Source organism: Anser cygnoides, chromosome 13, assembly GCF_040182565.1.
Source record: "Anser cygnoides isolate HZ-2024a breed goose chromosome 13, Taihu_goose_T2T_genome, whole genome shotgun sequence".
Taxonomy (NCBI): Eukaryota; Metazoa; Chordata; class Aves; order Anseriformes; family Anatidae; genus Anser; species Anser cygnoides.
The window spans coordinates 11486678-11753681 of record NC_089885.1 but is presented as its reverse complement, the minus strand read 5'-3'; the positions used below and the strand labels follow the sequence as shown (position 1 = coordinate 11753681).

General features: G+C 56.8%; 22 protein-coding genes, 2 long non-coding RNA genes and 5 other non-coding genes across 61 annotated transcripts in view; 11 read left to right on the top strand and 18 right to left on the bottom strand.

Annotated features, from left to right (window-relative positions):
- The window catches only part of F8 (coagulation factor VIII), a 22250-nt gene extending 9219 nt beyond the window's left edge, over positions 1 to 13031 (top strand). The window contains exons 10-26 of the mRNA XM_013183804.3: positions 394 to 487; positions 1127 to 1338; positions 1678 to 1828; positions 1966 to 2175; positions 3410 to 6065; positions 6462 to 6627; positions 6806 to 7012; positions 7540 to 7768; positions 7881 to 8063; positions 8263 to 8379; positions 9588 to 9659; positions 9931 to 10016; positions 10132 to 10287; positions 11069 to 11213; positions 11704 to 11852; positions 12148 to 12324; positions 12565 to 13031. Of these exons, the coding sequence (XP_013039258.3) occupies positions 394 to 487; positions 1127 to 1338; positions 1678 to 1828; positions 1966 to 2175; positions 3410 to 6065; positions 6462 to 6627; positions 6806 to 7012; positions 7540 to 7768; positions 7881 to 8063; positions 8263 to 8379; positions 9588 to 9659; positions 9931 to 10016; positions 10132 to 10287; positions 11069 to 11213; positions 11704 to 11852; positions 12148 to 12324; positions 12565 to 12720 (5166 nt within the window). The 3' untranslated portion in view covers positions 12721 to 13031. The remainder of the gene's footprint in view (positions 1 to 393; positions 488 to 1126; positions 1339 to 1677; positions 1829 to 1965; positions 2176 to 3409; positions 6066 to 6461; positions 6628 to 6805; positions 7013 to 7539; positions 7769 to 7880; positions 8064 to 8262; positions 8380 to 9587; positions 9660 to 9930; positions 10017 to 10131; positions 10288 to 11068; positions 11214 to 11703; positions 11853 to 12147; positions 12325 to 12564) is intronic.
- Positions 13032 to 16910: 3879 nt separating this feature from the next.
- Positions 16911 to 33367, top strand: MPP1 (MAGUK p55 scaffold protein 1). The gene is made up of 12 exons (XM_048078591.2): positions 16911 to 17149; positions 21819 to 21962; positions 22204 to 22282; positions 23306 to 23391; positions 24032 to 24100; positions 27348 to 27544; positions 27829 to 27935; positions 28579 to 28659; positions 29193 to 29273; positions 29530 to 29732; positions 30060 to 30134; positions 31992 to 33367. The coding sequence occupies exons 1-12, from the start codon at positions 17039 to 17041 to the stop codon at positions 32166 to 32168; spliced, it is 1410 nt and encodes a 469-aa protein (XP_047934548.2). The 5' UTR covers positions 16911 to 17038; the 3' UTR covers positions 32169 to 33367.
- A 398-nt stretch (positions 33368 to 33765) lies between these two features.
- On the bottom strand, positions 33766 to 44480 carry DKC1 (dyskerin pseudouridine synthase 1). The gene is made up of 15 exons (XM_067004783.1): positions 44356 to 44480; positions 44112 to 44173; positions 43806 to 43892; positions 43155 to 43246; positions 42413 to 42597; positions 41839 to 41903; positions 41130 to 41256; positions 40631 to 40761; positions 39515 to 39658; positions 38940 to 39060; positions 37400 to 37518; positions 36735 to 36838; positions 36232 to 36298; positions 35678 to 35836; positions 33766 to 35135 (listed from the first exon to the last, which is right to left on the bottom strand). The coding sequence occupies exons 1-15, from the start codon at positions 44369 to 44371 to the stop codon at positions 35067 to 35069; spliced, it is 1548 nt and encodes a 515-aa protein (XP_066860884.1). The 5' UTR covers positions 44372 to 44480; the 3' UTR covers positions 33766 to 35066.
- On the bottom strand, positions 37231 to 37306 carry LOC125184969 (small nucleolar RNA SNORD83). The gene has a single exon (XR_007169687.1). It is a non-coding gene; the product is annotated as a small nucleolar RNA SNORD83 (small nucleolar RNA).
- LOC125184964 (small nucleolar RNA SNORD17) lies at positions 38325 to 38572 on the bottom strand. Its single transcript, XR_007169680.2, has one exon. It is a non-coding gene; the product is annotated as a small nucleolar RNA SNORD17 (small nucleolar RNA).
- On the bottom strand, positions 40324 to 40458 carry LOC125184963 (small nucleolar RNA SNORA36 family). The gene has a single exon (XR_007169678.1). It is a non-coding gene; the product is annotated as a small nucleolar RNA SNORA36 family (small nucleolar RNA).
- LOC125184970 (small nucleolar RNA SNORD83) lies at positions 40849 to 40924 on the bottom strand. Its single transcript, XR_007169700.1, has one exon. It is a non-coding gene; the product is annotated as a small nucleolar RNA SNORD83 (small nucleolar RNA).
- LOC125184965 (small nucleolar RNA SNORD17) lies at positions 41489 to 41736 on the bottom strand. The gene has a single exon (XR_007169681.2). It is a non-coding gene; the product is annotated as a small nucleolar RNA SNORD17 (small nucleolar RNA).
- A 141-nt stretch (positions 44481 to 44621) lies between the features above and the next one.
- On the bottom strand, positions 44622 to 45821 carry LOC125184386 (40-kDa huntingtin-associated protein-like). The gene has a single exon (XM_048076627.2). It carries the CDS (start codon positions 45793 to 45795, stop codon positions 44734 to 44736), a length of 1062 nt encoding a protein of 353 aa, XP_047932584.2. The 5' UTR covers positions 45796 to 45821; the 3' UTR covers positions 44622 to 44733.
- A 3959-nt stretch (positions 45822 to 49780) lies between these two features.
- LOC106037716 (probable G-protein coupled receptor 34) lies at positions 49781 to 50794 on the top strand. The gene has a single exon (XM_067005193.1). The coding sequence runs from the start codon at positions 49781 to 49783 to the stop codon at positions 50792 to 50794; it is 1014 nt and encodes a 337-aa protein (XP_066861294.1).
- A 2399-nt stretch (positions 50795 to 53193) lies between these two features.
- On the top strand, positions 53194 to 61564 carry TRMT2B (tRNA methyltransferase 2 homolog B). 2 transcript variants are annotated; one of them, XM_048079597.2, is made up of 13 exons: positions 53194 to 53326; positions 53706 to 54126; positions 54936 to 54990; positions 55517 to 55636; positions 56053 to 56152; positions 57211 to 57281; positions 57736 to 57882; positions 58329 to 58423; positions 58958 to 59172; positions 59302 to 59403; positions 59575 to 59694; positions 60362 to 60461; positions 61297 to 61564. In XM_048079597.2, the coding sequence occupies exons 2-13, from the start codon at positions 53939 to 53941 to the stop codon at positions 61421 to 61423; spliced, it is 1440 nt and encodes a 479-aa protein (XP_047935554.2). In that variant the 5' UTR covers positions 53194 to 53326; positions 53706 to 53938; the 3' UTR covers positions 61424 to 61564. The 2 variants fall into 2 exon arrangements, with proteins under 2 accessions (XP_047935554.2, XP_066860885.1); XM_067004784.1 differs by lacking the exon at positions 57736 to 57882.
- A 1105-nt stretch (positions 61565 to 62669) lies between these two features.
- Positions 62670 to 65626, top strand: TMEM35A (transmembrane protein 35A). The gene is made up of 2 exons (XM_013183835.3): positions 62670 to 62947; positions 65090 to 65626. The coding sequence occupies exons 1-2, from the start codon at positions 62828 to 62830 to the stop codon at positions 65474 to 65476; spliced, it is 507 nt and encodes a 168-aa protein (XP_013039289.3). The 5' UTR covers positions 62670 to 62827; the 3' UTR covers positions 65477 to 65626.
- A 2474-nt stretch (positions 65627 to 68100) lies between these two features.
- Positions 68101 to 85190, top strand: CENPI (centromere protein I). 4 transcript variants are annotated; one of them, XM_067004769.1, is made up of 21 exons: positions 68101 to 68229; positions 69673 to 69982; positions 70267 to 70404; positions 71355 to 71473; positions 72090 to 72197; positions 73416 to 73464; positions 73777 to 73823; positions 74569 to 74658; positions 75026 to 75154; positions 75654 to 75818; positions 76096 to 76216; positions 76421 to 76512; positions 76836 to 76953; positions 77052 to 77116; positions 77660 to 77757; positions 78165 to 78300; positions 80100 to 80224; positions 81331 to 81379; positions 81525 to 81758; positions 83210 to 83251; positions 84048 to 85190. In XM_067004769.1, exons 2-21 carry the CDS (start codon positions 69802 to 69804, stop codon positions 84177 to 84179), a joined length of 2238 nt encoding a protein of 745 aa, XP_066860870.1. In that variant the 5' UTR covers positions 68101 to 68229; positions 69673 to 69801; the 3' UTR covers positions 84180 to 85190. The 4 variants fall into 4 exon arrangements, with proteins under 4 accessions (XP_066860870.1, XP_047935658.2, XP_013039280.3 ...); XM_048079701.2 differs by lacking the exon at positions 68101 to 68229 and adding an exon at positions 68249 to 68325; XM_013183826.3 differs by lacking the exon at positions 68101 to 68229 and adding an exon at positions 68342 to 68614.
- An 8998-nt stretch (positions 85191 to 94188) lies between these two features.
- On the top strand, positions 94189 to 116794 carry DRP2 (dystrophin related protein 2). 6 transcript variants are annotated; one of them, XM_067004942.1, is made up of 24 exons: positions 94189 to 94293; positions 102174 to 102327; positions 105535 to 105668; positions 106320 to 106476; positions 107117 to 107237; positions 107452 to 107720; positions 107897 to 108043; positions 108552 to 108630; positions 109125 to 109185; positions 109303 to 109364; positions 109616 to 109690; positions 110149 to 110350; positions 110483 to 110568; positions 111170 to 111327; positions 111448 to 111614; positions 111770 to 111881; positions 112242 to 112378; positions 112649 to 112714; positions 112910 to 112975; positions 113252 to 113395; positions 113961 to 114198; positions 114307 to 114427; positions 114546 to 114632; positions 114744 to 116794. In XM_067004942.1, exons 2-24 carry the CDS (start codon positions 102220 to 102222, stop codon positions 114923 to 114925), a joined length of 2979 nt encoding a protein of 992 aa, XP_066861043.1. In that variant the 5' UTR covers positions 94189 to 94293; positions 102174 to 102219; the 3' UTR covers positions 114926 to 116794. The 6 variants fall into 6 exon arrangements, with proteins under 6 accessions (XP_066861043.1, XP_047935740.2, XP_047935758.2 ...); XM_048079783.2 differs by lacking the exon at positions 94189 to 94293 and adding an exon at positions 94389 to 94724; XM_013183844.3 differs by lacking the exon at positions 94189 to 94293 and adding an exon at positions 94390 to 94724 and having other exon boundaries at positions 115235 to 116793.
- Positions 116795 to 117767: 973 nt separating this feature from the next.
- LOC106037667 (uncharacterized) lies at positions 117768 to 121929 on the bottom strand. The gene is made up of 6 exons (XM_048076624.2): positions 121321 to 121929; positions 120383 to 120562; positions 119968 to 120156; positions 119711 to 119887; positions 119445 to 119586; positions 117768 to 119074 (listed from the first exon to the last, which is right to left on the bottom strand). The coding sequence occupies exons 1-6, from the start codon at positions 121414 to 121416 to the stop codon at positions 117768 to 117770; spliced, it is 2091 nt and encodes a 696-aa protein (XP_047932581.2). The 5' UTR covers positions 121417 to 121929.
- A 109-nt stretch (positions 121930 to 122038) lies between these two features.
- TAF7L (TATA-box binding protein associated factor 7 like) lies at positions 122039 to 127299 on the bottom strand. The gene is made up of 11 exons (XM_048078504.2): positions 127166 to 127299; positions 126758 to 126836; positions 126442 to 126575; positions 125914 to 126040; positions 125631 to 125689; positions 124542 to 124614; positions 124002 to 124118; positions 123459 to 123647; positions 123261 to 123373; positions 122931 to 122990; positions 122039 to 122390 (listed from the first exon to the last, which is right to left on the bottom strand). Exons 1-11 carry the CDS (start codon positions 127229 to 127231, stop codon positions 122346 to 122348), a joined length of 1062 nt encoding a protein of 353 aa, XP_047934461.1. The 5' UTR covers positions 127232 to 127299; the 3' UTR covers positions 122039 to 122345.
- A 102-nt stretch (positions 127300 to 127401) lies between these two features.
- LOC106037665 (magnesium transporter NIPA2-like) lies at positions 127402 to 130995 on the top strand. 5 transcript variants are annotated; one of them, XM_067004946.1, is made up of 6 exons: positions 127402 to 127540; positions 127997 to 128053; positions 128752 to 128842; positions 128972 to 129127; positions 129650 to 129678; positions 129794 to 130995. In XM_067004946.1, the coding sequence occupies exons 1-6, from the start codon at positions 127402 to 127404 to the stop codon at positions 130279 to 130281; spliced, it is 960 nt and encodes a 319-aa protein (XP_066861047.1). In that variant the 3' UTR covers positions 130282 to 130995. The 5 variants fall into 5 exon arrangements, with proteins under 5 accessions (XP_066861047.1, XP_047934429.1, XP_047934420.2 ...); XM_048078472.2 differs by having other exon boundaries at positions 128967 to 129127; positions 129650 to 130995; XM_048078463.2 differs by lacking the exon at positions 127402 to 127540 and adding an exon at positions 128578 to 128656 and having other exon boundaries at positions 128034 to 128053; positions 128967 to 129127; positions 129650 to 130995.
- Positions 130996 to 131872: 877 nt separating this feature from the next.
- TIMM8A (translocase of inner mitochondrial membrane 8A) lies at positions 131873 to 133076 on the bottom strand. The gene is made up of 2 exons (XM_013183797.3): positions 132900 to 133076; positions 131873 to 132695 (listed from the first exon to the last, which is right to left on the bottom strand). Exons 1-2 carry the CDS (start codon positions 133020 to 133022, stop codon positions 132534 to 132536), a joined length of 285 nt encoding a protein of 94 aa, XP_013039251.1. The 5' UTR covers positions 133023 to 133076; the 3' UTR covers positions 131873 to 132533.
- Positions 133077 to 133162: 86 nt separating this feature from the next.
- On the bottom strand, positions 133163 to 145148 carry BTK (Bruton tyrosine kinase). 5 transcript variants are annotated; one of them, XM_048078418.2, is made up of 20 exons: positions 144505 to 145148; positions 143035 to 143102; positions 141719 to 141901; positions 141490 to 141588; positions 141310 to 141378; positions 140695 to 140776; positions 139033 to 139161; positions 138864 to 138931; positions 138196 to 138377; positions 137757 to 137819; positions 137564 to 137618; positions 137067 to 137149; positions 136840 to 136967; positions 136073 to 136147; positions 135496 to 135667; positions 135002 to 135218; positions 134358 to 134422; positions 133765 to 133883; positions 133479 to 133636; positions 133163 to 133384 (listed from the first exon to the last, which is right to left on the bottom strand). In XM_048078418.2, exons 1-20 carry the CDS (start codon positions 144713 to 144715, stop codon positions 133313 to 133315), a joined length of 2298 nt encoding a protein of 765 aa, XP_047934375.2. In that variant the 5' UTR covers positions 144716 to 145148; the 3' UTR covers positions 133163 to 133312. The 5 variants fall into 5 exon arrangements, with proteins under 5 accessions (XP_047934375.2, XP_047934382.2, XP_047934398.1 ...); XM_048078425.2 differs by having other exon boundaries at positions 141310 to 141375; XM_048078441.2 differs by lacking the exon at positions 144505 to 145148 and adding an exon at positions 144295 to 144360.
- Positions 145149 to 145222: 74 nt separating this feature from the next.
- RPL36A (ribosomal protein L36a) lies at positions 145223 to 148009 on the top strand. The gene is made up of 5 exons (XM_067004955.1): positions 145223 to 145359; positions 145593 to 145698; positions 145857 to 145924; positions 147595 to 147717; positions 147943 to 148009. The coding sequence occupies exons 1-5, from the start codon at positions 145357 to 145359 to the stop codon at positions 147961 to 147963; spliced, it is 321 nt and encodes a 106-aa protein (XP_066861056.1). The 5' UTR covers positions 145223 to 145356; the 3' UTR covers positions 147964 to 148009.
- Positions 148010 to 149506: 1497 nt separating this feature from the next.
- Positions 149507 to 154645, bottom strand: GLA (galactosidase alpha). The gene is made up of 7 exons (XM_048077068.2): positions 154459 to 154645; positions 153823 to 153997; positions 153544 to 153721; positions 152031 to 152122; positions 150933 to 151094; positions 150426 to 150623; positions 149507 to 150205 (listed from the first exon to the last, which is right to left on the bottom strand). The coding sequence occupies exons 1-7, from the start codon at positions 154611 to 154613 to the stop codon at positions 149942 to 149944; spliced, it is 1224 nt and encodes a 407-aa protein (XP_047933025.2). The 5' UTR covers positions 154614 to 154645; the 3' UTR covers positions 149507 to 149941.
- A 3039-nt stretch (positions 154646 to 157684) lies between these two features.
- Positions 157685 to 165755, bottom strand: LOC106037661 (glycine receptor subunit alpha-4). Of its 2 annotated transcripts, XM_048077023.2 has the most exons (10): positions 165562 to 165755; positions 163648 to 163781; positions 163376 to 163443; positions 162972 to 163195; positions 162770 to 162852; positions 162368 to 162508; positions 162071 to 162285; positions 161359 to 161508; positions 160709 to 160813; positions 157685 to 159166 (listed from the first exon to the last, which is right to left on the bottom strand). In XM_048077023.2, exons 1-10 carry the CDS (start codon positions 165636 to 165638, stop codon positions 158879 to 158881), a joined length of 1485 nt encoding a protein of 494 aa, XP_047932980.2. In that variant the 5' UTR covers positions 165639 to 165755; the 3' UTR covers positions 157685 to 158878. The 2 variants fall into 2 exon arrangements, with proteins under 2 accessions (XP_047932980.2, XP_047932986.2); XM_048077029.2 differs by lacking the exon at positions 160709 to 160813 and having other exon boundaries at positions 165562 to 165754.
- A 6246-nt stretch (positions 165756 to 172001) lies between these two features.
- On the bottom strand, positions 172002 to 173539 carry LOC125184438 (uncharacterized). The gene is made up of 3 exons (XR_010834732.1): positions 172745 to 173539; positions 172471 to 172590; positions 172002 to 172284 (listed from the first exon to the last, which is right to left on the bottom strand). It is a non-coding gene; the product is annotated as an uncharacterized lncRNA (long non-coding RNA).
- A 145-nt stretch (positions 173540 to 173684) lies between these two features.
- On the top strand, positions 173685 to 180568 carry PLP1 (proteolipid protein 1). 2 transcript variants are annotated; one of them, XM_048077157.2, is made up of 7 exons: positions 173685 to 173847; positions 175729 to 175915; positions 176425 to 176581; positions 177486 to 177654; positions 177821 to 177894; positions 178025 to 178090; positions 178552 to 180568. In XM_048077157.2, exons 1-7 carry the CDS (start codon positions 173844 to 173846, stop codon positions 178621 to 178623), a joined length of 729 nt encoding a protein of 242 aa, XP_047933114.1. In that variant the 5' UTR covers positions 173685 to 173843; the 3' UTR covers positions 178624 to 180568. The 2 variants fall into 2 exon arrangements, with proteins under 2 accessions (XP_047933114.1, XP_047933112.1); XM_048077155.2 differs by having other exon boundaries at positions 173686 to 173847; positions 176425 to 176686.
- Positions 180569 to 183447: 2879 nt separating this feature from the next.
- RAB9B (RAB9B, member RAS oncogene family) lies at positions 183448 to 189251 on the bottom strand. Of its 8 annotated transcripts, none has more exons than XM_067004952.1 (4): positions 189146 to 189251; positions 187732 to 188104; positions 187310 to 187398; positions 183448 to 187038 (listed from the first exon to the last, which is right to left on the bottom strand). In XM_067004952.1, the coding sequence occupies exon 4, from the start codon at positions 186778 to 186780 to the stop codon at positions 186175 to 186177; it is 606 nt and encodes a 201-aa protein (XP_066861053.1). In that variant the 5' UTR covers positions 186781 to 187038; positions 187310 to 187398; positions 187732 to 188104; positions 189146 to 189251; the 3' UTR covers positions 183448 to 186174. The 8 variants fall into 8 exon arrangements, with proteins under 8 accessions (XP_066861053.1, XP_047933145.1, XP_047933155.1 ...); XM_048077188.2 differs by having other exon boundaries at positions 183448 to 187398; positions 187732 to 187879; positions 188035 to 188104; XM_048077198.2 differs by lacking the exon at positions 189146 to 189251 and adding an exon at positions 189052 to 189068 and having other exon boundaries at positions 183448 to 187398; positions 187732 to 187879; positions 188035 to 188104.
- Positions 189252 to 189301: 50 nt separating this feature from the next.
- Positions 189302 to 192335, top strand: LOC106037782 (uncharacterized). Its single transcript, XR_007168465.2, has 2 exons — positions 189302 to 189546; positions 190049 to 192335. It is a non-coding gene; the product is annotated as an uncharacterized lncRNA (long non-coding RNA).
- LOC136791849 (thymosin beta-15A homolog) lies at positions 191859 to 193572 on the bottom strand. The gene is made up of 3 exons (XM_067004956.1): positions 193418 to 193572; positions 192896 to 193000; positions 191859 to 192355 (listed from the first exon to the last, which is right to left on the bottom strand). Exons 1-3 carry the CDS (start codon positions 193536 to 193538, stop codon positions 192318 to 192320), a joined length of 264 nt encoding a protein of 87 aa, XP_066861057.1. The 5' UTR covers positions 193539 to 193572; the 3' UTR covers positions 191859 to 192317.
- A 4189-nt stretch (positions 193573 to 197761) lies between these two features.
- PRPS1 (phosphoribosyl pyrophosphate synthetase 1) lies at positions 197762 to 210098 on the bottom strand. The gene is made up of 7 exons (XM_048077109.2): positions 209789 to 210098; positions 207381 to 207564; positions 206940 to 207038; positions 205024 to 205148; positions 203106 to 203279; positions 202203 to 202362; positions 197762 to 199843 (listed from the first exon to the last, which is right to left on the bottom strand). The coding sequence occupies exons 1-7, from the start codon at positions 209908 to 209910 to the stop codon at positions 199751 to 199753; spliced, it is 957 nt and encodes a 318-aa protein (XP_047933066.1). The 5' UTR covers positions 209911 to 210098; the 3' UTR covers positions 197762 to 199750.
- Positions 210099 to 216954: 6856 nt separating this feature from the next.
- Positions 216955 to 263061, bottom strand: FRMPD3 (FERM and PDZ domain containing 3). 7 transcript variants are annotated; one of them, XR_010834729.1, is made up of 17 exons: positions 250242 to 253057; positions 245559 to 245661; positions 244784 to 244933; positions 239927 to 240029; positions 239760 to 239805; positions 239126 to 239230; positions 238330 to 238437; positions 237887 to 238018; positions 237666 to 237785; positions 237432 to 237568; positions 236727 to 236850; positions 236539 to 236628; positions 234780 to 234959; positions 227177 to 227321; positions 222691 to 223506; positions 217963 to 221915; positions 216955 to 217796 (listed from the first exon to the last, which is right to left on the bottom strand). XR_010834729.1 is itself a non-coding variant. In XM_067004940.1 (16 exons), the coding sequence occupies exons 7-16, from the start codon at positions 238432 to 238434 to the stop codon at positions 219061 to 219063; spliced, it is 4704 nt and encodes a 1567-aa protein (XP_066861041.1). In that variant the 5' UTR covers positions 238435 to 238437; positions 239126 to 239230; positions 239760 to 239805; positions 239927 to 240029; positions 244784 to 244933; positions 245559 to 245661; positions 262733 to 263061; the 3' UTR covers positions 216956 to 219060. The 7 variants fall into 7 exon arrangements, 6 of the variants coding, with proteins under 6 accessions (XP_066861039.1, XP_066861040.1, XP_066861041.1 ...); XM_067004940.1 differs by lacking the exon at positions 250242 to 253057 and adding an exon at positions 262733 to 263061 and having other exon boundaries at positions 216956 to 221915; XM_067004937.1 differs by having other exon boundaries at positions 216956 to 221915; positions 239150 to 239230; positions 250242 to 253058.
- Positions 263062 to 267004: the final 3943 nt, after the last annotated feature.

The window sequence follows — 267004 nt, the reverse complement described above, 5'->3', positions numbered from 1 at the left end:
GAAGCTGTTGACTGCTGTGCACACTCAGTGTCTTGGCCCTCCAGGGCCTCCTGGATTGAAAGAGCTCTTCTGTCCCATATGGAAAGGTAGACTAAAGATAGCAACCTGCTCTTTCACAAATATGACATTTTTTTGCCCTCCCAAAATGTACCCGAAGTGGGCACCTCCCGGAAAGACGGTCAACATAGTCTGGTGGAGAAACAAGCAGTCATTTCTTCTGTGCTGCCTCTCTCTTTGTGGTCCTGGATGTGTCCGGGTTCCTCCCTTTCGGACGTGGGCAGTGTCAATACCACAGCCCAGCATTTTCCCCCTGCATGGACACCCTGAGGGCAGCCTTGAGGGCTCACAACAGTCTGGCAGTGCTAAATGTCCTGTTGGCTCTCCTTGTTTCAGATTGTGTTCAGGAATCTGGCAAGCCGACCGTACAACATCTACCCTCACGGCCTCACCAGCGTAAGGCCGTACCACGCCATGAAGTCCTCTCAAGGTAAGGCCGTGGGCAGACCATGGGTGTTTAGGATGTCAGGTGGCCAGTGCCATTTTCCTGGGCCAGGAGAGCTTCCCCCAGCCTGTGGTAAGACTAGCTGCCCAACTCATCCATCTGAGCACCTGAGACCCATGGCTCCTGGAGACGATTCTTGGTTCATGTCCCCGCTGGTGCCATGTAACTGTGTCTAAGGAAGGCTTGGGTGATGGCTGGAAGAAGGGACTTTGTCACCCGAGGAGCTGGGATGGGTTTGGTTCACTTTCTGACATGGCTGCAGTGAGCAGTACCTATCGCACCCATCCCTGGTGAACGCTGCCAGGAGCACCTCGTGCCGAGCTCAGGTCCAATTGCAGGGTCTGGAGCAAAGTGGCAGAAGTGGGATGGCAGCTGCTGAAAAGCTCAGAGCTGGTCTGGGTCTGTGGCACGTTATTATCGCAATTCAGGTTTTCTTTCAGGAGAGTCAAAAGAGCAAAGTGGCCCACCAGCCCTTTTTGGTACCAAAACTACCAGTTTGGGTAGTTTTCTATGTGACTCCTGCTATCAGGAAACCTCCTTTCTGAACTCTTTTATAAAACGGGATGACCCCCTGCAGGAGCAGTCCTGACCTAACAGATGTGCCCTTGGGCTGTGTGTTGGCAGTTAAGGACGTGAAGGACATACCTATTGCCCCTGGCCAGTCCTTCACCTACAGCTGGAGGGTCACGACAGAGGATGGGCCAACGCAAGCGGATCCTCGCTGCCTCACCCGCTTCTACTACAGCTCCGTCGACCCGGCACGGGACACAGCCTCAGGCCTGATTGGGCCCCTCCTGATCTGCTTCAAGAAGTCCATGGACCAGAGAGGAAATCAGGTGGGTCCTCCAGGTGTGGCAGAGAAAGCGTCACGTTCCCTTGGCAAGGAAGATGCTTTGCCACCTTAACTGCCAGGCTGAAAGGCTGGAATAACTGTGGTGGGCGAAATATTTGGGTAAAACCAAATTTGGTTGTCTAGTTGTCTTCAACCCTACCATCAGTCCCACCCCCCTGTCTTCTTCCTTGCATGCTCCCTTCCCTCCAAGACTGGACCCTACCTTATGTGCAAAGCAGTAAACTGCTCCCCATGCACCCAGGCTAAGGGCTGGCAGCCACCCTGCACCCTGGGTGCTGCTCTGGCCAGGCCAGCAACATGCCCTTCCCTCTCTGCCTCCCAGATAATGTCGGATGAGACAAGGCCGGTGCTGTTTTCGGTCTTCGATGAGAACCGCAGCTGGTACCTGGAGGAGAACATCAGGCGGTTCTGCACCGATGCAGCCCACGTGGATACCCAGGACCCCCAGTTTTATGCCTCCAACGTGATGCACAGTAAGTGCCCAGCGGGGGGCTCCCCGCAAAGCCCACACAGACACTGGCTGGTCCCTGCCCCAGGGAATGGGCAGAAGCTCGGCAGCCCCTGGGGAGCCAGGTCCTGATGAAATGTCTCATACCCTGCTCTTTTCCAGCTATTAACGGCTTTGTCTTTGACAACCTGCAACTGAAACTCTGCCTGCATGAAGTTGTGTACTGGTATGTCCTGAGCGTTGGGGCCCAGACAGATTTCCTCTCCGTCTTCTTCTCTGGAAACACATTCAAGCGCAACATGGTCTTTGAGGACGTGCTTACCCTTTTCCCATTTTCTGGAGAAACTGTCTTCATGAGCGTGGAAAAGCCAGGTTAGTAGCATGGGCTATTCCATAGACCATGGGCTGGGCATCACAGCAGGGCGAAGTGAGCATCTCCAAGCAGGGGCAATGCTGCAGTCTGGTACCAGATCACATTTTGGCAACCCCAAAAGCAAAGGGATGCTCAGCCTCTTGGAGCAGCAAAATGAAAGGTGGTGATTACATCTCCCCAAAGCTTAACTCAAAGAAATGGTTTAAATTACTACATCTTACTTCACGATTAGGGTGCATTAATGTCATGCTGCCAAGCCAGTAAGCTGGCTGCAGTGATGTGGTGGCAGTGGCAATGCTGTCCCTGCTGCGGTTCCAGTGCTGCTCATGGCATCACATTTACCCACACACCTCTGCAAGGACAGGTGCACCGGATGCACAGAAGTCTTAGGAAGGGTTTGGTTTTTATTTCCTCCTACTCAGCTTTTTCTTTTCTTTTTTTTTTTTTTTTTTTTTTCCCTTAGTATTTGCAGAAGCAGAGCCATTACCCATTTCCTCACTAACGGAGGAAACACAGAATTTAGCCGACACTGATACGCTGGTCATGGGTATCCATAAGTATTTCTGGGTATCCAGATACCCAGGAAGCTTTCTAAATTCCAGCCAAACATTGCATCCCTCTGAGCTCTGCTTTCCGCCTGCTGATCTGAGGAAGGCAAGCAGTCGGCCGGCAGCAGATGACAGCTCTCTCCAGCGTCAGAGCTGGGTTATTACACACTTATTTGGCAGAGAGCAAGTGCGTTGGCTGGGGATGTGAGCAAGAGGCAGCCTTTTCATTTCTTTCTCCTCGAGTGGGAGAGACGTGACGGCTGCGTCTGGGCTGGGGGAGAGGTGTATCTGCCAGCACCAGCACGTCTTTGGGGGTGGATAATGGTGATTGCTCTGCTGCTGGTGATAATCCTGGAGGTGTTGTGGTTTCTCAGTACATTAACTCCTCTCGCCAAGCGGCTGGTGGGGCCTCATGGGTGCATGCAGCTCGCTGAGCTCTGGCAGGAAGCACCAGCCCTGCTGGTGGTGCGTGTCAGGATCACCTCTGATGTTACCAGCAACCCCGATGTCTTGTGAGCCTGGCTGTAAGATGCTCTAGGGATTCTGGAAATGTTGAAATTACTAGCGTGATCTAGAGGCTGTCTGAAAATACAGGTTACGCTAGCAAGGGAGTGGCATGGGGATGGCAGTTCTGATTTCCCACTGCAGTGTGCTGATGGTGTCCTCTTGTCTTCTCCCGAGACAGGCACTTGGACACTGGGGTGCCTGAATCCTGATTTCAGAGACCGAGGGATGCACGCCAAGTTCACAGTCTCTCAGTGCCAGCATGAGGAATACCCTGATGAGGAAGATTATGAAGAAGATACCTTTGACCCACAACCGAGGGGCTTCTCTAAGAGGAGGAGATGGCGCAGACCGTGTGTGAGTGAGCAGCTGAACAATGTCACCTCTTCCAAAAATGAGACGGGGAAGCCAAGATTGTGCTTGACAGAACCCAGCCACGGGGCCCTCCCGAGCAATGGCAGTATTTCTGGTCCCTCTTCCAATGGCACATCAACATTTTCGGGTAACCCACATCCAGCTGATATTTCCCCACCTCTGCCGGAGACAAACTATGATCTAGTGTCCTATGAATCCTTCTTAGAAGATGAAGAAGAATTGTCAAAAAACATCAGCCAGGACCAAGGGGCTCTCCCCCCTGGGGAACGCTTGGCAAGCAGCAGTGGAGAGGTCCATGGTGCTGCTAGCTCCGAAGCAGGTCAGAAACAGCTGCACCAAGCTACATCGGCTCCAGATGATATGGTGGGAAATAAGGTGATAAATATCTTAGAAGTACAGGAGCCAGTAAAAGAGATGATGGTCCAGTCTGGCGGTACGTTGGAGATCCTGGAAGCAGAGCCTCAGAAGACAACAGCTCACACAGCGGGCCTGCGGGACTCAGCTGCCTTTGCTGCTGGTGAAGGTTCTCCTCAAGGGACCTGGAGCTCATTTCACCAGAACGACCTGGAGCACAGTCTGGGACTTCAAGACACATCTTCACAGAGCGCTGATGAAATGCCCTTAAATCTCCATGAGTCAAGGGAGACAATCAATACGGAGCTGGCTTTAAGCGCTGACCCAAACTCCTCCCTCGCACTGGCCAGTTCTTCAGCACCCTCAGACAAGCCAGGGGACAGCAGGACTTCTCGCACTGGGTCTCAGAGCCACACTGGAGAAGGCAGTCATTCCTCAAAGGAGTTAGATGCTAGGCTGGAAAAAAGACCTCACAAAATGGTTTCACAAGGCTTTAATGAATCTTTTGAAGGGGAAAATGTTTCTTTCCCAGACCTGGGACCCCGAAGGCCTGTAGAAGAGCAAATCCTTACAGATGTGAGTAACTCCTTGCCTGCAAAAAATGGCACGGAAGAAGCCAGTGAACTTGCCAAAGGCACAAGCCTTCTCGAAGCCACCTTTGCACACAGCAATGACCTTGAGCCTTCCAGCTACCTGACGACAGAAGAGAGGGATGAGTTAATCCTGGAGGCAGTGTTTCAGGGTGCTACGGCCACTAAGGAACTGCCAGAGACAGACAGACTTGTCATTTCTGAACCTAACCTTGGGGCCAATGACACAAGGCAGCACCCAAATGATTTCTTAAACAGCCTTGAGCAGTTTCAGGGACCCGGAGCTCCAGCCCCGAGCATGGGCAGCCCCGGCTGGAGGCCCCGACAAGCCAGGTCACTGCAGGGCAGAGGCTTGGTGCGGGGTCTGGGCCTTCCAGGCACCACTTCTCGTGGCAGCAGGGTGTCCCCCTCTGCAGATAACAGAGCAGAGCAGGATGTGGCCAGCCAGACCCCTGAGCCAGCAGTGGGAAAGAGAGGGTGCGGGCCTCATTCCCCTTCTTGCAGCACTCGCTTCAAGAAGAGGTCCCTGGAATCACACGGTTCTGGGGCTGAGGGGATGGTGACCCAGCCAAGCCTGGAAGAAACGGGGAACTTGACTGAAGGGAGGCAGCGCCCGGGGAGGGGTGATCCACAGGCTGTGCCTGCAGACGGAGCTGAGGAGAGGCATGCTGAGGGGGGGCCAGCCCCGAGCAGCAGCGGGGGGGCTCAGCGCAGTGGCAGCTCCCTCCCCACACAGGCAGTGCCAGCAGCTGGCAGCTCAGGACCGCAGCATCGTGCCGTGGCCGCAGACCTGGCCTCAAACTGGGACCCAGTCTCAGCAGTGGCAGCGGGGCACGCTGGGGGCTTGCAGAGCCCAGCTCTGGCCGAGCTGCAGCCGGGCAGAGGGGCTGCCTGGGGGGCTCCGTGGGGCGAGCAGGCTCAGGGGAGAAGCCAGATGGAGGAGGAGACAAATGCCGTGGAGCAGCCGGGTCTGGAGAGGGCCTGGTTCAGTCCCCGGCCTCAGCAGCTGGAGGCCAATGCCACAAAGGGCTCTGTGCCTGAGATCACCTCTGGGCAAAACCCGGAGGAAATCTCTGTGAAACTGGCCTCTGAGGAGAACTATTCCCTGCCTCTGAGCGGCCCTGAGCTCAGGCACAGCGCTACCGAGAAACCAGCCCAACATGTGCAAGCCAGTCCGGATGAACGGCAGGTGCTCGGGGGGGAGGATGTCCTTGGAGAAACCGGGAAACGGGGAGAGCCTGAGGAGGACGGGGAAAGCAGCAGCATGGCGGGGGAGAGGACCCATGCCCCAGGACATGGGGAGAACCAGGCTCTGAACGACTTGAGGCCAGAGGCTGACAAACTGGACTATGATGACTACAGCGAAACAGAGCAGGCCATGGAGGATTTTGACATTTATGAAGAAGCGGAGCACGATCCGCGCTCCTTCCAGGGGCGGATACGACAGTACTTCATTGCAGCAGTGGAGGTGATGTGGGAATATGGGAACCAGAGACCCCAGCACTTCCTAAAAGCCATGTAAGTGTTGCTTCCCCTCACGTGTTGCCCTGGCACGGTGTGGCATGGCTCCATGCATGGCTGGCACTTTGGGACAGGCAGGATTGCAGGTCTGTGACTGTGTGGCCTAGCCAGGCACTCTGTGCCAAGCAGCCCGGGGGAAGGATGATCCCAGCACTGCACCTCCACCCAGGGGGCTCGGTACCTCCAGGGTCTTTGAGCATCCTTGCAAGTGCATAAGGGATGCTCTAGGCTCTGCATCACCCAGCTGGTGGTGCAGATCTGCCCCCTCGCCACCCAGATAGCTCAGTGTAGGTGCCTGTGGCTGCGCCCTTTGGCCCCGCAGCAGCCCTGCCCCTGCTGCTGTCTGTAAGGGGCAGTCTCACCCATGCTGCTTCACTGCCCTCACCCCCGCAGGGACCCCCGGAGCGGCAGGAGGAAGCCTTTCCGACAGTACCGCAAGGTGGTTTTCCGAGAGTACTTGGACAGTTCCTTCACTCAGCCACTGATACGGGGAGAACTGGACGAACACTTGGGCATCCTCGGGCCGTACATCAGGGCAGAAGTTGAAGACGTGATCATGGTGAGTTGAAAGTCCCTGTTTCCTATAACCCCTGACATCCTGCCCCTCCTTGCTGGCTCTGCTCAGCCCGAGGGAGCACTGAGCTGTGCCTGCAGGCTCTGCAGTGCCCGTGGGGGCACTCAGCACTGCTTCCACCCCCTTCCTACCCTCCCTTTGCTTCTCCTCCACTCCAACACAGGTCAAGTTCAAGAACATGGCCTCGCGGCCCTTCTCCTTCCACTCCACGCTGCAAGGCTACGAGGAGCTGCGGGGCACGGTGTCAGGCGAGGAGGCCGTGCAGCCCGGCGAGCTGCGGGACTACTCCTGGAAAGTCCTGCCCCAGATGGCACCCACCACACAGGAGTTCGACTGCAAGGCCTGGGCTTACTTCTCCAACGTGGACCTGGTGGGTGGCAGGCCGGGAAGGTGGTGAACCGTGGGTGACACGGCCCTGGCTGTGTGGTCAAGGCTTTTCCTGTGGTGCTGTGCTTAGAGCAGCCGATGGCAGTGTAGTTCTCAGGTGTCTAATACAGCGACGAATGCGTGCTGCTGATTTGTCTTCTCTTGGCTTCCCCCCTTTTCCCAGTTCTACATTTTTGTGAGACTTGTAGGGAATTTGCATTCTGGAGCCCTGTAAGCCTCTGCCAAATCTGGTTGAATTTGGCCCCTAGGTTGCGATGCTAGCGGAGCACAGCTGGACAGAGGGACACCACTTCCCTTGAAAGCATGTACAAGCACTTGCTGTGCAGCCTTCCGTAGCTGGGGACAGAGGGATTCCCAGTGTGTCCCTCCCACCCCACTCATGCCATGCCCTGTATATGGGTGGCAGCCAGGCCAGGGATGCAGGCAGGGCCACCACTTCCCTTGCTGCTGTGATGCTTGCAAGCATCAACATTATGTCCTTCTCCAACTTCTTTCCTGGCTCCCCCGCAGGAGAAGGACCTGCACTCGGGCCTCATCGGGCCACTCATCATCTGCCGCCAAAACGTGGTGCACTCCGTTTCCAGACGGCAGCTGGCTGTGCAGGAGTTCTCCCTGCTCTTCACCATCTTTGACGAGACCAAGAGCTGGTACTTCCTGGAGAACATGAAGAGAAACTGCCGCCCGCCTTGCCACATCCAGCCGGACAACCCTGACTTTAGGAGAAACCATTCCTTCCATGGTGAGGACTTTGCCCTTGCCTTTTCCATCCCACAATCTATACTGGGATGGGAAAACCTGGGGGCCTTGAGGCGCCCTGTGATCCAGCCGCTTCTGACCACTGCCTTCCCCAGCCATCAATGGCTACGTGAGGGACACGCTGCCCGGGCTGGTGATGGCTCAGCAGCAACGGGTCCGATGGCACCTCCTGAACATGGGCAGCACCGAGGACATCCACTCCGTCCACTTTCATGGGCAGATGTTCAGCGTCAGGACTAGCCAGGAGTACCACATGGGAGTCTACAACCTTTACCCTGGTGAGATACAGCACGAGCACTGTGCACAGCCCAGCTGCGTGGCTTCATGTCCATGCCTGTTAGGGTGTGCCAAGCCTGTGGGGGATAGCAAGAATGGGGAACAGGTCTGGAAGAGTCAGGCTGTGTGTCTGCACAGTGCCTGGCACCACAGCAGCCTGTTATGGCTGGTAACTCCCCTCTGATCTCCATTCCTGGCCAGGTGTCTTCGGGACAGTGGAGATGTGGCCCTCGCATGCTGGGATCTGGCAGGTGGAGTGCAAAGTGGGGGAGCACCAGCAAGCCGGGATGAGTGCCCTCTTCCTCGTGTACAACCTGGGTGAGTGACCAGAGCAGCAGGGCTGGGTGCTGCTGTACAGCGTGCTTTGAGCTTCCTGTCCCCCAGGGCTCTCAGCTTTCTCCATGGGTCGTCTAAGTGAGGGCCCCTGGGTCTCACTGAAGTCCTGACTTCAGCCCTTGCCACCTTACCCATCTCTAGCAGAGCCCGGGATGCAGTGAAGGTTGGGGACCAGCTTCATTGGGCGGCAAATCTTGGCCCCTAGGGCATGTTTTCCAAAACTGAGGGTCCCTAGACCCCCTGTAAAACGCACTGACCCCAGTGACTGAAGCCCATGCTGTCAGGAGGGTGATGTGCCCAGGGCCCGACCCCATGTCAAGAGGTAAACTGAGGCACAGAGCGCAACGCTGCCTGATGGCAGGTCGTGCTGATGAAAACATCCCTGAGAGCAACTGCCAAATACGCACAGGAAATCTGTCTCTGTTTCCCCCAGAACAACACATTTCTCCCTCACCGTAAATAGCGCTGGGGGAAGTGGTTTGTGAGGCTGGGTGTTTTATCGCACCGTGACAGCCCCTCTCCTCTTCCTAAAGGAGCAGTAAATGTCAGCCAGAAAGTGTTTCCATAAGTTAAAAAATCTGCTTAAGATTTCATATTTGCATTTTCCCCCAGAAGCATTTGCCATGCAGCAGTGATGCCAAGAAGTGACAAGTAGCTAATAACAAGAGTTATTGTACAAGGCAAACAGCCCTGTGCTCAGCAGACCAGAAGAGAGACGTGGACAGACAGGGGTGCCAGGCAGGTTTCCCTTTAGCGACGTGATATTTGTTTTTAAATGGTGCTGCCTGGCAACAAAAAGGCCCGGGAGCAAGACACGGGTGTAAGGAAGAGCCACTTGTCAGCATTGCTGGGAGATAGGGACGTGGGGATGGGAGGTCAGGGGCCTGGGGACTGGGGAGCACAGCACCAGCTTGGCCGGAGGTTGGTGATGGGAACTTTGCTTTGGACATTGAGGGCAGGAGCAAGAACTTACTGGACCTTGAAAATTCAGGAGTGGATGCGGAGACGCATGAGATTTCCCACTTGGTGTGAGATAAATGAGTCTGGGGGCTCCTGGAGGCTTGAGAACACTTTCCTGAGCCTGGAGGCAGCTCGCCAGGTTGGGAGAGACTCAAAAACCTCCCTGTCTAACCAACTCTGCCTGTTTTTCTCTGTTTTTCTCCTTCCCCTCTCTTCCTGTTGGGCTGCAGATTGCCAAAATGCCCTGGGGCTGGCCTCAGGCCACATTGCGGACTCCCAGATCACGGCGTCGGGGCAGTACGGTGAGTAGGGGGCACTGCTGGCAAGGGGCAGGTTCAGCCAGCACAGCCCAGTCGTGTGCCCTGGACAAGACTTGGCTAGAGCAGGTCCCCTCCATCCGTGCCTACGCTGGGGTCCCACCTGGGACCTGGGGGTGCCCTCCCATCGTGTCAGGGCTCTGCCACCCTGCACGTGGCCACCGACCCCCTGGGAGATCGGTGTTGCTCAGGCCCTACCCTGGGGGTGGACATGGCACTGCCTTGTGCTCCTCATACCTGTGCACTCTCCTCACAGGGCAGTGGGCCCCTTACCTGGCCAGGCTGGACAACACCGGCTCCATCAACGCTTGGAGCACTGCCCACGGCAATGCCTGGATCCAGGTGAGAGGGGCCCCGAGGCTGGGGACACTGCAAGGGCACGCCAGTGGCTGGTGCACCAGGCAGAAGGACACACAGGCACGACCGTCGGAAATTAACCCCATTGTTTCGTTTCCAGGTGGACCTTTTGCGTCTCATGATCATTCACGGCATAAAAACCCAAGGGGCTCGACAAAAGCTCTCCAGTCTCTACGTCTCCCAGTTTGTTGTCTTCTACAGCCTCGATGGGCAAAGGTGGAGGCAATACAAGGGGAACGCCACCAGCACCCAGATGGTGAGGAGGAGAGTGGCTTCCCAGGATGGAGCCTCTTGGGGTGATGAGGGCTGGGGAGCTCGGTACCCAAGATAGATATCTCCTGGGCCCCCAGATATTTAGTTAGGACAGGAAGAGTGATCCTTCACCACCAGGATGACTGAACTGCAGCTCATAGATCTGCAAGCACTGTGTTCATCTCTTTCACTTTGTTGTTTATTTCCACAGTCCTGTGTGGCTGTGAGATCAACACTAAGATTATGTTGCATTTTATATAGAAGTAGGCAAAAGATTTTCCCTGAATACCTCTTTTGACCCCAAAGGCAAATTTGGCTTTCTAAAAACAGTGTGCAGATGCAGATGATTTGGTGGAGCTCTATTTATTAGAAAACCCACAACCTAAATACACATAGGCTGGTCATTCCAGTGAGTGAAGTACCCAGAAAAGCCTCCATCAAGTGTACCAGCTGTGGCCAAAACTCTTCCCAAGTTCAAAAGTCCCAGGACTGATTTTTTTATTATTATTATTTTTGTTTGGTAAAAATATAAAAAGTTTATTTGTATGGACCCCAAGTTTCTCCCAGTCCTCTTTCTCAATGGTTAGCCCTGACTTGCCCTGTTCACATTCCCTTGGTCTGAGTCACATCTCAAAATACTTCCCTGAGCTGTTGTCCTCTTGTAAGGATGGTGATAAGATACAGAAGTGCCAGACTGAAATGATCTTGTCCATGCTAATCCTTGTCCTGCCTAGCTCTCTTTCCACCAGTACGACAGCCCCTTTTTTTTTACCCTTTCCCTTCAGCTGTTCTTTGCAAACGTGGATGGAACCGCAGTGAAAGAAAATCGCTTCAACCCCCCGATCATAGCCCGGTACATCCGCATCAACCCCACGCACTACAGCATCCGGACCACGCTGCGCATGGAGCTCCTCGGCTGCGACCTGAACAGTACGTCCCGCCTCGGGGCACCGGGCGCTGAGGCTGGGGCCGGATCCAGTGGGGTGCTGAGTGCTCCAGCTCCGCGTGTTTCATGATTCCTCGTGTTTCGGGGCTCCCCTAACAGTTGCGGAGGGGGAAGGAGATGGCATTAAGGTGTTGGGGGAACAAAGGTGGAAAACCTCATTACGGTTTAAGAGGCAGCAGCACCAGAAGGAGAGCGCAGGGCTCTCACCGGTGCTCTGTCCTGAACCACTGGAGACCTCAGGCAGCAGTGAGAAAAGAAGGTGGAGGAGTGCAGGTGTAGTTCACCTCCCCCCAGCCAGAGCCACGCTGCAGACAAGGGCACCGAGCAGTGCAGGGCCCACGATGCTGCAGCGAAGCACGGGAGATGCCGTGCCCAGGGAAGTACACAGAGGGCAGCTGGAGGAGGGAGCAGCCAGGAGGCATCTCCACGACGGGCCCACTCCCCTCTCTGACAAGCATTGCTTCTCTCTTCCAGGCTGCTCCATGCCCCTAGGAATGGAGAGCAGAGGGATCCCCGACCAGCGCATCTCCGCGTCCTCCTACAGCACCAACGTCTTCTCCAGCTGGTCACCCTCCCAGGCCCGCCTCAACCTCCAGGGGAGGACCAACGCGTGGAGACCAAAGGTAGCCCACGCAGGGAGACCCCAGGCAGGCAGCCGGGGCGATGCCAGCAGGCAGGCTGGCTGCTCGCTGCGTCTGCTGGCCAAGGCATGATGAACAGCGGTTCAACCGCATGCGCCCTGCAGGCTGCCAGCATGCAGGCAGGGGATTTGCCCCCAGCAACTCCAGCCAGACACCTGATGGGGAGGGTGAAGCCTGGGATGATGCGCAGCTTGACTTCAGCTACAACGAGCATGCCTTCTCATTGCTGCCGGCGGCGCTGCTGAGGGGTAACGGGAGTCTGTCTGTCTTCCCCCAGAGCAACAGCCCCAACGAGTGGTTGCAGGTGGACTTTAAAGCAACCAAGAAGGTGACTGCAATCATAACCCAAGGTGCCAAGGCTGTGTTCACCCACATGTTCGTGAAGGAGTTTGCTGTCTCCAGCAGCCAGAATGGCGTGCACTGGAGCCCGGTCCTGCAGGACGGCAAGGAGAAGGTAGGCAGAGCTGCCCCGCAGCCATCCTGCAGCAGCCCTGGGGCAGCAAGCTCAGCCCTTTGCAGCAAACATACTCACAGCATTTTTGCAACAGCAGTGAGCTGAGCTGTGCTTGTCTTCATCCTAGAGAGTTCCCAAGAGCTGCTTGTCCATGTTGATCGTGTCCCCAAGTCACGGGCTCACTGCAGCAGAGCCCAGCAGAGCAGACAGCAGCACCCCAGATTTCTCTCTCCTTTCCAGATTTTCAAGGCAAACAAAGACCACACCGGCACAGTGATGAACGCGCTGGAGCCACCCCTCTTTGCCCGCTACGTGAGGATACACCCCCGCCAGTGGCACAACCACATCGCCCTGCGGATAGAGTTCCTTGGCTGTGACACTCAGCAGGAGTACTGATGGCTGCAGGGCCAGGCACGGGCAGTGCCAGCCCATGGACCCACGTCCAGCTGGACACTGAACTCTCATGGAGCTGGCCCCGCAGGGCTGTGCTCGCTCCGTGTGTCCAGGAGGTGCTGGTGGCATCAGCAGAGGTTCTTCTGCTCCAGGAGCCCTGGCCATGCTGGTGGCTCCTGCTGATGGGGCAGATGGTTCGTCATCAGTCTACCTGCCCCTCATCTACCACATGCCATGTAGTCAGGCATAATGCTGAAGAATTAAACAGTAATTTTCCAGTATCTCTGCACTTTCTCTTCTTCTCCAACCTTAGAGTCCCCAGGGGCTCAGTCAGCATTACCAGCAGCTAGTAATTAATTAGCCCCAGAGATCCTTCCTCAGCTTTGTTTTCCACAAGCACAGCCCTGCAGGAGGCGGTGGCAGAGATAAGGGCTGGGGGCGGAGGCCCTGCTCCCCTCCCCAGGGCACATTTCACAACCAGTGGGGATTTCGGATCTCGCCTGGAGGCAGCGCTTGCACAACCTGACTCAGCACTGGGCTTTGGTCCTCCGGTTCCCTCAATCTCCTTCCCATAATGTGCTTGCTGTCACGGCCCGATGCCACCGTGGGGCTTTTCGGGGCTGCCTCCAGCAACACCCTCCTTGTTGCTCCCTGCAGCAGCTCTGTTGGTGCAGTGACTCTGTGGGGTCTTGGACTGCTTCTGCCTCACGCCCAGCGGTGGGGACCTTCCGGAACGATGGCCACCTCAGAAAGGCCTGGGGTGCTGCGGGCAGGTGGGGGCCATGGCTGCCGGGGGGCACGCCTCTCTTCCGCGGCGGCAGCGGCATCGTTACCACCGGCACGGCAGAGCCTGCGCCCGCCTGCACCCTGTGCTGTGAGTCCCCAGGGTAGGGAGGGGGCCAGGGCTGTCCCACAACACTTCCCTGGCTGCTGGTGTGGGGCACGGTCTCTCCTGCAGGCCAGAAAGGTTGTCACTGGGGAAGTGTTTTGGTACCTGAGCCTGTTTAGGTGCCGCTGATTCGGTCTGAAACCACAACGAGGCTCCTGATGCTTTTGGAGAGCCAGGACGTCCTCGTGGCAAAACAAAACGGAGCTTGAGGTCGGCCTTCCCCACAGGCAACCCTTCCTCCAGGCCGCCCCGCTCCTGGCAGCTGCGAGCAGGGTGCAGGAGAGGCAACGGTTTCCCAACCGCTCAGCCAGGCTCGGTGGGAGCAGGAAAGCCAAGTGCAGGGCGTCCCAGCCGTGGGCACCCTCCTGCCTACCCTCGGACGCACCAGGCAGGGGACAGTGGTGCACACAGACGCTCCCCTCCACGGCCTGTGCCGGGAGGAAGCAGGGACACGTGCTGCAGCTCAGCCCAGCGGCGTGACCCATCCAGGAACCCACACCCAGCAGAGATCAGAAGCTGATGTCTTGATTGAAGCAGGGCTGAAAACCTCATGCGACCGCCTGGCTCCGCATTGCTGTACAAGGAGCCTTTGCTGTGGCCCTGGCAGTGATTACATTACAGCCCCAGGCAGGAGATGCAATTACCCTTTGGCTTAATTGCATTCTGACAATAATCAGGCACAGATGTGAGCAGACGCTGCCTGGCGTGAGCTGGCCTTGAGACAGGAGCTGGGACCGTAAGTTTCTCAACAGGGAGCACCCCAGCCTGGGGCAGGGCTGTGCCACGGCCACCCTGCCAGCGCAGTGGCTGCGAGCTCACAGACCTGGTGCAAGGTCTCACCTTCAGCCCGGGAGCCCAGAACCTGCCACCTCGGGCACTTCTCAGGGCAGCCTTCTTCCCAGGAAAACTACATCTCTCCTGAGAGACCCCCAGCTCAGCCCAAACGTGGCAGGGTCACGGTTCCTGCCTGTACCAGTGCATGCCCAGGCTCATCCTGCCTCCAAAAACAAGCTGCCCTGTCGTGGCACCGTTGTCCGGTGACACGGGATTAGATCAGAGGGAAAGCTGCCTGCACCAGGGCCCTCTCTGGACCATTTTCAAAGAGGCAACTGCTGAAATCGCAGTGGGCAACCAAACAGCCTTTGCCAGCAGCCCTGAGCGGTTCCAGGCTGCTCTCCAGGCACCCAGCAAGCAGCGAAGGGGCCGTGCTGAGCAGGAGCCCTGTGTCAGGGGCTGCCAAGCTCCGGCATCCATTACTGGAAGCGTCTCTTGACATTTATCTTGTGGGGAATGGAGACCAGACGCCGTTTCCTCCTGGCATGACGCAGCTCTGAGATGCACCGCAGCCTCCCCCGAGACACAGACGTTTCTGTGCAGGGGAACGGCTGAAGCAGCACAAATCCCTTCCTAGTGTGGCCCAAGCAGAAATTATTTCTCCTCTGCCTCAGTTTCCCTGTGTGTAAGCAGGAGGGAGTGAACAGTACCTGCCTTTTCTGTCTGTCAGCTGCCTCCTGTCACACTTCTGCCTCCCACTACGTTTTCCAAGACTGGCTGCAAGGCTTCGGTTCGCTCTCCGTATTTCTTGCCTCCCACCCTGTGTTGTTACCAACCGGCTTCACAGGCTGCGGGTGCAAGAGCCCGGAGCCTTTGTGCTGCCTGGCGGGCAGTGGCCTCACTCTGCTCACACCAGCGCACGCTGCAGCCCTGCCCCACCATCCCATGACGTTCATTCTCCCCCCAGCCCAGACGAGGGTTGCTCTGGCTGAGATCTCCTCCTAAGTGCTCTGCAGATCCCTCCTGGGTAGGGGGAGGATGGTCCCAGCAGCGTCCTCTGGCCTCCTGGGCACATCTGTCAGTGCTGCATGCCATCAGGCACCCGGGGACTTCGCTAGGCCCCCAACCTAGTTCATTATTTTCTCACCGTACTCTGATTTTACAGGCTTCGCAGGGAGCCCTGCAGACGAAGACTGAGCCCCAGGGCCCGCCTGGAAATCATCGCGCAGCTGCAAGAGGCCATGGCCCTGCGCGCTGTCCTCCTCCTGCTCCTTGTGCTGACTGCCCTGATCTCCCAACATCTCTCCGAGGCCAAGGCCACCTCCTCCCGGCTGGGCAGGGTGAGGCTGAGGAGGAGGCTGGCGGCAGACCGGGGGAGATACTTGGATCATGTGGGGAAAGCCTCTCGTCACATACGGGAGAGGGAAGGCTCCAACCAGTTGATCCAACGTAAGTACGTGGCGGGTATTCAAAACACGCTCAAATCCCAAACCACTCCAACCCAGGAAGAAAAGGCGCTGGTATTTCTAGTGTTTCTCTGCTCTCCTCCTCACGTTCACCGGGACATGCCTCTTCTGCAGGTGCCCGCCGGTCCTGGCTGGCAGCCTACCTGGGAGACGTGTGGTCTCACCTCTACCAGAACATCCCACGGGCAGTCCTGTACGTCTTCCCCGTCACCCTGCTGATCCTGCTCCTCCTCTGCTGCCTCACGTACGTGCGCCCGTCGCCCACCCTCTGGTGTCCCCTTGTCTGGGGCTGGCTCTCAAGGGCCTGTGCTCGCTGGGCCGCAGCTCTGAAATGCCCGCTGTCACCAGCACGAGGTGGCAGTGGGCAGATGCACCCCTGGCCACCTGTATAAGCTGGCCGGCCACCTTCTCCCTGTGTTTCTTAGGGTAGCTTTGGACTGAGGTGAGCCGGGGAGCTCAGAGAAGCAGCGCGGAAAGGTGTGGAGCCTTCATGGAGTGCAGCTCAAAGAAACCCCCAATCTGCAGGAACCCAGAGGTGGTGTGGCAAGGCCAGGCGCAGAACCACTTTCTTCTTGTTTCAGCTTATATTAAAGAAGGAAAGATTCTCCCAGAATGATCTTCCCATCCCGAAATAAAGTTCAGACTTCACCCGAGGCTCCACTCTCTGTGTCCTCGTAACCAGGACGCAAGTCTGACAACAGCCCCCATCCCACGGGACCACCGGGGACGGGGCCTGGAGGAGGAGAGCAGCACCCGGGCGGCTCCGGGCACCCAGCAGCCGCCACCAGCCCTGCTGCGGTGCGTGGATCAGCGGCACCCCCGGCCCCACGCGCGGCACCCTGCCTCCCACCCGCGAAACCTAACCCCCCCCTCCCCAGGGCTCCTCTGCGGGTGGCTCCCGGGCAGCCCCAGCCCCACGGGGTCCCGCCGGGCCCGGCCTTGAGGCAGAACCGGGGAGGGCCGGGCGCTGCTGGGGGCTCCCCCCCGCTCCCGGCCTGCCCGCGGGGCTCCGCCCGGCGCGGCCCCGCCACAGCGCGGCCTCCCCTCCCCGCCCCTCCCCGGCACGGGCGGAGCGTGCGGGCGGCCCGCGGCGGCGCTGGAGGCCGGCTGGTGCGGCGGGGCCGGGGCCGGGCCGCTCTGCTGGAGCCAGCGGAACCGGCAGCGGCTGCTGGCGGCGCGGCGGGGCGGCGGCATGACGCTCAAGTCGGGCCGCGGTGGAGGCGGCGGCGGCGGCGGCAGCATGAGGACGGCGCTCTCCGACCTCTACCTGGAGCACCTGCTGCAGAACCGGGCCAAGCCCGAGGTGAGCCCCTGCTGAACCCCGGCACGGCACGGCACGGCACGGCACGGCTCGACCCCTGCCCTGGCACGGTCCCGGCAGCGGTAGCGGGTGGCGGCCCCTCGGCTGCCCGGCGGGGTGTGGGGCACAGCCGGCCCCGCCGTGCTGCGGGGGCTCCCTGCCCGGCCGTGCCCGTTGGGGTGGCCCGGGTGCAGGCGGGGGGAAGGTCAGCGGTCCGTGCCCAGCAGCTGCTGCTTTTCTCCCGGCAGAGGCTTGGAGCAGCAGTCCCCCCCCCCCCCAGCCCCGGCACGAGTGCGTCTGGGGCTGGGGCTTCCTTGCAGGGAGGAAATTTCCCCCCCGGGTGCTGCCCTTGGCCCAGCCCGGCGGACACCGGAGCATCATCCAACAGAGGCTTGTGGGGTCTGGCCCCCGCCGGTGGTTTGTACGGTTTTTTTTATGGCTCAACCCTGGCAGAGCGCTTCAAAAACAAAAAAAAAAAGCGTTTGGATCGGGCAGCTGCTGCGAGGAGCTCTCCCATCCCTCCGCTTGCCTGGCCGCGTGCGGAGCGGGGATAAATCACCGAAGGCAGCGCGGCATGGAAGATGTAGGAGCTGGCCTGCAGCTCCCTGGTGGCACGGTGGCTTGGTGTCGGCAGGGATAAAGAGAGAGATGACAAACTGGGGTTTGCATGGGGCCTTTTGAGAGGTGCTCTGTAGGGCTAGCACCCAACTGGTTTGTGTGTCCTGAGCTTGCCCGTCGGTTGTGTGCTCGTCCCTGCAGCATGAGCAGGCACGGACAGCGCTGGCCATGCCCACGGTGGCTCTCTGTGGAGTGGCAGGGGCATCGCAGCAGCTCTCCGGAGAGGTTCTGGGTCCTGCTTCCCAGCCCAAATCAGGCAGAGCAGCAGAGGTTCCTCTTCCCCGCTGCCCCCGGCAGAACCTCGCTCCGGGAAGCGCCGCGCCGCACTCCTCCCGTGGTGGCAGGGCGCGCAAAGCCTCACAAGTGGAAGCAGAGTCATTGCTAGAAAACAAGCAGAAGTGAGGCAGACCGCTGCCCGCTCCCCTTCGGCCCCACCACGTGCCTTCCCGGCTTTCCCTTATCTCCTCACTGGCAAATACAGGTTTGCCAAGGAGGTGTGGGCATTACTGCCAGCGGTGCTCCTGGCTTGCAGGGTGACCTTGGACATGCCACCTTATCAGCTGTGATTCAGTTCCCCGGCTGTAAAATGGGCAAATCTGAGCCCTGGGAGGCCGGTGGTGAAGAGAAGGGCACTTTTTCAAGCTGGGGTGTGGAGGGGGCGGCGTGCTGTCCCTGGGAGCGTCTCGTGGCACCAAACCAGTGCCAGCTCCAGCGCAGGCCAAGGCTGCGGTCCCCACTTCTGAAATGGCCACGGGCGAAACTGGTAGTTGAGAGCAGAGCAAAACAACTGGGTTTGGCCAAAGTGACGTGGATAGGGTTGTTTTCAGCTCTTTAATCTTAAACCTATTTTGTGCTGTTCCAGTCCATAGCGGCCGCAGGGAGAAAGCCATTTTGAAGGTGGGGAATGGAGCGGCTGGGCCACCTCACAGGATCCGCTCCATCGGTGTCATGGCGTTACTGGCTGTCCTTGGAGGTGACAGGCTTCGCAAACACATCTGGAAGGCTGCATCAGCCTTTCCTTGAGGGAAAATGATGCCTCAGCAAAACCGACTGGGCTCCCTAGGAAATCTAAACCTATTCAATCTCAGTTCCCAGTGAGCTGGAGTCAGCGCGAGGACACACAGAGCTGGCGGCATGCACTGGTCCCACAGCCACTTGTGTCCCTTGTCCCTCCGACTTCTCTGTTCCCCTTCCTCCTGTGACCTGGTGGCATAGCTGTGCCTATTTCTGGTTTCAGCGGTGTAATCCTGTTTGGTTTAAATCCTTCTTTTTTTTTTTTTTTTAAACTTGGATCATATTGCTGGAAGAGGTCTTGAGTGAGGTTGCTCATGTGATTGTAGACCTGAGCAGGGAGTAGCCTCGGGCAGGAGGCAGGATGAATTACTTCTAAATGGCCACTGCTACCCAGCCTGCGTGGCCTCAAAGCAACAGCCACGCTTTTTTTTTTCTAGTTTGCTTTTGTTTTTATATATTGATTTTTTTATTTTTAAGCTGTACTGAGACCCCAGTCCACACATCTGCTGCACGGCGGTGATGCTCAAGGGTGGGAGGAGAGGCTGGATATCTCTGCACCAAGCAGGAGAGCAGATGTCCCTGCAGAAAGGTTCAGGCAGCACCTGGACGTGCAGGAGATGGGCTGGGGAGGGCTGCGGGCAGGGCGATGCCCAGGCTTGCTGTGGGGACAATGGGGCAGGACGCATGGATGGCCCTGAAGCCATGCTGGGTGTGCCAGCTGGCACGGCCCCGTCCTTGCTCGTTCCCTGGCACTGACAGATGCTGGCAGGGAAGGAGCTGGCCGTGCCTCCAGTCGGGATGCTCTTCCCCACCCCATGGTGAGAGCGTGTTTCAGGGCTCCCTCTGCTCTGTGCTCACAGGATGGGGTTGAGCCACCCCAGGGCAAGGACACACCTCTGCCAGCCTCCCCATGCACACCCACAGGGATTACGACCAGATGAGGGGTGATGGTTACTGGAGGGAGCTGGGGTTTTGCTGCTCGCCATGGCTGGTGGAGCATGTGTCTCCCCGCTGTGTCCGGGAGGGCAATCCCAGGGGATCCTGGTGCTGGGCTTCCTCTGCCCTCCTGCATCTCTCTCAGCTGCTGTGCTTTAGGGGCCCGCTCGGCAAAGCCAGCAGCACCCGACCTGTCTCCATGTGCTCGCCACGTGCTCTTCCAAGGCCACCTGATATCGAAGTCCCTTGGTGAGGACAGCAAGGAGAGCCCAGGAACCAAACCACCAAGCGTGCCCTTTGCACCAGGGTGCCGCTTCCCCAAGTGCTGCTTCAGCCGCCTGTAAACGAGCTGCCCAGTTAATGTTTGATTTCCCCGGTGGCGTGCAGCCCAGCGCAGCAGCAGGAGCCACCCTGGTGGGCGATGCTGACCGTGGGGCAGGGTGCCAGGCCCCGGGGTCCTCCAGCGCTGTGCGGTTCAGCCCTGAACCTCCTCGCCCTGGCTGCAGAAGCAGCCGAGCCCCGGGGCTGTGTGGAGCTGTTGGTGGCCGCGGGGCCGGCTGCTGGCAGCATGCAGGCACAGATGTTTCCTGCGGAGCCGTGCGTACGTAGCGGGAGCTGGTCCCCTGCCAGCACCGCTCCAGAGCCTCCAGAGGTCACGGGCCAAGCTGGCCAGGAGCGTGACGGCTGCTGGGAGGGTTCAGGGGAGGCGACGTGGCCAGACGGCTCGCGTGCACCGAGCGGGAGCTGTGCGTCTCCTGCATCCATTTCCCTGCTGCTCAGCACTGGAGCTGGCATGTGCCGTCCCCAGCTCCCCATCATGAGCTGAGCATTTCCCATCCCCAAGCACCAACTGCTTGGTGCAGTCACCTGGGGGCTGCCAGGGTCCCCAGAGGACCCTGCTGGGTTCAGAGTTGCCGTCGAGTGACCGGAGCCCTCCTGAGGCACTGCAGCGAGTCTGTGGTGACCAGGCTCGCTCTCCAGGAGTCACCAGGGTGACACTGGTGCTGTGTCAGCGTCGAGGCCTGGGTGTTTTCTCCAGCTCTCAGCAAAAACCAAAGGTCAGGGCCAGGAGGCTCAGCTGGCTGGGATGGTGGGGACGGGAACTCCCAGCCCTGGAGCAGACTGTGCTGTGTCCTGGGTCACCGGGCTTTGCTGAGCCTGGGGGTTTGAAGCCGGGGATTGCGTGGTGTAATGCTTTCCCGAGGCATGAATGAGATAAACGTGATCTGTGCTGACTCAGATCACCTCACAGGCACTTTGGCCTCAGGCAGGGCTGGAGAAGTTCACTCTCTTCTTCCTCCTCTTCCTCCCACCCGCTCGCTCAGCAGAGCCGGGACGGCCGGTGGGGAGCCAAGGGCACCACCGGCACTGCGGGGCCAGTCCTGGCGGGCGGCAGCTCACTTTGCAGTGTCCCCGCCGTGTGGCAGGGCGGGTCTGGGGGGTCCCTGTCTGGGACCCCTGCCCCAGCGCCCGCTGCAGACAAAGAACAGATTTCCCCGGGGCTGAAATCCTCTTCCCAGTGCCGACGGCCCCAGCTGGCCTGTAGCTGGGTGCTGGAGGGGAACAGGTTGCTTCTGGCTGGCTTGGGAGCGCTTTGCCTTCGGTGCCCGGAGGGGGACGTGGCTCTGCAGCGTGTTGGTTGCCCGTTGACCTAGATGAGGAAAGGCTGAGCTTGCAAACTGAGCGAGAGCAGAGCCTGGCCCCAGTTCTGCCCCTGTTCCTCAGGGGTGAGTCCCAAACCGCTCTGTGAAGCTGCCCTGGGCTTTATGCTCTGCTACAAGCCAGCTTTGGGCCAAGCGCTGCTGCGACACATCGGCAGTATGCGGGACCTGCTGCTGCAGAAGACAATCAGCTGTGGACTCTTGGCTTCTGTACCTGTAACTTTTCCAAAGTTTTCTTACCTCTGTGTCTCCCAAGCTGGAAAACTGCTGATCTTCATCTTCAAGGGTGAAGCTGTTTCGCTCTTTCTTTCCTTGCTCTTACTGACCTCTCCTCCGGCTCACGGGTCTCGCCTCCCTGCTGCGCCCAGGAACTTTACCACGGGAGTAGCTCAGCCCCACGCAGGGGGAGCCCCTAAACCCCGGTCTCTGTTTTGCCCCGACAGGCCGTCACCCAGGCCCCGAACGCCATGACTGAGGACATTTACACCAACGGCTCGGCGACTCTGGGCAGTCCCTCCCACAGCAACGGCCGCGAGGTGCGGAAGATACGCCTGGTGCAGTTCGAGAAGGTGACAGAGGAGCCCATGGTGAGCGCTGCCAAGATCCCAAAGCCCGGTGGCACCGAGCGGGGTGGAGGGGCAGGCAGAGCCGTGCCGGTGGGCTGGCCGTGGGGGAAGCAGGAGATCGCTCAGCCACAAGGAGAGGGTGCTGGATGCCGCCTCCTGCCCGGGACCTGCAGGCGATGCCTGTGCCAAGAGGAGCTGATGTTGCTGGGAGCGCAGGAGCTCTCCCCTCCGGCGAGCAGTCACAGATTTTCCTGTCTTCCAGGGAATCACGCTGAAGCTGAACGACAAGCAGAGCTGCATGGTGGCCAGGATCTTCCACGGGGGCATGATTCACAGACAAGGTAACAGCAAGGGACAGCCGAGGCCCTCCTAGAGGCCACGCACCACGGGCACAACTGCAGCTGGCTTCTTTCCGTGCAGAGATAAGGCTGCCCTGCCCCAGCACTGCTGGCTTTACCCCGTGGCATGGATATCCGTGTCCTTTCCTCCACCAGGAGTATGTCAGGAACTCAGGACTCGCCCATCTCTATGCAGGGATGTCGTTAATGCACTGGAGGCTTTAGGGAGAAATGAAGGGCTGGGGGAAGGGCTCTCCCAAAATGGAACCTGAGAGCCGTCTGTCTCCTTCTCGTGATGGGGTGGCTGTAACTAGAGATGGATCGGACCCCAGAGGCTGTGGGGGAAGCTCTTCCCGTTCCTAAAGTGCGCGGGCAGGGCAGGCTTGCTGTGGATTGGCTCTGCAAACCAAAATTAAGTGCCAAAAGAAATTAATAGGTGCCATTTTGTGGTTTTGGGTCTTGCCAAGGGGGTGTGGAAATGAGATGTTCCGTGCTTAGAAGAGGCCCCTTTTCCAGCCTGGGGTTGAAGTGGGAAGTCTGAGCTTGCCCCTGCCAAGATAATACAGAAGCCATTCCAATAATGGCCAATGCTGCCGGAGCCTGATTTATAGCAGTATATCTGAGGCTATAATCTGGCTGGATATATAAATTAAAAACACATAAAGTCAAGAAAGCTGGTGTTCAAGGGCTTTGTAAAGAGGCTGTCGTTTGGCTTCAAGTGAGGTACTTGGGGTTGGGTTTAAATAACTCTGGAACGGGTGCTTTGACCAGTCTAAAGCAGTGAAAGACACAAAGTGGGAAGTAACCTGATAACCTTCAGCGTGGACGAAGTGTATGCGTTGGGCAGAGGGGGTGGAATTCATTCCCCTTGTGCCTCGGGGTTAGGTGACCTGTGGCTCCACAAGCACTGCCTAGGCAAACACCACGGTGCTCGGGGCTCAGGAGGCTGCTGGAGCTGCATAGCCTGGGTCTGATGGGTGCCTTTTGTCTGCTCCTGCATTTTCATGTTTCTCCCGTTGCTGGCAGGCTCCCTTCACGTGGGTGATGAGATCATAGAAATCAATGGGCAGAGCGTGAGCAACCACTCGGTTGACCAGCTGCAGAAGATGCTGGTAGGTATCTGTGTGTGGCGGGGCTGTTCCCCAGGAGTGACCCCTTTGGCCTACGGATGTGCATGCTGGCTGAGAGTTAAACCCCTCCTAGACACCAGAGCCAACCACACCGCTGCCCGTGGCAGCGACGTGGCAGGAGCCAGGGCTGCTGTGCCAGAGTGCCTTCATACGGCCAAATATCCAGCCTCTGTCCATGGCCTCGGTGGTCTCTGCTGCCTGGGGAGCTTGTCTTTGTCTCTTGAGAAGGGGTGAGCATGGAGGGAAGCATTTCCAATATGCTGGCCAAATGGGGCGCTCCTCCCGAGCTCCTCCCGGGGATAGCTGGGCTGGAGATGGTGCAGATCTCCGTGCTCATTCTGGTGATGCTGGGCAGTGCCCACAGCCAGCTCCTTGTGGGGGTGTCGGTGGCCCCCCTTGGGTGTGGAATAAACGTGGCAAAGCTATGCTGCTACAGCTCTTAGCCCATCCCCAGCAGAGCCATTTCTGCCTGGGCTCTGGCCTCCCCACATCGCAGCACAGCTGGGAGCGCACAGGAGCCTTTCCTCTGTGGGCCCTCGCTCCCTGCACAGGTTGCTGCTGTCTGGCTGCCTCCAGGTCCACCTACTCCAACTTTTTTTTCTCCCCTTCCTTTGTTCACTAGAAAGAAACCCAGGGCATGGTCTCAATAAAAGTCATTCCCAACCAGCAGAGCCGCCTCCCTGCTCTCCAGGTAAGTGCGGGCTGTGTTGTGACACGGCTCTGGGGTTGGGTGGGACCAGAGCAAACCACCAGGGACCAACGCTGGGGAGAGACCTGGGGAAGGATAGGGGTCTGGCTGCCCCCGTTACCGTAACTGAGCTGCTGGAGGGTGAAGGGAGCTGCCCTGTGCTTACATCACTGCAGATGAGTTAACCCGATGCGTATGCAGAAACAATGTGTGGCTGGGGAAACCCAGGCCCTACTTGTGCGCAATCTTTGGCGATGCGAAAGCAGCAGTGTGTGTGCACCAGGAAGCCCAAGAGTTTCCTGCCCGCCTTCAGGCCTTGCCGTTACAGAGCCTCGCAGCCATGTCCCCGTTACAGCTCACGGCAGCGCCTCCAGGTGCAGCACGGGGCTCTCAGCCGTGCCGGGCCGTTACTGGTGGCTGGTGCATCAGCTGCACGGAGGGCGACGCAGCTCCGGGTGCCGCCAGCTCTGCTGAGCAGCTCTGCCCGTGAGCGAGTGGGACGAAGGAAGCAGTGGGGGAGAGGAAGGCAGCTCCTGCTGCCGCTGCCAGGCAGGGGGTGACACGCTGTGGCAGGGGGTGACATGCTCCAGTGGGTGCATGCCTGCGCTCAGCATGGGCACTTGGCTGGCTTTGCCTTTGGGGTCCTGCTTTGGCCGAAATGCTCGGGGTAACGGGGAGGGCTGGCTGCTCTGGGAGGATGTCTGTGCACGGTGGCTGGTACACTGACCTGCTCTCGGTGCTGGAGCTGACCCCAGCACAGCCCCTTCGTAGTGGGCAGGCAGGAGTGGGAGAGGGGCTTGGGAGAGGTGGGGGCAGGACCCCCAGCTCACGGACGGCTCTGGGACGGACTCGGGGAACCTGTGCCCCTCTCCTTCCTTTCACCAGTAGTCCCTTATGCAGAGGAGGTGAAGCTTCTGAATATGGTGATGAGCGAAAATCACCCCATCTCTCTCTCAGCCCTTGCGGCCCTCATTCCAGCTCAACCAGCCTTGCGCATGTTTGTTTATTAAGTGCTGGCCCTGTCTCCCCTTTCCTGCTGTCCACCCTCCCTGGCCTGACCGAGCCAGCTCCAATCGGCCAGGCCAGCTCAGCACCAAGAAAGAAGTTACCTCTGAAAAAAAGGACAAACCACCGGAGGCTGGCTCTGGGCTCAGGGTAGGGCACAAGGACAAACTCCTTCCCAGCAGCAGCAGTCCTCCTCCTCTCGATGCGACCAGGCTCCCGGGACCAACAGCTCCCGAGGTCTCTGCTTGTCGCAGTCCCCTGCTGAGAGCAGAGTGACTCCTGGTTTTGTTTCACCTCCTCTGTCCCCGCGATCCCCTTCGGTTCACAGCGTGACAGGCGGGGCGGTGCAGATCCCAGCACCACGATGCCCTGGGCAAAAGCAGCGCCCAGCCCGGGCTGGCCCCGCAGCCTGGCAGCTGGCCACCACGAGGCCAGCCGAGGGCCTCTCGTGGCAGTTCTGCTTGGGAGGATCCTAATGAGAAACACCGAGTGCTCGGGTCTCTCAGGGTCACCTCCAACCCCAACGTAAACTGCAGGCTTTTGACCTTAAATACCGAGGCTCCTTCTGCTGGAGCCTGCTCGGTGCCTGAGCTTCCAGTCCCAGAAAGGGGGCTGGCAAATAATCTGCACCGAGAGCTGGCCCTCTGCAGCCCTCGGGTAATGTCTGGAGCTGTCTGGGGGTGACAGTTGGTGGGGTCTTTCCAAAAGTGGAGGGACCTGGCTATGCCTGGCTCGGGGCACCAGGACTGTGGGAGAAGAGGGCTCCAGAAAGGTGCCTGGGCAGTGCCTGCTGTGTGTCCCTTGTGTGTTTGTGTCGATGCCCACCTTCCTGGCACTGCAGGGTGCTTTCAAAGCAAGTGTTGGTCCTGAGCAGGCGGCTGGACCCTGGAAGGATATTCCATGTTTGTTGTCTTCCTTCGTGAGAGGTCTCATGGTGCAGCTTGATCCGTGTGCTCTGCTTTCCTGGCAGCAAGGGAACCGTGTTTGTGTCCTGCTGGCCCCGTGCTTCTGGCAGGTCACAGCAGCGCTGCTGGAGGACATGTGGGGAAATTGTTTTGATGGGGAATAAGGACAGCACGGTCTGCCCTGCCCAGGGAGGACGATGTTCCAGACCTATCACATCTGAGGATGGGGCAGAGGCATCACCCAGTGTGGATCCTGTTGCCCAGTTGCTATGTGCTGCGTTTCTGGGACACACAAATGCCATCATGCTCAGGGAAAGCCTGCATTAGCACAGACGTGAGGCTGGGCCCAGTAGTGCTGCTGTCCCTGCAGGAGGACCTCCTGCTGGGGGCACACCATGGGTGAGGGCCTCTGCTCTCCTGGGGTTGGTGCATGGCACCCAGCACATCCCGAGGTGACATTTGTGCTTAGCCAAAGCCTTACTTCGTTCCCTAAGCACTGCCCTTCCCTCTCCGTACCCTGCCTCGGCCTTTCCCCCACCCTACTCCTGGTCTCACTGGCCAGAGGCAAACAGCAGCAGCATTTCAGACAAGAAAGCGTTCATCCAGGCATCAAGAACAAGTGTCGGTGCTGGGTGCATGTGTGCGCTGTGCCTTCCTCCCAGGGAGAGGTGGCTGCCATCCGTCCTGCTGCTCTCTGACGGTCTGTTCTTCCTGAACGGCCTTCCTGCAAAACAAGGCCCGTGTGAGACCCTCGTGCTGTTCCTCTGCTGGCCTTGCAAAGGTGCCAGGGGGCAGTGAGAGCTTGGGGGCAGTGAGAGCCCGGGGGTGCCTGGCTTGCCCACTGCCTTCAGGGGGGTGTGAGGGGGCAGTCAGTGGGGCTGGGCTGGGAGGGACAGATAAAGGACAGATAAAGGCCATGTTCTCATGCCCTCCTGGCTCCTAGGGCTTCCCCAGCCCCCAGGCAGGGCGGCACAGAGGCCTGGGAAGAAGCAGAAATGCATTTCCAGTCACAGCTGCGATGAAGGCAATGCTGCAGGAGTAGCTGATGCTGAAGAGGCCGGGATAGTCCAGGCAGGGACAGACAGGACACTGTGCTCATGGCCAGCTGAAGGCCCCGTGCCTGCCCTGCTTGCTCCTGGCTGGCTTCTCACCAGCACTGCCCAGGCGCTGGGCAGCCCCCACAGGTGCTGCAGCCCCCACGCGGTGCTGCGCAGGGGCAGCAGTCCTGCAGCAGCTGCGCAGTTGCTGCCAGGAGATGCAGCGTGGGGCTGTGGGCTGCATATGGCCAAGCTCAGCCGCCCGGCACAGCCATGCCAACTGCGGCCCTTTCTCTCTTTCAGATGTTCATGAGGGCGCAGTTTGACTACGATCCCAAAAAAGACAGCCTGATCCCCTGCAAGGAAGCGGGGCTGAAGTTCCAGACCGGCGACGTGATTCAGATCATCAACAAGGATGACAGCAACTGGTGGCAGGGCCGCGTGGAGGGCTCCGGCACCGAGTCGGCGGGGCTCATCCCTTCCCCAGAGCTCCAGGAGTGGTAGGTCCCTGGTGGGGGAACCCCAGTCTGGGCACGTGGCGGGGGATGGACATGGTCATGGGGCTGGGAGCCACATCCCCATCTCACGGCGGTGTCCGGGGCACAGAGCTCTGCTGTGCATGGCGAGTGTTGGGTACGTGCTGGCAGGAGAAGTAGGGTGAGACCCCAGGGTGGGTCTTTACCTGCCTCAGCAGCCACCCCACTGCCCTCGCGTGTCTGAGGGACGATCCCAGTGCTCCTCGGGGTGGCAGCTGGGCCTCAGTGGTGTCCTCCTCTCTCGGCAGGCGTGTGGCAAGCACCACCCAGTCCAGTCAGAGTGAAGCCCCGAGCTGCAGCCCCTTTGGGAAGAAAAAGAAGTGCAAAGATAAATACCTGGCCAAGCACAGCTCAAGTAAGTGTGAGCACTGGGCTCCTGGGCCCCCAAGCTCTGCAGGCTGTCGAACGCAGGGCAAACGCTGGCCTTGCTGCTGCTCAGCCCTCGGGAAGCAGTCACAGGAGTTGACTCAGACACCCTCGGGAAGCAGTCACAGCAAAAAGGGACCACAAAACCCCCAGGTCAGTGTCCTGTTGGGACACGGAGTGTGCCTGTCAGCTGCTTGTGTAAACCCCGAGCTAACCCGTGCTCGGCCTGCCCTGGGCCAGCAGCGGCAGTGGGCTGAGGACGTGCTGGCTCCTAGCCCGACCTGTAGCTCCGAGCAACAACAAACAGGGCCATAAATCAGCAAGATAAATAAAGCTCCCCGAGCAGCAAGCTCTCTGCAGCTTCCCGCTGCCTCCTCACCCGGCTCCTGGGTCCTACTGTTCTGGGCAGAAATACTTTAGCTTCTGCAGAGACTGCTGCTCCACACCCCACGTACCCGTTGCGGTGAGGCCGGTGCTCTTTTCCCAGACCAGCCACGCCGGGGGAAGCTCACAGCCCCATCTTGATCACTCCCCTCACTTTGCCAGAGGATCTGGCTTTACTCCGACACACACAGCCCTGCTGCTGTAGCCAAGCCAGCTCTAATTACTGTCTTGTTTCTCTTCCGCTCCAGTTTTTGACCAGCTGGACGTGGTTTCCTACGAGGAGGTGGTGAGGCTGCCCGCCTTCAAGAGGAAGACACTGGTGCTCATCGGTAGGCCCTGCCCCAGCCGTCCTCCTCAGCGCGGGGGCTGCACGTGCTGGGGGCCATGGGGAGCTGGGGCTGAACGTGGGCTGGGGCAGCGCTGCCCTTCAAAGCTTGTAAGCTCTGGGGAGCGTTTCCTCTGCCTGCAGCAGTCCCCAAGCAGGCTGACGTCTGCATGTGGGCTGCCACCTGCACTGCAGCGCTGGGGTGGAGTGGATTCAGGAGAGTTTCTGGCTCTTAAATATCGTTCTGGTCTGTGCAGCTGCACCAAAGTGAGTGCCCCCATGCCGAGGGTGCAGCTGGTAGAGCTCACAGACTTGGCAGCTCACAGCCCAGCCTGCAGGCACCCATCCTGTCCCCAGCTGGGGCTGGAGGCAAGAGCACCTAATGCAGGGAGAGCCTCCTCCAGGCTGGAGAACACCACAGACCTGCTCAGAAAGCGGGTCCTGGGAGTGTTGGCACCGTCCCGTAGACGTGGAGCTGCAGAGGGGCCCTGGCTCCTCCCAAGCCCGGCTCCAGCGTCCATCCCTCCTTCCCCGCAGGAGCCAGCGGAGTGGGTCGTAGCCACATCAAGAACGCTCTGCTCAGCAACAACCCCGAGAAGTTCATGTACCCAGCTCCACGTAAGTAACCCACCGGGGTGAGGGGCATGCAGCCCTGCCCTGGCACCTGTTGTGGAACGTTTCCTCACCTCCTCCTCAAGGCAGTGGGGTCAGGACCTTCTGGCAGCAGATGAGATGGGAGGTACACAGGTCTTCTGTGCTCTTCCTTGCCCTAGCCCCATGCTCAGAAAGGGACCACAAACCCCCCAGGTCAGTTCCCCAGACCTTCTGGGGTCAGCACCCATCTGAAGCGTCGGGCATTTCCCTCTCCCCGCAGACACTACGCGGCCCCAGAAGAAGAACGAGGTGGACGGGAAGGACTACTACTTCGTCTCCACTGAGGAGATGACCCGGGACATCTCAGCCAACGAGTTCCTGGAGTTTGGAAGCTACCAGGGAAATATGTTCGGCACCAAGTTTGAAACAGTGCACAAGATCCACCAGCAGGACAAAGTCGCTATTTTGGACATTGAGCCCCAGGTAGGGAGCAGGGGGGCAGGATGGGGATTGCCATGCATTGAACTACCCTTGTGCTGGGTGCGACCAGCCCAGCCTTCCCCAAGCAACGGCAAAAAGCCGGGGAGCATCGGGGTGGCATTTCCATTCCTGAGATGTGGGTGCAGCACGTGCCTGGCTGGGACAGGGACCCTCTCCCCTGTCAGACACCAGGCGTGTGGGCGCTGCTTCACGAAGCGACGTCCAACAGCCAGCCCAGAGCAGGGTGCTCTGCAGGGACGGGGATGGCTGCCCACCGCTGCATCACAGGCACCATTGCGTCCCGGTAACCGCATGCTGCTCTCTCCACAGACCCTGAAGATCGTCCGCACGGCAGAGCTCTCCCCGTTCATAGTCTTCATCGCCCCGACAGACAAGGCAGAGGAGGTGGGTGGCTCGGTGGCAGTTTCCCCTCCTTGGGCAGGGGGTGGGGAGGAGCCCACGGCCCCTGGGGGCAGAAACCTTGTGGCAGCCGGGGGCTCTCCTCCCTGCTCCGTAGCGAGGATCATCATCTTCCTTGTGGTCCAGGGAAGCAGGGAGACTTCATCAGCCCAGACCCAAGGAACAGGAATGAGGGATTCCTGCAGCCTTAGGCTGACTCCCACATACAGACCCCAGCCAGCACTGGCCCTGCAGCACAACGAGCCGCTAACACGTAGCTGGGTGCACAGCCCAGCACCAGCACCGGCTCCAGCTGCAGCAGTGCTGCAGAGCAGGAACACTTCTCCTGCCATCAGCTATGCAAATTGCACAGGCAAACAGTGGCGTTTCATTCTTCAGCTCATTGTGCTCATCCCTCCAAAATTAGGACCAAGCGGCACCGATGCTGCAGTTAACTCACCCGGTGCTGAGCACCCCAAGGCTGGCGGCTGCGTGCCTGGTTCCCAGAGACAGAGAGCAGCTCTGCCTCCCTGCCGTGCCAACCGCCTGCAGCTCCCCCGGGGCTAACCTAACCCCAGGGAGATGGGGAGCGGCGGGAGAAAAAGGAAATCCCACAGAGCCGTGCTCCTCCTGACTCGCAGCCAGCCCGGAGCACCTCTCCGAGGCTGGACCAGCCCAGACCGTTAGCTGGGGGCTGTAAAGCTTACAGCAGGCTGCAGGGGGATATTTCTGTAGCATCGCACAGGCACTGGGAGGCACAGGCGTTAACGTGCGGAGTGTTACACAGCCAGACCTGCACGCTGCGGGTGGCAGGGCAGGAAGGCAGCGCGGCAGCCCGCTCCCCCATCCCATGCCCCATCAGCTGCGCTGCCTCCAGGCACAGCGGCACTAATCCCTGCCGCAGTGGGCAGGGCCAGCCCTGCTGATGCACGCACTATATTTAGCCAGCTGCCGCAGCTCAGGTAACTGCTTACTCCAGGAGTAAGAGCCAAAATGTCACCTAGCAGAGCTCGTGTGACCCAGGCAAACTGCTCGGTGTTCTTCCTCCCCCAGCTTTGATAACTGCTGAGCAGCACCCCTCTGTGCAGAAGCAGAGGGCTGCAAGCGTTTCAGGCTCCAGCTCAATTTCCCAGCTCCAGCTCAATTTCAGCGCTCCTGGGGTGACCCTAATGGCTGCGGGTGTGGAGGAGATGAGGGGCTGCCAACGGTGCTGGGCCAGGCTGAGCACCCTCTGCTTTTGGGGCTGCCTGCAGGCAGGGGTCAGCGAGCACCGGTGGGATGGTCCAGCCACAACGCTGCAAGCGCAGCCCCCTGGGACTCACGCTTACCTGCACACGGGTCCTTTTTCACAGCACAGGCTGCGCTGGAGAAAGGTGCTCGTTGCCCAGTTAAGAGTCTGGAGGAAGAGACAGCAGTGGGACAAGGGAGGCTGGTGGGGTTATCAGCCCGTGCTGTTCTGGTTACAGGCCAGCGGGTAGGGATCGTCTTGCAGAGATCCTGCTTTTAAATCAGCCCCAGGCCTCAAGCTGGGTAGCTGTAGCAATGAGCAGCCCGCCGCTAGGCAAACCTCCTCATCCTGGGGAGCTGCCACAAGGCACTTTAAAGATGAATACAGGGCTAAGCAGAGCTGACCTCACTCTGGCAGGTAACCTGATGCTGCCAGCACTGCATAAATGTCTAACAAAAATCCACTGATGCTCCCGTGAGACTGCACAACAGCGCTCCTGGCCTGTTAACTGCTCTGTGCTCAAGTTGGCAACAGCTTGAGTTGTTCTGGGGATGGGACAGAGCTTGCCTGTTGGGCTGGGCTGTGAAATCCCCCTCCTCCTCAGCCTTCTGAGTGTGCTCTCCTGTTTCTTGCAGTCAGAGGCGTTGCAGCAACTCCGTAAGGATTCAGAGAGCATCCGGAGCCGATACGCACACTATTTCGACCTCTCAATAGTCAACAATGGAGTGGAGGAAAGCCTCAAGCTGCTGGAGGAAGCCTTTGAGCAGGCCTGCAGCTCTCCACAGTGGGTGCCTGTCTCCTGGGTTTACTGAGAGGGCTTCCAGCCCCCACCGCTTCCCATCAACCCATCCCGCAGCAGAGAAACCTCCTCCTCAGCTTCCCCTGATCCACACCCAGCACAAGTCCCTTCCTCTGCTGCTCCACGGACCCCGTCTCAATTGGTCGACACACACAGGGTCTCCAGAGTGCCACTGCCAGGGAATGCAGGTCAGAGGCTGCCCGAAGGACAGCCACCTCCCGCTGCACTGAAATGGGTGCCAAGTCAGGGGCTGCAGCAGAGCCCACGGCATCCCGACAGCTCAGAGCACAGCCCCCTGCCTCACCCGGCGAGGGAAAGCACAATCCTGCAGCACCCAGCCTGTCTTGTTCTCTGCGTCAGCCCCGAGGGAAGTGGTATAGCTGGGGCCTTCCAGGCAGGTGTCCCCTGCAACTGCAGGAGCACACACTGCACCAAAGACCTTGAAAGCCTGGATGGTGTCCTTGAGGCCCTTAACAAGCCCACAGCTTGGGAGGCTTCTCAGACCACACCAGGGCTCTTAAGTCCAAGGGTTTCCCCTCACAAGCCAGTAAAGCCAGAAAAAAGCAAGTATGGCTTTGGCAAAGGAGGCACAGAACGTGCCATCCTGAGGCAGGTCTCCCGCCTGCATTCTGAGGTTTGGGTTTTCTGTTTCACCCTGTGCAACCGTAGTTGTAAAAATTCCCTGCATTAATTCCTCACTGTGCGGCTTGGAGTGTTACTGGCTGGCCAGAAAAACTCAGCAACAGTTGAGCAAGTCCTACGGACCAAAGCCCAGAGGGACAGTTCAATGGGTAAATTAGATCCAGCCACAAGTATCCGTTGCATGCAGTAGAAACGCAGCGTCTCTGAAGAGATCATCCAGGCATGTTTTCCAGTCCCGGGTGTCTTGCACACTGTATGCTAACCTAAAAGCCACCTTCACAAAGGGGTTTGTTCCTTCTGCAGCTGGAGTGTACTGACACGCCAGCCCCACCATGCCCATGCCCAGGAAGCACGGTTGTGGCTCCTGGGCAAACCACAGCCATCACCTCCATGCAAGAATATCGCGTGTGTTCAGCAGTCAGCTAGGGGAAGGGGGCTAACAAGTCTTGTGCAATCTTTTTTTTTGTTTTAAGGATGCCAAAAATAAGATCTGTTGATGTGCAATAGGGACCTTTGTTCTGATCCACTGCAGGGAAACAATGAGCAGCAATAAACGTGTGCTGAAACATCGCCACGGCTGGTGTTTTAACTCGGGCTGTGTATTGGCTCCCAGCTGGAAGTCTTCCACCCCCCCTGACCCAGAGGCACTTGAGGTAAAGCAGGCCAGGACCGAGCAGGTCTCTGTCCACTGCCAGACCTCTCCAGTAGCTCACTACAGCACAGGCAAAGGAGGAAAGAAAGCAGCTAGCTTCCAGGCACATCCCACTGGGATTTATAAGCAGAGGGTGGCCCCTACACACCTATTCAGTCCCGATGATCAAAGGCCCCTCCAGTTGGTGTCCATGTAGACTCAAGCACCTCTCTGTACCTGCAGCATGCACATGTCAACCATCTCCCCTCCCCCCAGAGGGACCTAGGGATCTGAGAACACCGACCTCCTAACAGGAGCCAGATAAGCAAGAAAGTCACCCATTTAAAAATAGGGCTTTTATTTTATGTAAAAAAAGAATAAAAATGTGACGTTTCATCTGCTCAGGTTCTGACAGTCACCAGCTGCTGGCACCATTGCCTGCGCCTCTAGCATTAGAGGGGAGAAAAGTGTCAGACAATTAAGAGAAAAGCAACGCATGAGGCTAAGACAAATGTTACAGGATCTCTGCAGGGACAGAAGCTCAGAACAAAGCAGCCTGGATCCTTCCCCCATTAAAAGAGGCTAAAATCCTGGCTCAGCACTATCCCTGTGATAGAAGAGACCTCCCGCTGCCAGTGAGCCACCCCAGACAAGGATATTAGGCCAGTTCATTATGAAACCGTTCAAGCTCCACACCCAGTGCCCCCTGAAGAGCTGCCCTTGGCCAAGCCTCAGCTCACAAGCTCTCCAGTCCGGACAGCCCTTTAGAAATCCTGGGCAGCCACTTTCTTGTTACTGTTTCTGCCCCACAGCAGCATCCCCACTGGAAGCTTCCAGAGCATATTAGGTACCAAAACAAGGCAAGGCAGCTGAGAGTGCTGCAGTCCCATTCCAACCACCAAGTTGGAGCCAGCAGGAGGTAGACACTGGCAACATTACTGGGACACTGGGTCTGGGATCAGCTGACAACTAACAGGCAGGTTCCCCGTACTAAGAAGCATAAAGCAGGAAATCCATGTTCTAATCCTTTTATGATAAAGTTTAAAAAAATGTATTGAATACCTTTGGAACATTTGTTCTCAATTATCTGAGGGTCAAGCCAAACATAAGGCCAAGTTAAAAAGAAACCAGAGCCCTTCAAATAACTGATTCAATTGTCCCCATGCCAAACCCTTTAGATGGACCATGGCTAGGCCAGTCCTCCAGCCACCAATACATTCTGCGACTGTCAGGTAACAGCTCCAACCTTGGAAGAGAAGGAAGGAAGAGGCAGGACAAGAGCAGGGGGAAAATGTTATTCATCCCTCTCATGGTGAAAACAAATACACCTAAGAGCAAGGAGCTGCAGTTTCCCTGAAGATGCCACTTCTGTTGGCATCGAGGTGTCCAGATTCACAAAGCAATCCAGTGCAGGGGCAGTCAGGTACCCCCTCCTCTGGCTACCCTTAAAACAGGATGAGGAGGGGTACATGAGCAGGGCATATCCTGGGCAAACACACCTCCTCACTCGTATACACAGCAGAAAAGCAACTTGGAACTTGCTGGCCCCTCTGCCATGCAGCCAGTCCTGGTTTTTCAAGGCCTCAGAATCCTCCCCCTCTAACGATGAGGTCGCCTGCTTTGGACAGATCCAGTCGCTTACTCTGAGCTCTCTTCTACCTCCTTCTGTTTCTTCTTTTTCTTCTTCTTGGTGCTGGTTTCACTGGTCTGTGAAGAGGTTAGAGAGGTCAGGAAGGAATCAGAGGCATCACCCGCTGCTCACTTCAGGAGGAGCACCTAGCTCTGCGTGAAGGCTAACAAGCCACTTACAGAAACATCTTCACCTCCCCTTACCACACACACAGCCACAGGCGTCCAAACACTCCGTCGCAGCTGCGGGCACAGCGCAGGCTCCCTCACCACCACACAAGCACAGGAGCACTCTTACTGAACGCCACGCACCACCCTCCCACAGGGCAGTTACAGACCCCACAGGACTGAGGAAGGAACATGCACCCACCAGATGCCCTGGGCACAGATGTCTGCTCATCCCATGCTCTGCTCCATCCATCCCCACCTCCCACCTCCCTCACAACCAGTCCAGTTTATGAATGTGCCTGTACTGAGGCACCTTTCTCCCGCCGTGGGGAGCCTGGTACTTTGAGGACGTGCACAGCAGGATGCCGACACATTCACCCTGGAGGTATGAGGGACAGACAGCAGCTCTTCCCCACGCTTGGACCGTACCAAGGCAGTACCCAGTTACATACCATTTCTACTTGTTCTCCCCCGCTTTCAGCCGCTTCTTTGGCTTTCTTTTCTTTCTTCTTCTTTTTCTTTTCCTTTTTGCTCAGCTCCTCTGGCGGTGGAGTGGCTGGGGATGGTGGGGTCACGGCCTCCTCACTTTCACTCTCTGACTCCCGCTTCCTCTGTTAGGAGAGCACAATGTCAGACGGGCCATCTCCCAGAAGGGCTCAAGTGATGGAAAAGCTGTTTGCAAGCCCATCACGACTGTTTTGCCTGATTCAAATTTCTCGGTTAGCAATGCTTTGAAAAGGAGGGTGAGCAACAGACTGCCAGAGATAAACATATATGGGCTGAGGCCATAAACAGGTCACTCTAATGCTAATCCACAGACCACAAAGCCACAATAAAGCGGGCATTAAGCTCCCAGAACATGAAACACTTGCCCCTGTATTACAACCAACCAAAGCAGCACACAATTCAGCACTCGATACCAACTGCCTAAAGGAACAGGCACACATCAGAAGTCTTCGACAGAGCACAACCAACCTTACAACCAGACAGCACCAGCGATACTCACTTTTGGAGCCCTCTCCACCTCTGATACAGCTTGGGGGACTGCAGCTGCCTCTTTCTTGGACGCCTCCCTGAGAGAGAAGAGACACCAGGCTGAGGACTGTCACTGTGTGGCACTGCTCTGCACAACTACGAAGCCCCTTCCCCCTTGCAAGGCGTCAGGTGGAGGAGCACAGTGTGGGGAAGACCTGCAGCCTGCACCAGTGCCAGCTGGACAGGACAATGGCAAAGCCTCCCCTCTTTCATTTAGCAGACTGACTCCCTCTAAAGCCACAGGCACAGGCTACAGAGGGATAACCGTCTGCTCAGGGCCTTCCACTCCAGCCCTGCCCACCACCAGCACGTTCCCTGTAACTGAGGAACACTGCTGCACACCAAGGGCCCAGACAGCAAATACAGCTTGGCCAGGCCTGACACACCTGACAGCACAAACAGCACCCAGACTAGTGCTCGCTGCACACAGCCTGGTCTCTGTGTCCGTCATTCTGAAATTGAAGTCGTACCCACCTGTAATCCACATACTCCTTCTTCCAGGAATCTGGTGTGCTCTCGTTGGGCTTTCCGTGCTTGTCCAGCAGACCCTTCTGGATCATCATCTTCTTTTGACTGGCCTGAGAGCAAAGCGCAAAAAGTCAGACTGCAGCTCCACAGAGGAGAAACCTTCCCTTGGGCTTCAGCCACCCATCCTAAGAGGAGATAATCCATGAGCAAGCCAAGCCAAGAACTGCATCGTCACTGACTTAATGCTTCTCTCCAAGGACTTTCTGACAACTCAGAGAAAACATCCGCTGCACAGCAGCCTACAAGTCACAGACAGGGAGTAGTCAGAAGCCATTTCATCAAGAAATAAGGGCTAATTTGTGGGGGAACTAACAGCAAAAGCACATGACTGCATGTAATTGGGCATGTATCCTTGACATGCTTTTTTCCCCCACAGCTTAATGACCCACAACATTTCAGGTGAACCACTCCAACTGCAGAGCTCCTTGCCCAGCCCCTCCAGAGCCATCAGCATGGGGTGATAGATGAAGGTCATCTTTGCACAGAGTGCTAATGCCATCCACTTCACATCATGTGGCTCTTTAACACAGGAGGGTTCAAGCATAGACCTGAGGTGCCTGCAGCCCCACAACCCAGCAGCTGGGCTCCCACCAACACCCCCCGCTGCTCACCTTGGGACCAAGGCCCCATTTGCGGGGATACGTGTCTCTCTCCATGATCACTCTCTTGATCTTTGCCACCACGCCATGGTCGCAGGTAGAAATGACTGCAGTGGTCATCAAGGCGATAGCTGCAGAAGCAAGCAGGGAGCTCGTGAACACTTCAAAACAACAAAACCGTGACAGCATGGATGCAGCAACCTGTTGGGTTCAGCCTGCTCTTCCTCTGGCAGCACAAAGAGGAGGCAAATACCTCAACAATGCCATGTCACCCCAAAACCTTACTGGACACAAGTTCTGGACTAAAGCTTCAGAAAGTTGCCCTGCAAGATGCAAGAGCATCTGTGTCATGGATTTACTACACCAGGAGCACGAGACCTTCCAGTTTACTCCAGAGGATCAGTTATGAATCAGTGAACAGAGTAAGGCAACCATTTCCTGCAGCACCAGCGGCACCACTGGATGAAGAACTCTCTGTAAACAGCTGCTTGGGCACTTCCACGCAACTCAAGGAACTGTGTTGTTTTTAAGGTGCAACTGAACTGCACCATTATGGGAAGGAGCACTGACTGAGCCTTACTCAGTTCTCAAAATCTTGCAGAGGCACACTAGGGGAGACTAATCCTACCAAAAGATATTAAGTTACTATTGCCAGTCCACTGAAACGACTGTGGTGCAGACAGTACAAATGAGGTGGAATGGCTTGGCTGTGTTACACTTCCAAAGCCCCTCAGTCCCATGGGACTGGACAGAGTGTGAGGCCACACAGCACCAGACAGACCGTCCCTACGGTGCGTCACCACCTGCCATCTACAGAGCTTTGACAAAGACGCCAGTTAGAACAAAGCACTGTTTCAAGTCACTTCACAGAAGCTGACAGTTGCTCAAGACCTTCTATACTGATCCTCGGTAAGCGTGATGGGCCAGGTGGCAGTGTGCAATCAGACATCATCCCTCGTCTTAGTGGGGACAGAGCCCCCCCAAAGAGGGGCTCTGACCCTGCCAGCACTGCTTCACTCCTGCAGGCAGCCAGCCACACACCGCAGCAGCCCCCAGTAGGACACTGGGAGACTGGAGGGTCTCTGGAGGCTGCACAGCACCCAAACCCTAGAACAGGAGTCGGGGTGTTGCAGGAGGGCAGCGCCACTGCACTCAGAGAATGGATAAACTTCATCATCACCTCACACACAGCACACCTGAGCATCACACAGCTGAAACACGGCTAACTGAGGAACTCTTGACACCTCACCAAGGACTGGCTCTGAGGAAAGTATGCAGCTTGCATCCGAGGCAGCAAGAGCTAACAGGAATAACAGAAGACTTCTGATAGCAACACAAGCAACAGACTACCCTGCAGACAGCTTGGCTCTGATGCAGCTGGTGCTTCCTAACATCCTGCTGCATGGCAGCCACCTTGCAGCCCAGCTCATTAGGACGTATTAACCCACAATTTCCGTCAGGAAGTGCTATTTAAACCTTCTGTGCTTGGGGATTCATCTGTTACACGTTCAACTGAAATAGATGGGCACAAGAAGAACAAGGAGCTTCATACCTAGGCAGATTGCTTCTCCTTTTGTGGTGATGACAACAATCTCCTGATTAAGCTCAATACCATCTTCATACCTCAGGACACCAGGTAGCATGATCTTGGCTCCATAGCAAATAGCATTAACCTAAAGAGGTGGGGAACGAGAGGGCTTATAAGCTACTGGAGAATAAAAACAATGCAAGAAGTGCCTCTAATGCTTTGGCCTCCTGTTGTCATTACTGCTAACAATAACATCCCCACGTATCTGTTTCTCATTGTCTACTATATAAAACCTGGGCGCTTTTGAAAAAGCAATCAAAAGAAAGCACCCATCACAGCCAACAACACATGAGGCAGATCTCTTAAAACCATCAGCACCCTCCTAAAGTGAGGAGTGCAGCATGTCTGACACTCGGTTCTGGGCTCTTGCATCTTACTGCTGTGACCTTGCAGCGGCCCATACAAGGCCCTACACAGCTCTCAAGCAGGACACTGCTGTACTCCATGAGGATCCTGCTCCCCATTTATTATATTAGCTATACGAGATGGGACGACACTTCACAGTCGCTACGTCAACTGGCTCTAACCCAGGAACTCACCGCACTGTCTTTCATGACTAGCCGCTTGTGGGAAGTCAGCAGTTTCTCCAGGGGCAGGATAACCCTTCGCAGGTAGCTGTCATCCTTGTTGTTGTCATACTGCCACTGCGCGTCCAGGACATCATGCATCGTCACCATGTTGTCCTGAAAAGACACAACCCCTCTGAAGTCTCCTACCAGCCACCAACTCAGAACACACAAAAGAAAATGAAGCCTAATAGCAAAGAGTGCGCTGAAAGGGAGCAAAACCAGACTCCCGATTCACAATCATCAACAAACGTTACCTGGAAGAGGCAAGAACAAATACTTTCCATTGACAGCTTGAGATCACCCTAATCTCTGCTACTGCAAACTTCAACCTTCCTAATGTCACGCTGCACTTGGATCTAATGGATACGCTCTGCCTACCTGGCCACGCTTCAGAAGTGCTTCAAACTTAAATACCTCAAAACTTTGAGACAAAGAACATCAGTGAGTAGAAACCTAAAGTAAGCAGCTCACCAATCCGTGACATGCAATAAATTATTGAAGCACCTGTAAGCATCCATCACCTGGAATTCAGAAATGAATGCTAGTGGTCACTCTCATAATCCTGCTTTGCAAGGAGAGAAGTTAGTCCTGGAGTTTGAGCCGGCAATGGGAACCAGCAATGACCAGGCAGAAAACACCGGGGAATTGTTCAAGACCACACAAGACTGCACTTCCCAAGCTCCCTTCCATCAGGCACGCTCCCTGCGTCCTGCCCTGACACCAAGCGGTTGTGAGCTGCTAAGCAGGTAGCTCGGGCCTGAACTCCTGGCACGTGCGTGCTTTGTAGGCCGAGAAACACAGGTGGCATAAAACAAACTTTCAGTCACCGTGGTGCATTTCCCAGTCACTCGCTGTTCCAAAGCTTAATTACCAGAACAGGGACAAGGCCCTGAACTGAACTCAACACTTTGGTTACAGGCTGCCTACGGCCAAGAGCTTCCACGTTTTCAGGGCTATTCACAAAACTTCTCCCAGTCAACACGCATCTGCACCTACTTCCAGTATTATAGAATTAAGACCGTTCCACAGAACTCCTGCCATTCTGACAATTCCTAATTTGCTGGTTATAATTAAAGTCACAATTACCTTCTCTCCCATGATCCCAGACCGCACTCTCCGGAGCTCTTGCATCTGGCCCCCAACACCGAGCAGCAAACCAAGGTGGACGCAAAGCGTCCGGATGTACGTGCCTGCTTCACAGCTCACCCAGAAGATACCTGAAACACAAGCCAGGACAGAATGTTATTTAAATAGGTATCTAGAAACGAGTCACATCTAGAAGCTCCGTGTTCAACCCCTCACAGAGCCATCAGCATGGGGTGATAGATGAAGGTCATCTTTGCACCGAGTGCTAATGCCATCTAGTTGACATCATTTGGCTCGTCAGTGAAGGATGCAAAACTACAACAAACAGGTGGGATTTGCTTCTCTGCACACACAAGCAATGCGGGAAGCAGTTACTACTTGATAGTGGGAAGGATTTATAACTTAAGTTCATCTAGAACAAACAGGAAGCAGCCCATTTCAACAGAAGTTTTATCAGCTGTGAGTTGAATCAGAAGAAGGCAGAAAACCCCCATTTTACCTAATCTTCTCTCAGGATCATACTCCACCAGCTTGCTCTCATAGATGGTTCTGACTCTCAGTTGTCGCTTGACAGCAGCGATGAGGGGAGGTCGCTGGAACAGCGCGCCCGTCAGAGTTTCTATTGCCTGGAAGCAGAAGCAGGAGCAACAGCTTAGCCGGGGCCACGAGCAGAACTAACGTATGAGCACCGCAGGGTCTCCAGCAACTAAGGCCACTTCCATGAGCAAGAATGCAGAAGATTCGTCACCATTTGGTTATGTTGTATTTAAGAAAGCTGTTATAAACCACTGATGTGGTCAAAATGCTACCCCAACCGCCAGTGAGGTACAGTTGGCTTTTTCCATCAGGTGGCAGTGTGCAATCAGACGTCATCCCTCGTCTTAGTGGGGACAGAGCCCCCCCAAAGAGGGGCTCTGACCCTGCCAGCACTGCTTCACTCCTGCAGGCAGCCAGCCACACACCGCAGCAGCCCCCAGTAGGACACTGGGAGACTGGAGGGTCTCTGGAGGCTGCACAGCACCCAAACCCTAGAACAGGAGTCGGGGTGCTGCAGGAGGGCAGTGCCACTGCACTCAGAGAATGGATAAACTTCATCATCACCTCACACACAGCACACCTGACGTCCATTCCTACCCTCTCAAATCCCACAGAAGCTGAACCCTTTGAGTGTCAAGTGCCAGCATGGCTAACAGTGTGCTGAGACTTACCCTGGCAAGCTGAGCCTCACTTTCAATTGCATTGTGCAGCCGAACAATTCCCACATACTCTTTGCCTGAAAGAACGACAAGAGCAGTCAGGAGCGGCCACTTGCATTTAATGTTGATCTCAAGGCGCACACTGCTACACAGCCACACATCTGGAGAGTCCAGGTATTTTCGCAAACGTCTCCTAAGAAGTGCACGCAACCCATTATCCAGCTGGTTGTCCTTGCAGTGAAAATAATCTGAGCTACATGTTTGTTGTTCCATCAAGCATTATTTCACTGGAGTTGTAGGTTTGTGCCTTAAATTCAGTTAATACACGAAACCGGTCTTTCAGAAGGGTTTTCATAGACAGCACAAGTCCCAGACAGAGAAACAATCAAAAAAACCACCTGAGACAACACGGGTGCACCCTCACTGGCTTGGAGCAAGATGGATAAGCAATCCTTGAGTTCAAGGCGCTGAAAGCCTAGGGCAGCCCTGTCAAAGGCAGGGCAGGAAGTCTCCATCTTGTCTCCAGAAGAGCTCTGCACCTTCCAAGTCACTTCAAGTGAAAATGGTCCCATGTCAATAAACATACCTGCACTCTGCTGAGATTTGACCAGCCGCGTTGCCCTCTCAATGCACACAATCAGGCACCCAGTCACCTTAGGGTCCAGTGTGCCGCTGTGCCCGGTCTTCTCTACTCGAAGGATGCGCCGGATCCACGCGACCACCTCGTGCGAAGATGGGTTGGAAGGCTTGTCAAGGTTAATAAAGCCTGACCTACGGCACAAGTTGACAGAGCTAAGTATTGGGACAAACGTAGCAGTAGTGTGAAAACCTTGATGAGACTTGCCATTGTAGGAAAAAAGAAAAGCATTTCTAAATAAACAGCCAAGTAAGAGCTGAGCTCACAGCTGCTCCCACTGAGCACGCATCAAGCTGCTCTGCACACCGGTCCTCTGAAAGGCAGGTCATACTCTGCACAAGCAAGAAATTCTCTTCTTTCCATAACGTTATCAGTACTCAGCCCTTAATACAAACCAACCACTGCAAACAAGCTCCAAGCAGTCTCAAAGCCTGGCAGGCTGAAGGGTTTTTTTCCACAGGACCACTCAAAACTCCTCAGGTGTTTGCACATCCACCTGCAGAGCAGCCACAACCCCAGAACAAAGAAAACTTCACAGAAGATGACCAGCAGGCCCTAGGTAGACATTCATTGGTTAGGAGCAACACACAGCATCAAGCAGAAAGGTAAAAGACAAACGTAGAACAGACCACGCTTTCAAGACGTTAACTGCAAAAGAAAATTAAATCGCTCTAGAGCTTATTGCACTCACCTTACATACTCAGAGATCTCCCTCTTAAGGGGGTTAGCACCAGAAGGAAGGGGTGTGTAGTGTGCTGTCATCACATTTAACTTGTCAAAGTTCTACAAAATCCAAATGAAAATTTATTGTAAGTAAAATGAAATTCAAGTGAGCTTGAGAAGAGTTATTTGTTTCTATTTGCTCTAACGCATCTCCCCAATTACTCTGTATCTGGTTCACATTTAAAATAAAAAACCTCATCCAAACTGAAAACGACCTGCAGCTGAAACTGCAGAAATGCCTTCCTGAGAGAGAGAATTGGAAGTTCTACGTAGAAGAGATGGGAAAGGAGCAGAACGCCAACTTTTGCACTGCGGAATAAGCGCAGCGCGCCCCACGAGCTCTGTACAGGTAGCCGGGGGGCACACCTGGAGCACAGGCCCATCGGGCCGAAACACAGCTAACGAGGCTTTGCAGGCGCTTGCAGGAGGCGAGGAACTGACGGAGCGGGCGCCCAGGTAACGCCGCCAGCCGAACTCCGCAGCGTGACTCCTGCCCGCACGTGGGCACCGCACGCGCTCCTCCGCAGCACGGCGACCGCGAGCGGGGAGCCGCGCGCGTGAGGAGCCCCGGGGGGGGAACGAGGCCGGGGCCGCCCCGGGTCCGTCCCTCAGCGCCTACCTTCAGCAGCAGCGGCCACTGCGACGTGTCCAGCTGGGCCACGCGGGACTCGGGCTTGATGAGGAACTCCTCGGTGTGCTGGATGTCCTGCGGGCACAGCGCGTCCCGCCGCTCAGCGGGGAGGCCCCGCACGCACGTGGCCGCCCCGGGGGGGGGGGGGGCGGCCGCGGCCCCGTCCCCGAGCCCGGCCGGTGCCTGGGGGGGGGGATCCCGGGGGAGGGGGGGACCGGGGGGGGGGAACCGAACCGCTCCCGGCGCCGCCGCCCCCAGCCCAGCCCCATCCCCCCGGGGCGGCCCCGCACTCACCGCCACGTCCTCGTCGAGCAGCGCCCGCTTCTCCTTCTTGCGCCGCTTCTTCGCGCTGCCGCCTGCGGGACGGACGCGCTCAGGCGCCGCCAGCAGGCCCCGGAGGGCGCCGCGCGGCCCGGGCCCGACCCCGAACCCCCCCCCCCGCGTCCCCGCGGCCTCACCCTGGGCCCCGCTAACCCTCCGCGCCCCCATCCCCCCGCGGCTCCCCCTCCCCGGCCCCGCGGCCCCCCCCGGCCCGCACCGTCCCCGTCCGCCATGGCCGCGCCGCGTGCTGCCGCCGCCGCGCGGGGAGCCGAAAGGCCGCGCCTGCCCGACAGCCCCCGCGGCTGCGCGCCACGGTGGCCACGCCCCCTTTTGGCCACGCCCCGTCCCGTAGCCCCGCCCCATCACCACGCCCCGCTCCCTTAGCCCCGCCCCCTCCATAACCACGCCCCCTCCCACAAACCACGCCCCCTCCCGCAGCTCCCCTTCCGCACCCCTCCAAGAACCGGGCACCGCACACGCGGGTGGTGCAGCCACCGCCAGCTTTAATGCGGCCCCGCGGGGCCCCGCGCCGCGTCCCGAGGCAGGAGGAGAGCAGCAGCAGCAGCAGCAGCAGGATGCGGCGTCCCGGCGGCGCTCACAGCCCCTGCCCCGCGGGGCTGAGCATGTCGTGCAGCACCAGGTGCAGCAGGTGGTTCTGCTCGGCGCTCAGCAGCGGCCACAGCTCGGCCTGCAGCGCCTGCAGCGCCGCCGCGTCCTTCTCCTGGCAGGCCAGCACGGCGGACTGCAGCAGCAGGAAGAGCTCCGCCGGCAGGTAGCTCGCCGCCGCCGGCGGCCCGCCGCCCGCCGCGCCGCCCTCCGGCGCCTCCCAGCAGTACTGCTCCAGCGTGCGGGCGTGCTCGGGCGGCAGCTTGCCGGGCGGCGGCTGCAGGAGCAGCAGCAGCAGCACCCGCGACACCTCGCAGCGCACCAGCGCGTCCAGGAAGGCGCCGCCGGGCGCGGCCCCCCCGGGCCCGACCCCGGCCCCGGCCAGCGCCTGCGCCCGCGTCAGCGCCGCCAGGGCCCCGGCGTAGTCGCGGCCCAGCAGCAGGCAGGAGGCGCGCTCGGCCAGGCAGCGCAGCGCCTCGAGCGGCAGCCGCGCCGCCGCCAGCAGCTCGGCCGCCCGCTGGAAGTGCGCGGCGGCGCGGGCGGGCCGCCCGGTGTCGCGCAGCGCCGCCGCCAGCTCCAGGCACAGCCCGGCCGCCAGCGCCGGCTGCCCGCGCTCCAGGTGCAGGCGGGCGGCGAAGGCCCCGCAGCTCTGCGCCGCCGCCAGGTGCTCGCCGAAGCCGCCGCGCAGCGCCAGGCGCTGCCGCAGGTCCCGCTCCTGGCGCAGGAAGAGCCGCGCCGCCTCGCCCAGCGCCGCCGCCTCGGCGGGGCCGTGGAAGAGGCTCTGCGCGCAGCGCGCCACCGCCAGCTGGCACCAGGCCGCGTAGGGCAGGCTCTCCTGGGCGCGCAGCTCCCGCGCCAGCGCCGCGAACTGCTCCGCCGCCTCCGCCACGTTCGGCTTCCGCAGGAACCGCCGCCGCAGCTTGGCCGACACCAGACGGTACCGCGACAGGAAGTCCCCGTCCCCGCTGCTGCCGCCGCCGCCGGGGCCCGGCCCGGGCCCGGAGCCGCCCGCCCCGCCGGGCCCGGAGCCGCCCGCCGCCGCCGCCAGCATCGCGCGCCGCCCGGAAGTGACGCCCCCCCGCCGCGCCCCCCGCCGCCGCCGCGCCGTCGGCCAATCGGCGCCCGCCTCGGGGGTCAGGGGGGCGTGGTCTCGCCCCGAAGGGGCGTGGTCTCACGCTAGAGGGGGGCGTGGTCTCTGTAGAATGCCGCACGGGTGGGCGTGGCTACCCACACCCCCGCGTTGGCCCCTCCCATTTGTGGGCGTGTCCTCGGGAGGCCCCGCCCCCTGCCGGCGCCCAGCCCCGACGGGGCGCGCGGCACGGCCCCGCTGCCCGGGGGCACCCGGCGGGGCCCGAGGGCGGGGGGACCCCGGGGGCTCCTCGCTGCGGCTCGCCCCGGGCAGCCCCGGCCCCCAGGGCAGCCCCGCCGCCCCTTCTGCCCTCGGGGTGGAGCCCCGCGGGACCCTCCGCACCCTCCTGCTGCCTCGCTGCCCCTGGACGTGGCGTGGCAGAGGCGTGATGGCGGCAGGCGCCCGGCTTTCTGCTCGTCCGGAACGAGCTGGGAGCAGCTGCACGGGTGCCGTGACACGGGCGCTCCCTTGCACGAGTCCCGTGGGCACGCCAGTGACGGTTCCGTCCCGAGGGCAGCACGGGTGTCACTGCCTGAAAGTGAGGTTAGAGCTCGGCGTTTCGTACCGCGGGCCGGAGTTCAGCGTGTGTGATAAACACCCCCAGGATTCTGAGAAAACCCCGCTCTGACCTATTCTCTCAGCTCGCCGAACGTACCGCAAAGCTAGCAAGTGAAACCGAAATGCGATGGATAATGTAACTCATCCCTCCGCGACACTGCAGAACGAGTAATAAATTCCCCGAGGTGGTGATGCTGCGGCATACCAATGATCAGCCTCCCCTGCAGGCACCCGGCCCTGGCAGCCACCAAGCCACACGGCTGTCAGCAGCTCGCTGTGCTGGGGGCCAGGCTGTGCTCTGAGGGTGCCCTCTGTGCTTCCTGCACCCGTAACCACGCAGGGGCCGTCGCAACCCCTCCCGCAGCACTGCAGACCCCATTTCTGCTACCCGTCCTGGCAGCCCCCTCCGCCCTGCCAGCCTCCTTCCCCTCCCTAGCTGCAGCTCCAACTCCTTTTCCCAGCCCCACGAGACGACCGGGGTCGTTCCGAATGCCCGGTCACTCCAAAGGGCTGGGCAGGAATGGAGGATGTGTTTCGTGCCTACGTGAGCGCTGTGACCTGCAGGCATACCTTGCAGAGTGGCTGACACCAGCGAGCTGATATTGTAAAAATGCCCTTTCAAATCCCCGGGCTCTCTCAGTTTACAGTCATTTCTCCACTCGCTGGCTGGCAGGTTGGGTTGGCTTTGTCTTCTGTAATTACTCAGCAAGGGCTGGAGGTGAGGCTGATGCAGCACAAGGCACCAAGGTGGAGAAACCTGGGGTTCAACAGCCTCTGATTTCCACTCTTCGGGCTCTGAGATTCCCACGGCTGGAAGGAGCTGCCCTCCTGACACATTTCCTCGTCCTGCCCGGGGTAACCACGTTTGTTTCACCCCATCGGGAAGGGACGATGTTGCAGCCAGGTGTCCGAGGAGCACGGCCGAGGGGTTTGGAGCCAAGCCCCACGCACACGCTGGTAAATCACACTGCTGCTCTGGATTTAATCCTGTTTCCCAGAGCTCCCAACGTGGGGTGCGAAGAACCAATTTGATGCTGGGCTGGGAAATGGCATCGCTGCAGGAGGGTGGCTCGCCCTGGCATCGGCCTGGCAGCGACTGCACGCAAGCTTCCCGCACGCGTCCCTTCCCAAGACGTTCATGGGTGTCTCCTGTATGGCGGCTTCGGCTGCTGCTGAGGGGTCTGAGTGTCCGAGGTTCCCTCGCGGTGGGTCTGTGGGAGCCCCTCCCGGCTGACATTTGGCTGCCTGCAGCCTCAGGACTGAGTCATCCCTCGGGACCCGCTACGTGCATTGCCCTTTGAGGCTCGCACCGAAACACGAGTTGTAGACGAAGAGATCTCGAGAGCAGGTCCCACTGGGCAGGCGCAGGGCTGAGGGGGCTCGCGGAGCGGTGGGGCGACGAGGGACAGATGTATTTGCAGGAAGACGTGCTGCTGGGGCCTGCCGTGGGGCTGGGAGCTCTGCACCGCTGCGCATTTGCTCTCTCGGCCCCGGCCGGACCCCGCTGCAGCAGCTGCTGAAAGCTCACGGGAGGATTTCTCCTTTCCACTGCCATCCCCGGCCCCCTCCTCCCCTGCCCACCATGGCGATTTGCATCTGCGTGGGCGAACCTCGCGCTGCTCGCCGAGCTAAATCCAGTGAGGTGGAAACTTTTGCGGAACGACCTGCCCTGGGCACGTGGCTGGTGTCGTAGCGGTGTCAGGATGAGGGCTGGGGGACGAGCCGCCCGGACCCTCGCCTCTCAGCCCCCATGGGCTCTCCCCACCACCCCAGCTGGGACACTTCGTGCAGACAGCGCCAGGGCTGAAAGCCAGCATCTGGAGGCATTTATTTCAGCATCTGCCCCCAGCTCTCCACCCTGCAGGGGCAGGAGGGGAGCTTGGGGCATCTCCCCTGCTCCCGCATGTGTGGGTGGTGGTGCGGCGCCGTGCCCACCTCCCCTGGCACCCAGCGTCCCCGCTGGTCCCGAGGGCAGCGGGTGCAGGTGCGCGGGGCCCTTTTGCAGGATGTTTTCACCCCTCCTGCACCAGAAGCCCATTTCTGTCTGTCTCCGGTGCACCTGAGTGTGTTGCAGAGCCCGCACCAGCAGGAGCCCCCCAAAACACCCCCCTCACCTCATCCAGAGGGGGGAAAACCCCGCGTGGGAGGGGCAGGGAGAGCGGGGTGACGCTTGTCACGGGTGGGAGGTGTGTCACCAGCCAAGGGCTTATAGGAGCCCCGGTGAGAGCAGGAACCTCCGTCAGAGCAGCCGTAGGAGCAGAGGAGCGCCAGGCGAGGTGAGTGGCTCTGGGTGGCTTCCCTTCTCTCCGTGAGGCACGGGGGGCAGCGGGGCACCGAGGCAGCCAGCCATCGGGGTGGGAGAGCCGGGGCTGAGCGGGGCGGCTGCCGCGCGGCGAGCCAGGAACGACAAACGCGAGACGCTCGAGCCGTGGTGGTTTTAAAGCGCTGCGAGTCGCAGGCAGCAAACCCAGTGAGCTCCGCTGCCTCCATCCAAACCTGTCAGCTGCTGCCCCTGCTTGCTGGGGACGCGTGGAGGGAGCAGAGAAGTGCGTTAGAAAAGTAGTGTCTGTCACTCAGCATCACGGCAGGTGGGAAGGCGAGGATGACACCGGGACATGCACGAGCTCGCAGGCACATGAGGTGCTTCTGCGGTCAGTCCCAGCAAGGCAGGTGCTGGCAAAGGACGTCCAAGCACCCAGCACTGGGTCCCCGGGCAGCAAAAGCTCAGCAGGGCTCTGCTGTCCTGTGGCTGGCGTGAGAGCAGCAGTTTGGGGCTGATTTCCCAGCCTAGGAGGGGTGGGGGGGGCTCTGATCGATCCCCTTAACAATGCCAAGATACCTGTAAGCATCTTGCTGGCATGTGGCCTGAATTCACGTTTGCTGTACCCATTTTGTTGCTCGTGGGCAATCAGAGAGGTGCTTTACCCCACAGAGGACTGCTGGGCGTTGCTGTTGAGCCCAGCACGCCGCAGGCAAGCCCGGCCAGCAGCCTGGGAGGAGCCGGGACGGGAGCCGCTTAGTGCAGCTGGGGCAGGAGCTGGCTCTGCTTTTCCACCAGGGTTTAAGATCCCCGGTGGATGTTTCCCTACAGGCTGGGGAGAAAGCAGTGCCCGCTCCTGGCCCAGAGCCAGTGATTGACCTGTGCAGGAGCCTGCTTCTAGCTCCCCAGCCCATTTTCCTTTGCATAACAGCCTGGGAGACCATGAGGTCGTGTTTGCAGTGACCTGGGGCACCCAGGTACCGCAGGGGGCTGTAATACCCATACGTCCCGATGCCTGCAAGCCTCCAGCTCATGCCAATGCCCGTTCCCACTCCCATGCGTGTTTCATTCCAGGCCCGTGCGCTCGTGATGGACTCTCTGAGCACTGTCCTGCCCACCAGCGAGGTCACCGAGCACAGGCTGGGCAACTCCTGCTCCCAGATCCGAGATGAGTTCCTCTCCGTGACGCTCCCCGTGATGTACTCGCTGATCTTCGTTGTCGGGCTGCTCAGCAACACCCTCGCACTCTGGGTGTTCTCGTGCAGCGCGCAGCGCAGGACCTCCATCACCGTGTACATGAGGAACCTGGCGCTCTCCGACCTCTTGCTCTCCCTCTGCCTGCCCTTCCGCATCGCCTTTCAGAACAAGAGCGAGCCCCGGATCTTCTGCAACGTGGTCGGGGCCTTCTTCTACCTCAACATGTACGTCAGCATCACGTTCCTCAGCCTGATCAGCCTGGACCGCTACCTGAAGATCATCCGGCCCCTCCAGAAATTCAAGATCCACACCGTGTCCTGTAGCACCGTGGCCTCTGGGTTGGTTTGGTTGGTGCACTTAGCCTTCATGATGCCTTTCTTTTTTGAGACAAGAGAAGAAGGGCCCTGTGACTATAAATGCTTCCACTTCAGGAACAAAAGCACCACGGCAGCAGCCTTTAACATGACCGCAGTAGCGATTTTCTTTATCCTGCTGCTGCTCTTCCTCTACTTTTATGGCAAGATATTTGCCAAGCTCCACAGAGTCTCCTCGGTGAAGGCTCAGCAGCTGAACAAGAAGACCAGCATGAGAGCCATCACCAAGACCTTTGTAGTCCTGATCATCTTCATTGTATGCTTCACCCCCTACCACATCGTCCGCGTCCCTTACATCCTCGCGCAAGTCGAGGCCATTTCTAGCCTGCCCTGGAAGCAGGGCCTCCACCTCGCTAACGAGCTTGTGCTCTGCATCTCAGCCCTCAACAGCTGCCTTGACCCAGTCGTCTTCTTCTTCTTGTCCAGCAGTTTCCGGAGGGCTGTGCTCTGCACCTTCCAGGGCAGGCTGAAGAGAGCTCTCATGAGGAACCAGGGCAGGCTGAACCACAGCAGGTCCGTGACAGAAATATAGGCCTTACAGCGGGGCCGAGGTCCTGGGCATGGGATTTTCTCATCACGGATTTGCTCTGGCTGCTGGTGTTTATGGGACAAGGCTTGCTGGGAAGATGGAGAAAGAAACTGGAACCGCCTCATGTTTCTTCCCCTCACGCCAGCAAGGTTAGAGCTTGGGGGGGAAGCAAAGAGGAAAGGATAACTGGGACGTTACTTTTTCCTACCCCAGCTCTGCTGGCATAGCTGAAGGACATGTTTCCTAGGAAGAACGAAGCTGGAGATGCCAAAGGAGAAGCAGCGTTGGCCTCGGATCTCCAGCCAGCCCAGGGAAGGGCAGGGGCAGAGCCCTGGGCAGAGACAGGCCCCTTCAGTGGGAGGGAGAGGAAGGAGGGGAATAGGAACCTGCTGTGAGTCTCTATTAATACACATCACCTCCATACCAGAGAAAGCAGAAAAGGGAAGGGGAGGGGAGATAATGCAGTGCAAAAGCATTAGGAAGAGGTGAGGGAGACACTCATCAGAGCAGTACTTGTGCAGCGGGTGAATGTTTTGCTCCACGACGGAGCCCAGCGGTATGCAGCGCTGGGCTTGTATGACAGGCATGCCAGGAAATGTGCAGACCCTGTAACCCCAAACCACGGCAACGATAACCGTTACTCTCATGTTACCACAGTCTTTGAAACTCCAGCTCAGCCTCACCTCTCTGGAGATTCAAACAGGTAGCTCCAGGCTTCCTTAGCTCTGTTCCTTTGCCCATTTCACCAGCACGTTCACACAGGGCTGGCAGCCTCACCTGGCCATTGCACAGCACTTGCTTGGCACTTGGGCCATGCCAGGGTCATCGCTATAGGAAAGGGTCCAACGGGCAAAGGGGATGCAGCACAGAAGTGCCTGCGGCTCGTCTGAGACCCGTGAGCCCCAAAAGTGAGCTGCTGGCTCTGAGGTCCTCAGCTCCAGCACTGCTAATTTGCAGTGGCTCTGAAAAAGGAACCTGCAAGGGATATGCAAGGTTTCCTGCTTTGATTAGTCTTCAGCATCTGCTCTCTTCCTGCAGAAGAGATACTTCTCTGTATTTTTTCCCTTTTATGTGCTCTCACCTCATTTGTTCACTTATTCTTAGGAGACTGCAGACTTGGAGCAGCAGCCTGCTTCACTCACACTCCAGGTAGCAAAGCCTGGGCCATAAAGAGCCAGGAGGATTTTCATTCAGACTGTGAACTGCTTTAGTAACTGTGGAATTCAAATACTTGAATAATACTTGGGAGAATAAAATGTTATCTTAAAGACTGAATACTCTGGTCTTTCTGGCCAAGGTGTGAGCAACCCCAAACCTCACTTTAGCTTTGTTGAAGGAGCACCTTAAGAACCAGAGGATGACACTCGCTGTCCTCTTTCGTCTCTGCTACTGAGCACGCTGCGAGCAGGAGGAAGGGATATTTTTTTCTTTAGCAGGGGTGGGGGGAAATACAGAAAGCCAAGCTCTTCCTGTGGAAAGCTGCACATAAATGTCACAAAACTGTTTTCCTTTTCCGATCAGTGCTAACAAGAGTCAAAGCAGAAACGCTGCGTGGTTCGGAAGCCTCAGCATCGCAACGCCAGCGTACGTGTGTGCCACACGGCCTGCAGGAAGGCCCCCCCCCCAGTTTCCTGCAGGCAGCTTCCCCCGATGAAGCCCCATCCCTCGACGCCTCCCTGCAGGAGCAGCAGCACAGGGAGCGGAAACCCTCGCCGAGCACAACGCCAGCATCCCGCGCTGGGGGCAGAGGGCCGGGCAGGCTCAGCGCAGGTTTCCCCCGGGGGGGAACGAGCCGGGTGAGGGTGCAGGAGGGAGATGGGGGCCCCGGGGTCCAGGAGGCAGGAGGAAGCGTGCGGGCTGACAGCGGAGCAGGCGGAAGCCTCCGGTCTGCACTAGAGAAAGCCGCAGGGCTGGCGGTGGCTGCGCTCGCTTCTGAGAGCAGGGGCCCGCCGCCGTATCCTGTTCCCCCCTCGCTGGAGGCAGGCGGGTGGGCCCGAGGTGGGCGGCTGCTGCTCACCCCCTGCCCTTACGGGGGGCGGCAGGCCGGGCCTGGTGCTCTCCCCCAGGACAAAGATGGGCAGCTGCGGGGATGCGGCCGGAGGGCACCCGTGCAGCCCTGACGCGGCGTGCACGGCCCTCACGGGGCTGCTCTTTGAATACGGGGCCTGAAGCAGAGCTCGGGGCCGTTATGTGGGTGCACAGCGCCTGGGGCAAGGCGCGGCCCTCCTGCGGCACGAACAGCGCCGAGCGGGGAGCGGGGATCGAACCCGCGGCCCTCAGGCACCGGGAGCGGGGATCGAACCCACGGCCCTGAGGCACCGGGAGCGGGGATCGAACCCGCGGCCCTCCGGGACGGCCACGCCCACGCGGTGACCACACCCACCTTCGCCACGCCCCCTCTGCGCGATCCCCAGAGGGCGGGGGGCGCTGCCGCGGGGCAGGCCGGGAGCGGGGGGGGGATGGCCGCCATGTCGCGTTAGGTGCGCGGTGGGGGCGAGCAGCGGCGGTGACTGACCCGGGGCGGGTGGAGCCTCGGTAAGGGTTTAGGGAATAAACGCTTGCTGAGGAGCTCGTCGTTGTGCTGTGGTTAATTAGCTGTGGGCAGGCAGTAATTAAGTTGCTCATGGGGATTGCGGTGGGTTAAGGCAGCCGGTGGCGCTCGGCGGCTGCCTGCACCCCGCTGCGGGCTGTGCGCGGCTTCCCCGCCGGGGCCGGAGCCTCACAGGCGCCCGGGTTGGCCGCAGTCAGCACGGGGACGCTTAAATGTTGAGCGCAGAGAGCTCCTGGTCACCGCCCGGCAGCTCTGGCCCAAGCCGCTGCCCTCGGTGCCAGCAGGGCGGAATTCTGCTGGGGGCTCATACCTGAGGCTGGGAAGGAGCGGAGCCTCATTTCACCTCTTGCTGCTCTGTTCCAGGTGCCCAGCTGGGGTTAGCTGCCGTGACAGCTGCTGACACCGCAGGGTGTGCGAGCAGGAGCCCTGCTCTGCTTCCCCAGGGAGCCCTCGCCCAGCTGCTGAGCCCCCAGTGCCGCCGCCGCCGGCTTCTTCCCAAAGGGCAGCCCCCCAGCTGCGGCCCAGCCCCGCCGAGCTTTTCACCCCAACGGGCCTGTGGTGGCTGCAGGGCCTGGGCAGCGCCCCTGCTTCGCGCCATGGCCCTGTGCTGCACGCTGAGCCTGATGTGTCGGCGCCTTCGCCAGCTGCTGAGCACGCAGTGCGTGCTCCTGAGCAGCCTGCCCGGGCGGGACTGCGGCCTGCTGGCGGAGAAGAGAGCAGAAAAGTGGAAAAAGAGAAAGGCTGGAGAGGGCTGCAGCCTGCCAGGCTCCTCCTGGGAAGAGAGGTACGGGTAGTCCGTTTGATGCACAGTTTTGAAAAGTAGCTGGCGCTGGGGAAATCACAGTCCAAAAGCAGCTCCAAAAAATCCCAGTAAGGAATAACAACAGCTTACCCAGCTGTGGGGTGAGTTTTCATGAGCTCAGTGAGCGAGAAGTTGTTGGATACTTAAAATAGTTTGGGTTATATCTATTTCACCCCATATTCTCTGATTTTCTTGAAAAGGCAGCTTTGACGTGTTTTGGTATCGCTTGACTTGCTTTAGATACAAGTAATGATGAGTTCCAAGGCTTATCCCTCAACTGCCACTGGAGGGGCTGTAATTCCCTTTCTGCTGCGTGTAAACTGCATTTCACCATGGTGTATTTAATCTAGCACAGCACTAGATATAACAGTAGCTGGAAACGTGAGCAGGCAGATGATGCGGGATGGATGCATCAAATGATGAGAAAAGTGTCTTGCCCTTCTAGGGGAAACCTCCAGGGAGACAGAGCTGTTCCTGGCCCCGTCCTCTGAAGGGGACTCAGGAAGACACCAGGGTTACTCAGGACACGCAGGCATTGCTGGCCAGCCTTCTGCCCCAGGCTCAGCGTGTCCTGTGGCTGTGGCTCCTGGTTCCTTCCAGCAACGAGTGTTCTGCTCAGGGAGTTTGGTTGGTCACAGCCAGCTCTGGCGCAGAGCCCGTACCAGAACGCTTGTGCCCGTGTCCAGCAGGCACACTATGCCGTAAGGAACGTCTCGTAGCACACAGACATGAGCCTGGTTGTATCAGGAGGCGAGTAGCTCTGGGCACTAGCGCTGGGTTGTGCTTTCCAGGTTAGCAGACGCAGCAACTCCACTGTGGAGACTTCCCTACCAGGAGCAGCTGCAGGTAAGATGTGCTCACGTGGACTTTTCTCTGTTGTGTTGCCCCAGCTGTCCCTTCCATCCCCCTTGAGCCCCTAAGATCTATCCCTTAGTGCTACAGCCTGTTCCAACCGTACTTACTGCTGCTTTCCTTCTTGAGTTATTCTGAAGGACAAAAGGTACTCCGTGGTTCTCCGTGGGTGGTGTATGTGATAACAAGCAGCACAGGGGGTGTGTACTCACACAGTGATGCTGTCCAGTGTAGGACAGCGGGGTAACTGGGGCTTCAGGGCCTCTGATGGTTCCTTTGGACCAAGAACTTTAGACCTGTGCTTGGTGACCATGGACACAGCTCTTCCTCTTTTTCTTCATTGCTCCAAGCAACTGCAGTGTACAGCATGAAAAGAAAGCATGAAGAGAAAGGCAGAGCTCCTCTAGGGCTGTGTCTCAGTTACAGTATTCATTCCTGCCTCGCGTTGGCTGGGTGATGAAAAGCTGCCCACTGCTGTGTGGTCCTGTGAGAGTGTTTCTGGCTTAGGACTCCTCTGCAGGTCAAGTACGAAAACCAGAGGAAGGTTTTACAGACACTGACGTCGCGTCTGCAGGAGCTGGGTGTGGATGTGCAGAAGCCTGGTGAACTCTGCTGTCCTCTCCGTCCTGTAGTCCCCTCAGTGAGTATCTTGTGGGAATCCCGTCAGCTCTGAACCCCCAGCAGTCCCTCATTTGGCTCCCAAAGGCTCTTGATGGGGATTAGTTGGTTCTAGAGAATGTCCCTAGGGCAGGCCCTGTGGCCCTTGCTAGCTTCTGCTTTGCAGTCTGTGACTGCCAGAGAGTGAAACAAACCCGGTGGTTAGGAACCCTTTTTCATGTCCTAGCCCTCCCTGATAAACCTTTCATTGTCAGAGAACATTTTCTTCTTCCCCAAGGTAAAGTTTTGGGATCTCACGCACATACTGGGTTAATGCGCCTTCCACATTTGTGTTTATCTTCCTGTGTTACCAACAGAGCATCCAGACTGGGTTTTGGCTTTCCTCCATTACTTTTTTTTCCTGTAATACCAGGCTTTATTTTTTCTTTTCTCCCTTAGCCCATCACTAACGGCTACCGAAACAAATCTACTTTCTCTGTGAACCAAGGACCAGATGGAAACCCCAAGACTGTGGGATTGTACGTGGGAACTGGCAGAGGTCAGTGCAGACAAGGAACTGGCTGGAGAACCATTGCAGTGTGCTGGGTCCGTGAGCAGTGCTCTGCTGGAACAGCTCCCACCTGAGCTGTGCAGCAAAGTGCCTGAATCCCATGGGATGCCAGCAGGAACACCGTTAAGTCTGGACCAGCAGTTTTAAAGCCTCAGTTCATTAGCTTTTTAATAAATGCCAGTTTGTAATTTACTAAATACAGCAGTAAACAAAACAGCTGTGGTAGCAGCCCCTTGGAGATTTATCTTCTTTTTAATTATGCCATTCCTACATTTTCAGCATGCTCCAGAAGCCTGTGCTGACCAGGGAGAGAGTGGGTGTTCGTGCGCTTCTATAGGCAGCAGAGCAATGCACGAGCACTTGGGAACGCGTGAGGCAGTTTGGGTTTGTGCAGCGCATGCATTAGCTGCGTGCTCCTTGCAAGCTGTTCAGTGCTGAGCTGGTTCTCGTTGAGAATAGGTTTTTCTGCTCGGCATCCATAGCAAGAGGTACCGGGGTGCTCAGTGTGCTTTCCTCATAGAAAAAGTAATTCCAAGGATGCATTTTACCTCTGCAAGCAGAAGTTCAAGATATAAACTGAAGGGGCAAATACAGTCTTCCTGGCAACCAGCAATTGCTTCATTGCTTGAAGCTCAAACCGTAATTCTCCAGTTACAAACCCAGCTTGCTCTGTTCCTGTTCCCTTAGTTTAAGAGCAGTGCAGTGGCTCTCTTTGAGAGTTGCTAGAGGACATTTAAAAAACAAACAAACAAAAAAAACAAACAAACAAAAAAACAACTGGCTGAGCTCCTACCTCTTTGTTAAAGTTAGTGACAGTAATCATTGGCAAGGGAATTCTGACAGGTCCCACAGAATGCAGTTACCTGGAATATAACAGGGGCCAGTAGGGCACTTAAATACCTTTTTTTCGTTTTTCTTTTAATTTTTTTTTTTTGCACAATGGGACAAGTCAGAGGAATGACTTTTCTACAGCTTATCATGTCAGATGCTGCACTGGTTTACTGTACCCTGAAACAAAACAATTAAATACCTGTCTCTCTTTCCAGCAAGAAATATTGTCTGTGTGAGAGCTGACCATGTGAAGAATGTACCCCCAAAACACAAGCAGGTAGCCCAGGTATAAAAAAAAAAAAAAAAAGTCCTGTCTCTTGACTGGGGAATAGAAAGAGTGCCATAACTCGTATTTGGGAGAACATCATATTTGTAGTTATGCTGGGTTTTCAAGCCCGTTTTGATGTTCTGAAAGTTTTCAGGCCTGTCTCTGGCTGATGGACTGATATTTTTTAAAATTTAATGTTGGAACCTCAAAACTGTCCCTAAGGTTGAAGTTAATAGTTAAGTGCTAACTAATTCCTGCAAATCTATTGAAACACACAAAAATCACAACGTTAAATGATCAAAATATCTTATTTTTCCAGAACTTGGAAAGAGCTTTTACTTGATATTTAAATGAAATAGGAAAAACCCGATGATACTGGGGGAACAGTTGTCTGTTTGGGGTGCACAGCATCATGCTAAGATGAGGGCAGTATTCCTTATTGTGCTATGGGCTCCTTCTCCCCTCCTCTCAGTGCTATGAGGAGTTCATCCGTCGCTCCCCCCTGGACTCCTGCATTCTCTTCCACGAAGGTGGACACTGGCGAGAGCTCGTGGTACGCACCACCAGCCACGGCCACACCATGGCTATTGTCACCTTCCACCCCCAGAAGCTGGGCCAGGTGAGTGTGCGGAGGACAGGCCCCTAGAACAAGCACGTTGGGTGTCTGGTTCTGCTACTGCCTGACCAGAGATGTCAGCGAAGTGCAGCCTTTCACACAGAAGACTTCAGAGCCCTGTGGCTTTGAAGCCAGCTAATGCTGGCTCACTTCACGTGCATAAAAAGCTAATGCAAGGCAGTTTTGTATTCACAGACCCCTCGACAAATCTGATACTGAGTGAGAGAAGTCAGTGTCAGGGTCCTCCAGCTGACAGGGCATATGGCACAAAAGAAATGATTGTAGTACCTGTCTAAGATCCCTAAAACCCCAGTTCAGCCTTGCACGGGGTTATGATGGTGCCAGGCTATTGGTACACTTTTCATGGGAGCTTGCTGAGTGTATTGTTAGGGAAAAGTGCCTGATCAGATTACCCAAACATTCAGCGTTTCCTTTCTCTCTCTTGACAGGAGGCTCTGGCTACTCAGAAAGCATTGCTTAAGGAGTTCTTCACTTCTGGACCTGGAGCAGGATGTGCCTTGACTTCACTTTACTTCCAAGAGAGGTATATGTCCTGATACTCGTAAAAATTGCACTGTGGTGTGGAGGAAAGGCCACGAGGAAGACTGAAAACAAAGCTTTTTCCTTTTTCTAACCCTCTCTGGTGAAATTCAGGTTGCTTCAAGAGAATGACGGATGTTTGGATGTCTCTTGCAGACATGATTTTAAGATAGTCACACCTTGTGTTTATCGTGAAGCATCTGAAATATTTTAATACGCTATGGTTCTACCTAAAGGGAATTTAGAACCTGGGAAACTACAGGAAAAAACTAAAGTGACTTTCCCAAGACAGTAAGTCATGTTAGTAGCAAAAGTGGGAATATATTCTAGGGCTACTGCCTTACACTAAGTCATTTTAATCCTATTCTAGGTTATGCAAGGTACAGATTCCTTACAAAGAATCAATATTCTTTCCATCAGGTTAAAATGCGCATTTGAAATAAAAGCAAACAAGCACAGCAGGGATGTCAATGGCAGTCAGCTACCTCTTTGCAAACACTGCCTCCTAACAAGGTCTTTGTTTTATATGTTCTTCCAGCACCATGACACGCTGTTCCCATGAGCAGTCACCCTTCCAGCTCATTTATGGAGAACCACACATCTTTGAAGATTTGCTCGGCCTGAAATTTCGCATCTCTCCAGATGCCTTTTTCCAAGTGAACACGAGTGGAGCAGAAACTCTGTACCAGGCGGTCGGGGAGCTGAGTCAGGCTGACAGAGACACCGTCCTCCTTGATGTCTGCTGTGGGACTGGTGAGCAGTGGCCGTGCAAGCCAGGCTCTGACAGGGCTGGCATTTTGCATGCTGAAAACTATCCCTTCTATATAAATGCTTGTTTTTGTGCATGGAAATACAGATTGTTTTTGTATCTTTGATTTCCAGGCACGATTGGTCTCTCTCTGGCTCGCCATGTGTCCAAGGTTATTGGTATCGAGATAGTGGAGAAGGCAATAGAGGATGCCAGGTGGAATGCAGCATTTAATGGTGAGTTCAAACTCACTGTTGCGGAAAGTTTCAAACTAACTGCTGAAAAACCTGAAGCAAAAGTGAGGGAAGGGTTCCTAACAACTCCATCCACTCAGCAGAGTGGTACATCATGTTAGAACTAGCGTCTGAGGCTGTTCTTAGTTCACGTGTTTGCTTTTTGCTTTACAGGAATTTCCAACTGTGAGTTTCACAGTGGAAAGGCAGAGGCTGTGTTACCACAACTGCTGTGCTCATGGGAAGATACCCGACCCCTTGTTGCTGTGGTGAACCCATCCCGAGCTGGCATCCGTAAGAATATGCCATTTGTTTTAATCTTGAGAGAGTTTTGAACAAGTTGTGTGGGAACTGTTATGCTGGCTCCAAGCCCTCTGCTTAGTTTGTCTCTAGTTGCTCACGTTGTTGCTGACAGCAGGCAGAACCAGCAGTCTCAGAAGGGGTAAGAAATCCCGCAGTCAGCAAACTTGGCCACAGTGCTGCACCGCACCAGGCTCCCTGTGCACTTGGGGAGAGTCTGGCCTTGCATAAGGCAGAAAGGCCAGCTGTCCTGCTCCTTGTATGTGCTGCGCTCCAGCCCTCTACCCGCATTAGTGGCCTCTGCAGGGCTTGCACCAGTGTGTACTGGGAAGTCCCAGTCTGGACCTAGTGACCAGATGCTGTCTCACAAGTGTGCGTGGAGGGTTTTTCGTCTGCCTGACTGAGTGACAATTGTTCCTTTGTTTCCTGGCAGAATTGAGGATGAGAGAGAACTCCCACTGCTCTACCCTGCCAGAATCGGCTGAGGCATTAGCAGTGTGGATCGCATCCCCAGCCTACTAAGACTTTGTGTCTGAGACAGGACATGGCAAAATGCGTAGATTCTCTTTTTCCCTGCAGTTCAGTGCAATTCTGCGATGCTTGCTCGGCAAGAGAATTCGCTGAGGTGTAGATTGTTGGGAAAATGTGATGTCTGTTGCAGATTACAGGGTTGTGCGAGCCATCCGAAACTGCAAGGCCATCCGAAGGCTGCTCTACATCTCCTGCAAGCCAGAGGGCGAAGCCACGAGGAACTTTCTTGAGTGAGCACCCTTCTGTCTTCCTTTCCACTGGTGTTGGTGGCAGATACTATTGTGTTCCCTGAGGACAAGGACAAATAACTGACCTTAGCTCAGGAAAGTTTTTGTTGTGACCTAATTTCACTGAGTTACTTCTGCAGGAGGGATCCAGGTCTAGTCAGTGCATGATCACAGGTGGTTCATGCTTCTGTTCTACCTTGGGTATATCTGCAAGCTGCACTCACTGGTTCAAGACAGCGGATATTCCTTGGGCTTTATGAGCTAGCAGGATGCTTTTGGGCATCGTTAAGGGGTAGAAAATAATGCTGTTACAACACATCTGCGTTGTGCACAACCTCTCCCCGACAAAACAATGTGTCAGGGTGTGGGATATACCGAGTCCCCTGGGTTCACTGCTGGAAGGTGGGCCCCTAGCCAGCAAGCAAAGTCTGGTATTGGGATTAGTAGTCACCTGCTTAATTAGGTGTTAACCACCTAGTTAAGAGCTTATCTGGGCAGGCCCACTTGGAGATGATAACAGGTAACCGATGAAGGCAGGTGCAAAACTGAGGATTATTTCCTAATGGTATTAAGTGTTTTTTTAGCCTGGTTGGCTTGTGAGAATCAAAGCCTTAAGCCTGCTCACCAACCCTTCAGCTTGCCCACAGTGTTTCCAGGGCTGGTTTGTGATTCTGTATAGATGGTTCTAGATCTCAGTCAGTGTCATCTGCAGATGGATGTTAGCCAAACAAAAGATACCTCCTTAATGCATTCTCTGTGCTATTGTGCTGATGATGACAGTGGGAAGGCTTCTGTTACTGGTCTAAAGGATGCCCTTCAAACACTTTGCTTTCTACAGGCTGTGCTGTCCCCCTGACCCAGGGAAGAAGCTGGTAGGAGAGCCGTTTGCCCCTGTGTTGGCCATACCTTTTGACCTGTTTCCTCATACTGTTCATTGTGAGCTGGTGCTGCTGTTCTCCCGCTGACAAGGAGGCAGGTATGCAAGCTCTGAGAGCTTGGGAAGCAACCTCCTAATGTCCTTAAGGCTGGAGTGGTGGATGTAGTTATGATTTTAATTTATTTTTATACAACTTTCAAGAAATAAATTATTTTCTTTTTGCTCTTGAGTTGCCTAACTATGCTGGTCTGTATGGAAGCACTCAGATTTCTGGGGTGAAAAGGTTGTCTGTAGCATTTCATCAGCCTTCCCTCCCCTTCAAACCTTTCTGGGATGCTGATTAAATCTTCATGCTTTGCTGGGAGAATGTTGACTGTGATGGGGATGGAGGGATATTTCCTGTGTGAACTTCCAGTAGTAATACTGAATCGCTGTCAGTCACGTGGATGAGTTGGAGATATTTCTATAAAATGAAATGGCAAAAAAAGAACAGAGAATTCAGTGTCTCTTCTTCCAAAGCCACTGTCCCGTCCTTGCTAACACTTGCTGGTACCTAAATGTGAATGGCCAAAAATTCAGTAACAAGAAGTTTTCTCATCAGGTTGCTCTGCGATAGCTAAATAAATAATATAAGGTATATTTTTTATGTCATGCTATTCTCATTGGCTGGCAAGCTGTAAACCTCAATGCTGCATGAAATTCTCTCCAGGTCTGCAAAAGATGAAGCTGCTGCAAGCTGGAGGTAGGTCTTGGTCAGCAAAGTTCCTTATTTTGTGAACTCCGGAACTCCACGTTGCTTTAGGGGCTTTTTTTTTTTTAACCTTTATGTTCTGTTGAAGTTCCACTGAATAAAGGTGAATAAAAGGGCCAAACTCCTGAGGAAACAGGGAGAGCTGCCTGTCCTTAGGTACTCTAGCCTCGTGCATTTTTCACAGACGCTTAACTCGGGTGCTAAGAAGCCCTGAGCTTGGAACGACGCCAGCCACCAGCAGTCAGTTCGCAGGGCCCGGGGGGCTTAAAGTACGTGGGGCTGGGACGTGGGGGGCTCACGGCAGCGGATGGGTGCTGCTCCAGGGAGGGAGGCGAGGGGGGGGTTCCTGAGGGGCACAGGAAGCCTCACCCTTCTCTGAGCGTCCTGCTCGGAGTTACGGGGGGGATGCAGTTTTCCAGAGTGGTTTTGTAGGATCACACCTGGACGGATCCGTGCTAAGCCCGGCCCTGCTTTTACCCAAAGCAGAGGACGCACAGGAGGGGGAAGAGACGGCAGGCTTCGCAGCGGGGGCTGAGGCCGGGCAGGCGCTAGGACCCGGCGGTGCTGGGCGGAGGGGGCCGCGTCCTCCCGGCTGTCACCGGCGCTGCCTCCGCAGCCCCAGCCTTCATCCTCCTCCTCCTCCTCCTCCTCCTCTCCCTCCATGGTCACCCGCTGCCTCCCGCCCGGGCCGGCAGCCGGAGCCAGGAGGCCTCGCTGAGGGGCCGCGTTGCCGGCGGCTCGATGGCGTCCCCGCGGACCGTCACCATCGTCGCCCTCTCGGTGGCCCTGGGGCTCTTCTTCGTCTTCATGGGGACCATCAAGCTGACCCCGCGCCTCAGCAGGGACGCCTACAACGAGATGGTGAGGGCAGCGGGCAGAAGCCTCCAGCCGCGGGGGTCGGCGCTGTGAGGTGCTTGGGGGGGCTCGGCCGGAGGGAAGAAGCTGTCGTGAAGGCGCCCGTTATCCCCCCTTGGAAGCCAGCCCCCTCTGAGGGAATAACGGGGTCCTCCTCGCTCCCACCGGCGGCAGGCAGCGAGGGATGCCGCGTCTGGCCCCCCCTCTGGTGATTCTCCTGCCCCCCCTCCCTTCGTGTTATTTACTGCTGTGGTTCTCGGGCCCGTAAGGAACGGGGATGGAAGTTTCCAGCACATTCTGTCCTCTCCCGCCGCTGCACCTGCCCGGCTGCTTTGCCTTGCTCTCAAATGGCATCTGGGTTGCGGTGCCCGCGGGGGTCTGGCGGGGGAGAACCGCCGCAAAATAATCCGGGTGCGAGAGGCGAGGAGAACAAAATGTCCAGAAAACAAAGCTCTTAAGCTTCTGCTACGTGAGCTAAAGAAAAAAGCCCTGAGACTTGAGAAGCGTTGCAGAATCCTTGCTCTGTGTAGCACTTGGCGTCTCCGTGCTCCCTGTCTGCTTTGCCAAGACTCAGGCCTACAGGTAGGAACGATTTCCATCTTTTATGGAAAAAAGCAGAGGCACGGCAACATCATTCTTAATACCTGATGTTGTACCGCATCCGTGGCTCATTAGGTTTTTATGCTTTTGCTGTGCTGCATACCAGGGTAGGCTGTAGCATAATGGAGACAGCGAGTGAAAGCTTGATCTTGCCACTCGATAAGTGTTATCTTGCCCCAAGCAAGCAGAGCACCTCTGTTATCTACCCCCAATGCCAAACTTGAAGTGATTTTTTTCATTCAGCAGAAAGCATGCACCCTACTTTGTCTATTAAAACACTTGGAACACCAGAGTGCTCTAGGACACGCTACTAGTATGTTTATTTATAAAGCTGTATCTTACACATTTGGCTAAAACTGCTGCTTTCAGGAGAGCTTTTATTCACCGAAGGTCTAAAGTGCATCCTTGCAATGCATATACTTGGTGTAAACATGTCATGGGGTCTTTAGTAGCAAAAATGACAATGCTCTATATTCTTTGACCACCTGTGGTCATCAGCTTTTCTTAGAAGGAAGCAGCAAAATTTACAGAGAAATGGGAAAGTTCCATGTGCCCATAATTACAGGTTTCCAGAATTACATGGGAAGTCAGTCTGCAACCTGATTAGTGCCTGTGAGAGCAGAACAACTCTGTGAGATTCGGTTTCCATTTCCCCCTCCTTGCTTAAGGAACACAAGGGCAAGAATACCTGCAGAGATAATATGCTCAAGTGTAGATGGAAATAATTTCAGACATTCCAGTAACTAGGAGCTTTGTTAAAATATAAAAGAAAAATGAAATACTTGGCTGAAAAAGGAAAAAACACCCCCACTAAAAAACCCAAACCCACCTATACCTAATGCTTAAATGCAGGAACTTGAATGTGTGTAAGGACAGGTTTTCTTCCCTGAAACAAGGAGGCAGCTGTGTAAGGAGGCTGTCTTGCAACTTACACTGCTTCTAAATCCAGCATAAACCAGAGGGCAAGGATGTCAAATGTCTACTTGGTTTTTCTGAGGAAAGAAAGGATCATAAAGGTATGTAAGAACAGGAGTAGGGTTGGTAAATCTCAGCTTTGATATATTGTCCCATGCTATGATTGTACTGCACATCAAACCTGGGGTATTCCAAATTGTTCTGAGGTGGAAAGAGACTTCTGTTTCTACCTTCTGTGCCTTGGCTTTGCAAGGACTAGGTGTGTTATTTAATTATAAAGGGCATGCTACTCTTAGAGAGGAACTTTATTATTATTATTTTAACAACGTTGTTCTGCATTGTTAATTTTAGAGAGGAAAAGATATACTTGATCCTAGCTCAAAAGATGAGTGCTAGGTTGCAGAACTGTCTTCCAGCTAGGAGACAATAGCTTGTAAAGGGGGAATTGCAGGTTGGTGTTGTGTTAATATCCCTCCAACAGCAGCTTTAGGAGTACAGACTGGGTATCATGCCGGAGGGGTCTATGATGTTTGAAGTGATCTTCGTGACATATTGCATGTTTATTGGTTTCAGTGAAAGTAACCTTTGCCTTCTTGCATCATGGTATTCTCTGCTATTACTGCTTGATTTCAGAAACGAGCCTACAAAAGCTACGTGCGGGCCCTTCCCATGCTGAAGAAGATGGGAGTCAGCTCCATCCTTCTCCGCAAGAGCATTGGTGCCCTAGAAGTGGCATGTGGCATTGTCATGACACTGGTGCCTGGTCGCCCCAAAGACGTGGCCAACTTTTTGCTCCTCCTCCTTGTGCTGGCCGTGCTCTTCTTCCACCAGCTAGTGGGGGATCCACTCAAGCGTTACGCCCACGCCCTGGTCTTTGGGATCCTGCTTACCTGTCGTCTGCTGATCGCCCGCCAGCCTGAGGAGCAGCCCCCAGAAAAGAGGATCCTGTCGGTAAATGGGGATGAGCAGCCACTCATCCATGAGGCGGCTCCTGAGAAAGGCAAAGTGAAGGTATCCTAGTTGCGTGCGTTTGAGGAATACGGACCCTCGAGGCAGCTCTCTCCAAAAGCACCCAGAGAATTTGGTGTTTTATTTTGTTGTTTTGTTTTTATTTAACTATTTATATTTTTTGGCTGTCTAAATAAAGTTTCATGTGGGGTCTGAGAGACACGTGGTATGTCTACACTGTAGTCTTGCTTTTGCTGCTTCCCTGTAACGTAGGAAAACGTGAGCTAGCTTTAAACAGGACGGTTTGGAGGCAGATAGCACCTGGCTGGAGTAGCACTGGTCTCCTCAGCAGGAGCTGCAAAAACAGTGTGGGCAAAGACTTGGGCAGTTTGTCACGTTAGCTCGGCACTCTTGCAGCGGGGGGATTAGTCCCTGAGCACGAGACCCACATCCGTAAGGCAGTTTAACCCCAGCCTGGATGCACTTCTGCTGCACTGCAGCCTCTGCAACAGCTGCTGGGTAGAACATAACCAGAGTGACCTTCTGCAGCCCACCTCCTAGAGCTACCCCAGCCACAAATCTACGTTTTCTTTTGTGTAGTCAGGCGAAGAAAGGTCCCTACTGAGCATAGTACTACTTGTATTTGAGGGAGGGGTCCCTTAGCTGTTGCTGCCTCTGTGACCAGTCTGTTTTGTGGACTGGTTATGCAGGGAAAACGTGTGATACACTACTTGCATCTTCCTGGATTACAAGTTGTGCAGAGGCTCTAAAACTGGGACAAAGGCCTGCTAATGCTAACTTTTTCCATTTTGCTTGAGGCAGTGGTATCTCTTTACCCCTCAGCAGAGAGTAAGGATCCCTGCTGAGGGGATGGGAAGCAGAACTGCCTGAAGAATTGTTTTTAGTCTGGTAACGAACCCCCAGATTTCAAAATAGTTGTCTGCTGCTGGCAAAAAGCATCACACTACCTCTTTTCTTTCAAGAAAAAAAAATAATCCTTTTTCACAACTACTGCAAATTCATGGAATCATTGGTTATTGCTAGTGATGAAGGTTTGAACCTGTCCACGTACCTCATGGTGCATCTCCCATACAGCTTCAGTGAGCTGGGGGAAGTCCTCTCACAAGAGCCTGAATCCCTGTGTTGTATCTGAAATCTTATGAAGTGTCATGAGAAGCGTGTTTTACCTCTGAGTTCTGTTTGTTTTTCTTGATGTTTGTCTGTTTTGAGTTTTTCCTTATTTTCTTAATTATTCATGAAAATAAACTTTTTGAAATTTGGAGAAAAATGTTGTGATAGAAACAAATTTCTTTTTTTTGAGACACATCTGAAAATGTTTTTTTTTCTGTGCTCAAATACTGCATCTAAAGCAGGCAGAATCACATTAGAGGAATTTCAGAGAAAGAAGAGAAAGACAAGGTGATGTAGGATGGAAGCCATCTGAACAATACCAGGCCACACAGTGATAACTCTAAGCATTTGAAAATTTTCACGAAACAGTCTCAGATAAATTTTTGCTTCAGTACAATGTGGTGACAAGATAAGATACTAAAACCTCAGTAAGATGTCAGTACTGTATCACTACAAAAAATGATGATAGATACTCACATGCAGTATATCCAGTTCTGATAATGTAGTTTTCTTAAGTATTCTGCTAAAATGTAGCCCCAAATATATGCATTCTGCAAAATCCTCCTGGAGCCCCAAGGAGTGGCTGATTGTCCTGGACAGAGAAAACTACCAACAGTCCATCTTCATTAGACAATCCCTAGTCTTTAGAGACTACCTCAAGGTCATCCCAAATGTATATTCAATTTGCTTTACTTCCTCAAAGGCACTTCTTCTGCCATGCCTAGACTGAAGTTGTTAATCACTTTTTAGTTCAAAAACAGATAAAAATACCACCAACTCTAAACCATGCCAGGATGCATGCTCTCCTGCACAAAGTCCTCACAACTGTATCGTAGCAACTTTTTGGCCAGCTACCATTCCCACGTGCATCTCATCTCCAACTCCGTAAACTTTTGGAAACAAGCATTTGTCTTTCGTACTGTTCTTTACCAGAAGTTGTATAGGCGCCATATAATAAATGTAGAATATTTGGTGCAGCAAAGATTATCCCTGTAAGCACTTCAGCTGCAGACTGTATGTGAATTCTGAGGAACGTCCCCGTATCCACCTTCCTTCATCGCAGCAGTACGGATTACTGCCCACAGCAGCAGCTACATTGTGCATCCAATACAAGAATTCTGTATCATGTTATGTTTATATATTATTATATGTAGATATATATCTGTATCGGGTTGACCTCCATCGCTGACCCCCAGCATTACCAAGCTATTTCTGGAACCCCCACTCATCTTTGCTTGCTGGAGGCGATGACGTGGCAGGAACTAATTTAGTCCTTTCATAACGCCACATTAGGCTAATATAAACCGCCCCCCCCCCCCCGCACTCTTCTCCCTTTTTTTCATCTCCAAGCCCCCAATTTCCCTCCAGCCGGTCTCATCCCACTGCTGCTAGCGGGGGCCCTCCCGTGCCAGCCCCCCCCCAGCCGCAGCTCGCTGAGGGAAGGCAGCAGGGAGCTGCCCTGAGGAGCGGGGCCACCCGGCCGCCATCACAGCACCCCTCAGCCCCTTCCCTCCCCGCCCACTACCAACGGCCCGCGGCGCTCGCAGCCCGCGCGGGGCCACTGCGCATGCTCAGAGCCGCCGGGAAGGGGAGGGGGCACAAGGCGGAGGGGAGGGCGCAGGCGGCGGCGCGCATGCGCGGGATGCGGCGCGGAGGTTTGAACTGCGGGCGGTTGGAGCGGGCGCTGGCGGCAGGTAATGGCGGCGGGGGGCTGTAGCCATGGCAACGGGGCCCTGCGGCCTGCGCCCGCTTCTCCCCCAGCGGGCCCGGGCCCGGCCCGGCCTCCCGGGGTGCGGCGGGGGCCCGGGGGTGCTGGGCGGGGGGTGCTGCGGGAAGGCCCTGTCAGGTTGTTGTGGGCGCTGGCGGCGTCCTGCTTCCTGCCCAGCCCCTCTGTTGGAACTGCTGCGCGAGGGGAAAGGCGTTGTGAGGGTGCTGAGGGGGTCTGAGGGATCTGCATACGGCAGCTGGCGCCTCGTAGCTCAGGCCTCCTCCTGACCGGTGGCTCGGGATGCGAGCAGGGTGCCGGGGCACTTGGGGCGAAGCCACCACCAGCAGCTTTCACTGCTTCAAAGCGTCTCAGTTAGTGTCCGTCACCTCCCTGCGTCTCTGGGAGCTGTGATTGCCTTGGTGGTGTCATTTGAACTGAGGCTACACAGCTCTCCTGGAGCTGGTAGATTTCATTTGTAAACATGAGCGCCTTGTGTATATCTCGGAAGGTATCACGGTACTGTAGAAGAGATCTTGACATAGCTAGCCAGAAATTTGGTTTTGCTATACTAATCACAGAAGTTTGTGACAAACAAAGCTAAAGGAAAACAGGGAAGGTTCTAACACCTTGAGTAAGTGAGAGCTGAAGAGGAGCGTGAGTTGAAAATCCTTCTGTTTTCTTGTGATGGGAAAGCTGGGAAGCAAAAGCAATTGCTCCAGCAGCTCAGGAGCATGCACGTGCACTCTGCAAAACCCAGGAACTTGTAGCAACATTTCACATTTGGGGGGTAAAAGGTTGATTTCTCTAACGTATAGAGAAAATGTCACTTTTCATGATAGTATTTCAGCTAGGGCTAGGCAGTTTGACAGTATTGGTAGCTCTTGTGCTTCACTTGGAAATTTACCAAAATATGTATTTGTTTAAATCTTAGCTGGTAGGTAGAAATAGATTACATAGGAATCTAGCCCTGTAAAATAGGAAGAAAAGTGTTTTTATGGTCCTGTAAAATCTCTGCATTACCCCACAGAAAATTGTGACCTGTTGACTGATTACATTGACGTATACAGCACAAGTAGTAGATCTGATAAAGAATAAAATAGACGGCAAAGAAAACTGCTGATTGCATACTGTTGGCTTTCTGGTTATGTTAATTTGGATCAAAATACTATGTAAAATTTTATCAGACAAATTTTATTTTGAAAGGAGTTGGCTTTAGTTCTTACTTTTGATTTTTTTCTTCCCTTTGTTAATGTAAGAGAGAATTGAATTTCTCAATTCACAACACAACTGTATGTACAACTTCTGAACATATTGTCTGATCTTTTAGGGGCAGACAGCTCTAAATGACTTACTGTGAAGTTACTCTGTTGCCTTATGCAGGATCCCTCTAAAGTCTGTTTGTCAGAAAAATAATTTTTTTCTTTTGCAGGGGACTGTCTCTCTGATGTTCTTCATCAGTTGGAGGATGATCTGTTTTCTTCCTTCGTTGTAATGAGGGACTGGAACTCACGTGACAAATGAATGAAATTCTCCAGTCTCAGCTGGCAGTCTGAAAAAAATGCAGCGAAGACAGAGTTCTAAGCACTCAAAGCATGTTCACGATAGTAATCAAACTGATCTCTCTGCATGGCGAAAAGAAAGGAGTATTGATACTGAAAAAACTGTACAAAATCAGCAGTCTCCAAGTGACGACAGCGAGCACAACTCCCTTGAGAAAGCTTTGAGATTCTTTGAGAAAGGTAAGAGGACAGTTTTAAGGAAAAACTTTGATCCTTTGAAAGGATCATCAATTTCTTTAAAATAACAATAAAAAATCAAATTTCACCTGCCGTTTTCTCTCTTCTAATATCTGAGCTTTGTGGTAACTCCTTAGTGTCTTGAAAGCTTTTCTTCTTTCTATTGCTATGTGAAGAACCCAACAAGATGGACTATATATAGGAAAAGTTCAGAAAAGTTTAAAAGAGTTCAATATCAGTTCACAACTTGTTTCATCACTGTTTGTCATCTATTTTTTTTCCCCTAGTTCAAGACCGGGTTTCTCTGAAAAAGAGTGAAGTTTTGCAGAAACATTTGTCTACTGTGGAAAGCATTGGCCTGCAAAGAGGGTTGCCCCCTGAAGCATTTGATACGTTACTAACCGTGGCACTCAGTGGCAAACTTGGTAAAATGCTTGCATACTGCTAGCATGTCTTCTGTGAACTTCTCCTTGCCCTCTAATCAAACCTGCTTGAGATAATGTGTTTATGGCAACTGTATTGTTAGGCAATTTAGCATAAAATTAATCTTTCTGGCATGCTCACTGTAAACTGAGTTCATGCTAAAAATAACTTCAGTTCTTGTTACAGGTGAGTGATACTTGGGAAGAATATTATGGCTTGTTACAAAGCTTTTTTGAAAAGCTTATTTCCTTTGTTCTTAATTGCAGATCTTTAAAGGCTTGAAGCGTGTCCTTAGCAACCATTATATTTTTTCCTTCTTGTAACTATTTGCATAGGTTTCTTCTTCCCAGGATCAAAATAATTGAACAAACTGTCATAGTTGTATTGTGAAACTTGATAAAATTAGTGTCATACTAGCAATCAGTTCATGCTGCTCCCTTTGAAATGGTGGCCACCACTTAAATTTTGAAACTAACAAAATATTCAATTAAAAAAAAATTAAACCTTTCACTTACTCTAATCTAAGAGGATCTTACAGGATTCTTTCCCCACTATGCAAGCAATATAGTTCTTTTCTTGGTTTAAATTTGTTGGCTTATCTCCAAGACACTAATCTGCCAATATTTGGCTGACAATCACATGCTCTTTTGGTGAAGTAATTGGTTGTTAATATTACTACAAATCTGTGTTACTTTTGGTTGTCTTGCCAAGAATCTAAAGGCTATTTCAGTACTGGAATAATACATATGCCATTTTCTTTAACCTGGAAAGAAATATTTCTCATATTTTTTAGAGGCATAGATAAGTCCCTACTGGTTTCTTGTGCGCTGTTCCCGTAAGCAATAAAGCTCTGAATAATCTTGTCCAGAGAGGATTTTAACCTGAACTGCAAAACCGTGTCAAAGAACCTGGTTTGTGAGCAGCATCCAATTTTAAAATGTTTGTTTTCCAGCTGATACAGTGAATACTCGTTTACTGAAGAGCTTAGTTCCAGCCTCAGTAATACCAGAAACTTCTGTTGTTTCATCTGTGTCTTGGCTCTGCGTCAGCAAATGCACAGGCAGCATCCAGGTAACTTCATAAGTGTTGGCAGTAGTTACTGCTTTGGCACGGGAATGATGAGGACAGGTTATGTGGAGGAAGCAGAAAACCTGGGGTTTGACGTATGAGGTTCTTGCTTAAGCTGCTGCTTTTTCGAAAGACTGGCAGAGACACCTGTACGTGACAAGGCAGTGGAAGCTGAGGAACACCTCAGGATTGTGAGTGGGAATTTGCACAGTTACAGAACAGGCAGGTTCTCTGGTGGAGAAACCTCTCCTAAGGAATTCATTTCTGTGAATTACTTGAGCTGTGTGAGGCATTGTTCACCCACCTCAGCTAGGTTATCACCTAAGTTCTGTGTGCCTTGGCCATGGCATCATGATTTAAGATTAGTAAAATGGTCTTTTTGGTCTTCATGTAGATGACTGAAAAGTTTACATCATATTTTGGGGTTAGCGTGCGTTTGGAACAGAGCTGCTTTTTCTCTTACAGCGTGGAAGTTGGAGCTCTTCTCAGGCTTATCTTGTAGCTATGTGGTTGCCTTTGAGTGTCCTTTAACGATGATGTCTCTTAAGCTGGCTAGTGACCGCTCTGTCTTGGTTTTGCCTATTACTTGATGTAAGATGAGTTTTTTTTCTGCCTGCAGCTGCTTTTTCTAAGATGGCTGATCACAATGTTTGACTTCATTGATCACAAGGAGCAACTTCATGCCCTTTATGGCTTCTTCTTTTCCTTCCTTTATGATGACAAGTTGGTAAGGAGAAGCGAAGAATACACAGAATTCACAAAATAAACCTAAATGTTCATTAGTAGTGTGTGTATTAATGCTAAAATTTGTCTGAGCTGTATATTAGAGACGATTTTATGATGGAATTATTTTCCTTTTTTCTTTTTGTGTTCTAAGATTGCTGGATAATTCAGATTCGGAAATGGGGAAGTACTGTTGGATCATTTTAGTTTGAGTACTGTGATCTGTTTGTTTAAACGTGTTTCCAAGCATTGACACTGTAACATCTGAACAGATATAGTATTTTTCATGTAAATTCCTCAGAGATGCTGTGACTCTGCAGTGCCTGGAATTACCTTTGATGTGACATGTCAGCAGGTGTAGTCCTCTGCCCCTGAGAAGAAACTGACTTGCATACCTTGGGCAAAAAGAAAAAACCTTTAGGAGCAATGTTTATTGAATGATTAAAAACTCAAAATCCTGTTCTACTTAATTCCTTTGAAACGTAGCTTAAAAGAGAGCAAATAGTCAGGAGTTTTGTGCTATATGATATCTGTAAAATCTGGGCGCTGGAATATTGAAATAGTTAGATTCAATTCAGATTAAGGTCCACTTGGCAGTCATGTTAGATAGGTACGAAATTGTTGATATTCTTTCAGTTCAGAATATTTTGTGGTTAAGACATAGACTCCCAAAGTTCTGAGCTATGTTTCCTGCAAAGTTTTGGATGGGTTAATGTTAGTTATAATCTTTTTCCATAAAACTGGATTTAAGTTCTATAGTATATTCAGGCATGATGGGCCAATTGGAAAATGCAGCTGAACCCAATTTAAGACCCTTGCAGCCTCATCTGAAGTTAGAAGCTCTAATAAAGTATTTTGATTCAAGGGTATCTTTGCTTTGGAAAATGTTATTGCCCTTTCACTGCCGATCTCTGAAATATCTAGATCACGCTCCCCAAAACAAGACCAAAGCTCATCGAATAGCTTTATTACTATAAGGACAGCTTGTTATGTAGATAATGTATCTAATTAAAACTGATGTAAGTGACATGTGAAAACAGGCTGCTTGCTACGACAAGTAAGGTATGCTCTGCCCCAGTGGGGATGCCATGATGACTTGAGGCAGCCAACTGAATGAAGCAATATTAGCTTGTGAAGCCTTTCTGGGAGGGTGTCGCTTTCGGTGTACCGTAGTTAGCAGTCTGCATCGGCAGGGTAGCTCACTGCTGCTTTTTCTTTGTAGTGCCCCTATGCCTGCCACCTGCTCTACCTGCTGACCAGGAAAGAAAATGGTAAGTCTATCCAATTGTGTGAGTTAAAATATCCTTTTGATTCTTCTGTTTCGTGGTGCTGCCATTTCTTCCAAGGAAGCTAATACAATGACTAGGCAATACGGCGCTTTTAAGGCGAGGAAGCCTAAGTGGCAGTTCAATCGGATTTGTGTAATGCATTCTGAATCGGAAACCTGTATTAGCACAGAAATAAGACTAACTGTTTCTGCTTGTTTTGTCATGACTTCCTACAATAAAAGTGATATTTCATTTTCTCTTGAATGTTAAGTAATGTGTTTTTTAAACTCATGATGTTCTTAACTGTTTTTCCAGTCAAGCCTTTTCGAGTCAGGAGACTGCTTGACCTCCAAGCAAAAACGGCAAGTTCATTTCTAATTTTGTAGAGTTTGAACAATGGTTAATGTTGCAGCTTATAAGTGTTCTTACGAGGTGGAGGAGAGGCTAGCAGCTCAGGATGGGGTTAGACTTGGAAATGTAGGTTGTGGTCTTTGTAACATCTGAGCTGGTATATCTTGCATGTGCATCTTGAATTCTCATGTGTTAATTTGTGAGCACGTGCAATGACATGAAAAAAAAACACTTTTATGTTTTATAGATAGATATGGTGAAATCTCTGAAGTAAAGAGCAGCTTCTTTTAATTTTTCTATTACTTTCTTTAATTTTACTCTTCCTTTTTCAAGCAGTATTAAAAATGACTGGGAAATAAAAAATTGTATAGGATCCTGCTGCCTTTTCTGTAAGGAAAAAAATATAATCACTAATAGTAAGTTCTAAGTTGCTAGAGAAATATAGATGGAGCTATGTAGTTAGAGTAACACATTTTTTGGAGCATTTAGTCAGCGGAGAACTGTATTTTTAATGGTTTTGATTGATAAATTTCTTTTTATTAGAGTTATGATTGCAGAAAGTTCTTTCTTCAATCCCCTCCCTATGCTGTTCTTGACAATTTCTCTTTTGCTCATTGTGCATCTCTGGTTACTTACTGACATGTACTTCTAAAAGCTTTTAGTAATCCCTTTTTTTTCTTTATGAATATAGCCTTAATATTTATATTAAAAACATAACATACCATACATGTTGTTACTTGTTCTGTTATTTGACAGGGAATGCAGCCTCATTTGCAGGCTCTGCTATCACTTTACAAGCTCTTCTGTCCTGAGCTCGTGAACATAACCCTTCCTGGGAAGAGTAAGGTAAGGAGTTAGATTTAATCTACTTGGAACTGGTATTTATGACAGTATTTGTGATGAGCTTTCTGTTTAAACAATAGCATGATTAAGCAGTGAAGATGAATTCTATTGCCTCTTTTCACTGAGTAAAATCAGGTTTAGATGAGGATTCCTTGCCTTGCATTTTTTTCTCTTCGTCACTCTGAGATGATTTGGAATGGAACGATCTTCTTTTATCCTTATGAGGATTACCTATATCCTCCTGTTGATGTGCTTGCTGGTTTTAACTGTTTTCACACACATCACTGATGTTTACTGGAATAGAAACTGGTATTTCTGTCACTTTATCCTCGTTTGGCTTCTTGCATACATGCCTGATTTATGTTTACAGACTTACTTCAAGAATTCAGAGGCTCCATGGAAAGCGGCAATCAACACTGTAAGGCGAAGAAACCAGGCAAATTCTCCAGTGTCCCAAGCACTGTGTTTAGGCACAGCTCAACCTCAGTCACGTAAAAGAGTAGGTTATGGGCCTCAAGACTCTAGAATCATAAAATCATTTAGGTTGGAAAAGACCTCTAAGATCATCAAGTCCAACCATTAACTAGTGCTGCCAAGTTCTACCACTAAACCATGTCCCTCAGCACCGCCGTATTTGCATGTCTTTTAAATACCTTCAGGGATGGTGAGTCAGCCACTTCCCTGGGCAGCCTGTTCCGATTCTTCATAACCCTTTCAGTGAATAAATGTTTTTCCAATATCCAACCTAAACCTCCCCTGGTGCCAGAAGGTGCCGAACAGCTATTTTCATGTTGATTAACGGCAAGTAATGAGAGCTGGGCTTTATTTCAGCACTGGGAAGGATGGGATAGCTATATGGAAACAGCGTTCCCCTTATAATGAAAGCCTAGATGCCTTTTTTGTTCAAAGTGGAGTCTTTATGGGAATGTTGGTCACAAGTGTACTTGTTTGCACTGGAAACTGAGTCACTGCTGTTCATTTGTGTTTCTTTTCTACAGAAATGGAATACCCAGTTGATTGTACCTGTTAGCAGTGCCAACGCACAAAATTTAGTAGGGAACAGGGAAAAGAACTGTGTTGATCTATACAGTACAATTGAATCCTTTCCAGTGGAGCAGCTGCAGACCTTTACCCAGCTCCTAGAAAATATCCATTGTTTAGAGGTGAGTGGCAGGAAGATCTCAGCAAGCTCGCTGAAGGATTTGGAGAGATAAAATGATTTTTGTCTACACCCTGTTTATATGTGAATAGCACGTGGGTTACCTAATTCTGACAAAGCATCTAGTCCTACCTGAGGGCGGTGAGTGTGAGTCCTGGAGATGTTCTCATTGTCAGTAAAAGGGTTGGACAATTTTGATAGCATGAGGTTCTCTAGCACTTTTTAGACTTAAACACAGAATAACTGTTTTTCTTGTTTGTTTTTTTTTTCTTTTCTTGCAGTTTCCTTCCCAGATGGGTTCAGTGTTAGCAAACCCGTTATTGCTTCACTACATGAATTGCATCAAAGATGAATCTATTTACCTGAGGCTCTACTATTGGATGGGACAGACTCTTCAGGAAGGTAGGAACTTAACATAACCACCATAGCGTGGTATGGAGGTAAAGACTGAACTTTTCACCATTCAGTAATGGCACTTTACTATTTAGATTTATAGTGGTAATCATATAGCATTAAAAGAAATACTGGGGAAGAGTTGAATTTTGCTTCTAATTGTGCTTATTCTTGCTGTACTTGTGTTCAAATGCAGTCTTCTCTCCTGTTTAGAGTGTACCTGGTGTGTGGTTGAGAATAACCAATATGAACAAGAATTCAAGGACTTCCTGGAAATTATCTACAAGGCAGAGTGTTTCTTGCAGGTGAGTGCCTATTTTGTGGAAACCAAAGATTTCATGAATTCTTCCCTTAGAGTGCATTTGGGACTTACATGTTTCCTGTAGTATCTCTTAAAAATTGCAGTGTCTCAAATAGAATAATAAAAGAATAATAAAAATACATTTTTCAGTAGTGAGTCAATATTCTGGACATGGCCCTGGTTTCTGCAGGAATGAAATTTTGAGTGTCCTGGAGAATTGCATGTCAGGAAGCAGGTGTAAGCCTCTTCCTTTTCCAGGGTGAATTGAGCATGGCAAAGTTCAGGCACGTGAGATGAATTTTTGAATGTTCACCTTCTGCTCTATAGGAAGGATTTTCTTCTTGTGAGGAGTTCCTGTGCAGGAGCCTTCCTCTCTGGGATGGCTTGTGCTGCCGATCACAAATCCTCAGACTCGTGAGTTGGATCCCCCTCAGCAGCTTCTCTGGTATGGGTTGCAGATCCTTTGGGTAAAGTTGGGCAGTGTCTGGTCTTGGGGGAAATAATTTGTGCTCAGATATCATGCTGCTTTCTTGTTTATTTCAGAAATGAAATCACAGATCTGTGATCCCCTGGCACAGCTCTTTTTCACATCCTCACTTTATTTTAAGGTAATTTAAGTGAGTACAGCGGCTGTTTACTTCTAGTTGGTACTGTTATTTGCACTTGTATAAGATACAACAATCTGAGGGGTTGTACAGGAGACTTCTTTTGGGGGAGTCTGTGCTGAAGTGAGGGTAAAATATGAATTTATGATGTAACTTCTTGGGGAATTTGGGTGCCTTCAAGATATTTGACTATTTTCATATCTCATATTCATATATTCATATCAAATATTCATATATGAATATTTGACTGATATTTTTTGACTGAAATTAAGCAGAGGCACTGGATTTAAAAAGAACTATGTAATAGTACACAAGACAATAGTTGTTTTTTATTGCAATTTTAAGTCACTATTTGAAGCTTGCATTCTCCATCAAAAAATATGTAATGTATACATTTGGTTTAAGGGGATAATGCAATTATCTAACTGTTCTTTGTGGTCCTCTTCATATGTTTCCTTGTGTGCCTCAATTCTCACGGCATTTTTTGTTTAGTATCATTCACTTACGTAAATCGTCAGTAACCTGTTTTCTTTTTGACTGTTACAGTGCAGTGTTCTTGAGTGTTTGAAAGAGCTGTTGCAGAACTGGCTAAACCGGCATGTGGTTCAGCTGGATTCAGGGTCTGACAATCAATTCCATTCTCTGTAAGTCTGTCCAAAATTGAATGTAATATGGTGTTTTGTACACTGTTCACAAGTGTATTTAGATACGCCTGTTTACCTATCATGAAGACCAGTCAGTAATGCCGTAATGTTTCTGCTATATTGCAAGCTACCTTGCCAATCCTGCTCTTCACTCTTGATTTAAAAATATTTCTATTGACACTGAAAAGTCCAAAGTCAAGATTCTTGTAACACTGACAGCTGGGTCCTGTTTGTAATAATGTTGGTAACAATGTACTACTGGATATATTCAAGACCAAATGCATGTTGCTGAATGCTTGAGGGTGGTGGGGCAGAAGGATAACTTCTAGTTTCTTTTTTACCATGTTTCCTCTTTAGCATTTTTGCAGAGGTGTATGCACTAATGTTGTGTCTGTCTGCTACTGCAGGAATACCACCCTTTCTGGACTAGTGAATGGGATAGCTGAACTAATCCACTTCGTTGGATGGATCTCTACTGTTGCATTGCGTTTAGAAAACAATTGTACCTTCTTGTTGTACTTCATCCTGGACTTCTATGAAATTGTATGTATTCCATTTGTTTTGGCTTTCAAAATCCCATTTCCCTGAGGCCGATTGCATTTTTTTCAGCTATAGTATGGAATCACCTTCCTTGTTATAGTTTACAGAACTTTGTGATTAAATGCCAGAATGTTCCAAATATCTGCTAGATCTACAAGTGATAGCCACTGCTGTTGCATCCGTAGGCAGAAATAAATATGTTACCAGTGAGTGCTTGCTCTTAATTAAGGCAGAATTGCATTGTATATGGAGAAGTAAAAATATGATATAACATAGCAGATGATGCTTTTTTAATACTAATTGTAGAAAAGAATATTTAGTTCAATTTCAGACAGTGTATCCTGACTTGTTCCCTATGTCCCTTTAAAAAAATCAGTATCTTTTTCCCCAGTTTATCCTATAGATAAAGCAGTGTCAAATAGGCATAAGCCTACTCTCTAGTTTCCCTAAATCAACTCTGTAGATGTGTTTACTGCAATGTGAACTCTAGCCATGCTGCTCCTACAATTTGGATGAAATTATGAAGCGTTAACAAAGCAGTGATAGTGCTGGGAACTACTTGTAACTAAAATGTCCATTAAAAATGCACAAAACTAACAGGCAACAATGTTTGAGTAAGATAGTGTGTTTAAAATAAGTAAATGATCATTTTATGGGAATATACCAAGAATCATCTACCCTTAGGTTATTGGTGTTCTAGCACGCAACTAAGATGTTTTTATTTACACTTTGCTTATGTATTCAGAACTCTTCTATTGTATAGAGATTTCTAAAATCATGCAGCTGGGATATGAAGTAAAGAGTCTAAATGTCTGAAAATACCAGTAACTCGATTACATACAGATATCTACCTATACCTTATGTGGTATTTGCTGTACCAAGGACAAGGGGAAATGTGAAGGCCTCACAAATAATTTTTGGTGAAACATTTGTTATGATATTGGAGCAGAGGAACCTTAAAACAATTGTGCCTAATTGAATAAAATTTAAGTAGTATCCGTTTTCTGGCTGTTGAGCTGTCACAGCTTAATTGCCTATGACCTGAGTTGTAGTTACTAGGTAGGCATCTTAGCACACTAATCTTCTGAGAACAATGCACATCTTCCTGAAGAGAAGTGTAACAGCCTGTGCTTGGGAATATTAATGTGGCTAAGCAATAGAGGACAGTAATGTGCAAAGTTACAGCAATATTGCTTTCTATTATTTATCCATACTTTAAGACTGTCATTTTAGCTGAAGATCTTATTAAATCTGCAGAAATTTTAAAATGCCTTTTTTACTTGAAGCTCAACCTTAAATTCTAAATTAGCCTGATAATAAACTTGTGTTTTATGTCGATATCATCTTTTCTTAGAGAAAAGCTTTATCATGTGGTCATGAAATTCCAGCAAGGTCAAAAAGAAAGAATGAATTTCCCAATTGGCTTGCTATTATCAGCAAACTTAGGCTAGGAACAAGGTCTGATCAAGTGTAAGCTGAGCTACATACTTAGGAATAATCCAAAAAAAAAAAAAATCAGAGTTCACAAAAAAAAAAAGGCAGGATATGGATAAATTTGACCCAGAAAGTAAGCAAATAGCAACATAATGGTATACCCAAAACTGTTGAAATATACTGGGATGTGAGCTGATGAATGTCTTGTACTGAGAAGGAAACAAATAGAATTGCTTCACCCTGGTCTTAGCTCCTAGATGAAGTTGATAGAACTAGCTGGAATGTAGTATCACACTCTTTTGCTCTTAAGTGTTTGGGGGTTTGTGAATAGCAGTAATAATATTCCTAGATTTGCTTTGTTTTTGCAGGTGTGTGACATGTATCTGAAGTACAATCTGCCTCTGTTGATAATGCCTCCTGCTGGAGTTTTCTATCCAGCATTGCTTAGCATGGATTCTGTCAGCTTGAATCATCTCTGCTACATTATGTACAGGTACTACAAATGGTGTGGGTTGTAGGGAATCCTCTCGTCTTCTGTTTTGATCTTTTGGAAATGAAATTACTTTGTAAAACCTGAATTTGAGATCTATACTTTCTCTTACTGTATAAGGCAAAGGTGAAATGTTCCAGCTGTGCCAAGTGTTCTTGATACAGTATTTTATAGCTGTAGTTCATATTCTTTTTTCCACTCTGTTATTCCAAATGGCAAGATTCTGACCTCTTTCCTTTTATTATTTCCATGTCTTTGGTAGGTGAATGAAGGAGCTTGCATATTTTCAGAGAATTTAAGTCACCTAGCAAGAAAGAGCTGGAATCTTTCGTAGTTAACCATTAAACTTCTCAGTCTTGTGCTCTGACCACCAGACTTAAGCTTTTCCTTGCAAATTCTGTAATGTGCTGAGTAGGAAGCACTTCTGCCACCCCCCAACCCTGTGGGAATTTGGGACTGCCTTGTGCTGCCTGCAGGTCCAAAGACAGCACTGTTTAGCTCTCAGCAGGATCCACCAACATGTCTGCTGTTCTTGGCCTTGTTAGTTCCAGTGGCTGCATCTGAGAAGAAGAGTAGCCAATTGCTGACAGCTGGCGTAGGGCTCTCCATGTGGTTATTCCTCTAAGGAGTCTGCAGGGTAATTAACATGACAAGATGGTCCCTGGGAAATGAGAGGAGCTAGTGCTCATTATATAGAACGACTGTCAAGTTGCGTTACTTCCAGTGACTTCCGTTTCTCTGCTTAGTGAATGAAAGTCTCCCTTCTTAAAGATATACAGCACTTTTCTGCTGATTTCAACCCTGTATGCCATTCTTGCATATACCCTTTATGAAGGTTACTGTACCAGGTAAGCTGGTCATGTGCTCATCCAAGACACGAATCTTATCAGGTTCATCCACCCTTCCCCAGCAAAAACATGTCAAGTGATTAAGTCTCTTTGAATTAATTTTCCTGTCTTTCTTTTTAAAAGTAGAGGAAAGTTTGGCGGTCTCTCTTGTTGAGAAGAAAAGTTTTCTTATCCTCTGTAAACATTCTTCCAGTATTTGTCAGCACTGGTAGGTCGTAAAATTTTCAGACATCTAACTTCCTCTTTTGTTTGTTTTTTGAGGTATCGAGCCAACTTGGTAGCTGCAAAAGAAAATGAGCTGAATAAAAAGGTATCTGCTGTGTGCTAGAATGGGCCTTAGTAAGGAACTGGGTTGAATGGAGGGAAGGTGTTTTGATAGCACTCTTGTAAGGACTGGAAAGAACACAACGGCTTTGAAGATGCTATTTATTGATTTTTATTTTCTTGTCCCTCAGAAAACGCAGCAATTCAAATTCAGTAGCCAGACATACCAAGAATACAACCAGTACGTAATAGCTATGGTGGGTTGTCTGTGGACATCCAGTGCGTTCCAGAAGGATGATCATCCTCAGGGTGTTCGTCTGGATGAAGAATTGCTGAAGAAAACTGGAGTGCAGGAATTCAAAAACAGCTTTAACATTGTCTACCACCCAGCTATGATGGGCTATGCCATCCTCTTCCTGCAGCAGGTAATGGTGTAGGCTAATACCCAGGCCTTTGGCAGCACCAGGTGTTCTGTATTGACAGTTTCTCTAGAGAAGTGTCTCTGAGTGAGTAAAGTCTACTCAGTGTCTGGGTAAAACAGTTCTAGATGTGAATTTGTGCTTATCATTTTAAGGATAGAACTAAAATAGTCGATTTTCTCATTATTTAGCTAATTCAGTAAAAGCTTTCCAATAGTATGTTCTGCCTTACAGAAATACAGCGCATGACCTAAACTTTTAAACTTCTGCACATGAAGAAATGCATAGTTAAGTTGTATTCAGGTGCCCATAGCAGAACTTTTAGCAGAATACATTTTGAGAATTACTTATTAAAAAGAAATACAAGTAGCTATTTCAAGTACAGAAGTAGGATAACAAGGTGTATTGTATTGTCCAATGAGTTCTGCTAGTAGTTGAATTCCAAGTGCTTTTGTGTTTGGTGCAGCTACTGAACAGTGGAGGGAGCAGCTTACCAGAGTTGTTACTGTTCAAGATGTGCATGCTGCTCTGAGAAAATTAGCTTTTGTAGGCTATCCAACAGGTGCACAAAACTGCCATTTTGTTACAAGGATTGCTGGCAGACAGCAAGGATGCTCTTGGAATGAAACCTAGGAAATCTGATGTGAAAGGTGAAAGAATGCTGGTTAGGAACGCTTACAAATCTGCCTTGGTTTATATGCTTAGTGTCTCGAATCTAGGTACTTTGTAACTGCTGACTTAAACTCAAGTTTTGCCTTTGCCAGAAGAAACTATTTTATTTTTGTTAAATACAACGTTTCTTTGGTCCTTCTGCTGTTATAGCAGAATTAGTTTTTCATATCTTTTGTCTAGGTCCTTTTTGCTCTGATGCTTCCTGATACTGCCTTGTAGCTTTTGTAAGTTTAAAAAAAAGCCTGGAGATTTCTTGCATTCTTCCCATTGCAGCACCAAGAAAGAGATTTTGCTTAGTAGCTACCACTGATGTATATTAAGACAAGAGAAAATATTTACCTGCAGTTCCATCTTCTCTTGAACACTTCATTGCTGAGCGCCAGAGGGCACTGCTCTGCAGCACACTGTGAGAACATGAGCAGTAAACTAAATGTCAGTATGTTCTCTGCTTGTGCTCTGTCTCATTGTTGGGAATTATCTGTCTAATGTTTTGAAGGGATGGCTTTTACTCTGTGGAGATACAGTTGCTAAGGGTATCTGTACATATTCTCTGTTGCTATCCAGTAGTGTTGCAGCACAGGGCAAGGCTGTCTCCCCCTTGTCTTGCCATTTGTTTTTTGGCCAAGTATAATGCTGGAAGCTCGTTCTGAAATATGATTAAATATCTTTGAATTTCTTTGCGCACCTACAGTTCCTGATTTAGGAGGGGACTAAGCAGAGGCTCAGTACTGGATGTACTTTTTTTTTTATCTGACTTGACGTTGTTTTTATTTCCTCTCATTAAGGCCTGTCCAGATGATACCACCTTCAACTTCAGTTTAATTAAGGTAAGATTTCTTGTTTCAGTGAAAACAGGCAATTTTTGGTAGACAAGAGCAGAATGAGGTGGTAGTATTCACCTATAAAAATTTTGAAAATTCCAGCTCTACTTAGGTTCTGTCTTTCAACAGGGCCAAACATGAGCACATCAACATTTGAGAAAGTATGTATGTAGCCAACTGTGGTTAGTGATCTGAGACTTTTATATATTTCCTCCAAGAGTCAGTGCAGTATCAGGACAAGTCTGTTTTCTGTGCAGACTACAGAAAAAAAATGCTTTGGTGTACTCAAAGCAGAATTCCTATTATCAATGAATTTAATATTAAATTTCTGAGGTGAATGTGTAGCTTTTTTTACAGCTTTGAACAGGGGTCCTCCCCTGAGCAATTGCTGTGGCATTTTGTTCCCTTTCCTGTATCAAAGTGTACATGAAGCCTGATCTGGAAGAATCACTCAGTGTTGGAAGGAAGACTTCAATATCCATGTTCATTTGATCTTTGATGTCTCTGTTGTTGATTCAATAGACTTTGCTCTCTTAGAATTAGGATTTATAAATCTCTTCAGTACTAAAAAAGATCACAATTTGTCATACTTATCATGATTTGTCAAGCTAAGAACATCTAATACATAAGTGAAAAGTTTGGGTGTCTGAGTCCAGGATGGGACCCCTGTATACCTGTGGGTATTTGTGGACTAGGATGGTTGTTGTCAAACTGTGGCAGGTGATAGTTGGAGACCTTTTCAGATTGGTTCAAGAAAGACAAAGCTATGCCTTGCACCTCTGATTGTTCTTTCTTTTTGTAGGGAAAGAAGTGGAACTGGTATCTGGAGTATCTCTACGCACAAGGTTTAAAAGGCCTGAAGCTCTTTGTTGAAAGCAGCATCAATCGTGTTTCCCAGGCCTCTCAAAATAAAGCAGGGAATGTGGAAGTGTAACTCTGGGACTCATTGGAGCCTTTTTATCTTCTGGAACAGGAAAGCAGAATATAATGGACTGTGTCACTAATCCTTCCTCAGTGGAAAGAAACAGAGCAATTACCCTTGCCTGCATTTTCTTACTGGCATCTCTGTTAGGAAAGTGAAGATACAGAAGGAATGCTTGGGCTGGCTTGGTTCACTAACACTGATCACTATTTCTCCCTGCTGAACTTATTTGGTCTGAGGCTGCTGAGCTCATATGCTATGTAACATCCTTGTTTTTCTTTGTTGGAATATCTGCTTTGATTGAGGAACAAACGTTCCGCATTTTAAACTGCACGAAGCACTGCTCCTTCAAATACCTAGCGTTGATCCGTGACCTCCTTTGCCTTCCTTGACAGCAAGAGAAACAGTTTAATCCGCCTTTCAGGGATACTGTGTATATACTGGGCTGAAGGACTACAAGCTTCCCCATTCCCTGTTGTACCATATACATACTGGCTCTTAACAGGGTGGCCACCCTGTTCTTCCTGAACTTCATTTTCATTATTAAGGTTCCAGAAGAGACATTCTTGATAACTTTGCTTATAATTCTCTTTTAATTTAGCTGGAAAACTTTGTGCTCAGTTCATGGTTTATTGATAATTTGAGCATCTGAGCAGTGTTGCCACCTGTTCTCTATTTTCTGTTAATAAGTTCATATGTGGCTTGCCTTTTTGTTTTTAGCTCTGTACATGTTGTATATTACATGTGTACATATGTATAATTTATATTCTGTAAAAATTCTTCCAACACGTAATTTTGAAAGAAGTGCTAAAAAATGTATCTTCTGTCACTTTGTTTTGACACTGAGTAGAAGTGGGGAGAAGCTGAACACGGATCTTCAACAATTGAGTGAATGTTGTCTCTCTGCTGTGAAATGAAGTTGTAAATGCTCAACAGGTGGGATAATATACTGAATTTTGCATTGTGAATCTGTACTTTGATCCAGTAAAGGAATTACATCAGTCCTGAGTGACTCCAGAGCCACTAAGGATGTGTGTTGGTTTCTTCATTGTCTCAAAATCAGACTGCTTCTAGGTTTTGTAGCCTATTGATTTTTTTAAGTTCAGCTAGGTGATCTGATTTATATACGTGTGTGTGTGCATATATTTTTTTCTCCAGACAATAAGAAAATCTTTTACTGAAGACTGTGAAAGAAAGAGACTTGCAAAGAGATCTCCTCAGAATCAAGTATTACCCTTTCTCATCTGGCTGCACTATTCCAGCTAGTGTAAGTGCTGCTTGCTTAGTTTTCTGTCAAGAGAAACGTATTTTCAGAAGTCCTGATTACTTTCTCATGATAGTGGAAACTCAACAGTTTAGAAACTCTTCCAAGTCAATATGTTTCAAGAGGTGGTGCTAACGTAACTAGTTATCTCCATTAGAAGCTGTGACTGTAGTTTTGGACCAGCTCAGCTTGGTGGTTTGTGCTTCTCCCAACACTCACCTCCTAACACCACTGTCTGGCAGTCCCTATCGTAGTGTCACTTGTTAGTTACACTCCTGGAGGGTTTTATGTTCCTGTTTCAGCTAAGGATTAAAGGAGGAGAGCTACAGTCCTTAGCTGAGTAAAAGAGGAGAGTTAGCAGTCCTTGGCTGGTTTTTTTTTAATTTCTATGTTAAAGAGTCTTCTTTTCAGAAAGGTATTAGAAATGTCAGCACTTACGCTGGGAGGCCTGTGTACTACACTTCTTAGAGACAGCTCAGTCCCTTGCCTTTGTCCTTCATGGAAGCCTGGTCAACATCTGAAGATAATTGTATTTTTGCATTGTTAACTGGGATACTGTTTAGGAATAGGCCTGGAGGGCTTGAGAGCCCTGGGAAAAATTGGGAGGCTCAGTTCTAAGTCAGTGTATGGCAGGCTGATTCAGTGGGGAAGGGAACAAATAGAACATCTCTAAGTAGCACTTAGATCTAGCCAAGAAGAAAGACTACTTGTTACCTGAGTGCTCTCAGGAGTTTGTGGAAGGAGCAGAGCTCTGTAGTGTTCCGGTGAGACTGGAAGGTGCCAGAGGCTTCATTTCCTTTGTGAAAGGTGCCTAGGTTCTTAAGAATGTGTGATGCATGTAAATGTATTTAAAGATGCTTATAGCAGAATGCTATATGATATGCTGAATGTTGTATAGTTATTGGTCCCTGAGATCAGTTTTTCCTTGAGCCTGGTGTTTGCTTCAGAAATGACAAAATCATGTTAGGAAAGACTCTTGTTGCATGACCAGTTTTTTGATTTGAGTCTAAACAAACTGTGTACAATTTTGTTATTCGAGTACACAGGATGGACATTTAGAGGTGCAGAAGAAAATTAACAGGGCAAATAACTTTCCTTTAATGGCAGCTTTGTCAGTAAAGACGCAGTAAAGACAGCTGTTTAAAATCCTTTCCGTGTAGCAGTGATAGGCCTAGTGCTACTGGCATTGGAGATGACTTAGCGTCTCAATGCCTTGGTCATTCTTTTCTTTCACATATGGACTTTTCTAGACATCTGATTTTTTGTCTGCTAACATTCCACTTGCATAGAAGAATGGGCCTTTTAGGGAGAAAAACACTGCTGTATCTCTTTTTTTCCCCACTCCTTCTTTACTATCTATCTACCAAGGTAAATTTTGCAGACAATTTTCTGTTACAAGCGCATACTCAAAGTCTTGGCTGACCATAGCATCTGCTGTGAGGACTACAATGGAGAGAGTCAAGCCCTACCAATTTCCTGGTAAGTGACAAAAGAAATCAGAGGTTTGTCTCTAGTGCCTTTTTCTGCCTGTTGTAAGGTGCGTGTTGTATGTATGCACCGTGAAAGAATACTAGCAACAACTGTCTTGTGGTACTGTTTGATAGGAAGAATGCAGGATGAAAAGTTTAAGCTTTGTGTTCAACTTTCTAGTAGCCTGCTTAGATGCTTCTAAAAAGGGAGATCTTTCCCTTCAGAAAAATCTCTGAGTGGGTACCAGATAAGGTTTTCAGAGTACAGAGGGCCAGAGCCTTGTCTGAGGTAAGCAGGCTTAGCTCCACCGCTTCCTAATGGCGCCACGGTGAGTTGCACCAGCTGAACATCTGGTCCACGGTTCACAGAACCAATGCCATTAACTCCTCCCCTGTCAGATGCGTTGGCCTGAGTATTATGTATCTGAAAATGCAAATGCCTCGGGCTCAAGTTAGGCTGAATTCCTTTTCTGAAGCTATGTTTGCTTTGTGTTTCTATTAATCAAGATTTTATTTTGTAGGAAGAGAAGCATTTGTACATCTTTATGCATCAGGAAGTGTTGTCCTTTCAGAAAGAGTCAACTTGCTCTGAAAGAGTTAACAACTTCAACCTGTTTTCAGCTGGAATGAGGAAACTGGTTCCTCTGTGTCCCTGCTTTCTATTCTCTTGTTGGCCTACTTCCCTCTGCTTGCATTTTGCATTCCTAATGCCATGAATAAATCAGGACCCAAGGATTTAGAAGGTGGTACAGCTGTAGCCACTCAGAAAATTCAACCTCTGAGGCTTGTATTGCAGCTCTTACAACTGCCAATATGTACGTTTCTGAATCCTGCTAGTAGCATTTAACTGGTACCAAAAATAAAATTTGCTTCTGCATCCTTTTCCAATAACGTGTAAGCGTTTGTACTTCTACTCAGCCTCTCCTTACTTAGCTTCCTTTGTCTCCAAGTTAAAGCTCAGTTATAAGTGCAGGGCAATCTCCTCCTGGCCACGGTGACAAAAGGGTTTATCACAAATCTTTACCCAGAGGACAAAAGAATAGGGAAACTGAGGACTCTGACCTGGCTAAGAGTTCATCTTCTCTACAGCATCTGAGCACAGTGAAACTCCTCTCTCTGGCTATGATCCCAGATCCTCTGATAACTTGTCATTAATAATGCACACTAGCCTGCTTTTATTTGTAGTGCTGTGGTTCCTGAGGGAGTGTGTGAGGGAGCTCTTTATATGCTTTTTAGTCAGAGGATGCGTCCAGTCTGGGAGAACAACAACAACAGGTATTGGTAACAAGCTTGCTCTGGAAATCTCCAAATATTTAATTCCGGGAAAGCTGATTTCTGTTTTACTAACGGTCCCTCGTTATAGCTCTGCTTTTCAGAGTAAAAGTAGTGATTCTGGTCTGATGTTGGTTTGATTTTCCCAAATTTTGCTTTGACTTAGAAGCTCATAAGATCATACAGTCATGTGGTTTTATACACAGGATTCCTACTAGAGCTGTCAAGATAGGCACTGAAGTAAATATATTGGTGGCTTTAGTAAAGAGCATGCCTTGTGATACTGCTTTATTTCTCTCCTCAATTTCCTGTCTTTACGAGTAAGAAGTCTTCACAGCAGAGGGCAAGATATTTTTAAAAATGCCTTAGTATGGAGTCTAAGTTCCATTTGCAAGCTCACTACAGTCCTGCACTAACATAGGTTCAAATAGTCAGTCCTCAAAAAAAGCTGCAGGTACCTTACACAGGCTCAAAATACTATTTTAACCTTGGCAGCACGCAGAAATCTGTAGGCTTAAATGTGATCCCATTCTTCAGCCTAATGAATTAACATTCATCAACCGAGCTTTGGTACCTATCAGAAACGTGACACAAAATGGGCTGTTCTAGTGCCGGCTAGGAGGTGGGATATGAAAGGCACGAGAACACGGCCAAGTGCCTGAGCCTCAGGCACTGGGTTTGGATGCAGATTGGAACAGATACTTCTGAAAATTTTATCGTCTGTCTAAATCGTTTGGGCTCTTCCCTTAAGGAACAGCGGTAAGCTTTGTGTGTGCGTATAAATATATTTTTAGTCTGTAAGCTGCTTCCTCGTACCTTTTGACTCTCTTTCCTCCAATACCTGTACTGCCTGTAAGTCCTGAGGGTGATCTCCCCAGGAAGAGGTTTCTCTTTGCAGGTTTTTTATCTCTCTTTAGACTTCCCAGGCCTGCAACATTCCCACTGTGGCTCATTGTGCACGGATCACTAAGCGGTTTCCTTTCTCTCAGGGCACCTCTGTTCTGTGTCTAAGTGAATCTTCAGCAGCTCTTGCGTGATCTCCTTCCTGCTCCTTTGTGTGCAGAGCCCAGTAAATAGGGAGGGGGATGGAAAGCATAGCATAAATGTGTTGACAGCCTTTGAAGAACAAAAAAGCCCCTGAAAACTGCTTGCCTGCCTTCCCTCTCTCTCCCCTTCATGTTTTTTTGCATTCTTTTCTATCATTTTCTCCTTTGTCTCTTTCTTCCTCTCTTCATCCTTCCCTCAAGTTCTTTTTCTCTCTTCTTGACACCCAGCGCTTATTCTTTCGGTGCTCGCTGCTCTGGAAAGCTTTCCTCTCTCCCTGCGGCCTTTCTCCCTTCTCATTCGGGCAGGACTGTCTCAGTCCCCATTGCAGGAACGAACAAGAAGGGGGATTCGTTCTGTCTCTGAGTGCGCGTCAGCTGCCTGCCTGTATCGGTTCCCTCCCTATTCTTCTTCCTCACCCCAGGTGTCATGCTTTTAGAAACTATCCTGCTGTTTTTCTGAACACTTTAGGCAGCGTAGAGTCTGTGCTTGGAAGGTTTCTGTGCTCATTGATGCTAGCGAAGGAGTTCGTTATTTACTTGACATCAGTTATTTAAACAGACGAAGGAGCAATGCGGTATGATGTCTGGGTAACCGTTCTTAGGTTCGTCTCAAGCTGAATTTAGAGCCCCTGGTTCTAGTTTTATTGAAAAAAAGGCTCTTTGTGCTCTACTCCCAGGCATGCTTGGCTGTCTAACGTGCCGGAATTGACAGGCAGCTCTGTCCCTTTGTGCGGGATCTGTTCCTCTTGGCTTTCGCTCTGCAGGTAGGCGCAGCACAACCACTCTCATCAATGATGCTGCATCAAAAGCATGTTACTGTTGTTTTGATACGTACGGCTGTGGCAAAATTCAGCCTCGTCTGTCATTTCAATTAGGCGGAGTCCCAGATGAGGGAGCCCTGCATCTCAGGAAAGCAGGGCTGTAGGCTCTCGGGAAGAGGCAGGATTTCTTGGAGCCATAAGGGGTGTTTTCCCTGCTCGCAAGCCTTTCACCAAACCCTTCTTCAGCAGCAGGATCCACAAGTACATTGTCAGTGTTTGGCTCTTGGGAAAATGCTCTTTGTCTGTTCCTGTATTCTCCTTTAAGCAAGTGTGCATGTTCATTTACACCCTCGGTCACTGTTTAGCTGTCTGTCTTTGTTACAGGTGTCTGTGGTTGGGAGGCTGTCAGGGTGTTTATGATTTGCTCCTGCATGTAGGAACTTCATGGCCTCCAACAGCTTCTCCAGCCCTAGGTTGGGAATTAAGCCCCATCGGGCTCCACCAGCAGCTTCTCCACGCAAAATATCACGCGGGTGCCTTGTCAGAGGTAACTTGAAAAAATTCCCTGTGCTTTGTGAAAGGCAAAGATGGGTTGAACACAGGCATACGAACGTGCTCTAATCTACTGTCTTCCTTGCTGCTGCGGCATTGTGCTTCCCGCAGCCTTGCTTCGCTTTGTATTCTCTGTTTAAGTACTGCTCTTTATGAGGAATTTCGGAGAATTTATTCCTCACTAGTGAATTGTAATCTTCCTTACACAATCCACTCTGTAGGTTCCTAGATAAAGCATCACTCTCTAAAATACTTTAGTCGGGACAAATCATGATCCCAAACTTCTCTGTCACTATAATATTCTAAATCAGTCCATTTCTCTGTAGGCAATCTGAATCAGCATCACTTACCTGGATGGCTTCTAGACCTCTCCAGACCACTTGGTGTAACAGGTGCTTCCTAGGCTGCGTAGTATATGCTTGGCTCAAATAATGGGTTATCTGGGTGAGTTAGCGTATCTGAGGAACAGTTTCGGGTTAGCTGAATAAAAAATAAATTCTTGAAAGAGCAGTACCTAGCTCTTGCACAGTGCTTTCATCAGTAGATCCCGAAGCACACAGGAAATGAAGCTTACGATTGCTAGTCCCAGCTCACAGATCAGGAGGCAGGGAGAAGGTTTTGAGATCTGTCCTCCCTGACTCAGCAGCCCAACGGCACAGCTACGAACGCAGATGGCTTCTGATCTCCAGCCTGACATTTCATTAAAGTAGGTGGGAGCCAAAGAAGAATATGTGAATTTTGAAGAGGGTCTTAGATTTCAGTAGTAATAAGACAAAGGGAAAATACTTAAAAGTACTACGGAAACATGGGAGTAGGAACAGACATCTGTTTTGAGAATATTGCTTTCAGTGGGAAGAAGGATTATTTTGAATGAACTTTGTCTAATAAAACTTATGAGTGGAAAGAAATTCTGAGTTTTACTTGGGGAAATAATAATAAAAAAGCTTACAGAGGATGGTAACAGCATTTCCTCTTCCACACAAGAGGGAAAATGTTCCTTTTCTTTCAGGAGATGTGAGATTTCAGAGGAAGGAAGACGTAGAGTTTGAGGAGAGTGAGCGAGCACACATTTCTAGAAGCAATTCAGAGATGAGGGATGTTTTAGAAGAGGGATTTAACAGGCGGGGGGTTATGGGAAGCAAAATAGTGAAAATAATAACCTTGAACTATATCAACATCTGAAGTACCCTGCTGAAAATGTGGATGCTAGAACGTCGGTTAGTGTTTTGACTGGCTGGTAACACAAGTACTTAGTGTTAGGGAAGTTCCATCTTGCGAGTGATTCAGCCAAATTAATATTGATTTTGAATAAAGAGCTAGTAGTAAAGGCTTTGGGGTCACACCAGACACAGCTCTTATTTCTAGCTTTAAAAAAAATTCAAGCTAAAAACAGTGTTAATAGATCTCCATAGAGCTCAATTTTCACCAGTCATTTTCAGCAAATGCATTTGTATTCAGAGCGTTCGGTATTTCGTGGCTTTGTATATTTAGTCCGTGTGGCTGATTCCGATTTCACAAGTGTAAATCAGAATCTGTTTCAATGATTTAAATTGATTTACACTTCAGCATTTTAAATGGAGTGTTACTGGTATAAATCAGAATCTGATTTCACTTTTGTGCTCATGTCTTATAAAATCCACCTCAAATTTATCTATTGTATGTTTGTACGTTTTGTTTAGCATTGCGCACATGTCCCTTCGGAGAGGTGGAGGTTTCTAATTTTGTTAACAAGGTACGCCTTTGCCATTTAGTAGGACATGAATGTCTGAAATGTCCTGTTGGGAAAGGCGTGTGGTAGGTACCAATGCGTCTTCTGGAAGCTGGGTTCTTGGAGTTCCTTGAGAGATTTTTTTGGGGGGCTGATATGCGGAACTTAAAGCACATCAAATTGAGCATTTCTTTTCATAAATTTAGCATTTCTTCTCATAAATTTTCCCATACACTCTATACAGTTGTAGTGCTGATATGAAAGCCTGTGTTTATGGCAAATCAGAGTTTGTCTCCTTGATTTCCTCTGAGTTCTGAATTGCTGGGCTGTTTGTCCTCATTATGTCCTTAAAGCACAAGGTACTTGGGGGACCTAGGACGATGCTCCCAGCCATAGAAGCAAGTCTTTCACCAGAGATTCTGGTTTGTCTCAAAATTTAAGTTAAACTGACACATGAGATTTTCTCCCGCTGCATTTTGCCGTCCCTAAACTATCAATAATTTAGGATGCGTGTACTGCAAAGTACCTTATTTGTGTGGCTCCAGCTGTCTGTTCGCGTCTCCGCGCTGATGTCTGTCTCGTGTGCATGTGTAACTTGGCCTGATGCGTGCCCACTGTGTTTAGCCGTGTTGTCATGTTCCTCGCCGCGTCGGTGACAGACGCACGCCGCGGTTTGGGTCGGTCGTGTCTCTGCAGGGTGGTGTGCTCCGACTGCCTGGGTAGCCCTTCCGGCACTCTGCTCTCTCCTTCCCCTCACTCTCCTTAGTTAACCCAGGAGTCATTTGTGTGTGTGTAAGCGTGCACAAAAACAGCCCAGTAGAGAGACAGTTCTATTCCGCTTTCCTATCCGTATCGATTTTTTTGGGTCTAAATACGGCTTTTCAGAACAAGTTGTGTGGCATCACTATGGCTGTTGTGGAAGTAGAAGCTATTGAAAAGGCTTTTGAAAGCAGGAGGTGTGGAGTACGTACCCATTCTCAGGCTGATACTTGAAGTATGCAGCGTTGCTCCTTTCAGAACCAACTACCAGAAAGATGCTACTTAAAAATACTTCTCCTCTGCTCAGCGCAGCTACATGAGGTGTCTGTGCACCTTGCCTCGCTGTGTGCCAGCGGGCTCTGCTCCTGACTCGGGGCTCACCGGGACGGGAGCAGAGGCTCCGCAGAGTTGGCCGCCCCCGTGCCAGAGGCTCCCGCTGGAGCTGCTGTGAGGATCGTGCCCAGGGATGGATGAGAAAGTCAGGGCCCCGACGGACTGCCACGTAACCTTGATGTCCCAACAAGTGGGCAGCTGAGGCCGGGGGGGGGCATTCCTTCACCAACCTTTGGCTGTACGCAGCCCACCAAAAGCCCTGCGAGGAGAGAGGCTGAGGCTGCTTGGAGATCGTTCTGACAAGGACCAGACCTTAGTGCTGTCCGAGCTTTAATTTTCCCAGGGAGAGGCTCAGACAGTCTGGCAGCAACAGTCTGGGACTAGGGTTGGGTCTGAATGACCAAGTCACTGAACTCTTGTTTCTGCTTGTGTAATACGGGCATAGCATCACTGACATCTTGAGCAGAGTTCAGGATCCTTGGATGGAAAGATCCAAAGAATCACAACCTGTTTGTTACGTATGGACTAAAATCCAAATTCCCGGTTTGCTCATGTCCTCAGCCAAGTTAGCAGCCCAAATCCTTCTGTCTCAGACAAAATACCCTGACATTTAAAAAATCTTGGATGAGGATTTCTCTGCAGCTTGGAGAACTGGCTCTTCCTTTACTTATTTTTCCTTTTCTAAGGAGAATAGGAAGCATATTTGAATTTACGTGATTGTCTTATTTTTGCTTCTTGACTTAAAAATAGCCCATTTTAAAATTAAACTTGTTAAATCTTACGCCAGACATCCAAATTGCGGTTAAGAAACAAGGTGAATGTGTCTGGCATTTTCCAGCGCGCACACACACGGCCGTGTACAACCTCAAATGAGAGCCGTCAGTCCCGAACGGCGGCGGGGAGACATCGGCAAGCGTCGGGAAGCGTGTCCGAGTCCAGCAGCCTGTGGCGGGTCCCCGGAGGTCAGACCACGGCTCCTTTTGTGTGCTTGTATTCCCCCCCCCCTCCTTTTTTTCCCCCCACCTTCTCTCTCCATGTGTGTTTTGTCTCCTCCTCCCGCGCTCGTGTCTGCCTTTGCATCTCCGCTCCTCTCCCTCCCCTCCTTGGGGTCGATCGCCAAGGGACCTCCAAGGGTCCGGGCGGCGCGGGGTTGTCCTTGTTCCTCCGGCGCGTGCCGAGCCAAGGGTACCCCTTCGTGCGGGCAGAGATGCTGCTCCTCCCGGGGACGTGATCGCATAGCAACACAGCAGCGGGGCGCTGGAGGAGGAGAGGCGGCGGGCGCAGCGCTCAGCCTCAGCATGCATCCCTGTCACCGGCACCTCTCTGCTGATTCACAGCCCCTGCTCCCGACGCACGGCTGCTGCCCGCGTTTCAGACCTGGCGGACTCGGAAGGTAGGCCAAGGCGCGATTTGCTTCCCGCTCGGACCCTGGCCGTGCTGGAAAGGGGGAAATATCCAGATGGCTAACCTCAGAAATACACCCCAGTGCGTGCGTGCGTGTGTGTGTCCCTTCACAGCGGTGCTGTCCGCGTGTGTGCGGGCAAGGAAACTTGCCGAGAAGAAAAGAAGGGTGTCGGGGGGACATGGGCAGAGAGAAGGGCAGCCAAGGGTGATTGCACAGGGGAGAGACCAGGGAACGGTAAGTGATGCGGATGCCCAAGGCAAACAATAGCAGCAAGCATCCCTTCCACGAGCTCTGATTCTTTTCACGTTGAAGGCTCCTTCACCCTGGCAGTGTTTTCGGCTGGGCTGAGGGACCGCTCGGAGCAGGGTGCGTGCTGGCCTCCCAGCGTTCTCCCGCAAGGCTTTGGCTGCAGGGCAAGGCAGAGTGGGGAATATCTCTGAGCAGCAGGCTGCGATCAGGCTCTCGTCCCAGCTCTGTCCTTTTTGTTCACTGCCTTGCCCGGTGCAGCCTTGTTCCTTTTATGTCTCAACCCTCCCTCTCCCAGCTTCCCCCCCAATCCCTTCCACCTCCTCCTCCTCCCTCCAGGCCCTGTGTTGCCACTCCTGACCTCCCCGGTGCTGTGGGCAGAGCCACCCTGGGCTGGCAGGACACCGCCGGCTCCCTGGGGCCGGGCACTGTGCACCCCTGTCCCCACTGGGCAGGGTGACCGCAAGCCAGTGCTCAGCTTGACAGGCTGTTGCTGGTCCCCAGCACGGTCTCTCGAGCCTCCCCTTCTGCACGGCACCACCGGCGTGTGGTGAAATCACCGGCACTGCCCTCGCAGGGGCTCTGTGCTGAGATTGCCCGAGTGCTGCCACATGGGGGTGAAGCCACTGCCCCCGTGCTGGCCGTGGGACATAGGGATGGCTTGGATGGATTTCGGTTTTTATCACTCAGAAAAGATCTAGCCAGATCTCCATGCATCTGTGTTTTATCTGTGCCCCGATATGAGGTCCTTTGTACTCCCTTAGCTGTCTGCTACTTGCTCATCTCTCTGGAGCCAGGAGAGTTGTTGTGGGATTATTCTTTTTGGTGGTCTTTATTGCCTGACCGGAGTCCCCTGCAGCAACACACCACACAAACTCCCAGCTGCAAGGTTTGGTTGCAGCAGGGGGGGTTTCCCCCTTTTTTTGCCAGATGTGCACGTACATATCTGATTTTGAGTCCATCTCACGTTGCCACCTGCCAGTTCCCCACTCTGAAAGGTGACAAGTAGGTAACGGCACTCCAAAAAGGGAGAAAAAAAATGACGATTCTTGGTGAAGATTAAGATGAGGCTAGAACCTTTCTAATTAACACCTGAGACAGACATTTCACACTCACTGTGATTGTCCAGGGCTGTACCTGTAAGTGGGGTTGCTCAGGGTGCAGTGACTCTTTTCAAAACTAAACAAAGTGGGATAGTGAAGGGGTTAAATGGACGGGTTCAAACAAAAGGCCTGGCTTCTTGAGACATATGGTGAATTTGTGACTATAATACTATCTTGAGCAGTACATTCAAGGCCTCTGCTTTAGGCTGGATGCCTGTGATAAACGTATGAAAGTGGAATTACAAAGCTCATGAAATAAGACATCCTGAGCAGGACGAATTCACTCTTCCCAAAACCTCATTTTCACAGGTGTGTAAAGATCAAGCGGAGCTCTTCAGCGTTGAGCCAAAATAGCTCCATCTCGCTGTTCCCCCTAGCCTAAAAATGAGGTAGCTCCGATCCATCCCGGGGAAGGGACGGGAAGGAAACAGGATTCCGCGTGGCACCCGGTGCACGCGTTGTCTCAGACGGCCGGAGAACCCGGTGCCGTGGGAGTTCACAAGGACCAGCCCGTGGGGCGGAGGCAGAGCATTCAGATGTTTTTCTAACACTGGGAATGAGAAACAAAGCGTAAAGGAAGCCGAGAGCCAGCACAGCCCTGCCTGGGTTTTTGGTGGTGTGCTCTCCCCACTCGTGTTCCTCGCGTATACAGTATGGAAACGGGGGATGCGTTTTTCACACTGCAGCAAGGCTCGCTCCTCCGCTAACAGCAGGGAAGGAAAAGCTCGGGTTGTCAGAGACAGACAAAGAGAAAGCTCGGGGTTTTCAGTGGGTTTAAATAGCCAGGCTTCGAGGCTACAGAGCATGACCAAGTCTCTGAGGAATTAGGTTAGGCTTTTAAGGTTGTTGCAACCTTCTTTTGGCCATTAAGCGAGTTTTACCCCCTGCTGGCCCTGTTGTGGGTGGGGACGATGCCGGCTTCTTCCCCCGCTCCTTTTGTCTGTCAGGTCTGTCAGACAGCGACTTCTGTGTCCAGCACAGCGGGGCTGCGTGCCTACAGCTGGCTTTCAAGGTGCAGGGGTAGCTACATGTAGTGCTGCCTAATTGGAGGAGGAGGAGAAGAGATGGGAAGAATTCCTCAGCAAAGCGAGTTTTGGAGAGAGCAGCTCAAAACCCAGCTGCGAGTCGGGAAGGGCATGTGAAAGAAATTCAGATTTCAGTCTTCCCAAATTGCCACGAGTTGTTTTTACACAGAGGAACAGCCAGTTCTGCGTGGCCGTGCCGTGAGCATCCACCCACGCTCACCTTGTTGGCTGGGGACATGGGGGTCCTGATTCCCAGGTCAAAGAATGTAACTGGGGACATTTTTCAGCTCGAGCCTTTGTGTGTGCATCTTCTGCTTGGGAGGATGGAGAGTGAGCGAGCCAGCAGAAGAGACCCTGCTTCTTTATTAGGACCTGTGACACCCGCTTATCACTTGAATTTTAAGACAGTTTTGGTTGTGAGTACAAAATCTTAGTGGTCATTTCAGTACGCAGCTTGTGAGATGGGAGGGCGCCCACTTCACCTACGCCTGCTGAATCGGGTCTCTTCTGTGCCACGTGCTCACCACCAGATAGACCAGAGATTTCATTCTACGTCTTAAGAAGAGCAGCTTAATTGCGGGACCCTTGGCTGTAATTAACGAGGGGACCTGGTGGTGAGGTGGGACTGCCCCGTGAGGTCCCGCTGCAGAGGCAGAGGGTCCGTGCGGTGTCCTGCCAGCGGTGCCAGGCCGAGCTGCAGCTTTGGTGTCTGGGTTTTGAGCCCTGGGACTGAGAACGCTTTCAGTGTCTGCCTGTATGGGAGGCTGCTGCTGGCCCTTTCCTTGCGTGCCGGAACAACTGGGAACCAGGGGGCTGCGGGGAGGTTTTCAAGGAGCATGTTCAGCTATCTGCTCCCGGTGTGTACACAGATGGAGACGAAGGACCCCTGCTCCGGGAGGGAGACGTGTTATCCTTAATCTCAGCCCCAGTGGGATGAGGACTTCTCTTCCTTCTCTCTCACCAAAGCTTGACCTAGTGGGGTCTTGGGAAGTCAGTCTGCTGGCCCTAGATCTCAGGCTTACGCTATCTACTCACAGATGCAGAAAACAATTTTTGCTGGAACAGGATGTGCTGTTGCACCACCGAGGGAGTCCTGCTGTCTGCCAGCCTGGGAATGCTCCCTTTGTTAGCATGTAGACGGGAGCTGAACTTTGAAATATCCGCAAGCCTCCCACCTTTCCCCTTAAAGGACACTGAGCATGCTGAGCTAAAATGTTATTACTTCTCTTGTACAGTAAGTTAAACAACAACAAAGTCATTAACATTTCCAGCAGCAGGGAGTGTGTTTGTATTTCCATCCCCCTCGTGGGATAAAGGCTGAGCTGCCTTGCCTCAAAATGTTGCCATATTTTTTCCTGATAGGCCAGGGTATGAAGTGGAAAGTTTCAGCCCGGAAAGAATGTCTTGGAGGAAATTAGCAATTCAAAGCGTGAGCCTTGTGATGGAGAGACCTCCTGCCCCGTTTGCCGCATTTGCTGGCCTTTTGTGCAGGAGGGAGCTGCAAATGCAACATCTGCATGGAATTCCAGCTTCCAGGGCAGTCTCCTGTCCTCCTGTCCTGCAGAGATAAGGGACAGCTGCAGCATGACCCTGATGTTTGGGGGAGTTTGGGTCTGGGTTTCTAAACAACGGCAGAGCAAAGTTATGCTCCTGGGTGTTGGTACCCACAGGTGTGGGGGTTTACTGACACCTGGGATGGAGAGGAGCTGCTGCAGGACCCAAGGCACGAGCTGTGGAGCCCCTGCAGCCGCACAGCTCCGCTGCAGCTTGGGGCTGAGGCCGGGCAAAGGCTGCCACAGCTGCCTCCCCAGGAGAGCAGTGCGCCAGGGCTGGTTTTGTAGCAGGTACAGCTCATCCAGGGAGAGGAAAAAGGCAGCCGTTCTGTTTTGAACAGACCCTAACGCAGCTGCGTTCAGCTGTTGAAGTGTAGCGTCGAGATTTTTTGTTTTGTTTTTTTTTTTTTATTTTTCATCTAGAGGAACATCGCCGTCTCAAGCTAGGCTAAAGCAGTGTGGCTTCGTTACTGAAGCGTTTGGTGGCTGTAACACAGCCGAGTGAAACGCATACCAAAAGCAGAGGCAAGTGCCGGGTGTTCTCACGTGGGAGGATGCAAAAAAGCCTCGTGTAAGGAGGCTGCACCTGACCGCCCTCAGGGTCCATCGCCTTTGTGCCCGGAGGGGGTACCTCCAGCCAAGACCAGATCCCTCTGTGTGGGACACACGGGCACAGTTTCACTCCTTGCTCCCCCAGCAGGAGGGTGCAGTGCCCTGGTGTCCCATCAGGCAGCTTCTCATGAGCTCTTCATGCACGGTTTTCACCTGCTCCTGCTTGCAGGGGCCTTGATATTTCCCTTCTTGCACAGAAACGTTCCCAGGGGTCATCCTGGCATTAGTTCTGGTTGGACTGCCTGACCACATGGCTCCTGAGTCGTCCGGAGGGCCAGGAGGAGCATTTTTCGAGTTTCAACACCTTTTCAAAGAGGTGCTTGCAATGGGCTGTGGGAACTGCAGCTCTGGAGCTGTGGGGCCGGTTCTTGCGGCAGACAGGTATGGATGCTGATAAATGGCTGTTGTAGGGTGAGCATCACGCCCTGGAGCCTCCCTCACGCTGGTAGGAAGGCCCAGAGCTGGCCGCAGCCCCTGGGAGCGCAGTGCTGAGGCGGCGCTTTCGCAGTGCCCCAGGGCTGATGTGGGACGGGGCAGCTCCAGGCTCCTTACCATCCCCTTGTGCTCCCACACAGACAGTGGCATCAGCCGTCCTGCACGGACTGCAGCTCAGTTCTTGCATCCCAGTCCTGCTCCGGCTCCTGGGAGAGGCTTCTGCCTCTCACCCTGTGGAGGCAGTGCTTTTAATGACACCCCTCCCCGTGCTGTGCCCTCTGCCTCCCCTTTGAATGCCTGCATCTGTTTAACACGCGTTTTTAGCCAGGCTGGCTCGGCTGCCAACGCTTCTGTGACTGATCGTGTCGCTTGGCTCTAGCACGCCCGAGGTGAATGCTGGTGGGGGAGAGGTGAGGGGGGTCACAGCCCCGGAGCTTGGGAAGCACCAGCAGCAAGCAATGGACGTTTAGCCCAGAAGCATCCGTAAAACACCTGCTGCACGTGCTGCAGCGCCTCGACGGTGCCTGGCGGCACCACTACGCTACAAGTGCGAGACCTGGAGTTACTGCGTGCCACAGCAAAGGAGCAGAGCAGGAGCATTTCTCCTTCTCCTGTAATAGCTGGGGGTTTGGTGAAGTGATCATATGTTGGTTTGCTCGCAGTCGAGCCTCACCGTCTGGTCGTCTCTCCCCTTGAATGTCTGCCTTTGTGCTGGCTGCCGTACAGCTGAGCTATTTCCAGATCATCTCGGGCTCTCCGCATCTGGGCTTTGCTGCCTTGGACGGGCTTCTTTTCCCTTGCACCATGGCTCCGTGTCCTGAAGGACCTTGTCTTTGCTGACGGAGGTCAGGCCCGGCACCCAGGGGGTGCCAAAAGGGCTTTTCTTCTTTCCATAACGCCGGCAGAGCATGTGAGAGCCACCAGTCCTACCCACGGGCACCTGTAGGACAAGGCTTCCCTTCCCCTTCTCCGGAACTGCACCAAACCTGTGCGCGGAGACTTCTCCCTGAGCAGAACGCAGAAAGAAGCACTAAGAGCACAAGCACTGAGATAATAGGGTATATTATCTCCCGTCAAAGGCAGAAATCATCCGCTGCACCCTTGGTGTTGCATAAGGGGGGGTCTCTGTGGACGCTGGAATTTGTAACTGCTGCCGTGCCGTGATAACCCTGCCAGCTCCGGGGAAAGGAGCAGGATGAGGGTGCTGCGGTGCGCGGTCTGCGATGCTCATCTGTGCAGGTGGCAGGAAGGAGGGAGGGCAGGCCCCTGGATCATCAGCATATTGGAGAGCTCAGCACAGGCTGTTCTGCCGGAGACGGAGAGCATTACGGCAGTAGAAATTGCTCAGGGATTAAAAAAATCCTAACAGGGTAAGCTGTTCTCTTAGCGCGTGTCATGGAGGAGGGAAGGCAGTGGAAGCTCGGGAGAGGGAGCGAGGGGTGTGGAAGCAGGGTGGTGGGAAGCAGGAGCCAGGGACAGGGGCTCTCCCCCTGCACCCATCCCCGCTTGGCCAGGCGGCTGTTTCCTTCTGAAAGCAGGAAAATAACCACCGGGCTGGGCAGGAGGGGCAGAGCCCTGCCCCGGCGACACTCCAGCATCGCCCTTGGCTGGTCTGTGCCCCGAGTGCTGAGCCTGCGTGGGCAAAGCCCTGTGCAGCACTCACAGCTTTTGTGCGTTGTGTCTCCATCCCGCTGTGCGTGTTTGTGCTCGGCTCCTCTGCTGGCTCCGGCCACACGTAGGGCTCTGGGATCGTGCTTCTGTGGTGGGAAATTGCTCGTTTCTGGTAAATCATTGCCATGCACCTTTCCCTCTGGGCTTTATTTTCTCCTGGCTTTGTGTAAATTGGAGTTGGTGCTGGCAATGGGAAAAATCACTGTTTTGGCTCAGACTCCAAACAGTAAATAAAGAAACCGGCAAGATGACCAGAGGTTTTACTGAGACCTGTAGAACAGATGAAGGGGACACTGCTCACTGGTTTTCTGGGTCTTATGGTTTTCTGAATAAAAACGTGACTTTTATAATTCGTAACGAGTAAGAACACATAAAAAGGTAGCTGGCTATATGAGACGCATGTGTGAGGGACTGAGGTGCTAGAAAATTTTGTTTCTGAACATAAGAGGAAAAAAGATGTTTGTAAAATATATTTTTTATGTCCAAACAGAAGTGGTTGTGACAGTGTCCGGAGTGCAGTGAGAGCCTCTCTGCCCTCTGCTTTTAAACGCAATGCATCCCCTGCCCTGCAGCAAACCCAGCCCTTTTCTAAGACGCAGCTGTGGGACTCACGCACACGGGACATTGCTACAGCAAATTGTATAACTAGATGCAAAAAGGAGTTGGACGCTTGAATGAAAAGAGACTGCAGCATCAGTGCAAAGACAAGTGCACGTAGCCTCCGGGTTCCGCCGGGGGTGCGCGCTGAGGGCAGGGAGGTGCTGACCCCAGACCTCTCACGCTGCCTTTCAGGTGCTTGCGCCCGAGGCCGTCTCCATCCCCATGAGCATCGGCTCTGATGCAGCCCCTGGTGATGCAGGAATGGCCTTACGTCCTCCCACCATGTCCTGAGTGGCACGGCGCGGCCCCGGCGCGGCACGGCGGCGCTGCCCACCCGCTGCCTCAGGTAAGCAGGGTCTGGCAGCCCTCCTGCGTGGCGGCTGCGCGGGGCTGGGGAGCGCGCCGGGACCTCGGCTCCTGCCGCGGGGGGGAAAGCTCTTAGCTCCAGCCCCCCGTCGCCTCGCGCTTAATGAGGACGTTAGCTCTCCTCGAGCGTTTTGGCTGCAAAGTGTTTCCCGAAGTAGAGCACGGGAGACAACCCGCAGAGCTGGGTTTCAAGCTGCCTTCAGAATAAAGAACACGAGGCTGCCGTCAACAGCTCTTACTTATCTGGCTGGGTTTTTTTTCCTGGAAATGTGGAGGAATGTCAGCCTTTGCTGAAAGGTATGGTTCTAGTCTTTCTGGTTGCGGAGGAGAGCTCAGAACGAAGGCCTTGGTGAAAGCCAAGGCTGAGATGCTGCAAGGCAGAGGAGCCTGTCCTCCTCCTGGGCTGGTTTTCTCGAGGAACGGAGGGTGCTCACACTACTGGTCTCCCCCCTCTTCCCCGAGCGTTTCTGCACAGGCTGCTCACCTACACTGGGCAGAGAGGGGAAGGCTCTGGAAGTCCTGGCTATGTGGCGGGACAGGGCAGAGGAGAGAAGGTCCCACCTGGAGGGTGGGAACACACTTGTCTGGGGTCGTATCCACTCGAGGATTCCCCCGTCCCTGCCTGAGCCTGGCTTTCTGCCCCACGGGCACCGGTGTGTTCAGGACACATTAACAGCCAGGCTGCAGGGGTCTCTGCGCCTCCTTCGTGCAGGTGTAGGTGCTGCCATGGAGGAAACAACCTTCTTCTCATGTCCTCGCTTGTCCTGCTGCCAGCCCCACCTTGGCTGAGCCCATCTGCACCCCTTTGGGACACGGAGGGGACGGGGTGGTGGGAGGGGAGGCTGGCACTGCCAGCCCCGGGGACACCAGCGGTCAGATGCGCAGGGAGGGAGAGGCAGGGAGACAGGGAGCTTTTCATTCCCTCCCGTAGGTGGAGGAGAGCATGGGAACAATGCTGGCCGGCAGCACTGTGGGGGACACGGGGAGCCAGCCCGGAGCCTGCTGGCAAAAACAAACTCTTTGCACCCAGTCCGGATGGGCAGGAGAAGCCGTGCTGGCACCAAGTGCCGGGCTGGGGCGAGGAGGGCACCTTTGGCTCCTTGGGGTCACATCTCAAGGGCAGGTTTACCTTCAGGGTAGCCAAAGCTTGCTGGGACCTGTCCCTGGGTGAAGCCCATCCCTGACAGCCCACCCTGCGGGGCACCAGAGGGCGAGGGGCTCTGCAGCAGCGGCACCCCCGGGGTTAAGGCAGGTTGGAGGCCGCAGGAATGCTGCCGGACAAAGCTGGGATTGAGGCCGGGAGGAGGCACGGCCGCCCCCCTCCAGATTCCTGGGGGGTCAGTGCCGGGGGCAGCCCCGAGCCCTGCTCACAGCAGCGCTTGCTGCCTGCCGGCCGGTGCTGCGCAGCAGGCAGGAGGCGATGCCCGCTCCGCCGGCCGCGCCGAGCGGCCCTGCTGCACCAAGAACAGGCAGACTGGAGCCCGCGTGAGTGTCCTGGGCCTGAAAATAAACCTGTTGAGGGCAGAGGGGGTTGGATCCAGGCTGCCACCGCTGCAGCCCTGGGGAAGGGATGGGCAGGGGATGCTCGGGGGGAAGGCGCTGCTCTTGCTCCCTGCTTGCTTGCAGGGGGGCAGGTGTTCAACGCCTGGCCCGTGCTTGGCCACCGTCCCTGGCTCGTCTGCAGGTGATAGTCTGCGGGTTGTGGGCTTTTAGCATCGTCTTAAACTGGGCTGGGAAGGCTGTTTTGTGCTGAGCCGTGCTGCAGCCCGATCCTCTCCTTGGCACCCCCGGGCACGGAGCGGAGGGCCGGGCGCTCCTGGGCAGTGCGGTGGGACTAACCTACTTCGGTGGCATGAGGAGGTGTGCGCGTAGACCGTGGGGTTTTATTTATTTTCTCCTAAGTGCGAGCAGCAGTTTTAGCTTGAGTGATTCATTATTCATGGCCCCGAGATTCCTGTGAACTCTGTGGGCGATGGTTTTCTCTGTTTTCCTGATGCTCCTGGAGCGGCAGGGTGTGTGGGGGGCAGAGAACAGCCTGGCGTTAGATGTTTTTAGACGAAGAAGACTTAGCAGCACTCGGTGAGCATTTGACTCCTCCCTGAGAACCAGCACGGGGTGAGCATTGTTTCACTTGCACGGCCAAATTCTGGGTCTGGGTTGCTCCTGCCTGCGGCTCCTCTGCGCTGCACCAGGGCCCCGCTGCCCTGCGCCTGTCCTGGGGTGCTCGGGCAGCCCGTGGGCAGGCAGCGAGCCGCGTCTGCTCCTTCCCTTCCCCGGCAAAGGGTGCCTGTTGCATGTACTGTTTAGAAAGTGCTAATGCAGTTAATTACGGTTGATTAATCACCTGGGGATAATTACCCCAAATGAGCTCTAATATCGAACCAGCATTAGATTGAAACACTGCCTCTTCCTCAGCGAAGCGCATCTCACTTGGCATCACAATGTGTTTGTGTTTTGTGCACCAGGCCACTCTTCTGGAGGGGAAATCCCCTCTCGCTCACCAGGCCCTGTGTGAGATGCTCTCAGTCCTGCCAGTGTGTTGGTGTGGCCAGCTAGCACAATGCCTTTGCTGCCACTGCAAGAGGGAACAAGTGTGATGCAGTGCAAGAGGCTTAGGACAGGATTCCCCACCCACCGAGGGTTTATTGCTCAGTGATTAGCACCCGTTTTTCCAGGCAGGGTCCCCTGGGGGTGTCGGGCTCAGCTGTTGGCTGTGCAGTGCTGAGCTGGAGGTGCTCACACTGCACAGGGACCGGCTCAGGTTTGGCTGCCGTCTGCCCCCCAGCCCGTCAGAGCATCCTTCGTGCCACTGCTGGTTCTGGGGAGGTGCGGAGGAGAAGCAGCATCTGCGGGGATCAGCTCAGATCTGCGGTGCAGGCAGAGAATAGCCTGGTGCTTCTGCAGGGGAGCAGGCGGCAGTCACAGAGCTGCGGGTGGCGTAGAGGAGGCTGGCAGGTCCCCTCGGTCACTAGGAACAGTGGAGCCTGCTGCGCCCACCTCCCTGGAGCAGCCAGCAGCCCCCTGCAGAGCGGTGCAGCCCCTCGAGAGCTGAAAAGTCAGGGATGGTGATGGCAGAGGGGGTGGGTGCCCCCTGGCACAGCGATGGTAGAGGGGACGGTGCACCCAGGCGGGTGCCTGAGCGCTGGCAGCTGGGCGCAGCGTTTCAGCTCTGTCTGTTTCTGCCCAGGTTAAAGGCTCCCAGGATGGCGCAGGACCTTCGTGTGTAAGCCCCCGGGCTCCCAGCAGTGTTGCTGGGCCCCAGAACCCTCTGGAGATGAATCTTTGTTGGAACGAGATCAAAAAGAAATCCCACAGCCTTCGGTAAGAGTCCCTGCCTGGAGCAAGCTCCTGGCCTGCCAGCCTCGTGGGCCGCGCATGCTTGTTGGAGGTTGCTGAGCTCGTCCCTGCGTTACCCACAGCGACCCTGGCTTTGTTTCTTCTCTTGTGCAAGGACTTCTGAGTCTTCTCCCTACACTGCATCCTCTCTATGTCCCCCTCCCATCCTCATCCCAGCTCACTCTGCTGCTTTCTCCAGCCTCCCTGCTGCCACCTCCATGTCTTGCCTCTTTTCCCCCCACCTCTGTGCTTGCCCCTTTGCTGGGAGCCCTCTCCAGCTGAGCAGAGGAATGGGCTCTCCAGACCTTCTGAGGTTGCAGCTGCAGCGGTGGCAGCATGACGGAGAGCTTAACTGGGGCATGTTAATTGTCTCCTGCCTCAACGCTGGCTCCTGGAAGCCACCCAGCCACGCAGACATGGAGCCAAGCCCCCCGTGCTACCCAGAGCACAGCCCAGACCGACCTGGGTGCACGCAGAGCAGCTCCATCCCTGCTGATGGCTGCAAGGTTTGGGGTGTTTGTGGAGCTCCGTCTGCCCAGCACCTCCCCGCCTGGTGCCACAGCATCTCGGCTGGCTGCGGGTTCCCCTGGCCCTGCCCCCCTGAGCACCCCCGTGCTGTCCCCGCTCTCGTGCCAGGGCTCGGCTGGAGGCCTTCTCCGACCACAGCGGGAAGCTGCAGGTGCCCCTGCAGGAGATCATCGACTGGCTGGGGCAGAAGGATGAGGAGCTGTCGGCGCAGCTGCCCCTGCGCGGGGACGTCCTGCTGGTGCAGCAGGAGAAGGAGACGCACGCGGTATGCTCCCCTGCGCCTTGCTTACGGTTGCCGTCCCTCGTCCTCACCGGCACCAGCCGCTTCCCGGAGCAGAAATCCCTGACCCGGCAGGCAGCACGACAGAGGCTGCAGCTGGAGGGCAGGAGAGGGCACCCCAACCCCAACCCCAACCCCAACCAGCTGTCCCTGGTGGCCACACTGCTTCGGGGCACCCTGCTGCTCCCCTCCTCGCTCCCCCAGCAGCCAGACCCACTGCTGAGCTCGCACAGCGGTGGTGTGGCCGTGCCCTCTGCATCTCCACGCCATGCCAGGGGGAGCATCGTGGACAAGGTGGTTCCTCTTGTGCAGCCCTGGCCCAGCACGCCCCGTCCCCGTCGCGCTGTCCGGCCATCCCCACCCAGCAGAGCTGCAGCCCTGCTCTCTCCGTGCGGGTGGCCATCCTGTCCCTGCACTGCAGAAATGTTTCTCTGTTAACTTCTCTCTGCGTTTCCAGTGAGGGTTGGGTACTTTTCCTTCTGGCAATGTTTCCTTGATGTCACCGTGGGTGGTTCGTTTGGGCACTGGATGAGTAAATCACGGCAGCCCTCGGCGAAAGGGCAGCAGGACGTAATTCTCCAGCCCAGCCTGTCGTCTCCTCTCTGTGCTCTGCTCTCCTCTCCAGGCTTTCATGGAAGAAGTGAAGTCCCGGGGGCCATATATTTACTCTGTCCTGGAGTCAGCACAGGCTTTCCTTTCCCAGCATCCGTTTGAGGAACTGGAAGAGCCAACTTCAGAAAGCAAAGGTCAGTTGAGTTCCCCCTTTCTTGTCCTCCCGTGGTTCCTCCTGGGCTGGACTGGGGAGGATGGAGCAGAGGTGTCTGGTGGGGCACATCTGTGCTGGGCCTCTTGCCATAATGCGCCGGGTTGTGCCCAGTCCTTGGGCAGAAGACGGGACCAGCGCAGAGCTGTGCTTCTGTCCCAGGCTCTCATTTTTTGCTCTTTGCGTTGCCTTCGCAGATGTCTCTCCCCGGCACCGCATCCAGAACATCAGCCGCTTTGTCTGGAAGCAGGCGAACGTGGCCAGCGAGCTGTGGGAGAAGCTCACGGCCCGCTGCGTGGACCAGCACCGGCACATCGAGCGGACGCTGGAGCAGCTGCTGGAGATCAAAGGGGCCATGGAGGAGCTCAGCACGACGCTGGACCAGGCTGAAAGCGTGCGTGAGACCTGGGAGCCCATCGGGGACCTCTTCATCGACTCCTTGCCAGAGCACATCCAGTCGACCAAGGTACTTGTGGCTCCGCGGTTCCAGCCGGGGCAGCTCGGTGTGCAGGAGGGACGGGCAGCAGGGCACGGCCCACGGGAGCCCGTAGCAGAGGGATCACACCTGGGCACCGACATCCTTCTTGCTTCTTCTCCTTCTTCCCCTGCCCTGTGCCTGCTCCCCTGGGCACGGGGCTGCAGCTCTTCAAGGACGAGCTCTCTCCCATGAAGGACGGGGTGAAAGTGGTCAATGACCTGGCACACCAGCTCGCCATCTCGGATGTCCACCTGTCCATGGAGAACTCCCGCACTCTGGAGCACATCAACACGCGCTGGAAGCAGCTGCAGGTGGGGAAGGGTCGGGGCCCTGCAAACACCCCGCAGGGAGGGGGATGCCGGGGAAATGCTGAACCTCAGGGACGATTTATTAAGGCTTGGCCAGGCAGGGACAGCACAGCTGGTGTTCCTGAAGGAGGAGAGCATCAACTAAGTGTGGGGAAGGTGGCTGGTAAATCTGTAGAGCAGGAAAAGGCGATGAGAGGAACAAAGGAAGCTGTCTGAGGAGAAATGGGGTCTACTGGGGGTGGTGGTGGTGGTCAATACCAGCTGTGGTTGGGCTGATGTCTGAAAATACGGATACAGGCGAGCTGGAGACGTGGCCTGTGCTGCCTCAGCCCATGGGAGGAGGTGAGGGCTGAGCTGTCTGGGCAATGCAAATCCCAGGCAGGCAAGGGAGGAGGCAGACCTGGGTGGCTGGGGCACCTCCGAGTCCATCCACAAGCCTTCCTGATGGGGGCTGTGATCCAAAATGCTCGACGGAAATGCTGTCATTGCGCTCTGCTGTCCCGTTCTGCAGGCCTCCATAAACGAACGCCTGAAGCAGCTCCAAGATGCCCACCGGGACTTCGGGCCGGGCTCCCAGCACTTCCTCTCCTGTACGTGACAGGTCCTCCCGGCCGCGCTGCCTGCGAGGCGCCTTCCCTCCCAAAAGCTGGGGAAGTGCCCGTGATGGTGCATGAGGCATAGGGACCAGGGCAGGAGGCATCTGCCAAAGCTGGTCTTGTGCTGCCTCACTGTACGGGACTTCTGTGCCTCCCCTGAGGGTGCAGAGCCGTGGCGCTTGCAGCAGCACCCGGGTGACCCTGGGGCAGTGCCAGCCTCGGGGACTGGGTGGGTAAGACAAGAGACGGCAGGGAAAGGCAGTCCCCCAGGTGCGGGGTTTGTTGGCCCTGGTGTCTCTGCAGCCCTGGTCCTGCCATCTGAGGGGAGCGGCAGCATTTCCAGCTGCTGGAGCTGATAAGCTGCCCGTGGCGAGGGAAAACTGCTGAGGGACACCAAGGGCTTCTGTCCTCCGGATAGCGAACACGGGGCGCTACAGGTATGGGAGGAGCGCCTGGTGTCGGCCTGACCTCTGCTCCTCTCCTTGCAGCCTCGGTCCAGGTGCCCTGGGAGCGAGCCATCTCCCCCAACAAAGTGCCCTACTACATCAAGTGAGTGTGCTGCCCTGCGCAGACGGGGCTCGGGCCTGCCGGGGTGCCTGATGGTGGGCACACAGGCTGGAAGGGATTCCCAGCCTGACTCGAGGTTTCCTTCCCTCCTCCTCCCAGCCACCAGGCCCAGACAACGTGCTGGGACCACCCCAAGATGACGGAGCTGTACCAGACGCTGGGTGAGGAGGCTGCCACAGAACCTCTTTTTGCTGCTTGGGGTGCAGCGCGAGATGTCCCCAGCCCCAAAAGGGGCATGAGGCCTCTGTACTTTCCCCCCAAAGGCAATGGGGTCCAAACCCCAGCTGGGTCCTGGGTGCAGCCAGGCTTTTGCTGGCGGTGCTGGTGTCTGGGGGCAGCAGCTGCTGCTTCCTGCCCTGCAGATAAGGATGTTCAGCTGCGGTTTTCTTCTTCTCGTTCTGTGTTATTGCAGCGGATTTGAACAACATCAAGTTCTCGGCGTATCGGACGGCTATGAAGCTGCGGCGGGTGCAGAAAGCCCTGCGATGTGAGTGTGGGAAGCATGTCCCTCCCGCTGGGTCTCCCTGGGTAGAGGCATTAAGTGAACACAGCCTTTCATCAGCACATCAGAGGCAGGAGCCCACCAGGGAAGCGCTAGGAAGATGAGCCCGTGGCTGAAAAGCAGCAATTTCACTGGCGAGATGTCTGCCTTTGGGTCAGGGTGGAACTGCTCGAGGGCAGGTGTGAGTCAAAGCGATCTGAGACCAAAGGGACCAGGCGCAGAGTTACAAACCCCGGGAGCAGACGGGAGGTCACCCAGCAGCAACGGGGGAGGCTGGAGGAGCTGTGAGAGTGAGCCGGAGCAGAAACCAGGCAGGCTGGCAGGGGCAGGAGGGGATCCACTGCTTACAGAGGAGGAAGGGGACCGGCAAACCCAAATTCAGGGCAGCGAGTGCTAGGGAGGGATGCTGTGGAGCTGTATGCAGGCATGTGCTTTCCTCTCAGTGGACATGGTGACCCTGGCCACGGCCCTGGAAATCTTCAACGAGCACGACCTGCAGCCCAGCGACCGGGCGATGGACGTGGTGGAGGTGATCCACTGCCTGACCGCCCTCTACGAGAGGCTGGAGGAGGAGCGGGGCATCCTGGTGAACGTGCCGCTCTGCGTCGACATGAGCCTCAACTGGCTGCTCAACGTCTTCGACAGGTACCGGCCCCGGGCTGCCGTGCTCGGGAGGAGGCCTCGGTGCCCCGGCCGCTCGGGATGGGGTGGCTGGCGCGGGCTTGCCTTGCTGAACCCCCACCAAAATAAAACCCTGTGCCGTATCTCGCCTTGCAGCGGCCGCAGCGGGAAGATGAGGGCCCTCTCCTTCAAGACGGGCATTGCATGTCTGTGCGGGACGGAGGTCAAGGAGAAGTTCCAGTGTGAGTCCCCCAGGGCCCCGCACGGAGCGACCTGGGGAAGGCGGGAGTGCTTTTGTTTCCCAGCTTCGCCCTCCTTTGCCCAGCAGGATCAGAGAAGCAGCTTTCGTGTGGTGACTAATCTGCTTGCATTGCCACCCCTGCCTCCCTCCCCAAGCCTACGCCGCCTGAATTAGAAGGCATTTTTGCACAGTGACTGGTGCTGCGGGGGTCCTGCTTGCATGGCGCTGCGAGGAGCGGTGCGGCGAAGGCAAAGGGGCAGCAGCTGCTCAGTGCTTCTCGAGGAAAGCCCTGGGGGTGTGTGGCTGGGCAGTCGGGGTCAGACAAATTAAAGGAAGCCCCTTTTGCTGTGTTTTAAGCCACAGGATGCTGGGGGCGGGGGTGCTGATCACCCAGGGATAAAATAAGAGTGCTGTAACCATAACCTCTGGCTCGGGAAGGCTCTAAACTGCTGATTTTGGGAGCTGGAAGGACGCTGGTGATGGTTATTTAACCACAGCTCAGTGTTTTCCCCCTGGTTTAAGCTGCCCCCCCGTGCTGCCGGCTGTGCCCAGGCACCAGCCGTGTGTCTGACGGGGCCGTCTCCCTGTCCGTCCCGCCGCAGACCTCTTCAGCCAAGTGGCGAACGCCGGGGGCCTGTGCGACCAGCGGCACCTGGGCGTCCTGCTCCACGAGGCCATCCAGGTCCCGCGCCAGCTGGGGGAGGTGGCGGCTTTCGGGGGCAGCAACGTGGAGCCCAGCATCCGCAGCTGCTTCCGATTCGTGAGTACCGCGGTGGCCCGGGCTGGCCCCTCCATGGGGACGTGCTGGTGGTGAGGAATGAGTGTCCCGAGGCAGCTGGGTCCTGCTCTGAGCCTCTCCTCCTGTCCCTCCCCGTCCCAGAGCCACGGCAAGTCTGCCATCGAGGCGTCCCAGTTCCTGGAGTGGGCCAACCTGGAGCCGCAGTCCATGGTGTGGCTGGCCGTGCTGCACCGCGTCACCATGGCCGAGCAGGTGAAGCACCAGACCAAGTGCTCCGTCTGCCGGCAGTGCCCCATCAAGGGCTTCAGGTAGGGGACGCGGGGACTTCAGCCACCAGCACGGTGGGGTCGGTGCGGTGCGAGAGCCACACGAACCTCTCCGTCCCCTGCTGAGCTCCTTGCACACCAAGATGCAGCAGCTCTGCTGACTCTGGCTTCTCCCTCTGGCCTCCCACTCTCTGCAGGTATCGGAGCCTGAAGCAGTTCAACGTGGATATCTGCCAGACCTGCTTCCTCACCGGGCGAGCCAGCAAGGGCAACAAGCTGCACTACCCCATCATGGAGTACTACACCCCGGTACGGGGCCGGGCGGCGCTTGGCTAGCAAGGGCAGCGGCCTCGCGATGCTGGGGCTGCTGCAGCCCCAGGGTGGTGGCTGCCTTGCATGTATTTGTTCCCCTGTGTGCTGGGGGCTGTCGGTGTCCCTGCTGGGGGCTGTCGGTGTCCCCGCTGCTCTGGGGCTCGTGGTCAGCAGGATGTGGCATCCACCATGTGCCCAGCCTGGCTCATGCTGGTGGAGCAGCCGTGTGCCCCCCACTTGTCTCTGCTGACGGTGGGCTTGTGCGCAGCCTGAAGGGATCGTCACAGGTCACAGGACGCCAGCCTGCGATCCCCCACTCTGCCAACCAGCACCTGGGCAACGGTTCTCTCTCTGCAGACCACCTCCAGCGAGAACATGCGGGACTTTGCCACCACGCTGAAGAACAAGTTTCGCTCCAAGCAGTACTTCAGCAAGCACCCGCAGAGAGGATACCTGCCGGTCCAGTCCGTGCTGGAGGCTGACTTCTCCGAGACGTGAGTGCCCCGGGCTGTGCCCACCGACCCTGCCCGAGGTGTGGGCTCCTCGGCTGGAAGCAGCATCTCCGGGGATGCTGCTTGGAGGCAGCGGGATGGAGGGTGTTGCCCGGGATGGAGGGCAGCTTGCTCGGGGCTGACACTACACCGAGTCTTTGGAGGAGCAGGTTTCAGCCTCCCTGCCAGCCCGGGGTGGGCAGGGCAGCCCCTCCAAGCCCAAGTTTTGGGTGAGGACTGCAAACCTTGCTGACCAGTGTGCGTCTCTTGCAGCCCAGCCTCCTCCCCGATGCTGCCGCACGCTGACACCCACTCCCGGATCGAGCACTTTGCCAGCAGGTAGCGGCACCGGGCACCGCTGGTGGCCGTGGGGCAGAGGGTTTTGGGGACAGCTGCTTCCCAGCACACTGCACGGCAGCCAGAGCCTGCCATGGGGTCTTGCAGAGGTCTTGCAGGGCTGCTGCATTTAGGGTGCGCTGAGCAGACGTTCAAGGTGTCTCTGAACGTGTCTCAAGCCAGTTCTATTTCCTCCAGGCTTGCGGAGATGGAAAACCAGAACTGCTCCTTCTTCAGCGACAGCCTGTCCCCCGACGATAGCCTGTGAGTTCTGCCTCCTTCCCCTGCTTCTGTGCAGCCAGGTTCCCGTGGCTCCATCCCCACCTACCCAGAGCATCCCTGCTTTCCCTCCCAGCCCTTGGAGCCTGAGGCTCCTGGGCACCCCCAGCTCCCCGGGCTGCTGGAGCCACCTCTGAGCTCCACCACCTGGAGCAGCCGTGGGGAACTCCCGTACAAAACCACCTCGCTCCAGCCCCAAGGGCCCAGCAGTCCCCACCCTGACGTTCCTCACTGCTGTGTTTCCTCCACCTGCTGCAACAGGGATGAGGACCAGTACCTGCTGCGCCACTCCAGCCCCATCACGGACCGAGAGCCCGCGGGCAGCCAGCAGGTCCCAGGAAGCCTGCCCATGGATGACAAGGGGGAGCTGGAGCGCATCCTGGCCCACCTGGAGGATGAAAACAGGTTGGGGCATGGGCGGCTCTCCAAGTGGGGGCTCGAGTCTGGGGGAAGGGGCTGGAGAAACCTGGCTTAGACCAGGGGCAGAGCTCAGGGTGGAGCCTGCTTTGGAGGCTGAGCCCTAAAGCCCACAGGGGAGCACTGGGCTCAGTGCTCCCCAAGGAAGGGAGAAGGCTCTGTTCCCCAGAATGCTGATTTCCCTATCCCCAAAACATGTTCCCCAAGAACCCCTCTTGAACTGGCTCCGGTGAGCCCAGGGCACGGCTGACTGTCTCCTCCCTGAGCTCCTGTCGAATGGTGAAGGTGCAGCCCGGAGCAGAGCTCAGCACAGCACAGGGTTTTTCTCTGCCTGCCCCTATTCTCAGCCTGTTAGGAAGCAGTTGTGTGCCTTTTGTCCGCCACCCAAATGAGGAGGAGCTGCAGGCAGGCCTCCCCGCAGCGCAGGGACGGTCAGAAGCTGCTCCTCGAGCTTCTCCTGCGGCAAAGCCTCTGGCAGAGCTTTGTCTCCGAGTCAGCCATCGGGCCGGTCTCCAGAAAGGAGACGGTGGTGCTGACCTGGGCTGTCCTGCAGGATCCTCCAGGGAGAGCTGAGGCGTTTGAAATGGCAGCACGACGAGGCCGTGGAGTCCCCGACCTTGGCTACGGGCTCCCCCGAGCTGGTGCAAGACCCCCGCAACGACGAGCTCCTGGCGGAAGCACGAATCCTCCGGCAGCACAAGAGCCGCCTGGAGACGCGCATGCAGATCCTGGAGGACCACAACAAGCAGCTGGAGTCCCAGCTGCACCGGCTCAGAGAGCTGCTGCTGCAGGTACGGAGCAAATAACGGGGGGCCATCCGTGGGGCGGCGGCAGAAAGCGGTGGCCAGAAGGTGCAGGACAAGGACAGAGAACCGTGACAAGCCCCCTTCTCTCTCCAGCCTCCGGCAGAGTCAGATGGCAACGGTTCAGCGGCATCTTCCCTGGCTTCATCCCCGCACCAGTCCGAAGGCAGCCAGGCAAAGGAGAAGGAGCACAACACCCCCGACACCGAAACTGCAGGTGAGGGTCGGACTGGGGCTGAGCTCCAGGAGGGCAGCTCTGGGAGGCCGCCTGCCCCGTAGGGCCCCCGGCTGGCGGGGTGCACGCGCCGCTCACCCCAGCCCCCTGCCCGCCGCAGATGAGGTGGAGGCCAAGACGCAAGAGGTCAGCGTGTGCCTGGAGGACATCATGGAGAAGCTGCGGAGCGCCTTCCCCAGCTCTCGAGGTACTCGAGCGAAATCCCCCTCTCTGGCCTCCTACTGCTCCCTCAGATGAGGTTTCCCGGCGGAGCCCTGCCCCGATCCCACCCTCCCCACGACGGCTGATCCCCCCCCAGCGCCCACGGCCAAGAGCGCGGCGGTTGCAGTGCTGCAGGCACTGGCGAGGATGAGGAGGAGCTCTCCTACCTGCAAGGACAGGCGGCCAGAGCTGCGCAGAGGACAGAGCAGCTGGGTCCTGGAAGAGCTCCCTGCTGCGCAGACAGACCCGATGGCAGCAGGGCTGCAGCCACCACCTTGAGCCACCTCCGCCCGTGGCGGAGGCCCCGCTTACCCGGCAGAGCAGCAGCGGCGGTGTGAGCTCTCCTGGCTGCTTGTGGATGGCTCTTCGTGCAGGGACGGTGACCAGGGATGCTCTGTGACCGCGTGCTCAGCGCCATCCCTCGCCCGCGTGTGCACCCAGGGAGATGTCCCCTGGTGCCAGCACTAACCCAGGGTGCTGCCCCCTGCCCACCCAGCCCCTCGCCCGCTTTCTGCCACCCCCGAGCAGTCCCCTTCTAACCAGCTGGCCCCAGGCGCTGTTCTGCTGACCTCTCCATCTCTCTTCCAGGTATGACCTCCCTTATCTAACACCTCCCGTAAGCCAGAGGCTTTTCCTAACCAGCTGCCTGGCTGCTTCCCCTCCTCCTCCTCTCCCCGCCGTGCTCCCCGTGCTGCGGCAGGCTCCCTCGCTCAGGCAGGACGCTTGCCAGCTCCAGGAGATCTCAGGGGAACATTGGCCATGTGGGAGCGGGGCTGTGGGCTCCCCCGGGGGCCGGCTGGGTTGCTCGGCCGCAGCATCCAGGCTTGGACTCGTTGGACTGCACGGAAAGGCTCAGAAGAAAGAGCTGACGTGGTGGAAGCTGCGTGTGTCCCCTGGCGCTCGCGGGGCGCAGAGCTCAGCATCCTGCTCCTCTACAGTTCTGCCCAGGGTCCTCCAGGTCGGTGGGCACTGAAATGCTCCTGCAGACACCAAACAGCCCCCTGGGGTTTAAAGGAACTCCTTCTAACAGCACCCAGCTGCCCGCCTTACGCATCGGACGCTGCTGCCCAGCGCTGTGGCCAGCGGGGCACGCGCTGCCGGGGGGAGAGGCTGCCAGGTTCGTGGGGTAGGGGCGAGTCCACACCAGAGCTTCAGCCCAGCTAGTAGCCTTATCTTGAGAGGATCTTTATAACAGAGCCTTATCGTTTAATTTGCATATATTTCTATATATTATATATATATTCTGTACTTAAATACTCTCACGGACTCACGCCATTAAACCCTAACACGAAGTGTAGTTGCACTTCCCGCCCAGCTCCCTCTCCTGCAGGATCCTTCCCCCTTCCCCGCGCTGCCCTGGAGCAGGGCTGCTGCTGGTGGCGGTGGCTCCCGGTCCCTCAGGCTCCCTCGGGCTGGCTGTCTCAGGCTGCGTTACGTCGAGAAAGCTGCGGAGTCAGGTGCTGTGGGTGCCCCGGGGCACGAGAAGGGCTGGCGTGGCCCCGCTGCTGCTCCGGGGCGGCGGAGGGAGGAGATGCCCGTGCCGCTGGGCACGGCAGGGTGCGGGGAAGGCTGCGTGTCGGTGTGTCGCTGCCCCGCAGCCAAGCTGCAGGGACAGGGCTGTTGGCTGTGCGGGATGCGCTGGTGAGCTCTTCGGGGAGGCTGGGGCTGAGGCAGCGCGCTGGGACCAGGGATATGTTGCCACCAGGGCAGCGGTGCCCATATCATGGAGCGCCAAGGGTGCTGGGTGCCAGCACCCTGTGCTGGTGTGTGGGTTGCCGTCCTTGCCGTCCTGGTGGCAGCGGGCTGAGCTGGAGGTGGCGGTGGTGGCATTAGGGAGGGGACGCTGTCATGAGTGGGTAAAGCACTGCAGGAGCACAGCGGCTGCGTGAGATCAGGGGTCCCCCAGGTAGAAAAAGGCAGGATTAGGCCAAATTGGTGCAGAGCCTCGCTGTGGGGAGTGGCAGTGGCTGATCTGTGTGCCCAGGGAGCCCGGGCAGGCTGGGGCTGGGAGGCGGCCGGGAGGGGAGCGGGCTGGCTGATGCTCTGGTAACCATGTACTGCGGTGCTGCTGCCCTGGCTGCTTCTCTCCACCTCTGCTCTGGAAAGAGAATAAATTTGTATTTATACTGGGACCCCCGTGGGCGCGCTGGTCTCTTCTTTCCGTGCTCTTTATGTTGGCCCTGCTGAGGCAGGGCAGTGCCGGGTGCTGTGCCGTCCTGCGGCAGGGTGCTGCCACCTCTTGCTGCAGGGACAATGACATTCCCCTGCTCGGTGCTGCCCTGGCTGCCTGCTCCGCTGGGGCAGAGCAGAAGCCGGGAGCAGAGCCCTGGGCTCCCTGGGTGCAGCTGCATGCCCTGACCACCACCTGCATTCATCCTCTTCCCGCAAGGTTGCTCAGGTCCATGCGGCAGCTAGGGTGCTGGCTGTGCAAGGACAGGCCTTCCTCCTCGTCAGGGAACTCCTGCAGCCCAGAGAGGAGACCATGGCAGCAGGATGCCCTGCAGGCAGGCCTCTCCCTCCCCTTTTTCGGGTTGCAGCATCTCTCAGCGGTGCTCTCCGTGTCTGCGTTGCAGCAAGGGCCCAGCCCTGGGCTCTGAGCCCCACCCAGGGTGCAGCCCAGCCCCAGCTGGCAGTGAAGGACCGATGTGTTGGGGCAGCTCTCAGCCCAGAGACGTGACACTTAAAAGGGGAAATCCAGCCCCTGTGCCTCCCCCTCCCAAGGGCAGAGCGAAGACCCTGCCACCATCCCCGTGCTGTGGGCTCCAGGGCACGGCAGGAGCTGCAGGCTGCGATCAGGGATGCCAGGCACATCCAGGAACAGATCCAGCACACGGTGCCAGGGACGAGCTTTTATTTCTCGGCCAGCAGAGCTCAGCGTGGCCCGGCTGGAAGCCACTGGAGCCAATGAGGCGGGGCAGGGGAGGCAGCAGGAGCGCTGCACAGCGGGGCTGCCAGTCCTGGTGGCGGCATGGCAAGGACAGCATCGTTCCTGTGTCACTGCCCAGTCCCCAGCTGGTGGGAGCTGGGACACTGGGGCTTGTCCTGGGGGCACTGCAGCCCCTCTGCCCAGGCTGTGCCCCCACGTGGGCAGCCCTGCACCCTTTCCCCCATCCAGCCCTGCTCAGGGATGCCCGTGCCCCATTGCGGTGGCCCTGAGCTCCCTGCTCTCTCTGCACTGCCCAAGGGGTGCACCATCCCCTTCCCCAGCTGGTGTGGGGCAGGGAGGCACTTCTGCCCCCCCAGCCAGCTCCTGGTCTGCCCCCGAGGGCCCAGCGTAAAGCACTTCCCCAGCAGCGATGGCTGGGGGGGAGCCGTCTCTGCCTGCTCGGTGCCCCCCACAGCTCTCCTGTCCCTGCTCCTCCTGGGATGTTCCTTGGTCCGGCTCTGGTGCTCTGCCTGGCTCGTCCCCAGCCATGCTCCCTGCTCCAGTTCGCTCTGCCCCACCAGCTCCCTGCTCCGGCCCTCGTACGAGCCCTGCTGCCCCCTTATGCCCCACAGAGAGCTTTTCCAGCTCTGCTGCTGGATTCTCTTCCTCTTTCACTTTCTCCTCCTCTTCTTCCTCCTCCTCTTTCACCTCCTCCACTGTCTCCTTCTCCCCTTCCTCCTCCCTTTCCACTGTCCCTTTCTCCCCTTCTTCCTCCTCCACAACCACCTCTTTCTCTTCCTCCTCCTCCTCCACCACCACCTTCTTTTCCACAGTCTCTTTCTCCCTTTCTTCTTCCTCCTTCACCACCACCACCTTTTCTACTGTCCCTTTCTCCCCTTCTTCCTCCTCCACCACCATCACCTTCTCTTCCACTGCCTCTTTCTCCCCTTCTTCCTCCTCCACCACCACTTCCTCCTCCTCTTCCACTATCTCCTTGTCTTCCTCCTCCTCCTCTTCCTCCTCCGCTGTCTCCTTGTCTTCCTCTCCTGTCCCCCTCCCTGCCCCACAGCTCTCTGGCTCTGCCCCGCAGGTGCCCAGGTTTGCTTCCTCTCCCTGCCCCATTCCATCCCTCACCTCTGCAGGCTCCCCCGGGGCTGCATCTCCTCCTGGTGCTTCTTCTTCATGCCCATCCCCGGGGTTCCCTTGCTCTTCTTCGTCAGCCCCTGATGGCCCCACTCCTGTGTCCTGCTCCCCTCCCTGGGTCTCCAGGACCCCGACCTCCCCGTGCTGCCTCCCCCCTTCCCCCTCCTGCCCCCCGCTGCCCGCTGCAGCCCCTTTGCCAGCCCTCGGCCCTTGGGGCTGCCGGAAGAGCCCCTGGTAGCGCTTCCGATCCTCCACGTGCTTCTTCCTCATCCTCTCCCCCAGCTGCTTCAGCTCCTTCTTCACGGCGGCCGCCATGGCGGGGTCGAGGTGGGCCACGCGCAGGAAGTCCTCCCGCGCCTCCCGCTCGTTCCACACGGCAGCGTGGGCCTTCGCCCGCTTGAAATACGCCTTGGCGTTGTCTGCCGGGAGAGGACAGCCCCCACCGGGGTCCTGCAGCTCGGCGACACAGGAGCTGGAGCCCACCAGGTACCGTCAGGTCTGGGTATGGGGTACCTCTGTGGGCAAGGGACTTGAGGGACATGGGGTGGGCACCGTTGTGGGCTGGGGGACCAGGGGACGCGGGGTGCAGGTGCCATCATGGGCAGGGGGAAACCAGAGATGTGGGCACTGCCATGGGCAGGGGCACCTGGGACACGGCTGGGCAGGGGGATCCGGGTCACAGTGACACAGGGACTTGGGACGAGCTCCGTTGTGGGCAGGGCGATGTGGAGGGCAGGGTCCCACAGAGTCCCTAGGGGCCGTGGTCGCGCTGTGGGTGGGCGCGGGTACCTTTGTGCTTCTGGAGGAGCTCCGTCGTGTGCTCCAGCACCTCGTAGTACTCGCCCAGCTCCAGCTGGCACTGGCAGTAGTTGAGCACCAGCGGCGTGACCAGGCTCTCCAGCTTCAGCCAGCCATCCTCCCACGGCTTCTCCTGCCCCACAGAGCGGGCGGATCACGGCTGCCGCCGTCCCTTCAGGGCACCCAGCGCCCATGGGAGGACCGCTGTGCCAAGTAACCCCAGCAGGGCTGGCAGGAGGTGGCCGGGCCCCGCTCACCTTGGCCTGGAGGTTCCTCAGGCAGATGACGGCCTCCTGGTACTTCGCCGCCGCCTGCCGAAACTCCTTGCGGAGCACGAGGCGGTTGCCCTCGCTGTGCAGCACGGGCACCGCCGCCAGCTTCTCCTCCTTGCTCATGGCCCAGGTGTCGCGCTTGTACGCCGAGGGCTCCTCCACCTGCGCGGGCAGCGGGCCCTGAGCTGGCTGCCCCGGCCCTCCCCAGGCCAGCAGCCATCCCCGCGGCCCCCCCCTTATACCCGGAACAGCTCCATGATGAAGATGAGGGGCTGCGGCGTCCGCTGCAGCTCGTCCAGGTCGTCGTAGCCCGTGCTGTGGTAGTCGAACATGTTGCCCATGCCGCAGCGGTGCTTCTGCCCTTCCAAGGGGTCCCGGCCCTCCGCGATCCTCCGCATGCCCTTGGACACCAGGGCGTACATGCCGGTGTGCTGCAAGGGGGGAGCGCCCCGCTCAGCCGTGTGGGGCCAGCCTGCACCCCCTCCTCTGGGGCAGCCCCCGGGGTGCCACAGCTACGTGGCACCATGATGGGGACAGCCAGCAGGTCGTCCCGCACCCCTGCGCTTGCACCAGACAATGTTTGGGGGGGCCATGGACCCGTGCTACGACTCTTCTCCCTGCGGGATGCGGATGGGGCCTGCAAAGCCCCTCACTCACGATGGCATCGCACCAGAACTCCGCCACCTCCCCGGCCCTCATGGAGCTGAGCAGTGTCTCCCAGATCTCCATCTTGAACATCTTGCCCACGATGATCTCCATGGGGATGCCGGCCTCCCGGCTGTCGTCGATCACCGTCCGCTCGAAGTTGTCCTTCAGCGTCTGGAAGTGGAAGGTGATCTGCCCCGGAGAAAGCGCAGTGTCCGTGGGGGTGGCCCCGTGCCTGGCCCAGGGCAGGCAGGTGTGGTAGGAGCCCTCAGTCCCCTCGCCAACCCCAAGCCCCTCTGCCACAGGGCCCGGATGTGGGGACGAGCCCGCTCCCAGCAAGGTGCGGGCTGGATTGGCAGCTCTCCATCTGCAGCAGGGAGACTGTGCCTCCTGCCAGCTCGTCTTAGACAGAAAGCAGATGGCGGAGCGTCTTAACGCCCATCGTTGCTATATCTGGCTGCTCTCTCTGAATACCCCTTTATAGCCCAGGACAGAGAGCACTCCCATGCGAGGACCTCGTGGTACCCACACTGATCTGTCCATAGCTGTGGGTCTGGGGACCTCAGAAACCCCAGGGTGCACCCCATTGGCACCTCCACTCATATTTGACACGTCAGAAAAGGAAGGAGGATTTCCAGCAACCCATCACAGCTGCTGAACTCCACCGTGCCTTGAAGAGCGGAGGGAAGAGGCAGGTAACAGCGCTGATGTTGGGTGAATGCAGCAGACACCGTCAGCCATCGCTGTGAGGGCAATGTGGCTGCCTGTGTCCAAAGCAGCCCCACCTGCACCCACCTTGCGAGGGATCTGCTGGGGATGGGATCTCCCTGTAGGCCTGGAGCACGGCTCACAAGCAGAGAATCTAATCCTCAGGTAACAGGCAGGGAGGGAGGTGTCAGACCCGTTCCCCTCTCTCTCAGGGTTCTGGGGTTACTACCAACACAATTTACCTTGCTCCCATCCTGGAATTTTGGCAGCTCCCCTTGGCCTCCGTGCAGGATCTTCTTTTTGACCCCTTCCACATTCAGCAGGTACGTTTCCTCCATGGCTGCTCCCGCCGGCCCTCAGGAGCAGGTCACGCACACATACACAAGCACGTATTCCAGCCTTTCCTGAGCTCAGTGTTGTCCTCAGGACATCTACCTGTCTGGACTATATGGACATCTCCCAGGGCTGCTGCTCGCCTTTCACCTTCTGTGCCAGGTGTCCCCAAGCCGTGGCAGCACTTGGAAGCCCTTTCCTTTTCTTCTGCTCCTCAGGTTCTGAGACAGGCTTCCCCCGTGGCACACCCTTGCTGAAGCCCGTGATGCGTTTCTGTTGTGTTCTGCCAGCTGCTGACTGGAACTGCCTTTCTAATCCTCTTCCCACCCTGCCAGGTTAATCGGGGATTTGCCTGCCTAGCCTGTGAGGAATTAAAGAAGCTCCCTAATCAGGAGAGCCTCGTTCCTTCCGCAGCGGGGTCCCCTTCTCACGCAATATCCCTTTGACCCAGCCATGCCAGGAGCATTTCAACGGAAGGAGCCCAGTTACACTGGCATGAGCACCAGCCAGGGGCTGTGTGGTCAGGCACAAGCTGACAAGAGGCAGCGCTACCCTGTCCCCTGGAGAACGTGGAGGAACAGAACAGGGTTGGAAACAGAACATGGAGAACATACACAGAACAGTACATGGAGGAAACAGAAGAGGGTACTTTATTGAGCCCTGTTTGCAGACACAAGCATTTCCCAAACACAGGGACAAGTTCCCACCAGGTCACAGCCCATCAAGTCCAAGACACAATGAGATGCAGAGAGCTGGCCCAGGGAGAACCAATTCCCTCAAGGAGAGTGGTCCTGAATATTTACAGTAAATCCCAGTGTTTTCATTGCTCTCACAGGCGTAGCCTAATTCTTTTCTCAAACGTCAGCATGGGGGATGAACACTTCTAGCTCTGCTCGCATGTACAAAGCCCTGCTGCTCAGGCCGGGCCCGCTTCTCACTTCTCCATGAGGGACTCCAGCTGCTCCTGCAGAGATGTCATCTGGGAAGAGGGAGTAAGGTGTCACAGTAAGGCACAGCTGGGACTGCATTTCAAGCCCAAGCACTTTCGAGTTTCTGCGGCTCTTCCACCTACACTAGTGGCTGCTTTGCCTACACACCGCAGGGAGCTGTGCCAGGGCAATGTGGGCCTGCTTTCAAGAACTAGATTGGCAGACAGCTGCCTTGCAGCCACCCCTGGGGCAGAACTGAGCACTGCCCTCACTGCGAGGCAACAGAAGGAACCTGGGAGTGGGAACTTCCTGCCCTGGTACTGGGCTGAAACTCCGCAGAGCTGCCCAGGAAAATCTGCCCAGAACCCATAGCTGCTACCCTTCTTGTATGTGGGTGCCAGTGTTTTTTCATGTCATGTTTTATCCCTGACAGGGATGAGGTACACCTCACACCTGACCTGTAACGCTGAGCTTTGAAGCAGGTGGCATGGTACGATATTCAGAACTTTGTCAGAGGCCAGCCCTAGAACTCTTTAACAACTAAGCCTCATGCCCCAGTCCTTTGTCCTCCACTGTGGGAGCTTACTCACCTGCTGCTTCTCTCGCTCTTCCTGCTGCTTGAATTCATCCAGCACAGCTTGGAGACGGGTCTGCAGAGACAAACACACCAGACAACAATTACCAGCACGTTCTCAGTTAATAGCTGCTGGTACAGTATGTCAAATGGTGCAGCAAACTCCAAACTGCACTGACTCTTATCTCCTGCAGTTTCACCTCCACAGGGAAATGCTGGAGAGTATGGTCACACCAAATTTATTTTTAGCCCAGCATGCAAAGACATGGATTTTCCAGGGCAGCAGCTGAATCTGCTGGATCTAATGGCAAGCCAGTTCTAAGCACAAGACTAGAAGAGCTCTCACCTTGAGGGCTAGATTCTCTACTTTCATGATAAGATCTTCCTGGCGCTTCCTCCTGTCCTGGGTCTCCTGGAGTTTACTCTTCAGGTTGTCAATCTGTTTCTGGATCCCCATGACTGGAAGAGAGAGTGAGCTGAGACCTACAGCAGCAGCGGAGGTTTTTACCCCTGCAATTTTGCAGCATTCTGCCACACAATTCACCTATCTGGTTGGACCCCTCGTTCTCCTGCTGCTGCCCATCAGACTCATTCAGCTTGTCCTGCAGCTGCCTCTCCAAGTCCTCCTCGGTGTCCATAATGTTCAGGTCTTCATCATCATGATGATCCCGCTCATCTTCATCTTCACTGCTGCTGCTGATGTCATTAAATATCTCCCGCAGTTCGTCATGTTCTAAAGGGTGCAAAAGGGAAGAGGGAAAACACACATGATGAACCCCCCAGCACCCTGTGCCCGCCAGGGAGGGACCTGTCAATACATGGCGCCCGTCTCAACACTGCCCTCTCTCCTTCGGGCACTGCCACCCCAACTGACTGCAGTATGTGCAGCGTCTTCCTTGCAGCTGGGATCTATAGCTATGGCAAACGGGTACCCGTTTCAGCACTGGGACACAGTGGCCTCTACTTGCACACAAGCCAACGCTGTTCAGCTTCCATTTGTGGAACCTCTGGTTAGGGCTTACCCCACAGAGAACGGGCCCGCCTGATTACTTAGCTAGAAAGAAGAAAATAGCCTTCCCCACCGTACCTGAGGATCCGTGGCCTTGCTTATGTCCCGACATCCCTGGGGAGGAGATGTCCAGGCTCGTGAGTGACCCATGGTTGTCTACTTCTTTTGTTTCATCTTCAGCGATGACTTCCCAGCCTGACAGTAGGAACAGATGAGTCAAGGGAAAAAGAGGAGCATGAAAGGTGCAGTACAATGACAGAAAGCTAAAACCGCAGGAGGTCACTGCCCCCTCAAACAGGCATGGCCTTGCAGGTATGGATGAACAACGAACCACCCCAGACCCCTTTTTTGAAGACCAGCCCTTTATTGTTACTTAAGTTCCTGCTCAGTGCAATAGCACAGTCTACAAGGAAGGTCACCACGAAGAAACAATAAGCCTTGAAGAAGGCAAAGATAAAGCTCTAAAACTTCAGTGTTGCTCACATGCTTATCTCCCAACCTCTCACGCCCCCACACGCAGCTGAACTCACCTCTCCTCTCCGCAACCCCCAGATCATACTGCCTCATACATATTGCCTCATCCCCCACTTGAGCTTTTTTTTTCTCTTAAAAGGATACGGACACTGACAGCTTCAGCATCTGTGCTCAGGAGACGTTTCACCTCTTTCTCCACATCAGGAGATTCAATATACTGGGACAGAGAGGGGAAAAAGAACAGACAACCTGTTAGATGACTTGCGCAGAGGAGCTCCCATCCTCAACCTCTGTATAGAGCCCTATTTTAAGCACCTCTTCTCTTATTCTTTCTGCTTGGTCTTTGCGCATGCTCCACCCAAAAAGTAATTTATGCACCTCCAGAAAGCGATCCGTCTTTTTCCGTACAGAGCTCCCTAGTGGTTTGTATGCTCTCACTTTTCTACCACTCTGGCACCCATCAATAGTACTCATGAAATAGGACTTTCTGTATACTGAAAGCGCTCAAGGTGTCATTCACTGATGGATGGTCTATTGAAATCCTTCCCATCTCACTCAAACGGAGTTTTCATTTTTCATTTTTAAATTAGCCATGGATCTTAAGGCAGTGACATCTAATCTCTCCTGTGGGCTATAAGACCGTCTGAAATAATTTGTTTCCCAAATGTCATGCAAAATATCACTCCACCGTGTTCTCAGAAACTGCAAAGCAGAGAAGAACAGATCTTCCCCGCCTCACGGTGCTGCATCTCCCCAACACCTTTCCTGGCTTAAGCATTTCCACAGAGACAGAGCCTCTGAGCTCCATCTGTTGTCACTCCCCCAGCTGAAATAACAGTTATTCTATTTGTAGTGTTGCTTGTTGGGGATGTGAGCGGGCCATGCATAGAGAGATTTCAGCTGGGAAAGCAGGAATGAGTGGTCTCATTTCCACACGACCCTTTCTTCTCTGTGAGCAGGAAGAGCTACAACAAAGCAACCACAAGAACAGAGTCCAGTAGTTCTCAGTATAGATCATTTTTCCACCTCAGGAGCATTTTGAAAAACATGGAAGAAGCACTCATGGAAGTGTTTAAAGCTACTAGCTTCCCTTCTCCCCCACCTCTGGCAAGGAAACATGCAAAGCATTGTTAAGACACTCTGTTTTCAGGACTGATAGTTAAAGCTCTAACGTCCCTGCCTTCTGATCCATTTGTTACTGCATCTCCACAGTGAGAGGGAGAAACAACTCACCTTCTTCTTAGCTGTCTTCCGGAATCGTCTCTTTCGTACATTTTTCAGGGGAAGAGTAACTGTGACAGAGGAAACAGATTGCATGTATCAGGCAGATGGCCTAATGGGAGAGCTGGGTCTGGCAAATCCAACCTGCCAAGGGGGAGAAGTTCCCTTCAGGAACACAGAGAGCACTAAAAGCAGAGCAATGGCACAGCCGGGACATGGCAGCGGTGAGTGCCCTGCACAGCTGTGGGGACACTGGGGTGGTGGGATGGAGGGGACTGGCAGAGCCTCTACTCACTGCCATGGTTCCAGATGAATTTCTTCTCTCTGTCCTTGTCTTTTTTCTTGTTTGCCTTGGGGTCAGTGCTCACAGTTTGCTCTTCCAAAGGGGGGTAGAGATCACCATCCACAGTGCAAACGAGCATCTGAAATCCCCACATAAACACAAAGGTTGCTTATTGCAATGCAGGAACAAAAGGCTGTGAAGGCTTTTCTGGTAAATGGACAGTGACTGCCTACTGCATGCAGTTAGCCAGAGGGATTCGCAGGCACGGGGTATCAGAAATACGATATTTGACACCCAGCTCAGTTCGTGTCTAAACATACTTGTAGTTACACTGTTACAAGAACAATCAAATTCTATGCTTCAAAGAAGGGATTTCCAACCACCAAGCAGAGGCAGGAATTTTAAACTGCCAATATAACAACAATACAGAAATTGGCCACGTTATACCGGGTGTCAGGCTGTGTCAGGCATACAAGGGTTTTCCTGGAGAGGGGAGTGAGCAAAGAAGCTGTTGGGGCAGGCAAGAAGAACGGCCCATACCTGGCAGATATCTGCTGTCTTATAGAAGGTCTTCTTATCAATGGTTTTCAAGCTTTCGATGATGCAGGGCAGATCCACCAGCTTGGCTGCCAGTGGCACCCGGTCTACGCGGACAATCCCATGGCGCCCGTCCGCTGTGGGAAGAGATGGGACAGGTCAGTGCTGCAGAAGAGCCTGTTGGGCTGCTGCCAAACAGCCAAACCAGGCCATGCGCTCCCGGGCAGCAGAAATTTCACGGGAAAACGCGTGCAAGTTCTGCTGCTTCCCTTGCGGCCGATCAGAGGAGTTTTAAGGTGCCTTGATCCCGCGCACTCACCGTGCAGCTCGATGGTGAGCCTGTCCTTCAGGTTGACGCTCCCAGACTGTACCGCTCTCCGCACAGTGGAGGCATATTCCTGGAAAGGTTGGACACAGTTACACCAGGACTCGGCGTGCTCCCTCTGCGAGCCCCTGAAGGTTTCCGTCCGGTTTACCCAGCTTTAAACGCCGCTGTCACCCCGAGGCAGCAAACCCACTGCAAAAGCCCCTCTGCAACCTGCAGTCCCCTAAGTCGCCTCCCGAGCACCCTGCCCTGCCGCAGGAGCCCCTCTCAGCATCAAGCGGCGGAAAATGTGTTCAGATGAAGCACTGCTGGAGGGGAAGGGGCTACGCGGGGCCAAAAGCATCCCTCCCGCTTCCAGAGCCCGCACCAGGCAGGCAGACCCCCCCCCCCCAGGCCCCTCACCGGAGGCAGCCGCAGCACGAACTGGCTCTCGAGCTCGTGGGGGGCGTCGTCCTTGCTCTTGCTCATCCTCGCTGCCTCGGCCTGGGAGCCGGGACAGAGCCACACGGTGACGGGGACCGGCAGGGCGCCGCCGCGCGCGGAAGGCCGGCCCGGTGCAGCGGCTCCCGGCTCCCCGCTCCGCGCAGCCCTCGCCCTTGCGTTCCGGCCCGGGGAAGGCCGCTCGCTGCCGGGCCGCCATGGGGGCGGCGGGCGGCCGGCCCGGCTTCTACGTGGGGCTGGGCCTGGCCCTGGCCTCCAGCGCCTTCATCGGCGGCAGCTTCATCCTGAAGAAGAAGGGGCTGCTCCGGCTGGGCCGCCGCGGCCGCCCCAGGGCAGGTACCGCCGGCACGGCCCGGGGGGAGCCGCGGGGGGAGCCCCCGGGCCCGGCCCGGCTCGGCTCGGGGCCGTCCGAGGGAGACCCGGGGCGGTTTGGTTCGCTTCTGGGCCGAGGGCTGGCGCGGGCAGGTCGCGTGTTTTCCTGCTGTGTGTGTTGGCTGAAAGTGGAGTTTTTCGCAGGGGCGGACAAAACCCAACGAACGCGGTGTTTCTGTGCTCGCTCGCGGTTTCCTGAAGCTGCCGAGAAGCGAAGCGTGTGCTCACCCGGCACACGAACCCGTACCTGCTGTCACAGCCACACCTGGGGCAGGCCGACTTGTGACGGGCCGGCAGGACCCAGGGAGCCTCGCGCTCAAAGCCTACCAGGCGGCTCCCACCCGCTTCTCGGAGGCAGTTCTGGCAGCATAACTGAGCCTTTTTGTGTGGCTTCACCCGAATTTTCACTTTCTCCCTCAGGGCAAGGAGGACACGCGTACCTGCGAGAATGGCTGTGGTGGGCAGGGCTGCTGTGCAGTAAGTAGCTGCTCCAAAACGCCTCAGAATGTGTTTGTCGTTGTTTCCAGTTGCTTTCATGCTTCATTATGGTGATGATTGTTGTTTAACTGCTTGATTTTTGTCTCTGGGGATGTTGCTGATCTAATCACAACTCTACAATATTCTAAAGTCTCATGCATCGCCAGGTTTCTCTGCTAAGTAGGAATTGAGGAACTGGTCGAACTGGGTCGGGTTAAGTGCTTCTGAAATGGCCTGCCCAGACACTGCAGTCAGATAACGCCGTGTCCAGCAGGGAGGGCTTAGAGCAGCTTCAGAAGTTCTACTGTACGCTTTTCAAACGTGACATTAGTAAGTGATTCTACTCAATTTTCCCTGTAAAAAGCTGTAAAGCCTGTTCTAGAAGAAAAGATTAACTCAGAAATATGCCTAAACTCCTCTCGGCTTTGAGAACACATAAATATTTTTCTGTTGTTATTACTTAACTAGATAGCCACGTGGGACTAAGGATAACCACGTGTAACCACGAGCTTTCTCTTTCCAAGAAGCGAAGGCTTCTGCTTCTTGCTGGCACTGTCCTCTCCTGGTTGCACAACATACCTCAGAGAAACATGGGACACTTAGGTGGTGATCAAGGCTCTCTTCTCACTGCACTCAAGCTAGTATTATGCTCAATTGCTCCTCACTTTGATGCTTACCTGTCAGAGTTTCTCTTGCAGTGGGAGTTGGAGAAGCAGCAAATTTTGCTGCCTACGCCTTTGCCCCTGCAACGCTGGTAACTCCGCTGGGTGCTCTAAGTGTCCTTGTTAGGTAAGCGGCCTCACCTTACCTTCCACCCTAAATGGTGGAAGCAGTTGCTCTGCTTTCCTCTGTCCCATCCTTCAGATACTCCATCCCTTGGCCTAAATGATATATTTTTTTTATTATTTTCCAGTGCAGTTCTCTCTTCCACCTTCCTGAACGAGCAGCTGAATGTTCACGGCAAGATTGGCTGCCTCCTAAGTATTCTGGGCTCCACGGTGATGGTAATCCACGCTCCCCAGGAAGAAGAGGTTTCCAGCCTGGAGTCAATGGCAGAGAAGCTGAAAGATCCAGGTACTTAAATAAAAGGGGCCCTGTCAATTTCAGGCTTGGAAATGACAGTAGAAGGTAGGATACAGCTTGGATAGGACTGAACTGAAGGGCTGAACTCCTGTGAAGCAGCTCTTTCTTCCTTATCCCACCACAACCTGCCGAGTTCAGCTAGTGCTTCCCAAGCCTTCTGCTGCCCTCCTGGGCCTCCTGCAGAGCTCTGTCCCCTCCTCTCCATGGGCAACAGGCCCCCATCTCTAACACTATAGGCCCTGGTTGTGCCACAGACATCTGTATCCCTCTGACAGGCAGACTTGTGGGGCGGTGCTGATCAGCACTGTAGAGAACTGCTCGTGTCTGCAGCTTTTCTCAGGCTGGAAACCTCCTCTGCTTCCCAGCCCAGGTCCCTACAGACAGAGGCTAAAAAAAGGGACCGATAGGGCCATTGCCTGCCTGTCCTCCATCCCTACTTGCTGTTTAGTTCTGTCTGTTACTGGTGCTATTGTTCTCCTTTCTGACAGAACCCTTAATTCTTCTTTCTCCAAGGATTCATTGTATTTGCCGTGTGTGTCCTGGTGAGCTCCCTTCTGCTTATCTTTGTGGCTGGACCCCGTTACGGACGGAGCAACGTCCTGGTTTATGTTTTGGTCTGCTCCGCCATCGGCTCGCTTTCTGTGTCCTGTGTCAAAGGCTTGGGGATTGCCCTGAAGGAACTGTTTGCCGGGAAGCCGGTCCTGAAAGAACCACTGGGCTGGGTGCTCCTGGTGTGCCTGGTGATCTGCATCAGTGTCCAGATCAACTACCTGAACAAAGCCCTGGACATCTTCAACACATCCGTGGTCACACCCATTTACTACGTGCTGTTCACCACAGCAGTCATGACTTGTTCTGCCATCCTCTTCAAGGAGTGGCAGCACATGGTGCTAGACAACATCATCGGCACCATCAGCGGCTTCCTCACCATCGTGTCCGGCATCTTCCTCCTGCACGCCTTCAGGGATGTGCCCTTCACCCCCGACCTCCTGCCCCTCTTCCTGCAGCAAGGCAGGGCAGACTTGCGCACATCGTGGAGGGGCGCAGACAGACATCAGTCGTGTCAGCACCAGCCTCTTCTGCCCTCAGAGGACAAAGGCTCCCAGAGTGCAGAAGAGGAAGAGGAGGAAGGTGAAAGCGTGTGAGGAAGCCTCTGAAGTGCTAGCTTTCTGCTCCCACCAGTGAGCAGCTCCACTGGGCAAGGGTGAACTTGCTGTATCAGATGCAGCTAGTTATTATTGTGCTTGTGGGAGTCAGCGGTTACCTTCTACCTGCTTGGGGCACATGATCAGCGACTTCTCACTGCTGGGGGGCTGACAGGGACAGCAGCCTCCTGCAGCTACAGACACAAGCTCTGGGAACAGCCCCGCTGCCAGGATCTAGTGCCTCTTACCTGTTCTTTTAAATGAAGCATCAATCTGCCCTTGTCAGGACACAGGCTTTGATTGCGCAGAGGTCTGCGGCACTAACACAGTGCTGACCCTTACTGAATGCAAAGGCCACATGCTAGGGGAGGCCTGGGAGCATTTTTTTAAGAATACTTAGAAGATTAACAGTTACAAAGTAATCTAACGTGGTGCTAAGATTACCTAGGGCCAGACAGCTGTCTTCTCTCCAAAGGTGACGTAGCCAGAGTACTAATTCAAAAATTCTTCCGTAAAAGTACTCGTTCTGCTCACTCTGCTAGAATTTATTTACAGATTCACATCCAAGAACAGAATACAGCCAAAACTGGAAAACTTCAACGGTGCTGCCATGTGCTGCTGTGGCGCTTATAGAGGGACCAACCTCTTTGTGCAATGTCTGTTGTGCAGGTTGATGAAGCACCTGCTTACAGTATTAAAACAGGTTATTTGTTACCAAGCTGCTATTGGTATGTTTGTGCTGAGAGCTGGGCCAACGCTGCGAGGTACGAAGGATTACAGCAATACAGGAACAGCGTGGGTGCTCAAGAGAAATGCAAGGCAGGGTCAGGAGGGGGAATGGCTCGTGGTGAGAACAGGAGTGACCTAACAGTCTTTAGCTATTGAGGTAAACTTCTGAAAGATAGCTAGATAGCTGCATCCTCGCTTACGCAGGTTTGTATACGCGTAGCTCTATTTCACGTCCTGAACTTATTCCCAGGAAGGCTGCTGGCTCCAAGACACCCGTGTTAGGCACCCCACACGCCCTGTCCAACCACCCACAGCACATTGTTGTGCGCAGAACCAATTTACCAGGTTTCTCTATAGGGCTCCAAGCCACCACAGGTTAATAACGTGGGTCACTCCGTGCTTCCCAGAGCCATGCCCTATTGCTGAAATGCTACACTGTGTTTCAGAGGGTGGATTAGTAGCAGTTTGTTGTTTTTCCAGTTAAAAGCTCCACACCATTTCCTAGGGGCAAAAGTCCAGAAGACCTGGCCACAGGCCTCCCTCCAGTGATCACAGATAAGGGTGCAGCTGGTTATAAAGTAGCTGGCTACATTTATTCTGCAATTTTAGTCTCTCTGAAGAAACTCGTCCTTTTCAGGAAAGCAGGTGCTGTTCCCGTTTGGGGAAGAAAGGCCTCAAACATGAGGTTTGATTCATGGCACCAGATTCACTGAGCAACAAATCAGAATTCACAGCAGGCTGTCTAGTCAGAAGACAATTACTCCCCCTTCCCTTCTGATTTTGCAATAAATAGAATCACTGGGAATGAACAAAGCGGCCAGATTTTCATTTCTCAGTGATCTGAACAAAGGAGAATCTCATATTAAAAATTGACCCAGTTAACATTTATTACATTGTCTAGGGGAAAGCAGTGAATGGAGCAAGTCAGTTTTGAGAGAGCTGTGCTGCAATTTGAAACTCTGCCACTTGGCCGCATGAATGAGTTTACCCTACAGAAGCCTTGAAATGTTTTCCAGTAGTGATGCTGCCTGGGATATTCGCTATACCCAGGAAGCTCTTCGGGCTAGGGGTGTCTGTGCTGGTGCAGTCCTGCTGCTCTCCTTCCAGTCGCAGCGCACAGCCATGGGAAGTGCGAGGCTCGCTAGCACCTACCGAGGAAGGTTAGTCCTGCGCAACGAACGCGTGTGCAGTACCGTTTAAGGCAGTGGTTGCAGGCTCGCCTCGCCCTGCGTTAAGGGTCACCTTAGCGCTGGAAGCACCCCTGAGGTGAGCATCACCACCCCTCCTTCCAGCTGCAGGGACACGTCCCCACCGCCCAGACCTCGTGCGCAGCATCCGTGGCCCCCGCGTCCCGGCGCGAGGATCCTTACTGACGGTTGGGGACGGGAACAGCACGACACCGTGCGGAGGAGCGGGTGTACCTGTAACGGGCTCTCATCTGGCTGCACCTTTCACAAAATTATCTCCTAACCCCCAGAGGTGATCTCGGCTCGCCCCGGCCTCTCGGGCGCGGCGGGCGGCGCTCAGTCGGACAGGCTCTCCGAGAAGGCCGACTTGGACTTCTGCGTCTGCTCCAGCCGGTTGAGGATGAACTGGCTGGTGTCGATGAAGCGCTCCACGCAGTTGACGAAGCACGTCTCGGCCCGGCTGTCCAGCTTCGGCCCGGGCTTGTCCATGCACTTCTCCTGCGGAGCGGGGGCCGCCCTTGGTCCGCGGGGGGCACCTTGGGGCACGGCCCCGCGCACCGGCACCCCCGGGGCATCCCCCCCGCACCCCCCGGGCTCGGCGGGGTCCCCCTTTCCCCCTTTTTTTTCCCCTTTCCCCTTCCCCTTCATCCTCCTCCTCCTCCCCCGGGGCTCCCTCCCGCAGCCCGCAGCCCCGTGCCGTACCCAGCACAGCTCGGTCATCTGGTGCACCAGCTGCTGGAAGCGCTGCTTCTGCGTCTCCACCTCGATGAAGCGCTGGAGCTGCGGGTCGGCCCCCCCCAGCCCGCCGCCTCCCGGCGCCTCCATGCCGCCGCCGCGACCTTCGCGTGCCGCCGCCGCCCGCCCCTTCCTGCCCGGCCCCGGCCCCTTCCGCGCGCAGCGCGCAGGCCCCGCCGCCATCTTATGGCGGGCCGGCAGGGAGGGAGGCGGGGAGGAGGAGCGGGGGGGACGTGTCGCGGCGCTGCCGCCGTTTATTGTGCACTGAGGGGGTCTTGGGCTGATAGAGGGCTTCGTGGTGGTCGTGGTGGTCGTGGTGGTGGGGAGGCGGGGCCGGCCCGGCAGTACCAGCCACCGGTTTCGGGCAGCCCGCCCGGCGCTCACGGCTCCTCGTCCGTGATGTCCAGGATGCCGGCCAGCAGCGCGGTGAACGTGGGGCGCTCCTCGGCCTTCTGCGGGGCGACACGGGAGCCGTGGGGTCCTGCCCCGCCGCCCCGGGCCTCTCCTGGCCCCGGGGAGCTGCGGGGTGAGGGGGCAGACACGTACCTCGTGCCAGCAGCTGTACATGATGGCGTAGACCCGCTCCGAGGCCTGCTGCGGGCGGTAGAGGCGCAGGCCTTGGATGACGTGCTCTGTTGTCTCGCTGTTGTTAAACCTCTCGTAAGGCATCTTTCCCAGAGAGTAAACCTCCCACATCAGCACGCCTGTTGTGGGAAACGGGGGGCACCTCAGGGCACGGGGGCATCTGTGCCTGAGGTTGGTTTGTGGAGGAGCTCGCTGTTGTTGGGCCGCCCTCATCCTTACCCCTGAGTCGTTAATGCTGCGCTCTTACCAAAAGCCCAGACGTCAGACTTGCTGCTGAACTTGCTGTACAGAAGCACTTCGGGAGGGGACCACCGAACTGGGAACTTTGACCCCATGGAGCTTGTGTACTCATCGTCTAGAACGTACCTGCAGCAGATAAACAGATCAGGGCAGCTGTCCTGATCCTGTCCTGCTTCACTTGTCTTTATGCAACCAATCAAGCCCAAAAGGAATCAACAGCTTTCAGAGTTTGCACTCTGCATGGGTTTCAACAGGCAAAAACGTCCCTTTGCAAACAAGCATGTGTTAGTCAAGGCTGGGGAAGGGCTACAGTGACACAGCATCACAAGAGGCAAAACTGGGATGTGGGAAGAAAGCTGCGGCCAGGAGATTAGAGTTGGAGGAAAAGAAGTGGCAAGAAGGGGAACAGCGATGAGGGAAGTAAGAAAGGGGAGGGTGGAAAGTGTAGAGGTAGAAGGTTGAGCCAGGTAGATGAAAGACAGGAGAAAGCAGAAGAAAAGCGGAGCTGGAGAGTGGTGGGGAAGAAAGACTAAAGTGCAGAGGAGACTGAAGGAGATGTAGAATTGAGACAGGAGAGTGACACAGACATGGCTACCAGACCTGGAAAGGCCAAAATCTGAGACTTTCACAATCCCTTGGTCATTCACCAAACAGTTGCGAGCAGCCTGTGGGTGGAGAGATGGAGGCAGTCACTCCTACTGTGCTGGGTCTGGCTGGGATGGAGTTAACTTTCCCTGCATTGGCCCCAACAGTGCTGTGCTCTGCACTTGGAGCTAGAACAGCACTGGTATCACACCAGTGTTGTGTCTACTGCTGAGCAGTGCTGGCACAGCACCAAGACTCCCTCCAACACCCCAGAGAGCAGCACCGCAAGCTGGCAGTGCCAGCCAGAGGCCTGGCAAACCAGGCTCATCGTTTCATGAGGATGAAGTGCCCCCTCTCCACATCCGAGCCAGGGATGCTGCCTGTGTTGCCTGATTCAAAGCCCTGCCCTAGCCAAAAACATATTTTCTGTCCCCTGGAAAGCTGCCTAGTCCTGCCCTTTCTGCAGTCTGCTAGCTCACTGCGAAGCAGTGACTCCAGACATGCCATGGTGGGCACCCTGTCCATGCTCAGGTGGGCAGGGAAGCTCAGGGGGAGATTCTGAAGAGTTGCTTCTCCTCATGCTGAACTAGCTGGAACATGTCTAGGACGTGCTGTGGCTCCCACCAAGCTGGAGATGTGTCCTTCAGCCACATCCCTACCAGGTCTCGGTGCAGGAACTGCTTGGATTCCAGGTACTCCATAGCTTCACAGACGTCTTTGCACATCTCCAGCAGCTCAGCAGGCTGGAAGCGCCGCCGAGTTTCCCTCAGGAAGTTCAGGAGGCAGCCGTTAGCCATGTACTCGGTGATGATGAAGATGGGGCGCTGCTTCGTGCACACCCCGTAGAGCTGCACCAGCTTCTCATGAGACAGGTTCCTATGTTGGGGGCAAGAAGGGCACTTGTGAGCATCTGCAGGGCTAAGCTGCAAAAGAAGCATCGCTGGGTAAGGAGAAGGAGAATTTGGCAAAGTGCTCCTGACCCAGCTGCGGGTGGAAAGCTCAGTGGCAAATGAGCACAAAAGGAGAAATCTCTTGCAGTGCAGATGCATTTCACAGTGTGTGAGGCTGCCTGGTGCTGTCCCTCCGAACCGTCAGAGTGCAGGCATTCTGACAGGACACATCCTGCACTCACCCGGAGGCTGCTCACACTTACATCATGACTTTGGCTTCGTCGATAAACTCGTCCTCTGACATGGAGCCCTCCCTGATCATCTTGATGGCAACGTCGTACTGGCCTCTCCATTTCCCGTACTTCACCACGCCAAACTGCCCCGTCCCCAGTTCCTTCAGGAAGGTCAGGTCCTTGGGGTCAATCTCCCATGACCCTAGGAGAGAGCATGAGTGTGAGGGGGTGCAGGTGCCCTCCCTGCAGCATGTTCCCAGTCATCTGATCTAGCTGGTCCAAGAGGAGCTCACAGACGTGCTGTCCCCCTAAAAATCACGCTGAAAAACCATGAGCATGCCCGAAAAACCATCACAGAAAATCCATAAAATGCAAGACCTGTTCCTCCAGGGGATGGGGAGCAAAGTAGCTTGCACATCTCTTGGTTGGTACTGACCCCAGAGGGCCAGTGGCTGTGGGGAAGTGATCCCTGGGAATGCTGTGGGCCCTGCTGCGAGGGGACAGCCAGGATCCCTGCCCTGGCAAGTTACTGAAGGTAGAGAGCCCGTGCTGAGTGCCCCTCAGGCCCCATGGGCAGGGAAGCGTGAGGTAGCCCAGGGCAGCTTACCATAGCCCAGGCCGGCTGTGGAAGGGGCACTTTTCCGGTGCTGAGACACGGGATGCTTCAGTCTGGATATGAGCCCTGAAACACAGAAAGGTGCGTTGCCGCGCCGTGCTTACCCGTGTCCTTCCAGTGGGGAACACACGCCTCCTGCCTGCAGAGCAACAAGGTGAGGATCCCCTGATGTCCGTAAAAACGCTGGTGGCCTCACTCTGTCCCTGTCCTCTCTTTGAGACTGTCACAGCTTGGAAGATTCTTGCTCCGGCTTTCCCTGGGCTGCATCCCCCTCTCCTTCTGCCCTGCCTGAGAGGTGCTATCGTCTGGGAACCTGTGCTGGTGGGTGGGTTACGAGGGATAGGCTCATGTTTTGCTTTTGTCCAGATCAATAAAAAGGAACAATGTTGCTCCCAGCCTCCTCCAGCCTGGTTTACAGCCCATTGCTGCAGGCGCTGGCGAGGGCTGCAGACGGGAGAGCACAGCACCGTTGGTGGGGTGGGTGCAGAGGGGTGCTGGATGGGTGCTGCCCTGCAGGAAGCCAGGGGAAGGGATGCTGTGGGGATGTGAGGTCCCTGCGGCTGCAGACATGTCTAAGCAGAGATGTGTGAAGGAGTTGTTTGAAGCTGCAGCTGGGCTGTCCCAGACCAGGTAGAGGGTGAGTATGCACCCCGTGGGGGACAGAGCCAGCCCCTGCTGGAGCCCAGGTGCTCGCAGCTGATGAAGGGCACTGGGTGCGGGTACAGCTGCCAGCTCTGCCCGTGCCCACGAGCGCTCACCGGCGGAGTTGTGCTGATGGTACGTGATGAGCTCCGGGATGCTGTTGAAGAGGTGCTTTTCTGCCAGGTAGTACTGATTCTGGGGGGTGCAGCACACGACGTAATGGCGGATCATGCCTTGGAGGTCTCTGGGGAGACAGTGTGTGGGGTTGGAGGGCAGGCAGAGGGCGAGAGGTGCCTGGCCAGGCCCTCCGAGACAGGAACAAGCTATTCTTACATCCACTTACACAGAGGACTTGGCGTAGACGGAGACGGTGTATTTCCCTGTCTTGCTGGTAGAGTCGCGGACAATGAAGCCCCCTTCCTTACCCTAAAACAGAAAGGAGAGAGGGGACAGGTATTTGTGAGGGGGTGGTTGTAGCAGGTGGGACTTAAAAAGAGGGACAATCACAGCGTGTCTGGAGATGGTGCAATGAGTTAAAGGAGTCCTACTTCCAGCTCCTGCCCGGGGGCCACCTACTGACGTGCCTCCCAGGAGGAGGTCACAGTGCGCAGAGATGGTTTCCTGGGCTGTTGGGGTGACACAGGCTGCAGGGTCCGTTCTGTCTGTCTGTCCCCCGGGCAGCCTAGGGGAACCACGCTGCTGGGACCATGGGGCTCTCAGCTAAGTCATTTCTGGTCCAGATCTAGCCAGCTCTATCCTTGTCAGCTGCGGTGGAAGGGGTGACAGCAGCCCACGGAGGTCATGTGCGTGGAAGACCCAGCCCCGTGAGTCAACACTTACCTCCTGCTTCAGCAGTTGCTCTGCTTGGCTCCGGGTGATATTCTTGGAGTACCACCTGGGGCAGGGACACAGCCGTCAGGGAGATCCCCCAGCCACCACTGTCCCCAGCCCAGCTGACCCTGGCCCAGAACTGGACGTAAAAAGGCTCTGACCAAGCACAACTTGCCGCGTCTCTGTGCTTTCTCCTACTCACTCAAAGATCTCCAGGGAATTGCTGGTTTCGGTGACGTAGTTGCTGGGGATGTATCCTTCCCTCCTGCAGGAGAAAAAGGGGATGGTCATGCACCGATGGAGGAGGCCAAGAGGAAAGCGGGTTCCTGTCCCAGAAATCTGAGTAGAAACGGGCTCAAAAACCTCAGCACAAACCCTGTGGTGCTCATGCCCGGGGATGGCTGGTACCACCACAGCCTGCTGTGTCTCCCTCACCCTCCCCACGTGCCAGCTGGTGCAGGAGCCCAGCGTGCAGGCAGGCAGCCTGTCTCAGCCCATGGAGCGAAGAGCCGGCCAGTCTGAGAGCCTGAGACCAGTCCGGGCTCCCCAGTGCAGGGTGGGGGTCCCTGGGGCCACCCCAGGGGCGATGCTGGGGCAGGACACAGCTGCGGGGCGAGTGCCGCAGGTGGTGGAGCCCTTACCCGTTCTTGTCACGGGCTTTCCACCAGGGCAGGTGGCTCTCCTCCAGGATGAAGTACTCCTCGCCCTTCTGCAGCTGCAGGTCCTGCGCGTTCATCGGCAGGTAGTCGTACAGGGCCACCACCTTCTTCATCTCGCCCGCCGCGACGGGGGCTGGCTCGGGAGGCAGGGGCTTCATCACCATCTTCCCCAGAGAAAGGGAGAGCACGGGGCACGGTGAGGCAGGCACACACACACGCTGTTTCCTGGGTGAAACTCTCCCCAGGACTGGCCGGGTCAGCACAGCATGTCTCAGCTCCCACCCGTAACTCCACCAAGAGATCGATCCACCCCAGTGCTTTTTATTGCAACACTTCCCCCTTGGAGGCACGTCTTCACCAAAGGTAAGCTTTTTCTCTATACCTTTGGGTTTAACCCATGACTCCCCCACCCTATATCAGGGTTTCTCTCTCTTCCTAGCTCCCCCGTGGGACCCTCAGGGGTGTGATCATCTGATTTTCCTCTGGGTCTTTGGGCTCCATCCCCTGGTTCAAGCTCCTTCCCCTTCCGTCCCTCTCCAGAGCCAAGTCCCGGCCTGTAAACCTCTGAGCCACACTCAGCTGAGTCAGTGAATGTGTTGGCTTTTCCCAGGCAGACCTCTCCTTAAACACGCACGTTTGCTGGCCCTTACCTCGTCCTCCTCGGGAGTAGGGGGAAGAGGCTTCTTTGTTTTGCGATGTGACCGCCCAACTTTTAAACCTTCACAACACAAAAACGATGAAGGTGAGAACTGTATTGGGCAGGTGGGAGGTGGTCCCTGGGGCTGGGGACGGGCAAGGGGAGGGTGCCCGGTGTCTTACTGCCGTTCCTGCTCTCCAGGATCTTGCAGCCCATGGCGTTTTTGGCGGTCTGGGAGCAGCACAGGTACTGGCCGTCGATCCAGAAGCAGGGGTGGTACTTCTGCACCAGGTCGCTGTTGTAGCGGATCACTGTGGCAGAGGAGGGGAGATGTGTGTGACCCAGTGCTCCGTCCCCAGCCCGCTGCTGAGAGTTTTGTGCTCCCCCAGTGCAGACGATCAGCCCCAGTAAATCGTTACACCCACTGCTCTGCTCCTGATATGCAGCCGTGTGGCTCTGCTGCTCGGGTTTCCCTCAGTGCATTGCTTTTGTCTCAGTGCCACGGCGATGCAAGCCCTGTGACACCAACCTCCTAGCGAGGGAGGGCCAGCCCTTTCCTCTCAGATTTGATCAAAGCACTTTGGCAGCTCTACAAAGGGACACAAACACGCTTGGAGGGCCAGCTCCTGCTGCGACCAGTCCTCCTGCCAGCTGAAATGTGCCCTGGGCTGTTGAGGCCTTGTTGTCTGCAGCTCTTTTGAGGCCCATTTTTCAAAAGTGATGGACCTGGCTTGTGTGTGGGCAGAGCAGGATGCCGCCACCGTCCCCTGCCTGCTCAGGGACCTCCCTTGTTGGGTGGCTGCTCCCTCGCCAGGCTCACACCGACCAGCTTCCTCCTGCTCCTTGCCGAGCCTGGGGGCAGTCAGATGTGCCTAAATGCCACCTCACATGGTGCCGGCCCTGCACCAGCTGCAGAGAGCCCCGTCCCTCCACAGAGCAGGATGTGGGCGTCCCGGCAGCACGCAGCCAGCGTTTTCTCTCCCCGTTTCCCTGTGGATTCTACATCGGCTTCAGCTGCCGCAGCGACCCCCTCCTTGAGCAGGGAAGTGGGGCCGGGGCCGGCTGCTGGGGCAGAGCAGGGCTGTCATGAAATAACTGACTTCCCCGTTATCAGCCTGCTCTGCTTCCGCCTCGCTCGGGCAAACTTCCCTGTGTCAATTCGAGCAGCTAATCTAACCCTGCCAGCACGAAGCCACAGAAGATACGCACGCATCAAGAGGCACACACGGGCAGCTCCATCAGATTTTGTCTGACCGCAAGCACCCCAGCCCCTCTGCGCAACGTTGCCTCAGCGTGCTCCCAGCTCGAGGAGGGAGCAGCCTTGCAGCTCAGCAGCAGCTCAGAAGCACTGTGCAAGCCTTGGGATGGGCTGGGAAATGCTCCCAGGCTCCACTCAGGCTTTTCATCCTTGTTTCCTTCCTAAAGCAATGGGGGCTCTACCTTCCCCTCATGTGCCGGCGCAGCTGTGTGGCCATGTCTGCCATTTCCTCTTGCCCTCTGAGGCTGCTTGAGCTAATTTGGAGCAGGTTTGTGGGAAGGCAAGACACCTCGGTCAGTGTGGCCGTGATGCTGCAGGGATCAGCGGGCGGCGGAGGCGAGTGCCCACCTCCTCGGGAGATGGCTTGTGCCAGCGCGGGGACGTTACAAACCGTGCACGTAGGGCACGGCCTTATGACTGCACTCGTCATGGGAGCAGTTTCTGATAGAGCTCACTCTTCCGCAGATATGGGATAATGTAACCACGAGGCAGCGAGCCCCCGGAAACCCAGAGTCTGAGTCACGCTGCACGCGCAGCCGGCTGCTCCTGGTCGCTGACACAGGGAGCCGGGGGACCCCGAACTCACCGCTCTTCAGCTGATGGATCCAGCGTTTGCGCAGCTCCTCTGTCGGGGAGAAGACGTAGAGGGGCCCCTCGTCGTACACCACCTGTGGGCAACACACGTGGCACGGGGCTGGGGGCTCGCGGGGGGAAACGGGGGAGCAGAGGCTTGCGGGCACCCAGAGCAGCCGGTGCAGAGCACGAGCCGGGCCGGTGTGTGCTGGCCCCATGGTGTTCGCGGGACCATGACAGGGAGGTTATAAATAAGCCCCCTCCCCCGAGACTTTCCACTTCCTTCTCTGACTTTCGGCGTGCTGGGGTGCCAACGAGGGCGGGCAGCTGGGCTGGGGGCTGAGCGAGCAGCGGGCAGGGAGCATCCCTCCAGCATCGGCCAGGGAACCGAAAGCTGCAGGATAAAGCTCAGAGCTGGTTTCCATCGCCCCTTAAAGAGAGCCGCCCAATTCCTTGGTGCCCGCAGAGGCTCACCAGCCTGCCCGACACAGGATATGGGCATCCCCAAAACGATGCTGTGCTCGTCCCCAGGTCACCCTTGCTGTCCTCACCCCTGGTGCAATGCCAGTCCCTGGCACCCCGCAGCCACGCAGAGCAGGCTGGTGAAGGGGGCATGACAAGGACTCACCTGAAAGGGGTAGGGGAACCGCTCAATGATCGAGATCTGCTCCATGTTGTTGTAATCCTCCCCCTTCTTCTGGAAGAGAGAGGCAGAAACGGACACTGTCCCCAGCTCCCGTCACCCCGAGGCAGGGCCGCTGCCCACCTCCCCAGCGACAGCACGGGGGACACAAGCGGGGACCCTCACCGGGACCTGCCGCTCGGGGGGAGGGTTGTTTTCGGGCACCACCGTCTCCACGCAGGTGATCTTCTCAATGTCCACCGAGCCCTTCTTGCTGCCTCGGCGCTGCGAGAGATGGGGTGGGTTTGAGCAATCTCCACGCAGGGGACCTGGGGAGCCCCAGGCCCTCGTCCCACCCACCCGCCCACCCACCCCGCGTCCCGGCGAGGGACAGCCAGCGGCCCCGCGGACTCACCCCGCGCTCGAAGTCGTACTCGTAGTAGGACAGCTTGCTCTCCGTCAGCAGGAACAGGCGCTTCTTGAAGTTGAGGGGAGACGTTTTCTTCTTCTGCTGCGAGCGCTTCAGGAAGATGCTCTCCAGGATGACGCTGGCCATGTCGGCCACCCCGGCTGCCTCGACGCCGTGCTCCCCGGGGTGCTGCGTGCAGGGTGACACCGACACGGCGCTTGCTCAGCTGAAAACCTGCCCACGGCCAGACCTCACGCACGTTCGGGGTGTTTGCAGGGTGAGCTCTCGCTGTCACTTCCCCCTCGAGGTGCCATGCTACGGACCGAGCCACCACCCGGCAGGCTTCAGCTCCAGCAGGGCGCCGGAGGGGTCCCCGCGCCTGGACGGCTGGAGAGGGAGGGAGCTGGGGAGGCTGTGAGAAACATCGCTTTGGGGAGGAGCGTGGAGGCCGAGCAGCGACACCCAGCACCCTCCCTCCTCCTCTCAGCACCGGCGGTGCTTGTGGGGGCCGTTTCCTCCCGCTGCTCGCCTGGGCTCTGCCTGCTGCGGCCGTGCCGGCTTGGCAGCGCGAGGGACAGCTGCGGTGGCAGGATCCTAAGAGCCCAGGCTCTGAAGTCCTGAAAGCCCTAAAAGTCCTGGCCCCAAACGCCCGCAGCGCTGTGCTGCTGAGAGCACAGGGTGGCCCTGAAGTCGTCCTGCAGGAGCACGCAGGCAATGCTAAGCTCCCTTCCCTGCGTGAGCGGCGCTCGGTGAGGGCCAGGCTCAAAGCGCTGCCTCCAGCCAGCACCCAGAGGTGCTTAAATCCTCCCGAGCCTCTCCAGGGATGGGTCCGGGCGTTTCCAACACCCCGCAGCTGGAGGCACGGGCTGCTTCCCCTCGAGGCTGTAACCAGCCCCGGTCCTGCCGGCACCTCGCGGGGGGCACGGAGCTGCGTGGTGCTGCTGCTGGTCCATATCCCACCCAGACCTCCACCGGCCCTCCTTCCCCAACCTCCTGCTCCCCTTCACCTCTGCTTTGTTCCCTTTTTCCTGGAGCAGCGGGGTCAAGCCCCCTGCCGCCCGCCTGGGCAGCACGTCTGCTCACGGCAGGGACCAAAAGGTGCTGTAAGTGGCCCTGTTCGCCGTAACCTTCCTGGGCTATTTGGGTAGTTTAAGGAACAACACAAAACACCATACAAATACTGAGTTGTCGGAGTCTTCCAGAAGAACCAGCAGCCTCTGGCTGATCCGGCCATGGGGGTAGAGGGAACTGGGGCCAGGGCAGGTGGTTGTGTTGGCCCCTGCCCCAGGGGTCCTGAGCCATGGGGGCGCGGGGAGCCTTACCTTGGGCCGCAGCAGCTGCGTCACCGCCAGCAGTGGTGGGCAGATGGGGCAGCTCCTTACCACGTCCTCTGAGACGGCGACAGCAGGCAGGAAAGGACAGTGAGTGTCACAGAGGGATGCCTCCCCGTCCCCACCTCCCGCCTGGCGCAGCCTCCCCGCCTGTGTCCCAGCTCATCCCTGCCCGGCTCGGTGCCTGGCCGCCCGGCAGCACTCACCTACCTCCCCACTCGGCCATCGCTGCCTCGCCGTGGCAGCAGAGGTGGCGAGTGGGTGGCTGGGAGCGTCCCCCCCCGCCCCAGCCCGATGTGACTTCCTGCCATTGTCACACCTCGGCCAGGCGTGCTCTGACACGGCCACCGCACTCGGTGCCGCCGGGCCTGGCTGTGCTGCACCAGGGCCCTGCGGGGCTCCGTGCTGCGCCCGTGTCCTGCCGAGGAGCCTGACAGCCCGACCACGGGTGGCCACGGGGCTGGCGAGCTCGGGGCAGGCTGGAAGGGTGACACGGGGGGGCTGGGAACGTCTCTGTCACTGCAGGGCAGAGGGGAAGGGGCCTGGGGTCTCCTTCCCCCAGAACCATCTCTCCCCGGGGATGACAACACCAACCCCCCCCATTTCGGGCACAGCCCGGAGGGTGACAAAAACGAAGGTTGTGAGGACGGAGGAGGGAACCCGGCCTGCGAGAGGGGCTGGGCATGAACGCAGAGCTGTGGCCGGGTCCCTCCACGCCTCCCGCCCTGGGTCTCCCATGCTCATCCCTCCCAGCCCAGCGAGCGAGGGGCCGGCGAAGGCAGCGCCAGCACTCCGACCCCTGCTGCAGTGCACCCTGAGGCCCCCAGCACCCACACACCTCCCCAGCACCCTGCCCCAGCGCCACGAGCACCCATCCAGCGCCCCAACGCCGTGCTCCAGCACAGCCCCAGCGCCGTGAGCGCCCACAAACCCCCTCAGCCCCCCGCTCAGTGCAACCCCATGGCCCCCAGCACCCCCCCGCTGCCCGACCCCAGCTCCAACGCAGGCTCCTTGCTCCACGGCCCCACGGCAGCCGTCCCTGCCGCCAGCACCGAGTGCAGCCGTCCAGGGCTGCCCACCGTGGCTCACCAGCACGTCCCCCATGCCCAGGATGCCTCCCCCATCCCCAACGGGTGCACGGCCGGGGAACGCCGGCAGAGGCGTGAGGCCGCGAGCCCTCGTGCCGCCCTCGTCGCCTCTCCCCGTGCCACGCGGCAGCGGGGCCGTGCTGCCCCGGCACCCCGCACTCACCGAGCCCTGCCTGCCAGCCCCGGTGGCCGGGGTCCCGCTGCGCCGGCTGCCCCGCGCCCGCCCCGAGCGGCCCAGCACCGCGGGTCGGGTCGGGGCGGCTGTGGCGGCGGGGACGCGACGCAGGGATGGTGGGGTCGGCCGCGCTGGGAGGAAGGACGCGGCCGGCCAACCCCACCCTTTCGGTTCCCCTTTTTTTTCTGTGTTTCTTACTTAAAGCAGCAGCTGTGTTTCCTCCTGGAGACGGCCGGGGCCACCTCCGCAGTGCCAGCACCACCAGTCCCGCCGCACGCGGGGGTGTCGGGGCTGGACGTGGCGCTGGGTCGCGGGCCTGGACGAGGGGTCCGGGAGAAGGGGCCAGGGGTGGTGGCATGGGGCTGAGCAGCGGGGCTGGGATTTGGGGTGGGCAGCGGGTGGCATGCATGAAGAGCAGGTGGGGGCCTCCTGTCCACCTTGTCCCTGCACCCCATGTCCCTGGCCACCCATGACCCTGCACCCCATGTCCCCATGTCCTCTTGCCCCATATCCCTGCACCCCATATCCCTATGTCCCCATGTCACTGCACCCCATGTCCCCGTGTCCCCATATCCCTGCACCCCATGTCCCTATGTCCCTGCACCCCATCTCCCTATGTCCACATGTCCCCGAACCCCATGTCCCTATGTCCCCATGTCCCTATGTCCCCATGTCCCTATGTCCCCATGTCCCTATGTCCCCATGTCCCTATGTCCCCATGTCCCTGCATTCCATGTCCCTATGTCCCCATATCCATGCACCCCCTGTCCCTATGTCCCCATGTCCCATGTCCCTGCACCCCATGTCCCTATGTCTCCATATCCCTGCACCCCATGTCCCTATGTCCCCGCACCCCATGTCCCTACTTCCCCATGTCCCTGCGTCCCATATCCCTTTGTCCCCTTGTCCCTATGTCCCCACGTCCCCCTGTCCCCGCCCCCTCCCTCCAGAGGGGGGCGCTCTCTCCCCCGCGCCCCTCCTCTCTATGCTCCCCGCTCCCATCTCCTTCCGCTTCCGGCCCGCTCTTTCTCTTCGGCTGCCGCCGCCAAGATGGTGGGTGCGGGAGCTCCGGGGCCGCGGCCCTGGCTCCATCCGCCGCCATCCGCCCCCGCGGCGCCTCGGCCCGGCCGGGGGGGGCGCTGCCCTTGCTGGGGGCCGCTCGGGGTCTCGAGGAGAGGCGGCGGGCCCGGGGCGGCGGCGCGGGGCCCGTCCCGGCGGGTGGGGGCGGGGGGGGGGGGGGGGCCGGCCGGCCGTGCTGACTGACGGGCTTCTCCCCGCTGCCGCAGGTGAACGTGCCGAAAACCCGCCGGACCTACTGCAAGAAGTGCGGCAAGCACCAGCCCCACAAAGTCACCCAGTACAAGAAGGGCAAGGACTCGCTGTACGCCCAGGGTGAGCTGGGGGCGGCGGGGGGCGCGGTGCGGCTGGGGCAGGGGCGGGGCTGCTGCTGGGCAGCTGCAGGCCGAGGTGTGCCAGCACCGGCTGGAAGCTCTGGTTGTGCTTGTAGCGTGTCTGGGGTATTGCCTGAGTGTGCTCGTTTCCCCCTGTAGGCAAGAGGCGCTACGATAGGAAGCAAAGCGGCTACGGCGGCCAGACAAAGCCCATCTTCCGCAAGAAGGTCAGTGCGTCTCCTCTAAGCCTTGACATCCTCACAGTCCGCACGCCCTGCTGAAGCGGGACACATCTGCCTCCTCGGCCGTGGGCTGGTTGTGTGCTCGAGCACTGCCACAGCAGCTCTGTGCTGGTAGTGGTGTCTAGGCAGTGTAAGAACACAGTTTCCACCCCAGGTATTTGTCCTTGCTGCACTCTCTCATGTAGATGCTCCTTTTTCATGCTGGAGTGATGCAGCCTGTGTTTGTGAAGCAGCTTCTGCAGGGAACCTGATGCTTGAGAGCATGGCCTTAATGGGAGTGATGCTTTTAATGAAAGGCATATTTTCCCCCTTGCTAAAAGGAAAGAAAGCCTGCTATTAGCTTTCCAGATGTTCTCGAAGTGATGGTAGTTTGTCTTTGGAACTTGTTTTCCAGGTCTGTGAGGCCCTGCATAGCCAGGCTGCCTTCACTGGCAAGGGCGCAGTGGGGGTGAAGAGTTCCCAGCCCCTGGGGGTACTGCAGAACACTTTCCTTGCAGTCTGCACTCCCAAGAAATCCATATCGCTGAGCCAACAAATCAGAGCTGCTGTTCTGAGAGTCTCAAAGCAGAAGTGGGAGGAGTGGTGCATTCTGTTAACGGCGCGTTAGAGCGATGTGCTGCTGCCATTCTTCCTCTTCAGTTTATGGGGTGCCTGGAATTGCAGGCCTACAGCGTATTTCCCCTCTCCATGCCCCTTCTGCTAAGAGATGGGGACAAAAACCTTGAAATTCGCAGCAGGGAATCAAAACCTGACAGACAGATTTGTCAGAGTTCTCGTGCAGAGTGCGTAGCTGTGCTTACAGAGCTACTTGGCTACCTGCCGGAAAGCCCCGGTGTTGTGCTGGAGACTTGCAGGAAGTCTGCCAGCAGGAAGAAGACAGGTTAGGGGTTGTTCAAGCTGACTTTGTGCCAGGAAGCTGGGAGAGTTCGCAGGAGGTGCTCCTGCAAGCAGGGTACGCAAAGCAGCAGTACTGCTCTCCCGGTTTGGCACTCCGCCTGCACGCTGCCGTCCCCGTTGCTGTTTCTCTCCAGCCAGCACCGTGCGGGTGAGCAGCTGGGGTTTGTAACCAGCAGCTGCGGCTCCGTCCCGCTGCTCCAGCGCCCTCACAGCTTTGGGTTCTTCCCTCCGCAGCCTTCAGGTTAGCATCTCTCTTGTCAGTAGCTGCGGCTCTGCGTTCAGCACGTCACATCGCTGCTCCTTCAGGGGAAGGGTTGCCAGCTTTCAGGCGTTTCTTGTGGGCTCTCTACCGAACTCCCCGAACGCTGCCGGGGCCTGTCATCCCACGCCCTGAACAAGGGGCTGCTCCTCGGTGCGTTCGCTGGAGCAGAATCCCCTCCAGTGGGACTCCCCCCTGCAGCAGCCCAGTTGCTCTGAGACCAGCCCCGTCCCAGTAAACGCTTTTGCCAGCGTCCCTTTTAAACATGAAGCACGGTTGCAGGTGAAGGCACAGATCCACTAAATTCTTTTATGGGTCTTCTAAGGTACCTTCGCATGTTTAATGGAGGGAGCCCAACCGCGTTGGGAGTTTCCTGTTTATGTTTCAGGAATAAGCTGGTGAATCTTAAGCAGCGCAGATAACAGGCTTTTCCCTAGGGTGGCACTTACCTGCTTTTGGACGCTTTGTTCACTGATAGCCCCTGCTCTTCTCCTCCCAGGCCAAGACCACAAAGAAGATCGTGCTGAGGCTGGAGTGCGTGGAGCCCAACTGCAGGTCCAAGAGGATGCTGGCGATTAAGAGGTGCAAGCACTTTGAACTGGGAGGAGACAAGAAGAGAAAGGTACGGCTGCGTGCCGGGGACGGCTGGTGTGGTGGACGGTGTGGTCCTGGACACAGCGGGGGCCTGGGGGGAAGCACAGAGGCGGTGTGTCAGGCCGAGGGGTTAGCAGCAACATCTCTGGTGGCCTGCCGGCCCTTGGAGGAAGGGCTGCGGAAGAGTATTGTCAGACGTGGGAGAGGGTGAGATTCAGTGGTGAGTAAACTCGCTGTCTCTTCCTTTTTGCAGGGCCAAGTGATCCAGTTCTAAGCTCCATCCCACAGATTTTGGACTATATTAAAGTAATTGGAAGAGACCTGTTGCTTGTTTCGTCTGTATCTCCTGCTTTTGGTGGGGTGGGACTTACAAGTACATGAACCCAGCTGGAAGGTGTTCCTTACAAAGCCGAACAGTTTGACTTGATTGCTTAGGAAGGGTTTTGAAGAAACCTTGCCCATGGTTAGCATCTCCTCACGGCGTTCCAAGAGGTACATAAAATAAGTCCGAGCCTGAGGCTCTGCAGACTTGTGCACCAGCAGCATCCCTGCGGGAGCTCTGTGGTGGTGCTCTTCAGGCTGACTTGAGAATCTCTGTGGCAGAACGCTGCCTTCAGAAGGGCCGCTTCTAAACTTCTGCAGCGTCTGTTTCCTTTAAAATAGTTCGTGCCTCTATTACAGCACTTGTATTTTAGAAGTACTTTAAACCTCTGTGGTGAATCTGAATTGTTGGTAGATTAAGTAATAATTGGAAAAAGGCTTGGAAGTGCCTGCTGCAGTTGTGTAGCTGCCCAAGTGGACCTTTTTCATCTTCGAGTGCTTGGCCTGGAGGAGAGGCAGACAAGATTCCTTGCAGCAGTGAGGTTTTGGGGTTTTTTTTTGACCCAGGAAGAACTGGGGTAACTTGAACTCCCCTGAACAGCCCTCACACTTCTCACAAACAGACTGACGCGACGCAGGAGCAGAGGCCCTGCAGCAGCTAGCGGCTCGGACCAGAGTCTGCATTTGAGGAAGCAACCTCTGCACCGTCAGCCAGCGGTTACTTACCGCAGCTCAGCTCCCAGCTGCCTGCGGAGGCTGCGAGCTTTGTGGCAGCGCAGAGCAGCGATGGCTCGATGCAGTTAGCTCCCCCAGCTGGGTGCTCTGCTGGAAGGTGATGCTGGCATAGCAGGCTTCCGCTGCCTGCCTCCTGTCTCGCTGTTGTTGGCACCTGGTCTGGGTTATTTTCCTTAAAAATCCCAAGCACAGCACTTAAGCATCAAGCGAGGGGCGACTGCTGAGCCGCAAAGTGTGGCGCGCTTTAGGACGGGCTGTCCTGGACTCTGGCAGCAAGCCACTTACAGGAGAACTAAGAGAAACCTTCACCCTTTTTAGGGAACGCTTTAATTGGAGTTTGTAACCACCAACATTAGAACAAATCAAGGCATCTGCAGCGTGTGGCAGCCAGCAGAGAACAGACACATACGTGATAGTTGCATAAGAACCTGTGTGACTTTAGCCTAAAGACTGCTGCCAGCAGCTAAAGAAAGGCAGTTCTCTCTGGGAAGGAGTCCCCAGGGCCCCTGTGAAGAGCGGGAAGGGGAACCGTTGTCTAGAGGGAAGTGCCAGCCACAGGTAGGAGGCCTCCTGGGGTAAGGAGCAGCCCTCAAAGCCCTGTTCTAAGGCACCACACACGTCACACAGAGTAAGCAGGCAGCCGAGAACTGCAGTGATTCAGGCCAGTCCCTGAGTTCAGCGCGTAGAAGGCGATGACACCACACTCTGGGGAGGGGGTGGGCTTTCTTTGGCAGCTTTTCTGTTTTTTTTTTTTTTGGGGGGGGGGCTGAGTGTAGCCGTACAGCCCAGCTCGCAAAGCAGAAGCGAGGCAGCCGAGCTGCGTTTCCCTACTGAGCCTGGAGAAGAGCCGTAGGGTGCCGCATCTGTCCTGCGCGTGGCTTCAGCTGGTGGGGCAGTGGGTGTCAGCAGCAGCTGGTGCCCTGCTGGGGCCCTTGTAGCCCCCTGGAAAAGGGCAGTTAGGTGAGATACCCGAGAAAGGGTAAACAGGAGAGGAGCGACCCTTTCTCGGTTATTTCGTGGCAATGGGGAGTCGGGCAGTTGGGGCATTAGGCAAAAGATCCAAGGTCCATGGAGAAGCACTTGAGCAGTGGATGCGTTAGGACACAACTAAGGCATCCTGCCTGGAGGAAGCGGGCAGACCTCTGGCGACAGCGCAGAAGGCGAGGCTTTCGAGAAGAGTGTCTGTGTGCCTCCTCCTATAGCGCCGCCACCCTGAGCAGCACCGTGCCTGTCGGGTTTACCTCCACGCTCAGGGAGGAGACCCAGTTGTGCACCCCCCAGTCCCTGCTGCTCGGCAGGATCTGCCGGACGGAGCACGCGGGGTTGCAGGCCAGCCCGTTGCCGAGGAAGGCGAGGGAGAAGGAGAAGTTCTGGGGCCCCCCGATTTCCTGCTGGTACAGCACCGCCACGGCGTAGGCTCTGCCCGACAGGGGCCGCTCCCATAGCTCGAAGTTTTTGTCCTGCCAAGGAGAAAGCAGACCACGGGGCTTGCATTAGGGGAGGGAGAACTTACGGTCTTCACGCCCGGGTGCCTAAGCAGGCTTCAGGAACAAACGGGCACACCGGGCTCCTGTTGCCAAGCCCTGAGCACTTCTCTGTGCCACACATCCCCGGCGTCTGCTCTCTGGGGAGGCCGGCAGCCCGTGCCCCAGCGCGCACCCCCAGCCGGGTCAGCCGTACCTTGGTGATGCGATATCCCTGCCTGCCCAGCGGATCCTGGTTGATGGCGATCACCTCTTTGTTCTGGAGCAGCCACTTGGCCTCGGGGCTAATGCGCCGCAGGTCGTTGGACATGAAGAGGGGAGCAGCCATAATGGCCCACATGGCCATCTGGGTCACCGCCTGGTCCCAGCTCAGCCCGAAGTTCCCAATCACCAGCTGTGACGGGAAAAGAAAAGTGCCTGGTAACGCTGCCTGCCCAGGAGAAACTGGGCCACCGCGCTGAGCGCCGGTAAATGACAGGATGCCGAGGGTGGGACCCCCTCTGGGGACCGGTTAGATAGGCTGAGCTCCAGGAGCAAGACCAGCCCGTTGGGGAAGACACGGGTGGCAATTCCCTCATCACGTGCTTGATCCTAGGGCCCCCTCAGAGCCTTTGGCCCCGGTGTTTCTCCCTCAGATCCCTCCCTCTGCCTACAGCAGAAGAAAGGAGTTTCTGCTGGCGCTGCACGGTGCTGCTCTACTTGCCATGTCAGGGTCGTTCCAGCCTCCCGGCCCAGCTATCTTCACAATGCTGTCCTGGTGAAGCGCTGTCCACTCCAAGATGCTCTTGATGCTGTTCCAAGAATCGTAGACATCAAAGAAGTTCCTCCAGTGATTGCAGTACTGTTTGATCTCCGTGTAATTGGGCTGCCAAAACAACGAGCGTCATTAACCAGAGCGCTTGTCCGTGCGAGATCAAGACTGTACACAAAGCTAGGCTGCATCAGGAATATTTTGGGGGAGGACTATTAGAATACCTTCCATCGCCAGCTAATTTAGCATATGTTGGTTCCGTGGGATGCCTTAACCAATAATTCCAGCCTGCCGTGCTCCACACAGCACCATCCCCATCGCTCCCCTTGGGAGAACAGCCGCGGCCACCGAGCTCGGTTAGAAAATCCCCTCAAACGCTACTTTACCCAAGGTGGGGTGGGAGCAGCGGAACTAAGGTGTGACACCCTAATAATTACTGCAGTTTCTCGGGTTTACACCCTTCGGTGACTAATGCATTTATCTCTGTGGGAGGGATGGCCACATCCTGTCCTGGCAGCGCAGGGGAGCCAGCTGTGGGTGGAGAGCACAACGTCAGTCACGGACCCTGGCTGGCAAAAACGCGCTGATAAACACCAGGGAGGATTCCTATTAAATAGGCTGCTCTAAAACTCTTTCCCGGTCCCCTGAGGTGACCGTAAGGCTGAGTCTGCAGCACTCTGCACCGCGGAGCAGCCAGGAGGAGTCACACCGAGCCGTTTGCTGGCTGTGCCCGCATTGCCAGCATCTTGCTGCTCAGCTCCTCGGAGACAAAGCAGATGGACGCTGCTGTTCCGCAGCTGCCTCCAGCCAGGCTGTGCCTCCAGCAGCCCGCGCCTGCGTGCTGCAGGATCCTGCTAAATTCTTCTCAGCAGAGCAGTGACTCGCCTCAGGTGCACCTCCGGGCGGCAGAGGAAAAGTGTTTTTTCCTCCACCTTGCAGTCTTGTTCTCTGTCAGAGCAGAGAGCGAGTTCCCTGGGAGGCTGCTCTGCACTCTTAGCACTTTCCTGGTCCTCCCACTGTGCGATGCCAGCCCTGAGAAACGCTCCTTACCTGCTGCATGGGCCTCAGGTAGAAAGGCCATTCGCAGGAGTACACGATGGGCCTTCCAGTCTTGTTCAGGGCCAGAGACATCCTCCTGTAACCTAAGGGAAGAGAGCAGACAGGTTACACAATCTCCCGGGTCACGGAGAACTAATCTACTGTCACAGGTTCAGGTTTCAGTTCAACTCTTGCAAAATCAAGGCCGAACAAGGCAGCCAGCCTCCTGCCTCGCAAGGAAAGGCGAGCTTCTTCACGGCTTTGCTACCAGGTCCTGCTGTTCTGTGACCGATCACTTTGTCTCCTGGTTTTGGCTGGGACAGAGCCCCAGGAAGAGGCTGTGGTTTTGCTGTGTGGTGTTTTTTTCCTGCAAATGCCTGGGAAATACAAGTTGGTATCTATCAAACTGCTGGGTACAGCTTCAGTGGTTAATGTTGCGGGAATATGTCCTTAGGAAGGACTTGTGCCATATGGACTGGGCAGCAATGCAAAGCCACTCGTTCTGTCCTGTCCTTGTCCCCAGACAGCCCTGTTACATCCCTTTTAATCAGCAGAGAGGGAACGAAGAGCCCGCTCTCTCTCCTGGAACCGCTTCAGGATCGCACCTGGGTTACACACAGGATCCAACAAGAGCTTCCAGCTTAGCTGCTGCCTGCGGTGCTGAGCCGAGCTCCTGGCCCCAGCAGCCAGCATACGCCGGACCAGCTGGCTTTGATGGGATTGTCGCTCGGGCAGGTTCCCTCTGCCAGACCCAGCCGGGACTGTAGGATTCCCGCTGCCAAGCGCTGTGGTGCTGACTGTGCCAGCAGGGAGAGCCCAGTCAACAGAAAACCACCTTCCGAGCCTCTCTGTCCTTCCAGCAAATCTGCTCCTGGGGTGTGCTTGCGGAGGGTCTGTGGCCGAGCCCCCTGAACGCAGCACGTTACCGAGCTTTCTGCTGCTGGCTCGCCAGCCCTGTGTGCAAACAGCTCCTGAACTGGCATTTACCCAGGCAGGCTTTAAAATGAAAACCCCAGGAGGTTTTTCCTCTTCAATTTTTGCTGTTAAAAGCCCTGATAACTGCCCTTTCTGCAGCTGATGCAAGCTGTTCTGGCTTACAGCTGATCCATTATGGCACAGCCTCGCCGAAGGGATGAAGGGTTAAGTGTGTGAAGTGTCTTGAGCTCTCCAGTAAAGGCACTCTAGAAGGGCAAAGCCTCTGTGGTGCTAAGAGCTGATGCAGCACTCCGCACAGAGAGCCCCCGGAGTACGCAGTCGGTGTTTGCTCAGCACCACGCAGCCTCTGGTGTGAGAAAGCTGCTGCCTCGAGCCCTGCCTGCGAGCGAAGCTCCAGGAGGGGGGAGGCTGAGCAGCCAAAAACCACTTGGGCCAGCAATACTCGCGGCCTTTGAGAGAGCAACCTTGAGCTCGGGAACACAGCCTCCTACCTGCTTCTGTAAGCAAATCCCTCAAACGAGCGTGCTCAGGGAAAAGCGGATCCCCAGGGGCTCGGGACCGCTGCTGAGCACCTTGCCTGCGCGCCCACCTTCTGCCAGCAGCTCCAGCGAGCCGGAGTTGCAGCCATCGAACTTGAGCAGGTCCACGCCCCATGAGGCGAAGGTCTGGGCGTCCAGCTCGTAGTGCCCGTAGCTGCCGGGGAAGCCGGCGCACGTCTTGTTCCCGACGTCGCTGTAGATCCCCAGCTTCAGCCCCCGCGCGTGCACCTGGGCCCGGGAGCAGACAGAGGCCAGGGGTTCATGCACCGGCCCCGAGGCCACCTCCCCCCCGGCCTCCCCGTCCCGCCGCGCTCCCGGCGCTCACTCACGTAGTCCGCCAGCCGCCGGATGCCGCCGGGGAAGCGCCGGGGGTCCGCCCGCAGCCTGCCACGCTCGTCCCGCGTGGGGGCCGCCCAGCAGTCGTCGATGCACAGGTACTGGTAGCCTGCCTCCCGCCAGCCCTCCGCGGCCATCACGTCGGCCATCTCGGTGAACAGCTGCTCGCTGCGGCCGGGAGCACAGCGGGGCTCGGCACCCGGTACCGGGACACCACCGGGGACAGCACCCCCAGGACCGGGACACCAGCACCCCTGGGACTGGGGCACCAGGATACCGGCACACCGGGACAGCACCCCCGGGACCGTGACACTGACACCCCTGGTACCAGCACACCGGGACACCGGCACACTGGGACACCAGCACCCCCGGTACCGGGACACCAGGACACCGGGACCTCTGGTACCGGGACACTGGCACACCGGGACACCGGCACCCTGGGACAGCGGCACCCCCGGTACCGGGACACCGGCACACCGGGACACCGGGACCCCCAGTACCGGGACACCGGGACACAGGCACCCTAGGACACCGGGACACCAGGACACCGGCACCCCGGGCACCCCGGTACCGGGACACCGGCACACCCTGTACCCCCACCGCCAGCCCCCCTGCCCCCGCGGCCGTACCTGACGCAGCGGCGGGGCTGCGCGGTGCAGTCGGTGCCGCAGAGGAAGCGCTCCCAGTGCAGCCAGCCCATGGGCGGCGTCCGCGCCACGCCGTTCTCCAGCGCCGCCGCCGCCGCCAGCAGCAGGGCGCAGAGCAGCGGCACGGCCGCCGCCATGACGGCCACCGGCGGGTCACGTGGCGCTGGGGGGGGTCACGTGGGACGAAGGCCGGCGGTGCCCGGCCCGCCTCGCTAGGGGGCTCCGCCGCCCCGCGGTGGGGCTGGGGCTGCGCCTCAGGGGCGCGTAGCGGGAAGTGGCAGCGGGGTGGCGGGGCCGGGCCGTGCCAGGCACGGGGCGTGAGGCGAGCTGAGCGCTCGGGTCCTCGCCTCGTGTTAGAAACCCTCACAGAATCACACAGTCACACGGCCACAGAACTGAAGGGGTTGGGAGGGACCCCCAGAGACCGCCATGTCCGACCCCCAGAGACCGCCATGTCCAACCCGCTGCCACAGCAGTTCCCCGCAGCAGCTTGCCCACGTAGCTGTCCGGACGGGCCTTGAGTATCTCCAGAGAAAGAGGCTCTACAACCTCCCTGTCCCAGCGCTCCGTCACCATCACCGCGAAGGAGTTCTGTCGCGTGTTGGTGCAGAACTTCCTGGGCTCCATTTTGTGGCCATCGCCCCTTGTTCCGTCCCCACAGACCGCTGAGAAGAGGTTGGCCACATCCCTCTGTGTCGCACACAATTGCCCAGCTCCAGACCCGGTACCTTAACCATATCCTGCAGGTGTGGTCGGTCCGTCCTGAAAGCTGTCTGTCTGTCCCTGTGAGTCCGTGTGTCTGACACCCGTCCCCCTCCCGCAGGCCACACGAGGACAGCAGCTCCCATGTTGGTCCAGGGCTGCTTTTTCAGCAGACACGCTTGGTCCCGTGTGTGACCTCTCCTTGCTGCCCTGGGACCGGCTCTGCAGCAAGACGGGCGACTGGGTGGGTGCTGTGGGTGTAGCAGGGGTCCCCAGCCCCCTCTTTTGGGGTGAGGATCAACAAAAGGGCAGAGCCGGGCACCGGACGGTGCTGCCAGGCCTCCTGCAGGAGGGCAAGGTGCTGGCACCGGGGGCTGGCAGGGAGCAGGGCAGGAGGCACCAGCACCCATGGGCGCACAGGAGCAGGAGGAGGCAGGTTGCACGTGTCCGTGGCTGCCGGGCCGTAAGCGTCCCGCTGGCAGGCGGTCAGGAAGCTGCCGGCGCCCATTATGCTGATTTTACAATCTGGGAGTCACGTTAACCCGGTGTAACTCCATTAGCTTCAATTTACACCGGCAATTAACTCAGCCACGGCTGCTGGTCCTGTGCCCACGGCTGCCTCCTGCGGCAGCCAGGACGTGTCCCGAACGTGCAGCACCATGCAGGAAAGGAAAAACCGGCTCCAGCTGAGATCTGTGGGCTCTGTGGGGGACGGAGCCGCCTGGGCTGGATGCTGCCCGAGCTGCACCCCCAGCCTGGGCACTGCTGCTGTCCCCAGGCACGGGGACACACCGGAGCCATCGGCTGGAGAGCAGCAGTGCGGGTGTCCCGGTGGCTCCTGGCTCAAGCTGGGCTGCTGGGAGCACTGGGCAGGGGCTGAGGGCCGCTGCTGGCCCCCAAAAGGCTCCTGGGGTGCCCGTGGGGCCGGAGGGTGGCAGTGCTCCCCTAAATGTTCACCACCACAGTGCCAGAAGTGAGGGCCCCTCTGCTTGGCTGCAAGCAGAGTTGATGCGGTTTATATTATGGTGTCATTTTTTTACTATTTCCATTTTTCTGGGAAGCACCAGGTCTTGGAGTCAGGGTGATTTAAGGCTGACCTCGGCTTTTCTACCCAAACAAACCCCATGTGCCCAGACCTGCTGCTCGTAAAGGAGGGCACCGAGGGCAGGCAGGGAGGAACGCAGGAGCGTCGCAGGGTTTAGTTTCTCCCAGCAAAAGAACAAGCCGGGCTCCAAGCCCGCATGCCTGCGCCTTGCCTTCTCCCCTCCCCACTGCAGAAACCCTCGCTGGGGGCCGGCGGGGCGATGGGGCTGCGAGGTACGGGGTGCCCAACAGAGCCGATCTGTGAGACTTGGCCGGGAGCACAGAGGGAGATTGATGCTTGCTTGCGAGCTCGGCCGTCAGCTGCGAGCTCTGCCTGCCCCCACGCCAGCTGGGGACAGAAGCGCTGGCCCGGGGTGGCACCGCGGGGTTGGCGTAAGCCCCCGGGACAGCTGGCAGTGCTCTGAGGCTGGCGCCGGCCCAGGACACACGGGGAGGCTGGGACACTCGATGTATTGGGGTGTCCGAGCACCACCATGGAGCTGGAGACCCCCCCGACCCCACATCTGTCCCCACACACACACCTCGGGTCCTGTCCCGCAGGCAGGCCCCCATCAGACAAATCACCCTATGGGGGTAACGAGGTCTGGGCATAATTGCAGGGCTGGTGCATCCTCGCCCCTACATCCCTCCCGCAGCTGGGAGCTGGAGCCGGATCAGGCCACAGGGTCCTGGGCAGAGAGAAACCCCCAGCACACCGCTGAAAATCCCAGAACGGTTTTATTTGTGTAGGAACTTGAGGCTGTTTAAAAACCCGCAGGTGCTGGAGGTTTGGTTGGCCACCAGGCACCCGTAGGTGCTGTCCACGTGCCGGCATCACCTCCCGACCGGCTCCCCCCGAAAAGCAAGACTCTGAAGGCTGCCTGAGGTGGGGCAGCAGCACGGGGGGGCGCCCAGCGGCGGTGATGGGCCGGAGCCATCTCAGCCTGTCCTGGTGGGCCCTGCCTTCCCCTGGGGCCGCTTCTCCTCCACTTGCCCATCTGTGAAATGGGTGCGCGTGGCTCAGAGCAGGGGGGGGGCTCGCAAAGCAGGTGCTGGGCAGCTCGGCAGCGGGGTGTGGGGGCGTAGGGCTTTGCTCCAGGTTATTGGGGAGAGGGAGGGGGCAATGCCTGCGTGGGGGCAGGAGGGAAGCTGGGGGCTGGGGGTGGCATTTCTGCCCGGGCTGGCTTCATGGAGTTGCTTCACCCCTCTGCCCGTGTCCAGGCGGGCCTGCCTGGAGCAGCAGGTCAGTGGGTGCCCTCGCTGTGCCGTGGTGGCACCGGGGCCTCTCGGGAAAGGGACAAATCCCATCCCCGTCCTGCCCTGCCCGTGCCCGCTCCTGGGGGGCTGCGGCAAACCACCCCACCGAGGACGCGAGCCCCGCCTGGGCTTGCTGTGAGCAGGGGGAAAGGAGAGCATCAACACATTTCTCACTGCAGGACCTACAGAAACGTTGCCTACTGCTTTTATTTCCAGCTAAGCACGGAGGACGTCCAGGTTTGGAGGGCTGGAAGCCTTGCTGAATTTTGAAGTCGAGGGTTCAGATGCTCTCCGGTGGAGGAGCAGCTGGGGTGAACCTGCCCGGGGACACCACACCCGGGGGCTGGAGTGGGGCTGGGGGAAGGAAACTGGGGGCCGGGGTCAGCAAGGCTGGGGCGATTCCACCCCCTGCTCTCTGCTCCTGGCACCGCGGTGATGTGCCGCCACCTCCTCCCGAGCAGCACGGCTGCATCCTGCGGCGGCTGCCGGTGCGGATGTAGCGGTGCGGAGATGCCACCACCACCGCCCCGCTCCTCCAAGGGGGCCAGCCGAGCTGCCCCACCACTTCCAGCCCCAAACAACCTCCCTCGGCAGAGGGGCTGTGTGCCCCATCCTGCCCGGGGTGCTGAGCAGCTCCTGCCCGTGGGCTGTGCGCCATCCGTGTTCCTTCTCCATCCGTGGGACCAGGGCCCTGGCAGGGCGGGTGGCGGTCGGGGATGGGGAAGGACCTCACAGACATCGCTCCTGGGACAAGAGCAGGGGCAGCGCTGGGCTGTGCAGCAGGAAAGCTGCCTGGCCCCGACCCTTCGCTGTGCCTTGGGGCTGGGAGGGGGCCGGAGGGGCCCTGTCCCTCGCCAGGCTGGGCTGGGGACTGTGGCCGGGCACAGGCAGGGGGCTGCCTGCCATCTCCCAGGACTGAGCTCCGAGCTCTCTGGGAGAGAGGACTGCGGCCTCTTGCCTGGCTGATGGTGGTCCACAGCAGCCCGGGGGGGCAGCAGCCTGACACGGGGGTGCGGAGCGATGGAGGGCATTGGGGGGAGCGGTGGGGTCCCCAGGGTCCCAGCAGCGCAGCATCCCCGGGTACTGGAGCCCTCCCAGCAGCTCAGCGTCCTGGGGTGCCCGGGGTGGAAGCCACACATGGGGCAGGAGGGTGCCTTCCCCAGCTGGCCACGGGGACCTGGTCCCCTCCCTCAGCACCCGGAGGGACACGGGGGCTGCCACGGGTCCTCGCCCCGAGACCCAGCCTGGATGTGCCGCTGCTCCGAGGTGCGACAGACACAAACGTGGCTCTGGCTGGGCTCGTGGCCTCCAGGTACTCGGGGGGGCGTCTGGCCGAGAGGTGGTCCCTCGTTTTCGGGCCTCAGGGCACCGGGTGGATGTCCTCCGAGCGCAGCACTTTGTAGATGACCCAGTAGAAGATATTGAAGACCAGGAAGGTGAAGGGGAAGACGGCTCGGGAGATGGTGTCGATTCGCTTGGCCCGGTCGACGTAGCGCCTGCGGAGGGTCTCCCCTTCCCGCAGCAGCGCGCTGGCCGGGGGGGGGCTGTAGATGCCGGGACCCTCCCCGGGACCCTCCTTCGCCTGCAGGCAGTGGCCCAGCCCGTAGCCTCGCAAGTAGAAGCGGCTCTCGCGGGCGAGCTCTTCCTCCTGGCGGGGGAAAGCGCCGTCAGCCAGGCACCCCGCAGGGAGCGGGTGTGCGCTGGGGATGGATGCCCCGTGTATGTGCCAGCCCTGTGTGTGTGCCAGCCCCGTGTGTGTGCCAGCCCCGTGTGTGTGCCAGCCCCGCTGCACGCCCGTGTGGGTGCCTCAAGCCTGCAGGCGGAAGCACGGGGCTGGCAGGGGTAGCCAGGGGTGTGGGGGATCACGGGGCTGGGATCAGGCACACGGGGGTGCGAGGGTGCTCTGAAGGACCCCGGGTGCACCCACGGGCACCCCCAGCCCTGGCAACCCAGCACGGGGACCCCCAGTGCCCAGCCGGGTGCCTGGGCAGCCCGGCTCTCAGCACAAACGTGCTGGGGTGGACTGGGGGAGGTGGAGTCCCGGCCAGCAGCACCCGCACTCCTCCCCGACAGCCGCCCTTCGTTAGCGAGCTGCTTCATTAGCAATTCACTCCAGCCTGCTCATTCACCCTTTGTGGGGCTTTGCGTGTCTCCGGGGCTCTCCACGGAGCCCCATCCTCGCTCTGTGCCCACACAATGTGGGTGCCGGGTCCCAAGGCCGCCTCCGACCGGCGCTGCCCTCCGAAGGGCCTGGGCGAAGGGCAGCACCCGGCCTGCGTGGGCACCCGGCCGGCCAGGGGGCTCTCATGCGGAGAGCCGGCGGCCGCGGATCTTTATTTAACTCAGCAATCTGCCGGCTAAGCAAGATTTCCCGGTGGGAAGAGCAGCACAGGCTTAAATCGCTGAGACGAGTCCTCGTGTGCGGCTGAGGTGTGCTCCCCTGCCGCAGCGGGATGGAGCCGCCTGCCCCCGTGCCCCTGGGGAGCCGCAGCCATTCCCCGACCCCAGCGGGACCGGCCCGGGGGGCTTCACCCATGTGCTGCATCTGCAGGGGTGCAGGGCTGGCCCTGGGGGGGCTCAGAGAGGGCTGGGGCGGCCCCGCAGCTGCCCGGCTGGATGTCCTTGTCCCCCAGCATCCCGCTGCATGCCTGGGAGCCTGCCCTGCGCCGCTGCCCCTGCCTTGTCTCCTCCCCACGTCTCCGGCTGCCAAGCGCCCATGTGGCCTGAGCACACGCACACAGTGGTGTCACTGCAGGGAGAAAATGCCCCGAATCTGCATGTGCTGGGTACAGCGGGCAGGGAGAGCCCTCATCCTGCTCTGGGTGCTGGCAGGGAGCCGAGGAGCAGCCCGGGACCAGCTCTCTCCATCACCCCAGCCTGGTTCACACCACTGCCAAGGGGGCTGCGTCGGCCTCGTTTTACAGCAGGGGAAACCGAGGCACGGAGCTGGGTGTCCCCAAGGAGCCGGCAAAATCTGCCGCATCCCCTCCCTCTCAGACCTGCTTTCAGCCCAGGGACAGGTAGCTCCATCCTACGGCCGGGTGCCCTGCACGGATCACAGCCCGGCTCCTTCCTCGCACCCCCGCCGGCCGGCAGAGCTCTCCGGGGGGGGCTCCTTTGGGTCAGTGGGGGGGGGGGGGCGTGGGGGTGCGCTGCGCTGCCCGGGGGCTGCCCGAGGGTTGTGCTTTACCCTGGAGCTGGAGAGCTGCGAGAGCGTCGCGTAGGTGTGCTCGCCGCTGTGCTGGCTGCTCAGCTGCTGCAGGGACTCGAGGCTGGCTGTCCCGCTGCTCAGGCCCTTTTGGTGCGCACCAAACAGAAACAGGACAGCGGGTGACCCATGGCTCTGCCCCGGCCGCGGGGACGCGCGGGCAGGGAGCAGCCGAGGGGCAGAGAAAGCCCCTGGGGCAGGAGGTCTTGTGCCGAACGGCGTCGCCAAGGCCGTGCCAGGAGGGTGCCGGCTGCCTTCCCTGAGCATCGCGCGGGGCGGGCGCCTGAACTGATGGGTGGACGGAGGGAGGCTCTGCGTTCCCGTACAGCCCGGTCCCGGGCGCCCTGTCCCTGGGCAGCACAGCCCGGTGCCACCAGGTCCTGTTGCTATTTCCCTGCCCTGACGCAGCGGCGAGCCTCTGCTGCCGCCACGGCGGCGCCTGCCCCGGGGGAGCTCGGCGTGCCTCAGCCCCACGCATCCCCACGGGGCAGGGAAATGCTCGGGGGTCTCCGGGCAGGCAGAGGGGCTCCGTGCCCACGGGTCCCCGAGGTGCCGGAGGGGACAGCCCCGCAGGCACGGGGACGGCAGCCCTGAGGACGGGGACGTGGTGCCAGCGGCGGGGAGGCACTCACCATCCTCTGCCGCCGCTGGCGCCGCCGCAGGCGCATGAACTCCTTGTGCTGCCGGGACACGAAGTTGACGGCGGCGTACTCCAGCAAGGCGGCGAAGACGAAGAGCAGGCAGACGGCCATCCAGATGTCGATGGCCTTCACGTAGGAGACCTGCGAGGGGACGGGGGGGGGGGGTCAGAGACGGGGGTGTCCCACGGCCCGGCCGCTGCTTCTGCCTCCGCCGTGTCCCTCCGTGCCCTCCTCGCAGAGTAACGCCGTTCCCAGCTTGGAGAGGCCATCCCCTGCAGCTGCACGCCCAGAAACTCAGGGGAGCGTGGCTGGGGGTTTCGGCTGAGCCTTTTCTCTTCTGAAACTGCTAATTGCCCTCAAGCCAGGAGGGACGTGCTGCCAGCCTCCGCCGACTTGTCCTTACTCCTGCCGCCCTGCGATGCTGGGGGTGAGGGGAGCCAAACTTTGTTGCTTGCAATCAGGTTTTTTCCTGGTGTTTCAATCAGCACTGGGGTGCAGATGCTGCCTGCAGGGGTCTTAAAACCCCAAAGGTTTCTGCTGGCAGCGCTGCTTGCAGGACCACGAGTGCCAGAGCTCATCCACCCAAGCGGCACCGCGTCCCCCCCACCGGCACGCAGCCGGCGAGGCTCTGGGGACCCCTCCCCAGGACAGGGCTGTCCCCACCCCGGGGCTGTGGGGCCACCAGCGTGTCCCCAGCGCTCACCTTGGGCAGCGAGGCGCGGGAGCCGGCGCTCTGCGTGGTCATGGTGAGCACGGTGGTGATGCCCAGGCCCACCCGCGCCGGCGCCGCGTCCATGTTGATCCAGAAGGAGACCCAGGAGAGGATGACGATGAGCAGGCTGGGGATGTACATCTGGATCAGGTAATAGCCCATCTGCCTCTCCAGGTGGAACTTCACCTCGATGCAGGTGAACTTGCCTGCGGGGAAAGACGGCCCCGATGGGCGAGGGGGGGCCCCGTGCCGTGCCGGGGGGCGGCAGAGGGTCCCCAGGGTGCTGACCTGTGTTGTAGTACTTGGTGCAGTAGCCCAGGTCCTTCTCGTCCCTGAGGATGAACTGCGGCAGCGTCAAGCCCTCCGCCACCTGCACGGCCTCCTGCTCCTCCAGCCACTCGAAGATCAGGTCGTTCATGGTGTAGCCGACTGGGGAGGCGACGGAGGGAGCTGTGGGGCAGGGGGACGTGCACCCACTCACCCCCACCCCGAATTACTCCTCCTTCACCCTTGCCTCCCCCAGAAGCAGGGAGATGCCAGGGGATGGATGGGATGGGATGGGATGGGATGGGGTGGGATGGGATGGGATGGGATGGGGGGGTGGGATGGGGGGATGGGATGGGGTGGGATGGGGTGGGATGGGGTGGGGGGGTGGGGTGAAACAGGCCTTGAACCCCTCCAGGTGCTCACAGCTCTCCAGCTGCATCGTGCACGTCTGGATGTCCATGGGGAAGTTCTTGAGGTCCATGGGGCAGGACAGGATCAGCGTCAGCCTGGAGGAGGCAGACAAAAGGAGGGGCTCGCTGAGAGCTGCCGAACGGGGGGCGAGAGGAAAGCTTCTCCTCCCTCCCTCGAGCCCTGCGCCGGAGGAGAGGGGCTGAGCCCACGGCACCTGATGCTGTAGAGCACGTTGCCGTTCTTGAAGATGCGCAGCAGCTTGTTGTCGGTGGTGACCTCGTGGAAATTGGCCCCTTTCTCGTTGGCAAAGAACAAGTCCGGCTTCCAGATGGAGTCGAGCATGGAGGGGTCGAGGTCGAGGGAGTCGTCAGGGTACTCGCGGTAGGCCAGTCGGGGGTCATTCCACTGCTGCCGCAGGAAGACGTTCACCCGGTAGTCCTGGGGCAGAGGCACGGCGTCAGCAGGGCACGAGGAGGAGGAGGAGGAGGAGGAAGGTGGGGAGGAGGAGGAGCAGCGAGGTGCTGCCCGCAGCAATCCCCGCGGGCCCTGTGGGCGCCGGGCCTCGCGCATTCCCCGGGAGAGCACCCCCAGGAGAGGAGCCCCTGGCGAACCCCTCACCATGGTCGTCTCGGTGACGGAGCCGAAGCTGTTGATGAAGATGTTGCACGTCACGTTGACAGGCGGGCCTGGAAAACGAGCAGGCAGCACGCAACCTCTCGCTGCTGGCCGGGAGAGACCAGCACCTCGGGGACACGGGCAGGGACCCCGCACCCTGTGGGGACCCCCACAGCCCGCCAGGGAAAGCCCCCGAGGCCCATGCCCGTCCCCTGGGGCTGGGCAGCTGTGTGTGGGTGGCTGTCAGGTCAGGAGGCCTCGCACCCGCCCCTTACCTTTGAAGTTGGGCCGAATCCGGGCATCATACCCTGACGTTCGTCCCATAAGCTTGTCCAGGAAATCAGAGGGCGACATGGGCTGGGGCGAGCTGCGGGAGGCAGATTTGATCTCCTCCCTCCCTGAGACCAGCCTGCGGGGCGGAGGGGGCCGGTCAGACGTTTCTCACCCATGTCCGAGGGTGCCCCGGCGAGGCGGGAGCCCCCAGGAAGGGCGTTTGGGGCCGGGTGCCCGTGGTGGGGACGGGGCACAGCGGCCATGGCCCCGTGCCGTGGGCTCTGGGCGCTGGCAGGCACTGGGAAGAGCCAGGAGGGTGTCCCTCGGGATCAAACACCGGCCCAGCACCTCCCAGCCGGGCACCACGAGGAGCTGACAGGAGCTCTCCCACGCTGTGCTGCCGAGGATGATGGAGGCTTATTTAAACTGACCTTGGAGAGGATATTTTTGCGGACGCCTCTTAGCCTGCCAGTTTCCCTCCTTCCATCAGTCTATAATGATCATTTCAAGGAACAATGCGAGAGACAAGTCGCTCACCACATGGCCGGGCACGCGGCTGTGGCGGAGAGGAATTAGCTGGAGACCTCTGGACACAAAGGGAGCTTTGAGAGCGCTGCTGGTGTGTCCTGCTCCTGCTCGGGGCTACGGACCCCGTCATCACAAGCACGGCGCGATGCGGGGAGCTGGGAACCTCTGGGATCGTGGGCAGGCCAAACCCACACCGTGCTCCTACCTCTGCTCGGGGGATCAGGGGGCATCCCGAGGGGCTTGTGTGCAGCCTTGCTGGCCAGAAACGGCCACGACAGCCACCCAAAAATGAGCCAGCCGTGCAGGTTTTCCCTTACTTAATCGGGGACGGGCGGTGGAGAGTGCCTGGGTCTGGGCTTGAGCCAGAGCAAAAGGCTGGGAGAAATTGTGCCTCCACCAGCTGCTAAGAGGTGCGCCCCTCGGAGCGGGGAGAGAAGCAGGAGGAGGAGGAGGAGGGCTGCAGGAAGGCAGGTAGCAAGGAGTTAAGCCAGACCTTGCCACATGGCCGTGAGCCGTGTCCTCTGCTGGGGAGGAAGATGAGGGCTCTCCCTGGAGCATGCGGGAGGAAGGCTCCCAGCTCCCTCCCTGGAGGCTCAGCCCCCCCCGAGCAGCAGCAGACCTGCAGCCCGGGCCATGCTTGCACCTGGGGGCTGCACAAACGCGAAGCCTCCCCCGGGGCTCCGCTGCAAGCCGGCGGCCGTGCACGTCCCCTGCGCACGCGCTGGGCTTTGGGGGCACTGCCTCCCCCGGGGATGCTGCTGCTGACCTGGCAGGGCACTGCCAGGCCCCGCAGCTCAGCACCTCCGTGCTGGCGGGGCTGGAGAAGGCTCACGGCTGCCCAGGAATATCCTGATCCCAGCATTTTCTGCCTGTGCAGCGGTGCCATGTGGATGCAATCCCCCCCCTCCGCACCACAAACACTGCAGTCCCCCCTGTGCCGCTCCGGCTGTACTGGGATGGGGACCGGGTGCTGGGACGGGGAGCGGGCTCAGCCCTGGGGGCACCGCAGCCCCCCCCAGCCCGCTCCCTGCTCCCCAGGGACACGGGTCCCCTGCCAGCCCCCTGCCCGTCCCGCTGGCCCCTGCGTCCCGCCTCGTCCTGGTGGCACCCAGGTTGGCAGGGAGGGGACAAAGGGATTTGGGGACTTTGGCTCCTGCACCCGGGGGGCTGCTCCCGCACCCACGGGCACCCCACTGGCCTGGGCCACCTGGGGGCTGAGGCTGGGACCACCCTGAGCCTCCCCCCGAATAAAAAACCCCAAACTGACGCACCGGGGCTGCGCCCGGCTCCGGGGGGACGGGGGGCTCCGCGGGGAAAGCCCAGAGGGGGGGTCCCGGCGGAGGGCCGGGCTCCCGGGGGACACCGGGGGGGGGCCTCGAGGGGCTCACCTGAGAGGGCCGCGCCGGGGCAGGAGGCAGCCGAGGAGGAGGAGGAAGGCGAAGGCGCCGGCCCGGAGCGCTCCCATCCCGCAGCCCGCAGCCCCGCCGCCCCGGGCTCACGGGCATGACCCGGCCGGCGGCGGCGGCGGCTCCCCCGCTCCCGATCCCGCAGCACCGGGGCCGCCGCCGCCGCCGCCCCCCGGCCGGCCCCGCTCCTCATAGTCCGGGGCGAGCGGGGTGGGCGCCGGTCGGCTGCGGCCACCGGGAGCCGGGCGGAGCTTCCCCGGTGCGGCGGGGAGGAGGCGGGCACGGCGGCGGGGAGCCGCCCGCCCCCGGCCCCCCCACCCCCGCCCCGCCGCCCCGGGGGGGGGGCTCCGCTCCCGACCCCCCACCCCCGTTCCCCCCTCTCCGCCCGTCCCGGAGCGCGGGGAAGCGCCGCCGTGCACCGGCACCGGGACCCGACGGGGCGGTCCTGGAGGGGGCGACCCCCCCCGGGGACCCCCGGGGTTGGGGGTTGAGGAGCCGGGCCCGGGGGTTTCCGGGGGTCGGGAGCCGGGGGTCGCGCCGGGGTGCCCCGGGGAGCAGCAGCGGGACGGGGCCGAGGGACGGGACGGGGCTGGGGGGTCCGGCTGAGCGTGGGGAGCAGCTGGGCTCGTCCTGCCCCACTGCGGGGCGCCTGGTTTGGGGTCCGAGCCAGCTCTGGGCTGCCCCGCAGGGGCAAGGACCCCGAGGGGCTCAGCACCCTTCAGTGGGTGCCCAGCGCTCGCTTTTGCCGGGGGGCCTGGCGGATGGGAACCCCGTCCCTCGGGGAGCCTCGGGAGGCGACGTGGGCGGCGGGCTGTGCGTGGCAGGGGGGCTGCGGTGGCTGCCAGCTGAGGGAAACTGAGGCAGGGGCTGAGGAGCCGCTTGCCCGCCGGGCTGGCATCGCCCGGGCTCGCTGGGGCTGCTCGGCTGCCTCTGTCCCAGCCCCTGGGGCACCCGGCCGAGCCGCAGAGCCTTGCCCCTGGGCCCAGGCAGCCTGTGATTAACTTGCAGGGAAGCAGACAGGATTTCAAAAGGGGAAAAAAGCGCAGAATAAATGATTCCCGGCGGACACGCCGTTCAGGTTTCCCTTCACCCTACCGCGCCTGGCTCATCTCATTTATCTGTATTAATTACACTGTGGTAATGGCTAGGAGCTGCTGTACGAAGCCCTCGCTGTGGGGACCCGTGCAGGACAGCCGGTGACGTCCCAGAGGAGAGGTGCGGGGCTCCCCCAGGCCCGACTGCCCCAGGGCGAGAGGGGGGGGCCCTGCATCTCGGCGGCGCGTTGCTGGGCTCTGCGTTGGCTCCTCAGAAAGCTGGCGCAGGCTTTCGAGCGCTCCCCGCAGCGCGTGCTGTAGCAAGGAAACGTGACCGAGGCTCGCCGTGCGCAGCAGGGTTTTGGGTGGGGGGGATTCTGCAGCGAAGGGGCGAGGGCAGGGGGCTGCAGCCCATGGCGGGGGGCACGCAGCTGCGAGGCGGCGTGCGGCAGCCCCCCCGCCTGCTCGCCAGCAGCCCCGGGAGCCGGGAGCAGTCTCCTCCGATTACCGTTGCCATTAATGTTTGCGGGGCCGCGGTGCTGGGAGGGAGCAATCAGGATCCGGAGCCCGGGGGGGCCGAGCAAGCGCACGCTGCACGACAGCTCCTCTTCCAGAGGCTGTCCCAGCTAACCCGAGCTGACACCGGCTGCGGGAGGGGGGCAGCCCCAGCCTCCCCCCCCCGTGGGGAAACTGAGGCACCCGCGCTGCGTATCTGCGTCCCTTATTCCCCAGAGAGGAGCACGAGGCGGTTTTCCTGCCAGCAGCGAAGGCGCCGGGCACAGCCAGCCCCGGGGGCAGGGTGCAGGGACCTCGCCGCCAGCCTGGTGCAGAGCCGGGGCTGCCAGCACGGCGCTCCCGGGGGTGCCCCGGCCCTGCCCCGGCCCCGTCACGCTGCTGGGGACGGTGTCAGGCTCTGCTGATGGCAGAGACGCAGGCAGCAGAGGTTGGGGCTGCTAAGGCAGGGAGGAAAACACGTTTTTATTTATTTATTTTTGATTCCTTCTCCTCCCCTGTCTCTGAGCTCACGTCAAACTGTTCCCCTGGGGCCGGACTCCTGCCCGCAGCAAATGTGCCTGGGTCCAGAGCCTCCAGGAGGGCTCTGCCCACGCACACCGCCTGGACCCCGACCCCTCGCTGCTGCTCGGCCCCCGGATTGCCACGTCTCTGTATTTAATCCTGCCTGATAAATGTTGTACTGACTTCCCAGCCAACACAATTTCAAGTGGCTGAGTGATTAAACTCCTTGAAAACGTCTTTTTTTTTTTGTAATTATTTTTTCACAGAAAAGGTTGACAGGCTCTTAAGCTCGATCTCGGGATGAACAATTGCCTCTAAGATCAATTTTGTGCCACGAGTGCCACGGGGAAGAGGGAGGGAGGCAGCGGGCAAAGGAGATGATTTGCTCTGGGAACACGGCCCCAAATAATCCCTGGGGTGCCTGCAGCGTGAGGGGCAGGAGCTTCGGGGGACACAGCTCTGTGGTGGGCTTGACACAACCTGCTGCAGCTCCCCTCCTGCTTGAGGGGCTCCGGGAGGGAGGATTCCCCCCAAAGCCCCCTCTCGGCTGCTGCAGGAGCACGTGGGCACCTTGGGGAGTCCCCAGGTGTGAGCGATGAGCACCCGAGTGCCCAGAGCCAGCTCCGCACTTCTCCCTCCCTTGCTGCTGTAGGACTGGAAATTTACTGCAGAAGCGAAGATGTCCCCGGGCTGGACACGGGCAGCTGCCCACTGCGCAGACGTTCGGAGGCATCTAATCGGGTGTGAGATCGCTGCTGCAGAAAAGACCTTCCCAAGCGTGCCCGTGCGTGGCCGCCAGCCCGCTGCTTGCCCCGGCGGCCAGCGTGTGCCCAGCTGGGGGCTTCTGTCTTCGTCCAGCTTCCCGGAGCCGCGCCGGTCCCCACGTGTCCCACGGAGGCTGCACCACGGGCCGGGAGCGCTTTCCTGGCTGAGGCACAGGGCTTCTCCTCCGGTGCTGCTAAACACGGGGCCCCGGTGCTGGTTATGTGGCTCAAAGAAGTCAAAATTTGGCCATTTCTGCCAAGTCCCTGTTTTTCTAGGGGTAAATGCCATGTGGTAGTTCAAAACGAGTCCCGCTTTCAGGAATTTAAGCCCAACATCCTGACTTTGAAACAGCCGGAAGAGACACTTCCCGCGGGACGCATGCCTGGAGCCAAACCCTTTTGGTTTTTGGGGAAAGTTTGACATGGTTCACGCTCACCCAGGCGTGGGGGCACGGGGATCTGCTCAGGAGGCAGGGGGCAGGGGCTGACGGGCAGCCCGGCGGTGCCACCGGGACGCTGCGCCTCGCCCAGCCGGGCAGGGCGGCCACAGAGGAGATTGCAAGGTGAACCGGGACGTCGGCCCGAACTCCAGCTAACGTCGCTCTCCAGCTCTGTGGCGCTTGTCCAAGCTAAAAATACCCCTGCTGCTGGTACGGCGCGGGGCGGGCGCTGCAGGCGGCGGCTGCAGAGGGATGCTCCGCGCCGCCGGACCCGCCAAGGGCATGGGGCTGGGCTCCCGCTCACCCAGCAGCTCCTGCTCCACGGGGACCCGGCACCTCTCGCCGGGCTGTGCTCCCAAAACGCCCCTCTGGGGGAGAGCGTGGGGATGGGGGATTTTGGATGGACGCCGCCAGGAGCCCGCTTGGGGCAACGGGAGGAATGGCTGGGTCTCCATCCGACTTCCATCTTCCACCTCCACCAGGCTGGGGATCGTGTCTGCGGATGGAGCAGCTGAGGAGGGAGATGCAAACAGATTGAAGGCCGGATCGACCTCACCAGATGATCCCGTCACCTTGGCGAGCCGGGCACGCTGAAAGGGGAGATTTAATTTAGATAAGTGTCAAACGAGGCTCCCGGGTCCGGGACCAAAGCCTGGCACAAGTGCCAAAACCCTCAGCAGGCTCCTCACCGCCCCAGGGTGACCTGGCCCTTGCTCATTTTTGTGTCTCTTCTCCTCGCCCATGGGTCACCCTGTTGCTGCCTGCCTTGTCCCCAAATTGCTGGGGAAGTTGAGGGGAGGCCGCTTTGGCTGGGGCATGCCCGTGGGCAGGGCTGCCTCCCGGCCAGGATATTCCCAGCAATGGCCCTGGCTGGCGAGGGCCCCGCCGCTCCCACCACCTGCAGCATTTCCAACCACCTAGGAGAAAAATCTGCTGGATTTTCACACCGCAAGACTCCCCAGCCTCTGCCCCGTGCCTCCCCCGTCCCCAGTCCCCTGTGGCTTCTGAGACTGTGAAGGAGCAGCTGCGGAAAATCGATGCCTTGGCCAGCGCCGGGCGCTGTGCTGTTGTACAGGGATGGGGTGGAGGCACCGTGGTCCCCGGTCACCTCCCCGTTTTGGGGTGCCCGGCCCCGTGCATCCCAGCTGCAGTTGCCATGGCGATGAGCATCCCACGAGCTCCGGTTCTTTCCTCGCCTCCGCATCGCTCCTGCCCTCGGCCCCAGCGGTCCCCGAGCACGAGAGCAGCAGGAGAGCAGCGGGAGCGGAGCGTGCTGCGGCGCTGTGTGGCGTTAACCACAGGCTGCCCGGCTCGGCCGAACCGCGAGGGGTTATTTTTATTTGCTAGAGCCCCCCCCGGAAGGATGGGTTTGGAAGGCGAAGCGTTACACATCTGCGGCATCAGGCGGGGAGCGAAGGAAGGAGAACTCAACCCCCCCCCGCTGCTCCCCTGCCTGGCACGGCTGCCACGGAGGAGATGAAGGATTTGTTTAATTAGACGGCAAAGCCTCCTGCTGCTGCACAGAGGCAAACAGCAGCAGCTCGGGCAGCGGCTGCGTCCCGGGGGATCGGGGCTGCCACGGCGGCACCGGTGTCCTGCGGAGCCGAGCGGCGTCACGGCGTGGGCTGGGGGGGGGACGGCGTGCTGGGTGCCACCGCTGGGCTGCTGCCCTGGGGCTGCAGGGATGGGGCACGGGGAGCGTGGGGACCCCCGGTTTGTGTCCCTGGCCTGCCCTCTGCTGCTTCTTGCTCTGCTGGCGTCCCGGCAAAGGCAGCTCTTCTCTGTGCCCACATCTCGTCACCTTGCTGTCCCCAGGGAGCGATGGCGATGGTCCCGGTGCAGCTGCTGGCACAGAGGGGTGCCCAGGGCTGCGCCCGGCCCCGGTGCTGCCTTTGGTGTCCCTGCATGGGGACGTGGTGCCCAGAGCTGCCGGCAGGGCCAGCCGGGGCTGCCTCTGCTCTGCCCAGGCACCGTCAGCTCCGCGGAGGCAGAACCGTGTCCGTCTTTGGCTCCCCGGGTTTGCCGGCAGGTAAATGAGCACCGCTCGGGAAGACGACCCTGCGGAGGGCAGAGCGAGAGAGTAATGAGCAGCCTGGGGAGCGTCAGCGCCGGGTGGCTGTTTGCCCTCCTTCGTGAAGCAGAGTCAAGGAGAAAGTCAGGAGACATGAAAGGCAAATCTGCTGGAAAGCCAGCCAGGGGAACTGGCACCAGCTCCTCACCAAAGCCACCACGGACCTGGGAACGCCGCAGCGGGCGGGAACACCCACACCTGGCCCCGAGTGGGGAGTTAGAAACCTGAGTGGGAAAGGAAGGAGCAGAGAGGGCAGGGTAGGGTGCGGGGTCCTGCTGCTGCTGATCCCTGCAGCCCGGGGCTGGGACCTTGCCCCAGGCCCGAGCCTTGTGCCCATCGCTCACTCCTGGCGAGGATTCTGCCCAGCTCCTCTCCGGCCCAGCCCTGCCCTTCCTCCGTCGTCCCATGACACCGTCCTGTCCGTCTGTCCTTCAGCTCGCCTCCCCGTCCTCTGATGGGTTCAGCCAGTTTTTTTTTTTTAATTTAATTTTTATTAGCACACTTTGCAGCCTCGCAGCAACCCAGGAATACAAATAGCACGGCGAGCGCAGCCAGTCCGGGAGAGCGGGGCCAGCTCCAGGCGCCGTCCTTGGCACCGCCGGGAGGAGGCAGCTGGACGGACGGACGCTGCTCCTCTCTGCTTGGACTCGGGGATTTGGCACGGCAGGAAAATCCCTGGGCATCCCTGCCTGCCGCGGGCAGCTCCAGGTCCCGTTTCGGGCTGCCCAGCCCAGGGGGTTCCCACCCTGCGATGGGTGAAGCGAGGCGGCGAGGCGGGTGAGGACGGGTGGTTGAAACCAGCAGCAGAGAGCGAGAAATTCAGCCCGGCCGGGGAAGCAGCCGCCTAAAAATAGCAGCAAGGCTCTCCGATGTGACAACGCACACCGGTGTTCCTCCCGCTGCCCTATGTATAATGGATAAGGCGCTGCACGCGCTGTCGCTGGCTCCTTTCGGGTGTATCGAGGCTGTTAATGCTGGAGATGTTGGACCTGCACCCCCCGAGCAGGCTGCTTGGTGGGGGATCCTCCTCCCGGGGGCTCGTGCCGGGGCTGTGTTCACGGACCCAGGCAGCTAACCCGCTGCTCGCCCCCTGGGAGGTGGTTTAAGACAGCTGGCTGCCAAACCAGGGCCAGAACAAATCGCAGCGCAATCCAGGCTGATTTATAAGCGTGTTTATTTTCACCAGCCTGGCGCGGCCGTCTCCCGGCTGGCCAACAGGGCAGCGTCCCCCCTTCCCTGCCTGCCCCGCAGCAGCGTTTTCTCAGGCAGGGAGGGAGCCAGGGAGAAGACCTGGATCTGCACGGGCAGGCTCCGAGCAGCAGCACGCCGTCCTCGGGGCCTCATCCAGGGAGGTGCTGGGCCGCAGGGACGCGCCGAGCCTGCACAAGGAGAAGGTCTGACAGGCTTTAGGTGGAGCGCGAAGGGATGGGTGAAATGAAGCCAGCCGGGGGGGGGGGTTTGCTGGGCGAGCAGCGCTGGAGCATCAGGCGCAGCACGGGCAGGCTGCGCGGCCCCGGGGTGGGGGCACACGGGGAAGAGCTTGCTAACAAGCAGCTGCCAATTACCCAGGGTTTTGAGGCACTTCGTGCGGAAATCACAGCCCCCTTCATTGCTCGCATCCTCCCCGACGGCACGAAGCTGCCGCTTCCCGCCGCGGTGCTCCCAAAATGCGAGAGCTTGAATTCCTACAGAAGGAAAAAAAAAGACGGGTTTTTATTTTCCCCCCCCAACGTTGTTTTTCCCTTCGGTGCCTGCCTGCAGGCAACGCAATCCTTCGCGGGGAGGTGAGCTTCGGCGTAAGGAGATGATTTTTAGAAGCGTTTTCTTCCTGCAGATAACCTGAGAGAACCACAGCCGCCCCCGTGTCCCCTGGCATGGCGCCACCACGTCCCCCATCCCTCGGCACGGTCCAGCTGACACCAGGGGTGCAGAGGCCGGGTCCCTTTGCAGTACCCTGGGGACTTGCCCGGGGATGCTGCCCACAGCGGTGGCAGAGGAGCCTCCCGCAGTGCGGGGACCCCCCCCCCAGCAGTGTCCCCATCCCTGGGGACGGCCAGGCCCTGCCACCTCGCCGCCTGGCACGACGCGGGGCATTGAGGGACACAGCGCGGCTTTGTCCGCCCCGCGCCCGCCGGGCAGGGACCTGTTGCCCTCTGCAGGCTTCCCCAGCCCTGTGCCGGCTCCAAAGCCACAGCACCCAGGGGAGATGGGGTCCCGAGGGAGATGGGGGCACCCGGGGGAGCTGGGGACACCCGGGGGAGCTGGGGGCACCCGGGGGAGCTGCCCCCATCTGGATCCCTGTGTCCACCCGCATCACTTGGGGACCCCTCCGCAGGCCCCTGCCTGGGGACCGTGCCCGCTGGAGCCCCGTCCCCTGTCCCACGCAGGGGACGTTGCCCCTGCCAGCACGATTCCCACCAAAACAGAGAAAACGCCCGGCGCACCCAAGGCTGGAAGCAGGTGCCTGGGCTGGGGGGGCCGGGCGGAGGCAGGGGGACATCACCCCACCCATCCCGCCTCCCTCATCGCTGCGGGGCACAGCCAGAAGCAAACACAGCCCAGGTGGGCCTGGGGGTCCCCAGAGCCACCGCAGAGGGGCCACCCATGACCCCCCCGCACCCCCAAGCCGCTCTTTTCCTATCGCAAAGCCTTCCCCCCCCCCTCCCAGCCCTGCGTGTCGCTGCTCTGCCCACGCAGCACCGAGGGGCTGGCAGCCAAGGGGTGCTGCTGGGGGGGCCGGGGCGGGGAGGGACGGGGGCTAGTCCCTTTAAGGGGGGTGGCTGTCACGCAGAGAGCCCTTTTCTTTGCTGGAGAGCGGGACAGGCACCCAGAGGGGACAATACAGGGCGAGGGACTGCCAGGAGAGGCGAGGGCTCGTCCCAGCCGCAGACAGAGCCGAGGCAGCTGAGCGCACGGGGAGCGGACCGAGTCCGGCGCCATGGGTGAGTATGGGGGACGTGGGGGGGCTGCACACGGGGACAGCTGCCACACGGCGCTGGTGGCACGGTCCTGGAGCAGAAAGGGACCGTGAAACCTTCCCCCGGCACCAGCAGGCCCCGGGGCACTCGGGTCCCCGCGGCCGGCAGCCCGCGGGGAGGAAGCCTCCGGGTGGCGGGGACGGCGTTTTGCTTCCCCAGGCCGATTTCTGGCCCCGTTCTGCCTCCCGGGACACGTCCCACCAGCCCTGCAGCCCCAGGAGGGCTGGAGAGCTCCCGCCCGGGCTGAGCCTTGCCACAACTCGTGCCGCTTGTGTGCCCGCAGCCTCCGGGCGGCGGGGGCACTCCGCCGCGTTGGGTCCCCCACCGACACCGGAGCCAGTAATCACGGCACGTCCCTGTGGGTCCTGTCCGGCCCCGCGGCGGCTGAGCCAAGGCACGAGGCCCGGGATTGTGCCGCACAAGGGCTCTTTCTCTCCTCCCTTCCCCTCCCTGCGCTTTCCCATCGTGGCAGCAGCTTCCCGAAGCCCGCGGGGCCGGGGCTGTGGCGGGGAGAGCCCTGCCAGGCCCTGCCGCATCCACGGGGCCGCTCGCCAGCCCCAGCCCCGGGGCACCTGCCTCGATGTTCCCTGGCTGGCATTTAGGCTGGAAAAAAAAAAAAAAGGAAAAAGGGAAAAAAAATAAAATAAAAGAGTTGGTTTGTGCCAGCACCCCGCTGCGCGCAGCCTTCCCCACGGATCCGATGCAATTCAGGGAGCATCACTGTGGGAAGAGCCGGGGGTGACAAAGTGGGACCCCCCCCCCCCTTGGTCCCGCCGTGCCCACGCCTGCCCCGTCCAAGGCAAACAGGCGGGGGGGGTCCCAGCGCCCCCACAGCGCTGCCTTTGTTCCCTGTTTGCTCTCGGCCCGGGGTGGCCGCAGGGGGGGCCGTGCCGGGACAATTCCCCATTGTCCTCGGTGCCACCGCGCGACCTTGCTCTGCGGGGAGGGGAGGGCACCGCTGGCCGGGCCCCCAAGGCTCCCTTGTCCTCGAGGGAAGGGAGAGGTGCTGCGGGGTCTGTGGGGGGGAGCGTGGGTTTGGGAACGCTTCCAGCGGTGCCGGGCGGGGGGGCAGGGACCCGAGCGCCTTTTCGGCATTCAAGGCACAACCTGCTGTGCCTGCCCAGGGTGTGTGGGGGGTACAAACCTGCCCTGAGCCTGCCCGCTCTCTGCACCTCCAAACCCAGCCCCGGCTGTCGGTCCCGCATGCCGCAGCCCCACTGCTGAAACCCAAGCGCTGGGGCTGTGCGAGCCGCACGCCAGCCCTCGCCCCCGCTCGCCCTGCCCACACGCAGGTGCCCGTGCCCTCCTGCCAACGAGCCGTCCCGGAGGGCTTACAGCCATTGCACAAGCGCTGACGTTCGGGAAGCAGCACGGCTCCTCTCCGTAAACACGCCTGCCCGTGCAGGCACCCGAGCTCGGTGTGCCATTCCCCTCCGTCTGCGCTGGCAAAAGCAAAGCCCCGGTATTTCGGGCCGCTGCTGCTCACGGCCGGGCTCTGCGGGCAGCAGGGAGCCCGTTAGCAGCTTGTTCACCGCTGCCGCTGGCATCACGCCGCATCGCCTCGCACCGCCGGGCTGTCTCGCCTCCCCGTGCACCCCGCTGCCTGCTGCAGGCAGGGCTGCCCTGTGTCCTCAGTGCCCCGTGCCGCTGTCGCACCTCGTCCCCAGGTGCCTGGAGAGCTCCCCGGGCAGCTGCTGGATTTGCCTCTCCAGCACCACAAGACGGCATTTCTGCTTTTTCCCGTTATCATCCCCAAACCTGCTGTCCTCCTCCCGCCTGCTCCCGAGCTGGGGCTCCGCGGGTGCTGAGCTCTGCCCGCCCCGACCGCCCCTCTCCCCCCGGCAGGTCTGTTGGAGTGCTGCGCAAGATGCCTCATCGGGGCACCCTTCGCCTCGCTGGTGGCCACCGGCCTGTGCTTCTTCGGGGTAGCGCTGTTTTGTGGCTGCGGGCACGAAGCCCTGACGGGCACCGAGCAGCTCATCGAGACCTACTTCTCCAAAAACTACCAGGACTATGAGTATCTCATCGACGTGTAAGTACCCTGCCTGCCGCATCGCGGGGCTCCTCGCGTCTCCGTCGTGCTCCGTGCCGGGAGGAGGTGGCCGGGGCTCCGCTGCCACCCGTTCGCTGCTGTCACCCTCCGGGGTTGCGGTCGGTGCCACTGCTGGAGACCCCGGGCTGTGTTTGCCCCGGGGCAGCCTCACGCCAGTGCCGTGGCTGCATGGCAGGGCCCGGCGGCCGCTTGTTTCCTTTTCACTCCTGTTCTTATCTGACCTCGCTAGGTGCCACGGCACGTGCAGGACGGCCGCACCGGGTAGGTATGGAGGGCACGGGGGGGCTGGCGGTGCTCTGCAGCCCCCCTCGGCACAGCTCTGCCCCAGCTCACCCCTCTCGCTGCCTCCCCCTTGGGGACGGTGGCTTCGCCCCCGGGGGCTGCACGGGGTGCGTGGGTAGGGTAAGTCGCGGTGGGCAGGCTGCCCCGCCTGGGGCCGGGCACCCCAGCACTGCCTGAACATCCCTGCCCGCTCCTTTCCCCGGCAGCATCCACGCTTTTCAGTACGTCATCTACGGCACGGCCTCCTTCTTCTTCCTCTACGGAGCCCTGCTGCTGGCCGAAGGCTTCTACACCACCGGTGCCGTGCGGCAAATCTTCGGGGACTACAAGACCACCATCTGCGGCAAGGGCCTCAGCGCAACGGTAACCGGGGGCCCGAAAGGGAGGGGAGCGCGAGGCCCCCAGCGAGCTCACTCTTTGCAGCGGGTGTGTCAGTGTTTGGGAAAGTGGCTAGGACATCCTGACAAGGTGATCTTAACCGGGGTTCGGCACCCCTTCGCGCGCCCACAGCGGGTTCGCCGCGCTCGGCATGGCCGAAGGGCAGGAGACGGCGGCCGCCTGGGTTTCGGGGCATCCCCAAGGGAAGCACAGCCCGACTGCCCTCCCTCAGGCTGGGAGCGTCCCCCAGGGACCAAAGCAGCTGAAACGGCTGTGGCTTTTGCCGGCAAACAAACTTCTTGGTGTTTCGGCGTCGGCTGAGAGAGCCGTGAGCATCCCTGCAAGGGTGGTGCGTGCTGGCAGCCCGAGGCTCTCCAGCCCCCGTGCCCGGTGTCCGCAGCGCCCAGGGACCTGTGACAAAGTGCCGGCAAATGGCGAGGGGAGCCTGTGGCCTCGGGGAGTGGAGGGGGACGGCTGCGGTTCCCTTCGGGGACGGTCGGGGTGGCGCCGCGGAGGGAGGGCAGGAGAGCCGCGCTGCCGAGCCCAGGGGTGTGCAGCTGCGCTCCCGCAGAGGCCGAGCCCCGCTGGCACGTGGCTGTGGGATTCCCTTGGCACGGGAAGCGGCAGCTGTCCCGCCGCCACCGGTCACCCCCACGTGCGTGTGACCGTCCCCGAGAGCCGGCCGGGCGCCTGGCTCGGGCTGGTGCTCTGCTGGGTGCACGGGGATGCGCCGGGCTCGGCGGGCGGTGCAGAGCCAGGCACTGGCAGCATCCCGGTCCCTCGCCTGCCCCGCGCCCCCTCCTGCCTGGGGACCCTCGCGCTCCCCTGTCCCCATCCCAGGCCGCAGGGTAACCACGGCCGTGCCCTTGGCTTGTCCTGCCCCTTGCAGTTTGTGGGCATTACCTACGTCCTGACCATCGTCTGGCTCCTGGTCTTCGCCTGCTCCGCGGTGCCGGTCTACATCTACTTTAACACCTGGACCACCTGCCAGTCCATCGCCAACCCCAGCAAGACCTCCGCCAGCATCGGCACCCTGTGTGCGGACGCCAGGATGTACGGTGAGTGCTGGGTTTGCTGCTCGGGGGCTGCGGTGCTCCCCCCGCGCCGTTCCCGCTGGCGCTGCGAGGGAATGGGGCTGCCAAGAGGGACCCAGAGTGGAGAGGGGACGCAGAGGGCCCGGGGGGGTCTGTGCCCCGGCTCACCCCGCTCCCCGCGGCTCCCCAGGCGTCCTGCCCTGGAACGCTTTCCCTGGGAAGGTGTGCGGCTCCAACCTGCTCTCCATCTGCAAGACCAGCGAGGTGAGCACCTTCCCACCGCCCTCCAAAGCCCCAGCGGGGCTGAGGGGGCACGGGGATGGTGGCAGCCTCTAGGCTCGCCTCCCCGGCTGGCAAGTGACACCCTGGGAGCTCACCCCGTCTTCCCTTGCAGTTCCAAATGACCTTCCACCTCTTCATCGCGGCCTTTGTGGGGGCTGCTGCCACGCTGGTCTCACTGGTGAGTCGGTGCTCCCCCTGCCCGGCCATTCTCCTCCGCCCTGCGAGGATTTGGGGGCAGAGGACGACAGAGGTGGTGGGCAAGGACGTGACAGAGCCCGTGCTTGTGTCGTTTTCCGGCACATAAGTGCAGACGGCGAGCTCAGGTGATGAGAAGGTAGCAGGAGAGGCAGCTGCTGGAGGGGGCCTGGAGGGGCTTTAGGAGGCTACCGGGGAGAGGTCCTGCTGCCGTGCACCATGTCCTGTGCCTTCCCCAACTGTCCCCTCTCCGTGCACCACAAATGGCACTGCGGCGTCCCAGCGGTGCGGCAGGGCCATGGGGCTTTCCCCAGCACGCTGGCCGGGCACTGGGACGAAGGGGTGCTGGCGCTGGGCGCAGGGGTGCGCAGCGGGCTCACCCCGGCTCCCAGGCTGGAGCGGCCTTCTCCTCCTCCCCCTCGCTCACTCTCCTCCTGCCCGCAGCTCACCTTCATGATCGCCGCCACCTACAACTTCGCCGTCCTCAAGCTGATGGGCCGAGGCACCAAGTTCTAGGCTGCGAGGTGGAGCCCAGCCAGCCAAACGCCCTTCTTTTCTCTAACCCCGAGGCTTTAACACTGCAGCCGCCCGACACCAGGTCTCCTGCGTTAACTCTGCCTTCGCCGCTGACTCCCCTCCTCTTCCTCCCTCGCATCCATCGTGCTGAGCGTGACCAGGAAGGAGAGCTTCCCACCAATGGACACCCCTTCGTGCACTTTTCTCTCTGTGCTCATCATCGGTAACCGGTTCGCTCTAGGGCCAAGCCCTTCAAAACCAGCAAGAGAAGAGGAGGGACTCACTCCAGTGTCCCTGGGATGAGCAAAAGCCTTCGTGCTCCTGGGAGGCAGAAATCCCTGTAGATTGCTCTAAGAGTAGCAAGAAAGAGGCTAGAGAGAAAAGGAAGTTGGCCAAGTCTCGGTACCATTGCTAGAGACTCTCCTGGAGCTGACTGCCGGCACCTCTCGTGGATGGAGGATGAGAACAATTTTTTTTTCCCCTAGTAAAGAAAGATGAATTTACCCCAAAGTGCCTGCTGCAGCCAAGGCAAAGGGCGTTTAGGGCAAGGATCTTCCCGTTGCGGAGAAGAGAGCGCTGACCCCGATGCTGATAAAGCCCGTGCCCCTAACCCAGCTGCCCCTATTAAGCCTGAAGGAGTTTGGTGCCTGTGGACAAAGGGGACTCTGAGCTTTACACTCCAGCACCGCCGGGGCCCCCAGCATGGGGCAGGGCAGCAGGAGGCGGCAGGTACGTGTGAGGGGGGGCTGCCCTGAGAGCGTAAGGCCAGAGCAGTCCCTTTTGTAGGACAGGACACCCCTCCGGACTGCTTGTCTCCGTGTGTCGTGTCGCCTAACAGCTGCGCACGCCAAACTCGGTCGTTCCTTCACAATGGTGCTCTTCTCTCGGGGTGACGTCTGCTTCTGTAACGTTTTGCTACGGCAAAGATCTCGATTTGTTTCTCATCTGTGCCAAACGTAACGTCCCCTCCTCCTGCCTCCCTCTTCCCTCACTTTATCCTTTTTTTTTCCTGCAAGTCAGGACAGCCGTCTTGTGTCTAGCCACGTCGGGAAGGACTGGCAGCGTCTCGTTTCCAGTCGAAACCCACGAAGAAGGGCAGGAGGGCGGCAGCTCGGTGGGCAGGGGGCTGAAACACGGCCGTTCCCCGCACACCAGCCCCCGCTGGCTTCCCCAGGGCAGGGCGCAGCGGGGCGAGGAGCTGGTGGAGAAGACCTTTCCCGCAGCAGCCCGAGGGAAGCCCTCTGGCCGGGCGGTGTGGGTCCATCCCTACCTGCCAAAAAGCAGCTCCCAGTCCTCCCCGACAACTGGAATTTTGTTTTGTCCTTCCCCCACCTCGTGTTAACGCTACGCTTCGTGTTTATTTATTGGAGAAACTACTTTCAGTAGCAGACCGTAGCTCCACCTTGCATGGATATTTTTTTTTTCGGTGTCTGTATTATTAATATTTTTCTAAGTGCCGATTTCAGCAGGGGCAAGGATAAAGGGGCCGATCTGCTGAGCAGAGCGTTCGAAGGATCCTTGCTGCTGGATGCTGAAATAGGTTGGCCAGGCTACCAACGCACACGGGCTGGGGAGGGGGAGATGCCAGCTGGGGCCGCGGGGTGGGGAGAAACCAGTCAAGATCTGGGAATTCACTTCAACGCCATCTCTCTTGGGGGTTTGCTGGTTCGTTTATTTTTTCTTTCGTATTGATTTAACAACAAATAACCAGACCCTCCTTCCCACCCTTGTCCCCAGACCCCAAACACACACACACGCACACGTGCACACACACAAACACACACAAAGAGCGTTAATCAACTGAAAGTGTTTCCTTCATTTCTGATCTAGAATTTCAACTTGTTAACAAGCAATAAAAAGGAGCAAGTTTTTAGAGACTTATCTTACAAGATGTATTTTATAAAAATTAAAGAAAATAAATTAAAATTAAGAACATTCTGAACAAGGTATCTGTCTGCGTCTGTTTGTTGCTCTGGTCTCTGTCTTCCCCGCCCCCCGGGGAGGGAAGGGGAGCACTTGTCCACTCCACGCGTGGGCCCGCAGCCCCTTTCTCCTTCCCACCTCGTCCAGAGGGGCCATAACCCCAACCCTGACTCCAGTACCTTTGTTCCCAGCCCTTATCACCACTCTCTCTCCTCCAGACACCCAGAGGGAAGCTGGGGTTTTCAGGAAGCTCACATTTGGTGAGGTGCCGCTGCCCTTTAGTGCCCTGCTTACGCGGTGCCAGCCTCTGCCATGTCCCCTAATGTGGCACCCGTAGCACGGTCACCACGAAACAAATCAGCACGGCTCAGGCACACGAAGCTTGCAGCACACGATGCACGTGGTACAAGCACGTCCAGAGCCCCTCAAGATGAGCAGTTCTCACTTGCAGCGAGCCCTGGTTGAAAGAAGGTGGTCTCATCTGGGCACGAGGGCAGACCTGACAATTTCAGGGTCCTGTAAATCCGGGTCCTGTGCTCTGTGGGCAGCTGGCGGGACATTTGCTGCCAGGCCGTGAGCAGTTTGTGCGGGGCTGGTGGCGTGGAGAGGTGGGATGGAGTAGTTCTGCTTGCACTCGGACGAGTGCTGCTCTTTGAAGCAGGTTTCAAAAATAACTGATTCAAACGCTGCTCTTCTTGGAAATCCCCCCCAAAACAGCCTGTTTCAGGTCATTCCCTCCAGGAGCAGTGCTCTGGAGCCCTCCAGGGAGCGAGGCCACGGAGTGATGCTCCCAGCCTAGGGTCAAACCCCAGCACGGCTCCTGTGGTGGGAGGAACTCCAGCCCAAGCCTCGCTCTCCCCCCATTTCCCCAGCTCCAGCCCGCTCCGTGCAGCACCGAGGTTTCCCACACGGCAGGCCGGGGGAGGTTTAGCCGCTCCCCCGGCTCCGCGCAAGGCCGTGCTTGCACCCTGGCCTTGCCCCGGCTCGCAGAAACCCGCGGGGCTGCGGCCAGCATCAATGGGGCCCTTTGTTCCCCGCGTTCCCAGATGCCAGCACCCTCCTCTCCCCACGCTGAAAGGGCCCTGTGTGTGCGCGATCAGGCCGGGGAACAAAACCACGTCTCTTTGCGGGGACAGGGACCGGTGCCCCCCCGCGCGGGGTGTGCGGCTTGGGGACGGCAGCGCGAGGCGGCGCGTGCAAGTGGCCAGCGAGGCCAGGAGAGCGGCCCGAGGGCCGAAGGACAGACACATGTAGCCTCCTCTGGGCTCCTGTGGCCCCGGCTGCGGAGGGCAGGGACCAAATCCTGTCTTGTGATGAACCGGCCCAGCGGGAGCTCTGGCAGGGAGCTGCCTGCACCGTCCCCAGGCCTAGCGGCTGAAGCACGGCAGCGGGTTGCTCCCACACGGCCGCGCCGCAGAAAGGTGCCGCTCCCCAGGCTCCCTCACGGGCGCCTCCCCCGCAGCGCCACGGCGGCTTCCACCCAAGGAGGCTGAGCAGGGCAGCGCTCTGGCACGGGGCAGGGGACGAGCCCGACTAAAGGCACCGGCACTGCCCTGTGCAGGGCGAGGAGGCAGGGATGGCCGGGCAGGGATGGCCGGGCAGGGCCGGGCAGGGCCCCAGCGCCATCCCCTGGGCCGCTCCCGGTGCCCGGCCCTCCGGCTCCCCCCCGCGGCCGCTGCCGGGGCCCCGCACGGCCGGAGCCTGCCTCAGCGCTGGGCTGTGAAGACGAGCCCGGGGCTCGGGGACAGGAGCCGGCCCTGGCAGTGAAACCACCATTTCCCTGAGCTCTCTGTCCCAGCCGCCACGCTCCCTGAGGCTTGCAGGCAGCCGCTGTCAGCGGTGCCGTCGCCTCCCCCCGCAGCCCTTCTCAGCCGAGCGGGGGGCTCTCCTCACCCCAAAGCACAGTGCATCAGTGCCGCCACAGCTTTCCACCCATCCTCAGACACAGGCAAGAAAGCATGGACCCAGAGAGCACGTTCCTATAAACCGTACAGCTGCAAGAACCCCGCTGAGGAGCTCTCTGCTATTGCTTGCAATGCCCAGATCCCTGTGAGGGGACAAGCCTCCCTATCACCCCTGCCTCTGCCTCACATTTTTGTAAAAAATACCGCACGTCAAGTGAGTTGGTGATTCTGACGGCTTTAGGTAGATCCTCGCTGGCGTTAGATGCTGCCTCACCAAACCCCATGACTCCTCCGAGGCTGGGACCCTCCGCCACCAGGTCACGTTGGCTTTTTCTCAGCTGTATTTTGAAACGGCGGAGGAGGCTGGAGGCCCTCAGATACTCCAGCATACATTTAAAAGCAGAACTTCCAAGGACTTGAAACCATATCAATGCCTCTGGAATCACAGATAAGCAAGCAGACATGAGAGAAAAAACAAGCTAATGGTTCTGCCAACAGAAACAGTAGGCAAGGACTCTGCAAACACAAAGAAAGCCTCCCAAAATAAGTGACCATCCTAGCAGGACAGCGGAAGAGAACAGCCCCCGTATGCTGATTTCTGTCCCAGCATCCTATGGAAATTACGTCTGGTTACAGCCCCCTGGAGCATGAGGGACCGATTCCAAGACTGCAGGAAGAAATCAAAGGAAAGCATAGCTTGCTGAGAGCCCAGGCTGAAAATTAAAATGTAGTGACAGAAGGAAGCAGTGTGGAGCATTTCCGTTATGAAAGTGTCTTCTGATGTGCTCTTGAAAAGACAAAACTGGTCAGTGGATTCAGTTTGTAAATAAGTTATATTTACTCAACTACTGTTCAGGAATAACCAACACCTTTGTTTCAAATTTAGTGACATCTCTCAGCCAGTTGCCACAACCGACCCAGCTTCACGTCCCATTCAGGAGAACAGTCACTGGCTTGAACTTTGATAAACCAAAAAGTCAACACTTTCTGAATTCACTCGAGTACATCCATGTTTTATTTGCTTAAATAAAGGTAGAATCTCAGTTTTACAATTCCAGTTCCGTAGCGATAGCAACAACTGCAGCAGCATGAGTGGACACAGGGAGGGGACAGCTGTTGGCACTGAACTTTGCAACAAAGAGTTCAAGATCCTGGCTCCTTCGGAAATTGTGCGTATCATTTAGAATAAATTAAACAATTTAAATATATTATACTATACTTTTAAATGGATTTTTAAAAACACATAAGCCTAATAAAATATTTTTGTTTTAAAAAGGCAATCCAACATCTGTTAGAAATAAAAGATGCTGTGCAGCACCCTCCAGGGAACACACACTGTTTGCACAGCCTGTGAACCACCAGGCTCTCGAGCTTCAGCCAGGAGCATCAACACGCCCCCGAGGCACGGCAAACAGCACGCTGTGCGTGTGTTCCTCCTGCACCACAGGCTGCTCAGTCCCTGCCCTCGCCCACCAGAGGTACAGTCCTCACAGAGATCACAAGATCCGTGCTGGGACAGGGGCAGTTTCACCTGCAGGGAGCTTCCTCTGCAGCCCCCATGCCAGGCTGGACAGCAAACAGGAGCCTTAGCCCAGATGGCCTCTGTGGGAATGAGCTCCAGTGGAACGTGTCTGTTCGGAGCAGAACCACAGGTCACAGTTTGGGATCTTGAAGGAAACATTAAGCTGTGTTGAACCGAAGAAAAATCTAAAGGTAGGTGGAGGTCAGACATTGTTAAATAAATAGTAACATTAATTTTAAAATCCTGTAAAAATATGTTGCACCTACAGAGGCAGAGCCTTCTCTTATACTTCAAGGGACCTGAATTTCCAGAGGCTGCAAGCGCTCCCTATCCATTCCTGTGAATGTGAGCGTTCAGCCCTGTTTAGAAATCAGATCCCCCCAAAGCACTTTGTGTTAAAGCTTCAGCCCCTTCCACGTGTGGCTGCCCTGTGAGCAGGGCAGGATCACCCTGAGTTCTCAGAGGAGACACCCTGCAAGTTCAGAGACTGCTAGGGGATGGGGATTAGCTGCCACCAGCCAGTGTGAGAGCCGAGACTCTCCTGCTGTAAAGCAGAGTATATGAGGCTGCTCTACGTGAGCTACGCGACTTGCTATCCAGTAGCTCATCACAGTGGGAACTGCATTCAGCAGCTAGCGGATACACACTCAGGAAAGCTCTTCCCGTGACAGGCTCCTACGTGCTTACAGGCAAAGTCATAGTTCTGAACAAACACTCGCACGGGAAGTTGCAGGACATGAGGTTACAATGGCAAATACAGCAGCCAGCAAGCGCTGACCTCTCTGCTACACACAGATAGCTCGGGACTAACACCTAGCAGGGGGCAGGAGCTGGGATTAGCAAAGCCTGGCATCCTTTCCTAGAAGGCTTCCTGCCCCCCCACGTTTTCAGCCACCTTGACCAGAAGTGGAATCAGTCCAGATCTCTCCACAGTGGCCTGAACTCAGCTGCCATTAACAAGGGCCAATTAACTGAGCAGACATTCGCTACCAGTAGTATGTCAGTTGAGTTACAGACAAAATGTATTTGATTCTCCTGTAGGGAGCGAGGGCCAGGGCAATGGCGTGAGTTAACTGCGCTGAGCAGCACTGTCCCTGACAGAACAGGTAATAACGTTGCAGCATCTAAATAGGAACATCTATGTTAAAGCAACCGAAGATGCTGACCCACCAGCTAACGAAGCACGGTGGTCACCGGCCCCACGCACAGAACGAGCGGATTTAACAGCTGACCACGCATGAGCCGGCCACCTGCGCTCTGAGGAGACATCCCCCACACCTTCCATCCCGTCTGCCAGATCACATCGCCTGGACGCAGCGATTACTTCTGGCAGAAACCAGCTGACGACTCATGCTCCAGGTCTCCTGAACTCCCGAGCAACTCTAAACCCTTTGACGTGACCTGGAGAGCATCCACATCGGTATTTTTCATCCAGGGCTATTCAAGATACGAGAAGCAAGATCTGGTGTTGAGCCTCCAGAAGAGACAAGGAAACATATATTAAACAAGCAGCAGCCAGTCTCTCCACAAAACAACACCCACACAAGACAAAGTTAAAGGTGGGGAAAAACAGACCAGAAACAGGCAGCTACGAAGAAGTGACGCTGCAGCATTCGGTTTCTTCTGTCCTTTGTATGTTGTTTCGTAACAATTCTTAGTACAATTAGTCTCAGGACAGAATGCATTGATCCCAAGGAACAGATACACACATCTCACCGCTCTAGTACCTGGCATTCTCACAGTCGTGTGGGCTACAGCCTCCCCAACAGGTTTCACTCCGTACGCTGAGCAGACTTTCCTTTGGCAGTAAGGTCATGAGTTTAGTGGGTCTAGTATTTTTTGAGTTCAGGACTAAAATACTTCAAAGAGTGTCTGGAGCGCCCTCAGCTTTGTTCTGCAGGCAGTTCTCGGTACAGATCAAAATTCACTGTCTGTAGTTTAACCCAGTCCTTTAAACCTGCTAAAACAGGCAGAGATGGAAGCAGGACTACATTCGCATGCTCTCTGACAGCTCCCTGCTGTAGATACACCCTTTGCGCCAGGAAACTCCAGCCAGAATTCAGATGGTAAGGCTGCACGCTCCCCAGCGAGCGAACCAACTATTGTCCTTGTGGCCGCCCGCCTCAGAGCGCCCCAGAGCTGCCCGCACTTATTCCGATCCAGCCGCCGGTCCGAGCGACGTTCCCGAAGCAGCAGCCTCCCTTAACAGCAGGAGGACCCCGACTTGGAGCTGGAGTGCAGGTCAATGGTGTGGCCCAGCATGCAGTGCTCTAGCTGCTCCTCCACCGCCAGCACCTGCCGCACGGCCTCCTCGAAGGCCACCGCCACGTTGGTGTCATCCTTGGCGCTAGTCTCCAGGTAGGGGTAGTTACCGTTCTCCATGCACCAGGCCTGTGCCTCCTCCGTGCTCACCTGTCTTTCAAGTTTGTCGATCTTGTTGCCCAGAACCACGAAGGGGAAGTGTTCGGGGTCCTTCACGTCAGCGTAATAGACGAACTCCTTCTGCCAGTTACCGAGGTTCTCGAAGCTCTGCCGGTCGTCCACACTAAAGGTCAGCAGGCAGCAGTCGGCTCCCCGGTAAAAGGGGGTTCGCAGGCTCTTGAATCTCTCCTGTCCCGCAGTGTCCCAGATCTGGAGGGTCACAAAACGCCCATCCACCTCCAGGTCCCGGTTTAAGAACTCCACACCAATCGTGTGGAAAGCCTGCGAGTCAAACTTGTTGGTGACGTACCGGTTCATGAGGGAGCTTTTCCCAACTCCACCATCCCCAAGCAGAATGACCTTTAAGAGCAAGGACTTCCCACTCATTGCAGCAGGACGGAGTGCCACAGGACCAAGGCAATCTACAGAGTTCAGAAACACTGCCAGATAGCTATTTGAAGCCCAAATTCTGCAGGAAGTCACGCAGCTGAGGACCTAGAGGTCCTGTCTCCTGTAGTGAAAGACTGACTTGGACTCCGCATGCACTTAGCAGAGCTGAAAGAAGTAAATCCGCACCCCTGGAATCTCTCCCAGTTGTTCTGGTCCCCGTCAGAAATTAAGCAGCAGTGTTGAGACTGGTGCACACTGGAACAAAGAACGCAACATTGGTGCTCCTCGCCATTATGCCGGGATTTCCAAGAGGTTTAGGGAATAACTGCAAGTCCATCCTAGATTTCAAGAAGAGTACTATAACAGCAGCCTTCTGCTATTGTCCGATCTCTACATTATTTCAGGGAAAGTACAGAGTGAAACTCCAACTTTTGGATTTTGATGCAGGTGCACAGGATAGAAGAGAATATGGAACTGCCATCCCCACTTCTGAACGAATTTTGTAAATAGGAGAAAAATCTCTTACTAGAACACCCGGTAGAGCTGGCAATTAGGCAAGTTTTCCGGCACACAATTCTTCCATCAGGTCTGAAATGGAAGCAGCAGGTCTCCACACTAAGAGCAAGGTGAGAACAGCTGTTGAGGGTTACTTACGTATTAATTCCACTACATTTGAAGAAAATTTTGAGTACCTTAAAGCTTATCTAGTTTTGCCAAACACACCATCGCCCCTTAAACATCTCTTCTTGTCTGTGTCCTCAGGCTAGCACAGAAACAGCAAAATACCACCAGGGATCACCACCACCAGGCCTTCCTTTCGTACTGTACAATCCCTCGCTAAATCATTTCTCCCATCAGACTGGAAGGATGTAAGTGATGTCCAGGCCTAACATCAATACAAGTCATCCAGCAAACCAGTTCTTAATCACCCCGAGAACGCTGACTCACCTTAGAAGTGGAGCTGCGCTTGTTTTCTGTGCATGAGCTCTACAGCTCGGAAGAGGTTTCCTGGGCACAGAGACTCGGCTTCTCTGCTGCTCCTTCTCGGCAACGCTGTTCGCAGTCCTCTTTGCTAGGGCACAGGTGCAAGTTCACACTGCAACAAGCCCAGCACCACAGCCTCCTTAGTCAGCAGCCGCAGGAAAAAGGCCAAGCGCCGACCGGTCCTCTCCCTCCCAGGGGCATTCTACGAGCGAAGGTAAATGCCCGACACAGAAGAGGAGATTTGTTTTGCTGCTGTCTGTACTGTACCTGCTTTAGAAATACAGCACTTCTGTCTCCGGGACTCTCCAGGGAATGCCTTCCTCCAGCATAACAGTCGCTAAAAAGAAACAAACATCCGTCAGTGAGGTTGCCATAGCTGGGCTCAGCACACCGCCTTTGAATCTGTAATGCTGACCCAGGCCGGACAAACAACAGATGAGTTCTAGGATGCTGAAAGCACGGCGCTGATAACTGGAGTAAAACGGCCAGGTGCTGAGGATACAGTTCCCCTTGCCATCGGTAAAATGGAACGCTGATCGTTTCAGACTGGGGCAGGATCAGTAAGTACATCATGGATGCTAAACCCCAGATAGGATAGAATAAAAGGAAGCAGCTCTGGCACGCGTGCACAACCTGTGTCTCACCTTGATTTGGAAGAAGCCGACAGCCTGGCCTGCCTACCCATGCACTCTGGAACCTGACCCGAGGACGGAACGTGTACCTGAATCCGCTAGCCCAGGGAGCGAGGCAGCTGCCGGGAGCCCGGTGTGGAAGAACGGAGCGTGCCTGGTGGGGAAGGGGAAGGGAGCGTGCCCGCTCCCCCCCGCCGCCATCCTCCTGGAGGGGCACGGCCGCGCAGCGCTGCCCAGCGACCCAGACCCGCCCGGGGCCGGCGCAGGAGCACCTGGCGCTGCTCAGCTCGGCTCTCCTGCCCCTTCACGGCAGATCTGCGTTAGCGGCGGGGGCCCTGCCCAGCTGGGTTCCTCTTTCCGCAGCTCTCCCAGCCGCACAGCCCAAATCACAAACTTCTGCTCGGTCCCCGCGGCAGGCGGGCGGCCTCGCCGCGGGCTCCCCGCTCTCACTTCCCCAGCTCGCAGCCGGCCGAACCGGGCGGGCCTGGGCCGGCCGAGGAGCCCCCAGCGGGACGCGACAGGGCGGGCCCCGCCGGGCCCCCCGGGCTGCCGGACCCCTCGCCCTGCCTCCCCCAGGCCCGTGATGCCCGAGAACCACCGCCGGGCCCCGGGTGACCGGACCGGGGGCAGCGGACGGAGCCCCGCGGCCTACCTGCCCTCCCCTTCACCCTCCCGGCTCGGAGCGGCGGGCAGAAGGGGCCCGGTCCCGCTCCCCCCCCCCCCATCCCGGCCCCCCCCGCCCTTACCGGCCCGGCCCCGTCCCGGTGCCGCCGCCGCCGCCGGGGGGCAGGTGCCGGCCCCACCCCGCGCATGCGCGGCGCAGGCGCCCTGCCGGCGGGCGGGGCCGTGCCCTCGGGGGGCTGAGGGGGGAGCCCCGGGGGGGGGTGGGGCTGGGCCGCCGGGGGCAGCGGCACCCGGGCCGCGCAACGCGGGGCGAGGGCACGCGGAAAGCGGCCTCCGGCCCGCAGCGGGGACGTGGCGGGCGGCCGCGGGGTGCGGGTGGCCCGGCGCGTGGCCCCCTGCTTCGGCCGGGCCTGCCCAGCCTCCCCGAGGCCGGGCCGTGCCGGGCCCCGAGCGGCAGGGCGGGGAGCTCGGGGTGCACCCGGCTCGTTGTTATCCCGGGCTAAGCCCTCGCTCAGCGGGCTGGGTAAGCTCCCGTTCGTAAAGCCGGCCTCCCGGGCGTTATTTCGAGAGCAGCAGTGACTTCTCGGCTCCCGGGGAAGGCGTTGGGTGCGTGCTGAGCGCGGCACCCGGTGCCGCTAGCCACCGCGGCCGCTGCCTCGCCCGCTGCTCTCGCCGCCCCGTTACCGCCGCGTCCCCGCGGCTCTCCTCCTGCACGCCCGCACACACCTGCACCGTGCACGCCCTGGGCACGCCCGCGTGGCCTCCCAACCACCTCTCCGTGCAGGTGTTCCCTCGCAGCTCGTGCGCGCAGGGGGGCTGCACGGGTGGGAAGCCGGGGGGCTGCCTTAGCTTAGTGTGGTGGCAACACCCGCGAATATCCCCTCCGTGCAAACCCGTGGGGCCAAATCCTCCCCCGTCTGAGTCAGAGGGGACGGGACAGTGGAGGGGATCCGGCGCCCATCCCGGCCACAAGCCCTGATCCGAATTCTCCCCGTGCTGCTGATCACCAGGTATTTGTCTTGCAGGGCCCGGATTCCTCCTGCCGGTGACTCAGCCGCCTCCTCCCTCCTCCGCAGCGCCGGCCACAGCTCGCTGCCCGATAAAACCATGGGAGGAAACCGCCCCAGGAGCAGCGGGACGGCCCAGCGGGAGCAACACGGATATTTCCAGGATGTACACGGCCCCCCCCGGCACCTGGCCCTTCGAGGAAGGTGCAATGGCATCGTCTGTGCCCGTGCTGCCAAAGCCACGGTGTTTTGGGGGGACCTCAGCCTGGCAGGCATCCCAGCCTCCCACGCCGCTGGCAGCCCCGTGCCGATACGTGCTGGGGCGAACAGGGAAGGCCCAGGGAGGGAGGGAGGGACAGGGTTGCTGTAAAGGCCTGCTCTGTAATGGTTCTCCCCTTACAGGCTAACCCTCTCCTGACAGCGGGGACATTTTGGGTGCTGGGTTGCAGCACGGACTTTTCCTTGTCCTTACAGGTGAAGGTACGGGCTTTGGGCAAGGCAGCCGGTACCTCCCCGCGGTGATTTTGGTGGGGATGTGGGTGAGCTTGCTCGGTTCAGCAGGGCAGGGGGTGCCGAAGCAACACGAAGGCACTGAACCCACTGCCTGGCGCTGCCGGGGCCGGTTCCTGACCCGTCTGTGACCCATCCACCACCTGCTTTGCGGAAGGGGCTGAGAAGCTCTGTGACGGGCAGGAGCAGCTTGCACGAGGGGCCTGCGGGCCTCTCCCCAGCAGGGGCGATGGTGACAACTGGCCGTTACTGGGGGAGCAGCAGCCCCCTGGCCGCCCTGAAGGAAACCACTAGCCCCGATGGAGCGATGAACAGCTGCTGACACCCCGGCACGTGGGGATGGCCATAAGGCAGCCCCAGCAGCGCGGGTGTGGGGTTGGTACACCCAGAACAGGGACATTGGGGTGCTGCAGGGGGCACGGCCACCCCAGCGTGCGCTGAGCTGCCTGCCACTGCCCTCACCCCACAGAAAACCCCACAGCACCCTGACGCAGCGCAGCAACACCAACCTCGCGCCTCCAGCCCCGGCTGTTCTGCTGTTTGCAGGGTGAGAGCAGTGGCAGCCCTGCAAACAGCGTTATTTGCAGCCCTTAGTGTGGGGCGTGGGCACAGGCACGGCCGGATTGGTGCCGCACGGGGACGGGTACAACAGTCCCGTGTTTGTCCCCAGCTAGGGACACCAGCCAAAACTTAGCTGGCAGATCTGCCTCCACCTCCTCTGTAAGCAGGCACAGCAGCCTGCATGGTGGCCCCAGAGGCCAGGTGGAGGTGACGAAGTCCTGTGACACCTCAGCAGAGGCCTGGGGGCACCAGCAGAGCCCAGCTCCCCCTCACCCTGCAGGACCAGGAACAGCTTAGAGGGTACCCAAAGGACCGAGCCCAAGCCACCCTTGCAAGGCTGGAAAGAGCTCCTTGAGCCGAGGGTGGCTGCAGGTGAAGGGCTGTGCCAGGCAGCGAGGGGAGAGCCCTGCCCTGAGGACAGACCCGGCACCCACGGGAGCTGGGTGGCCCAGGCACACAGCAGGAAGGCCACGATTAACCTCCGATAATGCACCAAGGAACCACGATGGCAAGGGGACAACTGGTGGCACGAGTTGAGCCCCACAGAAGCCTCAGAGGGGCACCAGCACACCCCAAGCTCTGCCCCCCCAGGCCACCAGGAGTGAGCCCTACACACACACCAAGCCAGACCCAGCTGGAAGGAACCACCCCACAGCCCTTGGAGCAGCACCAACCTCCAGCAGAGCCCTTCCCACCCCCCAGGGCATGCAGGCCTGCACCTGAACCTTCACCAGGGAAGAAAGCCACAAGCCAGAGGTAAGTCATTATATTTTTTTTTTTATTTTATAATAAACTTCTCATTTTTCCCCCAAGGAAGACAAAACTTGTGAGTGAGGCTACAGAACACCGTCAGTGAAGAGTATGCGAGACAGACCCAGGCCATGGGCCGGGCCAGAAGAGATCCCACTCCCCCACGCAGAAGGGGTCCGTCCCCAGGAGCCTCCATAGCCCTTGCTCATCTCCCCACCGCACGAGAGCGAGATCAGAGCTGTCAACAGGCGGCAGCTGTGCAGCAGAGATGGGGTTAGGTCAGGCTTTCGATGGACTGAGGGGGCCACGCTTTGTCCCCCCCACCTGCCAAAGCTGCCAGCAAGGTGGGACAGTGGGTTAGGTAATGCAGCTGTTTTCTATACATGTAGATGATGTAAATTAAAAAAAATGATTTAATTCAAAGCAAAAAAAAAAAATCAAGTGCTCTTCCCACCAGGCCATCTTTCTAGGAAGACTTCACACATTCCTTTTCCTGCTCGATAGCTGAAAGAGAAGAGAGGGCCATTAATCTGGTGCTGTTTTGTAGGAACACCCACTGGAGCTGGTTGTAGAGCAATCACTCAGGCCCTGGCAGCCAGTTTTATTGTTTGAACCCAAGTGGCAGAACCAAATGCCTCAGCTCACAGGGTGATGGGGCACACTGGCCACCTGCCCCATGCACAGGATGGTGCCCACCGCCACCACGGTCACAGCAGAGCCTGGCCCTTGTCTCCGGGTCCCCAGGGCAGGCACAGGGAGTGCTGCAGCCCCCTGACGCCCTCACCCTGAACCCTCACCCCTCGCTCAGTGTTGTTCCTCTGGGTCAGAGCCCAGCTGCCCAGAAGCGCCTCTCCCCACCGAATTCCTCAACAGTGAGATCAGCACACGAGGACACCCACTCCACGGCCAACATCTGCCTCCCCGCAGCCCAGCACCAGGGCTCAGCTGCACCCCGGGGCCCCCCACCTCCAGCCACCCCCTGCCCACCACCACCACCACCACCACCGCCAGCCCCAGGAGCCCCCCGCCGGTCCCCGCACTCACTCTCCTTGGAGGGCAGCGTGTTCTTCTCCTCCGTGTTGGTTTTCTTCAGCTTCTTCTTGTCGAATTTCTCCACCTCCGAGAGGTCCGGCTTGTCGCACATCTTGCCTGCGAGACGCCCCAGCTGGCTCAGCGGGGGTACCAGGGCAGGGAAGGGGGGGGACACCCGGGGAGGGGAGGAGAGGAGGGCAGGGACCCCCCCCCCCCCCCCGGGCGGCGCAGACAAAGGCAGCCCACCCCGGGGCGCCGCCCGCCCGCCCCCCGCCGCTCCCGGCGGCGGACAATAGCGCAGGGCGGGGCCGGCCGCCGCCCCGAGCCCCGCGCCGCCGCCCCGCTCCCCTCCGCACCCACCGGGACCCCCCCCCCACCTTTGGGTGCCGCAGCCCGCACCCACGGGCGCCCCGCGGAGCCCCCCCCCGGGCACCATCCGAGCGCGCACCCCCCGCCTCCGGGGCAGCCCGAGCCCGCCGCGCCCCGCTGCCCGGCGCCCGCAGCCCGGTGCCCGCAGCCCGGTGCCGGCCGTACCCGGTGCCGCTGCCCGCCGCCGCTCCGCTACCTCGCGCCGCTGCTCCCCAGGTGAGACTGGAGCGCGCCGCGTGGGGCGGCGCCTTATATACCCCGGCCGCCGCCCAGCCCGCGCGCCCATTGGCTTCCCGCCGCGACGCTGAGCCTCTTGGGAAGTGAAGTCCGTCCGCTGGCCGCCGCCGGTGATGCGAGGCCGTTCGGAGAACTACGTTTCCCAGCGTTCCTCGCGGCGTGGTCGGGGGGGGCGCGTGTGTGAGGGCGTACGCGCACACACGCCCGTGTGCAAGCAGACACACACAGACACCACACACACAGAGACAGCGCACAGAGACCCCCCCACCACGAGTACACACCACACTCAGACCCCCCCCCACGCGTACACACCACACTCAGACCCCCCCCATGTGTACACACCACACTCAGACCCCCCCCACGCGTACACACCACACTCAGACCCCCCCCATGTGTACACACCACGCAGCCCCGGCCCCATGCACTTGCACACCCCCGTGCCCCTCACAGCCCCACTCCCCTCACACCCCCGCGTGCCCCCACACGCAGGAAGCCTGGGGGCTCAGGTGTGCCCAGGGGGACAGCGTGGGGTTAGCGTGCCCCTGCCCCCGAGGCAGCACGCCCCCGGCCAGGCACGTGCCCCGCTGTGGGGCTGTCGCCCAGCAACACCCCCAGGAGCAAAGGGGCCACCGACGGCTTCTCGGGGAACGTGGGTCAAAATGTGGGGCCTGGCCCCGTGGGGGCTCGCCCAGCCCTGCTGCAGAGATCCCTCGGGACGGCAGCGGGGCAGCAGCTGCGCTGAAGCGGCTCTCACACCGCCCCTGGCCCACGAGCCTCTGGCCAGGCTTAGTGGTGGTTTTGCGGAGAAAACCCCCAGCAAGCCCGAGGAAGCATTTGCTTCGCATTTTTTAGCTGAAAGGCTGCTGTCGTGGGAGGGGGATGGAGAGTTCTGCATGCCTTGGGCTCTGAATTAAACAAATCCCAGTGTCTGGCACGCACACAAGGCAAAGGCCGAGACCTACGGCCACGTCCTAAGACGCGGCTGCTGTTCTGAGACATTTGGTTGGGAGCAGCCTCCACACAGCTCTCTCTGGGGGAGGGAAGGGGCTGCAGGCAAAGCCCCAGGCCAGGCTGCTCCTGGAGCAGCTGTGCTTTAGCGCCGCAGCCCCAGCCCCTCGCCGGGGCCAGGTTTTGGGGTGGCGTGGCAAAACGTGTTGACTTTACGTGCCCCACGGCCAGGAGCAGCAAGCCCGGGCAGGGCTGGCCTCTGTGAGCATCCTTCCAGCCCTCCCTCCAGAGCCTGCGCTGCAAAGCTCACCGTGAGCTGAGAAATGGCACATTTCTCCCGCACGGCTGAAAGGAAAAAAAAACCCCACCCAGTTTCAAAATGAAAGCAAGGAAATCCTTTTTGCCTTTATGCAAATAGGAAGGCAAGTGCTTTACCTTGTGTTTACTCTCCAGCTGTGCCTGCCTCCCCTCCAGCTTCCTCCTCTTTCCCTGCCTGTTTTCCTCACGCTCTGCGGATACTGAACGGTCTCTGTTTTATCTTTTGTCCCCAGCAGCCACCGAGCGTGAGAGCACCCCGTACCCCGTCCTCCCCACGCACAGCCTCTCGCCTGCCCCAGCCGAGGAGCAGCACCGGCCCCGTGGGACGCACCGCATGCCCCCGACAAGCTGCGGCGCTTTGCGGACCCCGCGGCCTTTGTCTGGGCACGAAGCGTGGCGGGGGCTTTACAGGCACGGGCAGGGATCTCAGTGCCCCCCCTTCCCCCCCACAGCCCCGCAGGCACCCACCCCTTGCTCCCGCAGTGTTAAAGCTGACCCATGGCGTTTCCAGCAGGAGAGATGTGGGGCTGCTGGGGCGCTGTTAAATCCCATCCTGCACAAAGAGCGAGCGTATATCCCAACAAGAGCTTTATCCCATGACAAATTTGCCAAGCCTCCCGTAACCACACAACCTGCTTCTTTCTCCCGCGTTTTGGCATTTCTGCTCTCAGTAGTTTATAATGAGAGAACTGAGACATCAACAGGGAGGAGGAAAGCGAAAGCAGCCCTGACCCGAGATAGAAAGGAACAACCGCCAGCCATTTTAGATGAGTTCTAAATCTCCCACAGAACAAGGCTTTCAGGGCTCTGATAGAGGCTTGCTGATGGCCATTTCCAGGAATGCTTTATTTCCTTCTCCAGGAATAAGGAGGCAGGACGTTTTCTGTATCTGATCAGAGGGTTTTTCCAGCCTCTTGCCTAGAGGGACAGGCACAGTACCACGCCACAACCCAAATCCCCTTCAGCTGCAGCGGCCTGGCTGTGAGCCAGCCCCCCAACTCAGCGGGGCCAGTTTACTTTTTCAGTTCACTTTTAACCCCTGCCTCCTGCCACCATCCTCTTTTCCACCATGGAAAAAGCTGGGTGCCTCAGGGAGGCAACGAGTAGGCTGGGGCTGCTGTGTTACACCAGGACATCGGCTCATTTCTCCCATGGATTTTGCTTCTCCTTGTGCTTGCCAAGGCAGCAGTTTCAAGAAGAGCTTTGTTAACTCTTCCTACTTCCCCATTGCTCAACAGCAGCAAGGCAAACTGCTCATTTCTCCAGATCACAGAAACACTGAGATGAGAAATCATCTTTACACTGCTAGGGAACAGCGAGATGTGGTAGGGAACTGAAGTGCTGGTGAGAACAGCCTGGGATATGCCTCACCTTGCTCCAAACAGCAGCCAGGTCCTGCTGCCTGCAAGGCACAAATGGTTAGCCCAGCTTTCCCCGTAGCCGAAGGCATTCCCGGCCCGTGCGTTACCTTCAACTGCCCTGGCAGGTGAGCTGGGCAAGGACACAGGACTTCTCTGCGATTGATACATCCCTTTCTGCTGCTGCTTTTACATCAGGTAGCAGCCTGACAGACAGGAGCAGCATCAGTCCCTGCATCTGCCCGCTGCAGCCAGCAGCACACAGCAGCACCGTGCCTGTGGCCGTGAGCTGCTGAAGCTCCATCCTCTTCCTCTAGCTCCCCCTCAGCCACAGAGCACAGGGAATGACCCACCTGGGATTTTCTTCTGAGGAAGCGAATGACTTGCTTCCTATGGTATTTCATTAGCAGCTGTAAAGAAAGCCTGTGAAAACACTGCACAATTCACCTCTAGAGCACTGCGTGTTCCTTATTTACTCCAGAGGCTGCCCAGGACAGGCTGGGGAATTGCCTTAACCACAGCACACAGCTCAAGTTAGCACCAGCACATCACAGGGGGGGGCAATGCTGCTGGACTGACCTTGCTTGGACTGACAGCTGAGCACCCCCATCCCGTAGGGCAGTGCAGGAGCTGAGCGCCTGCTGCTCACAAGGCAGGGGCTGCTTTCTGCCCAGCCAACCCCGCAGTGAAGGGATTCCCTTACCACAGCTGCCTGATGCTACTTTTGTGACTGCCCTGGAGGGGAAGAATGCTCTAATCCTCCTAGAGGCATGTGTGAAAAACAATAGCACCCTGTGCTTTAAGAGCACAACGGTCACTGCCAGTCAGCCAGGCTGTCTTCAGATAGGTTCAGCAGTTTGAAAATGTTTTAAACCTTTATCTGTAAAGCTCATGTTCTCGTTTTCTTTAAGGAAGATCAAGTCTGCTACATCACCCTGATGAGACCCACACCAACACCACTGCTGCCACGCTGCCAACTGAGAGGGGGGCAGAAATCCAGTTTGGGTATTCAACGACCAGTACTGAAATATTTTAACAGAGGAATGACAGTAGTGCTCTTCAGCAAAAGTCTACCTGAGGCCATGGCTCCTGAAGCAATGGTTCAATCTAGGGCACGAAGACTGCTGTAAGGTCAAAGACCTTTCTCTAGAACTGACATCTCATCCTCTTAACTTCATTTATACTTTCTGGGTCTACAATACACAATAAGGATCACGGGTTAGGTAAACAAGTGCTTCTCATAACAATCCTGCTGCTTCAGCTCATTAGCTTCATGCAAGACATTAAGCAATTCTTCATTCATGCTTGCTAAACTATTTAGGTTTTCCCCCACCTGAACATTGTGTGAACAGATCTGCTCAGATATACAATTCAACAGTGCAAGAGAAACTGCACTACCACCTCAAACAATTACATCTGTAAGATTAGACAGAGATAAAAGCCACCAGAAGTAGCTTGGTCCTAAGCATTTTATTCCATGCAACGCGAGCACAGGAGAGCTGAACCTCAGTCGGCCCTGCTGTTAAACCAGATGACCTGCCAAGGTTCATTCCAAATCACATTGCTCCACGACCAAGGTTACAAGTGACCCAACTCAGAAGATGCACACCTCAGTAGGGTTCTTAGAAGCATTCATAGGCAGAGGCCGTGGTTTTTAAATAAAAGTTTAATTCCTTCATCAGGTCTTAAGTTTAAACACAAATGCTGCTGTAAATCCTCACACCGCTGCTCTGATGTCCTGGCTCTTGGCTCTCGGGGCATTGGCAGTGTGGCAGCAGGGGCTCCAAAGGAGGAGGCAGGAATCAGACTCTCAGTAGAGCTCAGTGCAGGATGCAAAGCAAAGAAGCAAGAGACACACACTTTCCAGACAAACACCAATTCTTATACAAAAGAAAAACCCTACACTGTAATAGAAGTGTTAACATTGCCACAGGACAGGATATCTAGGAAGGGAGAGTGGAGAAGTCTTCACGAAAAGGCACAGCTAAAGAAGTACTTCCCTAGATCTTAACCACATTTTTCAGTTAATCCCACCGACACCCCAGCCCCCAGCCTCTCAATGCCATGCTAGTTACCCTAGCAAGCTATTTCGAGTTCCTTCTGTTCCCTTTTTCCCTTCCCCGTCTCACAAAAAAAAATCAGAGGAGTGCTTTATAAAAACCACAGCATAAAACAGCTTGGTCTGTAACGCCGTAAGAGTCCAGGAGAGATTTAACAGTTTACTTTAAGATTGTCTGGTACAGCTACTACGCATTCAAGTTTTGGATGATACTTATTTTACATCCAAGAGCCTCAGCCAGCTCTAGTTTTGGTATTTCTCTTTCAGGCATTTTGCTGCCTGTCAGATTGGTTGCAGATCAGCAGTTTTCCCAGTACTGTGTATCACAAGCCTCTTCAACCCACCGCCATAAACACTCCGCAGCATCAGAGCCACCCTGAGGGCTTCTTCAGGCCCTGTAGTCCTGCAGCCTCCCATTCTCCCAGGTTTAGGATCTTTTACAAAGAGCAACGCATTCAAGGCAAGTAGTTAGTGACCATGGCAAGCAACCAGCACGTCAGTAACTTGCGGGACAGCAGGGCTGCAGGCAATCAGAGCTTAAGACAGCTGAACACAAAGCTGTTGCCTATTCGGTCACCGTAGCATCTAAGCAGGCACTTGCTAGACGCAACGCCAGGCTTCTGTGGGGTGAAGAGGCTGAGTTTACTGGTGTACTGGTAAAAAACGGATCAAGGTACATTTGCACAGCACATCAAAGTGCAGCTACAAAATACATGACAGCAGTCCTTTAGTCACAAGCAAGGCTAACGGGAACTTGTGAAATTGAGGAACTGGTTTTAGTCTACCCTAAAAACTAAAGCCCACAACCACCAGGCATCCTCAGTGTAAGAGGGAGGAGAACACCTGCCCAGAACGCACCTTCACCACTAAGGTAACACAGCAAGACAGCACTGCACACACCAAGCTCTCACCATTTTGCTGTGTAGCATGGTAAAGAACATCTCATTTCTTCAGCAATTAAGATGAATTCAAGTTTGCAAGCTACACTGACCTCCTTTCCTTTCAAAGGAGGAAGCTGTAGCAGAACCACCTTCCAGGTGTCCCCAGGGCTTCACCTAGGGTCAAGCTTGGCCAAGACACAAGCCTTCCTCGTCCCTCTTCAAGGGCTTCTGTCACATGCAGAGTGGTAAGAGTCAAAACAGTCTCTTGGGCTCTTGCTGTAGATCCAAACCAACATGTTCCTAGGGAGATCTACTTCCCAAACAATTCAGGGTGTGCTTACAGATCACCTAACCCTGCTCACAGACAAACCCTCTCCCTCTCCCACCCCCCCCCCTCCAAAAATAATTGTGGCAATTAGCCATGTGTCAGTCCTGCTCTCCACAGATCTGCAGTATTGAGTCAATGCTACTGCCGAGCCCCAACGCACAGGGTTGCTGGTGGAGTTGGAGTGTTACAGAGATGAGCTTTCCCCCCCAGCCTCCCAGTGTTGGGGTCAGAGCCAGTAAGCCTGACTTAAGCAGGAGGAGCTGTGGAGAACTGCACTGGAACAAGCAGAGTCTTCTACTGAACTTTACAACAAGCTGAACAACTTTTGGTTTAAAAAAAAGCCATACAAGCAGCAGCTGGCATCTGTTGTTATAAAGGGACATGGCTGAATAGGTAGGAGACAGATTCCCCATTATGAGTCCTCCTGATGGCCTCCGCGAGGATCATTGAGATGTCAATCACCTGGAGGGGAAAAGAAAGACATAGCAGGGTCACTGAGAAGACACATGAAGCCTGGGAGAGTAGCCAGTACGTCAGGAAGAACTTCAAAAGCAAACTCATTACCCTGAATCTGTAGCATGCCAGATGAAGACAAATTAGTTCTACACAGGATAGGGACTTATTCTGTATCACCCCAACGATATTCTACTGCAAGAAATACCTCACTGTTGATCTTCATCAAAATGACAGTCTATTGTTACGCTTCTTTGCTGAGACTCCCTAGAAACCTTTTACCCTAGTCCGTTTACCCTGGGAATATGTTATTCATTTTGTGTAGGTTGCAGAGGAGCTCAGGGAGTCTACAGCAAGATCAGGTTGCTTCTCTTGAGTCATGAGGCTTTATCATCTCTGCTAGAAGTTTTTTTTTTTCTTTTAAATCAGAGGTGAAGCTACTGTGCTCCAGCTCAATACCAGGTCACCGTGCTGACTGGCTCCACCTGGTGGGGTAAACCAGTTAACAGGAGGGGAAAAAAAAATCAAGTCTCAGTAAACCCAGTGAACTCTAGCTCTGAACCCCAGCACCAACACATTTCACGATAATGCAGTCTCTCACTAAGAAACACCATAGTAATAGCACATGAATTGAGTGAAATTGATATTTAAGTTTCTTTCTCCTGGATAGTTTGTCTCCTAAGTAGTAAAGAAAAAAATTTAAGAACTGCAAAAGCAGACAGAGCAGGGGACTTACAACTCCTATGCTTCTGTATTTCCCAACACTGAACATGAGATGTTAGCATAAGAGTGAGGTGTAAGTAAGAGCCTGTAAAACGACTCCACTGCAATCTTTGGCTACAGCTATTTACATACCGATTAGCAGTGGTGTATTTTGCTTATGTTAACTGTTAGCGTGCAGGGAAGTCGAAGCATCAGGTATCTTTTAGATGTGTTCAGTTGCAGGAGTATCACCCAGAAGTTAGTGCTGATCGAGTGTAACCCAGTAAGTCTGCAATCAGCTTGTAATTTGCTTCCAAAACCAGTTTAAAATTCACTGCAGATTCAACCAGTTGAGCTTCTTTTCACCAGAACTCCGGGTACTGGGCAGCCTGCTACGCTTACAGCGCAGTACTGGCTGAGCATTAGCAGTTCCACTTGCTTTTCAGACTCGGTGATGAGCAGGACCTCCCAGAAATTCTCCAAATGCCTTTGCCCTATATATCTGCACCGTGAAGTCAACACGTAGGATGTCCTTGACTGTGTGTATGCTACAGCAGTACCTTAAGCTTCTGACAAACCTCTTAATGTCTGAATGCTCAGGTAAAGCTGCACCTCCCAGCTGCCTGGTAACAGAAAATCCTCAAGTTGTACCTAGCTCAAGATCCACAGCCATTTTTATTTTTCTTCCAGGAAAGTTAGCCCCAGCTTCAGAAACAAAATGCCACAGTACTTTTCCTAAACAGAAAACCCAAGATACAAAACGAGCATCAAGAAATCAGCTGCTTGCTTTGATATGGATGGCAAAGTGCTTTTATCTTTGGCACATATCTGAACAATGTCCTGTGGAGCTGTCACCTGCTCTTAGTCAAACCAGCAGGACACATACACGGACTGACTGCGCTCCCTCTTCAGGCCACTTAGTTATTACCACCAGACATCAGACAGTTTCCCCGGATCAGGCCTACTTTCTTCACAAAAGGTCTTGTCACAAAAGGGACATACGGATAAAGAGATCTGCTTAAAGGATTGCGCCCAGGCTCAGAAGTACAAGACAATGTTTCAAGCAGTCACATCCTTTGAAATTATGCCTCCCTGCACTTGCTGTTATAAATTCAGTAGCTTCTCTGATCTTCCAAGGGCATCAGGAAAGGCAAGAACCACACTTCTCACAGAGCAGAAATCCTTCTGGATAGTTTTTTGAAGTTTTTGTGAGGAATAAGGCTTACACCCTCCTACTGTGAAGGGTCTCACCTAGGTTATCATTTCACAACTGAAGTTGGCATCATCACCAGCTCCAGAAATTCCTACCTACTTCTGCTTGAGTGCTGTGTGTCATTAGCATGTATCCGTATGCTTTGGAGTGACAACTGCTTGCTTACATGATGGTCCTCCCTTCAATCAGTGATCTGAACTAGATAAGACAAACACTGGAAAAAATGACAAACTTTTAAGACTACCTGGATAAGGAGGTTTATTTTATCAGTGTACCAGGTCTGCTGTTGTGCAGCAATTAGAACACGAGGAGTGGTCAGCACTGCCACTGAAACTATAGCCTGTTAATACTGCTGTGAACACTAGACAGTATTACAAGGTCTTCCCCACCAACAGTGGGACAGACAAGCACTAGCATCCCCGAAGAGTGACAGAAGAGAAATGAGATGCTCACCTGGATTTTAGGGCACTGCTTCATCTTGTCCTCCTGGGGTATTGTGTTTGTGACTACAACTGCCTCAAAACAGGCGTTGTTGATCCGAGATATTGCCGGCCCAGAGAAGATACCATGAGTTAAGATGGCATAAACTTTGGTGGCTCCAGCTGACACAAGCCTATGGGGGGGGGGGGGGGGAAGAGAAATATGAGAAATTTTTAATCAGTATCAAAATGACATTGGTGCAGGGCAAGGAGGAAAGGAGAGAATACCATATGCTTAGGGGACAGACCCTCCAGTCCATTACTGATTTGAGGAAAGAAAACAGTTTAACAAGTACCATAAAATCCAGCACAGGCAAACTATACATTCAAAAAACATTGTTATCAGTTCTGGGACATTTGGGCTAGATCATACTAATCTACCTTCTGTGACTTCTGCCAACACAAGGCAGCAAATACTCCAAAGTGTTGCATATGCTGGCTTTTCTAGCGTAGACAGCTGATGCCAAAGCTTGAAAAGCTTACTGCTAGTAGAAATTCAGACATATGATCTTAAGTTGATGATTGAGACAGCATTTAATCCCACCAAATATAGTCAGAGATGGTACATGACCTACTATTAAACTCAAGTGTGAGAAATTAAACATCACTAAGCTTACCCATCAAGAGCGATATCCACTAGCCATACCTTCAATATAAGCTGTTTTCAAATTAAAAAACAGAGACTATTTATGGAGACCTTCTAGCTATTTATACAGTAAGAAGTTAAGCTAGACTTTTTATTATGTATGAAATTAGATCAGTAATCAAGAAACTACGCTACCTTGTGGAACTCCACATGCAAATAACCTGATCGATTCATCAGTGATCACTAACAATAGGTTTTTGATTTAGGAAAGAATCAGCCAGCCTTACTCACTTGTCTGCAGCATGGCAGATGGTGCCACACGTGTCTGCCATGTCATCTACCAGAATGGCCACTCTGTCCTTCACGTCACCCACCAGCACCATGCGATCCACCTCATTGGCCTTCTTGCGCTCCTTGTGAATGAGGGCGAAGTCTACATTCAACCGATCTGCAATGGAGGTCACTCTGAAGAGAGAACAGTTCCCAAACCACACTTAACTCCACACAATAGCTTTAGTCAAATCTCTTCTAAAACTATTAAGCACTAAGACTGCCATAAAAGAAGCTGTCAACACATCTGCTAACTGGTCTCGAGCAGTTCATAGAAGACAACTCTGCCACCTTAGCTTCTCTTCAAGCACTTCCACTGAAATCTTTGATCTAATCTTTCCTGATAACAGCGACTAGTAAAACAGTCTTCATCCTGACCACTGCAAATTAATTTGCATCTAAAGCTCAAAACAAACCTTAACTAGCAAGTTCGGCAAACCTCAAGCAACCAGAATGCTTGGGATCTTGTCATCTTTGTAAAACTGCACTGGAACAGCTTAAGTTGTGTTATGACAGCGATCTGCTTGCACTCAGAAGCACTCAGTTGTCGTGGGGCCAAATGCATACAGACACTAGCACAAGGGCAGTGGCAGGAGTACACATTCAAGAAATGCAAGTCCACCACCACACATTTACTTTTGTTGAAGAGACCACAAAAAACCTTCCGGGAGGGACCCAAACTTTATATATTGATACTGATGAATAGCAAGGAGTTTAAAAGCATTAACAGTAAGGAGCAAAATGCACCTGCCCCTGAGAGATTCTATACTTATAATGAGCAGGTTCCCATCCTCAGCAGATCAGACTCATTGTCCTGGTAGTCCTGTGCAAGACGGTTAAACTAAACTCTTTACTAAGGTATTTAGTTCTGCAGCACCTCCATAAAATACCACACCACCTAAAATCAATGCATTTCAGCTTAAGAGGCTTTTGAAGAAGTCTAGGAGTCCGATTATAGCTGGCTGACTTGGCATTCCACATACTGCATTACGCAACAAGGAGTTGCATAGACAAGAGGTCATGTCTAACACACGGACCACAACAAAGCTACAGGAAGGCATGCGCTGCTCTACAGCAGTAGTATTGCTTGGCTGTGACAGGTAACTTAAATCACTCCACAGTATGTGAATCAGGTCAGCACACCACCATTTTGGTGTAACAGTACCCTGGATTAAAGGACACATCTGCTTCCCTTTGCTGTCTGCTCACATGGAGCCAGTACACAGAAGCATCAAGAATCAGGCCAGTTTCTCCTAATAAGCACCTGAGAGCACTCCAAATTGCCCACAAAATGGTGTGTTCATCTGCATGCAGATGGTAGATTACCAGACTATCAAAGCAGAAGTGTGCTGTAACATACGCTGCTGCTCTTAAGAAAGTAACCATCTATTATCTTTGCTCTCAGGAAGAGGAAGAGTAGCAGCAGGCTGAAGTCACAGCAAGCAATTCAAATTAAGAGCAATAAAGCACGAAAATGCCTCAGTAGGCTAAGCTTAACACTGCAGAGAACAGCCTAGATCAAAAGGCATCATTAACCAGCAGGGGTAACCTCATCTTCGCATAGGCATATGAGCTACATGATTCCCTCCCTTTAACTTGCACAATTCCCCTTCTACTAAAGATAGTTTCAGTCCAAGGGATGTTGTCATTGCCCAATTCCTACCTATGCACATGTGAGTCTAGAAGCTATTCAGTTCTCCACATAACCCAAGAAACCTTCTAAACATTCCCCAGGAAGAGTATTTGACCTCTCTTCCCTAGCTGTGGCAGACTGGCAGAGGGGAAGCACGTGCCTTGAGAACAAGGCCGCAGCTAGTGCCAAGCGCCCTCAGGAATTGCAGTAGATACAGAACCATCGCAGCTTGCTCTGACAGCTTACCTCTTGGCTCCACCAGCATCCGGCGAAACGATGGTGCAGTTCTTCCACTCTGCGATGTTCTCTTTGATCCATTTCAGCACAGCAGGCTCAGCGTACAAGTTATCAACAGGGATATCAAAAAAACCCTGCAAGAAAGACGACAGGAACAGATGCAGCTGAAGGTCACATCTCAAAAACAGTCGGAAGACGACTTCTATATAATCAGACGCAGCCACCGCCTTCCCACAGCACTTCCAGCTTCCCTTTCTACCTCCTTTGTGGAATAGCAGGAGCCTTTGGGATACACGGTAGAGTAACATAAGCCTGGAGCCAGTTTAGCAGCATGCCTAGCCCTTTACATCTGACACTTTTACAACATGGAACTAGTTCTACCCTAAGTGGTATAGAAAACCAACACACACTTGTTTCCAGAGCAGCTAGCTGCCTGTTTACAAAGTCAATCTCTAAAGCTTATTACCTACACCATTTGTATCTACAGTAAACCTATGAAAAAACCTTGAGTAACATCTGTTTTTAAACTACTGCAGCTGGTTACACAACTCCGCACTGGCCCAGCAGACTCCTCCAGGTAAACCTCAAAGGTCACTAATAGCCTGTAAGTTAATCCTGGACAGGGAGCAATGGGCAGGAGTGGGGAGGAGTGCCTAGCAAAACAGGCCTTACATGCAAGGTGTAGGGCTAGCAGATCCTTCCTACCGTCATTCCTTCGGGGTGCAGCAACCCAGGTGGACACTGATCTACACAAAATCAGTTATTTACCTGAACCTCACCACTGCTGATGGTGAACCTGTGGCACACATCACAGCTCCAAGCCTCTTAGGGGAGAGAAATACCACCCTGTGCTCCGCTCCTCTATTTCATGATCTTTCAAAAAATCTCAGCTGTACTCTCATAGTTATTTCCATCTGAGACAAAGCATTTCTGGGCAAATTAGACCAGAATGATTTATACTGAAGTATGAAGGGCTGCATTTTCAACTCTTAAAATGACAGCAAGCCCACCTACTTCACCAGGCAGCTGACATCTGACCTCTCTGGATTCAAAACATTTGTGGCAACACAACAGGTATCAGGTATCCTCCCCTTTGCCACATCCATCCCAGCTGCAATGATTTTGGTTTCCTGGTCTCAAGAGAGCTCAGTCAAGGTAGAAAGACAAGACTAGCAATTCAGCAGCTTGCCATCCTTCCTCAGCTTGGTGTTATCTCTTGCTGTGTCAGAGCAAGACCTGGTCAAGGTTTCAGCTGCCCAGTGGCACTACTTGGTTCACTAACCCAGCAAAACCCATGAATAACTTTCAGTCCACTGGCAGCCGGGAAGAGGACTAAAGCCAACATAAGAGGAAACGTGGAAGTGAACGGGTACAAGCAGAGCTGCCCACCTCACCAGCAGCAAACCATCGGGTCACTGTCCTGGTCAACTGAACCCCTCACAAGCAGCTGGGTCAGCTCACCAGGAGGGTCACTGAGCTCAGGGCAGCAGTACTGCCGCTCACTGACAGTAACACTCATGTCTCCCTGACAACTAAACATGAGAAAGCAATGCTCATGAACCACTGTTCAAGAACACTCTGGATAAACCCTCCTTCATCTCAAATCCTTCAAAGGATCAGTTAAGAAAGAGTACGCGGTGTCACTGTATGGCAACAAAGCTGCACGGATCATTTACCTACCCAACATTCATTTACACAGGGCTCATTATGCCTAGTCTCATTAGGAACAGCTATAATTTTATTTACAGATGAACCTGTTGCTCACCTCCCCGTACCCTAACCGACCCTACAAGTCCCTTCCAGTCCTGTGTTCCCAGGTCCTGATTGCTGTTGCAGCTAAAAAACGCAGATCACTAGAAAGCCTGCGAGGCAGCAAGCAGGCTCAGATGGGCGCAGGTAAGTACTTCCCTGACTTCAGCTCCTACCTGAATCTGAGATGCATGCAGGTCCATGGTGATTATGTGATCTGCACCTGCCACAGACAGCATGTTTGCAACCAGCTTGGCAGAGATCGGAGCTCGGCTCTAGTACGGGAAAAAAAACAGTATTTAAGACAAGTTCAACTCCTTCATCAAGATGTCAGTCTTCCACCTCTAGGCAATGATTCACAAGCAGTTACTAAAAGAAGTACTCATTAACACTGCACCTTCTCATCAGCTGGTGATTACAGGTTGGTATCTCTTCAAGCAGAACTACATCTTTATGAAAAGATGAATTTGCAGTCCGAAGCCCTTAGGTTTAAGTAAGCTAAAGTAACTTTTATTTGTTCTTCTACATATTCAACTTCGTTTAAACCTTGCCAGGCAGTCAGGATTTTCAACGCATACATACATCTCCCCAGCAGAAACCTTTATCTAATCCCTTACCTTGTCCTTTTTGTCCTGCCGAGCGTAAGGGAAGCAGGGTATGACAGCTGTGACTCTGCTGGCTGAGGCAATCTTACAGGCATTTATCATGATAAGAAGCTCCATCAGATTGTCATTGATTTCACCACAGCCACTCTGCACAATGTAGACGTCCTCCCCGCGTACACTCTCGCCTATTTCCACGCTGGAGACAGATGGGGAAAGAAGAATCCAAATACAAATTAAAACCAGCCATTACACGTGTCTGCAGAGCGACCGAGGGGCTGCACTCCCGAGGGCCTGTGGGTGACAATGCACTATCATCAAGGGTGTCCAGCACGAACGCTGTTGCTTATTTGCTCAGTGGCTATTCCACATCACTCACTGCTCAAATTTAATGGTTCAATAAGGCTAAAAGCGCTCAGCCTGTACTTTCAAGCTCAGCACAAGCTGAGCATGTAAACACCCTCAAACAGTCCTTGTCCCTCCGAATCACCGAAGTACAACCAGCTCTGTTAAAAGCAGCAGCGCATAAAGGAGGCGGGGATGACGGCCAGTCAGCAGAGAAAGCCGAGCCAAGCTTCTAACAGCAGCTATGCTGCAGCAGATTATTAGATTTAGAGTCATAACAGCTATTCACTGGCTTGAACAGAGAAGCCCTCAAGCTTTTCACTTTGGAAAGGCTTTTGGGGTTAATTTCCTCCTGGATGTAATGCACACTAATCCCAGCTGATGAAGGGACTGAATCCAAGCCAAAGGTCCTGTTTGCCAGCAGCAAACTGCCAGCTCCAGCGCCTGTATCGAGACACCTGCGCCAAAGGCAGAGTTGGAAAGCAAGCGGCAGTCTCAGGTCTGAGGCTTCCTACAGAGAAATGCTGTATAAGGCCTTTTGTAGGAACAGATTAACTACCAAGCACTGCGACACCGGAGTTCAGAGAAGCCTAGCACAGATCTGGAAGGAACCAGGAGGCACTCTAGGGAAGACAAAGTCCTTGCACAGTTTCTTCTTGTGCTGGAGATGCTGACCCATCCTGCAGCTCGCTGCCACATCAGACTATGAGCAAGTGGGCAGATGATTGCCCAACACACTCCTCATGGCTTCAATTTTACAGCACCTTAGGGTAGATCTTTAGTTTTATTTTATTCCCTCATCTCCCCTTCTTCAACATGGTTTTTTGACCACAGGGCGTTTAGGGTCCTGCTGCTCCATTTCCACCAGCACACTGCTGATTCAAAGTAATTTTGCCATTTTTATTGCACTGACTTGCAGCATGCACCAGTCTCTCATGCAGAATTTCTGCCAGCAGGAGAACTTCCCCCTGGGCGAGTGCCTGAATTAACAGCTAGCACACAAGTCAGCTCCCACTGTACTCAGAGCACCTAACATCAGAGCTAGTTAAAGACATTTAGCGTTCAAAATTATCACTGAACCGTTCTGATAAAATACTCTTTTTTCAGGCGATATGTTGCCATGAGTTTTTTAAGGTAAGTACGATATCTACCAGATCTTTAGAAGCCACATTAGCTGATTACACAAAAACCTGCTGGCTGGTCACCTGGAATGGCTACGGGCTGTTAATAAAAAGCAATGAGAGGTGCAACTGCACCTGCTGTAAACCATAAACAGACTCTTTTTACAACTCTTTGCACTGCCTTTAAAGTTTGCGGTTACAATCAATACCCGCGCAACGGAAACGCAACATTCTGCCTCGTGTCTCTACAGAATGTCCTGGAAAAAAAATATATTGGCTGCAAAGGGAAGGAGAGCGTTAGAGCAAGCACTGAGGGCTGCTTGTGTTATACTGCGTGTAGTGGTTACATGCTAATTGTACTTTTCCACACAAAGATTTAAGAGCTTGGCGTTCTTTTTTGCCTCTCCCTTCTAATTTCAGGTGGGATTTTGGTAGCAAGAGGCAGAGATGAAGCGAGACGTTCGGTTCCCCAGCTCGGGCAGGGCCACGCGCATGGCCTGTCATGTGCTGATGCTGGCTGCGGATCCCTCCCGCATCCCGCACCGCTGCCCTGCAGGCCCTGATGCCCTCTGGGGAGCCGGGCGACACCAAACGCCCCGGAGCCCGGCGGGGCCGTGCCTCAGGACACCGACCCCAAACCACGCACGGAAGGGGCACCCCCAGGCCGGGGAAGGCACCGCCGGAGGGGGCCGCAGCTGAGGGACGCCCACCGGAGCCCCCCTCGAAGCCCAGCCCCGGGGGCTGCGGTGCTCTGGAGGCCCCGGCCCGGCGGCTTGGGGCAGGAGGCGGCGGGGGCCGCCCGTGCTCGGCCCCCTCTGCCCGCGGGGCCCCGCCACCCACCGCTCGCCCCGCACTACAACTCCCAGCAGCCCCCGCGCGGCGGCAGTGCGAGGCCCCAACGCGGCGTCGCCCGCGCGGGCCGCCGGGAGGTGTAGTCCGCCCCCACCCCCGCCTCACCACGTCTCCTGGTTGCTGAACTTCTTGGTGACCACCTTGCCCAGCTCCAGGCCCAGGCGGTCGGCGATCTTCTGCGACAGGTCCTGGTGCGAGCTCCCGCTGAAGATCTTGATGTTGGGCATGGCGGCGGCGGCGGCTGCGGGGACGCTGCCCTTCTCCTTCTCCTCCACCTCCCTCCCCTCCTCCTCCTGCGCCCCGCTCCGCCTCGCACCGCGGCCCGCTACGGCGCGGGGATCCACCCGCCTGCTGCCCAGGGACGCGGCACACGGAGCGCAAGCCACGCCGGCCGCGGCTACTCCGCCATCTTACCCCTTCCCGCCAGCCGCGCGGGCCTTTTATAGACTCCCCGCCCACCCGGCCCCGCCCTAGCGCGATTTCCATTGGTGGTGCGGGAGCAGGGGGAGGCCGGCACACCAATGGCGTGAAGGGTGCGATGGGCGTGGCTTGGCGCCCCCCGCCTCACGCATAAACAACGGCTGAGGGGGGAGGAGGGCGGTGCGCGCGCGTGCTCCCCCAGGGGGCGGGGCGAACGGCGGGAGAAGCGCGTGCGATTGGTCGCCGCCCGCCCGCCCGTTCGCCGATTGGTCAGAGCGGCCGCGGCAGCATCCGGAGGGGGCCGACGGCCCTGCCCCACGTGGCCGGGCGGGATGGAGGGGGGAAGGGGCGCCTCGGCCGCCTGATTGGCGGGCGGACCCCGGCCGCCATGATGGGAGCGCGGCCTCGGGGGGCGCCGAGAAAATGGCCCCCGGCGCCGGGCCTGGTCCCCGCCGCTGCCTGGCGGGGCGGGCGGAGATGCGCTGCCAGGAGGGTCCCAGTTGCTGAGGGATAAATAGCGCTTCTTCGCTGCCAGATGTGGCTTGGCCTTTTTGTCGTGCAGCTTGTAGACTGCATCAGCGCTGCGAATTGGTTTTACAAGCCTTTTTGCTGGCCTCACTGCAAAACTCACAGAAAAAAACACCGTGACAGCCCAAATCAATGTTTACAGCGTTCATCATCGGGACTTTCAGCAATACCTTACGCTATTTTCTGTTGCAAATAGCTTCTGGCCCCATTTTGAGATTTGAGAAGTCATAGTGATGGTGGATACCCAGAATTGCAAATAAAGAGATGGTTTTTTTCTGCCTTCGGGATCAGTGTTGAGACTGATGGGTACTATTTTAATAAAGTGTTTAATTTCTGAGCGTTTTTTTTATTTATAATCATGGTTTCTTACCTAATCCTGCAATTAGTCTCCTGTGAACTTTCAGTCTGTATGTGATTATGTAAATCATGTTAGATTTTGTAAAAAAAAAAATGTGTTTAAAAGTTTTCAGATACATAAAATACAACACAAGCCACAAACAGCTTCTTTAAAACAGGCATTCTGTCATGAAACTCCTTCCCGTTTAACGTGCCTGTTTCATAGATAACAAACTCCAGCAAGTAATTTGGCACTGGTAAGTTACCGCTTCGAGTTCTTGAGAACTCAACTGGAAGAAATCGTCTGCAGTTCACACAGGCTGGCCACGTTTTCAAAATGACTTTGGGGAGGTTTTTCTCTAACCCTCTGTGAAAGTTCATTATGCTTGGAATTCATCTGGATTAAAATATATATTAATTTCCATATTTCGCATTAATGGGATTGAGAATATCAGATTGGTGGTAATTTCTAATTTCTTAGCATAATTTAGCAGCTTGTGGAATGCGGGGACATAGAGCAAACCCAACAAACGGGAAAGGAAAAATACAGCCCTCTGCTTCTAATTTGTTACCAAAAGATTGCTCATTTTAATAATGAAGCAAAAAATACCACTGTAAGATGGCTACTTGATGGTTAACGTGAGGGGATTTGTGGATATCTCCCAAATTTCTAACAGCCGTGTTCTTGTGCCAAAAATACATCGCTGTAATTATTACATACGACTCCTCTACTTTTGTCTGTTAGACACCTAAAAAAAACCCAACAACTGTTGTTGTTCTTACCATATGGGCCTCTCACAGTTCGCAACGTTATTTTTCAAATGATAGTTTGGGATATTGCAAGCTTGTAATGGTTGTTCCGTACAAATTTTTCAGTGATAAAGCTATATATTCTAAAAATAACTTCAAGGCCTCTCCTCCCTACAAAACACAGGCTACAGAAGGCTTGCTGCTGGTTTTGCAGTTTGAAGAATTTGGAAGATGGATAACTTCTTTCCAGTCCCTGAAGTATTTGTTTCTGAGCCATTTGCCTGAATCTTGGTTTAAATTCCATTTTTTTTTCCCTTGCTCTTGAATGTAGAAGTATTGTTTTCTGTGTCCCAGCATCAGTGTCCCTTCCTAGCTTATTCATGGTCTGGGCACTGGGAATCGGCAGCCCTAGCGGGTGCTCCAGTGCTGCATCACCTTGCTGCCTTGCAGTGCTTGCAGTATTGTTAAAAGGCCAGGAGCACAATCTAGGAAAAGTCCTGCCACCCTTCAGTATTTCAGCTACCAGAGTGTCTTTGGAGGATCAGACAGCACTGCGGTTACGGGGACAAAAGTCCATCTATCTTAACGATTTATTACTATCGTTAGTGAAGCTCTTATAACAGGGTAATCTCGGAGATTTTACTGAGGAGAAGCTTTTACCAGCATGCAATAAGTCTTAGCTAAACAAACCCCAAAAGCCAGCTCATGAGGTTGCTCCGCGATAGCCTGTTGGCAGCTTGCATTCCCATTAACCCAAGCAGCAGGGACAAGGAGAACCAGCTTTGAAGAGGGAGATGTTTATCTGGGCTAGCTTCAGCTGGACGGGACTGTGGTTAAGAACCATTGCCCTGAGAGCCTGGTTGTTTGTCAAAGGGTGCTTAGGAAAATTACAACAGACTCAGTAAGGCTGGATGTGAAAGTGGACTGGAGTATCTTAACTTGTGTGTGGACACCCTTATTCAGAATTAAAGTGCATAATCCAATTTGGCTTGCTTCGTTGTGAAAGCCAAATGTAATAAGCTGAATGATCTACTTCCAGTCTAAGGAATTGTATTTAATGTTCCTCTGGCTTACACTGTAGACAAGCGTGAGTTGATTTTGCTACTGGAAAGAACTAGCCTAGAGCCTGAGGTGCTGTGTTCTCTCGTGTTTTGGAAATTATGAAGTGAATTAGTATCCACCTACAGAGAACCTGAAAGCACATGAATGGCAAACCTCCCTTTTTATCTACCTGAGTCTGTGGAAGTTCATTTATTCAGAAATGCCTTTGTGTTTCATGGCCTGAGAATACATTTTCCAGGAAGTTTTAGGCAGCACATTAATAGTATCACATTTCATGGTGATGTCAATCAAGACAAGTAGCCTTTTTCCTTCTCTTGGCACATTCCTGCATACAATTGCCACTCAATTACCACCAGTCACTTAATCAAGGATCCATTTTCATGCAGAAAGTGTGTTGCTGAGAGTTTTTTTCCTTTTTTTTTTTTTCCCCTTCTGTTTGCCTTGTGACTGCAATGGCTTGTGGACCATTCTGTTAATGAATGGCACTCGATATAAATAGCACAACTCTTTGCCCTTTGGATGCATGAATTCACAATGTCGAATGCGTTTGCCTCTGTGGCTTAGGGCCCATCTCCAGTCTTATGACGTTCTGGATTTCACTCCCCTTTCCTGTATTCTCACTTAACAGTTCAGAAAACTGAGGCTTTTCTGTGTGGGCAGTAGGAAAACTAACCACCAGCTCGGGAAGCGTTTCTACTGGCTGCTCTTTTTCTGCTGCTTCTCTGCCTCTATCATTTTTTCACAGGGATTATTTTCAGGTAAATCCCCTCTCTGCTACTATCGAACCGCCTAGGATAGAATAAGAAATGTCTTGCTTCCAGGTCTTTACTGACTCTCTTTGAAACACCCTATTCATTCCCTTGAAGAGTAAAATCACTTAATCATCGGGATCCCGTTGGTTTCAGGTGGGTTGTGTTTAGGAATAAAGCTCACCCGTACCCTGCTCAATGGCAGCAGTAGCAGTGCTAGCACAGCTACGCAGGACACACCCCGACCAGAGCACATCCACCATTTGTCAGCATAAAGACTGAACTGTGGAAAATAAATGGTATTTTCAAGCCTCCGTAAGAAGCAATATGGACTTACGATTTATAAGTTCTTTAAAGAGCTGACAGCTCCCTTTGCATACATTTCTAATTTTTAACGTGCTATTACTACCTGCCTGGTTGAAAATATGAGGATGGAGTCCAATTGCTTCAGCAAGAGGTGAATATTCTTCACCAAAATCTTTTTCTTGAACGCTTTAGACTTAGGAATATTTCCAAGGTGCTTTTCGAAGTGGAATTCAGTGGAGCCTTGTGAAGTGTTCTGGGCTGTGTGCGTTGGTCCCATGCACGTCCACAGCCCTTTAATCTCCGTCCCCTGGCTAACCTCAGGGCATGCATCCAGAGAGGCAGCACTGGCTTTTCTGCTGCTTTTAACACAGCATGTTTGCCTTTTAATGACTTTATAGTTCGGCTGCAGAAAAACACCCTCTCTGTTTGCTTCTTATCGTGGGGAGCAGGTGGCAGCAAGGGGCAGCATCTCCGCTGGGCTGGGACATCACATCCTGGCTGCTCCTTGTCTGATGTCCCAGTATGGAATTACATAGTCTGACAAAAAACACCTTTGGAAAACAGCTTCCTATGATGTGTACAGACCATTTTAATATATACTGAATAAGGAGGAGAGAAATAAGTAATTACGGTCTTTCCCAGCAGATTCTTCCATTGTCCAGTTAAAGCCATGGGTGTCCCAGCCATCTCCACCGCTGCCTAAACTGGGAATTTATTAGGATATCTTACACAGGAATGCAGGCAGTATGAGGATAAAACTTAGACGTTAATCATTTATCTTTGTCTAGGGGTGATGACAGCAGCTGTGGGGCTCAGCTATTCAGCTCACCCCACTGTTGTACCTGGGCCTGCTGCAGTCCCTGTTGTGGCGCCATGACCTTGGAGAGGGAGAGAAATCCCGATGGATGCGGGGCTTGGCTGTGGGGTGCACTAAGCCATGGTACCTGATTGTCACCTCCAGCTGAGAATGACCAGCAAAGTCCACAGAGACACAACCCATTCCATCCAAATGTTACTTTGGACATGCTGCTGAAGGTCTGGTTTCATCTCTTGCCTTGAGACAGGACCCCTGAGAGCCAGGTCTCTTGTTTTTCTTGTGAGCATGAGAGGGAACAGCAGTAGCCCAATTTTTGTTCCTTTTTTATCCATTCTCCTGGTCAGGACTCAACAGGAGTGGGAATAAATTAGAGACAATTAAGAGAGGGAGGGAGGTTACGCGAGTGTGATTACACTGATGGTCACACAGGCACAGTGTGGCTGATCAGCGTTAATGGCAGCTGGGGAGCCATCCATAAAGGCTCTTTGGGAAACTGCTCCCGCTGTAACCGTAGGGTGAAAAAGTCCCGGTGAAGGCCGTGCGAGAAGGCAGCTCCCCCTGGCACGGCCCTGAGGCCTGCACAGCCTGCTGCGCTCACAGCAGAGCTCAGGCAGGCTGCTCCGGTGGGAGGCAGTGGAGAAAAACATATTTATCTTTGGGCACGCACCCCTGCCAAACAATACTGTCCTCTGCTGAGCGCCATATACTTTGTCGGGGGGCAGTGGTTTCAATCTGGAGAATTGCCGATGCTCTGTAAGAACAGGCAGATAAACTGGCTGGAGAGTGAAAAGGGAAGTAGATTTGGGGAAAAAAAAATTCTCTGTGCTGTGTAACTGAGACAGATTTTTCAAAAAGCTGTGATTCAAAACCATTAACTAGAAAATTTTACCTGCATCATTGCCTTCAAGAGTGTTTACAAGCGCCTACCACAGCGAGGCCATAGGGACAACACTGAAGAGCTCGGTACAATAATAAAGGCAGGGATTCATCTTGCTGGGCTCTGTAGGAGTACAGCTCCTCCCCTCAAACGGGGACGTTTGACTGTCCCCGGAGCACCTATCATCGCCGCTGTACAAATAATAACAGTGTGTTGTGAAGAACTAATTCCTTTCCACTGGGATGCCGATTGCCCACTAGATGGTACTAAGAGAACTCAGCAGCAGCTCCAAAATGTTGATTAAAGTGCCTGCTGTCAATAACGTTTTCGGGCTCTGTGTGTTGTTAAAAAACCTCTTGGCTTCCCCAGTTTTTTGATCCATACCCAGCTTTATAAATAGGTGTTTTGTCCCAGTCAGTGTCAAGCATCATTAGTTATTTCAGCATGGGAAATGGTGTGATGCGGATTAAAATAACCAGCCTGGAGGCACAGAGAAAGTGCGTGAGCCGAGACTGCTGCTATCTTTGCTTTAGACAACACACTCAACCCCCGTACAGAAAATGGCCCAGTTCCTAATGTTTTGTATGTTGGATCTTTATCAGACTTGGCTTTTATAGTTCCTGGAGGCTTTGGGGTATATAGAGGACACACATCAATGCCTTCCTCCCTGATAAATAGAGAGCATTTCATTGTGCCAGGCGAACCACATCCCAAGAGGAAACGGGCTATTGGAAACATCACCTGTAGCTAGGAAACTGTTTGCACCGCTCTGGCTTCCCCCTGGGTCTGGCGTTCGGCTTTCACTGGGCTCTGCCCTGCAAAGACACACGGGAGCAGTCCCTCAGCAGAAGCGAGAGGCCACCCGTGCCGGGCAGCATGCTGCCACCTCTTCCTAGGCAGAACAGGAGATGCCAGACAGGCAGAAACTGGGCTGAAAACATGTCCTTTAGGGGCAGGAGGGTGTCCTGGGGGCACCAGAAGGACCCTGCTTCCTCCAGCACGACCGCAGCGCCCAGAGCCGGTGATGAGGGCTCGGCGCTGCTGGATGCATGCCCCTCCTGAAGGTGAATTAATCCAAAACACCCATTAACAACACGAAACCGTGCCAAGTTAAACAGCTCGTTTCAAACCTGCTGCTTCGTGGCTTCCTTCAGAGTCTGGTACTTCACTGCTGTGCCCTGACTGTGGCCTGTGCACTGCTGTGCAGTGACGTCGCGGAGTCCTTAAGCTGTGCCCTTCCCGTATGGAGATACGTGCATTTCTATAGCAACAAAAATAGGGGTTTTTGCTTGTGAACAGTGCTCGGTACGGCTAGGAACAGCCACATTTCCACCAAGTTCTTAAAAAAAAAGACACAAAGTGCTAGTTTGGATATTAAGATTAATATATTTAATCTTTCTTGTTTGTAAAACAAGACATAAATTTGTGTATATATATAATTTATATATTTTTATATATACTATATACAGACAATAAAAAAATTTTCCTCTGTATTAGACTGAGAGATTTATGGAGAAATGATATAGGCATAACAGGGAGCTTGAGGAAACCCAGAGTTTCATAATAGATAATTCACGACGAAAAGAAAAACACAGCTCCCAGTTGGCCTTCAGCATTATAACAGGCTTTGCCCACCACGGGCTGAAATCCGAATTGGCTCTTCCACCGAATATTTGCTACATGGTTCTCGAAAGCAGGAGGCAGGAGGGTGCTCTGTCCACACAGCAGGATCCTCTCTGCCTTGCTGACAGCAACAGCCAAAGTCCGGGACAGCCGCGGGCCAGGGGACGTTATTGCACTCAGTAGAGGATGCGCGTGTTAAAAGCACATTGTGCATTTCCATAACTCTTATGGAAGAACAAGAGATTTCAAATGTGCGTATTTATAAAAAAAAAATAAAATAATAGAGATGGGAAGTGATTGATCACACGGAGATCCCTGATCAGCCCCACGTGCTCAGGCGGCGATGGGGCAAGCTCGCGGAGTCTGCCAACCCTTCTCCCTCCCGACGGCCGCGCCGCGGGGCGAGCGCCGTGATCTCCCCTTCCAGCTGGAGATGGTGCGGGGGGGAGGCGCGGGGAGCCCCGCAGCCCTGTTCCCCCCCCTCGTGTGCGTGAAGTGCAGTGGGTGGCACTGTAAGGGCGATGCGACGCGGAACCTTGCGTTTTCTCCTCCTCGCTGCGTTTTGGAGGGAGGGCGAGTGCGCTGAAGCACCAGTTAAGGCGGTCTGATTATGTCTAGGAGCTAGACTGGAAGGAGGGCGGGAACCTTGGGGTGTGGAGGAAAACAATTAGCAATCATTTTACCATTCACCTGGAAGGACAAAAACAAACCAAAACCAACCAAACCAAACCAAACCAACCAAAAAAAAAAACAAACCAAAAACGAACAAACCGAAAAGTAACCCAACTCCAAACAAATAACTATCACATACTAAATAATGCTCCTCATGGCAGTCAGTCAGTCCAGTGGAGACAGAAAAAGGATCCCGGCCCCCTGGCAAGGAGGGCAGCTCCTTTGGCAGACGGCAGTAGCACTGCCTGGCTCAGGAGGAAGCCCCGGTTCAGACCAACCTGATCTGAGGCTCCTCTCTTACGGGCACTGTGAACGGAAGCAGGAGAGGGTTTGGGCTGAGCCTCTGAGGCATGGACCTGACCTCTGGAGAATGGCGTGGAAGAGGCCTCCTCTTAGCTGCCAGCCCAGCTTCTGGCTTGCAATGGTCACAGGTCAATCCGGGTCTCTGCAGGCTTTCTAACGTGGACGTGGCCATCCGGCAGGGGATGGCGAGTGGCTCCCTGCTCCCACACGTGAAGCTATTGCCTTCTGCGCAGGCAGTGCCTGTGCTCAGGACAGGGGCATTGGTGCATAAGCTGTGAGAGTAGAGCCCGTGAGGGGGACCGAGCCCTGTCCCAGGATCATTGCATCCTCCCCGTGCCGGGGCTCCCCAAGCCCTAGCACAGCAGCAGGGACTTGCATCCCAGAGATGCCTTCTGCTGCTAATGACATTGCATTTGTGGGCCAGGAAGACCCTGGAGGCAGAAGATCTGTTTACGTGGCAAGACGCTGGTTTGGCTCCAGCTGGACCCCTGCCCAAGCGAAGCCGGGAGATCTCCCCTCAGTTCCTGCTAACTCGCTGGCCAGCACGCACCGTGGCAAAGGGAGACAGGGTCAGGTCTTTGCAGAAGGGAGGCCCAGAGCCACACGGAACCAGACTAGCGTGGAGACGGGGTGACGATGCCTCCGTCACTGCCAAGCCAGTCACTGACAAGCCAGCATGGGAGAGCAAGCAGAGCAGCTGCTTGAGACCCCGGACAAGCTGGCTGTGCAGCTTGCATCAGGGCACGACTTTACCTTTCAGAACACCACCAGCACAACCATCCCTTCTGCAGAGAAATAAAACGATGTCTTTTCCGCCGCAAACCCCGCCGGACGGGGGCTTTCCCTGCAGACACGCATCCTCACCGGACTTAGGCGACACGAGAACCACCGACACAGCCCGGCACACGCTGGCTTGTTGGCTTTCGGGGCTGGTTTACTTATTGATCAGCGTCTTTAGGGAGCGCGTGAGCGTGCTCATAACGGTGGCCACCGTGGCTGACTGGCGGGCGAGCTGCTCCACTGTCTGCTGGTGGCTCAGCGTCCTGGCCGTGGACTCCTCGGCAGCCCTCAGGAGGAAAGTGTAGTTTCTCACCACCTCCTCCACCTTGCTCAGCAGCTCTTGCCGCTGGGACTCGGAGCGCACGACGTACACCAGCCTCACAAACGTCTCGATGAGGCTGCTTAGCACCTGGAAGCTGCTCGTGATGGCGGAGAGCATGTGGGTAGGGCTCTTGTCGACGGCTGCCACCCGGCGGCAGGACGCCCGGAACTCCTTGAACTTGAGGGCGAGCTCTTGCTTGTACTCAGCCAGCTGGGAGATGTACGGCTTGCAGTCCTGGACATCAGGGCTCACCACGCACTGCCGCAGGATAGTCAGGAGCTCGTTGGTATCCAGCTGCACTTGCAGAAAGCCGTTGGGCAAGCTGTAGGCGTGGCCTCGAAGGGTGTTGATCTTTGCCAGGCTCCCCTCAAAAGTGGAGGTCCTTAAATCTATTTCCTGGGTTTGACCGTCGTTGGGACTGCTGCAGGCTGTTGCATCGAGGACCTGAAGGGTCCTGCTCATGACCGGGACCATCTGATTGTCCAGCTTCATTCCCGGCAGTATCTGCATGGGGATGGAGTAGGACAGCTCATCTTTCTCGCTCCCATCATCTGCGACATCACATTTCCTGTAGTAGAAGCAGTACCGGATGGAGCAGCACTTCTCGTCCTCCATGTCTTCATCCCGCAGCTCTGCGGGACTTGGGTACAACTCCTCCTGGACAGAGAACACCGCTGAACCTTTCTGGTTCTTTTTCTCCTGTGCTATTTGGACATAGGATGGATCAGCTGCTCCTGAGGCTTCCTGGATTTTGCTCTTCAGAACGGGACAAAGGATGCTGGGCTCAGGCTCTTTCTGAGGGCCTTTCTGCTTGGTTGGGTAGATGTTTTGGTAGATGTCAGAGGACAGGGATGTCCTATCAGTCTTATCCAATTCACTAACACTGTAGCGGCGCAAGAGCTTCTTATAGTGTGGAGCACCCATGCATTCCCCTCGGGAAGCGCACGTTGTCAAACATGACATGCTGTTTTCTGGATCTGACCGGTAGTCCCTGGACTCTAAACTCGTAGATCGTATCCGCTTGCCTTTGGAAGGGCTGCTCATGCTTGTCAACCTAATTGCTTCTGCCTGCTTCTGGTCATCGGCAACTTTATCCCTCCCTTGCCTCTCCAGTTCTGGCACCACCATCGGTGGCCTCACCCCCCTACAGATCCGCTTGCAGTCACAGCTGCGCCTCTGCTCCCTGGACATCCCTGGGACTTTTTGGACAGGACTGCTCCTTAGCTGGCAGCTGCAGCGTCCGGGAGCAGGCGGGTGTAGATACTCCTGTGGTGGGAGGTCACTTTTGCTCTTTGGCTTGAGCAGCTCTTCCAGGAATTCTAGCTCGTACTGCTTCACTTTCTGCAGCTGGGCTTGCCGCTCGTCCGTCTCCTTCTTCAGCCGGGTAGGAAATGTTGCAGAGAACAGCTTCCTAAACCTGAAGGGAGCTTTTGGAGCTTTGGGTTTAGCTGGGACATCCATATCTGGTTGGGTCACCTCCAGGACCTTTTCTACTTTCTTGGAAGGCACGGTGCTGATCTGCAGGCTCTCGGACCTGGGCACTAGCTGGATCGGCCCCTTGGAATCCTCACTGGCGCTCCTGAAAGTGCTAACAGGGGACGGAGAGTGCAGGTTGCTACTCTCAACTTTTAAGCTTTTGGCTGAACTTTCCTGTTGCGTTTTCTCTGCTTGGTTTGAAGGAGCTGTGTGTTTCTGAAAAATGAGGTTCATGGTTTCCCCACCTGCCTTCTGACCTGTTTCTCCACACACAGCTTTTCCTGGGGCATCTCGACTCACTTTTTGCTGGTAGCTTTTAGAGGCAAAAGTCTTACTGGGCATCAGTTCCTCACCTGCTGAGGTGAGGTGGAAAGCTTCAGCCTTACTGCTGTGAACTTCTTTAGGACTTGAAGAAACTTCACTATGCTGCTGCTGAGAGAGCTGCTGCTGCTGCTGGCAGTTGCATAATGGCTCTGAAGTTTGTTGACTTCCTTTAAGTTTCAAGGGCTTGTTGCTGGCTGATGCACAGCTGCTGGTCCCATTCGTGTTCTTGTCTTCTTTAGAGGCCGCTGCTGCCTGGGGAGCTGAGCCTTGTGCACTTGCCACTTGCTGCAGAGCAGCTGAAATGATGGCCGTAGTCACGCCACTCTTTTGATCTGCGAGGAGCTTGGGGCTTGGCTTGACCTCTTTGGTCATCTTCTCTTGTAGATCCTGTGCCTGCTCCCTGCCCGGGGCTGCTGAGGCATGCAGAGATACCTCAAAGGCAGCTTTTGTGTGGCCTGCACCTTTGCATTCGGAGCCTGGTGCTGGAGCCCCCCTGTTCTGCTCACTCAGCTGGGGGGTCAGCACTGGCTGGACAGCCGAGCTGTAGCTCCGCTCAGCATTCTGCTGCTCCTGTTTGCTCTTGCAGTCGGTAAGGTTGGGGCTTTGGTGAGAGAAAGCTGGCTTCAATGAAGAGTTTGGCTCCTGGCGGTTGAGGGCGTATGGCGTGGTGAGAACAGCCTGGGCAGCGCAGCTCTGGATTCGGAAAGGCAAGTCCTTCCTGGCCAGGAGGTTTTCTTTGTTGATGTGCTGAGCGAGGAAGTAGGCCGCGTTCTGATGCTGCTTCATAGCAGAGACCATCTCCGAGACATCAGTTAGCTCTGAGGAGTTGGTCTCGTGGCCAGAATCCAAGGATGACTCAGGCGTGATGGCGGCCAGGACAATAAGACCTAAGGAGGAACACAAAGAAAACCCCACAGTAATGCTCGTGCCACACCACTATGGGGAGGAGAGACGAACCCAGTGCAGCAGAAGGGTCCTGAGAAGGCAGGACACAGCATCCCATTGGAGAGAATTTAGTGACTCTTCTCCCAGCAAAGAGTTAACACATTTAAGAGATCAGTTGTCAGCACTGAGCTGGCTTGCTAGCTCAGTTCAGCTCTTGGCCCAGGAAGAGGTCCTGGGAAGGGTTCCAGTGTCAGCGAGAGCAGGGCTGCAGGGAGTTCTCAGGAGCAAGAAGGGAAATCTGGCAAGAGCTGCTCTGCCCCAGGGAGCAGGGCGACCGAGGGAGGGGAGAGGGGCCTCAGGGCTGTCCTCCAGCAGGCTGGAGCCAGAGACACCCACCCGGCTGCAGGCCTGCCCCGTGTGGGGCTCACACCGCAGGGCCTGGGGGGACCCGCAAAGGCTGAATGTGCCGACAGGGGAGGGCTGCAGCAGGCAGGAACTGATGCTCGTGGCATGGGTTTGTCAGCACCTCAACGTGGCACGTGGAGGTGTGGGACAACCACGGGACTTCTTCACCTACCGTCACGGAGAGGAGCAGTCCCACCTCAGGCTCTGAGAGGTCTTCTGAGCGGGCTCTCCTAGAGCCTGCTGCCACAACTTGGCTTTCACTGCAAGCAGCTCCGCAATCGCTTATAGGATGGCAGGAGGAGAATAAAGGGAAGGAGGCACCATAGGGAAGAAAGGCTGTGGGGAAAAAGAAAGGCACGGCCGCTCCAATACCTGCTGTCTGTTGCGGCGGGGGATGCGGACAATCCTCTGAAGCAGCCAGGGCTTCCAGCGCCTGCAGGGTGGACACCAGGGCATCGTCCAGCTCTTGGGCATGGTCCCGGACCGTCCGCGTTTGCACGCTGTCTATCAGCGTGACGGGGATCTCGTCGTAGAGGATGCCGCAGAGGTGCCGGCCCTGCTCCTGGCCCTGGGCGGCCGCCCGGCGCTTGGGGTCGTCCTCGTCCGAGCTGTTGTCGCGGAAGCCGGGCGGGGGGGCGGCGATGGCGGGGAGCAGGGCCGTCGTCTCGTCCTCTTCCTCATCGCTGCCGGGAGGGGGAAGAGACATCAGGTCCACCATGTTGTCGCGGGCGCCGCCGGGCTTGCCCGCCTTGCGCAGGGCCAGCCGGCTCTTGATTTTGGCCTTGCAGGACTCGCAGTAGAAGTGGGCGGCGTCGCCCCGCGGGTGGGTGTCGATGGTGTGGGCCCGGGCCCGGCTGGCGTGCCGCTCTCGGTCGAGGCCGTCCGGGTCGTGCTCGTTGGCAGCCCCGTCGTAGCCTTGGCCGGAGCTCTTGGAGGTGGGGTCGGATTTGGTCCTGGGACGAGTTTCCTCGAAAAAGATCAGGTTTTCGTTGATATCCGTCCTGCTCTCTCTCTCCTTTCTCTGCTCTCGCATGTGCAGGTAGCAAAAGCTGACGAGCTCCGAGTCCGAGGCCCTGGCCGTTCGAGCCCGGGCCTCGCCGGGGCTGGCGGCAGGGCCGCCCACGAACCCGCTCTCCTTCTTTCCCGTGTGCCCCGCGGGCCGGTGGAGGTTGTGTGCGTTGATGTAATCTAAACCGAAACCACAACGCAGCGTCACGAGCAGCACCGGGGAGAGGGGAAAAGAGGATGGGAAAGCCGCTGCCCGCCCTGGAGGAACGTCCACGTGCTCTCTGCCCTCAGTCCTGCACAAACACGGGGCTGACGGAGGCTCTGCACACCCGGCACCTGCCTCGGCCTCCCCGCTGAGCGCGTGGAGGAAAGGGTCATGCCCTGAGGGACACCACGCACAAGTCTCCTGGGGCTGCCCCTAGCCTGGGCGCTGAACGCAGCTCGCACCCGGCTCAGCTCGTGCCGCGAGCTCCTTGCTCCGCAGCTCGAGGAGAGCCCGCACGGGTCGAAGGAGCTAACGTGCCTCTTCTCCTAAATCAATACAAAGTGGATTCCCATTAACAAAGGGCTATTGGAAGCGGTTTAGTGAGGCCCTTACGCGTGGCTGGGGCACGGCGATGGCTGAGGCCAGAAGAGCCTGCGGGGTGGCTCACTGGGATGTAGGAGCAGCTGAGCTGCAGCCAGCAAAAGCCCCGCAGCGCGCTGACTGAGCACACTGCCTCCCTTGTCTCCAAAATGATTACGTGTTACAGAGTTCAATCATATAAATTTTATAAAGTTAAATATTGTGACATTTATAAGTATTGACTCTGACTTTTTATTTTTTTCCCCATCTTCTTTTTTTGGCTAGGAATTAGATCATTAACATCCTGGACCTGCAGCACAACCGATCGCTGCCCTTTTATAAGCAGCCTTTAGACACCAGCAAGATCATGCTGTTCCTCCCCCTCCATCTCCCTACCCGCCTCGGTTTTAGACCAGACGCAGCAAATTCCTTTAACCTTTCCTGACAGGTCTGTTTCCTAACTGCATCAGCTTGCTTTCTGCTCCCAGCTGGACTCCATCCAGGTTGGCTACCTAAGCAAACATCTTGTTTCTGTGCTGCACAGCAGCAACAGAGAGAGGGAGCAAGATCCCTTGCTGGGAGGCAGGAGAAGGGCTGCCCGGCACAGCCAGTCCCAAAACCTGGGCATGCAGATGCTGCTTCGCAAGCTACTGGTGAGACTCAGAGGGTAGTGGGAACAGCACGTCTGCATGCATATATGGGGACTTTCAGCCTCAGCTTGCCATTTAATGGCAGTTATATGGCAAGAAGGAATTACTGTCACCATTTGTGCATAACGTTGGCCATACCAAGCCGTTTTACTTAGCCGTTTCTTCAGCGAGCCCACAGAAGGCTGCTAAACACGGTGCAGTAATGCTCTGCTCCTTATTAAGCATTTCCCTGTGATAGCCTCCTCTCGGCCCTCCCTGAGCAAGGCGAGCAGCTGAAATATTGCTTGAGCTTCTGGCCAGCGGTCCAGCCCTCCAGAGGGGCGTCTGTCTGCATTACAGGCTGAATCGTGCAGCTGTGCCGAGAACGGGTGCCAGGGGGATGCAGGCTCCATCTTACAAAGTGTAAATTAAATCAAATAAATCCTAATTAAATTCATTAGCTCAACAAATTGGACAATTTGTCTCCCAAAACACACGTTTGTATTATACTGTTCATCACCTGCAATGCTAAAAACCTAATCTAAACAATCTCTCTCTCATTTATGGACGTACTGGTGCTCAGGAACACCAGCAGGGTGACTGAACGCTGGGAAGACACCTTCGGCAACGGGCTGCAAGGACCAAGGCAAAGGAGAAAGGATCATCCGTGCAGACCTGCAGCTGGCCAGAGCTCATGTACACCAGCCTCTGCCAAGGCTGAGCCGGGGCTTTTGTTGGCTGCCCACGTCGAATCAGGGCCCGCTTCTGAATGAGGCCAAAACCATAAAATCTGTAATCCAGCTGCTTCCTCTGGAAGAGAAAGTCCTGGCAAAGAGCTGAGATAGCGGCCTGGGCGCTGCTCCGCTAATGATGCTCTGGGGGTGCGGGGGGAGGAAGGGGCAAGGAAGGCAAGTCGTCCGTGCAGCTATGGCAGGGGTCTGGCGTGCGGCTCCGCAGGGAAACGCCGAGAGAGGGATTTGAGGGATTTAACTGACAGCATCTGGAGGGAGCGTGCATTTCTAAACAGGACTGCAGTTCAGCAGGAGGGTTTAATGGGCCTCCAGGCAGATGGATGTACTCCGCTTCTAGACAAAAAGCAGGCCAGGGCTTGATGTCATGTTTAAGATTCTGGCACGGCCTGCCTGCAGCCAGGGAAGTCAAAGGCTGGGGGAACTTGATTCATCCCAGTGGGGCTTTCTTATCGTTCCTGCAGAGATGTGCTAACGACCGGCAGCCCCAGCTCCTGGTGATCTGCTCAGCTCCTGACAGCTCAGCCTGCAGCCGTGGCAAGGCCACAACTATTGGCAAACTTTGTTTTCTCAACACAAATTAAATTCACCCCTCCTGAACAATGCCTGAGCAGCTGGGCTGAGTGTACTGGGTCCGCTTCACTCTGCTGCCCAGAGAGGTTTTTACTGTGCCCCCCAGGACAGCCCAGGCCACCCAGAGAGGGCCCAGCTCTTCAGCATGAAGAGCACGGATCCATTGCTCCATCGCTGTGCTACCACACCGTCACTCCCCTTCGCGCTCATTCCAGCCCCCACGCAGAGCGACACTGGTTTCTTGTGACTGTCAAGAAAAAGGCAAGACCTACGACACGCTGCGGTTCAGGCCATGCCTTGTGGTGTGAAGGGAGGGAGCGCTCTGATGACACCACTTAGTTTGGAAGCACCCTTCGCTCGTACCAAACGGGGCTGGGTTTATGCAGGACACCCAGAGCAGAGAGCACGGTGGCAGCTGTTAGTAAGATGCACAGGCGAAGACGCAAAGGAAACCATGCTCATATACTCACACCAACATCACCTGCCAGGTCTTTCCCTGGGTGCGCTGAGCGTGCTGGAGGTGCCTTCCCGGTTCCTCCCGAGCGCGTCCTCCCGCTGGTGCCAGCTCCGTGTCCGGGTGCCCTCCTCACACCTCAGAGGCACCAGGTCCTTTCCCCAGGGGCCCTGCTAGCTCTTGGCACTTCCTCTGACTACACCCATCTCCAGGGGACAGTTTTAGCACCCCACCTGCTAAACTGAAGGCCCCTCACAGCCCTTGGCTAAGCAGGGAGGGCATCTCCAGCCTCTCCACACACTGCAGTGGGAAGCAACTCCAGCCACTGAGCCTGTACTTTATATTTCCCTGTACCAAACGTACTCAATATGCACAGCCTGCATGGAGTAATGGCACGTAACTCAGGTTTGGCTCCTCTCTGAAATCCCTCTCGATGATAACTGATCATTTTGAAGGTGACTGACAGCTGAAATCTGTCCTCGAGGAACAGAGCATCAGTGCCTGGTGGGACACAACCTGTCTTTAGCTGCTGTGCCCGGAGCAGCGCTCTGCTTCCTGCAGCAGGCTGGGCGCCTGGAAAGCCCACACACCCAAACTTCCCCCCAGTGTAGGAAATCAGCAGAGTAGCCACACTTTCGGAGCTGGCAGAAACGGCCATTGTACAGCCAAGGGCTGCGTCTGCAAGCTCACGCTTGTTTAAGTGGGAGCTTCTGCAAAGCGAGGCCTTGTTCTGCCGTTCAGAGGGGGCTGCTGGTGCTGCGGGGGGACCGGGACAGAGGGAGATCCCAGAGGAACCACCTCCTTCCTACCACAGCAGGGCCCCCGGCGGAGGGAGGTGGCTGGGAAGGGGCTCGCACGGAAAGCAGAGGCTGAACCGTACCTGCCTTGATAATCTGAGGCGGCGGTGGCTGGCTGGGGGGCCTGGAGAATATCATCTTCTTGGAGTCCACCAGGAGACGGCAGTAGCCTGCGATCAGGCAGGCGAAGTTGGTGGCTTCGGGCCACTCCATCAGCAACACCAGCGGCTGGAAGGCAAGAGAGGCACAGCGCGTGAGGGCCACGCAGCTCGCCCGGTGCGGGACCGGTGCTCCCAAGGGCGCGCGCTGGGGTAACTGGTGAGCTGGCTGGCAGCTTTAGCTCCCACACGGGAAGAAACAGCCACGTGCACGTCCTTGCCGCAGATTACCCAACAAATCTTAGGGCCTGACAGAGTGCCTCGCTGCAGCTGCGGCTCCCCGCTTGCCGACTCCTCTAAGGAAGATGAAAGAGGGGAAAGCCGCCGTGCGCTCCCCGCAGGGTCCAGATGATTTGTGTGCATCCCAGTGTTCAAAGCCTACCTACAAGCACCAGGATTAAACACCAGGCCCTGGGGAGCTCGGGGAGTCTGCGTAGTCTCCAGCTGCCAGAGCCCCTGTGTCATTGCAGGCACCACGTCGCCCTCCCATACACCGAGGCATCTGCTTACAGTGAGCTGCAGAAGGGGCAAAAACCCATTACGGGCTCCCTCAGCCACCGCTCTGAGCCCATGGATCTTATTTAAACCTAACCCTTTGGAAAATTCAATTTGTGCCTAGGAGCAGATGGCGTCTTCTGTTTTAGGAGAGCATTTATTCGCACGCTAAAAAAGGTCTTTGCTTTAAAGAGAGGAAAAAAACCAGACACGATGTGAGCACCGCATACAACCGCACCGCACAGTCCAGCTCAGGCACCGGGACTGCCCTGTGCCCGGCTTCTCCCAAAGAAGCTGTCGGCTTCCCACCTCGGGCTCCTCGCGGGAAGGACGAGCCCAGCAGCACAAACTCTGGCTCCTGCATCCCTGTGGGTGTTCTCCAGGAGCGCCCGGCCCCGGGGGAAGAGGCAGCCACCTCCAGGCAGCGCACTCACCCCCTTCCCAGTGCCGCCGTGCCCGCTGGTGGCACGGGCAGGGCCCTGCTGCTCCTGCAATGGCCCCTCCAGGGCTCACAACTCATTTACCACATCCAGGGCCAACCAAGCCCATTTTAAAACCACTTCAGCCCACGCAGCGTGAGAAGCATTAAAGCCATTTTCATTTGCTCGTTTTCTAACTGCGGGAGGTTCCCGGCACCCGCTGGTTGGCTCTGTGCTCTGCTCAGCGCTTGTTTTCCTAAGTCACTGAGCAAACTCTGCCCCATCCTGGCACAGGCAGACCCTTGCAGCATGTCACGCTCTGTCCGACACAACACAATAAACCTGGGTGCGAGGCCACCAGCCCCGAGCTACCCCAGCCCCTGCCGGGGGCTGCTTCCTCCTTGGGCAGGCGCAAAGACGTTCCCTCCCCGGCTGCGGCGTGGCACAAGGACAAGAAATAACCTGACACACAAACGAGCTCTGCTGAGAGGCTTTCTGCATCACGGCAAACAGACTCGAGGTGACACGGAGCAGAGGGAAAGCGTCAAGAAGGAGAGGAGGGACGGAGGAGGCTCTCCACGCAGCTCGCAGGAGGCAGGCATCCAGCGGTGGGGAGGGGGGTGCCAGCTCCTAGCCCAGCCTCAGGCTTGACATAAGTGATTAAAGGTAACCATGTGTTCCAGTTCTGCCATATGAAGCATCCTTAAAACAAGGGCTAAGCCTTCTTGTTTTTTTTGTTTTTTTTTTTTTCCAAGCCATCTGTTGAATAAAGAGACATTTGCACATTTTTCCCCCTCTGTTATGCAGCAGTGAGGGTTTGAGTGCGAGCAACAAGAAATGAAGCAAACACCAAGGTGAGAGCGGCAATGCCTGGTGATTATCCACTGCTGCGTAATTAAACGATCCTTGAGTTTCAGGATGCTCCAGCTCACCCAGCAATGGGCTGTCGGGCCCTGCTGGCCACCAGCAGCCCAGCGATCAGCCCGCCTGCCCGCAGGGAGACCGGACCCAGGCAGAACAGCCCCGACCGGCACTTCTTGCCCACGAATAAAACACAAAGCACGCCAAAACGCTGCGAGGTCCCTGCCAGGTCTCCGAGCAAGCCCAGCCTCCAGGCTGGCCCCAGCAATCAGCGCCTTGCATGCCGGAGTTAATTGTAGCACGCTGCTCTGAAAGGGATAAATCTCAGTGCTGATTAACATTGCAGCTTAGCGAGGGGGCCCTGATAAGATTACTCTCGCTCCCTGCCAAGCGAGTGGTGTGAGAGTTCCTCGGGAATTGTCAGGCATTAAAACGCTGTTATTAGGGAAGCCGCTCATCGGCTGGGCAGCGCCAGCGTGAAGCCTTCTGCCCTCGCCCCTCCGCTGCCTTTGGGACTTCTGCCCCGGCGACAAAGCGCACTGAAAGTGGCCAGCAGGTCTGGGAACGCCTCGTGGGGCGGAGAGGCGAAGAGGCGAGGCGATGGCAGAAGCCCTGTTTCCTTTGGAAATCAGGCTACAGCGAGGAGGTGTGATGAGCGGCAGCTAACAGAGACGTTATTTTAAGGCTCCAGCAATCGTGGTCACCCTGTTCCAAGCAGGCAAGGAAAATGAGATCTTACAGAGACAGCCAGGCACAAGCGAGCTAAGCAAACATTTACACTCCGAACAGTTGCCTGAAAAATTTCCAGCTAACGTTGCTGAGGCTTTTACATCGTAAATTCGGGGCAGCTTTGCAGGGAGCTGCTCTAGGAAATAACGATGTGGGACTGTACTCTGTGCTTTGGGCTTCATTGGGATGCCAGTGTCCCGTGGCAAATGGGACTGACCTTTTCCTTGAAAACCTCCTGCGAGGGAGAGGGGACGCTGGTGGGCAGCTCCCCGGGGCTGGGGCTCACACAACATCCCTGGTGGCGATGTTTTATCTCCCTGCCTGAGCTCCAGGAGGTCCGACAGCAAGGCAGCAAGCTGAACGCACATGGCTTTTCACAGGTTTTCTAAACGCAAAATGCAGTGCGTCTGTCCCGGCTGCTGCTCAGGGGCTGGGACCACTGTGGGGAAGAGGGGAGGGAGCCGAGGACAGGCAGGAACCAGCGCCTCGTGCAGGCAGGGCTGAAATCCAGGAGAAAATGAGAGGAAAGGGGAGCGCCGTCGGGATGCTGAATGAAGCCACGGGAACCAGGCTTCAGCAGCCCCACTGTTGACAAAGCAATGTGCCTTGCCACGAATTAAGTGTTAAAAAGAGAAAAAAAAAACAACAACCACAGGTATTCGTGCACGACAACAAAGTTTTGGAACATTTCGCCTACACACCTGCGGCCCTCCTCCTGCTCCTTCCCGCAGGCAGGTCTGTGCTGCGGCAGCCCCCGGCGTCTGCTCCTGTGGGGGCCGGGGATTTTTGTCGGGGCAGTGGCGCCTTGAGGATGAAAGCTAGCTTTACACAGAAACAAACTCACTGGGATAACTTTTAAAAAACACCGAACAGCAGACGCACAGCGGGATGCACAGGTAAGGGCCCTTCTCAGACCTACAACAGGCCAACGTGAAAAGAAGCAAATATTAAAGAGAAAGCTCTTTCTGCCTCTAAATCCGCAACACCAGCCTGAAACCATTCATGTTTTGATCTTTCACTCATACTGGTTTTCTGGATTTTCTAGTCCTAATGAGCAAAGGGCGTTTTTTCACTTGAAGCTTCCTGCTTAGCAACCAATCTCGCCGGAAAGTAAAATAAAATACATTTATACTGGATAGGAGAGATGAGTTTTGCATTAGCTCATTAAGGACAGAATGCTTTTTCTATTATGTACTGCCTTTAAATCAACCCTCGATGTCCTTCTGAAGGGTATTCTCCTGTTCAGGCAAAGGTGAAGGTTTCGTAGAAGAACATCTGGATGAAATTTTATGGCCAGGGTTATGTTAGAGGATGTTAGCAGTCCTGATATTTAAATTAATTTATGACCTGATCTGTGCAAGCTCTAACCCTTAAGCTTATGTGTATTTCCTTTTAATCTCCTCTCTTCATCATGCACTTTGGGTCTTACACTGCTTCCCTTAATGCAGCGCAGGAGAAAGTTGGGACATGAATTTACATAATTTATGTTCCCTGGCTTACCTGAGGTGTTCTGCCAAGTTTATATTTAATAATATAGGCACCGGGGCCTAACAAGACAGCAGTCAATTTTTCACGTGCACCCGACCTTTCCTTCCCTCCCTCTAAGCGTTATTAACTCGGCTCTATCGATACCGGGCTTGTTGTGATTAGGACCATTATTTCTCATTTGTTGATCAATACAGCTCCTGGCTTGGTTTGCAGCACATCTGCAGCTTTCGCAGCGGTGCTCTCGTTCGTCGGGATTTCAGCAGCCGCCCCTTCTGCGGGATGCTGTCCCTGCTCCCTGCATGCTCTGGCAAAACGGGGGGCTGCTTTTGGCACCCTCTGCACCTCCCGTTTGCTGACACCAGCCCTCGGGGTGCGTGAGCTCGCAGCACCTCGTGCCGTGCTCGTCCCCACGGCACCAGATGCCTGAGGTCTGTTTGGTTGTTCTTTTTTTCTTAATAAACGAATTAAATTTGGCTGCGCAGGCTGGGTAAGTCATCCCCTCCGCATGCTGCCTGCACCTCGTGCTGCTGGCCGGCTCCCAGCCCCTCTCCGGGTGCCTGGGGCTGGCGCCGCTGCGTGCCCTGCATTCAGTCACGGCCCAAAGGCTCCGCGCGCGGGAACGGCACCGAGACAAAGGAAATCTCGCTCTCACGGTGTTTCAGAATGGCTCAGTGCAAAGAAAACTAGTAAGATTAATTCGGCTTCAGGAAGCAGCTTCTGGCATCAGTCTCGAGCCGCGCTCTTTGCGTGGAAGAGATCTGACGGCTCCAGTCGCTGCTTGCACGAGCAGGAGCGGTGCTGGCCTCGGCTGCCCAGCGGGGTGGGACTCCCCGTGGCTTTCGTCTCATCCACGCACACCAGCAAATGCCCGTTCACCACCTGCCCTGGCACGCACCGTGTGTTCCCCAGCACCTCCTATTTCTGGGGAGAGAGGGGGCCGGGCAGGAGCTGCCTGGCTCCCCGGCAAGGCGAGCGGGCCGCAGCCGGACACGCGCGGCGCTTTTATCTCTGTCACTGCCTGGAGGCATGCCCGGGGCCCCCGGGATGCTGAAATCGATAGCCAGATTCCAGGCGCGGCAGCAGCCGGGGACCTTTCTGAATTAATTTTCCCTTTGTTTTCCTGTGCCGAGCCTTGATCTCGGCTAAACTGCCGGCTGGCGGCAGGTCCTGCTGGGACACACGGAGCCAATTACCCTCGTGCCCGTGATTAAATGGCGTGGGCCGGCAGCCAGCCGCTGCGCAGCCCAGGACGGCTGCTCCCTGCAGGCACGGGGACGCTTCCCGCTGCGGGCGCTCCTCCGGGCTCGGCTGGGAGGTTCGGCTGCCCCCGAGCTCCTCTTCCAGCCCCTTTTCAGGGGTTTCAGAAGCTTCTTGCCAATATTAATTCTGTCGTAATGAAAAGCTTAGCAGCGTGGAGCTGCGTAGAGCAGGAAGGAAAGATGCTTCACTTGAAAAGGGTTTTTAGCGAGAACATAACCTCTGCATCTGCGGGAACCGCCAGAGCCACGTGGGCAGGGACGCAGCTGGTAGGAAGCGCTGGGCTGGATACGGGGGGCGGCTCTGATGTCCCCAGCTGCCACCATGTCCCAACACAGGAGCTGGGAGGAGCGTGGGGAGCCTACGAGCTCCAGAACCAAGGCTCAAGCCCAGCAAGTCAGAACAAAAACCCTTCCTGGACCCAGCAGCAGAGACCTCGAGGCTTTTGGTCCCTGCGCCAGCCTCCTGCCAGCACCTGGTCCCCCCCCAGTCCCTCTGCCACTGTCGCAGTGGCAGCGAGAGAGCAAAGCAGAGGCTCTGCCTGGGTTTTGTACCCAGAACAGGCTGTCTGAAACACCGACTGAAGCCCGGGATGGAAAAGCTCCAAAACAAAGCTATTACTGGCCGGTGAATAATTTATAAGACAACCACCACTTCTTTTCCTCCTGAACTAAACACAAATGGTTTGTGATCTGCTCAGGCTCGCTTCTTACCTGGAAATCTTCCCCAGCGCACTCCTGGCAGGCGGGTCTGGGCTGCAGAGGCAGGCGAGGGTGTTTGGGTGGCCGAGGGCTGCTCCTCGTCCCGATCCCTTTTTTAACCCTTAGGATCAGCACTAAACCTGGCGCACGGAAACCCAGCCCAGCCCTTCCGCACCGACCCCATACCCATCGCTCAACATCTGCCGTTTCCACAGTAACCCAGCAAGCAGCTGCGGCAGACACGGCACAGGTTTGGGCTGGCTCGCCTCTGTCCCAGCCTTGGGAGGTGCTCCCAGGCTGGCACCCCCGGTACAGCCCCATCCCGGGGACCCTCACAGCCTCTCCCTGCCCCGACAGGCTCGGGGACGTCGTGTGGATTTGACCAGAGGTCCCCAGAGGGGTAGGACACGGCTATCTCTATCAGGCTGCGAATCACGGAGGGAACGGATTTATTTGCAACCCCGTGTCTTAGCCAGCGACACGTTCCGTACCATGCAGTAATTGCAGGAAGCAGATTAGCGCTTCAAGGTAATGATCTCGTTGCCAGCTTTTCTTAGCCAGCCTCATCCATCGCTGTCCTGTGTAGGATGAGCATACGCCTCGTTTTGGAGCAGACATCCTGCCTTTAAAGCCCAGCCCTTCGGATAGCAGTTAAATGAAGACAGACTGCAGCAGCCCGTGCCCCGGCGGGGTGCTGCTGAGCCTCACCCACGGGATGTTCTCCCCTCTCCAGAGGCACAGGGGGATTTCAGCGGCTGGAGGCAGCCGTCTGCAGTTTCTCAGGGAGATAAAGCCACTGTGCGTGCGTGCCCACGGGAAGGTGCACGGGAGTACTGCCTTTTCTCAAGCGACCGGGAGGTGGATGGAGGGGATGTGGAAAAAGGCTGCTCCTCCAGCAGGCGAGGACCTCCCGGCCCAGTGCTAAAGTCTGCCAGGAGAGGAGGCAGCAGGAGAATCCTAAACAAATCCCCCGTCGCTACATCTGCGAGGCTGCAGCTGAAATAGGGACCACAAGGCAAGGGCTGCAGAGAGGCTGAGAGACCCCACAGGAGATGTGGAAACGCAGAGGCAGCCCGAGAAGGAGCTCAGCTTCACTGAAGGGTTTAGTGGACCAGGCACCACAGAAGTCAGTAAAGCTCCCAGCGTATTGCTGGCAATCCTTCTGAAGAGTTTGGGAATGGGGAGAGAGAAAAGAGGCTGGGAGGGGTGGGGAGGGGTGGCAGGGATGTGACCGGAGGGGCCACCGCTGCACCACGCACGGAGGGCACGGGAGGGCAGGGTGGTTACGCACAGACCCCAGGAGGGCATTTACACCACCGAGGGGCTTACTGGAGCCGGGGACACCCATACCCAGGGGTGGCCGTGGATCTCTTCTCACACCGAGCCTGACAGCCTGGTCCCAGCATTTCCAGTCCCAACAACCCCGCGTGGCTCGGCGAGCTCCACCTCGTGCTACTGCCCAAAACCTCGGCGGTGCCCTGCAGTGCCTGCACCCACCCCGGCCACAGCCACGGACCGCTCCTCTCGCCCCAGCAGCCCCCGGACCCGAGGCCGTCCCCTGGGGCGCCCGGTGCCTACCTTGGCATCCAGGATGCTCGTCTCCACCCGGGCCACCCCCTGGTTCTCCCTGAACAGCTGGATCTTGCTGACCTTGCTGAACTCGGACAGCACGGTGGTCAGGTTGGTCTTGAGGTCGATGACGTGGCTGATGCCGTGCCGGGGGCCCACCAGCAGCGTGGTGGCCGGCTGCTTCTCGTCCTGGGCGCACGGAGAAAGGGAGACAGACAGACGGACAGACGTCAATAAACGCATCCACGGGCGAGGGAGCGATGTCAGGAGCTCGGCCGGCTCCTGCTACGGCCGGGGGCGGAGGTGGCTGGCGGGGAGCAGCGGGTGAAGCTGGTGCCAGGCCCCCTCCCTGAGCCTCTCTGCAGAGCCGGCAGCAGCGTGCACGGGGTGCCAAGGCTATTTAAATCTCCAGCCCCGAACTGACCGTCCACATGAAATATTCAGGCCTGCTGGTGTCACTACAGCGAAGTGGGAGCGTGTTACAAATCTGCCTGATCTGACATCGCCGCTGAGGGAGGGAAGCAGAGGAGGGAGCGAGGGAGTGAATGCATTTTAAATGAGAAGAAAGACTGAAGCCTTGACTGAAATTGGTATCTTCCTTGTCCTGGTCTGCCCAGCACGGATGCTCCAAGCCAGACCTGGGCAGGCCAGCGCAGGAAAGAATCAGGAAATATTTTTTACTGCTTGAGTCTGTGGCTCGTATGGTTGAATACGTGGTTCAGCTCCTAGCTCGGCTTGCTCAGCTGGCTCAGAGGCACAGCTGTGGTCTCAGAGATGAAACAAAAAGCCAGGCACCCCCACCAGGGATGATTTTCCCAATGCTACAGAGCCAAGCAGGGTTGGAGGCACAGCTCCAACCGCCCAGCACCTATGAGATATAGTGTGGTTCTGCACCCACTTATTTCTTAGGAGCTCCCAGACACGGTGAGAACAAAATCCATCACGGGCTGCAAGAAATCAAACCCAGGGGGTGAAGCCGGAGAAGCCAAGAAGCTGCTGAGCCCTTGGGTGGGGGTGAGAGGTGATGGTGGCGGAGGTGACACTTACATGGAGTCCCCTGGATGGGAGGTGGAGCGAGAGGGATGGAGATGGAGAGGTGAGGCAGGCAGCGGGGAGCCTTAGCAGGTCCTCCGTTCTCCTGTTTGGCTTGGTGGCTTTCCTCCTGCCATGGAGAAAGTGAGGTGGCTTGGGTGAGGGGTGGAGATGCCTCTGATGGAGATGAGGGAGGAGTGAGGCGGCAGCTTCGAGAGCCACCAAGCGGCGGTGGGGCTGGGCCAGCACTCACGGAGATGGCAAGGCCAGCTGAGCTACTCCCTGCACGGACAAGCAGGGGACGGGTGGCCTTTGCCAAGGGTCACCCTCCTCTGAGAGGGACGGCAGCACGCGGCCAGCCTCCCCGGAGCTGGAGGAGGAGAGCAGAGCGCTGTGAAGAGTGTCCCAGCTGGATGGTGTGGATGGGGAGCCTGGGGGATGTGAGCACATGCCTGGCACTACCGCAGCTTCACCGAGCAGATCACCTCGTCGCCCAAAAGGCCGCCAAGAAAGGAGCAGAGCCCTGGCCCTGCAGATCCAACCTGCTGTCGGCAGGTCTGAAGGCTTTTCTGGAGGGGCTCGCATTCCAGACAGGGCCCGGGAGGACAGAACAGATCGGGGAAGTGCACACAGAGCGGACACCCCTGCAGGAGCCACGGACGCATCTCCCCCAGCTCTCCCCCCGGCCACACGCTCAGGACCGGAGCCAAACACCTCCCCTCCCGAGCTACCGTACCAGGCCCACGGTGCTGAAGAGGACCCCGGCGAAGGTGGGCAGCTCGTTCAGGATCCTCAGGTACTGCAGCTTGGCCTGGGCAGCGGAGACCTGACCAAAGACATGGCACGGGCCATCACCACCAGCGTGACATCCGCGATGTCATCCCACCAGCACCGAGGTGCGGCAGGGCGGGCTGGTGGGCTCACCTTGGTGCCGCCGGGCTGGTTCTGGTGGGCTTTGAGCTGCTGCGAGAGGGATTTGCGGAGGCTCTTCTCCTTGACGAGCTGCAGCAGCGAGGGGGGCAGGAAGGGCTCCAGGCCCCACTCCTTCCTGCGGGAGGGAGCAGCCTCAACTGGGGCACCCCGAGTGCTGGGCACCGCCGCTGGGGAGCCCTGCCTGGGGGACCAGCATGGGGACAGGAGGGCAGAGAGGGCCAGCAGGCAGGGCTGCCGCCGGAGAGCATCCTCTTGCCGTGAGAGGGAGCCAGAACTGCAGCTCGGTGTCGCCGCCGCAGCAGTGAGAGCCCTGGCGTGGGTCCCCATGGGGATGGGGTGCACAGCGGTGAGAAGGCCTCGCCGCCATGTGAGGTTTTGCTGGGCAAATCCCCAAAGCTCTTTTTTGAGGTTCCCCCCCTGTATGCCATCTCCCTCCCTGCACACCCTGGGCAAGGCCACCCTGCGCTTCGTATGGATTTAAGGCCCCGGAGGAGCCGCAGCAGGGCTGAGCCACGGCCACAGGGCTCGGCGGTGTGCTGGTGTCACACAGCCACAGAGCTTCTCCTCGCCCGGGACGCCAGGTGGGAAATCAGCCCGGCTTCCCCTGCGGATGCTCCTGGGCTCCCAGCACACACCTCCCCAGCCCCAGGGAGGCTGCTGTGAGTGGGCCTGGCGGGGCCAGGGATCGGGACTCACTCCACGTTCTTGAGGGACACCTTCTGGCTGGGCCGCGTGGCCGCCACGGTGATGTAGATGTGGAGGGCAGCCAGCCCCAGCAGCATCTCCGGCTTGGGGTCCACGCCGAAGCGCTCTCTGATCACGTCGTTGCGGCTCTGCGGGGTAGAGGAGAGGTGTCCTCAGGGACCCGGGGGCAGCCGGCACCCTCCTCACGGGGATGGAGCGGGCGCTGGGAGGACGTCCCGTCCCTACCTGGATGTAGAGGTACTCGAAGGCCGCGGGGTCGCGGCGCAGCAGCTCCACGGGGTCTTTGGGGAAGAAGCTGACGCGGAAGAGGCACCTCATGCCGTGGTAGTGCGTCCGCTGCACGACCTGGGGCCGGAGCAGATGGGGTTGGTGAGCCCACGGCACGAGCCCCGCGCTCCTGAGTTTGGGGCAGGAGCCTGCCCGCGCGCCGGCACGCGGGGGCTTACGTGGGCCAGCGGCTGCTTGTCCTGGAGCAGCAGGAAGCGGTGGCTCTGCTCCGGGCTCGAGTACTCCAGGACCAGGGCGAAGTGCTCGATGTGCCGCAGGGACAGGCGGTCCTGCAACGTCACCATCACGTCCTGCAAACGCCACAGACGGGCTTGGGTGCGGGGCAGCGGCTGCCTCCTTTCTGGGGCGGGGGGGGGCCGGCACCCGACCGAGAGCTGCCTCGTCCCAGCACCCAGGGCCAGGCCGGTGCAGGATGCGGCCCCAGAGTTGGCACCCAGGAGGTGCTGGCTGCAGCACACGTCACCCAGGGATGCCAAGGGGCTCGCTGTTATGTCATGGCAGTTCGCAGGTGCTTGTACAAGGAAGCAAGAGACAGAGAAAAAATGGAGAAGGGAGCACCGCTGCGGTGCCGGGGAGGGGAGGAGCGGGGGGGGGGGCCCACCTTCACAGTGGTTCGGCCATCGAACGTGAAGGACTTGATCTGCCCGTTCTCCAGGAAAACCTTCAGCACGTTGGGGATGAGGAGGAGAGCTTCCTTCTTCAGCATGTCCTGCAGGGGAAGCGGGAGGGTGGGGATGGAGGGGAGGAGGCAGAGAGAACGGCTGTCTGATGGAGTGCTGACAGCATCCCTCGCTTCCCTGCATTCGTGCGCTCAGAGGCACATTTCCCTCGAAAACCCAGCCTCTCCGTGGAGCATTTAGAAGCACAGAGCCTGAATGATTCAGGGCTGCCTGATGGAGTCACCTGCCCAGCCGCCAGCAGCGAGCATCCCACTTGGTCAGGCGCATCCCAGCGGGGTGTCTGGAGCCTGCCCGGCAGAGGGGAGCTGCTGGGGGGGCTCAGAGCCGACCGCCTCTTTCCTGGCCCCCAGCCCAAGTTTAGCCCCCTTCAGCCTTGCTCGAGCCCTGGGCAGGCAGTGGGGTGACAGCTGATTTTATTTAGTGAGCAGCGCTTCGATCAGATAATTACCTAATTGATTTTGCTTAAAAATAGAATTTGCTAGAAGCGCTTTGAGTGTCTTTTTTTTTTTTTTTTTTTTTTTTTTTTTTGTACTAGTGCTGCTTAATAAAACCCTCCTGCAATTAACAAATGATGCCACTGAGCTGGAACATCACTGCAGCACAGCAGCTCCCCGCAGCCATGCCCCGGCCAGCCCACCCCTCTCAGGGGCGCTCCTTTGAAGCCTTTTGCCACGGGGACACACTGGGTGCCATGGGAGGGCAGCAGGCAGGACTCACTGGGTCTGTCTCGCCGACCGTCACCTGCTCTGAAAAGCGGACCTTCGCCGGGTTGGACCTCAGCTTCGCCTTCTTGGCTGCGCTGATGAAAGCGGATTTGGGGGACTGGAAAGAGAGCGCTGGGTAAATCACCTACACTGGTAATGCAGCGCGGGGAAAGCCCGGCACGGAGAAAGGAGAACGCCAGGGGAGCAAACACCGTCACGACACGGTGCCGGTGCCAGTCGTGCCATAAACCTGGAGCCCGGCAGCCCCATCTCGCCAGGGACTCGCAGCCGGCATGCTGGGTCACTTCAGCAGGCATGCCTGGTGGCCCCCACAAGCATCCTTGATTATTATCAAGAATTATCAGGATTATTACAGAAGGGAGATTCTCCCTCCCTCTGTCCCATGAGGAGGTGGTTTCATGAGCAATGAGGACAGGGAGATGCACGCACTCGTGGCAGCTCTGAGAGCCAAGAGCTCAGAAGAGCAGTGGGGTGGTGGGAAGCCGGCCTGACACCTCAGCTGAGCCAGCGGTCTCCTGGGGCCCCCAAAACCCCACCCTGGTCTCCCAAAGGGCTGCTAATCCCCATCCCATCTCCCCTGATCGGCTCCCCGGGGGCTGGCCGTGGCACCTGTTGCCTGCTCTCACCTGGTGGGTGTGCAGGACCGTGAGGATGATGAAGTCTTTGGCCTTCCTACGACAGAAAGGAGAGGGGAAGGAGGACAGGTTTGCTCAACACACGGCCTCGTGAGCGCTCAGCCGGCACAGTCCCGCACCCCTCCCGGGGCGGACGATGAACGGGTTGCTGCCCTCACCTGACGAGCTCAATGAACCTCTCTCTGGGGGCTTCGCTCACATCCTCATCATTGATGGCCAAAATCTGGTCTCCTGGCAGGAGTTTGTCCTCAGAGGGGCCACCTGCCAGGACAGAGGGTCAGCACTGGGCTGGCCGGGGGTGGTGGTGACATTCCCAGCCAGGAATTAAGGTCCCAACCACCCCCAAAGCATTTACCCGCGTACGTGGCCACAGAGGGGACCCCATGGGCCCACCGGAGGGGACAGACGGGGACAGGAGGCCGGGGAGGGGCTGCCACGGGGGAAGGCACTCCTGGAGCCACGAGGTAATGCCCCGGGCCCCCCCCGTGCACCTTACCTGCTGCCACCGAGCGCACCACCACGGGCCTCTCGCTGCCGGCCACGAAGCCGAATCCGTAGCGGGGGTGGCGCAGGACCGTCACCTGTCGGAGCGTGTCCGCAGGCAGCTGCCCACATTCCATATCATCGCCGCGCTCCTCCGGCATCACATGGCTGCGCCGCACAGCGAGGGGGGCGGGATGTAACGCATCACCCCCGCTGCAAAGGCAGCTGTCCCCCCCCCGCCCCAAATCCCCCGGGACCCAGAGGACAGCCCGCTGAGGGCAGCTTGGCGGGTGGCACCTCACGGGTAAGTTTTCCTGTCCCAGCCTCTCACCGCCCCATCCCTGTCCCCGCGACTCGCTCTGTCCCTACTCTTGACTCTTCCCATGCAGACCCTTGGCATCCTCGGCACAGGTGGAATCAAATCTAGCCTAAAAAAAATCAGGATTAGGACAGACCGAGCTGCCGCTGCTCAACGTGACGAGTCCCCAGCACCCGCCCAGGGGCCTCCTGCAGCTGGGGAGAGCCAGCCCGGCGCGAGGTGATGCTGAACCTGCCCGGGGCATCCCGCAGCGATGCCGGCTGCGGTGCTGGGGCCAGCAGGGCCGGGCTGCCAGCCGGTTAGCAGGGAGCAAGGCCAGCGAGGTGGGGACAGCTGCGGAGCGCAGCCGGGGCAGATGGCAGCGCGCGCGGCCACCGCCAGACAAACGACGCGATGAACATGCCGTTGTTTCTGTGCCGCTCATTGCTTGTTCCTGTCCAGACTATTTAGCCTGCTTAAAAAAGATCCTTCCCAGCCTTTTTGGCAACACATCAATTGTTCTGTCTCTTATCAGTTTAGGGTTTGACGCATCACCCATCTAGTCCAATCCGTCTGCATTCCCGATGCCCCCCTCCCACTGCGGGCACCTGGCGCAGGGCGGCGAGGAACAACTGCGGGACGAGAGGGGCTGGAGCCCCTGGCAGCTCAGCACCAGCCCGTGCTCCAGGGGCCACCTGTCCCAAGAGGCTTTAAGGGAGCCGGGTCCGGCTTCGTCCCAGGGAAGGAACCTCTGAGGGGTGGAAGGGAGCGGGCATTTCCTTGGGGGGGGCACAGCACACCCACAGGAGGTCCCAGCGGGGTGCAGCACCCGCGGGCATGGGGGGCTCCATCTCCCGCAGGACGCAGCCGCAGGGAGCGCCCTCGGTGCCAGCTCCCCTGCCGCTGGCTCTGCGCTGCCTCATTATCTGCTCTGCTGCTCCCACGAGCATTTAAAAAAAAAAAAAAAACAGCAAAAAAAAAAAAACCTGCACAATTCAAACAATTTTCTTAAATGGACATTATCCAAGGACATTGTCTGCTGCTGAAAAGGCGACTGAACGTAACGTCGCATCTCCGGCACGCCTGGCACGGCCAGGGAGAACGCCTGCTGTTTGCAGAGAGGGAGCTGGCTGCAACAGACAGCACAGCCGCCGAGCAAACCTCCCCCCCTGCCACCCCCAGGCTGCCCCCAGCAGCCGCAGCCCCCAGCCGCTCACAACTGACGAGCCCCAGCAGCGTGCAAGAGTGAGGACGATGGTACAACAACTGCAGGCTGGAAACACTCGGATGCTCAGCACCATTGCTCTGGGGAAGCTGAGGCAGGGGGTTGCAAAGTCACTGACAAGCCCTGGAGCCACAGCTGTCCCATTGAAGCTGTTAGGGCCCCAGATCTGTCCCGCAGCACGCGTCCTGTCTGCGAAATGGGAACTCTGCGGCGCCCGTAGGAGCTGCAAATAGCCCCGCAGCTGCAGTGCCAGCATCAGCCCCACCGAGCCCGTGGCTCCTGGAGGACCAGCAGCAGCTCACGCGGCTGAATGACCATCTGCAAGAGGTTAGCAGGGAAACCTTTGCAACTTAAAAGGAGAAAAGCAGAAAGGCGCACCTCGTTTCAGCCATAACCAGGTCTGCTGTCCGATGTTAAAGGGAAGAGGGGAATAAAACGCTGCATACTGACAATAAAACTCCTTTACCAGGCTCTTAAGCTGCTCCTCTCCTGATAAGACTTTGATGCTGCAGAAGCATTACCAGGAAATTAAATAAAAGAGGACCAGCGTCCTCGTAAGCATGACTTATCCACTCCTGGCGAAGCAGTAATGTGCTCGCCAGCAGGTACGACATGCCTCTCTGGGGCTGAGGCCGTGAGCATCCATCCCACGGCAGCTCTCCTGCACCAGCCCTGGGGCACGGCGCTCACTCAGCCCCCAGCCATGTGCTGGCGAGCAAGCCCTCGAGCAGCAGCGGCGGCTCTCCCCCTAAGGCTCCGTAACTCCGGCTTGGCTGTTCTCGCCCGTGTCCCTGCTGCCGCCCCGGGATGCCCCGGCACAGCACACCGGCCGGGTGCAGAGCCATCGCTTCCCCCACACGGGTACGGGCAGAGCAAGGCTTACTCCAAAAGGCAACGTGTGCGTTTTTAATTTCCTACTGCAATAAATCTCCGCACCCTCTAAGGACCGGATTTCTGCCTCTGCTTTTAGTGCTGACTAAAAGATCTTTACCGGCAGGGAAAGCCGCCAGAACAAACCAGTGACAGGCCCAAACTGGGAGCAAGGGGCTGCATCTACACCCGGCTGCCTTCAAGCAGGATGGCACCATACAGAAACGCTTCCTGTGGCTCAAGAAGGGCTTCGTTTGAAACAGGTCCTACTCAACACCACCGAGGAAAAAAAAAACCACAACAACAACAAAACCCTTAAAACAGGCTGGGGGCATACAGATAGACGTTCACACTGCCTCGGTTCAGTTCTCAGGGGAGGTTACATGGAACAAACACCGAGGTGCTGGGCAGGCTGCGGGCCCAGGCCCAGAGCAGGAGGAGCGGTTCCCTCCCGTGCCCGAGCCTCTTGCCGGCGGGCCGGGTGCGTGCACCGCGTGCAGGCGGAGCTCCAGCACTGGGTGCCAGCTCTCCTCCCGCTTCCTCTGCTGCCGCGAAGAGCCGAGAACAAACAGAGCCTTTGGATCCCTGTCCCTCCTGCCGCAGAGCTCTGCCCGGCTCCTCCATCTGCCGGGCTGCAGTTGGCGAGCGGCTTGCGAGGCATGTGGGATCCTGCGCACGTGTGGCAGAGGCAGGGAACGCCGGGGAGCAGGCCAGGAGCTGTTTTATGGGCAGCATACGGCAGCTCCGGCCCTGGGTGCTGGTCTCCAGCCCAGAGGAAGCCTGCGGGGCTCCTGGGGCCCGGGACCAGCAGCGGGGACAGGAGCAGAGCGGGCAGGAGCACTGGGGTGCGTGGCAGCTCCGCCGGCCCGGCACGGCCGCGCCTGGTCACGATGGAAGATGCTGCTTGTGCGGTCCCAATGACGCAGACCTTGTTTGCAAGGGCAGACAGATGCTGTGCTTCCAGAGCTGCTCAGACACACGCTGCGCCTTTGCAGGCCCGGCAGCAGCTGTCCTGGCTGTGGCAGCAGCAGTTAATGGCTGGCTCCGGCGGGCAGGGCCGGAGCGTGGGATGCCAGCTTGGCCGAGGCTGAAGGGACAGCTAGAGAAGGCAGGACGACCCAGGCCGTCACGTCTGACGTCCTGCACGGACACAGCCTGGGGAGCCGCGTGTGGCCCTGCCACACGGCCCAGGACTTCATTATTCCCAGGTGCCAGATGGCGGCTGCCCGAGGGCCGAAATGCCCGGGGCTTTCAGATGGGAAGGGGCAGACGGCGAGCAGCGTCCCCCGGAGCTGCGGGAGGAGCCGGCGAGGCGGCCAAACGCAGCTGTAAATAAGGAGGCAGCAGGCACAGCTCTCTGCTGCTCGGCCTGCGGCTCTTTACGTGGCATCGGGGCCGGGGGCAGGCTTGCCAGGTGGGAATCCCAGGACCAGGGGTGGCGGAGGGGGACGGAGAGGGGTTCGGCCCCCCTAGGAGCGAGGTTTTGCCTGCTGCTGCCTGGGAAGGGAGAGAAGCCGTTCCCAGAGGAATGCTGGTAATTAGCAGAAAACACAGTGTGAGCACGACTGACGGAGATGGCTGCACCCAACCTCCAGAGAGGCACGGGTCAACAGAAGAAACAGCTTCTGTGCAGGAAGAGGCTGTACCAAAACAAGCCCCGTGAAGTCCTTTGAGACGCGTACGGAAGCATCACTGAAAATCCGGAGTGCAGCCCCCACGGCACCCTGCAAAGGCAAACGCTCCCAGGCGGCATTTTCCTCACGTAAGACGAGGGCTGGGAAAGGAGATCAGGGAGAGGGAAGAGGAGGCAGCCTGCAAAACCAGGCTGACACGGGGGAAGGGAGCCAGGACCATACGAGAATGGGAAGGCATCGGCACAATAGGGTATAAACCATGCAGAAGGAAGGACTTCGCCACCCGGCAGCCAATTAATGCCTGGAGCGCGCTGCCACGGGATGCTGGGGAGGCTGTAAATTCAAGTGGGTGTGAAAGCAATTTCCAGCTACTAAAGCCAGAGGCTCAACATCTGCCTCTGGAGTTGCGGCGCTATCTCTTGCCAAAACCTGGGGGAATTTCCACCGGGATGAGCCCGACACGGATGAGCCCCCTCCCGAGCTTGCCCGCGAGGCGCGCACCCACCTGCGCGTGTCCGGCCACTGCGGGGGGCTCCCCGGGGCGCGTGTGAGCGTGGCAGGGGTGCGACCCCAGGGGCACGTGTCCCAGCGCCCTCACCGGGTGGCTGGGCTCCAGGGCAGGCACTGGCCAGCGGCACCGCGGGGCGTCCGATCCCTGCAGGGGCGAAGGAGGCACATTTCAGGTGACGAAGGCCCCCCCCGTGACAGCCCCGTGCACGGGGACAAGCCGGCATCCCGTGCAACCTGTCTGAATGCCTCCCGTAGGCAGCGGGCTGCCTCATCCGTGTGGGTTTCCACGCTGCTGCAGACATCATTTTCGTATAAATGCAAATTGGTTTTACCTGGGGGCTCCCAGCTTTTTCTCTCCCTATTTTCCCTGCGATTTTTGGCCATTTAAGGAATTTTGTTCTCCCCAGCTGCAGACGTACAGAAGCGCCTTGCAGAGAAGAGGATCAAAGCAAAATCCTTCAGAAACACCATCAGAAGGCAGGCGAGCTGCTGCCACGAGGCTGCCAACAAAACCCTGCTGAGCAGACCCGGGGCAGGGATGACCCCAGCTTGGGGAGAGATGCCGCGATGGCCCCAGGGATGAAGGCAGCGCTCCTCTTCTCCCTGCCAGGCGTGGGCAGAGGCTCTGCCCTCGCTGTCCCCATTGCTGTCCCAGTTTCCAGACTCCCACCTGCAGGCTGGGTGCCCAAGGGACTGCCCCACGCGTCACCTCGCTGCTTTTCCTTCTCCCTTTCCCCCCACGTCCCTGTCCAGCTGTCTCATCCACTTACAAGCTGGTGGCGGTGCACAGCACTCGGCGCCTGCTCCGGGGGCTGCAGCAGGCGGTGGGAGGCTCCGAGGCGGCCCCTCTCTTAGCGGCTCAGGCAGCAGGGTCTGCAGAGAAGGGAAATGGCCCCGGTGTCACAAGCAGCGCCGCCAGCAGCCCATCTCCAAGGGATGGAGGCCGGCAGCTCTCCATCGGACCCACGGGCTGCCTGCGGCAAGCCACAGCCGCGCGCAACTCTGCGGGTGCCTGAAACACTCGAAGGAGCAACGTGGGGCAAGCTTGGCAGGGTAATTTTCTTTCCCTTCCACAGACAGAAGGGAGAAGCTGGTTTCCAGCCCCTTCCCTGCTGTCGCCCACCACGGTGACCACGAGCACAGTGCTCGTTCCTCTCCTCCACCACCGTCAGCGGCAGGGCCACCCCTCACCCAGCCAGGGCTGGTGAAGGCGCTCCAGGCTGGGAGGCATCTTTATCTCTGCGAGGACTGCAGGGACACCGTAAACAGGCAACACCGGGCCAAAACGAGACGAACACATCAGAGGATTAATCAGAGATAAGGAGCAATGAAGCAAAATTTGCAGCACTTTTCTCCCTTACTCCCTTGACACTCCGGCTGTGTGACGTGCGCTCTGGGTGCAATATATCCCGCCCGGCACCCGGCCGCTCGGTGCCACTCGGTTAACGCTGCTGATTGAGCCTCTCAGCTCCTCCGTCTCCCAACGCCACCGATTTTATCCTGGGCGACCTTCACGTTGTATTAGCTGTGCTTTCTGACATTGCTGGAAACAAACGCCCTGCCTGCAGCCCGGAGCGAGGCAGCCTGCCCCAAGGCAGCCTGCCCCGCACGTGGCACCACGAGGACGTTTCAACGCCCATTTTTCCCCCCGTTGTGCTCATTTCCAGGTCCTTCGCTCCCCCCACGCCTGCTGGACGTGGAGAGAGACCTGCGGAGGAGCTGGCCTGCAGAAGGATTTGCAAGAGGAGGAATTTATTACTGCGTATGAAGTCCGGAGGGGAGTTAAATAAAGGGAGGAGAGTTATAGATCGCTTATATCCCATTATCGAGAGGGCGCAATCTGTCTGAACCCGCTCCCAAATGGCAGCCGGGAAGATTCAGGGAGGCTGTCAGCCTGTCTCTCCTGGCACAGCAGAAAGCAGCTTGAAAAATCCAATCAAACGCTTTCCTTTGGGCCCTCCCGAATCCCAGGACTTTCACTCGGGATTTACGGAGAGCAATTTGCTCGGTTGATGGCTTGCCAGGGGTTTTGGGGGCCGCTATTTCCATGCGGCGTGGCGCAGAGCGGGGAGGAAGGGCTGCAGGAGCGCAGAGCGAGCAGCGTCCCCAGCCGAGATCTCAGTGTGATGGCCCCATGGGGAGGAGGCAGCACATCGTGTCTTGGTGTCAGCACGGGTCGGACCCCAGAGCTCACCCAGCACGGGCCAGCCACCCAGGGCTGAACGCAGAAGCCCCTGAGCTATGGCCACCTCCCCGCCTGTGTCACCACCGTCCCTCGAAAGGAGAATCCGCTCTCGGTGGAGCCAGTCCCCTGTTCCCCTGTGTAGGAACAAGCGGGGACCACCACCCACATGCCCCGTCCTGGAGCAGGGCTGCAGGGCTGGCTTCTCCTAGTGCAGCTCCGAGCTCCTGCCACAGCCACGGAGGTGGCTGTCACCAGCCTCGACCAACGCTAGCTTTTGGGGGGTGACAAACAGCATCGTAAGGTCCCCTGTCCCATCCTGCCCCTCCGGGAGCCCTTTTGGTGCTCTGAGGCTCAGTAAAGCTCTTGAGCTGATACCAGATAAAGGCAACATCACTGAAAAGAAAAAAATAAAAAAAGGGACAAGAAGGAGCTTTGAGCGTGATGTTTTCCGCCTGGGGCTGCTGGCGTTTCTAGCAGAGAGGCTTAATGTATACTCGGTTATAATCTCTTTACAACCTGCACCGAAGCTGTCCTCAGAGCAGGCGTGCGAGCATCCCAGGTAGCCAGGTCTATATTTAGAGGCCCGCCCGCCCACGCGCACTCTGTTTTCCACACGTGTGTACAAATGTTGCGCCGAGCCGACAGCCTCGGGAGACGGCGTCTCTCTGTTTGTCGACAGGAGCCACGCACGGCTCCCCAGCTGCACGCCTCCTCGCCCACCAGTCACCTGAAGGCGCTCGCCTGGGGGGAACGGCGCAGGCACGGGCGCACGGAGCTGCTCCCGCGGTGGCACACGTGCCCGGGGTCCCCGGGGGATGCACGCACATGCGGTCCCCCGGCGGGATGCAGGCAGCCGGCTGGGTCCCCGAGGGACGCGCACGCGCGCAGGCTGCACGTGGGACACGTGTCTGCGGTGCCCGTGGGATGCAGGCGCCGTCCCCCACGGGACACGCACGCCCACGGCTGCGTAACACCCTTTCCCAGCAAAGTCTGCTCCCCACCAGACAGCACGGCTGCTCCGACGCCGGCCGGGGAGACCCGGAGGCAAGCGCAGGGGATGGGAAACGCAGCCCCGCTTCCACAACCGGGCAGCCTCCTGACCGCCCAGGAGCACGCGTCCCTGACCGAGTGACCAGAAAGAGCCAAAACGTGGCCCCCGGGGGTGCCTCAGCTCTGCCCGTGCCATCACATGGCTCCTTCTCTGCCCGGAGCTCGGGAGCAGGTGGAGACGTGGCTCCTGCTGAAGGCACCGCAATGCCCGCGGCTGCTCGCGCGCCCAGCTCCGCAGCGGCAGCTCGCTGCCTTCCTCCTGCACGGGAACCTGACGACTTTCCGAGGTCCTGCAGACACTGTAGCAATTCGCCTGATCAGCCCATGCAAATCAGTTCCTATCTGAGACCAGCCTTATTTAATCTGACACGGGTGATATCTGCCTCGTGAAGTTTTCACACCGATCAGTCTCCCCGATTTCAGGTGTGAAAGGCGACGGGGGAACGGGCTCCCTGCACGCACCCCAACCACCTCGGCTGCGCCGGCGGGCGAGGGCAATTCCTCATCGGCGTTCCTCCTGCGCGAGGTGACGTCGTCTCCAGAAACAAAGAGGCTCAAGCTCTGAAAAACCATCTCCTGTGGCAATGGATTATGTAATTAGATCATTCCAGTCATTTAGAGGAGTGTTTGGATAACTGAATTTACACAATTTAGCCTTTGGTATCACCCAGTTCAAAAGGAGAGCCCTCCCAGGCAGCCTGTTTTGAATATGCAAATGAACCGTGCACGAGCATATTCATTTTGTAAAGTGCAAGCCGTAAAAGCAAGGCCAGTTTTCCTCCATTTCTGGCTGACATTTTATTTAACAGGCGATTCATTTGCCCCAGCATCCCCAGCAGCGGCAACAACTGCCCCTCTGACCTCCGGCGGCGCGGTGCCAGCACTTTCCCCCAGAGCCTCGGTGGGACTGAACCCAAATCCACGTCCTGCAGCTAACGAGCTCCCTGGGGCAGGGACGCTCCTGCTGGAGGTGTTCTGGAGGAGGCTGATGGCGTTACCAGCAGCGACCACGTCACAACACCCAACCACCCCAGCCATTCAGAGCTGCATCCCCAGCGCTGGCACCAGGAGCAGTTTCCTACGGTGCCTGAGGGATGTTCATGCCCTGGGACAGCCACGGACTGACAGCCCAACGTGGATGGATAACCCCCAAACCTCAGCCCTTGGGCCCAATCCTTCCAGGGACAGCATCAGGGGTGCCTGAACCCTCCTTGGACGGGCAGGACAGAGGCACCCTGAGCACCCTGGAGAGCCTGGGCGGAGGGAGAGGGTGCCCGAAGCACCAGCCGCCCTGGGAGAGCCCAGCCCGCACCGCTCTCCTCTCCAACCGCACCGCTCGCCTCAGTTTTTTTTCCCTCTCCTTCTCTCCAATTTATCTTTTTGACACGTTCAATGATGCTCCTGCAGACTGCAAACAATAGAGACAGAGTTTCAGCCAAGGCAATTTCTAAGCTGAATCAAAGCTAAAATCACCTAGGCACAGAGCAGCCGAGGACATGCAGCTCAGCGAGGGGGGGAGTGGCGAAGTGCCCCCGTCCCCCCCTGCATCGTACCTGGCACAGGGAGATCGGTGCCTCTGAGCCCCCCCCGCTCGCCCCACGATGCTCTCCCAACCCCGGCGGCACCATTTCTCCCCCCGGGTGCAGACCCCTGCCAGGGTGCCGTGGTGCTGCGGCCCCTCGCAGCTGCAGCCCTAAGTCCCTGCCGCCAGCTCCGTGCTCCGCATACCAAGCGCCAGCTTTTGCTTCCCCGACCTCACAGCCCAGAGGAGCAACCCAAATCTTCCAGGCGGAGATTTTTTTATTTTATTTTTTTCCCTTCAGACGCTGCACAGAGGAGCTGGGATGGACGGACAGCCAGGTGGGGAGAGGCAGATGATGAGCTGATTTCTGCCAAGCGCGCATCATATCTGGACTCGTAACAACAGGCACAGTCCTCAGCATGACTCAGCCTGCGCACACGTGCTGCTTCCCCTCCCCACGTCCCCGTGCTCGGCCACCAGCCCGCAAGGAGCAGGCAACGCCTGCCGCCCCGGTGCCCACCCCCAGAGCCCACCCCAGGGCACGGAGAGCTGAGACACGCCTATGCCGAAAAGCAGAGAGCAAAAAGGGGGGGCCGGAGCCGTGCGTGCTGACACCCCGCTCGCCTCGTAACCCTCGTGGAAGCAGCTGTCAGAGCCCGTCTCGTTCCAGTTCCCTGCCCCGGTAACGCCGCTTACCGTCCGTGCTGCTGGTCCGTGTCTGTCCAGTGCTGGTGGGGTTTGAGCAGCAGGAGCCTCGCTGCAGGAGGAAAGCAGCGCCCGGCTGGGCAGAGCAGCAGGAGGCGTGGGGCCGAAAGCATCGGCGGCCCCTCGTGCCCCCCCCATTTGGGGGGCTGCACAGGACACCGCTCACATCCCGGCTCAGGTTCCGTCCCGTCCCCCGGCCGGCTGCAGCCCTCTCGAGAACCCCGACACGGGGGCTGAGCACCTCCCTGGGAGCGTGCCCGCAGAGCCAGAGCCCTTCCTGCTCCCGGGAGCGAGTTCCCCACGCCGCCTGCTTACGATAAACGCCGTGGTGCGGGAGCCAAGGACTGACAGCTCTCAAGCTGGCACGGCAGCTCCGGCTGTCCCGGGAGGACCCGTCAAGCTGTCACACAGCATCAGCTGCAACACGTCCCTGCGCCGCGCGCTGCAGCCTGCTCCGCGGGGCTGCCCTGGCCCAGCCGAGTCCCCTGGGATGGCCCCGGCCCCATCGTGCCGTCTGCTGCCGTTCGTGCCCCGAGCCCTGCCGTGTGAGCTACGCGGCTCTGCTTACAGCACCGCTAACGGGATTTCGCCCAGGGCCACCGAAGCAAACCCGTTTTGCTGCACGCAGCCGGTGGCTGCCGTGGCAGTGCCTTGGAGGAGCGGCGGCATGGCACGGCACGGCACAGCATGGCACGGCACAGCCTGGCAGCTCCCCAAGCACAGCGCCCATCCACAGCACCCGTGTTAGCACCCTGGGAGCATCAGAGCCTCACCTCGCCCCTCATCTGCGAGCAGAGCCACTGCCCGTGGCCCTCTCAGCTGTCACCTTGGCACTTTTGGGGAACGACAATTCCCACCCGCTCGCAAAATCCTACCAGGTGACTTTGTGTGTCCTGAGTCGTACATGAAGTGTGGCCTCGGGAGCTCGCCGCCCCGCTGCCTGCCTGCTCACATCAGCTCTCTGAGGCAGGGACGGGCTCAGGGCAGCTGTGAGAGCGGGGTTAAAGCATCGCTGGCTGCGTGGGCACCAGCTGGGCTGGGGACAGCATGGGGACGGCCGCAGCCCCGCGAGGCCAGGCACGCCTCTCCCCAGTGCTCCCAGTTTGGCCGAGAGCATCAAAATCGCCCCCCAGAGCTTCAGACCCACGGAGGCACCGGCCCCTGCCCGCTCCACGAGAGGAGCTGTGGGCACAGCAGGATGTGTGCAGAGCCTCTCTTGATTCTTACTTCGCTGCCCAGATTAAAATCCTCCTGCTAGCCTTTAAAAAAAGGGAATCAAAACAACAACAAAAATCCAGCGGTCTCGGCAGACGAGCCGGTTGGTCCTTAATGCCTCCTGGCTGTCAGTAGCGCGCTGTCACGGGGAGCTGGGGGCTGTGAATCCTGTCACAGCGCAAGGACAGGGTCTGCATCCCTCCGGGAGGCTGAGGGGCTCTCGGGCTGGTGGCCAGGGAAGGAGAGGAGCAGGAGGAGAGGCGGCACCCCTCTGCCATGGGGCTCTGTGGTCACAGCGTCCCCCAGGCACGGGCTCAAAGCTCACTGGGCGATGCTGGGAGGATGCAAACCAGGTGGGACAGCTTCAGGAGGGCTTGGCCTGGGGTGATGGAGAGCACACAAATGCTGGTGGGCCAGCTCAGAACCACTCGAGCTTGCTGGGGACCCATCCTCACGTACCCCTGCCTGGCCAGGCTGGGGGTTCAGCGATGACCAAAGCGGCGGCCAAACCCTCACGAGAAGGGGATAAACATGCTAAATCCATACGAAGCAGCCTTTCTTTCACAGCTCCCTGCCAGCCCACGGGGGCACGCCGCGTACCACAAATTCAGGGGACGCACAGGAGGTGCTCCCAGGCCCTCCTGACTCTGCCGCTGACTCCAGCAGCAGAAGCTGAGGCACGAGCAGGGCGGCAGGGTTAGGCAGCCAGCCTGCCACAGACCGCCGTGAAAAATGCCTGGGAGATCAGAGCCCTGTCTGGATTAGATCCCTCGCAGTCACAAACAGGGCCGCACAACCCAACCATGCACGGACTGAGAGACACCAAGCCCACGGTGTTACACAAGTGCCTCCTCGGGAAGCAGCCTGCGCTGAAGCTCGGCTAACAGGCTGCCTTTCCCCTAGCAGAAGGGCCCGCAGCAGCACAGGAGCCATTCGAGGCCTTTCCACCAGCATCCTCTGTGAACACCAGGTGAAGGAGCAGGCGATGAGGCGCTGTCGTCCCCAGCAGGCTCCGAGACAGACCCTCCTCGCACGCCACCGGGGCTCCGGCTGGATGCCGGCACAACGCCCGCAAATCACAAGCCCCGGCACCGCTTTGTTGGTTTTGTAAAAACCCACACACAGCAACTCACGTTCGCCAGCATCCCCGCTGACACCTCATTTGCAAGAATATTGCTGGGGGCAGGTAAACACAGCCGAGTTATTAGAATCAGCCTTATCAGAGAGTATCAAACCGGGACCTCATCCTGCGTGAACAGGTAGGAAGGGAAGGCACTGCCATAAAGACATCATCCCCTAAAGAGCAGAGACGAGGCAAACGCCGGCATCCTCCTCCGACAAGCCTGGCCCTGGAGCCGACACCAAAGCATCCGGCTTCTGCCCTGCCGCTGCCAGGTCTTCCTGCCTCCCTGCCTGCCCAGACCCCGAGCCTACGACCGCAGCCAGCAGGGTGGGGATGCTGGGCAAGGTCTCCTCTCCGTGTCCCTCGGGGCTTCTTGGGAACGTTTGTCTCGTCAGTTTGGTTACACCGGGAGCAGACTGAACAGCTCCGTGCACAGCACGTGATTTCCATCACACACCAAAAACATGACAAAACAAAAGGCAAAAAACAAAAGGCAAAAAAAAAAGGCCCAACCCAAACCAAACCACAAAACCAAGGACTGAACCCTTTATCCTCAAAGTGCCTCGGCACCCATGCAACCAGAGCACTTCTGCAGGGAGCAGGAGCAGAGCGGCAGGAGAGGAGCTGCAGGGTTCGTTAGCAGTGCGTCCTGCTAACGGGAAGGGAATTAAGTGCTTCCCAGGGAGCTCAGCACCGGGATCGGGATTTAGCAGCATCATCCCTTAGGGATCGCAAAAAACAATGTAAACTCCAGGGGGATTAAATCTGAAGAGGATATCGGGTAGGGAGGAGAGGCCAGCACCACAGGAGGGACCACGATTACAGAATTACCTGCCGGGATTTAGGAAGATAAATGAGATGAAATTTTGTACAGATAAACTGAGACTTAATACAGCCGGGGAGACGGCCGGTGCCGAGACAGGTGCAGCCTTTGCTCTCTGGTGATGGTAGCACAGAGCGAGGCTGGAGGTGAGAGCCCGTAATGAACAGGCGCTGAGTTTGCACGGCAAAGGCATTTTGTGAGCGATGCCAGCACAGGGCAGCGGGACAGGCTGCTGCTGGGGGGGTACAGGGGTGCGGCGGGGCTCCAGAGGCTGCAGCCCCTGCTCAGCAGCCAGGACGTGCTGTTTTCCCTTGTGGTCACAAAGCACGGGGACAGTTGGACCTCTGCACCACGGCCAGGCTAGCCTCTGCCCTGCTGCCTGTCCCCTACACACAGGCATCGCAGGACCTGCTGGCAGCACGTGTGGGCTTCATGGGAGCAAGCAGCAGAAATAATTCAGGGCCAGAACAAGCTCCACAGCCCCACACTTAATGGGCAGCAAACCCGAGAGACAGCTCGCCAGGACTGACTGCCCCCCAACTCTGCAGCCGTGGCCAGCCAAGCCCCGGGCTGGGTAGCCCCATGTACCCCCAGGACCCGCGGGGATGCTGCCGCTCTCCTGGAAACACGGCCGTGTGGGAGCCGCCTCGGGGCTGAGTCACGCTGCCGGTGGCACGCAGGCACACTGGGTGGCCACCACTGTGCCGGGGCAACCTGCTGGTGAGCCTGGGTGCCACAGAGCCTGGGGAAACTGAGCCACGGGTGAGGGAGGGACTCGGTTCAGGTGCTCGCGGGCGGTGCAGAAGCCTGTGCCCTCTGCCTGCCCAAGGTGGAAACGTTGAGCAGAGGGCTAAAGGCTGCCTCAAGGCACCTTGCCCCGTGGGAGGCATCACCCTCGCTTTCTAACACGGTCCTAAAGATAGAAAAAGCCCCCCCAAACCCATGGGATGATTAGCACCTCTTCAGAAAGGGAGCAATTACCACAAAACACAGATTATGCAAATACCTTGGTTACCACAACGATGCTCCCTGAATGCTGAGCAGGAAAAAAAAAAAAAAGAGCCACAGCGAACGAAAATTTGTTTAGCCAAGAGCTGCGTGACGTCTCTTCAAAGCGCTGAGATGGGAGACGGGCCCTCCTCAGGCAGACGGGCTGTACGAGGACATCCCAACGCACCCGGCAGGACAACAGGGAGAGGAGATGGTGCTTGGCTTTTAATTTTCCTCCCAAAGCACTTCAGGGAAGCGAGCATTGCTCCTGCTTGAAGGCAGAGGGAACTGAGGCACACACACTCGCCCAGGAGATGTGCAGAGGAGGAGAAGAGGTTAAAGCACCGCTCTGTGATGAAGGGCTCGGAGCCCTGCGCCACGCTGCTTCCTGCTCACACACATCATTCCCGGGCCGGCGGGTGTCTGACACAACACGAGGAGATGGAGACGCTGGGGTCGGCTTCGCGGGGAGAGGAGCTGTTAAGGGATAAAAGACCGAGGAGCTGGGGAAAAACTTCACGGCCTCCTCCAGACCAGCTGGGACAGCAGCAGCCAGCGGTCAGGTGGGCTGCGGGACCCCCCGGCCATGCTGCTCTGCTCTGTGTTTTTCCAGCCTCACTCACCTCCACGATGGCTCAGCCTCGCTGCCCGGCCGGGGCCCCGACACCGGCCCGCTCCCGGCACACCGCTGCTGGCCCTGCCTGCCGGGAGCCCCTGCCCGAGTCCCGCTGACGCTGCACGGGGAAGGGAGGGCAGCTCGCGATGCGGCACATGCCGGCAGAGCCAGCCGCTCGCCGCCGTTTCCTACCCCCATGGAGCCGAGAAGCCGTAAGTCAGCGGGAACGCTCCTCGCATCACCCCCAGGCTGCTGCTGCACGCTCCGACGCCGGGCAGATTTACGATGGCAGCGCGGGCGCTGCCGGGCGGCCCGGCCTCACCTCCTGCAGCAGGCGCAGGCAGGAGCAGCCTCCCCTCCCCGAGCAAACGCCTCGGCACGTGGCACCGGCAGCCCCTTCCCGACAGAGATCACGAACGCTTTGTGGATTTTGCACAACCTGCGCTCCCACCCACCCTAGAAGGTGCCGAACCGCAGCGAGCAGCGAGCAGCTGGCTGGTTTTGATAGCGCAGGTGTCCTGGCACGCGGTGCCAGCGGCCCAGGGGGCGGCCCGGCCCCGCAGGAAAGCACGGCCCTGCCTTCGCTCCCTGCCCCTGCCACCTCCCCTCGGCCAGCGCCTTCCCAGCACAGCCCCGCTACGAGCGGCACAAACATCACCAGGCAGAGCTGAAAATCAAGCTGAGCCTTCTCCAAGCCGGAGCTCTGCTGCAGAAAATGGGAGGGTGAAAGCCTGCCCGAGAAGCAGGGCTTTGCTCGCTTGGACCGTGACAGCGGCTGCCTCCACAAATCCGTCCCTGGCTTTGAAGTGCCCTGAGAGTATTTCCAGAATAAAAATGCTTCTCCCCACCTCCCAGGCGGGCTGGTGCTGGGGAGAGGCGGCTCTCAGCCCTGCCTGCACAGCAGAGGGTGCTCAGGTGAGGCCCAACAACCCTCCCCTGGGAGCCTTGTTTAGCCCCCAGGCACTCCTGCAAGGCCAGCGCTTGCTTACAATAGCACTTGCAATGGATTTCCTTCAGATCGGCAAAGAACAACCTCTTCCTCATCCCTCCTGCCCTGTCCTGAGCTCGCACGAACTCAGGGGAGACAGAAAGTTAAACTCATGGACAAGGTGAAAAAAGCAAGATGCCTCCAGCTAGGCATCAACACAGCAAAGAGCACGAGCACTTACAGGCCCCCTGTGGCACTCGCAATCCCATCTGCTCCTGATACAGCTTCTGTTCCCCGTAGCTGTCCCGGAGGACCTTTCTCCACCACCTCCAACTCTCTTCTCTCTGCCTTTCCCCGAACCAGGCACGCTGTGCCCTGCTGCTGGCTTGCTGGAGGTGCCCGGCCGCCCCGCAGCCCTAACCTGGGCTTGCACCACCATGGCTACAGCCAGCCCGGCCCCGACCACCACACAGCTCAGGCCTTCCAGGCACCGCCACGGCCCTCCGGAGGCATTGGGGGATTTCTTGCCGCCAGCCCACCTAGCTGGTCCCGGGCCCCCTGTTTGCCCCTGGGACGAGGGAGGCTTGTCCTTACAGCACGAGCGACGGCAGGAGGATATCAGCTCCGCCACACCGGCTGCCCTTCCCGCATCCTTCTTAGCGCCGTTGCATTTAATAACTCCACTTAATATTAACGTGCCTTTACCAAGAGTCCTTTTAGACCGGCAGCCGCCGAGTTGCTTGGAAACTGCTCGCTGCAGCGACGGCAGCCCTCTGACAGAGGGCTGGGAGCCAGCGCGCCCCAGAAACCTGGCTGAGCGCCTGCGCGCCTCTCCTGGCGGGGGCAGCTGTGGGACGGCTCCGTCGCACCCCGAGCGGCTCCTGCACCCCGGGACTCGGAGAACCCGAGGCCCTGAGGCTGTGTTTCAAAGCACACCTGGCTACAGGGGAAGGGGGAGGTGCTGGAGCTGCACCCGAGTGAAATCTTTTTGGCCTTGCTGGATATTTGACCAAATCTGGAAACCGAATTCACTAGGAGAGAGGGTTTTGCTGCACACGCAAGTCTCAGGGCAGCCTTAACGGTGAAGTCATTTACCGACACCTCCGTAATACCCTATGAATAATTAGGTATCTCTTCCAATTTACAGCTTACCATAAAACGCTGCTACAGTTTTGAAGATAGTACATTTTTTTAAAATACCGTAGCAATGACAAAAACATAGTTTATTGCAGGAATGGCAATGGAAGTATATATATCCGTTGGCCAGGATTCTTTGGTGTACTTCCCTCGCTAATGGCTGCACAAGCATATATACATCCCAGATTTATACCGTAGGATTTTCTATGCTTTGCTTTTTAATTTACATAATATGCGAAACTTTCCATATAAAATGGAGAAAGCACGGAGCCATTCCCACCAACACACCCGCACGGATCGGGAGCTCCCCCGTCTTGCACCGCTCCCGCTTCCCAGCGGTGCCGGCGCTCTGGGGATCCCGCAGCTGCGTGTGGTACCCGGCCCTTGGGTTCAGCGCCACCAGCGTGGCCGCAGACAGGCACGCAGGACGAAGGAAGGGCTCTCCATCCCGTCCCCTGCGTCCCTGCCCATCGTGTTGCAGGACCTCGGCCTCCCAGAGGAGCTCAGCCTCCGGGGCCGGGGCGAAGCTCTGCCCGCAGCCTGCCAGGGCCGCACCGGCGGAGAACTGGGCTCATCTCGGCTGCTTCTGGCAAAACAAAGCAAAGATAACGCTTCCCAGATGCTGGGATGCAAAAGGTGTCAGAGGGGCACGCGGAGTGCTCAGGGCAGGAGTGCCACAGAGCAGAGATGTGAGCAGAGCGGGTTCTGCCAACGCTGAGATGCACGTCAAACACCAGCCTGCCTCACACCTTCCTCTATCGCCCCTGTGAAACACTGCCTTTTCTTTTTTTTTTTTTAATATTGTGGAATTAGAAGTCTGATTGATATGAATATGTAACAACACCGCTTTATTAATAGCAGCTGCATTATCAGTTAGCTCCCTGCTATTGGCAGGAGATCTGGGACAATCTGTGGTTTGAAAACTAAAGAGAAACGCAACCCGCAAAGGCAGCAGCAGCGAGATAATTTCATTCCTTTTCACGGTGAGCTGGCCAGGACATCACGAGCGCAGTGCTCGCCGAGACATTGCAATAGCTCTGCCTGCCCAGCTGCGGGAGCAGGCGCTGGAGCTGCTCCACGGCGCGCGCCTCGAGCCCCCCGCAGCAGGGGCTGCAGCCCCCGCCCGGGCAGGAGAAGCCCCTCGGGGCCGGGAGCCCCCCAGCCAGCTGCAACCCCTGCAAACCGAGGTCACTGCGTACGGAGCACCACGCAAATCTCCCTGACACGGGTAATAAACTCCCTTTGCAGTTTGCTTCCCTTACTCCCCCCCTCCATCAGCCTGGAGGCTTAAATGAAAACAAGATTACAAAGGAGATTGGATTGGACATATTTCTGGTGTGCTATTTTAGCTGTAAATTATGCCAGCTTCATAAAACCCCAACTGTTCTTTCCCAAGATCCCTGCATAGATTGGCTTGCTGAGATCAGGCGGACTGGGCGCTCGCTGCGGGCAGACATTGTCTGGAAAAACGCTGAAGGGGCCCGAGCATTATCGAGATGCTGTGGTGCTACGTATATATATGTAAATACACACACGCACACGGGCATGGCAGCACCCAAGAGCTTCCCACGGATGGTGATTTACTAAACAGTGACAAGCACGTGCAGGTTTTCCTAGACCCGAGCCTTTGGTGATCCGACCCTACAGATCCCCCGTGACAGCTCAGCCGACGCTCGTCCCAGCCGCTGCTCCCAGCCATCGGGCAGCACTCCGCGAGGCTGGGCGCGAGGTTTGGGGCCGGGAGCCCCGTGCTGTCAGCGCGCACGTGCCGAGGGGAGCCAGGCTCGCTGCGCGCAGGGCTCGGCAGCAGGCTCTGCAGCACCAAGGCAAAACGGCCACAGTGTGAAGTTTGCTACAGCAAAACTGGCAAGAGCTTTTTGCGATTCGTCTCACGGGCAGCACTGCACCTTGGCTGCGCTCCACGACCCTGGAGGACAGCGGCGCTGCCCGAGCACACGGTGCTGCTTTGGGGTGAGCCTAGTGGCACTGCCCAGAGCTAAAAGGACAACAGCTTGGGCCACGAGACGGCCCTGGCCCCTGGCCCTGCTCCTACCAGCACCTCCCCTGGGTACTGCAGCCACGCCGCCAGGAGCAGGAGATGCCGAGGTCCCAGACCCGCCCCGGCTGCTGAACCAGTGAAGCGGGGCTCTCAGGTGGGGCCGTAGGGATGCATGCGGGGCCGGGAGCACCCAAACCACCCCTCCACGCTGGGACTGCCCACGGCCAGTCCCTCCCAACACTAAGCCCAGCTGGGGGCTGGCTCAACATCCCCTGCTCCTGCCCCTTCTCCCATGGCAAAGTGACGGCACCCGGTGCAGGCAGCCAGGCAATGGGACCCGGAGACAGTGCCACCGCTCCACGGCTGCAAGCACTCTGCCACCTCCCAGGGACAAGAGGCACGCTGAAGCCCAGGGAGATGCCGCCGGTGAAGCCCCCGCAGCCTGTGGGAGCCCTCCTCAGCCCGGTTCCCGTTACCTGGAGGCTCAGGAGCACCGGCGCACTTTGCCTTTCCCACCAGCAGACCGGCAGCGAGCTGTCTCCCTGCTGTACTCCCACAGCTCCGCCTGCTCGGAGCCCAGCCAGGTCCCACGGCGCTTCCCGCACGTGTCGGCTCGCAGCCCCAGCCGAGGGCCCCGGGAACAGCGTGAACCGAACCCCCCTGTGGGGGTCAGGTGCACCCCACCTCGCTTATCCTCCTCTAACTGGCCCCTCCGGGCGATGCTCCAGCACAGGCTTACCTTTGCACATCTATCCCAGCGTCCCCACACAAAGACCCCTGCAGGGTCAGTGACCTTTTAGGACACTGTGCACGTTGTGGGAAGACCCCTTCGCTAGGGAGGGAGACAGCACCCGATGTAGGCAATGCCTGCTGGCAGCATCAGTAGCACCACAACACCACAGACTGGGAAGAGCAGGGAAAAAGCTCAAGACTGGGCAAGACAGTGGATGGATGCGGAAGGGTTTGTACCCGGAGACCCCTGGGGAACCCACCGTGCTCTCCGGCAGGGAGCTGCGTCCCCATCAGGCGGGCACACGCACGACCCCACCTGTGACGAGCAGTGTCGCGCGGTCCGCTCCGTGCCTTTCACCACCAGGACCTGGCACGGGGCTTGTCTGCACGTGTACATATCTATCAATACAAAACCAGGCTTCCCGAGCAATCAATAACGCTATTTAAGAGATAAATCTCGCTATTGACTGGCTGCTGAGGCCAGCTCCTGATTAATTTAAGAGACAGAGAACAGCGAGCAGCTCAGAAGTGTTCCCAGCCTCGCTGGGCACCAACCCTGCAGCTCACCTGCCCTCCTCCTGCTGCAGGCTCCGAGACACCCCCCGCACGAGCTCCTCCTGGGGTGTCCCAGCACCCCTCTTCGGTCCCGCTCTCCCTGCCCCGTCCCCATCGCCAGCTGCTGCGCCCCGGGGCCCCGCGCCCTGCTCCACGCAGGCTGGAGGCTCTGCAAGGCAACAACCTACTTTGTTCTGACAAAAATGCTTGTTCACCACAGAAACGCGGCGCCTGTGGGTTGGAGCTGCCCTGGCGAACAACACTTCACTCATGGGTCCGAACCAGGAGAGCTTTGCTGCCGAGTGCAGCGGGCGCGGGGAAGGACCGGCGCTGGCGGCGCGCTGCGAGCACGAGGCGGAGCTGAGGACTCGAGGCTTTGTCCTTCGGTGCTGGCAAGCAGCCGCTGAGCACACAGCGAAAGCATCCTCCAAGTACCACGGGGCTGGGATGTGAGGCAGGATCCAGTCTCTGCAGACCCGTGAGCGAGTCCCACAGCCCAGCTCGCCCCTCCCCAGCACGCAGGTCGGCTGGCAGCATCACAGGGGAGGAACCAACACGCTGGAAACGTGTGTGCAGACGGTGCCCTGCCTCTGGGCTGCTTTCTGCTCCGGGATTTCTCCCATGCTAGGCTGGACCTGATGCTTTTAGGCTTCAGTTCGAGCACACTGCTGTTCGCTGCAGGCATAAAGCCTCCCTCCTGCCTTGGGAAGCTTAAGGCCGTCGTGCCCTCGTCCAGGCTAATTTTGAGGGGGGCACCTCTCTCCTCCCCAGCCTCACCTCTAGCAAGAGGGAGACGGGGACCAAACCTGAGCCCGTTCCTGCTGCACCCCCTGCGGGTCCTCCCTCACCCGCCAGCGTACAAAAGGATGCGTTTTGCATCTGCTCCACAGCCCCTTCCTTCACAAGCCATCCCAATTCCCCCTCGCAGGCAGCCGCCCGCTCATCTCGAAGTGGCAGCCCGCGGGCAGAGCTCCCGGCGAGGCAGAGCCGGCTGCTGGCAGCCAGCAGCACCTGCCCACGGCAGCGGGGGGACCCGGCGGCTCGGCCCCGGTGCCGGCAGCGCCGATATCCCCGGGCAGAGGCAGACCCATGCCAAGCAGGGCCTGGACGTGCAAGCGACTCCGTGCTCTCGTGCTGGAGCGCCTCCGCACAAGGCAGTGGTGCTGCCTGGGCAGGGGATGGCCCGGGGCACAGCAGGGCTGCCAGATCCGGCCAGCACGGCGAGGGGGGTTATTCCCGCTCCCTTCTTTAGAAATAAAAATGTAAAGCACAGGGTTTTGGCGGCTGCTCAGGCGCAGTGTGGAACTCCTTGCCGCAGGATGGCAGCTAGCACTCGGTGTCCCTTGGGCCTGATCCAGAACCGCTCTTGGCCTCAGAGCGGACCCGTGCCCAGCGAGGCTCACACACGACAAACCACATCCCAGCCCCTCTGGTGAGAACCAGCTTCTCTCTCCTCCACCCTTCCCTTGCAGACATGGGGAAACTGAGGCACGGGGAGGTGAAAGGCGGCACAGGGCTCGCTGCTTGTCACGCGAGAGGAGAAAGATGCAAATATTTCCCCATTGCTCTTGCCCTGCAGCCCCCTTTGGAGGGAGCCACGTCCCTCCGCCGGTCCTGCTGCCGACAAAGAGGAAAACTCATCCCATCCCAATCGCTCTAGAGCCGGGAAACGAGGAAAAAAACACAAACAAGCCCCGAGCCGGGAGCCGAGCGCTTCCCCTCCCTTCTTTCAGCTCAGCCGGGTGCAATCCCTTACAACCACGTCCACGACGCCGGAATAACGCGGCGGGCACCGGCACCCAGGGGCTGGCCAAGGTGACCCGGCAGCGGCGGCACAGCTCCTGCCCCGCACCCCGCTCCCTCCTGCCCTGCTTGGGGTGGGCAGAGCCGGCTCGGCGGGGCCGGGCGAGAGCGGGGCTCAGCAGCGCGGCTCCATCCAGCCCCCACGGCCCCAATCCCTCAGCCCACGGCGCCGGCCGAGCGGGTGCCACCTGCAGAGCCGCCACCCGGGGCCACCGCGGCCGCAGCGGGGGCGCAAAGCGGGGCTGCTCCTCCCGGTGCCGCGGGACACCACGGGGCTGCCGTGCACGGTCTCCCGGCGGGGGGGGGGGGGGGGGCAGAGCCTTGCCCCAGGGGCTCGGCGGCTTTGGGGCACCCAGCGCCGGGGCTGAGCGCCCCGCGGGAGCGGGCGGCCTCCCTGCCGTGCCCCCGGAGCGGTGCTGAGGAGGGGGGGGGGGGTGCACAGCTCGCCCCCGACGGCTGCTCCCGACGGCAGCGCCCCGGGAAGGGGGAGCCCCGGGCACGGCCCCGGCGCTCCCCGAGCTCCGCGGCCACCAGCGGCGCTTCCACCCCCGAGGGGCTCACCTGGGCTCCGGCCGCTCTCCCTCCGTTACCAGCGGGGCCTGAGGCGGGCGGCGCGGCGGGCGGGCGGGCAGGGCCGGCTCCCCGCTGGCCGCCGCCGCCGCCGCCGCCCCCCCCATGGCTCCTCGCCGCCGCCCGGTGCCCGGTTGCCGCAGCGCCCAGCCCGCGGCTCAGCGCGCAGCCGGGGCCCGCCGCCCCCGGGCCGCCATGCCGCCGGGGCTCCCCGCTCCCTCCGGCCGGCGGCGGCGGCCCCGGTGCCGGTGCCGGTCCCGGTGCCGGTCCCGGTGCCGGTGCCGGGCGGCTGCCAGGTGCGGCGGCGGCGGCCCCGGGCGCTGTGCGCGGCTCTGCGGGGCGAGCGGCGGCGGCGCGGAGCGGGGCGGAGCCGGGGGCGGGGGCGCGGAGCCCCGCCGGGACCGCTCCCCCCCTGCCGGGGCCGGGGCCCCGACGGCTGAGCCCGGGGGGGGGTCGCCCCGGGGAGCCCCGCTGTGTAGGGCTGCTTCCCCCCGCCGGCCCCGTCCCACCGGAGGAGATCCCCGAGGGTGGCTCCCCCCCCCGGGGGGGGCACACCGTGTCCCCCCTCCCCGCCCTCCGCCCTCCCCGCAGCCCGAAGCCCGCTCCCAGGAGACCCCCGCAGGCAGCGCAGCCCCTGGAGAACCCTGCGCACTTCCCCGTTAGCTTTTTCCTCGGGCAGTGTTATCATTTATTCGGGGCGCCTTCAGGAGCGGTGCACGCCGTCACCTTGCTGCTCCCCAGCCTCTCCTCGGAGCGCACTGGGCTTTCTGCGCTCCCCTCCGTAGGTAACTCCATGGTAACCTCCCTCTGCTCTGCGAAAGGAAGCCAAACTAACAAAAGCTCTTAAGGAAAGCGTGTTATCTAAGCGCGGAAGGAGGTTTGTGTGTATTTCTTATTAAAAGGTTGGGAAACGAGGGCTGGGTTACCATGGATTTGGGGAACTCGAGTACACTATTAGCTGGTTAACATCCACAAGAAATAACGCTAACAGATCTGCAAACCACAAATCCTCCCTTGAAAAGCCGACTTACTCCCATTCGATCCTTTTCCAAGTCTCCTACTTCAAGTCTTTGTCAGGGCCTCATGTGATTTATTTGCTCTGTACACAAGTTAGACCCGTCTGTGGCTTCCTGGCTTGAACCTCTTACAAAACCCGCGAGCACTCTTGCCGCCTTCCATCTGTGTGCTGCACGTGCTCACGGGAGCAGCAAGGCACCATCCCCACCAGCAGCCCACCAGCTCCTTGCTGTGCTTCAGAGCCCTCGGACAAACCCTGCCTGCTCCCGGCAACCCGGTGCTCTCCATTTTTGTCTACGCTTCCCAAAGGTCTCTTTTGACGTTTGAGTGTGAGCTAGCTCTTTGGAGGCACCTGCCATAGGAAAGGGGGCAGTCTCAATTTTCCTACATGCTTCATGGCAAGCTCTGATGTAAACAGATTCATTTTGTTTTTGTGCAATGCCTTTTTATTTATTTATTTATTTATTTATTTTCAGTCACGGAATCACAAGAAGCCAGCACAGCACTGGCTAGCTTTCCTCTAGTAATGCTGGAATAGATTTCTTTACAAGCTTCTGTGCTTTCTATATGTACCACCTTAAAACTTGTCTGTCCCAGGGGGCTGCACTTACCTCACCGAAATCCGTGTCCTCTCCTTCCTGCCTTGTCTGAACACAACACGCACCTCGGGAAGGCTCTGCTCTGCCTTTACCCAGCTATTTTAAACCTGTTGCAATTTTTGGCTCTTTACAGATACAACTGCGAAAAGAGCTTTAAAAATATTTTCAGAATGAAGACTGGAAAGATATAACAAAGCTTAAATAGTTTCCTAGATTTCGCATCAGAATTTATTCTGCAAGAACACATGCAGCTCCCCGCCTTGCCTGCACATGCAGGCAGCCCTCCCACAGCACCAGCTCTCCGTTGCAGAGCATTAGGATGCATGCTTCCACACCCCTTTCACCTGTTTTTCTTCCTTTCAGCTCTGCACGCTGCTATGAAGCTTGCTAAAAGCGCTAGCTGGGTGCCCCACAGATCACCGCGGAGAGTTTTACCTTTCGGCTGCCGCTTTGGCTCAGCCGCCTTATTTTTGCATGGCTTGTTTTCTGGGAGGCTGCTCCGCAGGCAGCGAGAGGGACGCATCCCTCCCGCGGAAGAGGTGGAAAACGTCCTCTGGTGTCTGTGGCCGGTTGCTCCGGGGCAATGTTCTCTGCCCCCTTCGTACGTTTTGAGGCATGTGGCTGGGCACTGTTAATTCAGAGCCCCTCTCCTGGCCTGACGCTGAGAACAACGCACACGCTGCCAGCCTGCACGTTCTTCCCCCAGGCCTCCCCATGTCTGTGGCTCGCTGGCAGTGCTGGCACGGCACCCACACGGCTGCCACGTTAGCTCCTCATGCTCACCGTCCTTCCTTCCATTCTCCTGCCCCGTGTGCTGGATTAGCCGCTGGTTAATTAGTGGCTCTGTCGCCCTCCCGCTGGGGACTCTCCCTGTCCCACGGCAGGAGGGACACGCTCCTTTCCCACGTCCCCTTCGCGAGCAGCAGGTGAGGATGCGGGGGGGTGTGGGGCAGCCTGGGCCTGGCTTTCTGGCAGCAGCTGGCTCAGGTTGCCCAGCAGGACGTGCCTGGTGGCCGCTGGCACCAGCACCCCCCGTGCCGGCAGGCGCGGTGCCCTGAAGATGACGCCAGCACGTGGCAGGGATGCGTCAGGGATCCAACATGCACAAACACCGCTCAGACAGCTGGTGCTGCAGGAGCACAGGGCCCTGAGGTGGCCCTGGTACAGCCTCGCTGCCCCGGGATCAGACGAGGGCAGGAGGTGGGGAGAACAGCAAGCGTCACCCCTGTGCGAGGGGGACGGAGCTGCGCGCACCTGGCTTTTCTCTCTCCTACAAGAAAAGCAGAGCAGCCCCCTCCTACTCCGTCCCTCCAGATGGCTCCAAGCCAGAGCGAGTAGGAGAAATCACGACTACCTGATGGCTGCTTGGCAGTTGTCATGAAACAAGCCCGGCGCTTGTCAAGCCGAATCCTCGGCGCCTGGTTAGAGCCGCGCTGTCACGACGTGGCAGGGCTCGGTGCTCGGCCCAGCCCCGGCCGATCCGCCCTGGAGCCACCTCGTGCTGCGGGACAGAAGCGTGGCCGCAGGGCAGCACCTGCGAGCTGCACCCACCTGCTCTGCTCCCTGTCCCAGGAGACGGAGGTGGCACTTGTGGCGGCTCCCTAGATCCCTGCCAAAACTGCGTGGCAGCCACTGGTGCCGTCGCTCTGCCTGCTGCAGAGCCCCCAGACCCCGCACAAGTGAGCCGGGTGCTTCTCCCTGGGCTGGGCTCGCTCCGCAGAGACCCAGCCGAGCCCTCGGGGCTGGATTTGGGGAGCAGCGCTCGGCCCTGCAGCACGGGGAGGGCTCCGCAGGAAGGCAGAGCGCTGTTGGGGTGAGGGCTCGGAGCCCCTCCCGCCAGGCGTCGTGGGAAGGCTGTTGTGGAATAAACATCCCATTAAGCCGGGGAAAAATAAAATTAGCTTGCCGAGCCCAGTGGGGTGGGAAGCAAACAGCTCTATCAGCGCCCGGGAGCGAGCAGTTTATGTAAGCAACAGGCTCCCCAGCTGCGGGGAGGGCAGAGCGCAGGGGCCTCTTCCTGCGGGTTTGTCCCCTGCAGGCAGGGCACCCCAATGCCTGCAGTTATTTTGGGGGACCTTTGGGGATGTTCCTCCACGAAGGATGCCAAGGGGAGCTGCAAGCCCAACTGGGTGGCACAGCACTGGCAATTTCAAGGCGAGGAGGCTTCTCCTTGTGCCTCCTCCCTCTGCTCTGCCCAGGGGCACCCCAGGCAGCGAGGGTGGGAGGCTTTCAAGTCCTCTGCCTTTGGGGACCTGGGCCACGCACGGGGGTGGGCTGCAGGGACTCACGAGGCAGGGTGGCTGCTGCAGAGTCAGGGGGTGCCTGGTAGCAGCTTCTGCCCTGCTCAGAGGAGTGGGGTCCTGGGGAGGAACGTCCACCAGCAGCCACGGCACGGGGCCACCAACCTCCGTGTCACCATTCTCCTGCCTCCCTGCGTGCCTAAAGCCCCTCTTCTGTAACGCCTCCCTCAGCCCAGCCTGCTCTTCCTCGGTCCCCAAAGGCCTCAATTAACCACGTAATTAGGAATGCATTGCAATTACAGCAAAACAACCCTTCAAGCCGGAAAAAGAGCGTTCTTCACACAGCAAGATCGGTGCACGTTTGCACGCCCGCAGGAGCAAAAGCTGGAGGCAAAGCCCCACGTTAG

Coding starts and splice junctions, on each gene's coding strand:
- PLP1 (XM_048077155.2), top strand. Junction 175,916..176,424: donor TATGAGTATCTCATCGACGT/GTAAGTACCCTG, acceptor TTTCCCCGGCAG/CATCCACGCTTTTCAGTACG. Junction 177,655..177,820: donor TGCGGACGCCAGGATGTACG/GTGAGTGCTGGG, acceptor GCGGCTCCCCAG/GCGTCCTGCCCTGGAACGCT.
- TIMM8A (XM_013183797.3), bottom strand. CDS start 133,022: ATGGAGGCGCCGGGAGGCGGCGGGCTGGGGGGGGCCGACCCGCAGCTC. Junction 132,696..132,899: donor AGATGACCGAGCTGTGCTGG/GTACGGCACGGG, acceptor CCCGCTCCGCAG/GAGAAGTGCATGGACAAGCC.
- LOC106037661 (XM_048077023.2), bottom strand. CDS start 165,638: ATGGGAGCGCTCCGGGCCGGCGCCTTCGCCTTCCTCCTCCTCCTCGGC. Junction 162,286..162,367: donor CACCAAGTACTACAACACAG/GTCAGCACCCTG, acceptor CTTTCCCCGCAG/GCAAGTTCACCTGCATCGAG. Junction 161,509..162,070: donor CCCGCGCCTCGCTGCCCAAG/GTGAGCGCTGGG, acceptor GTCCCCTCGCAG/GTCTCCTACGTGAAGGCCAT.
- LOC106037667 (XM_048076624.2), bottom strand. CDS start 121,416: ATGGAGGAAACGTACCTGCTGAATGTGGAAGGGGTCAAAAAGAAGATC. Junction 120,157..120,382: donor AGTTCTGGTGCGATGCCATC/GTGAGTGAGGGG, acceptor CCCCCCTTGCAG/CACACCGGCATGTACGCCCT. Junction 119,075..119,444: donor GCTCCTCCAGAAGCACAAAG/GTACCCGCGCCC, acceptor CTCTCCCGGCAG/ACAACGCCAAGGCGTATTTC.
- DRP2 (XM_067004942.1), top strand. CDS start 102,220: ATGCAGCCCCTGGTGATGCAGGAATGGCCTTACGTCCTCCCACCATGT. Junction 109,186..109,302: donor AAAGTGCCCTACTACATCAA/GTGAGTGTGCTG, acceptor TCCTCCTCCCAG/CCACCAGGCCCAGACAACGT. Junction 114,199..114,306: donor TCAGAGAGCTGCTGCTGCAG/GTACGGAGCAAA, acceptor TTCTCTCTCCAG/CCTCCGGCAGAGTCAGATGG.
- FRMPD3 (XM_067004936.1), bottom strand. CDS start 250,388: ATGGGGGGGGCACGAGGGGCCGCCGATGCTTTCGGCCCCACGCCTCCT. Junction 244,934..245,558: donor CTGTGCACCGCCACCAGCTT/GTAAGTGGATGA, acceptor TCGCCCCTGCAG/GGATCGGACGCCCCGCGGTG. Junction 236,851..237,431: donor GTGTCCCTCAAGAACGTGGA/GTGAGTCCCGAT, acceptor TCCCTCCCGCAG/GAAGGAGTGGGGCCTGGAGC.
- TRMT2B (XM_048079597.2), top strand. CDS start 53,939: ATGGCCCTGTGCTGCACGCTGAGCCTGATGTGTCGGCGCCTTCGCCAG. Junction 57,282..57,735: donor AACACAAGCAGGTAGCCCAG/GTATAAAAAAAA, acceptor CCCTCCTCTCAG/TGCTATGAGGAGTTCATCCG. Junction 60,462..61,296: donor GCCACGAGGAACTTTCTTGA/GTGAGCACCCTT, acceptor TGCTTTCTACAG/GCTGTGCTGTCCCCCTGACC.
- LOC125184386 (XM_048076627.2), bottom strand. CDS start 45,795: ATGCTGGCGGCGGCGGCGGGCGGCTCCGGGCCCGGCGGGGCGGGCGGC.
- MPP1 (XM_048078591.2), top strand. CDS start 17,039: ATGACGCTCAAGTCGGGCCGCGGTGGAGGCGGCGGCGGCGGCGGCAGC. Junction 27,936..28,578: donor CCTGGCCAAGCACAGCTCAA/GTAAGTGTGAGC, acceptor CTTCCGCTCCAG/TTTTTGACCAGCTGGACGTG. Junction 30,135..31,991: donor CGACAGACAAGGCAGAGGAG/GTGGGTGGCTCG, acceptor TGTTTCTTGCAG/TCAGAGGCGTTGCAGCAACT.
- GLA (XM_048077068.2), bottom strand. CDS start 154,613: ATGGCGGCGGCCGTGCCGCTGCTCTGCGCCCTGCTGCTGGCGGCGGCG. Junction 153,998..154,458: donor CAGCCCCGCCGCTGCGTCAG/GTACGGCCGCGG, acceptor TCCCGGCCGCAG/CGAGCAGCTGTTCACCGAGA. Junction 152,123..153,543: donor GCTGGAGCTGCTGGCAGAAG/GTGGGCGCGCAG, acceptor CTCTTCCCTTAG/GTTACAGGAGGATGTCTCTG.
- LOC106037716 (XM_067005193.1), top strand. CDS start 49,781: ATGGACTCTCTGAGCACTGTCCTGCCCACCAGCGAGGTCACCGAGCAC.
- PRPS1 (XM_048077109.2), bottom strand. CDS start 209,910: ATGCCCAACATCAAGATCTTCAGCGGGAGCTCGCACCAGGACCTGTCG. Junction 207,039..207,380: donor GGCAGGACAAAAAGGACAAG/GTAAGGGATTAG, acceptor TTCCCGTACTAG/AGCCGAGCTCCGATCTCTGC. Junction 203,280..205,023: donor GATGCTGGTGGAGCCAAGAG/GTAAGCTGTCAG, acceptor TTCTCTCTTCAG/AGTGACCTCCATTGCAGATC.
- TMEM35A (XM_013183835.3), top strand. CDS start 62,828: ATGGCGTCCCCGCGGACCGTCACCATCGTCGCCCTCTCGGTGGCCCTG. Junction 62,948..65,089: donor GGGACGCCTACAACGAGATG/GTGAGGGCAGCG, acceptor GCTTGATTTCAG/AAACGAGCCTACAAAAGCTA.
- CENPI (XM_067004769.1), top strand. CDS start 69,802: ATGCAGCGAAGACAGAGTTCTAAGCACTCAAAGCATGTTCACGATAGT. Junction 71,474..72,089: donor AATGCACAGGCAGCATCCAG/GTAACTTCATAA, acceptor TTCTGCCTGCAG/CTGCTTTTTCTAAGATGGCT. Junction 76,217..76,420: donor GGGACAGACTCTTCAGGAAG/GTAGGAACTTAA, acceptor TCTCCTGTTTAG/AGTGTACCTGGTGTGTGGTT.
- RPL36A (XM_067004955.1), top strand. Junction 145,699..145,856: donor GGACTCGCTGTACGCCCAGG/GTGAGCTGGGGG, acceptor TTCCCCCTGTAG/GCAAGAGGCGCTACGATAGG. Junction 145,925..147,594: donor AGCCCATCTTCCGCAAGAAG/GTCAGTGCGTCT, acceptor TTCTCCTCCCAG/GCCAAGACCACAAAGAAGAT.
- TAF7L (XM_048078504.2), bottom strand. CDS start 127,231: ATGAGCAAGAGCAAGGACGACGCCCCCCACGAGCTCGAGAGCCAGTTC. Junction 123,648..124,001: donor GCAAGGCCACGGATCCTCAG/GTACGGTGGGGA, acceptor TGCACCCTTTAG/AACATGACGAACTGCGGGAG. Junction 122,991..123,260: donor TAGAGAATCTAGCCCTCAAG/GTGAGAGCTCTT, acceptor TTGTCTCTGCAG/ACCCGTCTCCAAGCTGTGCT.
- DKC1 (XM_067004783.1), bottom strand. Junction 40,762..41,129: donor TGATCCTGAGAGAAGATTAG/GTAAAATGGGGG, acceptor CTTGTGTTTCAG/GTATCTTCTGGGTGAGCTGT. Junction 35,837..36,231: donor AGGTGGAGAGGGCTCCAAAA/GTGAGTATCGCT, acceptor CTCTCCTAACAG/AGGAAGCGGGAGTCAGAGAG.
- RAB9B (XM_067004952.1), bottom strand. CDS start 186,780: ATGAGTGGGAAGTCCTTGCTCTTAAAGGTCATTCTGCTTGGGGATGGT.
- LOC136791849 (XM_067004956.1), bottom strand. CDS start 193,538: ATGGGCGCGCGGGCTGGGCGGCGGCCGGGGTATATAAGGCGCCGCCCC. Junction 193,001..193,417: donor GCGGCGGGCAGCGGCACCGG/GTACGGCCGGCA, acceptor GGCGTCTCGCAG/GCAAGATGTGCGACAAGCCG. Junction 192,356..192,895: donor CACGCTGCCCTCCAAGGAGA/GTGAGTGCGGGG, acceptor CTTCTCTTTCAG/CTATCGAGCAGGAAAAGGAA.
- BTK (XM_048078418.2), bottom strand. CDS start 144,715: ATGCATGCCACCCGCTGCCCACCCCAAATCCCAGCCCCGCTGCTCAGC. Junction 138,932..139,032: donor CCTGGAGAGCAGGAACGGCA/GTAAGACACCGG, acceptor TGTGTTGTGAAG/GTTTAAAAGTTGGGCGGTCA. Junction 133,637..133,764: donor GTCTGACGTCTGGGCTTTTG/GTAAGAGCGCAG, acceptor TTCCCACAACAG/GCGTGCTGATGTGGGAGGTT.
- LOC106037665 (XM_048078472.2), top strand. CDS start 127,402: ATGGGGGCGGCGGGCGGCCGGCCCGGCTTCTACGTGGGGCTGGGCCTG. Junction 128,054..128,751: donor GTGGGCAGGGCTGCTGTGCA/GTAAGTAGCTGC, acceptor TTTCTCTTGCAG/TGGGAGTTGGAGAAGCAGCA. Junction 129,128..129,649: donor AGAGAAGCTGAAAGATCCAG/GTACTTAAATAA, acceptor TCTTTCTCCAAG/GATTCATTGTATTTGCCGTG.